The 244797-nt window shown below is 41.2% G+C and overlaps 1 protein-coding gene across 2 annotated transcripts; it reads right to left on the bottom strand.

The window, feature by feature from the left end:
• Positions 1-26759: 26759 nt before the first annotated feature.
• On the bottom strand, positions 26760-244526 carry MBOAT2 (membrane bound glycerophospholipid O-acyltransferase 2). Of its 2 annotated transcripts, none has more exons than XM_048845456.2 (13): positions 244292-244526; positions 214013-214158; positions 205829-205906; positions 113092-113187; positions 107075-107130; positions 79501-79555; positions 70286-70469; positions 54959-55151; positions 47752-47855; positions 47278-47342; positions 44980-45112; positions 31246-31397; positions 26760-29355 (listed from the first exon to the last, which is right to left on the bottom strand). In XM_048845456.2, exons 1-13 carry the CDS (start codon positions 244361-244363, stop codon positions 29130-29132), a joined length of 1560 nt encoding a protein of 519 aa, XP_048701413.1. In that variant the 5' UTR covers positions 244364-244526; the 3' UTR covers positions 26760-29129. The 2 variants fall into 2 exon arrangements, with proteins under 2 accessions (XP_048701413.1, XP_074982526.1); XM_075126425.1 differs by lacking the exon at positions 244292-244526 and adding an exon at positions 126056-126117 and having other exon boundaries at positions 214013-214059.
• Positions 244527-244797: the final 271 nt, after the last annotated feature.

Here is a 244797-nt window from a genome sequence, read left to right as displayed (position 1 = left end):
CTGCAACTGCAATCTTGTCTCAAGCCCAGCTGATGCTACAAGACTGAATATAGCCAGTCAACTTGTGCACCCTCCACGATAGGGATTCTGATCATGTATAAATACAGACCTGATTACTTTTGTTTTGAAATCGCCAGAAAAGAAAGCTGCAGTCGTTGTGCTCAGCTCAGTAATCTAAATTCACAAGGGAGATGCGCCTCATTGTGAATTCATTTAAATGAGCTTGAACTCAAACATTTTAAGAGCAAAAGCAATTGTTATTTCTGAGCGTTCAGCTAGCAGTGGTCATCTGAGAAGTGAGGTGCACCTAAGGGTTTACAAACAAAGGCAAGATAACCAGCTCCCTGTGCTGAAGAGCGTCAGTGCCAGGTCATGATTCTTGAAACACCCACAAGATTTTATCCAATAAGTAGTTCCATTAGTGTACCCTCTCTCTTGTGTAAACCTCCTGAGCTTTATGGAGTTTCAAACATTTCCCAGACATAATTAGCTCTTTTCACAATTCAAAGTGTTCCATTGTTTGTCCGAATCTAAGTAGCTGGAGGACTTGGTGATGCTATGCAGAAAGTTATTGATTTTAGCCTTCTGCACATATTACTTCTGTAGTTTATCAAAAATGTTGCTTCTAAAATCATCTCCAACTTCACTACCGCCACCCCCATTTTTAAGTCCCTTCACAAGGTTCCCATCTTTTTCCAATTTGTCCTCATCCTCTAGGTTCTTCACAACTTTGTCCTACCTATATATATTTTCTGATCTCTTTTGCTCTCAATACTCCTCCAGCCCTGCCTCACTTTTATGCTATCACCTACTCGTGGAACAGCTGTCCCTTGCCTCACACAGAGGCACTATTGAAGTCAATGCCAGACTTCCACTGAATTCCAGTGGGGCCAGAATTTCAACCCTAAGCATCATCCTTCTCCTCCTTCAAATCCAATTTTTTTGTAAAACCTTAAACATTAATCTCAACAGACGTCCCAACATCATCTTGAATTTGTTATGTCATCCAGTGTACATTTGTCTGAGCTAGATTGCTAGCTGCTCAGGCTAGGGATGTTTTCAGAGTTTGTAAAGTGCCATTTACCATACCCTTATGGTGTTTATAAATATAGTATGATAAATATTAATGCTTGTAAACTAGTGCAGTGGGGGATATGGTCCACAAAAACCCAAAAAATTCTTTCACCCAGCACATTTACCTCCTCTTCCCCCCCCCCTCAAGGATTTATATTTGAAGTTTATGTTGCATATGTTAAAATTAAGTTTGGGGGCAGGGGTTGAACACAAACAGAAAAACTGGGAAAGGATCCAACTCAGTCTACACCGTGATTCAAGCAATGTGATATGGAACTCCACCTCTTCAGAGGTTCTACCATCTGACTACAAGCAAGTTGCTTTGATAGTTTGTGTGTGCACACATATGCATGTGTGGGAGAGAGGAAGGGAATGAAGGACTGAGTCTCAAATCCAGGACCTTGTGAAAGATGTATAGCTCACTTGCAATAACAAGGAGACAAGGAAGGGCTTTACTTGGTAATTCCATCCTGTGGGGTACCCTCAAGTCCTTTCACCCCCTCTCCGGGGAAGAGCTGAGAGAGAGAAAAAAAGAAGGAATTTTTGCTAGATTTAAAAAAAAAAACAATTACAAGGATTAAACATCAATAATAGCTCTCTTGAGGACCAGCTTAGATGTGACAAGCAAAACAAAAGCACCTGGGGTTAGCACAGAGGAATCCACAAGCCATAAAGAAATAAAAGGAATAAACCTAATCGTGTCTTTCTAGACATTTCCTGATCTACTTACATATCTGAGGTTTTAGATGAGTAGTTTCTAGGTATGATACTGATGATTTTTCATACCTGGCTGAGCTTCTCAGCATAACTGCTCCCTGTCTGCCTCTCCTCAAGAACAACAACAGACAGACAAAAGGGGATTCTTGTTTCAATTTTAAAAAGTTCTAGCCTTCCCATTGGCTCTTTTGGCCAGGTGCCCACTCACTTCCTTTTACCTATGCATAGCAGTGAGACTTTTTAACCGTTTGCAGTAGAGCAATTAGAGAACAGCTACTAAGAGGGATTTTATAGCTACTGGCTTGGTGTCCATAAAAGGGAGCTTCGCACCCCCCCCCCCATTTACCACACACACCAACTCACCAACCTAGTGAGGAGGGCTTTAAACTAGGTTCAGAGCAGGCAGGTGTCAAAAGCCCACAGGTACTTATAAAAAGGTAACCTTAACAGAGGGTTAAATTCAGTGCCTGGTGTACGCTTCTCAAAACAATTGTTGTATGTCCAACTCACCAAAGGGAGGAAGGAAATGGGGAGGCCAAAAGAAAGACTTTAAAGACACCCTCAAGAAAAAAACCCAAGAGATTTGGCTTCAAAACCACACCCTGGGAGACAGTAGCCCAATATAGGGATAACTGGTGAAGACGTCAGAGAAGGAACGCCCACCTTTGAGGAAAATCACCTTGTCCTGGTCGCAGAAAAATGCTTGGAAAAAAAAAAGGGGGGGACAGAAGACTGTCACAGCAATCGTGGCCCAACCCTGACTTCCAACATCACCTGCAATGTCTGCCAATGAGCCTGCGGCTCAAGGATCGGACTCCTCAGTCAGCAAAGGATCCATAAAAAATAAAATCTGTGAAAGAGATCATCCTCAACCTCAACGATGGCAGGGACTGCAAAGTACTCCACTTAGGAAGGAACAATCAATTGCACACATACAAAATAAGAAATGATTGCCTAGGAAGGAGTACTGCAGAAAGGGATCTGGGCGTCATAGCGGATCACAAGCTATATATGAGTCAACAGTTTAACATTGTTGCAAAAAAAACCAGCATTCTAGGATGTATTAACAGGAGTGTTGTAAGCAAGACACAAGAAGTAATTCTTCCACTGTACTGCGTGCTGATTAGGTCTCAGCTGGAGTATTGTGTTCAGTTCTGCTGCCACATTTCAGGAAAGATGTGAACAAATAGGAGAAAGTCCAGAGAAGAGCAACAAAAATTATCAAAGGTCTAGAAAACATAACCTATGAGGGGAGATTGAAAAAACTGGATTTGTTTAGTCTGAAGTAGAGAAGACTTAAAGGGAACATAACAGTTTTCAAGTACATAAAAGATTGTTATAAGGAGAAGGGAGAAAAATTGTTTTCCTTAACCATTAAGGATAGGACAAGAAGCAATGGGCTTAAATTACAGCAAAGGAGGTTTAGGTTGGGCATTAGGAAAACCTTCCTAACTGTCAGGGTGATTAAGCACTGGAATTAATTGCCTAGAGAGGCTCTGGTGTTACCCCAAAATTTGAATTTAAGGCATCCCAACACTGGACTGCCTATAAGGAGCTAAATCTACCATTACTTTCTTTGAGGAGTAAATGGGGTCTATTATCAATTGTTTCTTGATATCTTCCTTTACTACATATGGACCAACATCAATTGATTCAGGTTTAGATATCCAAAGAACAGAAAAAATATAATTAATTTGAAGGCCCATAATTCTCTGTGTTCCACTTCACACCTTTTTGTTATGTTCATATTACCTTCACACCATAGTGAATTAAAAGTTGGCCTCTACTTTCTTCCGTATACTTACTGGTTTTTATTATAAGCATATACCAAGATACCTGAAACTTTATTTGCTTCCGAAATGTAACTTCGGTTTGTAATTTACATTGAATATCTATTTTACTAATTCCTTCTCATGGATCAATGATCTGAAATTTAGTATCCGTTTTATTAATAAGATTATACCATTGTATGATTGATATCATTAATAAGATTATGATACCATTGTATATTATGATATCACTGTTTTTTTACTTTTTGCAATCGGTGTAGGTACATACCATGCTATAATAGCACATGAAGAATTCTGGTCTGGAGGTATTATAAGATTATATGAGCATGCGATTTTTACAGATCCACCTATCACTGCACTTTGCCATTGCCCAGTTTTCCCCATATTTTACCTACATTATCAGTAGCGTCTCAATTGCATCTTGAGGATTTTGATGGCAAAGTATGGTAAACCGAGTGGGTCATTAAATGTCCTTGTCCTTGAAAGGCATAGGTAATAGAAGATTTATGAGCATCATAATACATAATACGTGTTTTACCTTTCTGATTCTGTGCACCATATAATCCCCATGGTCCCCATTATAATCGTACAGATACAGACAGACATCATCTTCCTTTCCAAATGCAAACAGATGGATGTCATACCAAAAGGACTAAAGGTAAAAAATCCATTACAATCTACATATCACATAGACTATGCTGAGAGATTGTGCCACACACTCTCAAAGAAACTGTGAAACCACCTGATCAACATCCTATACAGCAAACAGAAAAAGATTAAGAATGAGCTCTCAAAACTGGATACCCTCATAAAAAAACAACCTTCCACACAAACTTCCTCATGGATAGATTTTATACAAACTAGACAAGCCATTTACAACACAAACTTTGCTTCTCTACAAAGAAAAAAGGACACTAAACTATCTAAACTGTTACAAGCCACAAGAAGCCACAAGAGTAGTTCCCTTAACCCAACCAACAATATTGTTAATCTTTCCAGCTAATATTGTTAGTCTTAGCCCGGCAGAAGAGACTGTCCTATCTTGGGGCCTCTCCTTTTGTCCCTCCAGGGCCACAAACATGATACAGTTCTGTGGTGACCTAGAATCCTACTTTCGACGTCTCCGACTCAAAGAATATTTCCAACTGAACAAACTAACCCACAGAATCCTCTGAACAAACTAACCCTCAGAATCCTTCCTACCAACTCTACAAAAAGAAGGATTCGGATTCCTCCTGAAGGTCGAAACAACAGACTGGACTTGTACATAGAGTGCTTCTGTCGACGTGCATGGGCTGAAATTGTGGAAAAGCAGCATCACTTGCCCCATAACCTCAGCCGTGCTAAACACAACGCCATCAACAGCCTCAGGAACAACTCTGACATGATAATCAAAAAGGCTGACAAAGGAGGTGCTGTTGTCATCATGAATAAGTTGGAATATGAACAAGAGGCTGCTAGGCAGCTCTACACATTCTACAGGCCATTATCCTCTGAACCCACTAAGGATTACCAAAAGAAACTACACCATCTGCTCAAGAAACTTCCTGAAAAAGCACGGGAACAGATCTGTGCTGACACATGCCTAGAACCCCGACCAGGGGTATTCTGTTTGCTACCCAAGATCCATAAACCTGGAAATTCTGGACACCCCATCATCTCAGGCATTGGCACCATAACAGCAGGATTGTCTGGCTATGTGGACTCTCTCCTCAGGCCCTACGCTCCCAGCGCTCCCAGCTATCTTCGGGACACCACTGACTTCCTGAGGAAACTACAATCCATCGGTGATCTTCCGGAAAACACCATCCTGGCCACTTCGGATGTAGAAGCCCTCTACACCAACATTCCACACAAAGATGGACTACAAGCTATCAGGAACAGTATCCCCGATAATGTCACGGCAAAGCTGGTGGCTGAACTTTGTGACTTTGTCCTCACCCACAACTATTTCACTTTTGGGGACAATATATACCTTCAAGTCAGCGGCACTGCTATGGGTACCCACATGGCCCCACATTATGCCAACATTTTTATGGCTGACTTAGAACAACGCTTCCTCAGCTCTCGTCCCCTAATGCCCCTACTCTACTTGAGCTACATTGATGACATCTTCATCATTTGGAGCCATGGAAAAGAAGCCCTTGAGGAATTCCACCATGATTTCAACAATTTCCATCCCACCATCAACCTCAGCCTGGTCCAGTCCACACAAGAGATCCACTTCTTGGACACTACAGTGCTAATAAGCAATGGTCACATAAACACCACCCTATACCGGAAACCTACTGACTGCTATACTTACCTACATGCCTCCAGCTTCCATCCAGGACACACCACACGATCCATCGTCTACAGCCAAGCTCTAAGATACAACCGCATTTGCTCCAATCCCTCAGACAGAGACAAACACCTACAAGATCTCTATCAAGCATTCTTAAAACTACAATACCCACCTGCTGAAGTGAAAAAACAGATTGACCGAGCCAGAAGAGTACCCAGAAGTCACCTACTACAGGACAGGTCCAACAAAGAAAATAACAGAATGCCACTAGCTGTCACCTTTAACCCCCAACTAAAACCTCTCCAGCGCATCATCAAAGATTTACAACCTATCCTAAAAAATGATCCCTCACTCTCACAGATCTTGAGAGACAGATCAATCCTCGCTTACAGACAGCCCCCCAACCTGAAGCAAATACTCACCAGCAACCACACACCACACAACAAAAACACTAACCCAGGAACCTATCCTTGCAACAAAACCTGATGCCATATCTGACCACATATTTATTCAAGTGACACCATCATAGGACCTAATCACATTAGCCACGTCATCAGGGGCTCATTCACCTGCACATCTACCAATGTGATATATGCCATCAAGTGCCAGCAATGCTCCTCTGCCATGTACATTGGCCAAACCAGACAGTCTCTACGCAAAAGAATAAATGGACACAAATCTGACATCAGGAATCATAACATTCAAAAACTAGTAGGAGAACACTTCAACCTCTGTGGCCACTCAGTAAAAGATTTAAGGTGGCAATTTTGCAACAGAAAAGCTTCAAAAACAGACTCCAATGAGAAACGGCTGAGCTTGAATTAATATGCACACTAGATACCATTAACTTGGGTTTGAATAGAGACTGGGAGTGGCTGGGTCATTACACATATTGAATCTATTTCCCTATGTTAAGTATCCTCACATCTTCTTGTCAACTGTCTAAATGGGCCATCTTGATTATCACTCCGAAAGTTTTTTTCTCCTACTGATAATAGCTCATCTTAATTAATTAGCCTCTTACAGTTTGTATGGCAACTTCCACCTTCTCTGTATGTGTGTGTATATATATATATATATATATATTCTTACTATATGTTCCATTCTATGCATCCGATGAAGTGGGCTGTAGCCCATAAAAGCTTATGCTCTAATAAATTTGTTTGTCTCTAAGGTGCCACAAGTACTCCTGTTCTTATTATAATCATTATTACTCTGAGCTTATTTTTTTGAATTGTAAAAGCACACTCTTGAATACTATTGACATTAGCCATTTTATTGGATTTGATCCAACGTATAGTTTTCGTATCTGAATCTACTGTTCTTTTTTGAACCTATCAAGAGATTTGGTGAGCTTGCAATCATTTTTAATCCTTCTATTAGTGCACACTCCCACAGTCCAACTCTTAATGCTCTACCGTGTATTGTACCTATCCCTTCCTGAGATTTCTATGTACATTCTGAGGGTTGTGGTAAATTTTTGCCACATCTTTGGGCCATTACATTTCCTTTGCCTTTAGCATCAAATAAAATATTGTACTTATGGGCATCATCAGTAATAAGCGTTCTATCAATATGATTTTGTGCAATGAATTCTATAATTTGGACAGGTCCCATTACCACTTTTATCACCCTTGGCTTATTTTCTATTCTTGGAACTGTAAAAACACATTCCTCAGTATTATTGCAACAGATTCATTATTGAGATGGGACTTGGCCCACTCTTGTAATAACAAACTTTTCAAAAATAACTTTTAATAACAATCGCTTTTCTTAAAATCTATTATTTACATTATACTTATCCTACCTATATCTATTTTAATCCAATTATTAATTATGTTATTCTAATTCTAATATGTATTAAAGCACATCTTATCTAACCACATTATACTATCTTAATACACATTACTGACTAATACAGACAATATACATATTATAACATACAACTTTGTAATTTAAAAAAACAAAAGCAAAAACAGCTGTATTCCACAGTGCCCTGTGTCCCACATCAATACAACAATTTAACATCCTTATCACATCTATTCCTATGATCCCATAGGACGCCACTCCATGGTCCATCAGACTGAGGTGGCCATGCTCCTATGGTGATCGATATGGGCTGGGTCAAAATCATGGGGACTTGTTCTCTTATTGTCCCCAGGATCATGTATATATCCTGAGATGCATAGTGCCTTAAATCAAAGTTTATTGTGGTGTTCAATATAGAAATGCTTGACCCTGTGTCCAGGTAACATAACATTCCGACACCTATCTCTGCTGCATTGAAAACAATTGAACTAAGGGTCTTCCAGATGGGTTAAGATACAGTCGAGAAATCAACGCCTGGCCTAGATTCTCTTCCTCTCCCTTGTCTGTATCTATCCCACTATCCTCGCTGTTTTCCCTTCTTCTTCCATTAAATCTAATAATTCTTCTTTTTCCATTTCAAGTAAGTCCAATATTTCCTCTTCATTTGCCTCTGGGAGATTCTGGAACCAATTGCCCGCCATTTTCTCCTGTCTTTCTCACTTTTTTTCTTTCTTTCTTTCTTTTCTACCTCTCTCTCTTTTTTAGTTGTTACTTTCCTTTTTCCCTATTTATTTGAAACAAAAAGTATTCTTATTATTTTTAATTTATGTAATTATACTATTACTTGTTATAATTTTTTCCATTACTATCACTTGTTGTATTGTCTACATAATCTTTTTCTATTCTTACTGCTATCATTAAACTTATTCCATCTTTATAGTTACTATTATTATTGCAAAACTTAATACTTACAAACTTTATCTACTACATCAGCTGTTCTCAAGGTTTAACAACCCAAGGACTCCCATTTTTATTTTAAAATTTTGGGGACCCACAATCCTCCCCCCACCCAGTCCTTGCTCTGCCCCTTCTCTGAGGCCCCACCTGTGATCACTCTATCCCCCCTCCTATGTGGCTCGCTGTCCCCCACCCTCACTCACTTTCACAGGCTGGGGCAGGGGGTTGGGGTGCAGGAGGTGGGTGCAGGGTGCGGGCTCTGGGACAGAATTTGGGTGCAGGAGTGGATTTGGGGTGCGGGCTCTGGGAGTTTGGGGTGCAGAGTCTGGGCTGAGGCAGGGGGGGTTGGTTGGGGTGCAGGAGGGAGTGAGGGGGGTGGGCTCCCACCGGGTGGCACTAACCTCTGGCAGCTCCCGAAAGCGACTGGCACATCCCTCTGGCTGCGTCTCCTAGGCAGAGGTCTAGGGGGTGTCCGTGCGCTTCCCCTGCACACAAGAACTGCCCTCACATCTCCCATTGGCCAGGAACTGTGGCCAATGGGATCTGTGGAGTCGGCACTAGTTGCAGGGGCAGCATGCAGAGACCTCCTGCCACCCCCCCCCAAGGCTGCAGGGATGTGCCAGCCACTTCCTGGAGTGGCATGGAGCCAGGGCAGGTAGGAAGCCTGCCTTAGCTCCATTGCGCCGCTGGACTTTTAGCGTGCAGGAGTTGAGGGAGGGAGGGGAGGAGTTGATCAGCAGGGCCCCTGGGGAATCCTCGGGGACCCCCAGGCGTCCATGGATGCAAATTTGAGAAACAGTGTACTACATGCTTATTTATTCATTTCTCTTAAAAGTATTGGTCTACTCACCTGCATTCCACAGTACTTTTACATTTATATCAATCATACAATTCAATTTTTTTATTATATCTATTCCCACAAGCCTTCTATTGCTGACTCCCATGTTTGCCAAATCTTACATTCTCTTTCCATCTAATACCTAGGTTGATAGATAGAAGAATACTTAAAGGAATGGCTATCTGTTCTCCCAATAGTCCTGTAAGCATATACATGTCTCCTGACATATATCGTGTAATATCTATATCTATCACTGTATTAATGAAATTAATGACCTAATATCCATATAACAAAGTGTTTTAATTTCTGCTTCAATTACTTGAATGGGGTCAAATGGTCCAGATATATCACAGATACAATTAATGGAGAGATTCCTTCCTCTCTGGGCTTATAGATGCCACTTTCTTCATCATCTGTTGCATCTGCCTATGCTAGTTTTATAAATTCGTCTACTGGCATATCTAGATCTCTTCGTAATCCATCAGATTTCCCATTTCCTCTTCATTCATATCTGGCACTTCCCCAAACCATGCTGCCATTTTATTTATCTGTTCTATTCTTCCCTTTTCTTTCTCTATCAAGTAATAAAAATTAAAAAAATACTATGTACATATATACCTATACATTTTTATTTTACCTATTTTTATATTACTGCCCATAAAATATTTCTTTCTAAGTCTATTGAGCATTGTAGTGCTGTAAGAATAACTATTCCCATTATTCCAAGTCCGTTCTCTCCTAGATTTTTGACTCCAGAACATATACCATATACTGTCACATTTCCCACCTTAACTATTAATGGTGTTACCCCAAAATCTCTGTTATAGAATAATAAGGAGGTGACATATAAATAACAGGTTTGACTGCTACCAGCATCTATCAACTGGGAGAGTTAGAAATCTGTGTGCCTCCCACCCGTGCTGCATTGAAATAAATGATAGAGAGAATATAACCTTAAACAGAAAGAAGATTTATTAAGGGGTAGTTACAACTGGGGAGGAAGAACCACTAAGGGGATTATTACAAATATCCAAGAACAGATTCCAGCAAGAGCATAAAGCCCAGACCCTTAAACCATCCCTTGGTTAAACTATTAAGTGCCCAAAAAACAATTACTGTCTGTCTTTCACTGCAGATGGAGATCACCAGCAACTGATGGACCCTCTCAGAATCTCACGAACATCAGAGGATTTGGCTGTCTACTACCGAAGCAGGAGATAAACAGATCTGGGCTGATGGCAAAGTCTTCACTGGATCCTTTGATGGAATACAGGAATCAGTTATCAGGTAAGTATCAAAGTCCTTGGCAGGTGTTAGTAGCTGAAGTCTTGATCTGATGCCCATGCAAAGAAACTGGACTTGGCTGTCTAGATGGTGGACAACCCCTGTGTCATCACTGACAGTTCCTTATATGATCTCTGTCGTGTGAATTCCTGAGGCACATTCTGTCTCAAGTTATGGCGAGAAACAGAGTTTTGGAGGGAAAATGCCATGAAGATAGGATACCAAGATGGAGTTCAAACCTTTCTTGCCACATGCACCATCTTGAATTCTTAGACTCCATTTTGAATTGCAACAACATTTATTATAGTACATGACAAAAGTATAACCATACACCAATAACACCTTACATATCCCCTCCTTGACAGATGTGACCACCTTTAATAAGCATCTGACATTATTGTTACATCAATACCATTGAACATCCCCCCCATAATGTGGTTATGCAGGTTGACATATTACAAAAGGCATTACTGTAGAATCTTTAGATTTCTTTTTACACACATACACAGATATAATTACTAGGTATACAATTGTAACCAGCTGCATGAGTAATATTATTACAATTGGATGGAACATGATTTCCCAAGCCTTTTTATATTCACCCAATCTAGTTGTAAAAAGATCTTCCCACCAATAGAACGATTTGGCTTTATCACCAGTTCTTTTTAACACCTTTGTGATTTGACCCACAGAATGACGTACAGTGAGTAAGGCGTGAACTCCTTGAGCCTGAAGCTGCTTTAGGTGATAAACCATATCCTTATGGTGCATTAAATGTTGTAATGCTTGGAAGTTTGCTCATATATGAATAGGTGGAAGATGGTCATAGATCGAGTAAGATGCCATTGTGTTCTGCACTTCCACTTCTGACAAGGTAATATTTATATCACAGCCCATCACAGAAAAGACTGCACATAAACATATATTATCTCCTGCATCGTGTTCTATGTGATAAAAACCATTAATTAACACATTTTTACATAAAATTCTTACACACAGACGGTGACAATTAACAACCATTCTAGCGGAATTTTGAAAATACATAGGATGGTGGAGCTGGTAATTACATTTTCCTTCATGGGGATCTAAACATATACGAGTTTCCTTCCATACTCCAGTGGTACAGGTAAAACCCAATTTGTCTTGCTCCACACAAGCTTGTAAATTTAAAGAATAATATTGCTCTCCTCTTCCATGTACCCATTTGGTATTTTCCATAGGCATCATTAGGGAATTGATCACAAACATTTGCAAAGGAATCAGGGAGTGAATCCTTTCCTCCTTGGAATTCTTTAAATTAAGTATGTATGCCACAATAGTCTCATTAGCATGGTCATAGGTGAAATTCACCATTTTCCACCATTGCTGCTTTTCTTTTTCAAATTTGGTGGCATTAGACCAGATAATGTATTTAATTTCCTGTGGCACTTTAGCATTATAACCTTTCTTGAGTATAGCCTTTGCAATATCGAGAAGCAACTGCTGTACTTGCATAGTGCCTCTCTTAGATTAGACTGCAGTTTGTCCAGTGCTCCTATAATCTCAAGGTGGTCCATTTCTTGCACTTCTAACCATGTCGGTAATGTATTAGCAATATTAAATTCTAACTCACCCAAGTCATGTGTTTTAGTAGCTAATGCCAATCTTGTTTCATGCTGCCAAATTTTCCATCCCTGGTGTTTTCCTTTCTACACCAATTTTTTTTATCTCTGGATCTTTTTTTTGTAATGCTACTAAATTGATCTGTTCTATTTTCTTTTCTTCTATTTTAGCTATTGGGACCAATTGGAATTTTGGCTGCCATGCTATCCCCTCCTTGGCTCTTTCTTTAGCCTGTTCATCTGCCTTCTCATTCCATTGAGCTCCTTCAACATTCTTCCAGTGGGCTTTTACCTTGCCCATTAATACAGGCTGTGTTCTTTGTGCTAAATCCCAAAAATAAGCTAACTTTTCAGCACGAGTGATGGGTTTACAATCTCCTGATTTCATGCCCCTCTGGCCACTGAGGCATCCAGCTCTCAATACCCATTCAGAATCTGTAAAAATAGCCACAGTTTTATCCATTGATGTATTTTCCAATGCCACTGCTACAATTTCAGTAGCTTGTGCCGAATGAGGTGAGCATTGTCCCTGAAAAAATTTTAATCGGATATTCTTACATTGCATATCCAGTATATGGTTTACCATTCTTGTAAAAGCTAGAACCATCCACAAACCAAATTACATCTACTGTATCTATGACTTTGTTTAAGATTGCTCCACCTTGGAACAATATAGGTCCTTTGGGAGGAATTTCTGGTAAGGGACACTCATGTTCTTCCCCTTCAGTTATAAGACCATAAGGAACTGGTGATAAACTTGGGACCTTCAATAAAGCTAACTTCCATTTTGCTAATCTAAGGCTAGAAACATGTCCATCATGAATCTTTCCTGTTAATACATATCTCACAGGAGAATGGGATGTTTTAAGAAGCACTAGGGATAGTCCTACTAAATATTCCCAAAGTTGTAAAGCCCAAACTAAGGCTAATACCTCTTTTTCACAAGGAGTGAATCCTTGCTCTACTCCATTCAGGATCTTAGAGGCATATGCTACTGGTCGAAGACCTGTACCATGATCTTGGCTTAATACAGCACTCATTCCAGTGCTAATGGTAGCGAATTGGAGCACAAAAAGTTGTCCTACCTTTGCATATGCTAAAGCTGGGGCTTGTACTAATCCTTTTTTAAGATGAGTAAAGCTTTCTGCTGTTCTAATCCCCATTCCCAATTTTTACCTTTCTTTAATAACTTATACAATGGACTGGCTTTTTCTGCATAATTGTCTATAAAATCTCTTGAGAAATTTGCCATCCCTAAAAATGACCTTAAGGTAGATATATCTGTCTGGGCTGGTAACTTCTGCAATAATTCCACCCTTTGCTTATCTGGTGATCGTCCTTCTTGTCCCAACATTATTCCTAAATGATGTACTTGCTGCTGGCATATTTGAACCTTCTCCGGACTAACCTTAAACCCTGTTTCCTTTATCTTTTGTAAAATCTGATCTAATATTTCTAAGTTGTCTTCCCTAGTTTTTGTACAATAAGGATATCATTTATGTACGATATGATGCTATCCTTATTAGGCATTTTATCCCACATCTTATTTACATGTATATGACAAATAGCTGGTGAATTTTGAAAACTCTGTGGAGTCCGAGTGAAACAAACAGTCATCCTTGGAATGTAAAAGCAAATTTATACAAGCTGCATGGTTTCTTTCTTTCTTTTCACCTGCATCTGAGAGTATTACTCTCATTGCAGCTTGCCTATCCATTGCTTTATGCTTCCATTCCTCAACTTCTTTCATTGACTTTTCCTGTTCTTTTATTTTATTTAGCTCATTTTGGGACTCCACAATTTGTACTGTTTGAGTCAACATTGAGAGCAACTATGTATCAGTTTCTGTTCTTAAATTAACTAACTCTTCATCCTTAAGTTTTTTTTTCTTTTTTAATTCTTGTATTTCTTTTAATAACGTATCCATTTCTGCATCTAGAGTTCCAGCTATAAGCTGGAGCTCTTGCAAGGCAGCTTGTTTTTTCTCCTTCTTACTTGGTTCTCCTGAGAAAAAGCCTTTTTTCTTAGGCTGAACCCATTGGTCCCATAGCCTGCAGAGTTCCTAATAAGCACCAGGCCCAATGAACACATTTTCCTTCCAAGGACCACATCCTACCTTTCTAGCAAAATCTTCCAAATTGCTTCCTAACATTATTTCTAAAATGCTATGGTGCCTCAGTTTCCCTTTTGCTGTCATTTTTGAGGTTACTTGCTTGGCCAGGTAGTGGTCTCCGGGTATGATTACAACCCCAGCCACACCTGAGTTGGTAATTTTCCTCAAAACCTACAAACTGCTGCTAGCCCTTCAAAATCTCACTTCTATATGATCACCCTATCCCCCTTTTTTTTATTTAAAAACTTTACTATTAATCCTTAATCTCTAATACTCTACTCATTTCACTTTTTCAACTCTTGGAATAAAGCCTGCCTCTCTCAAGCCTTCTGCTGTAGGTGCTTCACCCTGTTCTCTGAGTTTGCAGGATAAAGTCTGCCTCCCTAGCCTCTGTTTGCCAGAAGCTGGGAATGGGAGACAGGGAATGCATCACCTGATGATTACCTGTTCTGTTCATTCCCTCTGGGCCACCTGGCATTGGCCACTGTTGGAAGACAGGATACTGAGCTAGATTGACCTTTGGTCTGACCCAAAATGGCCGTTCTTATGTTCTTCCAAGGCCTTCCTATCCTTGGTGTCTGACCCCAGAATCTGCCTTCCTTAGGCCTTATGTGCCCGATTCTGTTTCCTGTGGGTCTGACTGCCCTTCTTCCGGCCTGAAAACATTTACCTAGGCTTTTTCACTTTGACTCAAATGACTTACAAGGTGAAAATTTGAGTTGTGATCCTTGCTTTGTACCTACAATTGTATCTTCTAAATCTAACCTACAACACTATACCTGCTGTGATCTTGACAGCAGCTGTTTACTGAGTTATGACAACCCCTGCGTTCTGAGTTTGATGGCTCAAACTAATAAACAGCTCAGCCTTAGCCACTCACCGGGGCATGATGACCCCTGTGCTAAGGTATGACAGCCTGAATTAATGAGTGGCCCGACCTTAGCTATTCACCGGCACATAACGACCCCTACACTTGGGTATGACGGCCTGAACTAATGAATAGCCTGATCACAACTATACTGACCCTTCCACCAGTCCCTAAACATTTACCTGGGCTTCCTAATTCTACTAGGATTATGGCTCCAGCAGCAGTATAAACAACAATTCCTAGCCAGGTACCTTTTAGATCTAAACTTTCACTTACCTTTAGTTACTTACCCTTAGCATGCTTCATGAAAAACTGGTTTTTAAGATAAACAGCAGAAAAAGGTAAAAAGAATGAGAAAGAAGGGAGAAAAGAAAATGTACTGCTTGGTGTCACTCATCCTTCTATCCAGTAGGAGGCATTTTTATCTTAAACTAACGCCTCAAGCCCACCCTGGGAAGCCAATTTGCTACCCCAAAATTTAAACTTAAGGCATCCCAACACTGGACTGCCTATAACCATAAATTGATTGTCAACTTATTCTGCCCAGAGGGGTAATAAGAAAGTGAACTGCCTTAGAGGAAATGCCAGGGTATTACCAGGGGGTATGTCTCTGACCTGCAGAGGACTCCCCAGAGTACACTAGTTCTGCTGACCCTTGGGAGGACACGGATATAGCCTTCCGCTCAAAGGATTGACATACAGGCAGCAATTCTCTGAAAAGTCTTATTTATTAAGAGACAATTAGGCAATTACAGTATATTCAATAAGCAAGAAAGCAAGCATTACAGGATATAATAGGTAGTAAGACAATTACATTCCACTTAAAGATCATATATTCAAATGGCACAGAAGACTACACCAACTGTATGACAAATACAATGTTGCATTATTGGTACATACTGACCCTTTCAGACATATGCATAAGGCCTTTAATACAATAACATTAGACTCATTACAATGTAGCTTACAAATACCCTATGCACATGTATAAAATAACATTACAATATAACATTAAAGAAACACTGAGTAGTTAAGATTACCATTCTGTGAACGGTGATCAAACGGATCACACTCAGAAACAGGCATTCAGCTTTATTTTCAGGCATACCCAGTCTTTCCTTAAGAATCATCATAAAAATCAGACTTACACGTCTTCTATAATCCTGCTGTATCGTTTCAGTGCTTCTGTTCTGTCTATTGCTACTGCTGCCTGCGATCTTCTCCCTCTGCTGCTGCTTTTCTCTACTCTCTGTTCTCCTTTTGCTGTCTTCTTCTTCTGCTACTTCTTCTTCTTCTTCTCAGATACACCAACCTGTCAGCTGTCCTTATATTCAGTTTCTGGCCTTCTCTGATTGGTTGGTAATTAGTATGGATCCTCCCCTTGATCCTCCCTGTGTGGGTGGCAACTGTTCAACCAATCAACTCTGCCTGTCACTCTAGCTACTCCTGCTCTTAACCTCTCCCTTCAGGTATTTTGGAGTGAGTTGGGTCATCTCTGTTTGAACTTTATTTTAACCTTCTTTCTGATCTGCTATTGGTCAATTTAGTCTGTGTCCTCCATTTTTGATGTTTTCTAATATAAAATCAGTGTGGCCTCCGTTTTGGATTTTTAGTAAAACTAACATTAATTATAACTGATCTAAAGCCTCAAATCTAAAACTAACTACTGTTCTCTGCAAACTAAAGCATTATGATGCTGTCACTGCCTTTGTTATGCTAATTGGGAGAGATGAATTGTTCAGGATGTCTCTCACCCCCACCTCTGACTGTCAGTATCTTTATGCCTTTCCCTATCCCGGGTGCTGCAATCTTCTTTCAGGATCAAAGCAGGTAAAAATCTCTTGTAACAGTGGAATCTCCACCACTGGAAATTTTTAAGAGTAGGTTAGAGACAAACACCTGCCAAGGATGGTCTAGATAATACTTAGTCCTGCCATGAGTACAGGGGCCTGGACTAGAAAACTCCTTGATGTCCGTTCCAATCCTACAATTCTATAAATGCTGGGGATGGAGAGGGAGTGGAAAATTACAATAGAATCGTAGGTTTCAGAGTAACAGCCGTGTTAGTCTGTATTCGCAAAAAGAAAAGGAGTACTTGTGGCACCTTAGAAACTAACCAATTTATTTGAGCATGAGCTTTCATGAGCTACAGCTCACTTCATCGGATGCATACCGTGGAAACTGCAGAAGACATTATATACACAGAGACCATGAAATAATACCTCCTCCCGCCCCACTGTCCTGCTGGTAATAGCTTATCTAAAGTGATCATCAAGTTGGGCCATTTCCAGCACAAATTTTGCTGGATTTGTGCTGGAAATGGCCCAACTTGATGATCACTTTAGATAAGCTATTACCAACAGGACAGTGGGGCGGGAGGAGGTATTGTTTCATGGTCTCTGTGTGTGTATATAATGTCTTCTGCAGTTTCCATGGTATGCATCCGATGAAGTGAGCTGTAGCTCACGAAAGCTCATGCTCAAATAAATTGGTTAGTCTCTAAGGTGCCACAAGTACTCCTTTTCTTTTTAATAGAATCATAGGAGCAACGATGGGGATAACAGTGGAGATCTGCTCAACATCTTAAATATCTGTACATAAATGCAAGGCATATGGGGACTAAACAGAAACAACTGGAAGTATTAGTCTATAAGCTAAATTATTACTTAATTGGCATCAGAGATGCCATACTTGGTGGGATAAATCTCATGACTGGAGTATTGGTATAGAGGGATATAGCTTATTCCTAAAGGACATGGAGGGGGGAAGGAAGGGAGGTGTTCCATTTTACATGAAAAATGTACACAATTGTTCTGAGGGCCGGAAAAAGATGAAACAAACCAGTTGAAAGTCTCCAGGTGAAGACAAAAGGGGGAAAAATAAACATGATGTCATGGTAAGGATCTAGCACAGATCACCAAATCAGGGAGAGGTGGATGAGGCATTTCCAGAACAAATAAAAGCTACAGCTCAGATTTTTTGTAACTTTTTTATAATTTTTGTTGTTCTCTTCTGGACTCTCCAATTTTGGTCCACAGTTCTGCACCTCAGGCCTTATCAGTGTCAAGTAGTGTGGAACAATAACCTCCCATGTGTGTGACACTCCTGTTAATACATTGCAGAATGATATTAGCCTTTTTTGCAACTGCATCACATTGTTGGCTCATTTTCAATTTATGATCCATTATAACCTCAGATCCTGTTTAGCAGTACTACTGCCTAGCCAGTTATTCCCCATTTTGTAGTTGTGCATTTGATTTTTCCTTCCTAATGAAATATACTTTGCACTTGTCTTTACTGAATTTCATCTGGTCAATTTCATATAAATTCTCCAATTTGTAAAGGTCACTTCAAATTCTATTCCCATCCTCCAAAGTGCTTGCAACCCCTTCAAGCTTGGTGTCATGTGCAAATACTCTCCACTCCATTACCAAGTCATTAATGAAAATACTGAATAGTACTGGACCCAGGACTGGAAGACCTGACATGTGCCCCCAGTTTGACAGCAAATGATTGATAACTACTCTTCTAAGTAGTCTTTTGACCAGTTTTGCACATACCTTATAATAATTTCATTTAGACCATACTTCCCAAGTTTGTTTACAAGAATGTTATGCGACTGTGTCAAAACCCTACTAAAAAATCAAGATACTTCTTCATGTCTACTGTTTCCCTCCTATCCACTAGTCCAGGAACCCCTGTGAAGGAAGGACATTAGATTGGTTTAGCATGACTGGTTTTTGACAAATCCATGCTGGCTATTCCTTATAATCCTATTACCCTCTAGGTGTTTACAAATTAAACAAATAGGTCTGCCAACAAATATATAAGCTAAGTCCTGTGTTCCTATGCCTGTAGTTGGACTTCATTATGTCTAAGTTGGAAACAGTATGCCTTTGGGGAGTATCAATGGTTCTGCTCATTTTGTACAACAATATATATTGGCAAAGACCAACATTTGTCCAAATCTGCTTTAAATATTATTGTTAGCCAACAAGGACAAGGTAAGTCCTAATACCAGAGCAAAAACTGCTGAAGCTCTGATGCATTTGAGATGCATTTTAACAATCCTATTTCTTTGGGGTGGGTGAACCAAATATATAGTTTGTTAAACAATATGAATGTTGAGCCATTTGAGTGAGGCTATTTCAAAATATCAAGCTGAAGATATTTGGGTTGTTGCATATTCAGGAATGTATCCACCTAGGTGGGTTGAGAGGGAGATTTCAAAGTTTTGTGAGAGTGTCATCCAACCAGTCACTGGCTGGATTTGGAGCAGCCTTACAAAATTCTGCTCACCCACTCATTGTTTGGGGTAATTACTATACACACACACAAATATATTTACATGTCTGTAAAATTATTTTTTAGAGCAGAGGTGGGTGAACTACGGCCTGTGGGCCACATCTGGCCTGTTGGACCATCCTGCCTGGCCCTTGAGCACCCGGCTGCGGAGGCTAGCCCCTGGCCCCTCCCCTGCTGTCCTCCCTCCCCCGCAGCCTCAGCTCATCATGCTGCCAACGCTCTGGGTGGCAGGGCTGCGAGCTCCTACCACGCAGTGCGCCGGTGTAGCTGCTCCGGCCAGGCAGCGCAGCTGCCAGTCCTGCTGCTCTGAGTGGCATGGTAAGGGGGCAGGGAGCCAGGGGGTTGGATAAGGGGCAGGAGGTTCTGGGGGACATTCAGAGAACAGGGGGCAGTTGGATGGGGTGGAGGTTGGGGGGCGGTCAGGGAACAGGGGGATTGGATAGGTGTGGGAATCCAGGGGGTCGGGCAGGGGTGTGGATAGGGGTCAGGGCAGTCAGGGGACAGGGAGGGTTGGATAGGTGGTGGGGTCTGGGAGGGGCGGTCAGGGGACAAGGAGCTGGGGGGTGGATGGGTCTAGGGTTCTGAGGGGGGCAGTCAGGTGGTGGGAAGTGGGAGGGGGCAGATAGGGGGCGGGGCCAGTCTGTTTGGGGAGGGACAGACTTCTCTACGCAGCCCTCCATACAGTTTCGGAACCCCAATGTGGCCCTCAGGCCAAAAAGTTTGCCCACCCCTGGTTTAGAGAGAGAAGGTGGGTGAGGTAATATCTTTTATTGGACCAACTTCTGCTGGTGAGAGACAAGCTTTCAAGCTTACACAGAGCTCTTCCTCACGTCTGGGAAACTTACTTGGTGTCACAGCTAACTTACGGAACAAGTTATTTAGCACAAGTAGTTAACACACATTGTAAGATGCAGTGTTATAGCTGTGTTGATCCCAGGATATTAAATGACAAAGTGGGTGAAGTAATATCTTTTATTGGACTAATTTCTGTTCATGAGAAAGAGAAGCTTTTTTTCAAGTTTACACAGAGCTCTTCTTCAGGTAAGTTTCCCACATCTGAAGAATAGTTCTGTGTAAGCTCGAAAACTTCTCTCTCCCTACAGAAGTTGGTTCAATAAAATATATTACCTCACCCACCTTGTCTCTCACATACTGTAAGAGACCATTCTAGGTGAAGTGACCAGTTAACACCTCTGCAGTCACAGGGGAGGAGGCTAGTGTGTTACAGATTGTTGTAATGAGCCATAAATCCAGTGAGTTAATTCAAGAGCACAGTGATTGTCTTATTTCACCCACATGTGAAGGATATTTCACTTTACTATGGGTCCAACATATCTACAATACAATTTTTTGTGGGGTCATTTTCACTAATCCCCACACAGCAAATGACTGGTCAGTTGATTTTGTGCCTAGTAAATTTTCATAACAGCTTTGCAAAGTCGATTTAGGCTCAGTCATGTAGCTCAAGTATTTAGAAGTCATCCCTAACTCATTTGGGGTATTTCACTATTGTGAAATTTCCACAGACACCATAAAAACAAAATTTTTATATATAAATATTATATATACACACACAGCGTTCCTTTCTTCTCTGCCTGTTACTGTGATCCTGCTTTAGGCTCAGTCATGTAGCTCAAGTATTTAGAAGTCATCCCTAACTCATTTGGGGTATTTCACTATTGTGAAATTTCCACAGACACCATAAAAACAAAATTTTTATATATAAATATTATATATACACACACAGCGTTCCTTTCTTCTCTGCCTGTTACTGTGATCCTGCTACCAGGATCTAGTCATGTACCATGTCCAGTCAGTGCTGCCTGAATCACTTTGCCATTACCTCCTATTGAAGAATACACAGACACTCGGTGAAAAAACTCAGTTCTTTCTCACTATTACTGTGAGGCTGGTGTTGATGCCATCCTGACTACACTGGCCATCATAGCTCACATTTTACCCCCTCTTAGTTCCATTATAGTTTTTTTCCTTATCCCATATTCCTAAAATCGATAACCCTTAATATTCAGTTTGAATTAAATTATTTGGAGGCTCTTCATCCATCCCTACTATACCTTAATTATTGTTTTTAACACTGTTAGATAGTCTAACTGTAGTGTTGAATAGTTCAGGTATCAGAGGTCTGATCCTCTGGTGAAGAAAACATTTCTTTTTTAGCAAAGGGTCTACTTAGCTTGTTAGATCTCATGGTTTGCTGCAATGCACTGAATAATTTTACTACTTAGCAGTTATTTAAGACACCAATGGAATTAGCAGAACAAATTCAAGGTTTCTTTAAACTACTGTTTAATCAGATTTTAAAGACACAAATTAGAAAACATTTATATGCAAGTTAAAAACATCTTTAAAACATAACAGCTTGCTACCTGTGCAGCAATGCTGAGACAAATTAGAAATGAGTAATTATTAAAATATCACATCACAGTGTAACTAACACAGTGGTATTTTAATTTACCATACACCAAGATCTAGGTTTATGGATCTGTTGAAAAATAACCATTTTTAAAAAATATATATTTTGGAATAATAAAAATGAAATTCACGGACAATGCATTATATTCTGAACCAGAAAAGGCAAGTTGAGGAATACTCGTAACTATCCACTTTTAGGCCTATTTTCTCAACTCTATGTTTAGGTATTTGGGTGCATAACTACGTCTGCACTGAGGTAAATAATATACCTTTGAATGTGTAACCAAGACAGGAGAGAACTAAATTTCATATTTTAGATTCTTAAATTGAATAATTTATTACAACATCTTATATTGTTTGAATAATGCTATGTTCACCCATCTTGACTTAAACTAGTTTCCATTCAATACATTTGGAATTTTCTTTTCTAACTGATCTAGAATACTCTTGAGGTCTGGAATTTAAAAATAACTACCTAGTCACTACTAAATCATATTACACCATTTGTCACTCTAAGACATGTCAGAAGACTCTTCATAGAAATAGTCAATATCACTGGACAAGAAAATGTGTATGAAATGAGAAACTTGTTAATTAAAAAAAGTTAAGAGAACTGAAACACATAAAAAGGCAAAAAAGAAACATGTAGGCAAATATCCTTTTCTTTAACCCATTGTGACAAAATGTTGCTGCACCATTGATATGCAATACCATACTGTTTAGAGATTTCCAGTACTGGGCACTCTGTTTCATTAAGCTGTGATTGTAATTAGTTGGACATACAAACCCTTTTCAGGGTTTGGAGGAAAGAATTAAAATCATAACCCTGGATGAACCAACAGTGTCTGCTCACACTGTAAATTTTGGTAAGAACTCTACCCTGAATCCAAGTTGGGTGATTCTTCCTGACTCAGTCTAGTTCCCATGCCAGGTCAATATCTCAGTGAATGAAACCTCTTTCTCCAAAATCTCCTTTCCTTATTCACTTCCCTTCTCTGATGGAGCAATTGGAAAAGGTCCATCTGAAAGCAGCCCTACGTTGTTTTCCATTCAAATAATTTGGCAATGGGAAGTCAAATTTTGTGTTCAAAGACTGGCTGCAGGCAATCTTTTAAGTGGAGATTGTTTTGAAACTTCATCTGAGACCTTTACTTTGCATTTGGATTCTGGCTTAACAGTTATATTTTCACTTTAGGATACTGGTCAGGAGATCATTTTTGCCACAGCCCAGTCGAGTCCTTTCATACATTTTATTCAGACCTTAATGTGACTGACATTCTGAGGTTTAATTTATCTTTTCTTTGAAGTAACAGCATAAAAACAGAACTTAATTCAGTGGTGTATGATATATGATCCGAGGGGACAAACTAGTTTTGTGTAAATAGTTATACAGACACTTACATATGGTTATGCACACCACAGACCATAACAGTTTCTCGGTCCAGAGTGTTGCATTTTCACAATTTTATAAGGATATACATAATAAATTATGAAAACATGTCATTTTTTAATTTTTAAAATACTAAACCAGGCCTAATCCATTGAAGACTAATAGCCTGGAGAAAGATACAAGAGGATGAACTGGCCAACTTACTGGTACATTTATTTGCTTACTTTTGCACACTTCTGTAACCAAAATGCTTCCAAAAGAATTTTTAAAATATTGTTAAAGGGAATACAAATAGGCTTGAAATGCAGGTTTTGGTAACCAAAGAAATACAAAAATCTAATCTGAAATCTATGAAATTAAAGTATTAAAAAGTAATTTTAGTTTACTTTATTAATCATCCCCTTCAGTTTCTCTGTTTGAAACACCACATCATTGGGGAAGGCCCCAGTTTAGCCGTGTACTTAAGTGCCTACTTAAGTTCATCCTTATTCAGCACAGAACTTATGCACATTCTTCATCTCAAACAAACAGTTATTAAGTCCCATTGACTTCAGTTGGATTTAAGCACATACCTACGTGCTGTGCTGAATAAGGATGGGGTTAAGGACATATCTGAGGCTAAACATGTACTTAAATGCTGTATTCAACTGGAATATTAATGCATGAGAACTATGGATGTAAAATATTTTCCATTAAATCTGAAAACTTCACATTTCATTGTGATTTTGTAAAATTGGTTAATTTTCAATAAAAAAGGCAACATTGCAATTTTTCATTTGAAAACACATCTATTTTTAGGAAAAACTTTGAAGTTTTCAAAGCTGATTTCACATAACCCCAATGAGAATCAGAAACATTAAACAGACCAGGGTAGTTACAAAGCAAAGTTTAACGAACATTGTAATTGTTGATGAGGAAATTACATTATACTTTTAAACTTCTTTATGTTTTAATCTAAGGCCAGGTTTTTAAAGTTAGATGTAGGCCCATATTCAGATACTTGCATGCACACATGGAGAAGAGGTAGCCATATGTGTGTGCTGATATACATTTTGCACACATGGGGTAAAATTTTGGTCCCAATAAAGTCAATGGGAGTTTTGCCATTGACTTCAAAGAGGCCAGGATTTCACCCATGATATCTTAGTACCTAGGTTTGTCTTTACTTAACAGTTGTACCACTATAACTATATCAGTATTATTAATATGGTATAATTCTCTCCCCAGTGTGGATGCACTTCAATTGATATAAAGGATTTTATACTGGTATGGCTTATTCGCCTAAGGGCAGAGGAATAAACTACTGTGTTATAAGCACTTTTATATAAACTAGCAGTATAATGGAGTCCACACTAGGTGTTACCATATATGTATTTTGGTAAAATAGCCACACTTTTAACCAAAATGCTTATACAAAATCTGTGTGTACACCAGGGCACATACAGTTATTTATATGCACCTCTCTTTGAACATCTTCTCTCTTAAGATGCTATTTGAAACAGACAAGACTATTTTTTAAAGAAAATATCTTTTCACATGTCCCTTTAAAAAAACTTTACCTCTGCAGAAATCTCGTATGATAAGTGTCCGTTGAAGGAATGTCTATGGCTGAATAAAACAGGATTTATATACATTTTTAAAACTAACAGATCTTTCACTCTAGTGACAGTAGTAGGCACCACTCAAAGTATTCTTCTTTATATTTCTTTTCTTCAATGAATGCATAAGTGTAAAATATTAAAAATAATTAGTGAACAGTTACTATGAGGGATACTACATTTAAAAATGAGCATTAGCTCTTCATTAAGTGCCCAGAAGAACTGTCCTCAATATGCAACTGTCTACAAAGCACCATAACATTACAAACAAGGATGAGTTATATTTAGCCCTCATAAAAATGTTTAATTGGAATCCAATATAATCCTTCATCTAATGTGTATATGAGGTGGTAAATAAAATGAGACTGAATATTTAAAAGCAGGTGACTTTTGTATCTGATAAACTTCAAATTTCTTCTTAAATTAAAATATCACTAAAATAGTCATCTAAAATGATTACATAAGCCTTTAAAGTGAAATACTGTACTTAAATATTTCTTATCTGAATAATCTTTAAATAATTAAATTTACTGAAGGCTGCTCTTTAACTTAATTCACAAACAGAATTTGGTGCAGTATTTTTAATTTGTTACAGCAAAGTAAATAAGAAAAAGCAGAGAAAGCAACAGTATAAAGCATGAAGGCTGAAGGCTGCCCTGAGATAAATATACTCAACTCCCATTGCAATCAAGAGGAGGTATTCTCATCTAAGAGCAGAATTTGGCCCTATGTATTTTCATGTTCACAAATGAGCATATTACAAAGAGATAAAATTCTAAGGGTACTAATTCTACCCAAGACTAATGAGATTCATTATCTTTTGTTTCTTATGCAGCAGTGGTAACATTTGTGGAATTTCAAAATTCCAAATTGGAATCAAGAGTGATAAATATGACATTAAATGCAGAAGCAGACAGCTATATCCAATTCAAAGCTAGGAATCTTGTAGATAGTGCTCAACTGGTGCATGTACATAGTTGCTTAACTATCTATACTCCCTCATATCCAAGTATGAAATGATACTGTATCTACGCCAATTCCCCAGGAAGGTAAGGGCCAGCACAAATTGTATTTGCATCAGAAGCCTGCTTAATTCTGTGAGTGCTTTCTTCTACAGGGTATTCACTCTTGTTACTGCAAATGCACAACTAATGGCAAATGTATTTTTAAATGTGACGATGTCTACTGGCGTGCATACCAAAAGAAAATACCAGATTACTAAGGGAGAAGGAGACATTTTGGTTTGAGGCTACCAAATAAAGACTGTATTGCACTGGCATCCTGGCAAATCTGTTTGCATATGTAGTGCTTATACATGTAGATATGTATATGAAGTGCCAGATTAGACTCTATGCCATTTGGGAGAGGGCCCAGGTTCTGAAGGAGAGGACCCAGCTCAATAACAACAGAAAGGGACAAACCAAAAGAAGCTGAGAAATGTGTACAATGTTGACTAGTCTCCTGTTTAGTTTGATATCCTTTCAGAAAGAAAAAATGCAAGCGATGTTACAGATTTATGGGTAAGATCCATTTTGTGTGGAATAAGATAGATCAACCTGCCCTTAGCCATATACAATGTGAAAAGATAGATGTGTTTGGGAAAAACAAGGTATGATAACCATAGCCCAGTGGATGGAGTGGTCTGTTTGCATAACTATGGCAGGAGTTTACAAATCTGTTCATTTTCTTTTAAGGGTGATCATTTTCAATTACACGGACTGCCAGTATCCAAGCCATTTTTGAAGTGCAGAGTTAACTGCTCTCTCAGGGTATGTCTATACTGCAATACGACCCCTGGGTTAGCTCTGGCTGGCTCAGATCAGCTCGCTCGGGCTTGCAGGTCTCAGGCTGCAGGACTATAAAATTGCAGTGCACATGTTCAGGCTTTGGCATCCTCACCCGTGAAGGGGTCTCAGAGCCCAGACTCCAGCCTGACTCCGAATGTCTACACTGCAATTTTATAGCCCACAGCCTGAGCCCCCTGAGTTGGAGTCACCTGACCCATGCCAGCCACGGGTCTTATATTGCAGTGTTGATATACCCTGAGACGCTGCAAGGGGGGAGGGTCTCAGAGCCTGCACTCCAGTCCAAACTCGAACACCCACACTGCTATTTTTAGCCCTGTAGCCTGAGCCCCAGGAGTCTGAGTCAGCTGATCTGGGCTCAGACTCGGTGCCATGGGGTTTTTAACGTAGTGTAGACATATCCAGGGTATACTCAGTTCTGCCTAGCTGTGTGGATTGATAGATTTGTGCTAATATCCACATATAAGAGAAGCTTGTTTTCATCTTCCTTGGCATTTTGGGAAGAGTGCCAAAACCCAGATGCTGAACTTTCCAAAGAAGAAAAACATAATTCTGACCCAGCTCAAGAGTAGGTTCTGTGGAAACTGAGCTGAAGAAGCCTTCTGACATTTAGATGACGAGAAGACTATATTTTTTCTTGTTAGTGTCCCTAAAAGCTGAAAACTGCCTTTTTTGTACTCATTCACAATATTCAGTCAACTAATGTTGGAAGATGCACAACCAAGAAGTTTTTAGGATCCAAAATATAAATCAAGAAATTTATTACTCACCTCATTTGCCTGTTGTTTGATAATAAGTTTCATTACTGTTGCTCTGGCATTTTTTGTACAAGTTTCAAAGTTAAAACAACATGTGGATAAACAGAGTTTGCATTTACTAAAAATCATATGAAAATAATACAGAATATAAGCAAATAAAAACATAGCCCTTTAAACACATTTTTTCTCTAGCAGAGGCCATTACCACAATAAATGGTCTGTTGCAGATATTATCACATTACTTCCTTGATATAATTTCAAAATGAAATATCAGTCTCACATTCCCAAACATTGCTTTCTCCCATAATCTTACCTAAAAGTGTAGTGTGAATTCTGCATCTGAAATCTTAATTAAAAAAAAAAAAAAAAAAGCTTTTCTTAAAGCCCACAGGCATTTTGGGGTGAAGGGCCATGGATTATCAAGATAAAGCATACAGTGCCTGGCTGACATATGATTTCATCTTTTGTTTTCTATTAACTTGAGTTACAACCTCAAGGTAATCTTGTTATATTTATTTGATATGGTAAGCACCTTCAACTAACCGTTTTATGTCTGAGAAACTTCAGAAGGGCTTCTTAAAGATTAAAAAGTCACTATTTGTAAAATGTTTAAGTGCTAGAATAAGGAACTCCGGTAGCTGAGGGTAAGAAGCACTTTCACTGAAAGCCTGGTTGCTTGCACAGTGTCTTCATCTGTATTCTACTATGGCTGCCATTTTGTCTCTAGCTTCGAAGTCCACTTAGTGTTTTTAAAAACAACAAAATAAAATAAACCTAGAACAGAGCTATTAGCCCTGGCAAAAAAGGTGAATCTTTAGTTTTAAAAAAATCCTTTCAGAAGGGCTCTTTGTAATTAGACTCTCTTTATCAAACTAAGCTATAATTTGGCATTGGTAACGTTTACAGTTCTGCAACATACTGTAATAGTTTGAGATCTAAGAAAACCCTCCAAATACTGAGATGTTTATTGCAATACCTTTTAAAAGATTCACAACCTTTCAACAGTTTCCCATTTCATAGTCCTGTCTTTTTTTAAAACAGCACCCAACATTATACAGTTTCCACATAATATTAAACATGAAATTACCACTTAGAAACAATATTTCAGTAGATAGAGGGTTTAAGGCAAGTCATTCATTTGGAAAAATTAATTTCCATGTGTTAATTTAGACTGACACAGCTGTTTTCCACCCCATCAGTGCCTTGGGATACACAACGTACATTCAGCAAAGGGGCACACATCTGACCCTATGGACATACGTTGTAAGTCCTGAGTGCCCATTGAAATAATGGTAATATTTTCATATAAGGCATGACCCACAGGGACATGGCATAGGAGGGGTTAATTTGCTTTGTTTCCAGTCTTACTATTGTATATGATATTCCCTAGGCAACAGCATTCTTTTCTTACTAAACACCTTTGCAAACAAATACAAACCCCTTTAAAAGGTGCTAAAAATGGGTTTTGAAAACATACAAAATATATTCATCATAGTATTTCCCAATCATTGCTTTAGTGCTGGATATCTGCAGGTTATTTCTCGTTTCTGATCGAAACTATTATTTGTTGTGGAATAACTGTTCTGTCCCAAAACATTTTCTTCTTCTTCTAGTTTTTTGGGCCATGAGGACTTGATGCTTTCCTGTTCTATACTTCCTTTTTGAGTTCTTTTCAATGGCAATATCAACAATACTAAGATGCAGGCAATGTGAAGACAGAAATACCAGGAGCTAAACAAAGAAGAAGAAGAAAAAAAATCATTAATCAGAACTTTGGCCACTATTATAGCTACTTTAAATACCTGACTGCCCTTACATAGGCAGTTTGCCGTATATATGATCTTTAGCAGCAAGGCATCAACATTTCCACTAGCATTCTTTCAAATATCTTTTATTGTACTGGAGAGTAGAGTGGGAATCAACAAGACGTGAACTCTCTCCCAGTATATTTACTGCTAGAATGTAAAATAGATAATTCTGGACTATAAACAGCTCCAAGGTAAAATGCTACATTTACCATAGCAAAATTTAATTTTTTGGTGACCCCCCACTCTGCTATAAGCTGTAATGGACATAACCCAGCTTTGTAGTCACACATGCCATTGGGTATTTTGGAAGTATGATGTATTTTGATGTATTCCATACTCTGGCCTGTCTCCCAAGATCTGTGAGAGTAACAACAAAGAAAGTAACAGAATGTCACTAGCCATCACCTTCAGCCCCCAACTAAAACCTCTGCAGCGCATCATCATCAAGGATCTACAACCTATCCTGAAGGACGATCCCTCACTCTCGCAGATCTTGGGAGACAGGCTAGTCCTCGCTTACAGACAGCCCCCCAACCTGAAGCAAATACTTACCAGCAACCACACACCACACAACAAAAACACTAACCCAGGAACCTATCCTTGCAACAAAGCCCGATGCCAGCTCTGTCCACATATCTACTCAAGGGACACCATCATAAGACCTAATCACATCAGCCACATCATCAGGGGCTTGTTCACTTGCACATCTACCAATGTGATATATGCCATCATGTGCCAGCAATGCCCCTCTGCCATGTACATTGGCCAGACCAGACTCTACGCAAAAGAATAAATGGACACAAATCAGACGTCAAGAATTATAACATTCAAAAACCAGTCGGAGAATACTTCAACCTCCCTGGACATTCGATTACAGACCTAACAGTCACAATCCTTCAACAAAAAAACAGCAAAAACAGACTCCAACGAGAAACTGCAGAACTGGAATTAATTTGCAAACTGGACACCATTAAATTAGGCTTGAATAAAGACTGGGAGTGGATGAGTCATTACACAAACTAAAAACTATTTCCTCATGCTAATTTTTCCCCTACTGTTACTCACACCTTCTTGTCAACTGTTTGAAATGGGCCATCCTGATTATCACTACGAAAGTTTTTTTTCTCCTGCTGATAATAGCCCATCTTAATTGATGAGTCTCGTTAGGGTTGGTATGGCAACACCCATTTTTTCATATTCTCTGTATATGTATATCTTCCTACTGTATTTTCCACTGCATGCATATGATGAAGTGGGTTTTAGCCCATGAAAGCTTATGCTCAAATAAATTTGTTAGTCTCGAAGGTGCCACAAGTACTCCTCGTTCTTTTCACACACTGTATAGCATGTTAAACATCTGTGTCACTTTAAAACTGCAAACAAATAATGCAAAGAAAAAGAATGGTTTTCCTGCTACATTTAAGAGCCTTCTGTGAAGCACTTTCTCTCTTTTGAGAAATATATGCCTATTTACCCTTTTATTGCTGGTTATTCATGAAAGTTACTTTAGGCAGTGGTCACTTATTGCTGTTGCTCTGTGCCCCTTGACCCATTTTCTAATCTCAGATGTGTGCTCTGAATGGCTCCTATTCCAGGAAATTCAATACTGCACTTGTGCTCTGTGTGCTTAAGAAACTAGGAAAATTGTTACTTATTTTGTTTGTCCAAACTGGATGACAACTCACTTAGCTGGCAAGGTAGTGATCCAAATACTAAATTTTTATCACCACTCAAAGGAGATCTCCTGCCAAAAGAATAATTTAACTTGCCTCTGAGTTCAGTGATTTTTAAAAAACCCATGAAGTGTACTTACCTGTAAAACATGAAAGAGGGTTTTACAGAGAGCAGCACAAATGGCACAACTGTGTAACTTATTGCTACTTGAGTTGCTATCCATGTGATGACATCGTAACATAATTTAACAGGAGGAGATTCAACAAAGTAGTGTCTAATGTTGTTTCTCATCTAAAAAAAACAGATAACAGTAAACAGTATTAGTAACTAAAACATTGTTATTGAGAGCTAGTTTTATTGTATTTTATTTGTTCCATTGCCATGAAAGCCCTCAGGCACTAAAGACTTGATCTTATCTCCAGTCTCTTTCCTCTTCTCACTTTGTCCTCAAGTACACCTGATGGGGAAAAGGTTTCACATACTTTATGCTGAGACAAGGAACCTGTTGGAAAGAAGATTCCAATGCCACTCTATATGTAAGTCAAACGATTCATCCAAGAACACTGCAGCTGGTACATGTGCATCCAAACCATACCCAGCATCCACTGGCCTAGGGTACAGATAGCTTGCACACCCTGGCCTTCAGTTTACCATGCATTATCTGGCCTAAGAATTTAGTATTAGAATTTAGTATTTTCCAATATATACAATCTAAATTGAGACTTCTTGTCTGATTGAAACAGCCTTGTTTTACAGTAAGTGACATCTAATTTTCTGTAAATATACATTTGTGAATAATATGAAAATAGAATACCTCAACAAAAGTCTCCTTACGGTAAGCCATTCCCATACCCTCATTGACAGGATTACAGTCCAAAGCATTAAAAAGCATCCTGTTTGATCTAAATGTAAGAAATTTTAATTGTGTGTTTCAGAAGTCTCAATAATGTAGTAGTTAATATAACAAAATGTGTACATAACACATTCACACACAGCTCCTGTATGTTTCTTTGAGAACCTTGTGTAACCCAGGGATCTCTTGGTGCTAGGGTTGCCACTTTCTATTTGCCTTCTCCGAGGCCCCGCACCCTGCTTACTCCATTTACCACCCCCCCACCATTGCTCACTCTCCCCACCCTAACTCACTCGCTCATTTTCACTGGGCTGGGGCAGGGGGTTGAGATGTGGGAGTAGGTGAGGGCTCTGGCTAGGGGTGTGGGCTCCAGGGTGGGGCCAGAAATGAGGAGTCCATGGTGTGAGAGGGTGCTCTGGATTAGAGCCGAGGGGTTCAGAGTATGGGAGGGGCTCTGGGCTGGGGGTGCGGGTTCCAGGGTGGGGCCAGAAATGAGGGGTTCAGGGTGCGGGAGGGGGCTCTTGGCTGGGTCAGGAGGTTGGGGTGCGGGGTGGGGGGTGAGGGTTCTGGCTGGGTATGCAGGCTCCTGTGTGGGGCCAGGGATGAAGAATTTGAGGTGCAGGAGGGGGTTCCGGGCTGGGGCAGGGGTACAGGGGTGTGTGAGGGCTCCAACTTGGGGTGCAGGCTCTGGGGTGGGGCTGGGCATGAGGGCTTTGGGGTGTAGGAGTGTGCTCTGGGCTGGGACCGAGGGGTTCAGAGGGCGGGAGGGGGATCAGGGCTGGGGAACGGAAGGGGGTAATGGGTGCAGGCTCTCGCTGGCGCTTACCTCAGGCAGCTCCCGGAAGCAGTGGCATGCCCCCCCTCCGACTTCTACGTGATGGTGCAGCCACGCAGCTCTGCATGCTGCCCCATCCACAGGTGTCACCCCCACAGCTCCCACTGGCCGTAGTTCCTGGCCAATGGGAGTTGCAGAGCTGGAGCTCGTGCCCCCTGGCTGTCCCTATAAGTAGGAGTCAGAAGGGGGACATGCCATTGCTTCCAAGAGCCATGCAGAGCCATGGCGGGCAGGGAGCCTGCCTTAGCCCCACTGCTCTGTCGACTGGACTTGTAACAACCCAGTCAGTGGTGCTGACCAGAGCAGCCAGGGTCCCTTTTCGACCAGGCGTTCCGGTGGAAAACCAGATACCTGGCAACCGTATTTGGTGCCAACTGAAAGAGTTCACAGGGGTGCATAAGGGTTACGGGGTTTTGCGAGCAAAGGTATATTTAGGCTTGAGAGAAACCTGCTGTGAATTTTAAGTGTCTGTTCTGATCACGTTTAACAGCATAAGTGTAAGCAGAACTGTGCATGTGTAAAATTATAGAATAATTATGTGTTTAGTGTTGTGCATGTACAACAAATTTCAGAGAAATCATATTTGTGAGTGTGGCAGGGTGGACTAGGTCTGGAGGTGCCCTGTTGGAGACCTCGTGGCCCTGTATCACCCTGTCCCAGAACAAAGCAGCGAGAAGTCCTCCAAGCAGTCTAGAGTGGCTGCAGAGGAGAGGCCAATCAGAGGGGCTGCTGGAGCAACCAATAAGGGGCCAGAAAGGTCAGATAAAAGGCAAACAGCAGAGCAGAGCCTTCAGTGACTGTGTGGAGCTTGACAAGGGAGGAATGAGAGCCTGGCTGATTACACAAACAGTAGGACTATAGCTAGCTCAACAGACAGAACTGAGTGCAGCAAAGGCTGCCAAAGACCAGGTGTCTGGCTGGCTGGCTGGATAGAATAGCAGCAAAGCCGTCAAAAGGTCAGTGTGGGCAGGCTGAGCCTGGGGGACCGAGCATAAAACCTAGCCAGACAAGGGTTGGGCACTGCTGGTCTGGTAGCAGACTGAGCCCAGGGAGGGCTGCTGAAAAGGACACCAGTTGAGATGTGACCCGGTGTGCCTAGGGCAGCCCTCACTGGAAATGCCAAGGTCAGGGCAGGCTGCAAAAGGGAGAGCAGATACTCCCAAGACTGGTGGGTAACACTGAATTTAAAGTCACAAACTGTGCTTCTGATTTTCCCACACTGGTTATCAAGAAGCAAAAAAAGAAATCACACAGCGCCCTTATTGCATTCCAGTTCTCTGGCTCCCAATCAGCACCTAGGTGCAGTACAGTGAGAAGTTATTTAAAAAACTCTGCTCACATATACAAAATGTTCTTCTGACCCCAAAGGGTCGGCCACTTTGCCAGGTCAGCATAGGTTTGGATCTTACCCAAAATACCATGCTGCCAGCCAATCCTTTAGTGTCTAAAACTAAAGGTTTGTTGTTTTAAAAAAAAAAGAGAGATGTTAAATGGTAAAGCAGTCACAAACATACAAAGACTTCAAAGTCCATATTTCAGGTTCCTAGCAGTATTGGTGAGTTTGCTGGCTTGAAAGTCCCTCTGGAACACATCCACAGCTTGGATGGGTCATTCAGTCACTGTCAACCAGTCTTGACTTCTTGAAATTTTGTCCTCCATTGACTTTCATAGCTCTCACTCTAATAATTCTTCCACCTCTCCAATCAGTCCTTCAGGGTCCTGTTGGGTTCTCTTCCTTCTCCCCTCTCCTATTCTGAGGAGGCATCCCACAACTCTATCATTAATCCACAAGTCTGGCTCTATCAGTTTTATGCTACTAACTCACAAATCTACCTTTCTACAGATGAGCTGTCCTCCTCCTCCTAAGACAGCATATCGGTCTGCCTTTCTAATATTTCTCTATGGACGTCCAATTGTCATCTTAATTTGAACGTGGCCCAAACTGAGCTTTGCTCTTTCCTCTCAAGCCTTCCCCTTCTCCATCATTTTTCGCATCACCCACCTCCCAGTCACACGGGCTCTTAAACTTCTCTCTACACCATCCATTCAAACTCTGTGTAAACATTGCAGATTTTTCTACAGAATATCTAAGATCCAACCTTTCTTCTTTCCACACACCTTAACTCTCACCCAGGCTCTCATCCCTCACCTTGACTACGGGAACCTCCTCCCTAAGAGCACCCCAGTGCTCGGGAGGCAAGAGGCTCACTGGTATCAGCCAGTGAGTTTCAGCTGGCCTGACCAGGTTAGTGTATCCAAGTTCACTTATGTCATAATCTGTATCTAATAGGTGTTGTGTAAGGTGTAACTGGAAAACCAATAAATTAATGATCATTACTATTGCATTGTGTGTATACAGTAAATCCCCAAAGGACTGTACAAATGTGAAGGAAATATGGTACTAAATGTGTCTTAACCAGATAAGTCTGGGGAGTGGGTAAATAAGTTTTTCCAGACAAAGAAAAGACCAATGCCTCCATCCAGGTGCAATCACAGACAATTGGCAATCAGAGTCATTCACTGGTACATCAGAGGCTGCAAGGACAAGTCAATTTGCATTGTAGAAAGCACTAGCAGTGAAAAAGAAACATGGAAACTTCTCCATCATATTCCCTGGCACCTTTCCCTACAGCAGGGGCACTTGAACTTTGAGAAGGATACATTTTAAAAATTCACTGGACTATAAAAGAGAGGGGCAAAGAACTCCTAGTGACTGTTCACCTCAGAAGACAAAGGAACTGAGCACTTAGGACTTTGTGGAACATCCTGAGTAAGGGGGTGGTCAGCCATCTTGCTGGAAGGAAGTGTGGTAAGAATCTTAACAAAACTATGGTCTTGGTTCAAGGTAAGTCTTAGTCATTGGAACGTGTTTTTCACTTTTATTTGTTGGTAGCTATTTCTGACCTTAACCATCATAATTTCTCTTTACAGGAGCAATGTACCTTATTACTCCTCTGAGTGTTCCAGGTGAGGGCTGGACATTTCAGGGCAGATAATTTTGTGGAAATTCAGGACTGGGTGTGTGCTGGACTAGTAATAACCAAGGGTACTGGAGACCAGAGTGTGGCTGTAGTGTAACAAACAGTCTTCTGGAGTCAGAGTTGCTGAACAGGGCTGCTCAACACACACACAATTAGAGCGCATGCTTTTATGCTGACTGGGAGCATGTAGACAGGGAGCTACAGCAGCAGAGCATTTTAAGGCACTGAGGGTTACAAGACAAGCCATGACACAACCTCTCACTGGTCTGGGTTGAACCTCAAATCGTGGCATTCCCCCCCCCTTACTCTGACAAATGCCATCTTGCCCTTCTCAAGCCCATTCAAAACTCTGCTGCCAAGATCACATTCCTGGATTCTTGTTGTGACTAAGCCATCCTGGCTTACTTTCACTGTCTTCCTGTTCTCCACAGCAAACACACACCAACTACTCAAAAAAACCCACAACAAACTTTAAAGTCCTTCATTGTTTAACTCTGCAATTCTAATAAAGAATGGAGCCACTTATTTACATCTCAGCTGTGCCAACGATCCCAGCCCCCATCACTTAGTCCAGTTTCCTCTCAAGAACTTTTGTGTTTCTTCCAATGTGGCTCCTTCAGCATGACAGGAGGAGCTCCTTTTAAAATACCATAAGGTAACTATGCTGTCATCCTTCACATCCTTCCTCAAGACTCATCACCTCAGACATGATGTCAATTAAACACTTGACAACTACAGTTGGTGTCCTGAAACTACTACTTACTATACCAAACAATGTCACTGTTGCTTTGTCCTCCCCATGCTCTCTGTTGTTCTTTGTTTCTCTGTTGTATGCACTTGCTGTGTTTTGATATTGCTTAGATTGTAAACTCTCTGCAGCAAGAATGTGTTTTTTTTTCCTTTTCCCTCTTTCATTATGGATGGATAGTGAGTGCCTAGCTAGCACACAGTGGAGGCTTGATCTCTGGGGCCCCTATGGATCACTAGAAAACAAATGAGTACTGTGGATGATATTTAAAACAGTCTGGAAAAAAGTATGCGATTTTTAGTAAAACAAAATTCTAGTACCATAAGTCAGATATAAAGTACCCATTAGATCACATAGTCCAGAACCTGCCCAAGCACAATTGTCCTGTACATACATCTTGTGCTTTGAACAGCATAGTTTTACATTTTTCTACGGATTAGGCTTCCACCACTTCCTTTGGAAGATAATTATTCCAGTTTCTCCTTCCCAACATTTGTAGGTGATTACTTCCTCCTTTAGCAGTTTAGCCAAATTAAAGAAATTTAGTTCTTTCAATCTTTCCTCATGAATTAATCCTGCCAGCCTGGTACAGTTTATATAAATCACTCACTGCTTCCAGTGGAAGCATATGAATAATTATAAACATACCAATAAGCTACTGCAATCTTTTACGTGTGTATGCAAGTATTTTGGACAATTTTTTGTGGATGCTATTTGTTGATTACCTACTTAAGTACTCTGCAAACGAATGTATAACATACTAGATTTATTGCCTGACCCTTTTTGAGGTTATTGATGTTTGGATTGATGGCCAATTGATCTATGACAAAGTTCTTACCCAAGAATCAGGCTACAGAGAAGTAACACTACAGAGTTCAATATCTTGTGGAGAGTCTCGAGGTGGATGACAAGGACACCCACACTGAGGGCAAAGTAAAACCTTAGATATCTTTATTGAAATAATGAACAAAGACAGAAAGGACCCAAGTCTCATAAAAAGGTAGAAATAATACAATATTGGGGTTATCTGTGGTAGCATTCTTTGCATAAGCTCTTTAGAATTGCATACTCAAACCCTTCCTTGAGGACTTGGTGGTAAGAGACAAAGGGATCAGCCCTGACTCTGGTATGCCATAGTGTCTGATGGTCCAAGTTCCTCAATGAATTGAAGGATCAAATAATGGAAAGTAGACAGGGATGGAAGAAGCTAGAAAAGAACAAGCTCCAGACCACACGGTTGCTGCCCTGTTATAAGGCTTGAACATCATCTGCTCACGCTCAGTCTTCCATACCTAAATTTAGCCTTTTCACCCACATAATATTGAGGTGTACTTACTCTGTAGGTTAACATATTGATATGTAAAAAGAAAAGGAGTACTTGTGGCACCTTAGAGACTAACCAATTTATTTGAGCATGAGCTTTCGTGAGCTACAGCTCACTTCATCGGATGCATGAAGTGAGCTGTAGCTCACGAAAGCTCATGCTCAAATAAATTGGTTAGTCTCTAAGGTGCCACAAGTACTCCTTTTCTTTTTGCGAATACAGACTAACACGGCTGTTACTCTGAAACCTGTCATATTGATATGTGTAACTGCTATCTTAGCTCATTATCATACACATCATCCCTTGCTTAAGCAGATTTGTGGTTATTACTTCCATGTTCTTTATGGTAGCATCTACTGGTACATTGTAACTCCTACCATTGAGCAAGCTCTCCTAACTTCCCAAAAGGTAAAGGTAACCTGTGATGGGGCGTCTGCCCCACACTGGTGGAGAAAGGGTCAAAAGCAGCCCTGAGGAGGCTGTGCAGCAGACAGCCAATCAGAGAGGGGCTGCAATGAGCAGCCAATTAGGGCAGAGCAGGCCCATATATAAAGAGAGCTGTAGGGCAGAGGGGGCAGTTCCCTCTTGGAAGCCCAGGGAGAAAGGACTGGGTCCCTGAAGGGCTAAGGGAACCACCAGCACCCTGGACAGAGCAATGTTGGGGTAGGTCAGGGGAGCAAGAGGGAGCTCCAGCCTGACTGGCTGAAAGACTAAAGCCCAGATAGGGCTATGGGGAAGTGGCTTCTTGCATTACAACTGAATATAATGAAAGCAGCTAAATATAATAAAGGCAAGTCAGGGAATAATAGGCAAGCTTGCCCTACAGGCTACAGATTGTAATAGCCACTGTTAAATACTTAAACACTGTATTAATTCATAGTATAAATTTATCACATTTAAAGAAATATGCAATAAGTACTATGAAAAAAATTAGTCATATTAAAAACTTCGTGATTCCAAGACCTTGTCAGCACTGGATGACTCTCATAAGTTTACTCAGGGCCACAAGGTTAAGCTGACAGCAATGGGGACTGATTCAGGAGGTTTCTAGTTCAACACATAGGTGGAAGGATATATTTGGGTTCTCATTTTTTGGGCTAAAAGTAGAAGTTTGTAGGGCCAGAAATTGCACAGCATGTTGAGAGAGTGGAAGATGGAGCATTTTTGAAGTCTTGAGCCATAGCTATGGGAAAGGGCAGAAAAATTATTTCTTCCTGTAATGTCCACAAAGTCACAGTTAACAAAACTAATCAGGCTGCTCACCACTTAGAACAATCTGGCTGCCTCATATTAGCCCAGACCTGTAGAAGAGCTCTGTGTAAACTGGAAAGCTGAAGCTGGTCCAATAAAAGATATTACCTCACCCACCTTATCTCTCTAATTGGGAAAGACTTTTACGTATTTTAGGAGATTTTTCTACCTATTTGGGGATAAATTCTATCAGTATTTGGACAGTATTGTCCGGAAAATGGTTGACTTGTGGCTGGATGAAACAATCACTGGATGACCCATCACTCTCACAGATCTTGGGAGACAGGCCAGTCCTTGCTTACAGACAGCCCCCAAACCTGAAGCAAATGCTCACCAACCACCACACAACAGAACCACTAACCCAGGAACCTATCCTTGCAACAAAGCCCATTGCCAACTGTGTCCACATATCTATTCAGGGGACACCATCATAGGGCCTAATCACATCAGCCACACTATCAGAGGCTCGTTCACCTGCACATCTACCAATGTGATATATGCCATCATGTGCCAGCAATGTCCCTCTGCCATGTACATTGGTCAAACTGGACAGTCTCTACGTAAAAGAATAAATGGACACAAATCAGACGTCAAGAATTATAACATTCAAAAACCAGTCGGAGAACACTTCAATCTCTTTGGTCACTCGATTACAGACCTAAAAGTGGCAAATACTTCAACAAAGAGACTTCAAAAACAGACTCCAACGAGAGACTGCTGAATTGGAATTAATTTGCAAACTGCATACAATTAACTTAGGCTTGAATAAAGACTGGGAGTGGATGTGTCATTATACAAAGTAAAACTATTTCCCCTGGTACTGTTCTTGTAAAGTGCTGGAAATGGCCCACCTTGGTTATCATTACAAACGGTCCATCCCCCCCCCCCCTCCTGCTGGTAATAGCTCACCTTTCTTGATCCCTCTTGTTACATTCTGTATGGTAACACCCATTGTTTCATGTTCTCTGTGTATGTAAAATCTCCCCACTATATTTTCCACTGTATGCATTCAATGAAGTGAGCTGTAGCTCACGAAAGCTTATGATCTAATAAATTTGTTAGTCTCTAAGGTGCCACAAGTACTCCTTTTCTCCATATGGTTGAGTATTGACTGTTTTTACCTACTGAGGATCAGTGACCTACAATAACCAATATGCAGTCATGCCCCTCATGGTTATTAAACACAAGCAGAGTGGAAGGGTTAGGATTATTATTGACAAATACTGTTAACACTTTCTTATGGAAGGGCAAAAGGCCCGCTTCCCTCTAATGAATAGTTGTTTGTCCTTTGTCTTCACTTAGATCATTTTGCCAGTTACCGACCTGTACCGTCAGATTTTGTATGTTTGTGTTTTTTTGGAGGGGTGGTGGTGATAAAGCAGTTCTTCTATCATCCGCAGTCTTCTTACAGACCCCTTTCAAACAGGCTTTGAATCTAGGTACAGTCAGTTTTTGTGCTGATTTCTTAAGAGACTGTCTGCCCTGTGAAGGACAAGATCAAGTGTCCATGCAGATTCTGGTATTGTTATGAAAGGCTGCTGATGGAGGAGCATAATTATGCGTTCCTGACTCAGTGAATCTTGGAAGTAACTGACAGAGTCATGCTTGAGAAGCTCTGCGATCCAGGTACCGTTGGTGGAATGAAGGTGGGATTGAAAACAGAATGTCATATCTGATTTTTTATTAAGGCATGGCTAGATGGTGGAGTGTCTTAAAGAAGAAGATAAGTTTGTGCTTTGTACAAGGGTTACAATCTAGAAGACTCCTTTTGGACTTCTGACTAATCTTGAATTCTCAGACAGCAGCAGTTGTCAAGAGTTCTTTCAATTCCAGTTGAGTCTGTCTAGGAGGTCGTGGTCTTTGCTTACTGGTGTCCATGCCAGAATTATCTATGCCTTTGTGATTTTTTTTGTATTCAACTTGGGAGCTAACCTTAAAAACTACTCAGAAATTTTTGCTAGAGCTGGCTTGCTTAGTGGTGTTTCTTGAGTACAACAAATTACACCTACACTAGCTACCAACTTGTTTCTGGCTGAGACTCAAGGCATTATCTATAAATTCCTACACTGCTTAGTGACCTGGTTTTCCCTAGGATCACCTCTGTCTTTATGCTCCATCTAAAGAGCTGAGATCAATGAGGATCCTTCTGTTATACATACTAGATTTGACCTCTTAGGCTAAGCTCTCTCACTGGAGTATCCTCCACGGAAAGCCATATCCTCCACTGGTCCAATATAGCCTGTTTATTTTGTACTTTCAAGGTATGAGACAAGGACTATCTACTTACTCAGGCTTTTGCTTGAGGAATGACCTGATTAAGTGGAGTTTTCTGTGGTTAGGGACAAGTTCTTTTGGGGTCAAAATTATTTGTGTGTGTGTGTGGTTTTTTCGTTTTGTTTTTTGTTTTTTATTTTATTGTTCAATGTGGGCCTGATAGAACAGCCATAAAAATAAATGGAGCAGAGTTTTACAAATCAAAAATTTGATTCAATTGTCAAATGTTAATCACTCTGCCATTTTACAGTGTTTTTAAAAAAATAATTTTGAAAGTGCTAGGCAGAAGCAAAAATTTAACTTTTTAGAAAGGTAGCCTTATGCAGGTATGAAGTGGCCTTATTTGCTTCCCTGTCATATCTCAAAAAACAGCTGCAACAAAACATGCTCTTGTGAATTTGTAAATTACTTTACAGCCTGAGATCTTGAGTGTCATTTTAAGGTAAGGTTAAATATTCATATTTCAGTTACAATTCCCATAAAAAAGTGTGTGGTTATAAATTGTACCTGCAGCATACTATTATGGAAATTGTAACACATACTAAGATCTAAATGCACAAACAGAGAGAAAAAGCACACAAAGTATATTTTAAATGATCATTCTTTCATTGGCCAAAGAGCTGCTTCTTAATGACAGAGACATCCCTTGAGGGAGGGACGGAGGGAGGGGTGCATGGCACAGGCGCCGGCTTTTTCCTTTGCCCGGGGGTGGTCATCTCCTGCTCAGCCCCAGGCCTCACACCCACTCCACTCCTTCCCCCAAGCCCCCACCTCCGCCCTGCCTCTTCCCACCTAGTTCTGCCCCCTCCCCCAAGGCCCCACCCCACCCTGCCTCTTTCCATCCTGCCTTTTCCCACCCAGTTCCGCCCCCTCCCCCGAACGCACCCCATCCCCTCTCTTCCCCTTCCCGCTCAGTGCCTCTTGCATGCCTTGAAACAGCTGATCACGGCTGCTGGGAGGGAGGGGGAGGAGTTGATCAGTGGGGCCGCCGGCAGGTGGGAGGTGCTGGGGGGGGGAGGAGGAGGGAAGCTAGCTGCCATTAGATGCTAAGCACCTGCTAATTTTTTCCTGTGTTTGCTCCAGCCCTGGAGCACCCATGGAGTTGGCGCCAGTGGCAGAGAGCATGAGAGAGCTCATTACAGCTGAGTTGGCCCAGCTGCAGGGTCAGTTACAGTCCCTTAAGGACCTCACAAGAGTGGAAGATCAGTGTACTTTCATTCCATCCTACCCCACTCCCCTATCACACCTCTTACCCTTGGTTGGAGGCTGCCTCCAAGTGAGTTTCCACCAAAAGAGTTTCCCTTCACAAGGGGTATTACTTATCACCAGAATCCTGCCCCTTTGTGCCACTGAGTACTGCAACAGTGTCACATCATAGTGGATAATCTTGCCGTAGGCATAATGCCCTGTGCACATAACTCAAAAGAACTCCTAAACCCAAATCTTGGGATTATATACACTTCTTCCATGATCTTCGAAAAGTCATGCCACTCTGTTTCAGTCAATACTGAAATGAGATTAAGGCTTTCCTATCTCACAGGATTATGAAGATGAAAAAGTGCTATACAGTTAGTACATATGATTATCATGACTGTCATATCCTGTTCAATGAAATGCCTCAGCATGTTTCCTCCCAACATCACACCCATCACATAATTGTCCTGGAGTGTGGAGCCTGTGTAGAACAGGAAGATATGGTCCACTTCCTCTCCCACTCTCCAAAGATGCCATGTTTTAATGATGCAATAAAAAATAAGGGCTTTTTTTTTAAAAAAAGTATATATTATACATAAACAATTGTACCTTTAATTTGTATGCACAACTACAACCGCATGTGAAAAATTCAAGTAACCAAGTTACTTATATGGCTCCCATCAACATAATACCTGAGTGCCTCACAATCTTAAGTTTTTATCCTCACAACCCTACTGTGAGGCAGGAAGTGCTATTATTCCATTTTACAGAAGGGAATGGAGGCACACAGAGGCTAAGTGACTTGACCAAGGTCACACAGGAAGTTTGTGGTAGAGCAGGGAATTAAACCCAAGTCTCCCCAAATCCTATATTAGCATCCTATCCACTGGGCCATCCTTCTGCTTTAGTTGTTCAAGGAAATGGTCAGTTATGCATCTACATGGCCATTTGTGCCAATCTGTAGTAAACTGAAGTAAATTAGTACAATTGTACATGCAGTTTAAAAAAATCAGCCCAGTTAAGATTTATCATCCAAATTCTACAGAATTAGCTGAATAGAAATCTAGGTTATTTACACTTGAAAGGATTAGATTTTAATCAGTAAATGTCATTAATAAGGAATTGAGAGGAAGGTGGTCACACAGAATCTGATATTTACTGTCCCTTGTTAAGTCTGTGAAGAACTGATAAAACACCTCAACCTGTTTTGGATAGTCAATCAGTACTACTAAAATACTTGCACACAAACCCAAGTTCTGAAAACTAGAGAGCTAAACATACCCGTGAGAGAGATGAAATATGACAGTGAGGGGTGCTCCACCGGAGAGTGGAGTGTTGCAATTTGTGCCAGGGAACTGTTCATGGGCCTTGCCTGGGGCTCTAATTTTTGTATCAGCCTGGCTGAAAAGTGCGAAGATCCACCCCTCTAGTGGCAGGAAAGGGGAAGGGAATTTATGTCTATATACTGCGGCTCCAGAGGCTGTTGTTAGGAAAGGGGTCACAGCTGTAAAATGGGACAATAATGCTAACCCATGTTTGTAAAATGCTTTGAGATATATGGAGGAAAGTATTACATGTTTTATTAGTAGGAGGAGTCTGATCAACTGAAGTTCCAGCTCCCACTAGCAGTTGGAAGGTGCAAAGAGTCTTCTGTTCCATCTCTCTCTCTCCCCTTCACAGTCTCCCGCCTGCTCTGATGGCAAAGAGGTCTCTGTTACTGTATCCCTCCCTGCTCAGCCTCCATTTTTGGGGTCCTCTTCCTCCTTGATTAACTCTAATACCTACTTTCCCAAGCAGCACTGTGATACTGACCAATTTCTTGACAGGTTTACTCTTTAGTTTTTGGGGTTATTTTTCTGGATCCACAGGGTTCTGAATAGCAGCAGTAAAACTGACCAAAATCTTATTAATGTCACTCTGCTGTTGCTTGGCAGAACTCTCAGCAGCAAATGTACTAGAGATGTTTGTCTGCTGGCTGAGGAGAACACTGCTTTACTTTAATAGCTTTACAAAAGTACCAAACACAAGTTTATTTTAAAATTATTATTAAATTCTACAGAAATTGTTAGCTTAGGCCTCCAAACCCTAAGGAAAGATTCCTCCTCCTCACTGGCAAGACTTTTTACTATCACTTTAACGATCTCTGTTCATATCACAGTAATATTGTACGGGATAGTCAGTGCAGCTTGAGAACTTCACATGAAAGATGTGCTACAAAAGCACTAACAGCAATGTAGTCCTTCCTCTCTTGTCTTTCCTCCCACTGCTGTTACATCTAAAATATAGATTATACTTTTTGGGCCCAGATTGTGTCTGAGTTTCCCTTGTGATGCACACACCTGTGAGCACTGTAGCATAGTCACTTTGCTTTTACAAAACTAATTACTCATTAAAATACATGGTTGGTACTTACGGCTCGTGCTGCTAATGTCATTAGTACTCCTGTTAAAAATGTTAAATAATATCCTGGATACACACCATGCCAAATGGCTGAAAGGATGAAGGTCTGGATCGTAGGACTGAAGGAAGCTCGCTCATAGCATACTCTAAGAAGTAAAGTAAACGTATTAAAGGCAAAGGGCATAAGGGAGGGAAGATGATCAACAATAGTGCCAATAACCATTTTAAAACCTAGCAAGCCATAGATTAAATAGCAGCTGCTATTTGGTTACATGGTTCTATTGAATCTTGGACTTAACCATTAACATATTATGATTTACAGAAAATGCTGAAACTTTACTCTCAGCTTTGATACCAGATCTCCGTGCTGCCATGTATGCTCCTTCACAATGGCACGACACCACTCCTCAAAGGCAGAACTCTACTGGCTAGCTACTATAGCTGGATGGGAAATGCATTACCTGTCTGATGAGAATTTTTGAGATTTCAAAAAAAAAAAAAAAAAAAAAAGTTCCCATCCCAAACTGGGATGAAAATGTTCATGTACCAAAAATCTGAACAAATTCTGATTGCATCAATTGAAATGTTTCATTGCAATAATTTCAAAACATTTAGTTTCAATACTGACCTTTTATTTCTTTAAGCCTTTTTTCTTCACTATAAATTAACTTAATTTTGAAATGAAGTCATTATGACCCCAAAACTGGAGCTTTTCCAGAAATAGGAAAACACAGAAATGGGACATCTCAACAATTTCAATCTTTTTTTCAAAATGGGAAACTTATTAAAACCAACCCTTTGCAGAAAACAGTTTTGGTTTGACAAATTGGCATTTTCTGGTTAAAAAAGGTTTTGTTGAAGAATTCCCAACCAGCCCTAGGAGGGAGTACGTCTCTAGACCCTGAGCTACGTGTGTAACTGCACCTTCATGCTGACTTCTCTGACAATAAATTCTCTGACGACATGAGTTTTGGCTTGCAAACAGGTGTTTACATTAGCAGACATAATTTGATCTTCCCTGCAATAAAATTTAAATTATTAAAACCATTTCTGCTTTTCAAGGATAGAACAAATGTTTGGGGAGGAAGGTGTACACCCCTACACACCCCCCTCTTGTAAGGAGAGAAAATTTGAGGGATACACCTTACTCTCTGGAGGAGGCAGTTGAGGCTGTGTTCCACTATGTGAAGAGCAGGTTTACATTTGCTGGGAGCCCTTTCCCTGTTATGAGCAGTGTTGGACTTGGAGGGAGGAGTCTGATTAGACAGAGCAACTACAAAGCCAAAGAGCTCCTAGTAGCATGTATGCCTTCCCTAATCACTGCACTAGATCTGGTATCACAGCAAGATTGTAATACTTGCATTGAGAATGAGTATCAATCTACTCTACAGGCTTTATTCCATATTTCCACCATACCATTGGAAAGGCACTGCTAATTCAAGAGGCCAATCCAGCAGAATACATATGAATCAACCACAGGTTGCAGAAGACTGTAGTTACTGTCTTTACACAGGTTGTCTATTCAAAGATGCTACTCATCTTTTGAATAGTGCCAAAACTTAGGAAAGACCTCTTCACAACTAGAAGTTACTTCACAGAACAGGAATCTTATATAAATTAGCTTCTCCTGATTACCAACATCCTATTTCCTAGACCTGTGGCTATTAAGCTTCTGCAGTCCGAAGTGTTTAGTAAAGGCATATGTAAGGCTCCAAGATGGGGTCTACCCAGACTGCCAGCTATTAATAAAGTTTTTCTGCTGAGGGGAAAATGGACCTGCCTCAATATAATTGCCAAGAAGGATGGCCGTTTTCTGCCTTCTATTCACCTAGCTGAAATGGGATGTTTCATTTGGCTCTATATTCATTCACCCTCACAACCATTTCAAGGGGAAACAGCGGGGAAGCATTAGCCCATTGGAAACCATCTCTTATTTCTGGCCAAGCCAGGGAACAACGAATCTGCCATTTACATGAGGGAATTGAAGAAAACAATGTGCACACAACACACTCTCCCAACAGCATTCCCATGTGGTTTAGAGCTTGCAGTGTAGTTTCTAGGAAGGGAGAGGGTATAGACAGTTCCCATTCATAATACAGGGAAGATTCTGTGACTGGGTAGTTAAAGAAGCTCATAGGTTCCTCCACAGGCCAGCAGCCAGAGGCAGATAACGCTATAATTAAAGCGTATAATCGATTATGCAGCTGCATTGGTTTAGGATTTCTAATAACAAGTATTCATAGATTATTTTTAAAGATAAGTAATAAAGAAACTTCAAAGCAGAAAAGCTTTCTTTTAAGAAATACAGTACCTTTTAAGCCAAAGAGCTGTTTGAATATTCCAGTTATCAAGAAACATCTTGAAACTTGTTGAAAACTGTAAAACCAAAACATTAATTATTTCTGCAAAACGTAAAGACACTATATTAAAGAGTCATGATGTATTTCAGAATAGTGTGAAACACAAACCAAGTATTCTTTGGGGATGAGCTAAATAAGGACAGCAGGAATTTACTTAACCGCTCTATTATAAGCCTGCTTTTATTCCTTCATTTGTAACTCTACATTTAGAGTACTCATAATTACAAAAAAATTCCACAAGCTAGTTGGCTTGCAGAAGATATCCAAAATGTATGTGATTTGTCACTCCTTCCCCTAGACACTGATTGTCACCTCTGATTTGTGACACCTTTGCAATCCTGAGAATAGAAAAAGTGTAAGACAATTTAATGCCTTTAAAATTTTCTACATGAGGACAATTTTATTTGAAAAAGCCATGAACAAACCTCTATATGCTGGATTCTCAGATTTGATATTAAATCCCAGCGTGATGCTCCATTTTTGTCATATCCTCTAAAACCAAACCCTGCTGCATTATTAATTGCATCTGCTGCAATGAAACAAGAGAAAACAATTGACGTAAGTAATTATAAATTGCCTACATTATAAATATTGTGCATCCTATGACAAGTACTCTGTACACCTGATCTGTTGTATTAATGTACTTTTTGACTGTATTTTTAAATGTTTAGAAGCACCTAGAGTCACTGGATTAGGCCCTTAACTATCAAGAGAAAAGAATAAGACAAATAAGGATATATGTTTGCAAACCAAGTTATTTTCAATCTTAAAATAATTTTTTATAAAAAAAGAAAAGCAAACAAGAATATAATATACCATCAGTTTCACAATGTAGGCATCTTCTCCTATCAGTCCATTTATTTCTATTTGGTCCTTTCTTTCTACTTGGGAGAGGGTATCTTTGCCTTCCAATATGCCTGTTTGATCAAACTGACAGAGGAACCCATTCAAGCTCACTGTGATGCATGGTATTAACTACCACCCAAAGAGAAGAGAAAAATTGGAATTCGATCAGTTCTATTTTGAATATAAACTGAACTCAATTTAAGATTAGAAAGCACGGGCATATCCACTGGTTGCAGTGGTTTGAGAAAGTGTCTCAGTATTCAGATGCCTTCCTTCACTTTGTGAGGGATACACAAGCTGAATGTGTAAACATAAAAATAAAAATGTCTCACTCCATGATGTTTCAGATAGCATAGCATACCAAAGTCTGATGCTCTAAATATGTGCCTGTTAAAAATCAATGGGGAAAAATGAACTATTGAGAAAGACATGATTTCTAATGTGTACTCAAAATTTCTTCTAATAGTACAAGTCCTGATACCAGAACAGCCCACAGTTCCTTTCTGGTGATTCAGGGGCCCCTGAAGAAAAAGTAGGGGAAGCAAAGGTGGCTCTAAAGAGGCAATATAATCCAAGTACTCTAATAGAACTGGCGTGGCTGCGGTGGATTTGAGGATGAGCTCTCGCTGCCTAGAAAATGCTTCATGCAGCAAATGTAATATATAGCCTCTGACAGCTAAATTCTTACCATTTGCCTTGTCATGGTGCAGGTGTTTTTCACTGAAAGTGGGGGCATGAAAGGCAGACATCTGTTGCCTTATAACAAAATTGCTCCAGGCAGATGGGACTCATTTGCTGTGATATGCAGTCCACCTCCAAGAAGGGATGCTGATTTCAAACCAAAAATGTCAGTCCTGAAAGCCAGTTTGTAAACGTTGTGCCTATCACACATGCTCTATGGGCCTTGGTCTTCAGGGAGTATACCAGTATCATGCTAGCACAACACTTACACCCCTGTAAGTGACTCACAACCGCTTTGCCTGATGCCTGTGGAAAATGGGGAAAGGCTACCACATTCTGGGCACATGTGGCTAAAGAAGTGAGACTATAGTGAGACTATGTTTGGCTTCCCTGAATACGGGAACAGTGCCTGGGAAATCAAGAGAAATAACTGAGATGTTGAAAAGAAGGAGAGTGCATATTGCCTGTATACAAGAGAAAAAATGAAAGGGATTAATATCCATGACCATCAGGGGAGGGCTACAAGATAATGTATCACTGTTCAGCAGCAAGGAGAAATGGAGTAGTAATAATCGCAGCAGAAATATTACAGGATAAGGTATGGACATCCAAAGGAAGAGTGACCAGCTGATGGAATTTAGAATAGCACTGAGTAGAGAATATTTAATGTTGTATGTGAATATATGTGCAGGTTGGTTGTATGATTGAGGAGAAGGAGGAATTCCACATAGTGCTGGACCAAGTGATAGGTGAAATACCACAAGCTGAGTGCTTGATCATGGGAGCAGATCACAACAGACGTGTGGGAGAACACAGGGATAGGTACAATAATTGTCACGGTTTGTAACCAGAAATGAAACTGGTGAGGGTAACTTAGAGTTAACCAGAGCCCATGGCCTGATTGATGCCAATATATACTTTGTAAAAAGGAGAAGCACTTAATTATGTACAAGAGTGGTGCCACCAGCCCCAGATTGATTGCTTCCTGACAAGAGGAAGTGACAGAAAAACATGAGACTGTAAAGTGATCCTGGGAGAACAGATTGAGGGCAACATAGATTGCTTGTCATGAACTTCTGATTGAAAAGGCCAGTGGGGGACAAAAGACAAGTTGTGAAACAAAGGATAAAGCAGTGGAGGCTCACAGATAGGGAAGTTTTAGTCTGAGATTAAGGATGAGATCCTTGGAGGTTGGACAATGACCAAATCGACCACACTGATACCAGTGAAGTTTGGGAGAAAATATCAAAACATATTATAGAAAATGTGCAAATGTGTGGCCAAATGAAAAGAGGGAAATGTCATGGCAATGAGACATGGTGATGATCCAACAATGTGCCAAAGGCAGTGAGAAAGAAAGGTTTAAGCAACGGCAGAAAGTAAAAGTGGTAGAAAGTTATAAGGAATGCAAGCTTGTAAAGATAACAACTCAAAGAGCAGTTGCAGAAACTAAGGGTCGGATATTTAAAGACTTGTAAGCAGTACTACTGATGAAGGAAGGGGGAAAAGGAATGTATAAATTAGCCAAGAATAGGCATAGAAGCACAGAACTTGGGAACTGTAAAGTGTATCAAAGATGAAAATGGAAGAGTACTGGTGGAAGACGGTGATATCACTAGGAGGTGGCAGCTGTTTTATGAGAAGCTGCTCAGTGAAGACAATGTGAAGAAACCACCGAAGGAAGTATGTGCAAGAAACAACCTCACAAGACCTTTCGTCATGGTGGAGGCTCAGATAGGGTTCAAGGTTACAAAACCAGTAAGGCAGTGGGATCGGCCAACATACCAATTGAGGGAATGGTGACAGTGATGAACTTTTTCAACTTATTTTTCTGCACTGGAAAAAGGCCAATATTGTTTCCTATCTTTAAGTGTAAAGGAGATATGCAAGAAAGTAGCACTTAGCAACCCATCAAATTAATGAGTCACACTTTGAAATGGCTGGTAAGAATTATCGAGAAAAGACTTCGGGAGGAGCTGGAACATCAAATAAGCAACAACCAATTCAGTTTTATGCAAGGAAGGTCAACACAGGACACAGTGTTTTCAGCCCAAATATTACAGAAGTACAGAGAGAAATGCAAGGGATTGCACTTAGTGTTTGTGGATTCAGAAAAGGCTTATGACAGAGTTCCTAGAGAACTGTTATGGTGATGCCTGTGGTCATGCAATCTGCAAGAAACATATGTTAAAACTATCATGGATATGTATAAGAGTAGCACAACCGTAGTGAGTAGCAGCAGTGGCTACAGTGAATCATTCACTGTGGGGATATGTCTACATCAAGGATCAGCCGTAAGCCCATTCCTAGTTCCGATTATAATAGACTAGGAGAGAGGCTCCATGGAGCATGGTTTTTGCTGACATGTTGTGCGATGAAGATTAATACAAACTGGAAAGGGACCTAGAACAATGGAGGGCTACAATAGAAGAAAATGGCTTACAAAAGACAGACTACATATAAAGTTTAATTGAGAGGAACAATGAGAAATCAATAAAGTTAGATGGTATAAAGTTAAACTCTGAACCTCAGTTCAGTGTTGAGCCATGATGAGAATGTGGATGCAGATGTTAGAAGCTGCATGCAGAGTGGGTGGTGTAAATGTAGGGAGTTGATGGGGATTATATGTGCCAAGTACACTAAAGAGCAAAGTGTAGAAGATCATGATTAGGCCAGCCATGATACATAGGTTGGAACACTGGTCAATGAGGAAGAGAGAAGAACACTACTTCATACTGCCAAAACAAGAATGCTCAGTTGGACACTGAGTAAGACAACAGCTGCTAAGCTATGCAATTAAATGGTATGAGCTATGATACAGGCAGCCTCCATTATGGAAAAGCTGAGGGAGTACAGGCTGAGATGGCCGGGTCACATGACCTGGCAAGATGTGAGATATATTGGCCAGAGAGTACAAGAACTAGCAATCACGAGCCGAAGACCTAAATGCTGAAAGAAGACACGAAGGAGGTTGGCGTCATCTTGGATGGCACATTTGACAAGAATGCTTAGAGATGAAGAACAAGAACCGCCGACCCGATTGACAGGACAAGGTAAAGGAAAAGAAGATTAGTTACAGCGGAATACCCTTCCTTTCTTCTTTGAAAAATTGCCTTTAACTTGTGTTAGTTCAGTAGGAGTCTAGAATAAAACAAATATTATACAAATAAAAACAATATATTTAAGTTGCAATAGGAAATACAAATGTAGAAGACAGAACACTGGATGTATACTGCTGGGCTAAAGTAAGTGTACTTTACATGATAGTGGAATATGCCTGAAATCCTTAACCTTTTTATTCCCCTTTTCCTAACAGCTGCTCTAAGGCAACTTAACTTCCTTTGCTCACTAATCCATACCCATGGTGTCAGGAAAGTCCATGGGATAAATTTTTTTCCTTTTTTCTCAGAGGCCACATATTAAAAGTTTCCCTTTTTATATCTATTGCCATCATTTGCACAACACATTTCCTCCACCAGGGAGAGGCTAATTTTCCTCCCTTGGTATCCTACTATTAATTGAATCGTTAGACTGACCTCACACTTGGTAAGGCAACTTCCATCTTTTCATGTATTTATACCTGCTCCTATATTTTCCACTTCATGCATCTGATGAAGTGGGTTCTAGCGCATGAAAGCTTATGCCCAAATAAATTTGTTAGTCTCTAAGGTGCCACAAGGAATCCTCATTGTTTTTACATTTCACTCAGTTATTCAGCTGTCAAGGAAGTCTGACCCCGCTTATCTAAAAGATTTTTCTGACCTCTACTGGCCCACAAGACAAAATTTATGATATTTTAAAAATAACCTAATTTCTCATTCTGTTGCACCACCAATGAACATTTATTAAATTTTTTTTGTAAATAAGGAGAACACCTGCTACTCTATTTGAGGCCATGCATAAGAAATATAAGCTTGCCACACTTTTTTAGGGTCAAGTTAGAAATACCAGAAAGTAACACCAATTCCATAACAACTTCCTAACTAAAGGAGGAAACAGTGCTGATAGCATATACATCAGTATTCATTTTAACATATTTGTAAAAGAGCTTTAGCATTTGGAAGGAATAAAAATAGATTAAAAACCCCAAAGCATTGCATTCAGCAAAACACCCGTGTCATCATGCATTCTGCTCAGGCCCTTAGAGCAGTTACAATAAAGCAGCAGCAAAAGAGGGCAAGAACTAAACGAAGCACTGATCCAATAAAGTTTATGGCCTTCCATATTTTATCAAAGCCATGCTGGTTCAACTCTGCTAGCAAAAGTAGTACAGACAGAACCCTCTCTGAGGAGATACTCCAACAGTGCGAGTTTAGGCACTTTTCAGCTGGCTTCCATCCTTGACAGATGATAATACTGGTGTTTTTAGGCACAATATTCCGAAGTATGTCATTCTTCAACAAAACCTAGAATTATTCTGTACCCAGACAGGCTGAAAATACTTCATTCACTGAACAGGAATTAAACTAGCAGCTGAAAGTGAGTCATGCTATTCTACAAAACTCTTTACTGCATTGGTTTCCCCTCAGTTTTCATGCAGAGTTATGCAACAAATATATAACAAACAAAATATATAATATATAATCAAAAATATAATAAACATTTCCATGGCACAAACTTCTGGAAGTTGAATATTTTTTCCCTATATGACTTGGAAAGGAAAAATATTGTTTAAAATACAACATCCATTTAATGCCTCAAACAAGGGCAATATATATGTATTCTGCTTTTAGCAGGTCATTAAAGTTTTTACTAAAAAACAAGGTGAAACGTTTACCATCAATATAGGAAACAACTGCTGTCAAGGTTCCTTCCCCACTCTGAACTCTAGGGTACAGATGTGGGGACCTGCATGAAAGACCCCCTCAGCTTATTCCTACCAGCTTAGGTTAAAAACTTCCCCAAGGTACAAACTTTGCCTTATCCTTGAACCGTATGCTGCCACCACCAAGTGTGTTAAAGAACAGGGAAAGAGACCATTTGGAGATGTCTTTGCCCCCAAGCTCTACACCCCCTTTCCAGGGGAAGGCTTGATAAAAATCCTCACCAATTTGCATAGGTGAACACAGACCCAAACCCTTGGATCTTAAGAACAATGAAAAATCAATCAGGTTCTTAAAAGAAGAATTTTAATTAAAGAAAAGGTAAAAGAATCACCTCTGTAAAATCAGAATGGTAAATACCTTACAGGATAATCAGATTCAAAACATAGAGAATCCCTCTTGGCAAAACCTTAAGTTACAAAAAGACACAAAAACAGGCATATACATTCCATCCCGCACAGCTATTTTACCAGCCATTAAACAAAAGGAAATCTAACGCATTCCTAGCTAGATTACTTACTAACAAGTTCTGAGACTGCCTTCCTGATCTGTTCCCGGCAAAAGCATCACACTGACAGACAAACCCTTTGTTTTCCCCCCTCCAGCTTTGAAAGTATCTTGTCTCCTCATTGGTCATTTTGGTCAGGTGCCAGCGAGGTTATCTTAGCTTCTTAACCCTTTGCAGGTGAAAGGGTTTTGCTCTGGCCAGGAGGGATTTTATAGCACTGTATACAGAAAGGAGGTTACCCTTCCCTTTATATTTATGACAACTGCACTTTATGTTGCAGTTATTGCTGATCATATTCCTATACACTACAATATATCCATGTTGAGTTATGCAGCTTGTTCTTGCAGCTGGGCTATTCTAAATAGAATTTTTTTTAACTGACTGCAAGGAAGAGGTTTATAAATGGATATAAATGGGTGTGAAAAGTAAAGTATAGAAGTCTTAAATTAAAATGCACTATGTAATTAAACTAGTTTTAAGGCAATTTTAAAGGGATAAAAATACCATTTCTCTTTAAAAGATATCAAATACATGTTTTATTGAGGTATCTATTCATCAGGCCCTGGAATCTAGTTTGCAAAATACACTTCTATCCTTAAGTTTATGTTAATGGGCAACTATAAAATAAACCCATTCATTCATTGTCCCTTGCCTAAAGTCTCAGTTCTAAAATTACTTATAAGACCCCAAGAGGGCACTCTCTCTTTTAAATTCATATCCAACATACAGTACTTTTAACTGTAAAGAAAAGTACACACATTTTTAGTTGCTTACCTAAAGTCCATGCAAAATAGTATTTGGGTCTGGCAGCCATTAGAGACACATACAGGTAGATAATCCTCATAGGCAAAGATACTGTAGCTCTGAAGTTATCATCAATGTTGTATTCCACAGGTAAAGTTTTTGTGACAGTCATATGAAATAATAAGGAGAGCCCACAGATTAAAAGTTTCTGTGTCACAGCTATCTGAAAAGTGCAATGGAGGAGGGTTTGTGAGTTTCATCTTTTTTTATTAAGCTTCCTGAAACAAAATTCATGATCTTCCCTAAATAGGTGTACAAATGTATGTCACTTCCCAATAAACACATGCTATGACATTTAAATTTTTAAAGACTTTTACAAGCTAAAAGGATAAGAGGAAAAGGAAATATTCCTGCCTGGATTATGCTATGACCATGCCATCTTAAAGTAAGAATTGTTAAATCAAAGTCTGACAGCAATTAAGAACCTTGAAAAATCCCTTGAATAAATGGAAACACTGTTCATACTGCTTTTCATAATGGTATCAAGAATTATCTAAACAGATAAAAAATTAAGATGTCGTCATCAAGATAATCAATATACTATAGGTCATTTGAGGTTAGTGCATCTTCTTCACAGAACCCACAGACAGACAAGGGCAAAGAGTCCCCTTCTCCACTTTTAATGACATACCACTCAAACATCAGTTGGAGTTTATTCAAACCTATAAGTACTAGTATCTCCTTGTTTTCAGTTCCTTTTCAGTAATTCTTAGAAAGAAGATGTAAAATGTTGTCTAAGTCAATATATTAAGTACCTCTGCTGAGGATGTTTCATAGTATTATATACAAGATTTGAAATGTTGAAATTATAACAATTTCTAAATGTATATAACTGGGATTTACAATGGAATCCTTCCCTCCGGTTTTATGAGGCCTTGTTTTCCAGCTAGAATGACCAAGGCAGAAGGTGGTCAAGTAACTCACCCAAGGACATACAGATTCTGACCCAGTATCCCTCGAAGCCCAGTCCTTTTGCTCTTGCTATTTTTTTAAAAAGTAGATCGGGTTCCATTATAAAATGCACATAAGTATAGGTGCTGAAACTAGGGCTGCTGGGGGTGCAGCAGCACCCCCTGACTTAAAGTGATCTCTATCATATACAGGGTTTACAGTTGGGTTCAGTGACTTTCAGCACCCGTGTACATAATGAGTAACATACAACATTTGCTGTTTTAAATACATAGTCTGCTCTATTTTCCAAGGACAAAAGGTCCCATATGATGTGTAAGTTGCTGAAGTATCTTTCATATACTAAAGAAGCACCTGAAGTGTCCATGCACAAGTTAATCATTGATAGAGCTGCAGTCATTTAGGCTCTACTTGTATTCAAAATTCTCTGTTTCTCTCAATAGTTTAATTGAGACTAAAATACAGATATATTTACCATTATAATTCTATTAATATTAAACTTGCCAGGAAAATAATTCAATGTGGCCTGATTTGGGCAAAAAAAGTGTTAGAACAGGTAAGAGGTAGCTAGTTCCTTGTTCTCTCCACCATACTTCCAATATTTTCCAGTACTTTCAGAGACAATGTCCTGTTTCAAATATTGTGTAATTATACATATAAAGATCTAAGATAACAAGGTAACTTCACCACCACCATGAATGAAAATACTTCAGAAAATACTGTAATGAAATGATTAATATTGTTTTCCCAACTTAGATAATACTGTCTCTCCTTCTTCCCATTCAACCACGCTGTTCTCTCCTGTGCCCTCTGTTCAAGTTGTTGTGTACCTTCTTGTGTGATGTGCAGAGTGAAAGATCGCTATAATCCTGATATTTCACACGTCAACAGGCAGCACTTCAGAGATCAAGATTTTAGCAAGCTTTATTTCGCTGGCCTAATTAAAGTGTATTAAGAGGCCTGATGAAGAATTCATCACATCCAATAATCCACAAGTAATGCTGCTTCCAGGAGATGGAAAGAACTAGTGCAATGGAGAATATAATGGAAACTATTGATAACACCCAACAATGTTCGAAAGACAAAAAAATCTTATTTGATACAATTTGTAGACCTTTACCTTTACAAGAAATTAATCTCACTGTTAAAAATCTATGCCTTATTTCCAAACTTAATTAATCTCACTGTTAAAAATCTATGTCTTATTTACAAACTGAATTTAGTTAGCTTCTACTTCCAGCCATTGGATCGTAATTAACCACTGGAACAACTGATTACGGGTCCTGGTGGATTCATCATCACCACTGGCAATTTTTAAAATCAAGAGTGGATTTTTTTCTTTTTTAAAGATATGCTCTAGGAATTATTCTGGGGAAGTTCTATGGCCTGTGTTATAAAGGAGGTCATATTAAATGATCACAATTATCCCTTCTGGCCGTAAAATCTATGAATTTATGAAAAACAATGTTTTCTGTGTCAGGAATAACATGGAGTTTCCCTTGTTCAGTATGAGTCCCAGACGACTGAAGAGACAAACTATAAACTGGACGTGTCAGAGAACCCGATGCTCAGATCTGCCTCCCACTAACCAATCATCTACGGAAGGGAAGATGTGAATCCTTCACATCCTCAGGTAGGCCACCATTATTGCTGCCATGCACTTGGTGAATACTCATGGGGATGACAACAGGTACAAGGAAGCACTGTATATTGATAATGTTGGGCTGCCGCTATGAATCTCAGAAACTTCTTGTGACTTGGCAATACTGCCATATGGAAGTAGCTGTCCTAGAGATCAAGGGCAGCACAACAATTGTAATCTAGCGAGGGAAGGATGGATGCTAGGAAAAGTATATGAAATCTTATATATTTGAGATACTTGTAGAGATTTTGAAGATGGAATATGGGTCTCAGACCCGCCTTGGACCTGGTGATCAAAGTACTGTGAATAAAACCCCTTTCCTGATGTGGAAGGGGGACTTCTTCTATGTTCCCTTGTGGGAACAGAGTCTGAATGTCTTGAAGGAGCATTGCCTTGTAAGATGGATCCCTGAAAAGGAATGGGGTAGGTGGTGAAGAAGAAGAAGTGGATGGAGAGGAATTGGATAGAATATCCCATTCTCACAGTGCTCAGGACCCATTTGGCCATCATTATGGCTTCCTAAGCACTCAGGAAGTGGGACAATCTCTGCCAAAATGGGGAAGAAATAGCAGAATGATCACCGGTGACTGTATCACTGTCCTCGAGGGGGAAGCCAAATGTGCTGCTTCTGCACCGCTGAGTGAAGACAGGCTGGCTGATTTTAGTTGGAGTTGGAGGAATCCTTCTCTGTGATTTCTGCTTCCTCCTCAAAGTCTTGTTGCCTTTGTGGATATCCAGGTTGTCTACAATATTGCTGGGAGCACTGTTGCAGTGCCCTATACTGACACCTTTGGGGGTTGAAAAATATGCCCCCAACAAATGGAGCCTTTAAATGAATGCAAAGTCTCATCAGTTTTGTACGAAAACAAAAACTGTCCATCAAAAGGGAGATCATCTAAGACTTGCTGGCTGTCAAAGGTTATACCAGAGTTCTGTAACCAGGAAGCACTCCTCATTGTTATTGCAGAGGCTATCACCCAAGAAGTATCTGCCACTTCAAGCGCACACTGGAGTGGCCACCAAGTGGTCGTCTACCAGGAAGAAGTCCTAAATTCTTCCCAAGCATCTTCCAGCAGCTTGTCAGTAAATTCAGATATACAAAATCATATTTAGTTAACAGCGCCTGTTGGTAAGCTATGCACCAGGAGAAAGGGAGAAAAATATGTTCCACTTCCTAACAAATCAAGTCTCTTGGACTCTTTTTCTTTGGGAGATGATTTGAATCTCCCCTCCCCAAATTATTAACTAATCAGTTTGTAAGCAACTAGAGGATAATAGGGTCATAAGGAATAGCCAAAGGATTTATCAAAAACAAATCATGCCAAACCAACCTAATTTCCTTTTTTGACAGGGTTACTAATGGACAGGAGGTAGCAGCAGACATGATATATCTTGATTTTTAGTAAGGTTTTTGATACAATCCTACATGACATTCTCATAAGAAAAATAGGGAAATATGGTCTAAATGAAATTACTATAAGGTGGATGTACAACTGGTTGAAAGACTGTACTAAAAGAGTAGTTATTAATGGTTCACTATCAAAATGGGAGCGTGCATTTAGTGGGATTCCTCCGGGGGTCAGTCATGGATCCACTACAAGTCAATATTTTCATTAATGACTTGGATAATGGAGCAGTGTGTTTTTATAAAATTTGCAGAAGACACCAAGCTGGAGGTTGGAGGCAGGATTAGAATTTAAAATGACCTTGACAAATTGGAGAAATTGCTATGAAATCAACAAGATGAAAAATAAAGATAAGTGTAAAGTACTTAGGAAGGAAAAATCAAATGCTCATCTACAAAATGGGGACTAACTGGGCTGGTGGTAGAAATGCTGAAAAAGATCTGGGGGTTATAGTGGATCACAAATTGAATATGAGTTAACAATGTGATGCAGTTGCAAAAAAAACTAATATCATTCTGGAGCGTATTAACAGGAGTATCATATGTAAGACAAGGGAGGTAACTGTCCCACTCTACTTGGCACTATGAGAACTCAGCTGTACAGCTGTGTCCAGTTCTAGGCTCCAAACTTTAGGAAAAAAGTGGACAAACTGGAGAGAGTCCAGAGGAGGGCAACAAAAATTATAAAACGTTTAGAAAACCAGACCTATGAGGGAAGGTTAAAACCATGTTTAGTCTTGAGAAAGGAAGACTAAAGGAGGACCTGATGACAATCTTCAAGTACTTTAAGGTCTGCTATAAAGAGGACATGGATCAATTGTTCTCCATGTCCACTGAAAGTAGGACAAACTGCAGCAAGGGACATTAAGATTAGATATTAGGGAAGCTTTTTAACTATAAGGGTAATTAAGCCCTGGATCAGGCTTCCAAGGGAGGTTGTGGAATCCCCATAATTGGAGGTTTCTATGAAAGGCTTGAACAAAACACCTGGAAGGGATGGTCTAGGTTTACTTGGTCCTGCCTCAGCACAGAGGGCTGCACTTGATAACCTCTCAAAGTCCCTTCTGGCACTACATGTCTATGATTCTATCATGTGACCTCTCATTGGCAGCAGGGACCACATCGGAATTTGGGGCAGTATGGGAATAAAAACACTTGAAGCCTTGCACTGGGACATGGTATCATTTGTCTATGCACTTAGCTGCAAGAGCTAAGGAGGCTGGTGTGTGACATAAGGTCTTTGCAGGTTCTAAAAGAGCCTCATTAATAGGACGGGCTACCCGTCCAGGGGCCACCGCCTGGAGAATGTCCAAAACCTTGTGAGTATTCTCTTGCACAAGCTCAACCTGCATACCCAAAGCCGCAGCCATTCTCCTCAGCAGATCCAATAAGATTTAAAATCCTCCAGAACTGGAGAGGAGTCATCCGGGGTCACTGAGTCAGGAGGCAAGGAAGATGACAGATCACTTGTGGCAGAACCAGCTCCTCTGATTCATCCTGAATCAGTTCTGGCTTTGGAAGGTGCATAGCAAATAGTCCCTTTTGAGTGGACCAGTGATCAAGACATTGGGGACCAGCATATGAATGGTCCTGTTCCCTGTACCAATGCTCTCCTTCTGGGAGTGGTGTAGAAGACTTGCTAGACCAACCGTGCCTCGGTAGGGATGTCAATGGTGGATACTCTGAACCCAACTATGAGGAGCCACCTGAATAATGATCAATAGGCATCAAGTATGTCAATCCTGATGAGGCCTTAGGTGATCTGATTTATCTGTAGTCCATTGTGAAGAGGTCAGTATCAGAACCAATGCTGGCATGGTAGTCGTACCACAAATGTGCTCCAAGATGTGGAGGATATTGCATTGAGACTTGATACCAGGAAATATTTTTGTAGTCAGTGACAAAGGGTAAGCTATGGTCAGTGGCCATTCTGACTACCATCTCAGTATCATGGTACTGAGGCCACAGGTGCAGAGGCAGAAGATCATACCAGTTCCAACTGGTGTGCATAGGTGCCAGGATCAAGACTTTATTGTATTGCTTAGCAGGTACTGACTCTGGTACAACTCTCAGTCTCTGTATCTGAGCCAAAGATTGGGACAGGACGGGAAGAGCAGGAGGCGCTACCAATGCAATGGCCTTTGCAGCCTCATAAGCTTGTGAGGTCATCAGTACTCATAATGCTGGTGCTGAAACAGTGTCTGTTGGTACTGGACTCAATAGCTGTCTCACAGATGGTACCGGAGTCAACAGCATGGTACCAGTATCTTCCCTCTGTAGTACTGGGAGACACAGGTCAATGGCCCACCTCTACCATGAGTACGTAAGGAGTGCTGGTGAGGTTCTGAGTCCTTTGAAAAAAAAAGAATGCTTCTTTGGTCTGTTTAATGGGTCCTCCTTTGAGGAAGCCCTGCCGAGGAAGCCCAACCCCTTTTTTCTCTGAGAAGAGTGTGAAACCAGGGGTCTGGCATGACACCACTGCAGTCCCTCTGGCCTAGTGTTTGCAGAAGGCAAAGCATTCAGTCAAATGCCCTGGAGCTGAGGTGGGTCTCATAGTCTGTTCCAGAAGGTATTGCTTGAGGTGCAGATCCCTGGAAATCTGCATTCTTTTCTTGAAAGAATGGCAGATACTTCACCTCTCTTTTTAATGTGTCCCTTGTCGAGTCACAAAAGGCGGCATGTGAGTGGGTGGGTGTTACTACTGGAATAAACACTTCATATGATGGGTAGTACTTAAAGCCCAGTGACCGCTGCATGCCAACAGTGCCTCGCACCAAAAACTAATTATTAACTAACTAAAAAAATATTAAAACAATAAAAGAAGCCTAACTACTGGGTACTAACTGCTAACTAGTTATTCACAGGAAAAGAGGAGAGCTGAACATGCTGATTGCACATTTAAAAAAAAGACTAAGGTAAACTACCGGGGAGCTCTGATTCAGGCCATGGGTGGTGAGAGAAGAAACTGAAGGGGAACAAGGTGGCAGTGCCTTTATATAACTTTCAGGAGGGGCCACAAGGAGGTGCAGGGGATGTGCGCTGCCCCAAAATGTGCAGCTTCAGAAAACTCTCTGGCTCTGGCACCCTGGGCATAGACATCTCTGAATGGAATACATGTGTGCAGCCACTTAAAGACGAATAGGTGCTCCACCCTCTTCCTCCTCAAGTTGTCGTCTGTCTTTGACACAGTTGACCAGGCTCTTCATGAAATGTTGTCTTCCCGGATCCTGTCCTTTTCTGCTCATCCTCCTACTCTCTCCTCTAATCTCTCCTTTCACTAGAAGGATCCTTTTCATCCACCCTCCAACTTTCTAGGAGGTTCCATATTTCTCCATTCTTGCCCCCCTCTTCTTGTCCATCTGCACTTCATCTCTAGGCAGTCTCATCTGCAAACATTTCAACTATCAACTCTATGCTTATATCTCTCTCAGATCTCTCTCTCTCTACTCTGGACCTATCTCCTTCTGCCCAGACTAAGGCTGTGTCTACACTGTCACTTTCAGTGCTAAAACTTCTGTCATTCACGGGTGTGAAAAAAACACACCCCTGAGCAACAAAAGTTTTAGCGCTGAAAAGCACCAGTGCAGACAGTGCTTAATTGCCAGGAGCTGCACTCCCGCTGATGAACCTACCACCGCTCATTCAGGGTGGGGTTTTTTATGTGGGGGAGATTCTCCCCCACATGATGAAGCGTATCTAAACTGTCAATGCTGTTGCAGCAGTGCTGTGACGCGGCCACAGCCGCGCTGTAACATGGGCAGGGTGGACATACACAAGGAAATCTCAGAAAGAGAGATTTTAGGGTATGTCATTGTTACGTTCAACATGAGCAGAACAGAGCTCTTAATCTTTCCTCCCACTCCAAAACAGTCACCACTCCCTCCCTCTCAGACCCCATGGATATCACCCCAACCCTGCCTGTCACTCAGGCATGTAATCTGGGCATTCTATTCATTTTGGTCTCTTCTAGAGCCTCATATCCAGGTCATGTATGAATTCTGTATTTCTTAACTAATATCTCTAAGATCTAGCCTTTCCTTTCTGACCACATAGCTAGATCTCTTCTCCCAAGCACTCATCTCAACTACTGCATCCTACTCTCTGGCTTTGACACATCCCATTTTGTCCCATACATATCCATTCAAAATGCTGCTGCAAGTATTTTCCTGGCTTGTTGTTTTTACCACATCACCCTCTCTGTGTTCTCCACCCTTTAGCACAGGGGTGAGCAAACATTTTGTCCTGAGGGCCACATCAGGGTTACGAAACTGTGTATGCAGGGCCCGGTAGGGAAGGCTGTGCCTCCCCAAACAGCCTGGCCCCTGCCCCCTGACTGCCTACCTCAGAACCCCCGACCCATCCAACCCCCCTTGCTCCTTGTCCCCTGACCGCCCCCCCCCCCCGGGACCCTACCCCCATCCAACCCCCCCAGCTCCGTGTCCCCTGACTGCTCTGACCCCTATCTACACCCCCGCTGCCGGACAGGCCCCTGGGGACTCCCATGCCTATTCAACAACCCCCCCCCCCCGTTCCCATCCCCTGACCACCCCCCCAGAAACGCCACCCCATCCAACCGCCCCCTGCTCCCTGACTGCCCCCTGGGACCCCTGCCCCTTATCCAACCCCCCGCTCCACGCCCCCTTACCATGTCACTCAGAGTGACAGGACTAGCAGCTGCACCACTGTGCCGCCCGGCAGGAGCCAGACATGCCGCCCAGAGTGCTGATGGCATGGCAACCTGAGGCTGCGAGGGAGGGGCCGAGGACTAGCCTCCCCGGCCAGGAGCTCAAGGGCCAGGCAGGATGGTCCCATGGGCTGGATGTGGCCCGCGGGCTGTAGTTTGCCCACCTCTTCTTTAGCATATTAAATACACTACTAATCTTTGCTTTTAAGGTCCTTCATGGCCTAGCCCTACCTATTCATATCTTATACACTACTGAGATGCTGACTGCTGCTCCTGTTCTTGCCAGCTGGCCTTCACGCATTTACTACGTTTTCAAATAAGTACTTTCATGCTCCTTCCTATGCTGCTCCTAATACATGGGATGAGCTCCCTGTAAACATCTGCAAACCTCTGCAAAACCCTCCTTAAAGTCTCCTCTGCCATGAGGTCAGTGCATCATTCAGAGAAGGAATCTTCTCTTCCTCTTTCAAACAAGCAGAAACCTGACCAACACTGAAGAAACCCATCATGGATACTTCAGTCCTACCCAATTCCCAACCAGTGTCAAACTTCTGATTCCTTACAAGCTCATAGCTAGCAAAAGTCTAACTACAAGCAGATATAACTGAAGCTAACATTCTAGACATGATGCATTCTGGATTCAGGCCAGGACATGAAAATGAAATTGCTTTAGTGGCACTGATGGATATCTCCTCCTGTCAACAGACGGAAGCAGTGCTTCATATTTTTGACCATGAGATATGGCTGTATCATCTGACAGGTGGCAGGGATCCAAGGTGATGCACTAAAATTATTTGGGTTCTTCCTACAGGCATATCCAACAAGTAGTGACAGGAAACTGCACCTCCATTACTAGACCCCCTCATCTGTAGAGTTCTACAAGGATCAATTCTCTCTCTGGTCCTTTCCAAGATCTATATGCAACCACTAGCTGAACTGGTCAGACAACATGGACTCCAGTGTCACCAATATGCAGATGACACACCACTCTACCTTCCCTTAACCACATGTGATTGCACCACTACAACCAAGATGGCCGTGCTTGAATGAGACCAGCTCATGAATGAAGAACAGTTGGCCAAAGGAAAGCTGAGGTGATGGTGGGCAGAAAGGAAAGTATTTTGAAGAATTTTCAGCCATGATGCTGTGTCCTTTGGCAGAATGTTCACATCCACCATTGGTCAATTCAGTCTGTAGTCTAGGAGTACGCTTGGACTCCTCACTGACTCTAAGCACTGGTTGGCTAGGAGTCTCCTTCCCATCCTGGTGAACAAAGACTGAGCCTCAGTTATTGATGCCTTCTTCACTTTTTGGCTGGCCTACAGCAGTGCTACATACTAGGGCCTGAAACCGCCAGCACTCAGAAAACTCCAACAACTACAAAATGTTGCAGTGCAAAACAGGCTACTCAAATATTTGTGAACAAATCATATCTGTCCTCCATTCTCTACACTGGCTTCCCACTGAATTTAGAATCAATTTCAAGGTCTTGGTCCTTATCTTCAAAACGCTCCATGGCTTGGGTCCAGGATACCTAAAAGGCCACATAACCACCAGGTCAAAGACCATGAATGACAACTTTGCTCCTGTGGAGCGATGGAACTCTCAACAATAAAAGTAAAGCTTGTCTATGTGGGAGACAAAACCTTCTCCAGGACTGTCCAAGACTGTGTTATGAACTCCCCCAGGAATTAAGGAACTTCACAAACCTCACTACCTTTCACTCCAACTACAAGCCACCTTGTTTTCTTTAACAAAAACACATAGCAACAGGTATGTTTATATAATTATAATAATAATAATAATAATAATAATAAAAAACCCTACCAAAACAATACATTCCACTGCACGCATACACCTCCTTCTGGGGAGAGGATGAAAGAACAAATGTGTCAGAAATTAGTTATGTTGCTTAATGTGCTACTGGAAGGTAAGCTCAGATACCATGGTGATGAAGGTAGTATAAAAACCTATGTAGAACAGTGGCCAAGAATACCGGTTAAATACTTCAGACTTTCAATATTTCAAATTTATAATCCTTAAAAAAATGTTAAGTACCCAAACCTGCAAAACTGCCATGTGACCCCTTTCCTCTAAGTGACTCTTACATCCTTCATGTTGTCAAAGATTTAAGATTAGATTACTGAAGATATTGGCATATCTGCATAAACATTAAGTGTTTCACATGAGCTCTTGCGCTTTCTGGTGGTGAGGGAGATGGTAAGCAGAGGGAGCACTGAGGGGGTGTGGTTAGTGACTTTTACATATCACAGAACTGTGTGAGAGAATTGTCTCAAAAGAGGTTTTAAAGCAAGATAATGAAATGATTCAACAGAATTAAATAAACTGCTTGGATAATTCAGCAGAAAAGCAGTTGGAGTCAGCAAGGTTTCTTCCTCAAGGGTTGGTGTTTATCACGAAAGTAAAATAATTATCAGAAAGTAAGCAGGAAAAAAACCTTTTTAATGTTCAACTCCATCCTGAGACTTCTCGGTGAGGAGCCTTAATTTCCCAAAAGTATTCTTCCCATTGTCTCCCATTCAGCCACTCTTCTAGTCCTTCCCCTGAGTTCCTGTTCAAGGGAAGGGAAAAGCTGAACAGCATTAATCCCTTGTTCTCTGGGGATGTAAACAAAGGGCTGAATTTCCACAAGTTACTCACAAATGTTGGTACATGTGTAATTTACATAAACAAATACCTAATCTCTACACACAAACCATTTATTTGCATGTGCACACAGTTAGTGCAAATACATGGGCACAAATCCAAGGCATTTGTACTCACACAAATTTATGGACAGTTGTGATCACTTAACTTTGAAAATCCAATCTATAATTGAAAAACGGGCATTCACTCTTTACTGTAAGAGACAGTAGCTATAATTTATGAATTGGTAACAATATTAATCCTTTACATTTGTATAGTGTTTTTCATTCAAGATCTCAAAGTGCTCTCACAACATTAATTAAGCTTCAACATCCTTCTGAGCTAAGTAATCTTACTTCTCAAATCAAATGAATATTTTTCTCTCTTATAGGCTGGACTCTATCTTTCTTACTCTAAGCAATACTTGGTTTCTCTATGGAGAATTTTAACTTTTTTTCTTCTGGATGAGTGGGGAATCCTTGTCATAGAAGAAGTATAGTGACTCCTTCAAGGAAAACAAAAGTTCCTATTTTAAGATGTGACTGCTATGTAGTAGATGCTGTCTAATGTGAAATGTAGATAACATTGGGAGTTTTGCTGGAACTAAGTTCACTTCTTAAAATCCAAACCAAAAACTAGGAAGCTGGTGATTTTGGTCTACAACTGTGAGAAAATAATGTGTCCAAAAATTATTCTGTTTAAATATTTTATTACACTGTATATTTATGTAAATATTTATTTACACTGTACGTTTTAGGATAAATGTCTCAGTAAGAAGACAACTTGTCATAATTTTATTATGTTTTTGCTTATTATGTTGATTTTTATGTTAATAATACTGTTTCATTATTGTTCTTATGTATTATTTGTATGACAGTAAACCCCAGAGATCCCCAGTCAGGTTCAGTGACCCATTATTCTAGCACTTTACAAACACAGGAGCAGACAGTCCCTGCCTCTAACAGAATCTGAGGTTAACTCATAGCATATAGATTTTGAATTAGTTTGTGTGAGAAGAATATTGACCCTCACCCAAGATCACAAAAGCTGCAACTCAATTTCCTATATAAGTGTGCTTTTGAAAAATGTGACTTCACTTAAGAGTATCAGAATAACCAGTTCATGTTATCCAGGTAGCCTGTCAAAGCATATAACAAGTAAAGTCCTTTCTAAAACTTATAATTCTGATTTAGAGGAGGGCTGATGAGATGTTGCTATTAGCTTCTGCCATTTACAAATGTTTGTCAAACCTTCCACTTTAAAAAGTCTCTATATAACAGGAAAGCTGCTTTTTTTCAGCATAAACCAGAAATACCCTTATCTAAAAACATTTATCTGATCTATTCGTTACCCAAATACAAAGCAGTTTAAGAGACCGTATTTGCTGGTCAGACACTGCCATAGCTTCATGGTGACACAACATTACATAAGTATCAATATCATACTTGAAAGATGTTCAGTCATTCAAGTCAATTTTGTAGTCCTTGGCCCTGATCTCCACAAAGTTTCAGTTTGCTATGGTCTTTACGGCTCCAGTACCCGACTGATAACTGTCATATTAAGTAACAAGACCAACCAAGCGGGATCTCACAATTCTATTTCATTATGAATTTGGAAAAATGAGATCACCAAGCCTGACAAAAAAATTCTGTTGGGCAATCTTGTTATCCTTTCAGCACCTAGGGCTTGATCCAAAGCCCACTGATGTCTATAGGAAGAATCTTGCTGACTTCACTGAGTTTTGGATCAGGCCTTAAGCAATTAAAACTTCCAGGCAAACTTTTAGACTTCTATTGGAATGGATTCGGGTTTAAATCTTCTTGAGTGATACACAAACAAAAATTCATTCAGTAAACTAATGAACTATAACAAAGCTTACTACATGTGAGATTACTAAACAATCAGTTAGTTAAAAACTACAGGCAATTAGCAAGAGCTTCAACATCTAAAAATAGTCAGTCTAAGAAAAAGCCAAAGCAGGGGGACTTTTTTCCACAGGAATCCTGTATTTTAAGGATAACTAATAGCTATAATAAAAGTAAACTTACGAAGATAGATATTAATTTCTGACTGTTGACACCACTTTGAGCACCAACAAATGATAGCTTGTAAAAAGGCATAACAGGAGGGAGATATGAAATAAATCATTTAAAAATGTTGACTAGATTCAGTTAACATGCAATTAACACAGTAAAATACTAGACTAGATTCATGTCATGCACTTAACACAAGTGTACAGGAGGAGATTGGCATGAATATTTGATGTTATAGAAATAAAATTTGACATGAAAAGAAGCTTATAGTAAATTTAGCTGAAAGATTCTTTCATCTAAGATATTAACATTTGCTGATCCTCATTAAGTTTCTTATTTTGATGAGTTACCTAATTTGTTTTTCTTTAAAAAATAAAATTAATATGAGAATCTAAGAAAATATCTTTAGCTAAGTGTTTTAGTAATATAACAGGATTGGAACATGAGTCATAACAAAACAATCAAGGTTGTAATTGATACAGCAAATGCAGTAAACAAATATATAATCCACATTTTTTTCAAAAGCACGCAATACTCACTGGTGTTATAAAATGCAGCCAAATTTGTCTAACACCAGTTGGGACATGAAGTATCAGGAGCACAGACAGTTTATCTTAATCTTAATGTCAAAAAGCTAATGCAGCATAAATTACAAAAAAGTAAAAATAAATAAAAAAATCAAGCACTGTATGAGCAACACAATTTAAGGGAAATTGCTTACCTGCAGCTAGAGTATTTTGAGGGTAGACTTCTTTATAGATTCACACATATATTGGCCTTGTGACCTTCAGATGCTTGAGAGCGTACTAGCAAGTTTATGTGGTAAAGTTTAGTATCACTTTGAGGCATATGCACAAGCATATCTACATCAGGCAAGCACACAGGCCTCACCCTCACTTCCCAACTACCTGCTCAGAAATAAGATTCAAAGTTAAGCAGGGAAAAGGTAAGTTGGAGGTGGATTTGGGGAGGCAATATATTTGGAGATCTCCAGTTCTTTCACAATAACTTAAGTCTGTTATCTGTTTGAGGTGATAACTGTATCTTGGACTAAAATTCAAATGTGTACATATATATAGTCAGACCAATTCATGTGTAGGAGGATGGAAAAATATGTTTAGCATCCTTAATGTGAAACGGATCAGTTTTTAAAAAGGGTAATGTACAAAATGTCAGTAGTCATTGGTTTTAATTCAAATCATATGTGCATCTTTTGCAACAGACGATCAACAGGCGTTTCATTCATATGTGTCTGGACCTCCACTCTGATAAGGGAGCAAATAAAATTAGCATACCCTAATGTGCATGGATTCTGGGTGCAGTGTGGTATGATAATGATTACAAGTATGTCACTGGTATTGCGTCTGTACAACAAACAATCTGTTTACTTGTCCTTCATTTGAATAAAGAAATGAAAAAAAATTAAGACTGGAAAAAGTTCCTATAAACATGTTAAAGCTCTCTCTCCCCTAAGAAAGACCTGATCAGAGAGGCTTGTTACATGTAAATGTGCAGTTTTAGCCTGAAATACAGAAAGAAGCTAACAAAAAAAATTAAGAGACTTTGAAGTAGATTATAAAATATTCCATTCAATTTCCATGGACAAAATGCGCGCAGTTTTTCCCATTATTTCCAGCTCATTTTCAGAAGCATTTCATACAGACTAATATGCTTGTAAGGAAGTGCACATGAACTGCTTCATCTGAAGGTGGTATTTTACCATATAAGCTTATTAGACAGCTCCAAGATTATTTTCTTTTGTTCAGAAGACCCAACAGTGGGAATCTATGCAGAACACCTACCTTTCAGGAAAAAAGACTTTTTTTTTTTTTTTTTTTTAAAGAGAGAACTGTTCCATTGAATAAACTCCAGATATATCTGAGAAGTTATGCCTGTAAATGAATAATGCAAACCAAGCTTTTCATGCAATGACTATATATATATATATAGCAGCACTGCAAAAAATCATAATTCTTACATTTGGTGAGGGATCTGTTTGTTCATATTTTACATCTTCTTTCCCATTTGCATCAGATTGTGTCAGTTGGTATGATCTGCCTTCAATGAAAGTAATATAGTCTTTATAAGAGCATAATGGGCCTGCCAGGATACCCATGAAATTACAGTTGTAACTTAAATACTCCAGTAGACTTGGCATGCGTCTGTAATTCAAAGACAAGCAACTTGTGAGAGGTACTCTATGCTTTTAAAACAGTCCACTGTAGGAATAATCATTTATTTTATTACTTATTCTAATTCCAATAAAAACACATACAGTGAAGCAGTCTAGTTACATTTTATAACTACAATTTAAAATATAAATGAACGTTTCTTCATCAGTCTATACTGAGCGTTTCCAGACTGATTTGCCTACCCACAGGGACTTTCTCAAAGCCCAAAATCATACCATCAGTTTTTAAGTAGATCTCCCCACTGTGATCAATGAGAAACTTTGCTTAAAAATCAGTGATATAATATATCTGTGCAATTAGATAAAGGGCTCTTGTCAGTCTAAATTCAGTTTGTCTCTAGGGTACTATCAACTGAAGTTCACTGGAGTGAGAGACTGAAGGATCTTTCATGGTAGCACAGGTTTTTTATATATATACATATAGTATATACGTATGTATATGTACAGGCACACATACACCCTTCCGCACCACCCTAAGTACAATAATACAGACAAAAAAGCATACTTAAAAAAATAGAACAGCTTTGGTCCTCTGTCAAAATTGTGGTAAAAATTTCTGAAATTGACAAAGAATTCCAAATGGTTTATCTTATGGAAGTGACATGAAGAATAGAAAAATATTGAATAAAGGAGTACATTTTCTACCTGCATGTCCTAATAGATGGTGCAAAAATGATATTTAAATAAATAAGAACTGCCTGTAAAACCCCCACTTGGGATTTCTTTTCGAAAGGACATAGTTACAAGCATAAATGTCAACACCTCACATAAATTATAGGTCCTCCCATTCTGTAAGTTGATATTTATTTCTCCCCTGATTTTTTTTTTTAAAAGAGAAGGGAGGCACTCAATTCTTCAGTAGTAGTCACTGAACCATTATTTCAGTGATAATAAAATGAGTATCAAAAAGAATTGTGATGTTCCCTTATTCAGTTTTTGAAAATCACACTATATACCAACTACTTTCCCTAAGAACTGCTAACGTAATCTTTCAGTAACTTAAAAAGTGCTGAGAATGATTTCTACTCCACACTCAAGTCATTCTGAAGATTTCAGTTCAATCAGGATTCAAATTTATGATAACAGGAAGCCTAAAATCAATGCATTCAAATGAATGTACTACATCACACTTTCCCTATATACTTCATCAGTATGATTTTTCCAGTGTAGTAAACACCAGGATATGTTGACTTCTTGGTCTACTAGAGTTTAGGTGGCAGAACATCTTGCATTTAGACTAAAATTCAATTCCCAACTTAATTAACTTCATGCACACACACAATCTACATATTTTTAAATTATTCTTACAGCAATCATGGTATAGCTATCACCAACGAAGGTAAGATAGGAACACTAAAACCTTATCCAAAAGGAGACGCACTGTCACCTGCAGTTCAGTTCTCACTGGAATCCGTGACCAAATTTCCCAAAGACAGTTTTCCACCTGCTACTATTTCATTTATGCCACAGAAAAGTAATCTCTATATTTTTAACTAGTTCAAATTCCCTTAGTGCATAACTCAAGAGTTGGAGTAGTCAGCTGATCAAAACAGAGAATTCTGAAGAGTTTAAACATAATACAGCATACTCTTCTTTTACAGAAGATGCAGCTGAGGATCTTCCCCTGGCCTCAATCTCAGAACAGGTACCAGAAAGAGTTAAAAAAAAAGCTACTAATCTTTTCGTTACTGTTTTTCGAGATGTACTGCACACGTCCACTCCACCGTAGGTGTGTGTGTGCCCCAAGCACAGTCAATGGAAATTTTTCCCTCGATGCTACCCATCAGGGCAGCTTGGGCGCCCTCTGGTGCTTATGCTCATAGTGCCAGGATAAAGGGCCCAGTGACCCTGCACCACCAGTTTCTTCTTTCCGGGCAACTCTGACATAGAGGGGGGTGGGTCATGGAATGGACATGTGCAACACACTTCAAAGAACAACAGGAAGGAAGGTTAGTAACCGTTTTTTCTTCTTCGAGTGCTTGTACACGCCCATTCCACTGTAGGTGACTCCCAAGCAGTTGCACAGAATGTGGGATTGGAGCTCACGGACACGCTGACTGCAGAACAGCTCAAACGAATCTGGCATCATCCCTAGACTGTTGGCGTACTAAAAAGAGAACATATGCACTGATGACCAAGTCGCTGCTCTGCGAATGTCCTGCGCAGGGATGTGAGCAAAGAGTGCAGCTGATGATGCTTGTGCTCTCGTGGAGTGGGCAGTCAGGATAGCTGGCGGTGGAACACCATCTGCTCATAACACGTGCAAATGCACAATGTAATCCAAGACTAAATTTTCTGACCAGAGATGAGAAGACCTCATCCTGTCAGCTATCGCGATGAACAATTGGGTGGATTTATGGAATGGTTTGGTACTTTCTATGTAGAATGCTAGGGCATGTCTAACATCCAATGAGTGAAGCTGCTGTAATTCTCTATTTGCATGTGGTCTCAGACAGAAAACGGGTAGGAAGGTTGTCTGATTGCTATGAAACTGGGAAACCACCTTTGGGAGGAAACTAGGGTGAGGTGTAGCTGCACCTTGTCCTTAAAGAAAACTGTGTACGGAGGTTCTGATGCGTGGGTGCAGATCTCTGAGACCATTCTAGCAGAAGCAATGGCCACTAAGAAAGCCACCTTCCATGAAAGGTATAACAAGGGTCACATTGCCAAAGGTTCAAATCAGGGACTCATACGTTGATAAGATCGGGTTTAGGTCCCATGGAGGGACAGGTTCTTGCACTTGGGGATACAGTCTTTCTAGGCCCTTGAGAAAACAGATATTACTGCAAGGTGAACCTTGATTGAGGCGATCGCTAAACCTTCCTGTTTCAGGTGTAACAAGAACTCGAGAATGTCCTGAAGTGATGACTGCATGGGCGAGACTCTGTGTTGGGAAGCCCAGATGGAGAACTGCTTCCACTTTGAAAGTTAAGTAGCCCTGGTGGATGGCTTCCTGCTACCTACTAGTGTACAGGGAGATTTTAGCAGACCAGCAAAATGCCTGGACCACTATCAATAACTGGAATATTGATTGTCACGCTTATTGCCAAAAGCAGCTAAATCAGCAGGTCTTAGCAGGCTTTACCATATCTAGCAAGAAGCCAGGACGGGAGAGGGCCCTGTGTCCTTTCTGATAAGATCTCTGTTGAAATTGCTGAGGTATGTGTTTTAGAAAAACAGGAAACTTATCTATATCTGCCCTTTGGGATGCATTTGTCAGGGTCCTCAAGACATATGGATTCTGCAAATACACATCTGTCTAATTAATGGTTTGAGGAAACCTCTTGCTTAAACTTTGAAATTGTTTGCTTAAGATTTTTTTTATTGACATGTTATTGTTACACTAACCCAAATAAATAATGAGTGAAAATATGGGGGAGATGAACTCTTCAGAGACACTTCATGGACACAGCTTAGGGTCCCCAACAGCAGCTGAAAAACTGGCCAATTGGACAGCTGTCATTGTACCACTCAACGAGCCCTCCAGACTTCAGTAATTATTGATTTTGGGGGTGTCTTACTAACCTGTTGCGAATGTGTGTAAGTGCTTGAGACTAAAATAAAGCACAGCTTTAAGTGAAAGAACTCTTGTATTATACTGTTTGTGCCAGCCACCTATCGGTCAGATGGCTGTTGTCTTCAGTGATTTATTTCCTGCCACTACCTCATCAAGAGTAATAGTTACCAAGAGCTTTTGGTTTTTAGAATCACAGTAACAATAGGACCTAACAAACCTGCTCCGAGCAAGCCAGCTCTCTGGGATTTAGCCATGGCATTTATTCCAGGCTGTCGCGTGGAGCAGATGACCATGATGCTGAGAGATCAGGTCCAGATGTAGAGAAAACAGGATCATAGTCACCATGGAGAATCCTAGCAGTGTGGCTAACCAATGCTGATGTGGCCAAGCTGGAGATATTAGAATGACCCATGCCCAGTCCCAGCTGATCTTGAGCAGAAACTTGTGCATGAGTGGGATAGGAGGGAAAGCGTAATATAGGTGACCTGTCCACAGGAGTAGGAAGACATCCGTGAGCAATCCCAGGCTGAGACCTCGTAGGGAGCAGAACTGGTGACACTTCCTGCTGTACCTGGTTGCAAACAGACCTACCCAGGGAGTCCCCGACTGCTGGAAAAAGTCTCTTGCAACGTCCAGGTGAAGGGACCACTTGTATGACTGGAGAAAGACCTGCTTCAGTGATTTGCCCACTTGTTCTGCATTCCTGAAAGGTGAGAAGCCTCGAGGTGGATTGAGTGAGCCATGCAGCATTCACATAGCTGAACTGCTTCTCGACATGGGGGGGGGGGGGGGGCAGAGCAAGCTCCTCCCTGCCTGTTGAGATAGAACATGGCTGCAGTGTTGTCTGTAAGAACCAACAAGCTCTTCCCCATAATGTGAGGCAGGAATGTCTGATAGGCCAGGTGAACTGCCCTAAGCTCTCTGACTTTTTAGTGAGAGCTCTTCCAGAGACCAAAGGCCTTCAGTCCTGAGGGGAGCCAGGTGAGCTCCCCAGCCTAGCACTGATGCGTCTGAGATCAGGGATATCAATGGTTGGGGCCCTGAAAGGGGAATGCCCACACAAACCACCAGCGGGTCCAGCCACTAGTTGAGGGAGGTGAGAACCGGGGAAGGTATTGTGAGATCAGAGTCCAGATGGTGGCAGTTTGGTGAGTACACCAAGGCCAGTCATGTCTGAAAGAATCAGTGGTGTAGTCTTGCATGCTGCACTACATACGTACATAAAGCCATGTGGCCCAAAAGCATCAGATAGTCCAGGGCTGTTGTAATTGGGTGGCCCTTGAGGTGTACTATCAGGAATGTGATTGTCTGAAACTGACTATCTGGGAGGAAAGGTCTGGCCTGGGTAGAATCAAGCACCACCACAATAAACTCTATCCTCTGTAGTGGAGTGAGGGTAGACTTCTGTACAATTATTAGCAAGCCCAGGGCCTGGAATGTCGACTGGATGAGGAGGATGCTGGACTTTACCTGATCCCTAGACCGGCCTCTGACTAGCCAGTCATCCAGGTACGGGTAAACTTGCACCCCTCACCTCCTCAGGAAGGGCGCCATTACACCCATACATTTTGTAAAAACCTGTGGAGCTGCTGACAGGCCGAATGGGAGTATCATGAATTGGTAGTGCGTGTGGTTCATGACGAATGTAAAGAACCTTCTGTGGCCTTGGAAGATCGATATATGGAAGTGAGCGTCTCTTAAATCGAGGGCAGCATACCAATCCCCGGGATCCAGGGAGGGAATAATAGAAGCCAGGGAGACTATGAGGAGCTTTAATTTCTTGAGATACCTGTTAAACTGGCACAGGTCTAGAATAGGTCTGAGACCGCCCTTGGCTTTTGGGATTAAGAAATAATGGGAGTAGAACCTCTTCTCCATTAGATTTTGTGGACCCTCTTTCACCACTCCCACCTGAAGAAGACATTGAACTTTCTCAGCCAGAAGTTGCTCTTGAGAGGGGTCCCTGAAGAGGGACAGGGAGGGAGGGTGTGAAGGAGGGGTAGAAATGAATTGGAGAATATATCCCACTTCCACCATGTTCAGCACCCAATGGTCTGTAGTGATACAAGAGACTATGCACAGATGAAGTGGGATAGGCAGTCTGCAAATAAAGGGAAAACAGAATCCAGAAGCATGGAACCTGGTACAGCATCCTCGAGCATCCCATCAAAAGGCCTTTTTGGAGCCTCCTGGGTGTCTGGATGGGACAGACATTGACTCTGAGGTAGAAGGGGGTGGTGATCTATTCCTAAAGCCCCTGCTCCTTTTCCTCTGTGGGTCTTGATGGGGCCATGGGGTGGAAGACTGGGAGGACTGCTGAGGTCTGTAGTGCTTCCTAGAAGTTGCTAGGGTATACAATCCCAGGGACATAAGGGTCACTCTGGAGTCCATCAGTCCATGAAGTTTCACGTCGGTCTGCTCCGAAAAGAGCTAAGCTCCCTAGAAGGAAAGGTCTTGGAGGGTTTCCTGGAAACTCCTGCAGGAGGCTGGAGGACAGTAGCCATAAACTCCTATGCTTGGCTACTGTGGAAGCCTGGACCTGACCGCCAAATCTGCTACATCTAAGGCAGCTTGCGGGGAAGCCCTCGTTATGCATTTCCCCATATCTACCAGCAAGAAGTACTCCAGCCTGGCCTCTTGCAGCAGCAAATCTCTGAACATCAACATGGAGTCACACATGTTTAAGTCACATCTGCACAGAAGCACCTGCTGGTTAGCAGTCCTGAGCTGCAGACCCCCAGTAGCGTAGACTTTTCTACTGAATAAGTCCAACTTTTTGGAGTCCTTTGCTTTAGGTGTTTCACCATGCAGACACTGCCTTTCCCTTTCATTGGCAGCAGATTCCAACAGAGATCCTGGGGGCTGGATGGGAAAGAGTGTACAGGAACTCATAACCCTGGGAAAGAACAAAGTATTTCCTCTTGGCTCTCTTTGACGTAGGGGGAAGAGATATGGGGGTTTGCAAAGAGGCTTTCACAGAGAGACAGGGCTACTTTTGACGGACCTGCCATGGTCAGAATGTCAACCTGACTATGGGAGGACTCCTTTACTACCTCCACCTGTAAGCACAAATTTAAGGCCACCCTCATCAGTAAATTCTGGTGTGCCTTATAATCATAGTGGTAAGGCGACACGCCCTCCCCAACATAGCCTTGTCTGGAGAGGAGGCCAGCACTGGCTGAGGGCACTCCTCTTCTCCCTCTGTGCTGACAGGATCCCCCAAAGCTGGTTCCTGAAAGTTGGCACTGGGTTTGGTACTGGAATCCTGGTCAGATGCTGCCCAATGAGATGGAGGTGCCCTTTTCTTGGAGGCCACCGAATAAGAGTGTCTCGAATAGGGTCCACTGGTTCCAAAAGGGTCATGGCCCATTAGGCCAAGCACTCAATGGCATTACTGTGCCCAGGTCCATGGCAGGATAGGTATGACTGAAAGAATAGCGGGGGTGGCTCCTCGGACGAGAGGAGTGTTGACTCAACCTCTGATTCCAGCAACAATGAGCCTCCCTCCAGTGACCAGGGAAGTGCAGTTCCCACCAGTGCTGGAGACGAGTGCCAAGGTGGGAAAGCCTGCATTTGGGCCAGCGTGGTCAGTTTCCCATTAGCTGGTACAGTGGGCCCTGGAACCAAACCGTAATTAGGGGCCATGTGCTCCCTCCTGCCTTCCAGCACCAATACAACCGACTCCTGTACTGCCGGTGATGCCAGTACCGACAGCAATAGCTGGTCTCTGGCTGCAGCAAATGCCTCCGGCGTGGATGGCACTGCAATAGCGCGCGTATCACACTGTCCCTCAGGTGCTAATGGTTCATCCGGTACTAGACTCTATGGTGCTGACTGCTGTGATGCTGAGGCAGAGGAGTGGCCTGACTCAGGTCGAACTCTGCTCTGCTCCCTGTGCCTGGCCTTTGGCATCAGGGAACATCCCCTCAGTTTCTCATGCCTCTTCCTCAGCACTGGGGATGGTGAACGGTGCTAGAAATCTTGCCTGGTGAAAGGAGTGCTCCTCACCGACACCAAGGTGCTTGGTGCCAAGTCCGACTGGCTCGGAGGAAGGTCTCAGCACCACCTCTATCAGCAGGAACTTCAACCTGGCCTCCCTTCTTCATATGAGGTTTAAAGTCCCTGCAAATCTGACGATGATCCCCGACGTGAGTCTCACCCAAGCACTTTAGGCAACTAGAAAGCTGGTCGCTCAGGGGCATAGCCTTGTTACAGGAGGCACAAGGCTGGAAGTCTGATGACCAAGGCATGACTTAGCACCGAGTACAGATGAAATTCTGCTAACGAACAGAGAAACACAAACTATACTAACGAAGACTAATTAACTACAGTATTTACAACTACTAACTATAAAAACTATCAGAAAAATGAAGTCCACTCAGAAGGTTTGCTGTAGCAAGAAGCACAGTTTCAGCAACCGTCATGGCTAGTAAGAAGGAACTGAGGGGTCGCGGGGTTGGCTGGTCCCTTTAAACCGGCGCTATGAGTGTGTGGCATCAGAGGGCACCCAAGCCACCCCAACGGGTACCACTGAGAGAAAAATTTCTGGCAACTGGGCTCAGGGCATGAACACACCTACATTGGAATGGACATGTGCTAGCATTTGAAGAAGTTTTATACTCCATTCTAATGACAAATGTGGTCAGCATGAATATGCTGCAATAGAATGCCCTCCTTCCTTTTAGTGTTCCAAGACTCATCTTCCCACAATGCTATAACAATAGGATTTCTCTTGTCTCATTTCATTTTGTGTGAGGGAAATAGTAAGGAATTTGAAATTAATTTTTTTTAAAGTTGCTGGGGGTTTTTTAGTCCAATTATCTTCATGCCATTAAGACTTCTGAAATAACAGGTACTAAAAAGAAAATGATTTCTGAAGAGCAAAAATTCTCCACTTAGCTGATTTGTCCACCACAAAAATGGTCTAGACTTCAGATGTTAGATACTTAAATCCTTCAAAAGCTATAACTACACTGTCAAATAGAGTAATCCAAAGCACTTGTGTACTTCTTTGATTGGACAGACACTGTGGCATAAACTAGGGTACTGACATCTATTAAAAAGTCTTCCAAATAAAGAAAGGAGGGAAAGAATCAAACTAAAAGTCGTAAAAGAGAAATCAGAGAAAAGCATTTTGTTTCTTTGATGGCTGTAACTCACATGTACTATGCAATTACCAATCACTGACAATAGAGTACATGCTTTTATTCTTCATTATCAAGAAAAAAAACTTTAATGAGAAATTGTCTGTTTTAGTAAAAGCCCCGTAAGTAAAATGTAAGGTCTATTTCAGTAGATATCTTCCAAGTGCAAAAAAACCCACATGAAATTAAATTACAAATATACTGTACATGCAATCTAAACCAGAGCCAGCTTTAGATAACTGGACATCTTATGTATCAGCTGCATCAGAGCTACAAAGTCTTCATAATCCATGCAAAGCATCCAAAACAGAAACTAGACTCATAAGCATAAGAAAGCCTACCTTACAGCCAAGCATCTCTGTGATGGGGTCAATTCTTCTTCCTTTCGAAACATTCCTGTAGAAGAGGGAGGAAATAAGCACTAGTTAATCATTTCTTTACCAGAGAGAATGGGGTTAACTTGTGTCACAGTTTAGGGCAACTGTACCTGTATTCCACCCCCCCCCCCCTTTTGTGGTCCCTCGCGGGCACCCACTATATACTCCCGGCTGCCCAGCCATCAGCTCTTTTGTAGTAGAGCTGAAATTAGGGGTGCTGCTTGAAGTAATAATAACAAACGCCACATACATAGTTTCCATCATCAGCACTCCCACTCTTTCATAGATTCATAGAAGGTTAGGATTGGAAGGGACCTCAGGAGGTCATCTAGTCCAACCCCGTGCTTGAAGCAGGACCAATCCCCAATTTTTGCTCCAGATCCCTAAACGGCCCCCTCAAGGATTGAACTCACAACCCTGGGTTTAGCAGGCCAATGCTCAAACCACTGAGCTATCCCTCCCCTCCCCTCTTAAAACTGCTCCAGCACCTCTGCTCTCTTAGGCAGACACCCACGTTCCTCTGCCTCCTGACCGGGAGCTTACCAGGCTGCACCGTTTCCTGCCCACATCATGATATTCCCAGCAAGCCAGACTGCCTAAACAGGCCAGCATCTGCACTTTGCTTTCTCTATAAGGGCCTGCAGTTACAAGTTACCATGCAGCTCTTTTCTAAGCGAGCTTCTTTATTCTTACGGTGAAAACATTACAGAGTAAACATATTAAAAACAATAAAAGAACCTACACTCATGCTATTAAGTTTACCAGAGATCATCCCTCCCACAACTCCAAAAAGGGCTCTGGTATGAGTCAGTCCTTCAACCCTCACACCGGGGTTTTTCTGTGGTTACAAGTTCATAACAGCCTTAGCTCAGAATTAGTCCACCTATGCATAGGCTAGTCTTTCTTTTATTACAGCTTGAGCTTTTGATCTTGAAATGCTGGGAACATGTAATCAGTAGACAATGGTCCCCTTTTCACGGTGTACCTTCAAAAGGTTGGGTTTTACATAACTGGAAATGGGGAATTTGCATTCACCTCCCCTTAGAGATTCCCCAAGCAAACCATTTGCCGCTGTTAGTCCCAAAAGTCCATTCTTGTCTAGCACATTGTTCAATATAGTCCTTTGAATTTCATAACACTTCCCAGGGTTCACAGCCCATCCCTCCCCAAAGAGAAGTTACGCACAATCCTGGCCCACAATCATACATAAACTATTCATTGAATACAGTGGTTTTCAACCTATGGTCTGTGGACCCCAGGGGGGTCAGTGTCTGCAGACTATGTCTAAGGAATCCATGAAAGGGTGTTGTTACCATAGAACAGTGGGTTTTAACCTGTGGTCTATGGATCCCTAGGGGTCCGTAGATGTTGTCTAAGATTTCCAAAGGGGTCTGCACCTCCATGCAAAATTTTTTAGGGGTTGCAAATTAAAAACAGTTGAAAACCACAGATTTAATACAATGGGCCCCATAACACACTTAAACGTAATTCAATAAGGCCTCCCAAAAATACTGCAGGAAACTGCCACATCTGTCACTCCTTGGTGATCCAATGTAGTTTCTCAGGTTTTGGAGTAGCAGCTGTGTTAATCTGTATCCGCAAAAAGAAAAGGAGTACTTGTGGCACCTTACAGACTAACAAATTTATTTGAGCATAAGCTTTCGTGAGCTACAGCTCACTTCATCGGATGCTCACGAAAGCTTATGCTCAAATAAATTTGTTAGTCTCTAAGGTGCCACAAGTACTTCTTTTCTTTTTGCGGATACAGACTAACAAATTTATTTGAGCATAAGCTTTCGTGAGCATCCGATGAAGTGAGCTGTAGCTCACGAAAGCTTATGCTGAAATAAATTTGTTAGTCTGTAAGGTGCCACAAGTACTCCTTTTCTTTTTTATAGTTTCTCAGTTCCTCAAAAATCTTGCTAACCAGAGAGATCAGACCTAAACTTTGATCCACATCCAGAAGTACATTATCATGCTATTACACTGCTCAAGACTGCTATTTATTACACATTTGAAGCACAAAATTGTTACAGTCAGAGACCGATTAAGGCAATCCTGAGCCCTAGATACACCATGACCGGGGCCTAGTGCAGTACCACCCTTGCACTATGGTCTCACTCCAACTTAAAGTGGCAGTGAGACAGGCAGCATCATAGATCCATTTAATCTCTTTTAGGAGCAACAACAGGTGTCCCCAGCCCTTTGAAGAAGCAGAGTCGGCAATTCAGGGACCCTCTAATCCTACCTCAGCAGCCAACGTATATCTGTATGAGTGCTCATACCCTCCTGCCACGCATGGTGCCCTTTACTGGTGATGTTGGCAGGAGGCTCCTTGAGTAATGGATCTTGGCGTTAACATCCCACTAAGAAGCTAGGGCAGTTCACAAATCTCTGGGCTGCGAGCTCAGACTGTCTGCAGACTCAGACAGATATTGTTGCATAACAAACTTAGTTCACATTTTCAAACTCTTCTTTGAAATTATGAGAGCTGGACACTTATTTTTTTAAAATGAAAGATCAAATTCTGTTGTCTCCATGAGACTCTAGGAGCAGGGGTTCTAAGAACAGGTCTGTAGTGACTATGCCTTACTTCGGTTTTATTTAAAGTAGGGTCTTTACAACCACTTATACGCATAGTGAATTCCACCACCAATCTCTGATGAAGCAGAGACCACGACTGGGGCAGCCTCTCACAGCCCCATTTCTTTCTTCTAAGCAGACCTGTGAGAATTGCTTATCTTGGTCCTGACCCTTCACACTGGAATGGGAAGCTGCCAAAGTCACTTCTTCCAACATCCAAATGAAGAGCTGAAAGGAGTAGATGGCATCCCACAGACCTCACATCACCACTAAACAGGGGAACCAGCCAGGTGGCACCACCTCTTTCCCACCATCACAATCTCACCTCACCTCTGTCCCGACACTTCAGCAGAGACACAGGTGCTGTATCACACAGACCCACACTGGAACACAGCCATAGGAGGAGTGAACTTTCAAAAGTGACTCTGAACTTTCAAAAGTGACTTCCAATCCCACACAAGGAACTGAACCTAATTTGAATTCACCACAACCAAACCAAAACAAAAATTTGATGTGGAAAGACTTTTATACTTATAGTACCTATCGTATGTACATAAGAGAGTAGCCTGTACGGTTATAGAATCATAGAACTGGAAGGGACCTCAAGAGGTCATCTAGTCCAGTCCCTGCACTCAAGGCAGGACTAAATATTATCTAGACTATCCTTGACAGGTGTTTTTCCAACCTGTTCTTAAAAATCCCTAATAATGGAGATTCCACAACCTCCCTAGGCAATTTATTCCAGTGCTTAAGAACTCTGACAGTTAGGAAGTTTTTCCTAATGTCCCACCTAAGCCACCCTTGCTGCAATTTAAGCCCATTGCTTCTTGTCCTATCCTCAGAGGTTAAGAAGAACAATTTTTCTCCCTCCTCCTTGTAAAAACCTTTTATGTATTTGAAAACTGTTATCAGGTCCCGTCTCAGTCTTCTCTTCTCCAGACTAAACAAACACATTTTTTTCAATCTTCCCTCATAGGTCATGTTTTCTAGACCTTTAATCATTTTTGTTGTTCTTCTCTGGACTTTCTCTAATTTGTCCACTAATTTCTCTAATTTCCTGAAATGTGGTGCCCAGAACTCGACACATCACTCCAGTCAGGGCCATCCCAACCCATACGCAAAATACGCAGCTGCGTAAGGCACCAGGAAATTCGGGGCACCAAATTTCCTGGTGCCCTATGCAGTTGCATGCTGCTCCAGCCCCTGCTCCACCGCAGTCCTGCCCCCACTCCAGCCAGCCCTTCCCCTGAGTACTGCAGCAGGGGTTGGGCTCCCTGCACTCACTGGTGGCGGTAAGTAGAGCGACCCGGCCCCAGCCTGCTCTGCTCCCCTGGCTCCCAACTGCGCCGGTCCCAGCCAGGTCACTCCACTTCCCGCAGGAAGGAGCCAGTTTCCCCCCGCCGGAGGCCTGGGGCCAGTTCCCCCTTCTCCCCCGAGGAGGCCTGGGGCCCCACACAGTCCCGGCGGGCTGCGTAGGGCATCAAAATGGCTAGGGATGGCCCTGACTCAAGTTGAGGCCTAATCAGCGTGGAATAGAGCTGAAGAATTGCTTCTCGTGTCTTGCTTACAATACTCCTACTAATACATCCCATAATTATGTTTTTTTTGCAACACTGTTACACTGTTGACTAATATTTAGCTTGTGGGCCACCATGACCCCCAGATCCCTTTCCACAGTACTCCTTCCCATTTTGTATGTATGCAACTGACTGAACCCTTAAAATTGAACCCTTAGATCAGAGGTTCTCACACTGTGGTCCGTGAGCTCCATTCAGGTGGTCCATGGATAGTTCCCTCAAAGGTGTACGCCTGGGCGGCCACACACGAGAAAATGAAGAGCCACCCACCTAATTAGTGGAGCCATGCAGGCGTGGCTCCACTAATTAGGTGCCTGGACCTGGAGAAGATGCACAAATAAGATGAGGTGGTGGCCTTGGGGAGAATAGGGGGTACGTGGGAGGGGGCAGTGGGGTGAGAAGAGGGGATGGAGGGAATTTGGGACATGCAGGGCTGCGGCGGCCAGAGAAAGAGGCAACTTTCCCCAACTCCAGGGCTGTGGCTGCTGGGGAGAAATGGCCCTCCTTTCCAGCCTCAGCTCTGTGGCTGCTGTGGCGGGGAAGAGACCCTCCCACACCTTCCCAGCCCCAGCTCGGGGGCTGCCGCAGTGAGGGAGAGAGGGCACATCCATTGCATTAAAAAGGTAAGACTACTGATAGTAAAATGTACATTGCGTGCTTTTATTTGTAGGACAAAATAGTTTATTATTATTTTTTATATAGCGTTTTTATCCAAAGCATTTTACAACAGTTAGCTAATGGTACAAACAATGTTTGGGAAGACTTAAGTGGTCCACCGAGACCCTCAGCAATTGTCAAGTGGTCCGTGAAAAAAAGTTTGAGAACCACTGCCTTAGATTGAACCCTTAAAAACACACACGTCAGACGCTTTTATGAGAATATTGGTCTCTGAAGTATTACATACTGTATTTTTGGTCTGACTCATTTTTCTTCAAGATAGAACAACAGAAAGCAGCAGCAGCAGCTAGGTCTGTCATAATGGGCTAGTACAGCACAGGACTCACTAAGGGGGGAAAAAGGCTACGGCTGGTCAATGAATGAACCTGATTACACAGTGAGCAACAAGTCAACAATCAAAACCAAAATGAGAAGGAAATAAACACACTGCTATAAGGACCTCCTCTTGGGGTAGTCCATGCATGTTAAACAGGGCTTTAACTGTATATTTATTAGCAGTGACTTAATCATAGCCTGGATGACTGATAGGGCAGGATGCCTATTTCCTCAGATATACTACATACAACAGCCCTTCAAGAATTCCCACCTCCATCTTCAAAAAGACATCCCTCCACCCACCCTCTCTCACTGGACTTCCCTGTTATCTTTGGTCTTCAGAAGGGTTACTGAGTTTTCTCTTTTCCCCTAGTCAGGCCTAATGGGGTTTGGCAGCCCCATCCACTACCTTCTTTACATGCTGAGGGAGTGTCAGACGACCTTTCCTCCCCAATCACGTCTTACATGTCACAATCTTTCAGGGAGCCATCGAGTATCTCCTTCAGTCTGAAAAAAGATCTGTGGTGGAGGAAGGGGACAGGAAGTGCCTCCCAGCCAACACACACCACACAGCAGCAGCAGGAGGGAACACATGCTAATAACCATGCTCTCAGATGAATTCCCTGATCTATGCAAACTATTTACACAGCTCTACTTCAGTGGTCTTGAGCTTACCTCCCCTACTCATGCACTCCTGGTCTGTTCTATCCCCACATTTGATCAAGTGACAAAACAAAGGACCTACCACTTACCTCAAATAGTTTCTCTTCCCAGTTAGGCAGTTGCTATGTGGAGGCTGCTGCCTATCTCAATTACCACTACCATCTCATGTTTCTTTGTGCTTCCCTATCTGTTTGTCTGTATCCACCAGTTCTCTCTTGCCTTAGACTGTAAACTCTAAGGCAGTAACACTCGTTTTTCAATCTGCATTTGCACAGCGCTTAGCACAATGGGGTCCTGTTCCATGACTGGGGCTCCTATGCACTATTGCAATATAAATAAATCTAAAATCCATGTCCACACTTCTGTTTCTCTTTAGCTCCTACACATTTCTGATGAGTTTGGGTTTATTGTGCAATTTTGTATGTTATATAGAAATTGCAATATATTTAACAACCACACTTATTTTTGCAGTCAAACACTGCTAATAGGAGTGTGGTGCATATGTCTCACAGAAGTACAAATACTGTCTCACAATGTTATGAATTCCCACACACTGCCTGTTTTGGCCTTTTTCCGTTCGTTGCATGGCTCCTAATATAACATTCATGTTTGTACCATGTGATCTTATTCATTCACAAAAAGAAAAGGAGTACTTGTGGCACCTTAGAGACTAACCAATTTATTTGAGCATAAGCTTTTGTGAGCTACAGCTCACTTCATCGGATGCATACTGTGGAAACTGCAGAAGACATTATATACACAGAGACCATGAAACAATACCTCCTCCCACCCCACTCTCCTGCTGGTAATAGCTTATCTAAAGTGATCACTCTCCTTACAACGTGTATGATAATCAAGTTAGGCCATTTCCAGCACAAATCCAGGTTTTCTCACCCTCCCCCCCCCCCCCCCCCCACACAAACTCACTCTCCTGCTGGTAATAGCCCATCCAAAGTGACCACTCTCTTTACAATGTGTACGATAATCAAGGTGGGCCATTTCCACCTTGATTATCAGGAATTATCATCCTGGTCCCAGAATAGTTCGGATATAAACACAGAGCACTAGTCTGAAAGTCAGGAAAACTGGTTTCTATTCCCATGTCTGGCAGAGACCCGCTATGTGACTTTAGGCAAATCATTTCACTCTTCTGTGCCTGAGTTTTTCCATTAGTAAAGTGAGGATAATACTTACCCTTCTTTGTAAATGGATATTATAACTATTACTAAATTTTAATGTGGTCATTTCATAATGCATATTTGGATTTCGAAAATATTTTGATCCCCTACAGGGGTTCACATCAACATAACAGTGAAGCCATCACTGACAGATCCAATGTGAGCAACCTTGTCCCTCTCCAACGTGCAGCTGTTGCAGCTGATTCACACAAAGCAGCTTCTTCTAAACCCGTGAACAAAGCACAGCAACAGAAGCCACATTAAGCACTCCTATCCTCTATGGAGCAGTCAGCTTCACTTCCATGACACTGCTAGGTTAGGAAACCAAACTTCTAATCAGGATTGTTTTCTGGTCTTTGAGTTCCCCTCACTGCAGCACGAAGAGATACTTACCAGCCTCCCATTTAGCCTGCTTGAAAGTTTTCACCTTTATGTGTTCAAGGAAATCTGGTGATACAGTCATTCAGAATAGTCACATTTCTAAAAAAGAGTTAAGCATGAGGAAGTGTGGGGAGCATATCACAGGCTGAGCTGGACCTAAAAAGGATTTCAGTTTGAGGTGCTCAAATGGGTGTCCAACTAGTCTACTTCTGATTTTCCAAAATCCTATTATCCAAACCTCTGCATTATGTGAATCCTTTCTTTCTCCCCCATGCTTGGATAATGCAGAAGTTCAGATAACAGAGCAGAGATCCCCGGCCATGGGGGAGTCCATCCTGTTGCTAAATGGCTCCTGTGGCAGCCCAGGGAACCCTATGCAGCTCTGATGTCATGGGAGTGAGTGAGAGAGGGCTGTGACAGCAGAGCTACAGAGGACTCCCTGTGCTGCGGGTCCTGCCCTCACAATTATTCGAACTCCCAGTTATCTGAATCAAACCAGGGTCTCCCATGCTCAGTGGTGGATTAGCCACTGGGCCAATGGGGCCTGTGCCCAGAGGGCCCAGTCAACTGGGAGGCCTGGAAAAAATCTGATGCTGGGTGGTGGAAGCTTGAAGCACTGGCTGCTGGGCAGGCAGGCAGGTCAGGGGAAGCCCCTGTGCCCCAACCCTGCTCCCCCGCAGCAGTGCTGGGCGGGCAGGGGAAGCCCCTGGCAGCAGTGCCAGATGGGCCGGATGGAGGGAAGCCCCCACATCCTGGCAGCAGCAGCGGGTGAGGTAGGGGAAGACCTGGCACTCCGACCCTGCTCCCCATCAGCAGCGCTGGGCAGACGGGGTGGGGGAAGCCCCCAGCACTCCCTGACCCAGGCAGAAGCTGCTGGGTGGTGCGGGGAAGCCACCAGCAGCCCCGAACCCTGTCAGAAGCCATGTGGCTCATCTGCAGCAGAAGCCACGGGGTGGTGGGAGAAGTCCCAGCGCCCCAACCATGGTCCCCTGCAGAAGCGTAGAGGATGCCGGGGGGAAGCCCCAACACCCAGACCCCCACTGCGGCCCCGGGACTGGAGGAGCTCTCAGTCCCCGTTGTGACCGAAAGGCCATGGTGAGGGAACAGAGCTTCTCCAGTCTCGGGGGGCCGGGGGAGGGGAGGAGCAGAAAGGAGCAAACAAGTTGCAGGGGCTGCAGTGAGGGCAGAATGGGGGGACCCTGGTTGGAACAGGGGCGGGCCCCAGGGAAGGGACAAAAAGGGGTGGGGCCGCAGGCAAAAGGGGCAGAATGAGGGGTGGGATCGCAGGCGGAAGGGGTGAGGAGGGGCCCCCCCACTTGCTCTGGTCCAGGGTCCCAAGAAACCTTAATCCACCTCTGCCCTTGCTATGTAGATAATCAGGAGTTTCCTGTAATCTCAAATCCTTACTGTTTGTAAAATATTATACATTATAGTCCAAAAGAAGAGACAGGAGATAACAGTTTTTGTTGTCAGTCTGGCATTGGCAGCAACAAAAGCAAACAGAACACAGATGTCAGTTGAATAAAATAGCACAGGCATGTATTGTAATCATGAAGTTACTCTTTTGAAAGTGATACTAAGGCATTAACCAAAATGTTGTCATTGATAGAGCAAAAGTTGCATGAGAGTTACAAAATAAGTTATAGATCAAGAAGCACTAAAAGAAAGGAAACAATCCCTAGTTTCCAAGAGGAGGAAGTGTCAAGTTACTAAAAAATAATCTAGGTTCACTGACTTATTTAAAGCCAAACGAAATAGAGCAGGTGCATTTGAGAAACACAGTCATGGGAAAACAGCTGCTACTTTTTGTTGTGAACCTGCTAACATTTATTAAATGGGAACTCATCTTGTCATGATGTTCCATGAACAAAAGAGATGTAATAAGTAGTAGACTTGGAAAACAAAATGTAATTTCTAAAATTTTCATTATGATCTTTAAATTTTTTTTTAGAAAACCTATATTTTAAAAAGCAAGTGAATCGATGGAGGGCTACTTATAGGATTCCTGGGTTTTAAGACATGCTAAACTAGTGATAAAAGTATTTGAAGGTTTTGAATGATGTGCTAGATTTCTTTTACTAAACACAAAGAGTGTTTGCAGTTGGGAAAAGAAGAGGGTGAAGAAAGGCTCAAGATAAAAATAGAGGGAATTATTTATACCAATATGGAAAGAAACATTCGTCAGAACTTAAGTTTATGAGAGTTAATAATGACTGCCAGAACTACTGTTACAAGTACATCTGATATGGTACTATCCACCACAATCTGAGTGGGCTAGTCAAATTTCCAGTTGCTACCAACCAATGTGAACTGTACTATGTTTATGATTTGTTTTTTCCCCTTGAGCTATCTCCATAGTTTTTATTGTGCAACTCATCTTTAGAAGATGCCATTAGACTGTCCAGGATTGATAAATATGGCTGTAACCTATATATATGTTTAATCCATTCTCAAATTTCTGTAAACTCCGTGCCTCAATGATGTCATATAGCAATGAGTTCCACAGTTTAACGGCATTGCATTGTATTGAAAAAATATTTGTCTACCAGCTTTTGAGCCACTGCCTTTCACTTTCATTGCACATTCCTTTGTATGTTGGAGGTTCCTGTATTATGACAGAGGGTAAATAGAAAGGCCTGGTTACCCTATTTACACACCACTGGAGTATCTCTGTACCGGTATTTATCCAACCACAACTCCATAATTATTCTTCCCCATGTGCATTACCTTTTATTTGTCAACAATACATTTCTCTGCCGCTGTGCTCCTGTACACCCAGTTTTGTTAGGCCATGTCTACACTACAGACTTCTGCCAGTTTTGCTATGTCAGTCAGGGCTGTGAAGAGGTGTGATTCTTGACCAACTTAGTCATGTTAGCAAAACCCCCTAGTGGAGATGCAGTTATCCAAGGACAACCACAAGTTTACAAATATATTATTAATTATTTATATTACCATGGCACCTAGAAGCCTTAGTCACAGACCAAGGCCCCAGTCATAGATCAGGACCCCATTGTGCTTGTCATGGACGATTCCTTGCAGCTCGATTGTCTTCCATAAAATGACCACTGGGGGATCCGCAGGTGGCTAATGAGACCTGGGATCCACTGATCTTGTCACAATTGAGGCAGAAATTTCCCAATAGAAAGGGTAGAGCTGGTTTGTTGAGTTGGACTGCAGCGTGTTCTTTCTGCTTTTCCTTGTTCTCCATTTCCTGTTGTCTCTTGAAATACTGGGATCCTTGCCACAAGGTCCTTTTCCATTTTGGTCAGTCAAGGGCTTGGGTTTCCCATGAGTTTATGTCAATATTGCACTTCTTCATGTTGTCTTTGAAGCGCCTTTTTTGCCTGACCTTTGTCTACTGACCATGGCTCAGTTGTGAGAACATGACCTGCTTTGGGAATCGATTTTCTGGCATTCAAAGAACATAACCAGCCCCAACAGAGTTGGTGGTAGATAATCATAGTTTCAATGCTAGAGGTTTAGGCTTGGAAAAGAACACTGATGTTGGTGTGTCAGTCATCCCACTTGATTTGGAAGATCCTGCAGAGGTAGTGTTAATTCTATTGTTCAAGAATCTTGAGGCATCTACCGTACATGACACAGGTTTCGGCACTGTACAACAGAGCAGGGATAACAACAGCTTGGTACACAGGAAGCTTGGTTTGATTCTTGATGCCGTGATCTTCGAAGACCTGTTTTCTTAAGCATCCGAAAGCTGCACTGGCACACTGAAGGCAGTGTTGAATTTCCTTGTCAATGTCAGCTTTCTGTGACAGAGAGCTGCTGAGGTAAAGGAAGTGCTCAACATTCTCCAGGGTCTTTTTATTGATCTGAATTACAGGAGCAGGATCGTGGTGATCTGGAACCTGTTGGTGGAGTACTTTAGTTTTCTTGTTGTTGAGTCTGAGGCCGAGTTGGTTGTAGGCCCCAGAGAAAATGTCGACTATTTTTTGAAGATCTTCTTCTGAGTGGGCACACAAAACACAGTCATCCACATGTTGGAGTTAAATGACTGATTTGGTGATAGTCTTTATCATGGATTGGAGACAAATGAGGTTAAAGAGCTTGCTGTCCATTCTGTATTGAATGTCAAGTCTGGAGGGGAGCTTGTCAGCCATGAGAAGGAGGGTGACAGTAAGGAAGATGGAGAAAAGGGTTGGAGCAATGACACAGCCTTGCTTAACTCCTGTCTGTACTTGGAAGGGCTCCATTTCGGATCCATTGCTGATGACCATCACAGGCATGTTGTCATGGAGGAGTAAGAGGATGGCAACACATTTTGGCAGGAATCCAAATTTAAGAATTCTCCCCAGAGCCTGAAGACCACCACTCCACCACTGATGAAATCGAATGCTTTCATGAGGTCGATGAAGGCCATGTACAGAGGTGGATGTTGCTTGCAGCACTTTTCCTGAACTTGGCCGGCACTGAAGTCATAGACCATGACCCCATTGTGCTAGATACTGTGCAAACAGTTTATTTCACTTGTGGGGGTGATTTTATTACATTGGTACAAAGCACAGCTTCACCAGTACGGCTGCATCCACACTAAGGAGTGCTTTGCAAATATCCAGGGTTCCCAACTTGTAAAAACCTTAATGTCAATGGTATTATGTTTGTTTGTCAATGATAGATGTTTGTTTTCATTTTAGGAGCAGAGAGAGAGAGAGAACCATTTTTTTTTTACATATATTTGATGTATCGTATAAAATTACACAGCAAAATGAGAAACGTTTTGGCATAAAGAAGAATCAACTTTAACCCATGCTAACATTCATCCATCTATGCAGCTAGCCACCCACATATCCACTCATAGTGTCTCACTCAGCCCAGTCTGTTACTTATTCATTTCTAGATTGTGTTACCAATTATTCTCTTAGAACTTACATTCACCCCTAAAGAATTTTAATCCTCCATTCTACCATTTACTTTATATAGGAGATGCTTTTTAAAAAATTAAATCTCTGCCATTTTTTGTAGCCACCTTATGAAAATGAAAACATTCTTTTATCTCCCTCATAACGGGCCTTGTGGTACAAAAAAGCAATTGTAATTCATTTTGTTGGGGACACTGGGGCATGGCCACTAAGTAACTCAAGGGGATGGAAGACCACGAGTGTCGATGAAGCCCCCTCGCACTAGGCCCAAGTGTCCTTGGCCCCCCCCCCCACCTGGAGGCACTCGCAGCAGTTATGCTGAGGATCTGCAACAATATGTCGCAGAGTCAGACTGCCTGAAACTAAGCAAGGCCGAACAGGGCAGATATGGAAGAACAATGCTGAATAAAGCAGCTTTATGTATGGTTTAACAAATGATACAGAGAACAAGGGAACTAGCTGGGAACTGGATTGCCTGGCTACATGGATACTTAGGGCAGCTTGCTATTGGATAAGTATGCTGGGAAAAAGGATGTATAAAAGCCCGTGTAACTTCCTGCTCTGTGTACAGGATTTGAGATTCTATTCTCCCTGTACCTTTTTGCAGCTGCAAATAAACTTTTCTGCTTCTCCACCCCGTTGTGATTATTGGGTGTAGCACACCAGGTAGCGAACCAACCTCAGCTGTTGTTTAGCCTCTCAGCACTGGGTGCCGGCAACAGCTTTTGGCGTCCCTGGGTGGGCGACAAGGCTGCAATTTAGCCTTGCCCGGACCCATCCTGGAGGTCGAGGATTGCAGCGAGAACCGACACCCAGCGCGCACCGGTGAGTTCATCGGGGGCCTCGGAGGAGATGCGATTTGATCGACCCAGGAGGGCACAACGGTGCAACGCACTTATATAGTGGAGAAGCAGTTGTGGACGATGGTGAGGAACAGGTCTCTTAGACACGGGGGAGGAGCAGCTGCAGGCGACGGTGAGGAACCAGTCCCTTGGATAAGGTAGGAACCTTTTGAAATCCGGATTGTATGCTCTGTTGGAACCTGGGGACGCCCAGAGTTACCCTGTAGGTATGGGACAGGGACAGAGCTCGGGGGTTAGGGCATGGTGTACGCCCCTAGAATGCATTCTAGCAAACTGGAAGGTATTTGGTGCGGATCCGATGACTAAGAGCCAATTAAAACAATTCTGTACAGTTGACTGGCCTCAATATCAACTAGAGGACCAGGAGTGGTGGCCACCAGGAGGGTCAATTAATTACAACACGATCCTCCAATTAGTTTTGTTTTGTCATGAATGGGTAAATGGAATGAATATTTGTATGCACAAGCGTTTATGGCTTTAAGAAATAGAATAGAGCTGTAATTCTGCAGAGTTGTAATTTGACTCCGACTGGTTCGGTAGTAGCTAATGTTAGTCCCCAGACCCCTACCCCCACTGTAATGGCAGAGCCGGTGTCCCCTTCGGCCCCCACACCTCCACCTTATAGGGGTAGGATGCCTCAGGTTACAGAGATTGCCCCCTCGGTGGGACTCTATCTTTTGCTTACCGAGACTGTTGTGGCTTGCCCAGGGGCAGAGGGACGTCAGGCTACCACTATGCAAGTTTACACCCATGTGCCATTCAATCCAATAGACTTAGCAGCTTTTAAAACACAGGCTGGGGAATTCTCCATGAACCCAAGCCGGTTTCTTTCAGTCTTTGAGGGGTGCCTCAGTAGTCACAAGCCGGACTGAGATGACTGTAATATCCTCCTGAGAACCCTGCTGTCTGAGGTGGAGAGGGATCAGGTTACAGCTAAGGCAAGGGGAGCGTCAGCTTTCAAGCGAAAGAAAGGAAGCTATCTGTCAAGTTCCTACCCCAAACACTCGTAAGCAGCTCAGGGCATTTCTGGGTATGGCAGGCTTTTGCAGGATATGGATCCCAGAGTTTGGACTGTGGGCTAAACCCCTGTACGACCTTGTAAAAGGAGCAGATCATGACCCCTTCTATTGGACCCCAGAGGCTGACAGGGCATTTAAAATCCTGAAAAGAAAGTTGATGGACGCCCCGGCTCTGGGCCTGCCAGATCTCTCTAAGCCATTTCAGTTGTATGTACATGAACGAAAGGGGGTGGCCCTAGGAGTGCTCACATAGCTGTTAGGAGCATGGAGACGTCCCGTGGCTTATTTTTCTAAGCAACTGGATCAGGTTGCAAAGGGTTGGCTGGCATGTTTAAGGGCGGTTGCAGCTACTGCCCTAGTGCTTGAGGAAGCCGAGAAGCTAACATTGGGAGGGGTTATGAAAATCTATATTCCCCATATGGTCTGAGCCTTATTGGATGCAAAGGGAGGGCTTTGGCTCACCCAGGCTCAGATTGCTCAGTACCAGGCTAAGCTGTTAGAGAACTCTGAAGTCACCTTACAGCCTTGCCCCTCCCTTAGCCCAGCCACCCTCTTGCCAGAAACAGAGGAACAAAAACATGACTGTTTAGAGATCATAAATGTCCAGTACTCCAGCCGTCGGATTTAAAGGATGTACCCCTCCCAAATGCAGATTATGAGTGGTACACTGATACAGCAGTACTGTAATAGATGGGCAAAGGAGGGCGGGTTATGCTGTTGTGACCCTCCATGACACTGTGGAAGCTGAAGGTTTGCCTGCTGGGACCTCTGCCCAGCTTGCCGAACTAATAGCCCTGACCCGTGCACTTGAACTGTCAAAAGGAAAGCGGGTCAACATTTTTACTGATTCAAAGTATGCTTTTGGTGTGCTACATGCTCATGCTGGCCTATGGAAGCAAAGGGGAATGCTGACAGCCCAAGGCTCCCCAGTCAAGTACGGGCCCCAAATCCTCCGGCTCCTAGAAGCTGTACAACTTCCCTTGGAAGTGGCAGTGGTACACTGTAAAGCCCATCAAAGGGGAGATCAAGATGTGGCCAGGGGTAACGCCCGGGCAGATAGAGAGGCTAAGCACGCTGTCACCCTGCCATCCCCTCAGACTGAGAACACCCATATGCATGCCCTTATCCCATCAGTAGGGGAGCTTCCAACCCCTCAGTACTCTGGGGAGGAGAGACAGCTAACTGACAAACTCGGTCTCTGAGAGAAGGAGGGATGGCTCCATTCCTCAGAAGGGAAGGTCCTCTTACCAAAGGGCCTGATCCGGCCAGTGCTGCAGAAACTACATCAAACCACTCATGCTGGCAGGGAAGCACTTATTCAGCTAATGGAAAAATACTTTATCACTTCCGGACTCCGACCCCTGGCTGCCCAGGTACAAGTGGACTGCTTAGTCTGCCAAAAGAATAACCCCCGACCGGGACATCCTGTGCCACCAGCTGCCCTAGAACCCACTCCGGGCCCCGGACAAGTGTGGCAAATAGACTTTACTGAGTTTCCCCGGACTCAAGGGTTCAAATATCTCCTTGTCATAGTGGATCAGTTCAGCGGATGGCCAGAAGCTTTCCCATGCTGTAACTGCACTGCCAGAACAGTGGCCCTCAAGTTTGTTAAGGAGATCATTCCTCGCTTTGGACTCCCCCTGTGGATGGAATCTGACAACGGGACACATTTCACGTCAAAAATCATTCAAAGCATCTCACATGCCTTACAGATCCCCTGGAAACTCCATACGCCCTGGAGACTGCAAGCCAGTGGTGTAGTGGACCCTTAAATGGCATCTCTCAAAAGTGTGCCAAGAAGCCTCACTGCGATGGCCTGATGCTTTGCCCCTCGTCCTACTTCGAATCCGCGTTCTCCCTAAGGGTAGATTAGGGCTTAGTCCCTTTGAAATTATGTTTGGAAGGGCATGGCCTATGAATGGCACCCCGGTTCTGTCAGGGGAATGGGAGCTGGGTAATGTTTTTTTGTTACAGTATGTGTTCCCTGTCTGCTGTTCTCTTGTCTCTTCATAGGTATACCAAGGATTCCCAGCCTCTCTCCTTGGACTCTCCCGTCCACTCCCTACAGCCAGGTGACTCTGTGCTTGTTCGTACCTGGAAAGACGAGCCTCTCCAGGAAAAGCGGAAAGGACCCTATACCGTCCTGCTGATCTCCCATACAGCGGCAAAGATCGAGGGACACAAGAACTGGATCCATCACTCTCGTCTGAAGGCAGTACCTGCCCCCTCGTCAGCAGAACAGTGGACTGTCCAACCTGCTGACTCCTCATCTAGTGACGATCTCGGGCTAAAGCTACTGTTTAAAAGACACAAATAGTGGGCACCTTAACTCTTAAAAAGGGGCCCACCCAGGTACTGGAGACCCTGGGTTAAAAAGACTCTGGTGATAATTAATTGGGTAACATTGTATTTCCAAACTGTGCATATCGGGAGCATAACTCCTTTGTTTCGCTTGCGCACCATGTTGCTACTTTAACAAACCAGACTGATTGCTAGGTATGTGCTCCAACTCCACTGTCCCCCCAAAATGGGAATGCCCCTTGACATGCTGCCCTTGACCCTAGCAGAATTAGCCGCCACCAAAGAGCAGGAAAGAACGGACTTGCCGTTCTGGAATAAGACCTCTTTACAGCAAGCCACCTATCAGGACCAGGAGTATTCAGTTGCAGTACTCACTGAGGGAGTATTATGTTTTACCCGAAACCAATCTAATTACTATGGGCGTCCTGTGGGAAAAAGCTCCTGTGTTATTACACAGTGGGCTAATGGGTATTAAATAAAAACCAAAAGGGGAGGCCAACAGTGTGGGTGTAATGGTTCCTCCCCTTTTAGGGAAACTCTTACAAATAATCTTACCACCAAAAAAAAAAAAAAAAAAAAAGGGTTTAGAAATGTAACTTGCCGTCCAGTTAATGTCTTCAACGTAGCAAGCCAATGGTGGGTTTGTAGTGGTCCCTATGGCGAATGTAATTTAAACGGCACAATTAAAAATGCCCCCGCTTGTACCCAATCAGAAGAATAAGATGCCCCCTTAGGGGCATATGAATTGTTTAAAAAAGCAGCCAAAGCAGCCTTAAAAATCCCAGGAACCCCCTTAAAAAACAGTCTTTACTGGGCCCTACAGGGTCACTATTTTGTATGTGGCCGAAAAGCTTACAAGGTGCTGCCAGCCAACTGGACAGGTAGCTGCTTTATAGCTCATGGAGTTCCTCATCTTTCCATAACTGCCACACTGCCCCCCCAAAAAAATTAAAAGTGCCCGAGACACCTCTATTGAGTCACAAAAAAAGACCCTGCGGCAACTGACTACGGCATTGGAGGGCAATATAAAGAATTCCCTCACAACCAAGAAGCTTGTAGGGTGCTCTGTACTGGGAATAGCGCCACTGTTTACCGGGCCAGCCATGGCATGCATAGGCTGCTATACTGTAAGGCTGCAAATGGTACTTAAAAAAGTGGCCTTAAAATTAAAGGACTCGGTTAGTAATTTAAAGTCAGCAATAAAAACATTAGATAAAAAGGTACAGCAGCTCAGGACGTTTTCCCTCCAAAACAGGCTGGCTTTAAACTATCTCTTGGCATCCCAAGGAGGGGTTTGTGCCCTCGTCGGGCCCCGATGTTATATATATGTAAATAATAGCAGTTATAAAATCTATAAAAAGGTGGTATAGGCTGAGGCCCATGCCCGAGCTGGAGCACAGGTTGCCTATACTGCCCCAGAGAGCAATTGGTTGCAAACCTTGTTTTCAGGCTGGGGTTTGTCGTTTTGGCTTGGTGGTTTATTTAGCTTGTTATTGAAACTTCTCTTTCCTGTATTGCTTTTATGAATGGTATTATGCTGTGCAGTATCATGTGTTAGGGCCCTTTTGCAAAAGTTAGTAAGTCATTCTCTTCAGGGCTATCACAAAGTGCTTATGCAAAGTCCTATTGTAAAAAAATAAGTAGCCCAAGTGAGAAAACTCAGAGCCAAGGTTGTTGAGTGTTCTCAAAGGAGGGAGTTGTTGGGGACACTGGGGCATGGCTACTAGGTAACTTGAGGGGATGGAAGACCACGAGTGTCGATGAAGCCCCCTCGCACTAGGCCCAAGTGTCCTTGCCCCCCTCCCCCGCCTGGAGGCACTCGCAGCAGTTATGCTGAGGATCTGCAACAATATGTTGCAGAGTCAGACTGCCTGAAACTAAGCAAGGCCGAACAGGGCAGATATGGAAGAACAATGCTGAATAAAGCAGCTTTATGTATGGTTTAACAAATGATACAGAGAACAAGGGAACTAGCTGGGAACTGGATTGTCTGGCTATATGGATACTTAGGGCAGCTTGCTATTGGATAAGTATGCTGGGAAAAAGGATGTATAAAAGCCTGTGTAACTGCCTGCTCTGTGTACAGGATTTGAGATTCTATTCTCCCTGTACCTTTTTGCAGCTGCAAATAAACTTTTCTGCTTCTCCACCCCGTTGTGATTATTGGGTATAGCACACCAGGTAGTGAACCAACCTCAGCTGTTGTTTAGCCTCTCGGCACTGGGTGCCGGCAACAATTTATTCAATGTATTGATTGTTTTGCATATTACCAAAATAAATCATTTGATATAACTCAGGTCTGTGACACTGTACAAGCCAGATTTCCTATTTTTGTGTTTGTGATGTCAGTCCATTTATACAGTCACCTGTTCCCACACACAAACTCTGCCCTTAAGGCTGCGCTGCCCTTTTCTTCCCAAGCACACAAAAACCCACCACACGGTTCATCTAAGTCTTCCTCAAGCAACAAAGAATAAGGATGAATGGGAACAGTTTCCCAAGGTACTCAAACTTTTAAATAGGGAAGTGCGTCATACCCAAGGTGCAACAGAATGAAGTTTAAGACTTAATCATAATGTGCAAAGTTCTATGCTAATTTACAATATATGTGTGATGGTGCCCCCCATAAAGCTTTATGGAAATATGCTTATGAATGTATATATGAAATAGCTGGAATATGTTTTATGCTACATATGCCATGTAATATATCTCTGTAAAGGTTATGATCTACTGAATATATTCATCCTACTTGTATGCATGTGTCATTGTTGTATTCGGAGTTATGAATATTGGCTGTATACTTGTCTGATCTTAAATAACCTCAGTAAGGCATTTGGTCAGCTTCTTTAGAAAGGAATTTGCAAAGTTAAGTGCCCAATCAAGAAGCATTTAACAAGCAATGGATGTTGGAAGGCTCCAATCCACATAAGAAGTCTTCCTGGAGACATTCACAATACCATGTGGGCAATGGCTGCTGCCTGTAAAAAACTGAGTCATGCCTGAACGTGTGACCTGCCCAGATGACTCCAAAACTCCACCTTGGAGCTGGACTTTGCATAGGAGAGAGGAGGGGGTCTCCACCCACAAAAGAAAGTCTATTTAAGCCCATGGGAGACCCCTCCATTTTGTCTTCAGCTGGCTAGAGAGCCTCTCCACCTCCAAGAAAGAAACTGGAACAAAGGGCAATAACTAAAGGGAGTGTGAGTGATTGCTGGACCTGGACTAGAAGGAGATCAGTCTGTAAAAGGAAGCTTACTTGAATTCCTCCAAGGGTGAGGTTTTTATCTGTATTCAGAGTTCTTACTGTATTAGACATAGACTTGCATGTTCTATTTTATTTTGCTTGGTAATTCACTTTGTCTGCTATTACTTGGAACCACTTAAATCCTACTTTCCTTATTTAATAAAATCACTTTTTACTTATTAATTAACCCAGAGTATGTAGTAATACCTGGGGGGGGGGGGAGGGGAGAAACAGCTGTGCATCTCTCTCTATCAGTGTTATAGAGGGCGAACAATTTATGAGTTTACCCTGCATAAGCTGAATACAGGGTAAAGCGGATTTATTTGGGTTTGGACCCCACTGGGAGTTGGGCATCTGAGTGTCAAAGACAGGAACATTTCTTAAGCTGCTTTCAGTTAAGTCTGTAGCTTTGGGGCACGTGGTTCAGACCCTGGGTCTGTGCTGGAGAAGACTGGCGTGTCTGGCTCAGCAAGACAGGGTGCTGGAGTCCCAAGCTGGCAGGGAATGCAGGGGCAGAAGTAGTCTTGGCACATCAGTTGGCAGCCCCAAGGGGGTTTCTGTGATCCAACCCGTCACAACATGCAATATTACTGAAGTCAGAGAAGCATAGAATGGGAGCCAGGTTAGAATTTGCCCCTACAAAATTAGCACACAGAGTCTTCATTTTAAAAGACTGCACACTAGGCCCACAGAAAGCAAATACAGATTGTAACAAATGTAGCAATGTTCTTTAATAATCATTAATATGGTATCTGTCTCTGTCACTGGTGTGATGTTTCTGTACTGTATATGGGAATGGATATTTCACCCTCAGGGTATGACAGGATAGCAAAGCCTAACTATCTAGGGGAAAAGGCCCTTTCTAATAATCATATAACTTACACTGAAGGATTGTTCAGAGATAATGCTAGAATGAGTAGCCTGAGTGATTCTAACTTGCTGTCCCTGGTGGTGGTGGTGGGGAACAATGAAAGCAGTTTGAACAAGATTGGCAGACTGACAGATCCCGACTGAGAATCCCCAAAAGCTTGTCTTCACTGCAAAGGTAACTTGAGTTATAACTCAAGTCCTGTCAACACACAGAAACCCTTCAACTCCAGTTCAGTGGTGGTGGTGCTTTTAACTCAAGTTGGCTGCCCTGAGAGGTGGCATAAGCTAAAGCTTGAGCTAACACAATTAGTCATCTCTAATATGGCATTCTAAGGGGGAGTGGCTAGTGCCACTCAAATATTACCAATTCTCCAATGTCTTCGCACAATTCCCTAGGACCATATTCTCTTGCCATCTACCTATTCTTTACTTCCGATCTGGAAGTCACCTACCAATTCATATAGGTCAATTTAGTGTTTTGGAACTCACATTAACACAGTGCTTCCAGCAGCTGAACTTGTACTGCTCTAGTACAGAACTCTGCTTGATTGGAATGTGGCCAGGAAGACATATCCCTAGGATACTACCAGATGGCCAGGACCTGACACCTTGGTTCCGGGTGGAAAGGAACAGGATTTCAAGACAAAAACCCAGAATTCAAAGTTCTATCTTGATGACTTCTCCAAGAAGCTGGGACATAAATAGGAGGATCTGGATTCATTAGGAGAAGCTGGTTCTGTTCTGTTCTGATGACTTAAAAGAAAAGCCTATCTAACTCATATTGTAGTGAAGCATCAGATCAGATGAGAGTTAACGTTACTTGTTTTAAATACCTTTTCTCTCTAGTGCTTTGTTCCAACTACTACATAAAAATACTTTGTTTGAAGAAAGTTATTGGCCAATATCACTGGTCACAGGTCCCTAAAGGGAGGAAGTGCAGGCGCCCAAAACCCAGTTGCACCTGCATGGTGATAAGTGTGACTGCCAGGTGCAATCCAAAGTAATGAGTAGCTGTGTCACCCCTGCCCTGTAACCTTCCTGCTGTAGCCATGAGCCTGGAATGCTCACAAACAGCCTCCAGCATGTAAGTCACTCCCAACGTTGTCCGTGTGTGCTGCAGCTTACCAGCTTTAAAGACTACCTCAGAATCACCCCAACACACTCCCTGTCCCAGATTTTGCCTCAGAATCTTGGACAGCATAAATATACTGAGTCTGTTATTCCTTTAAGGGAATAATATGCATACAACTTGCTACTCCAAATGGAGTTACGCAGTCACTTCATCTTGAACACACTGGATTCGATAAAACCATAAAACAAGTTTATTAACTACAAAGGGAGAGATTTTAAGTGAGCACAAGTAACAAAGCATAAAAGTCAGAAATGGTTACCAGGAAAGTAAAGATAAAACAAACACTTACTAATGCTTAACTGAAACTACATTAGATTCATAGCAAAGTTTTCTCACCACATGCTTTCAGCAGTTTTAATGACCAAACCCTTTAGGTCAGGAGGATTTATCCCACGAGTCCAAAGGCTGTTTCCTTAGTCTCTTCAGCTATAATGAATGTGATGGATGAGGGTGGGGCAGGTACCTGGGGTGTTTGTCCCTCCTTTTTATGGTTCCAGTCCCACTCTTGAAAAACATTTCCAGCTGAGACCCAGGAGACAGAAAGTCTATGTGAAAGGATATTCCCTGCTTTTTTTTCACCTGTTTGCATTTCCTTTGCCCTCCCGCCCCAGCCCCACTTCTTTATGACTCCATTTACTTCTTAAATGCAAATAAGGCAAGCACACATTCCTTCCTCTGTTTAGGACAGACCTGACTTCTGCCTGGGCAGGGCTGTTGCTTTGGAACTTGCATTAACATCATCATACAGGGGAATCTCCACATACTGCGTTGCCACACATATTTAATCAGGATAATACGGGCTAGCAAAGTATGCGTTTTCAAATTATACCTTACAAGGCATACCTTATACGTACATTATTACAAAAGTGTGTAGGGTGTGAACATGGGTATATTCTGCCACAATAAGCAGTTGATAAATCATAGAATAACAGAGTTGGAAGGGACCTCTGGAGGCCATGTAGTCCAACCCCCTGCCCAGAGCAGGACCAATCCCAACTAAATCATCCCAGCCAGGGCTTTGTCAAGCCTGACCTTAAAAACTTCTAAGGAAGGGGATTCCACCACCTCCCTAGGTAACGCATTCCAGTGTTTCACCACCCTCCTCGTGAAAAAGTTTTTCCTAATATCCAACCTAAACCTCCCCCACTGCAACTTGAGACCATTACTCCTCGTTCTGTCATCTGCTACCACTGAGAATAGTCTAGATCCATCCTCTTTGGATCCCCCTTTCAGGTAGTTAAAAGCAGCTATCAAATCCCCCCTCACTCTTCTCTTCTGTAGACTAAACAATCCCAGTTCCCTCAGCCTCTCCTCATAAGTCATGTGTTCCAGTCCCCATATCATTTTTGTTGCCCTAGTAGTACTCAGTAGTGTACTCAGGTCCCAATACAAGAGCAGAAGGATCACAACATTCCACCTGAGACCAGATAGGGGACAAAGGTGCAGCTAACCCCATAATTGTGACACATGTTCACCAGATATTTTTACATTACTTATTTAACTGCAAAGAACTGTACACCTTAATGAACACTCAGTGAGAAATTTTCATGCTTGCCATCACACTTAATCAGCACTCCCATGTTTATTGCATAATGTACCCCACCATTTGTGCATTATGCAAATGAATTCAAAACACCTCATTTCTTTAGCAAGATAAAGTTAGTAAATAAGACTTTCACTTGCTGCTAACCTTGATACTAAACTGATGAGCGTGAGGCTTCCCAGGGTACCCAGGGTGGTGAGGCACCTCGCTACCACCTGCCCTTAGCATGAGGAAGCCTTGTCTGTATCTGCCGGGGGTCAGCTCCCCAACTCCACCAGCTATAGCAACACATGCACTTCCCTCTAGGCCTTGCAGGACCCCCTGTCATTCTACAGATTAACGAGTGGCACATTCCAAACCTCAAGCCCTCTGAGCATCTCCCTGGAGCATCCAGACCCTGCTCCATGAGATACTCGCAGTATTCACAGATTTGCTGCTTCCAAAGAAATAGCACATTCCAGTTTACCAGTTCCACCTCAGATCACAGCTCCACTTAACACACGACACTTAGATATGTTTATAGTGAAATCATGTATCCTTTTTTTTTTTGCAAAGCATACAGATTCAAGTGAACATATTGGAAACAAATGGTTACATATAAAATAAAATCATAACGGGAATTCTAGAGCCTAGACTTAATTAACAAGACTCTCTCATCTCTAACCCTCACCCAAAATCCTTGCAATGCTTTGCAGCTTGGCTGGCTATGGCTCTCCTTTTCTGAGACAAGCACAATGTTAGCTTGCATCCTAGGTGAAGGATTCCATGTGTTCCTCTGCATGCCAAGATATACTGGAACAATCCCTTGTCTTTATTCATAAACAGAACACCCTCCTGCTGTTTATTTATTCCGATAGATTTCCTCTCTTGTATATTTTGCGATCTCTTATTTAGCCCCTGGCTAAGTACACAAATAAGCATGCACTGTCAGGCATATAATGCCTGTTACCTCCTGCCTGGAAGGAACATTTCCAAGGTATGTCACCTCCGGTGGCCTGCCTTAATTCCAAAACATTAAGAACATAATTTTCAGTATTGATACATAACTTTTTAAATATTATCCATACATACATTTTGCAATGGTTACAATAACCAGTGGAATACTGGCTCTCAGTAGAGACTTCACATGCCACCGTTCAGTCAACTATTGTGCAAATATCCAATCCAAAAGATCCCTGTAAAACCCTATGCACCCACTGTGCCCTCAGCCAGCTGGCAACAAAGGGTCCCTGGATCACAACAAGTTCTTTAGAGTAATAAGTGACTCCAAAACCCTGGGTATTTATTAATCATTATTATAGTCTGTGAAATCTATACTTTTGAATGTATTTTCCTCTGAAAGAGTTCAACTAACCACCACCCTCTCTGATCTATTGTATACTTTGCATTCTTTCCCCTTGACTGAATAGAGCTCAACTTCTCTTTTCCCCTATAAAAACATGGTATTGAAAGAAGTGTAGTGAGTTGAGATATTCTGTGTCATATCTCAGCCTGGAGCAAATGTTTGACTATTTTATAAATTTTAAAATTTAGAGGCAAGGAGAAGAGGAAAGTGTGACAAGCTAATCTTGACACACCAGTGCAAACCCGATACTGCTACAGGGGGGACCGTTTAAAAAATTAACCTTTGCGCAAAGAGAGGCCAAAGACAGAGTGAGAGAAAGTCACTGACAGAGTGACACAGCACGGTTTAAGATGCAGGGGAATTCAGTGAATATCTTAACTTGAATCTTCTAAAACAAATCTGTGGAACTTTGGAATTTCAAACTGTAATCTTTAAAATAGATATTTTAAAAGGTACTGACTTGTTGTAAGGGCTGTAATAGATGTAAGAATAGTTTACACGATCATCTCTTTGAATTAGTCTCTTTGAAATCTGAGAGACTCTGAAGTGAAACAGTAATAGGTGTGACACCAGTTACGACTGAGTGAATGGGAGGGGCAAAGTCCTTGTGCTTTGCACTGATAAGGTATAAATGCAGAACTAACAGAAGAGAGGCCCAGTTAGTCACTGTCATTCTTTCCTCTTCCTCCTACATTGTCAACATTAGCTGTGTTCAATATAGATTGCCAGATACTTAGGGTATGTCTACATTTACCATTTAAAGTGCAAAAAGTCCCTTTTTTTGCGCTAAAACTGTGGGAGCATCTACACTTGTTAATGACTTTTTGCAGTAAAACTCAGAAGTTTCACTGCAGAAAGAAAACCACCTTCACAAGAGGCATACAGCTCTTACCACTGTTCTTTTTGCGCTGCTGTGAAAGTGAAGACACGTTCTAGCAGTGTAAACACCCTTTGGCCTCCAGAGGATATCCCACAGTTCCAAAAGCGACCACTTTGGCCAGCATCTCTGATGCTTTGATGCCCACCCCTCCCTCTGTAAGCCCCGGGAAGTTTGAAGCTCCCTTTCCCTTTGTTTGTAGATGTGGTGGGGAAAGCAGCCAGAGAGCAGGAGGTTTTAAAAAAAAATGCCACAGAAAAAACCAGGAAGTAATGGGGCTCCTGAGACATGAAGCAGGGCAGCACAGGGCACTGAGCAGGGACCCAGAATGCCTCCCACTCAGCCCGCCTTCCCACAAGACCTATCCAGAGAGCTGCACTGTGGGATAGCTGCCCTACAGCGCTGCTCTCATCAGGCGATGGAAGTGCTGGTAGTGTAAACACTCTCTGATGCCTGAGGAATTGAGTGAGTACACAAACCAGCGTTTTACTTTCACCGGTTCCCTATTACCGGTGAACCTTACAGTGCAAAAACTCTGTAAGTGTAGACATACCCTTAGAGTAGAGGCCCAACCTTATGCATGTAAAGAGACATGCAAATCTAGGGGATTGAAGCAATAACATTTAATTCCTGTAGCCTGATATTCTTCAATTCAATAAATAAAATGGATCCAGACAACAGAGACTGGAGGACACCATTATAGACAGTTGGAAAATTTGACTTATATATTTGTAAAACAAACCCCAATTATTTTACAACAAATGCATTTATTTAAAAATTTTCTCACTGGACTAGTCTCATGAGATATACATCACATTTTCATGAATTTTCGAAGGGGAAACAATCACAGAGCTTATTCAAGCATACTTCAGTGCGACACAAATAATATAATGCACAACAGTTGAAATAACAGAGGATTGTCTAGCCACCATTTCAGTTCATTTTATACAAACAAGGCTTTTAAAAACAGTGGATCAGAAGTTTCTTAAACCTGTTTCAATTTAACAGGTAAATTTACCCCAGCTGCTTGTGGCTATAATCCCAGAAGTCATCCTTTCATTATTTAATCTGGTCTCTAAGCACTTTAAAATTGATTAAAATAGTTTGAGTGGAAGGTACATTGTCAGTCTTTTTCATGGTCCACACTATCATTCTTACTTCTCAAAGGTACCAAGAAATCAAAAAGAAAAAGAAGATTTGTGGCACCTTAGAGACTAACAAATTTAGTCTCTAAGGTGCCACAAGTCCTCCTTTTCTTTTTGCAGTACACTAACACGGCTGCTACTCTGAAACAAGAAATCAAACTAGCTCATAAAATAACCTGATACCAATAGCTTCTTTCAGTCCCACCCTTAAGACTCACTTATATATATTGTCACACACTGGGACAATTCACCTCCTGTCAACTTTTCTCTAACCTTTTGAGATATATATATAACTATGCAGCCTCTTTGTTCATGCCTAAACATGTTAGTAATATACAATTGACATATTATAGTTCTGTTCATATTATATCCACTAAAAAATTAAAATTCACAGAGTCTTATACAAAAGAATTAAACATAGCATAGAACAAGATTAGGAAAAGGAGAAAAAAGTATAAAGTCTTTCTTCTCTACTTACTCCCTTTTTAGTAAAAGTGGTATTTATGTCATGTAAAGTCACAGCAACTAGTGCCTGTTCTACAAATTTGTGAATCCAACACTGATCTCTGAATTTGGAGATTCTGTTTTGCTAACTCATTAGGGATCCATGACCCAGCCCAAAAGGGGCCGAGAATATGGCAGGCCAATCTTTTGGTGACATGTGGTATCTTCTGAACAATGAGACTTGTTTTCAGAGCTTGCATTCTGTGCAGGCTACCATGATTTTTGCTGAATTGGTCCCTTAGCAAATATTTAAAGAACCAACAATTGAGTTACCAAAACAAATCTCTCCCACCAGCCCCCCACCAAAATGTGTAGTGGGATAATAAAATTCACAGCACAAACTCATGGTTTAATTTTCTGAAAAAATAAACTGAAGGGAAATTATAAAAAATATACTTGTGAAGAATTAAAGTCAAAGAATGCAGTGCAAAAAGTCTTACCATCATGAATCTCATAAGCCAGACTAGTGATCTTCTGTGTAATTATCATCATTGGGCTGTTACAAGGGAAAAAATAAAGACATTTTAAATAAGAATATCCATGTTTTAATTTCACATTTAAAATTGGGAATAGGTTAAACTAGCAATCCCCACTGGAAGAGGACAAAATGTCTAACCACTGGAGCTTAGAGCTGTAAAAGTTTCTTGGTCTTACGTTTACACAGTGAGGAGAAAATATTCCTTACATACAGCAGGTCAGTCCATCGAAGAGTCAAGATCTATAACTATCCAGGATTTAAACAGTTTGGTAAAGCAATGCATATATTTTTCTGAATTGGGTCCTAAATGTTTAAATAAATAAGAGAAAATTTCCAGAAATTTAACTGAAGAAAATATAAATTCACTGGGGGAAGAATGGGGGGGTGTTATTTATATATTTTAAGAGGGAGAAGTAAGGGGCGAAAAGCACAGAAGACTATTTCGTTGTTATAAATTAGCAACAGCAGCAGTATGCATAGGACAATAGCAATCCCTGAAGTGAATAGATGGCTATAATTCACTTAAGAAGCTCAGCTGAAATCAAAATCCAGGACAGCAGATCTCAAGAATTAATCTGGCCACATATTCACAACAAAAACATCTTTTTTAATAATATATAACTAACTTTGAAAAATTGAAGTAATTTATTTGGATGTAATAAAGAAGTAACAAGATATGAAACAGAGAACTATGTATTTTGGCTATGTAAGGATATCTTGGTACATCTAATTTTTCTATATAAAGATTTTACTGTAAATATATTCTATTGACTAGCTGTAAACCTTTTCTTCCCATATTCAAAAGAAAATACAACAAGCTGGAACTTTAACTTAATAAACCACCTTTCATTTTCACGGGTGTCTAATGTTTAGAAACCAAAAATCAGAAGTATGTATTAATATACATATTTTCCTAAGTTTACAACAGCTAGTTCTATACTTTCAAAGATGGTTTCAGAGGAACAGCCGTGTTAGTCTGTATTCGCAAAAAGAAAAGGAGTACTTGTGGCACCTTAGAGACTAACCAATTTATTTGAGCATGAGCTTAAATTGGTTAGTCTCTAAGGTGCCACAAGTACTCCTTTTCTACTTTCAAAGATGATCACATTACTTAAGAAGTTTGCAATAGTTCATGCTGATATGATTTCTGAAGTCATATTGCAGGCATGTTACATAAACTATGCTGTTCTTGACCTTATCCTTACTATTTTTGTTTTGTTTTTACTTTGGTTATTTATTCTTTTATTAATATAGAGTGAAGGTTGAAAGTACATATTGATAATTTAGGGTATGTCCACACTGCAGTTCAAGGTGTAACGGCAGCATTAGTACACATGCCTGCACTAGCTTTACTCACGTTAGCACAGCCAAAAATAGTGGTGTAGTAGCACAGGCTTCCACAAACACACTTCAGACTGCAGTGTAGACATACCGTTACAGGTTTAGAAAAGCAAGTTACAGAGATGTTGCAGCTGCCCAAAACCAAACGTTACAAACCCAGGAAATTCAGAGTTCATAGAATCATAGAATATCAGGGTTGGAAGGGACCTCAGGAGGTCATCTAGTCCAACCCCCTGCTCAAAGCAGGACCAATCACCAATTAAATCATCCCAGCCGGGGCTTTGTCAAGCCTGACCTTAAAAACTTCTAAGGAAGGAGATTCCACCACCTCCCTAGGTAACACATTCCAGTGTTTCACCACCCTCCTAGTGTAAAAGTTTTTCCTAATATCCAACCTAAACCTCCCCCACTGCAACTTGAGACCATTACTTCTTGTTCCGTCATCCGCTACCACTGAGAACAGTCTAGAGCCATCCTCTTTGGAACCCCCTTTCAGGTAGTTGAAAGCAGCTATCAAATTCCCCCTCAGTCTTCTCTTCCGCAGATTAAACAATCCCAGTTCCCTCAGCCTCTCCTCATAAGTCATGTGTTCCAGTCCCCTAATCATTTTTGTTGCCCTCCGCTGGACTCTTTCCAATTTTTCCACATCCTTCTTGTAGTGTGGGGCCCAAAAGTGGACACAGTACTCCAGATGAGGCCTCACCAATGTCTAATAGAGGGGAACGATCACGTCCCTTGATCTGCTGGCAATGCCCCTACTTATACAGCCCAAAATGCCATTGGCCTTCTTGGCAACAACGGCACACTGTTGACTCACATCCAGCTTCTCGTCCACTGTAACCCCTAGGTCCTTTTCTGCAGAACTGCTGCCGAGCCATTCGGTCCCTAGTCTGTAGCGGTGCATGGGATTCTTCTGTCCTAAGTGCAGGACTCTGCACTTGTCCTTGTTGAACCTCATCAGATTTCTTTTGGCCCAATCCTCTAATTTGCCTAGGGCCCTCTGTATCCTATCCCTACCCTCCAGTATATCTACCTCTCCTCCCAGTTTAGTGTCATCTGCAAACTTGCTGAGGCTGCAATCCACACCATCCTCCAGATCATTAATGAAGATATTTAACAAAACCGGCCCCCGGACCGACCCTTGTGGCACTCCGCTTGATACCAGCTGCCAACTAGACATGGAGCCATTGATCACTACCCGTTGAGCCTGACAATCTAGCCAACTTTCTATCCACCTTATAGTCCATTCATCCAGCACATACTTCTTTATTATGCTGGCAAGAATACTGTGGGAGACCATGTCAAAAGCTTTGCTAAAGTCAAGGAACAACACGTCCACTGCTTTCCCCTCATCCACAGAGCCAGTTATCTCATCATAGAAGGCAATTAGATTAGTCAGGCATGACTTGCCCTTGGTGAATCCATGCTGACTGTTCCTGATCACCTTCATCTTCTCTAAGTGCTTCAGAATTGATTCCTTGAGGACCTGCTCCATGAGTTAAAGCACTACTGGTGATTATTCCTCCTCTGTTTGTATACTTGAATCATTTGACTTTTAGCTGTTATATGCCCAGGAATGCCCTTTCAAAGAGCAGTAGGAATGTGAAGTTAGCTGCTGCTTAGGTCATGGTGACTTAAGATTTAGTATACAGTCACAATCTTAGTAATAGTAACTTGTAACCTACTCATCTTCTACATTATGCCCAGTCTGTAATATTTATAATCTGTGTTGTGTGTTCTGAACTGTAGTATTTTTCTTATACTGTATTCTGTTGCTACTGAATATCTACTGAGCATTTCTAGTATGCCCATCACATCGTAGCTAGATGCCTACATGATTATGCCACCAATCCCCAAACAACTAAGAGTCTGGAAGGTAAACCACATGTCAAATTAATGTTGCAATATATATGGGTATTTTCCTGCAACTGCCTGTTCCACTTTTTACAGAGTTGTGCCCCTGTTCGAGGTTGCTTAGTCGGCAGTTCATTGGCCCTATCCATCACTGTGTAGCCCTGCCAGTAATTCTTATGTTTTAGTAGGTCGAAGTGTTTACTGTGTGAATTTTTTTATTACTTTTTTTTTTAAAAGTCTGTGCAGCTAGAACAGGGTTGAAAATTCACACACACACAAAAGGTAACAGTTTACAGAACAGGAATATGAGCAATTGGTTAAAGTCCCTGGCCTTCAAGTGACAAAATACAATAATTGCATAGGAACAGAAAAGCACCACCTGAGTTAAGAAAGAGTTGGAAAAAATAATTGGACTGGGCAATTCCCTTCTATTAAGTATGTATTTTTAAAAGACACAAACTACAATACCTCTGGGCCTATGTCTAACTATAAGTGGAATTTCTACTTGTTTCAACCAAATATACTGCACCTAAATTAATTTCCGATATAAATTCACCGATTTCAGTGGAGTTCAATCTGAAATAAATTTGGCCTATTCTGTTCTATCATACTTCAAACTCTATTTGAAACTCTTATTCGTTGTACCAAGTAACATCAACATCTGCTTTGGAGACTAAATAATTGATGACAAAAAAAAATATTATGGGACTGCAACTAACCAATGGCTTAGTATGTTTTTTGTCTGTACATGAATCTCAGTATTGCCAACCCGAGCATTCATAAAACAAGTCAGATCCCCCGAAGTTATAAGCCTGGCTTTAAAATAATAAGATCTGAAATATAATAAATTTTATATTTGCCTTCAAGTTTGTGAGCCTTTAGAATTCACATTTTTAAGCTTTTCTCCATAGTCATGAGAGCCAGAATCTTTCAGTCTTAAAAAAAGTAAACTAAGATGATCATGTAATCACCTCTCAGCAGGAGCTGAGACTTTAAGGGGAAAAAACACCTATTATTGCGAGACTGCTTCTTTGGAAACTAACTCTACAGTTCCTATATGATATACTGGTCCCATCTCTACCTTAAATTGGATGACTCTAGCAGCAGCCCCCTGCAAGAGCTCCATAGTTATATCACTAGATCCCATTCTTCATCGTCTTTCTACTTCTACCTCCCCTCATAACAATTAATGTTTAAATCAGTCTTCTACTAAGAATTTTTTCAGCTGTGTCTTGCAAAATACAAGTCCCTCTCATTCTCATCTTCTGTTATACCCACAACCATTGATCTGGCAGAAGATTCTATGCAAAGCAGACACCAACAGGATATCACAGATCTGATAAGGAGGAAGAACACTGTAACAACCTCAACCTTTCCTCCCAAGAAAGTCTTTGTCTTTGCCACTCTCAACGCTGAGATAGATCCTTTGCTTTAGCACCCCAAAATCTTATTTCTTAGTCTATAAAATTCACATGACAGAGCACTGAGGCACTTGCTGGTGAACAAGGGGTCTCAATTCAGCTTCCACAGATGCTCATGGACGTTCTATAAATTGGTTGCTGAAGAAGAGGAGGATGCCTTTGGGAAGGTCACGCTCTACATCCGGAATCATTGGACTAGGGTGGACCCCAAGTTGCAAAGTTTTGTTTCCTGTCCTGCTTATGATAACCTTTTTTCATTTTTTGTTTTAGTGCTATTTCTTGAAATAAAAGACGTGCTATCTACTGCTATGTTTTTCTGATGGAACATTCCACCAACTTACCAGTTCCCAGAAAACGTATGTTGAACTATATAAGTTTGTGAATCTGGTAAAACTCAGTAAATCTTGAGTTTGAAATCAATGTGCTTCAAATTCCAACAGTTATCACAGTAGAATACAGGATACAACAGTAGTCTCCAGCACTTCAGATATTACTGAAGCTCTTGATAAGTTTTCACATTTTAATCAGAAGCTACTGTAAATAATTCAAATTATGCCAAAAAATGCTTGTCACTTTTCAGATTCCACTAGTATTCCCAAACCATTACTGTATGGATTTGATCCAAAACTCATTCACTTCCATGGGAGGCTTTCATTGAGTTCAGTGAGCTTTGGATGAGCATTTATATACCTGAAGGAAGTTAGTTAGTTATTCATGGTGGGCAAATGGCACTATTTGAACTATTTAGTACAAATTCTATATTTCCTGACAGAATTTTTTAATATTAATACACTGTGTGCTCCCTTTTGCTTTCTGACTTCAAGTCCAGAAGTCTTGTATGAAAAATAGCATAATAAATAATATCAGCTAGCTCTTATATAGTGCTTTTCAGCAGTAGATCTCAAAGCAATTAAAGGAGGCCAGTGTCATAATTCCAATTCTCAGATGGGGAAACTGAGGCACACAGCGGGAAAGTGGCTTGCTCAAGGTCACCCAAGAGGCCACCAACAGAACCAGGAACAGAACCCACATCTCCTGAGTCCCAATCCAGGGCTCCACTAGGGAATATGGCCTTCGACTTTTAAACTTTCACTTTTAAATCAAATTAGTATGTAAATACCATTGAATTAGTGCTTTTTAAAGCTGTGCCTTTCAAAAATAGATTTGCTGTAAAACCACTTATTGGGTTTTTTTGTTGCCCAAACATTGCAGGTAGTGACAGAAACTTAGTAATTGAAATTCGAGTTATTCTATCATCCAACAATTTACTGTAAGAGTAAACACAGTTTCACATCAGACAGACAAGCTCTACTATATGTTGTTGTTGGGGTGGGGGGAAATGGAGTATATAATTTTTTCTTACCCAGAAAAATCAGCAGAATATTGTCCATAATCAAAGATATAGACTCTAGTAATTTGGCACATAGTGAGGTATCCCAAAGCAAAAACAAAGCAATATCTGAAAAGGAAAAACAATTATATTTTATTTAGTTACTCCAAAAAGGCTATCAATCAATGAAAACATATTGCTCCAATGTTCCAAGTCACTTGCAGTTTGTGTTTGGACTAAAAACATTCACATTTTATCTATTATGGCAGAGCAGTTAGTTAAATAGATTCATTTTTTCATACATTTTTGGCAAGTATTACACAATTTCAAATTTTAATGCACCCAAATTCTATATATAGTACCATAATACCATTAAAAATTTGCTATCCTATGACAAACATTGGTTCATTTTCCATAGGTGTGCAAAACATATCACAGAAAGCATCTATTGTGGCAATTTATAGAGAGTGTATGTACCTTCATATACATACATGCAACCGTAATTCAAACTGCTGTTATAAAATCTGCAAGTGCTATAACAATGGAAAGAATCCAGTCAACAACATTTACCCTTTTCATCTCCCTGAAAGTTTAACAAAAAAAAATTGATACACAAACATTCTGTTAATTCATATATTAAACTCCTTCTCAGTGAGATTCCTTGATTCTACTACACGCAAAACCTGAGCACTGTACATCCACTGCAGCTGTTCTGGCAGGGATTAGAACAGGTAATTAACTTCTGTTTCAAACAAGCATATTAGTGCATTTATTGAAAAACAGTGCATTTATGTCTCAAGTTAGAATTGAGATATAAGAAACCACAGATGTATAACAAACACATTTTACATAAATGTTGACACATTGCATGTGGCGGCATTAGAACCTCTTTTATAATAGGGTTGGGGGGTGAGCTGCACGGTGATCTCCCACCTCTGTGCAGCATGCCCTGTGCTCCCCAATGCCATGCTGGAGTCTCCACATTTATTTGACAAATAAAATTTGCAGAATTTTTCAGAATTTTAAAATATTGTGCTCAGAATTTTTATGTTATTGGTGCAGAATTTTAATTTTTTTGGTGCAGAATGCCCTCAGGAGGACCACCAACAGCTTACAGTCTTAAGCCTTGATCCTTCAAACACTTAAGCATATATTTCACTGCCATGAGTAGTCCCATTGTTACAGTCACAGGAGTAAAGTTAAGCATGCACATAAACGTTTGCAAGATCAGGGCTGTAGGTCGTGACACAGGTTCTTGATAGACATAGGGGTCTAACTGAAATCAAAATCATACACAGCATAACCAGGAAATTCAAAACAGAAGGGAGAGAATACAAGAAATAGGGTAGCGATTAGATATTAGAGTAATGGACATTATAGTAAATCCTTAGATAGAATGTACACAGATTACACATAATAGGTAACAAGGAAAAAATGGGTTAAAAAAATTACATAATGCACTCTGTAAACTTAAAGTTCACACTCTTGTCTGAAAATATTATCCACTATTGTTACAACACCTAAGGTTACAACCTACAAGAAAAGACAAAAATATTGTGCTGCAAGACTGAGGGGTGGGGGTGGGGATTAAAGAGAAAACACAATTTTTTTTTTAAAGAGGCAATAAAAATCAGGGGAACACATAGTACTTGAAACGCTTAACCAATATTTTAAAGTGACAAGATTTCAAGTTAATAGATTAGATTAACTAAAGGGACTCTATCATTTTAGGTACCCTAACACCTTACAATTCAACGAAAAATGTTGAATTATTTGTATATATAGTTAAATTATGTTATGATCACAAACAGGATAAATTAAATAATTCAGCATTTTTTCTTTGAATTGTAAACTGTTACATACCTAAGCTGATATAGAAATTGTGTATTTTATGGGTTGTTTCTATTAGTAAAGTTGGAGACAACATGACATAGAGCAACTAAGATGGAGTGGGCAAACTTTTTAGCCTGAGGGCCACATCTGGGTATGGAAATTGTATGGCAGGCCATGAATGCACACAAAATTGCAGGTTAGGGTACAGGAGGGGGTGAGGGCTCCGTCTGGGGGTGCGGGCTCTGGGGTGAGGCCAGAAATGAGGAGTTCAGGGTGCAGGGAGGGCTCTGGGCTGGGGCATGGGTGTGGGGGGTTGGAGGGGTGAGGGCTCTGGCTGGGAGTGCGGGGTCTGGGGATGAGGGGTTTGGTGTGCAGGAGGATGCTCCAGGCTGAGACGGAGGGTTTCAGAGGGCAGGAGGGGGATCAGGGCTGGGGAAGGGGGTTGGGGCATGGGAGGAGGTCAGGGGTGCAGGCTCTGGGCAGTGCTTACCTGAAGCAGCTCCCGGAAGCAATGGCATGTCCCTCCTCCAACTCCTATGCGGAGGCACGGCCAGGTGGCTCTGTGCACTGCCCTGTCCCCACAGCTCCCAGAAGCAGTGGCATGTCCCCTCTCCAGCTCCTCCACAGAGGCGCGGCGCTGGCCAGGTGGCTCTGCACACTGCCCCATCCACAGGGGCTGCCCCTGCAGCTCCCACTGGCCACGGTTCCCAGCCAATGGGAGCTGTGGGGGCAGCGTTTGGGGCAGGGGCAGCATGCAAAGCCCCCTGGCTGCCCCTAAGTGTAGGAGCTGGAGGGGGGACATGTCGCTGCTTCCGGGAGCCGCATGGAGCCACAGCATGCACGGAGCGGGGCAAGCCCCCCGACCCTGCTCCCTGGCTGGAGCACCGGAGCATGGCAAACCCCAGACCCCACTCCCCAGCGGGAGCTCAAGGGCCAGATTAAAAGGTCTGATGGGCTGGATCCACGGGCCACAGGGCCACAGTTTGCCCACCCCTGAACTAAGATAATAAATGGTATGAAGAGACCAATTAATTGACTTAAAACAAATAGGTAGCAACATGACAGAAGTATTTAAACCATATAGAGATTTTTATAAAATTAAGCACTATCTAGTATTTAAGGTTGGCTGCATGTACCAAAATTTAAACATATGTCAAGTAGTTAGAGGAATTACATTGTAGCCAATGATTTTAGTTTATCCATTTATTGTGTGATATTATGATTAATCAATATGTTATGCCATATATATTCATTATATGTTAATTAGAGTTGATTTATAGGATTACAAAAGAATAAGACTGATCGGTATTTAGAGGAATTATGTAGTAGACATGAGTAAGAGAAGCTGAAATACAAGAAACCATGGGCTGAGGTCTGTAAGACTTTGGCTTAGCTATTTTAGACCTTGGAGACATGAAATGTTGGCATAAATTAATGACCGAGAAATAACCCGAAAAATTATGGGAAAAGAAGTACCAACTGGTAATATCGTGAAAGTGTAGCTAGGAAAGTTAAATTATAAAATGCTGCAACAACAAATATTGTCTCTAACATGTGCCTTAACAGTAAGATAAAGGTGGTCCGTCAACGAGAACCTACACAGCCTATAGAATTCGGTGTCACTTGTGTTTCTAAGGGACACAGACCAATACGAAAGAGTGGCTTGACACTTCCATGTATATGTGCAGAATGTAGGTATAGACAGACTCACAGTATAAAAAAGGTGCCCAGAGCAGGAAAATTGAGCTTCCTATGGGAAACTCCAGTAGGAACCACTCCCATATTGATGATCAATCCATGAGAGGGCCAACAGACTCTAACACCATCTAGGAGGATGTGAATATGTCTGTAGGTATAACTGGTACATTGTACTTATCTTTAGGAAATGTATATGCTGTGACATTTACAACTTTGTTGGTAACTTTAATAAAACTACTAAAGATAAATGCTCTTGTAATCGTATGTTATTTGCCTATGGTTTCATGTGTTCCTATGGGCTCTAGATCTAGAACAGAGATAACTTTGTTGAACTTGAGACTGTAGCTGCCAGAGCAGAATCCACTGGAGTATAATTAACATTAAATAGAATAAAAGGTTACAATATGTAAAAATAAAATTATTTGGCAGAGAGTAACACTTAATAGCATCAATAAGGGAAGACTTTTGCCTATACTCTTTCCTGGATGCTTTAACAGAAATCACCAAAAAAACTGAGAGTTCTTATGTAGTTCATTATCACCTGTCCCTTCATTTCTCTCTCTTTAAGGTCATTCCTCAAAACATAATTAATGAAGAAAAATTGTTAATTTCAAAGAGCTAAAAGTTACTAACTTTATCTCCCACTTTCTAATCAGCAATAGAACATCTTAGTTACTGTACAACTCTTAAATATGTAAAGGTTTGGAAATTCTTAATTTAAGTTTGTCAGGAAATATTATGATCTTATGGTTAGTTTGTAAGTTTTGTAGTAAGCCAATTGTTATAAGTGGAAAAGAATAGAGTAACATTTCCCCCCAGCAAAGAGGTCATCACATGCTCCCCTGCAGAATGTGCATGAAGACAAGCTTGCAAGTGTTCTTCAAATGAAGGCTTGTCTGTATGCAACGAAGTCACCAAAACCATCCAAGATTATTCAACCTCCTGGTCAAAGACAGATGGAAATAAGAACTGCCGGTCATCACATTACCTGAGCATTCATGAGTGGTCATGAATCTCACTAACAAAGCTTGGTGTAACCCCTCCTTCAGTGATCGATATAATCACAATATTACACACTCTAGATGCAACCCACCCGAAAGCAGTCACTCAAGTCTCAACGTGCCAACCAAACCCTGGTAAGGCAAATAAACGACACCATCCAGATACAAGGAAACAAAAGAAATGGAATTTTAAATACTGATGTCACTTCAGCCCTGAGAGCATGTAAGCAACTGTCCAACACCACATTTTCAGATCCCACAGAAAGGAAAAATCTGAGAAACTGTTGTGAAATGCCTTTGCAGCCTGTCAGGGTCCACAAGCAGCTCAACAAAACCTCACAGTCAATGGTACAGAAGTCATCTCAGAGATTTGGGGAGGATGAGCATACACACTTGATCTCTTGGCAACACCAAGTCACTGATCAACTACCAGTGAAATTATTGCAATCTCCATGTCTAGAACAGGTGCCTGATTAAAAGGGTCAAGTAAATTACAAGACACCAGATGGCACTGCTTTGCCACAACTTAGCTCAATCATCTTCTTCTAAAAAGCAGGTTAGAATGTTCATTGCCTAGGCTGTCAATGTCTAGAAATAGATTCTAAAACAGATGCCTTCCTGGCTCAATGACCTCAAGGAAGATACTAATCTCTATCAAAGCTGGTCTCAACATTCCTTGCTCCCATCCCTCTTGATTTCACCAGCCACAAGGGGCAGAGTTTCATCTCACAGCTTTGTTGTATTAGAGACAAGATGGATGAGATAATATCTTTTATTGGACCAACTTTAGTTGGTGAGAGAGACAAGCGACCACTCTATATCTGAATCATAGAATATTAGGGTTGGAAGAGTACTTATGCTAAACAATCTGTTCCACCTTGGAGTTGGCTGTGATGCTCAGAATACCTTTCCCAGACCTGAAGCAGAGCTGTGTGTAAGTGCAAAAGCTTGTCTCTCTCACCAACAGAAGTTGGTCCAATAAAAAATATTACCTCACCTCACCCACCTTGTTGCACCAATATCCTGAGGCTGACACGGCTACAACTACACTGCATACAACTCTCTTGTATGAAACTCCTATATTAAAACAGATAACTACACGTTCCACCATTTCCCAGCTTCATGCTAACAGAGCACAGTATTCTTAGTTTTGATGTACCAGAACAATCTGCTCAGGCAAGAAAAGTATTTTTGGCTAACCAACTGGACACATGCTAACCACCATAACCTGTGTGATAACATTTCTTGTGCAAATATCTGTATGCATTTTAAAATCTTAAATGACACTTATTGGTAATTAGACTGTAGGAGTATAGCAAAATAATGTCTAAATTTTGTAAACAATGGTCTAAAACAAAACTTATCTTCATACATATAGTACTGATCTTGCCTCAATATTGTTTATGTTACCTGAAAACTCAGTACAGTAACTCCTCACTTAACATTGTAGTTATGTTCCTGAAAAATGCAACTTTAAGTGAAACGATGTTAAGCAAATCCAATTTCCCCATAAGAATTAATGTAAATGGGGAGTTATGTTCCAAGGAAATTGTGTATATATATATATATATATATATATATACACACACACACAGTATAAATTTTAAACAAACAATTTAATACTGTACACAGCAATGAGGATTGTGAAGCTTGGTTCAGATAGTGGAGTCAGAGGGTGGGATATTTCCCAGGGAATGCCTTGCTGCTAAATGATGAAAAAGCATTCGGCTGAGCCCTCAATTAAAATTGTTGTTATTGCATGTTATCGCAATTAACATTGTTGTTAATGTACCCTCACACTCTACAAGGCAGAACAAATGGAGGGAGGAGACAATAAATGCATGGCAGTGGCTGCAAACATTCCCTGCGGACACTGAAAGTGATGATGAACCCATGCTATCCCAGTGGAACGCACTACTCCCTCCGCTTTCCAAAGTGCCGGGGAGGTGCATGTGTGTGTGTGTGTGAGACACACAGTGTGTATGTGTGTGTGTCTGAGAGAGAGAGAGGGGCACATTGCCCCTTTACATATGCTGATCCCACTCTAAGTACACAGCCTTTTTAACAAAAAGAAAAGGAGTACTTGTGGCACCTTAGAGACTAACCAATTTATTTGAGCATGAGCTTTCGTGAGCTACAGCTCACTTTTTAAGTAGATCAGAAAGTTGAGACAGCAGCTGCTGCCAGCAAGCTCCCTCCATCCTGAGTCCTGTCGTGTGTTCCCCCCGCCCCCTGCTCTGTGGAGATGGGGTACAGAAGTGGGGGGGCAGGAACGGGGGGAAAGGGGGAAAGACCTTGGTATCAGCACTCCCCTCTCCCCCACCCCCTGCACGGCAATTCCTGGGAGCAGCTCCAAGGCAAAGGGCGAGAGCAGCACAAGGCTGTGGGGGAGGGACACCTGAACTGCCCGGCAATTGATAGCCAGCTGGGCGGCTACCGCACAGGGAACTTAGGGGAGCAGATGGGGGGCTGCCGGCCTACCCTGGTTCCAAGCCCCCACCAGCTAGCTCCAACGGTCTGCTCTTCCTGCAAGCAGTGGACAAAGCAGGCGGCTACCAAACAATGCTATAAGGGAGCATTGCTCAACTTTAAACAAGCATGTTCCCCAATAGATCAGCGACGTAACAACAAAACAATGTTAACCAGCAGGACGTTAAGTGAGGAGTTACTGTACGTACCTATTTTCCCCACTAAATTACTGAGTAATTCTAAACTGTACATTAATCGGAAAATAGTTCAAAACACAGGCGCAAGCTTCTAATTTTCCCTGGGGGTGCTCAACCCCTGCTCCACCCCAGGCCCCGCCCCCTTCCCCCAAGCCTCCACCCTGCCCACCTCTTCCTGCCCCACCCCTCCCTTCCTGCAAGGCCGCACCCACTCCGCCTCCTCTCGCCCCTGCTCCGCCCCACCTCTTCCCTGCCTCTTTCCTCCCCTTACTCCAAGCATGCCCCATCCCTGCTCCTCCCCCTCCCTTGCAACACCTCCTGCACACTGCTCCTCCCCCACCCTCCCAACCCTCCTGAATGCTGCTGTTTTTAGACCCTGCTTTCAAATTCACTTGGCTGGAGGGAAAATGTCATTTGGCTCACATTTTTTCTCTGCAGTTCATAGTTGAATTTTGTCATAGTTTAATTAAACTTCATGTAGTTCAGCTCTAAAAAATTCTACTCTCCTAATGCAAGGAGTAATTTTGATAGGTGACAAAAATATTTTAATCAGTTATGACAAAGGGTGGATAAGGGGACTTTGTGCTGAAGATGGTAAATTTCTGGATATATCTAAAGAGTTAATTTAGTTGTTGGAGTGTGTGAAAAACATTTCTGATACTGGCTTTTAACTTGTTAAAATAAAGCTGCTCTAAAATGGTCTTGCATAAGAATTCAAACAAACCATCAGAAAGTTGCATCAAAGTATCTGATCACTGTACATGAGGAAGTGGGCCAAACTCTAGTGAGCTCGTTAAAACTGCACTGAGAGAAACATGGTGATAGTCTTGAACTTTCTGGTTAAATGAAAATTGGCTCATTTATGAAGGACGTGATGTCACTTAGTTGAGGCCGAACAGATCACTCTGAAGATGAAAAGTGCTGTATAAGTACCTAGCAGCATTATCTTTCTTAGTAGTTAACATCTTTTTTTTTTAAACCATAGGCACTGACTCCATGGGTGCTCTAGGGCTGGAGCACCCATGGAAAAAAATTAGCTGGTGCTCAGCACCCACCGACAGCCAAGCTCCCTTCCCTCCCCCCATTCCCATGCACCTACAGCCCCTGCCGATCAACTCCTTCCGCTCCCTCACAGCACCGGAACACCTGGTTGAAAAGGGACCCTCCCCAGCCTGGTGAAAATGAGCAAGTGAATGAGGGTGGGGGACAGCGAGTGACGGAGGGAGGGAGGATGGAGTGAGTGGGGCGGAGCGTCAAAGAAGTGGCAGGGCAACGGTGTTCGGTTTTGTGCGATTAGAAAGTTGGCAACCCTACTCAGAACTGAAATTACCTTCTCATCTATAACTGCTAAATGTGGGCTACCAGAAGGTAAAGTCAATATTTATTTTACAGATAAATTTCAAGAAAAAACTGGCATGTGACTACTTATTCAACAATTCTACAAATTAAATCTTTTATAACAAACAGTTAAGAGGCATATTAATTTGGAATATATCTGGGCAAACACATCTAGGATTATTTCACAAAACTTTTTTGTCAAGATAACCTGGTTTTATCTGTCAACTGAGTGCATCTACATATATTAGTCAATCTAGTCCGGGTGAAGTTCCAAACATACAGCACAGTAAAGCAAAGATAGGATTGACATGTGCAACAGTATATTTAAATAGACGGTACTGTATATCAGCAGGGACATTAATAATTTAAGAAGCTGTGATATATATTTTATTAATTCTCCTATAAATTTGCTGTTATTTTTGTACTAGTCTCTCATATTAGGTTTTAGTGCCTTCTAAAGTTTGTATTTCCCAAAGCCAGGTTATCAAGTCAATACACCATCCAAAGTTTTTAAATTGCATTATTACAAGTTTTTTAAAAGCATAAACTTTGGACAATCTGTAACCCTCAGCAATATTCCACTACACATTAGTTGATGATCAAGGCAACTAATTTTACAGGGACTAGAAAAGAAACTAAGACTTCTTTTCTCACTGCTACACATACGTATTGCACTATGATATCATTGCTGGTTAATAATTCATTTGCCAAGTTACATTGGTTGAAAAAATATCTGAGTTTTTGATCTACAGACTTTTCCACAAAAAAGCTCCAATCCTTTCAAATGACATGATTTTTTCTTTTTTTCTTTCTGGCCACTTGAACAGAAATCTATGCATATTTTTCCATTCAACTTTTCCTTTCTATTGGTAAAAAGGCATATGTCACACCTCATCAGACAGAACTACATTAACACTGGTAACTCTTGTGCACCCTGGAGAATGCACGTGCATCAATGCAATGAAGAGCATATGTTAGGGTTAAAGGAGAAGTGGAAAATCCTTTAGCAAACAGAAAGGAATGAAGAACTGATATTTTTAACAACAAATATTTTCAGTGAAATCCTAGCCCAACTGAAGTAAATAGTTTTGCCATGGACTTTAACGGGACCAGATTTTCACTCACCCTTTGTTATTTGTAATTTTTCTTTCATGGATCAGACAGTTTTGAAATTAATTTTATAATATATGTTATATAAAATAAAGTCAAAATCAGAAAATGTTTTGATACTAACACAATATAATGTTTCAAACCCCAATATAATGTTTTGACCCCAAATGAAGGTTTTTCAAAAATTTCATTTTGCAGAAAGTTTCAATTTTTTTCCTTTTGTTTTTATTTGGAATAAAAAATTTCAAAATCACAGAATTCCCAGTAAAACGAAAAGTCCAGTTCCCACACAGTTCTAGATATATTACCTTTTTTTGAGTAGCTCTGTTTTATTAATTTTCCCTGTTCATATACCAGGCAGTGAAAAATCAATCTGTTTTAACATGGATGAAACACTGAGCCCCTGAGACAAAATATCCTGTCTGTTCAGAAGAAGGGTAAGGGGAGGTGCTGCAATATTCTGAGACTTGGGTTTCTTGGCCAATGTGGTGCTATAGAGCGTAAGCGTCTTTCTTCTTTCCTCACCATCTGAACAGCACCTGACAAGGTGAAACTGAGGGTGGAGGCAAGAGGAACAATATATAAGCACAATCCTCAACCATGGTTGGGACAGGAGAAGCACCCCTGGATGCATCTTTATATTCTCCCCCCGAGCCATGTGAAAAACACACAAATCTCGTTGCTAAGTTTTGATGCGAACAGATCTATCACCAGTTTATCCTCTCTCTCATAATGAAGAATATTCACCTATACAGATTTTACTTTGACTGTTTTATGGCCTGTTAAGGGCTGCTCTACACAGTGTGGAAATGTGCGCAATAGGGTGTGATTTCTAAATCAGACTGAAGTGTTGTGCATTAATTAGTCCATGTAGACCCTGCTGGTAGTGCTGTTTGAAACAGTACTAAGTTAAAACAATGAGGAGTCATTGTGGCTCCTTAGAGACTAACAAATTTATTTGGGCATAAACTTTCGTGGGCTATAACCCACTTCATCACATGCATGGAATGAAAAATACAGTAAGCAGGTATAAATATACAGCACATGAAAAGATACGAGTTGCCTTACCAAGTGTGGGGGTCAGTGCTAACAAGGCCAATTCAATTAGGGTGGATGTAGCCTATTCCCAACAGTTGACAAGAATGGGTGAGTATCAACAGAGGGAAAATTATTTTTTGTAGTGATCCAGCCACTCCCAGTCTTTATTCAGGCCTAATTTGATGGTGTCAAGTTTGCAAATTAATTCCAGTTCTGCAGTGTTTCATTGAAGTCTGTTTTTAAAGGTTTTTTTGTTGAAGAATGGACACTTTTAAAGTCTGTTACCGAGTGATCAGGGAGATTGAAGTGTTCTCCTACTATTTTACAAATCTTGATGTCTGATTTGTGTCCATTCATTCTTTTGCATAGAGACTGTCCGGTTTGGCCAATGTACATGGCAGAGGGGCATTGCTGGTGTAGTAAGATGAGGCCCTGAAACATAAACCCTCGGTATCAGAGGCCCGGTATGAGGCCTGAACTAAAGTAAGGCTCAAGACTTTGCTAACATAAAGCAAAGTTAAACTGTGAACCAGAGGCAAGCCCTGCTCACAGAAGCTGGCAAAGAATGGGCTGGTGTTGCAAAAATACATGTACCTAAAAGGAACTGGACACTAGAGATATAAACATATGCCAGGATGATACCAGAACACTCCAATACTTGCACATTACACACAGATAACAAAGAACAGGCGGATCCATCCTAAAGACAGGGGCAAAAAGGTAATATGATGAATAGAGTTGTTTTGTTCGAACCAACATGTGCAAGGTGAGAGGCGGCACCTTACTACGTCAGGAGTGATGTGTAACTTGTCTGTACTTGTGTATAAGAATGCATCCCTGAGTGGATATCTTTGTCTGGCCTAGGGGGCAGTGGAGAATCCCACCACTGACTGAGCTGGTCCATTGTCAGGGAGCATATATGTACTAGCAGAACTGTAGACATCTGATCCGGGGAGTTAGAGACTGTGTTTTGTTTGGCAATAAGCCTGGCGGGGTGCCTTCGTACCTTAATGGAATCTGTGGTCATTGGGCGGTTTGCTCGAGATCTGCTGTGCCAGCTATCTGTGAAGAGCAGGGACAGCACACGGGGAGAACACACATGCACACAGATGACTGTTATCAACATTGAACAGAGCAAAGCACCACACTGATGACGCCTGAAAACAGCTGGCACGTGATGGTATATATCACATTGGTAGATGGGCAGGTGAACGAGCCCCTGATGGTGTAAGTTAAAACGCACTAAGGAGACTTTAATGCGCAACAGAAGTGCCTACACAGACCAATTAATGTGTAACACGTTAGTGCGCTTTACCCCACCATGTAGACAAGCTCCCAAGTCTGTAAGCTATTAATCTTGCCCTGATGGATAAAAGATGCATCTACACTCATGAAAACAGAAGACTGGCTTCTTTTTTCATTGCGGCAGATTTCAACCCAAATTTTTGTTAAAGTATGCCACAGTAGAGGTGTTGCCAGGCATAATAGAATATGCTTTGTTCTGACCAGGAAAAGGTTTTCCCTTCAAACATAACATACTGCTGCACATTTGGGAAATGGATGCGTTTTTTCCTGGATCACTTTGGGGTTCAAATGGGTACACGATCCTTCCAGGCTAGCACCAAAAAGTCAAGACCATTTACTTAATTGTACTATAGTATTGTATTGTCTTTGGAAAATGTGTGTTTGAGTAACCATCATTGGAGGACTCCAATGATTGATTCGGGGACCCAAACATTTAAAGGGGAGGGGCAAGAGCAGATTTGGTGGAAGGGACAATAAATCTCTTTAGTCCGCCCTCATAATGGGGAGAAAAATAAACACAAACCACATCCTCCTTAGTAGAGGCAACCTGGCCTTTTGCTCCCTCATCCCAGGAGAGATGCTGCAATGCACTTCCATACCATAAAAGCCTCTCCATAAAGCCATTTGAATATACTTCCTTCTTACTGACAAATTAGTGGGTTGTGCCTAGGAATCCCCTCCACCTATGAGGCCATGTCTACACTACAAACGTATGTCAACTCAAGTTACATTGGCATACAGCTGCCGCAGTTAGTACATCACTTGTGTGCATGTATACTTTGCTCCTGGTGTTGGCAGTGCATGTACTCACCAGGAGTGCTTGTATCAATGCAGAGTGCACTGCACCATGGGTAGGTATCCTACTGTGCAACTTGCCACCATCCAGTGCAGCATCTTTTGCGAAGTTTTTGCATGCTTGGTGGAGTTGTGCAGAGGTGACCGAGAGCATGGGGTCAATTTCCCATAATGCATTGTTCTCCATCCCATAATTCCATCTGCATCGCATACCTTTTGTGCCTTCTTTTCAAAATCCCACAAACGCGCATGTCCCTCCTCGGTGTCTGCCATCTCTGAAAGAAGAATGGAGCCTGCTCAGTTCTGCACTATTGTCATGAGCATAGTTGCAAGCACAGGGCGCATGATCCTGCAGTATTTTCAGAGCTGTAAGAGCAGCCATGGGGAACATGATGATTCCTTGGAGGCCAGATTGCTGTGGGACATAGAAAGTAGTAATTCAAGGTTTTTGGTGGTGTTCACAAAGCAGCTGGAGATGGTGGAGTGTCGGTTCTGGGCCCAAGAAACAAGCACTGACTGGTGGGATTCCACTGTAATGAAGGGATGACAAACAGTGGCTGCAGAATTTTTGGATGTGCAAAGCTACATTCTTGGATCTGCATGCCAAACTCACCCCAGCCTTCCAACGCAGGGACACTAACACGAGAGCTACACTGACCGTGGAGAAGTGAGTGGCATTTGCATTGTGGAAACTTGCAACGCCAGATAGGAATGAAAACCTCTCTTGGTTGCGCCACTACTTCTTTTAGCACAAGTATAAAAGAGTAATCAAAATATGTGTCCTGCTAACTGGGGGTTCCATCCCTATAATTTCAAAGCAAACCACATACTTAGACAAGATTCCTTCCCCTGCACACGTGCTCAACGAGTAGGAATGGCAGGACTGCGGTGAAGTCGAAAACAGGTCTTGGCTCACTGTGCAGCTGGATCTCCCAGTCGTCTGTTCCCCTACTCCTACTCCTCTTCCTCATCCACCTCCTCATCCTCACTGTTCACAGCAGGGTCCTGTGACTCAGACTCCTTGGAAGAATCCACGGTGCTCTTGCGGGGGTTGGGGGGGTCTCTGCCAAGGATGGCATGCAGCTCTTTGTAAAAGCGACAGGCATGCAGCTTGGCACCAGATTGATTGTTGGCCCCTCTGGCCTTCCGGTATGCCTGCCGCAGATCCTTTGCTTTGACACAGCACTGCTGCTGGTCCCCATCATAGCTCTTCTCCTGCATCCCATGAGCAATCTGCACATAGCTGTCAATGTTTCTATACCTGGTTCAAAGTGGTGTCTGCACAGTCTCTTCTCCCCACAGGCCCAGGAGATCCAATATCTCCCATCTAGTCCAGGCAGGAGCACGTCTGGAACATGTAGCTGGCATGGTCACCTGGGCAGTTGCACTCAACCACAGAGAGCTGCTAAGTCTGCTTGCCAACCTGGGCAATCAGGAAAGGGAATTTCAAAAATACAAGGGGCTTCTAAGGGGGAGTGGGAGGGCTTTCAGTCTATGTAGCCCTTGGGCAGCAGAGTTCACAATGGTGACCAAAGCGGTCAGCATGGGCCATTGTGTGACAGTTACCAGAGGCCAGTAATGGTTGACATAAGTAAGGCAGTGTCTACCTAACTACGTCGACCATGACTCTACACTGCTTGGGGAGTGGGGAGTGTTATTTGCTTTATAAAAATATATATGTAAATTATGAACAACTTGAGGGATTCCTGCTCTTCCACCACTCTTCATGTATTGCTCACCTTCTTTGATTGTGCATTCTTCAGGGCAAGGACCACATCTATGTCTATGGACAGCACCTAGCAAAATGGGGCTCCAAACCCAATCAGGGCACCTGAGCTCTACCAAAGTATAAACATTGCAACTAAGTAACTTACTTTTCTTGTAGGGGGTAGGAGTGGCTACATATTTTGTGTAATGGCAGGACAACTCTACAATATTCTGCCTGAAGAATGGTGGGCATAGTTCTACAGTACTTGTATTTGAAAGTGGATTTCACATCTATGTATTAAGAGCCCCTTCTTCTGTTATATAAAGGCAACAGCATGAATCTTAATGTCTATGTATATTAAGTTATTTTACTTAAAAAGGCAGCCTCTACCACAGTGTAAGATGAAATTGCTTTGATTTTTTTAGAAAATGAGGCTGAATGGCCTCAGCATAATTTGCTCATGCCAGCACCCCGATGCTCCACTTCAGTGCCCAAAATGCTGCTGCTTCTTCTATTGCGTGTGCCAATGCACATTTATTAGAAAACAAATTCTTGTCTCCTAGGGCAGAACTGAATATGTAGTAATATGCATACACATGAACTGTGTTAATTCTAATTATCATAACTAAATTTCATGGTTCAGATTATTAATAAAAGATATTTGAAAAATGTTTTGAGTACTTTATTTGTCACATATTTGTCTTCATCCTAACTAAAGGAGAAAACACCCTATGTGCTCAAGACAATCAGTGAGGCTAATTTGTCATTACTCACCCTAAACTGTAATGACAGTCTTCAAGCATAAATCAATACATATTCCAATAAATATTTATAATTTTGACTAACATTTTGTTTTCATGCCAGAGTCAACTAGCACCAACCAATGCTGGCTACACTTCTGGGAGACATCTTTTAAAATGCCATAAATTCTACCATGGATACAATATTGAGATGCAGCAACTGTAGCCACTGAAGCAGGAAACAAGAATTCTGGAGAGCAAAGTGAATCAGCAGCAGAGTCAAGAAAAGAACTTGTGATCTCGGGCAAATCACAAGCCTCTTTGTGTTTCAATTAATCAGTCTGTGAATTGAAACACAAATATTCATCTTCATAGGCAGTGGGTGAAGTTTCCCCTTGGGGAGGCTAACCCTCCCCCCCACTTCCACCTGAGGCCCTGCCTCTTCTGGTCAAGGCCCCACCCCAGCCCTCTGCTCTCAGCCCCATATTGCGGCCCCAGCCAGGGTGGAGGAGGGCGGCTGAGAGCAGCCTCGGCCAGGATAAGGCTTTTTCCAAGGTTCAGAACAGCAACAGAAAGAGCTTATTAATTAAAACATTACTATGTGTAAATATAACCATTATCTCTCAGATCACTTGAAACAGCATAAACAGCCATGCCTATATTAGCATGAAATTTGATCTTAGAATTTTTAAAAAATAATAATTGCAGTATTTTAGTACTTCAGCAGTACTTAAATCACCCTACACACACACACACACACACACAAATCTCCTATTCATTTTACAGTGTGTAGCATTTCTGAGGCATTATTCTCTATTGACTTCAGAGATTGCTTTTGAATGTCAGATGTTTTCAACTGTTCCAATGGAGGTGAAGTATCATAACGGAGAATCGGAATCTGCCATTTTGTAATTCACAAAAATCTGCTCCTAGACTGGTGTGTGAAATAATCCTAGAATTTCGAAGCATTTTGCTCACACCATATTTCTACCTACGGTATCTGCCTACCTACTTATGCAGCACCGCCAGCACCATAACAGCCAAGTGCTTTATTCTCCTTTTTCTTTAGTCACATGACATTTGAGTGGCACAAACAGAAAAATGTAGTAGTCAAACAGTTACGCAGGAACATTCTCCATTGCAAACTAGCAGAGGGTTGAGGAACACTGCACAGCTGGAGAGCAAGTCAGATACATTAGCCCTCTCCTTTTGGGACCTCAGTATATTGGTCAATGAAAAACAAAACAGAAAACACGTATTCTGCAGGAATTTAAAAACTTAACACAAAATTCATTATGTACATGCTACCTTACCTACAAAGACGACACCATGCTTGCATAAAGAAAGCATTTTAAAAAAATGTATCAAAGCTCTATCACCCCTACTGACTTGGCAAATCTGATCTGAAACTGGTATGGGGCACAATATCAAAAATGTGTATGAGTGAAGAGTAACAAAGTTAATTTTTAAACATAATTTTGGCCCAACATGCCGTAAGATCTTATATAAATACAGTGGAATAAATTCTCTGATAGCAAAACTCCACCAAAATCAAGCATTCACATTAAAAAGCCAAAATCTTTTTAACAAGTACCAGCCTGTAGGACTAAAGTCAAAGCGAGCTGATACTTTTCCTTCACCTGCTCCTCACTGTGCTCTGGCCACACACCCACGTTCACACCCAGACACATTCCACTTATCACAGCTGTTGCCTTTTTCTGACTCAGGCTGGGATTCTCTCTCCTGCTGCTTGAATAGGAATCCCAGCTGACTCCACTCCTGAATTCTAGTACTACCCACACTCTTCCCTCTACACAGATACACAGCAGCCCTTTTGGGACAGAGGGAGACTGCTGCTGTAATGTTAGGAGTGAGGGGGAAGATTTACCAAAAGCCAGGGATGAAGTCAGCTGGAATTCAACTTCAGGCAACAGGAGAGACATTTTTTGCATGTGTGGAGGAGGGCAGCAGCTGTGAAATGTATGGAATTTGACCTGCTGAGGTTGAGTGGGTTTGTGGTCAGAAAAGTGCTTTGAGGGAAGTGAAAAGATTAAAAGACATCCTACATACTGCAAAATGGATGTTACAAGATGGAAGATCAGAGCTACTTACAGTAACAAAGTCTGAAACATCCACATGCACCACTTAGCTCCTCTGTTATTTATGAATGTTAAATGATGTATTCTTTTAATACATACCTATCTGTACCATTTGTGTTAACACAGTTGCATTTTCCTTTAAACTGAGTATTTGCAGAGACAAAATATTCTCTATTCAAGGGAGATGTCTGTGACATAGGAATATCAATCTATGCTGGGCAAGTATGGAGTCACACTTAGTCGTAGGAAGTGAGCGGTCTCAGCTTCTTAGCCAGGGATTCCAATGAGAGGGAAGAAAACCGTCAGTGACTCCATCCTGCAAGCTGGTCTTAAACGACACTACCAGTCCCTGACAGAACAAGTCTCATTTTGAGGATCCCCCTTCCTATATCATAACATTTTTTTTTCTGAGACAGAAGAAAAAGCATCATTTGGCTAAGTGCCCAGGTTTGAAAGATTCCATACAGGGACTGGTGAGGATCAGAGAGGAATAACTCTATGGTGAGCCTCTGACAACATTGGTCAAACTGGACAGTCTCTACAAAAAAGAATAAATGGACACAAATCAGATGTCAAGAATTATAACATTCATAAACCAGTCGGAGAACACTTCGATCTCTCTGGTCACGCAATTACAGACATGAAGGTCGCTATCTTACAACAAAAAAACTTCAAATCCAGACTCCAGCGAGAAACTGCTGAATTGGAATTCATTTGCAAATTGGATACTATTAACTCAGGCTTAAATAGAGACTGGGAGTGGCTAAGTCATTATGCAAGGTAGCCTATTTCCCCTTGTTTTTTCCTCCCTCTTCCCCCCCCCCCCCCCAGACGTTCTGGTTAAACTTGGATTTATGCTGGAAATGGCCCACCTTGATAATCATACACATTGTAAGGAGAGTGGTCAGTTTGGATGAGCTATTACCAGCAGGAGAGTGAGTTTGTGTGTGTATGGGGGTGGGGGGGGTGAAAAAACCTGGATTTGTGCTGGAAATGGCCCACCTTGATTTTCATACACATTGTAAGGAGAGTGGTCACTTTGGATAAGCTATTACCAGCAAGAGAGTGAGTTTGTGTGTGTAGTTTTTGAAAAAAGGGGGGGGGGGGTGAGAAAACCTGGATTTGTGCTGGAAATGGCCCACCTTGATTATCATACACATTGTAAAGAGAGTGGTCACTTTGGATGGGTTATTACCAGCACGAGAGAGTGAGTTTGTGTGTGGGCGGGCGGAGGGTGAGAAAACCTGGATTTGTGCTGGAAATGGCCCAACTTGATTATCATACACATTATAAGGAGAGTGATCACTTTAGATAAGCTATTACCAGCAGGAGAGTGGGGTGGGAGGAGGTATTGTTTCATGGTCTCTGTGTATATGTCTTCTGCAGTTTCCACAGTATGCATCCGATGAAGTGAGCTGTAGCTCACGAAAGCTTATGCTCAAATAAATTGGTTAGTCTCTAAGGTGCCACAAGTACTCCTTTTCTTTTTGCGAATACAGACTAACATGGCTGTTTCTCTGAAATCTGACAAAACAGTCGTTTGTGGTCAGTCTTACTAATTTTCAGAGGAAGAATAAGAAGAATAAGAAAAGTCTGTGGAGGCACAAGTAGGCAGGACAACCGTTCCCCCTCCCCGGTATATAGATGAGAAACAAAATAAAGAAAGAACACAAACATTTTTCATTCCTATAGTTAATGTAACAAGCCCTTATCAATTTGCCCATCAAGACTAATATGACAATCAAAAATCATGTGGCTTACAGGGTTAGTTTATACTGCAAAAAACCTACCACCACCACCGCAGGTCTATAACCTCAGATTCATGCTACGGCACTAAAAACAGCCATGTAGACATAGCTGCTTAGTCAAGAGCATAGGCTTTGTAATACCCCTTCCCCACCCCAGGCTTCGAAGACCAAGCTCCAGCCTGAGCGGGAACATCTGCATGGCTATTTTTAGTCTTGTACTGCAAGCCCTGTGAGTCTGAGTCTGTATACGTGAGCTCTGCAGGTTGTTTTGTGGGGTGGGGTGGTTTGCAGTGTAGACACACCCACAGTCACACAAGCATCACACATTAAACACAAGTACGCACGTAATGATTCAAAGCAACATTTAACTTCCCTAGAAATTCATCAGCAAGCATATATATTCGCTGCAGAGTTAACTCAGATTTTTATTCAGGTGTTGCCCCAATCCCTCTCCCCTTAACTAGCTGGCTCATCTGGGGCTGTAGGGTAAAACCCAGTGCTTCTTTCACATAGGCTGGTAAACAGCCCACTTTGCAGTGAGAATGTAGACTAAATCACTGAGTGCTGATGGTCCTCCAATACTTTTCCCATAGTTTCCCTGTGTACCCACAAGGACATACAAGTTCTTCCACATTTCACTGGGAAAGAACTGCAGGACAAACAACAATGGGAGATGCCCCCATGAGTCATAACAACAAACGTGGGTGTGTGCAGCACCAGTGAGGTGCATTTAAAGTGTCTGTATGAGGGGCAGGGAGCAACAGGGATGAGGTAGGGTGGAAAGAGAAGCAGCACCACAGTGATGGGCCCCAGGAACTCACTGCACCACCAGAGAGACTTTCCCATCCTCACTGACTGTCACTTCATTCCCCAATTCCCAAGAGTCTCCCAACCCTACTATCACTTCACCCTGGCTCCAGAGGAACCCCAACACCACTGTCACTTCTTCTCCAGCCTGAGGGACCCCCAGTCCCACTGAATATCACCATCCTCTTGATCCCATATCCTCAGAGAGACAACCCTAATCCCAGAAATCCTGAATGCCAGAGACACTCCCACTCAACCCCACTGAATCTCAGTACACCTCAGCCCCCTGTTCCTAGAGAAACTCCAACCATACTGAACTTCACTTAACCCCCAAACACTCCCATCCCCCAAACTCACAGGATGTATTTTCTTTTAATAATGTGAATAAGGCCTGTTGCTTCATTTAAAAACAATAATAAATAAGTATAAATAGCTTAATGAGATAAAATTTAATGTGATTATGTAATATGTGTATAAAGCATTATGAATTATCTATATTAAGTGCAAAAAGTTTTACTTTGTCTGGGGATATAATCCCCCTCACTGCTTTTTTTTCCCCCCAGACCACTAAGCACTGCCAGTGAGGTCACAGGAACTTGGGTAAGGCTTTGTAGTGTGGCTTCCCACAACCACATGCCAATCACCCAAGTCAACTCTGTAGAGAAGCCACACCCCATAACCACAACACTGTCCCTTTACACTGAAGCAGCAATTGAAACAATTTTTAAAACAATTCACCAAACATAATGCCTACTATCAGAAAATCTTAAGTAGATGTTGTGACGGGTTGTCCCCCCGCCCCCCACAGGGTGCCACCTGATAATATACTGGGGTACCACTGAACCCACCTATGCCACCAGTCTGGGTTCCCTTACACTTTCCTGCTGAGCCAGGCCCTCATGGAAGAGGCTGCCATTCCATATATGAAGAAAATAAGTTTCAATTCTACACACTGAAGCTTCTCTCTCACTCCCTCTCTCCCCCTCCACACTTTTACTTTTCCCTCTCTCCTGCTATCATTCACTCCTGTTATCCACTTTCATTATTGTCCCACAGGGATTCTCTTTTCACACCTCATCCTGTCAATATGCATACACCAACCCCACCAACCCCAGTCACTGAATTTCAAACTTGCTTATGACTCTCCAAGTCTCTTCTTTCTTCTCCCTCACCCATTTCCTATAACTGCCTATCACAAACTCCTCCTCCCACCTCCATTTCATTCTCCCCTAAATCAAATCAATTAAATTCTTCCACATCAAGAAACTGAGTTGATTCCCATCCCATCAAGTTCCCATTCCCATTCATTAAATTAATTCATATATTTACTTGATGTGTGGAATACTCTCTTCGCAGCCATAATTATTTTAAAATTAATGTTTAGATTCTGCTTATTATCCTCATTAATCACATGACCAACCTTGTCTGTAATGTAATGTTTTAGGACTAGCTATGCTACTAATTGTAGATGCCTGGTGTCAAGGGGAAATTTATCTTTACTCCTGTGATCAAATCAACCCTTAAGCTTCTCTGTTAAACAGATTTGAGCTCCTGAGTCTTTCTATAAGGCATGTTTTCCAATCCCTTCAAATCAATTATATATTTCAGACATGAGAGAGAAATATTTAGCGTATGGAATCAAGGACGTATTCACTACCTCAAGGCTATGCACAACTTCCTTTATGACTTAACACAACTATATTGTTCTTTGCTTCTGAAGACAAAGATACAACAAATAGGGTAAAAAGAGTGGTGAGTGGAGGGAGAAGAGAAAGTGAATAAGATCCATCTTGGGGAAGACAAGCAGGAGAGAAGAGAACAAGTTCAATGCCCAAGATACCACTTTCAAGGTTACAAGAGGCAGTTTAGAAGACAGCACCACCTAAAGCTAATACTAAAGATAAAAAGAAAAGGAGTACTTGTGGCACCTTAGAGACTAACCAATTTATTTGAGCATAAGCTTTCGTGAGCTACTCCTTTTCTTTTTGCGAATACAGACTAACATGGCTGTTACTCTGAAACTAAAGATAACAGGGCACTACCTTTGCCAATCTCCGTGACAGGAATTTAGCTGTAACAATCCTAAATTTTTCAACTGTGTTTACTGTAGTATTTGTAGAAGTACTGCACACAACCTACAAGGAAGCCATGCTATATTAGTCATATCATCAGAATCGGTATTATAATAATAGAAGCAGCAGCTATGCCAGCTTTAGCCACTAATAAATTAAAAACTGTGCCACTGCCAAAAAATAGCAGCATTCTCTTCACTTATTTTTACTTATGCCAAAAGAGCAAGAGACACCATTAGGGAATTATGACATGTTACAGTATGTCGTTGGGACAAAGTTCACTGTTGAGACTAGATATGGATGAGCTCCACCTCTACCACTAACTTCCCTTTCTGGAATGACTTCAACAATGAGGCAATAAAACCTTTGAAAGCAAAAAATCTCCATTGACATAAGCAAAATAAGCAGGAATAAGCTGTTGGCGCTTCTGCTGAAAGCAATGATTGCAAGGTAGAGGACAGAGTGCAGATTATATCTATAAAAAACAATTACTCATCACTGTCCAGATCATCATGAAACTACTGCAAAAAGCACTGGTAAGCTAGAGCTATGGCTGGGGAAGGGATTTCGACTATCAGAATTACCACAGCAAAACCCATTGCTTTGTGGTTTCTTTTGCTGACCTGCTGAACTAAAAATTGTATAAAATAAATAATTTAAATAAATGTTTTTTGAATACTGACAAACTAAAGGGTTGTTTGTGTTTTCTTTTTCAAGGCACAAAGCCACATATAATCGAATAGAAAGGGCCAAGATTTTCCTCTCTGCCAGCTCTCTCAGTGGGTTACTTGTAGACTATTGCACATTGGTGGACATCCATTTAATAGTGTTAGGGCAAATGTAGCAAGAAAAGCTAATTATTGAAAACAGTATCTGACTGACATGTAAGGCAGCTACTTCCAGCACAAAAGCATTAAGAGATACTTGGGTGACGTTCTTATATATTCATAGGCAAACCTAGAGTCTTAAAGCCAGTGCTCCTTTTCATATATGGTAAGAGGGTGTGTTCCCTTCTCTGGAAGAACCAAACTAAAAGACTCCAACTGAAGATTGCTCCCAAATGGACATGAGACTGTCTGGCTGAGGAGAAAGCAAGTCTTACATTTGGAACAGGGTTCATGCAAAGAGAAAGCAATAAGGAACAGCATTAGAAGCATGACATGAAAAATTTTTAAAATAAATTTAATTAAAACATACTAAGGGTCATGATGGCGTCTCCATCGCTAACAAGTTTTAAATCAAGATTGGATGTTTTTCTAGAAGATGTGCTCTAGGAATTATTTTTGGGAAGTTCTATGGCCTGTGTTACACAGAAGGTCAGACTAGATGATGAAAATGGTCCCTTCTGGCCTGGGAATCTATGAACTGAGAGTTGTGTTTTGCTGGAGGTATGAAGTTCGAGAAACTACAGAATAAGCTTTGGGTTGCATCTGTCAAAGTGAACAAAAACTGAGATTATATATTTAAAAAAAGACAGACAAAATGTCTTGAGTCTATTCTACACATTTCTTTTAAAAAAGGAATTAACCCTTGTCAGGGTTCCCTCCCCACTCTGAACTCTGGGGTACAGATGTGGGGACCCGCATGAAAGACCCCCTAAGCTTATTTCTACCAGCTTAGGTTAAAAACTTCCCCAAGGCACAAATACTTTCCTTGTCCTTGGATGGTATTGCTGCCACCACCAAGTGATTTAGACAAAAATTCAGGAAAAGGGCCACTTGGCGTCCCCATTTCCCCCAAATATTCCCCCAAGCCCCTTCACCCCCTTTCCTGGGGAGGCTTGAGAACAATATCCTAACCAATTGCAAGCACAGAACAAACCCCTTGGTTTTTAGGACACTGAAAATCAATCAGGTTCTTAAAAGAAGAATTTTATGTAAAAAAAAAAATAAAATAATCACACCTGCAAAAATCAGGAAGGAAAGTACTTTTTACAGAGTAATAAAAAGATTTAAAACAGAGGATTCCCCTCTAGCTCAGCTTCAAAGTTACAAAAAAAAACAAACAAACAGGAATAAAACTCACTCTTAGCATAGGGAAAATTCAAAAGCTAAAACAAAAAATAATCTAATGCATTTCCTTGCCATTACTAATAATTTTTGTAATCTTAGGTGCTCATTTCAGGCATGTTTTCAGGAGATGTTTTTCCAGCCTGGTCTCCTTCTCCATCCAGAGAGGGGACAAACAAACCCGCCCCTTCTCTTCCCCCTCTTCCTTCCCCCCCCAGATTTGAAAGTATCTTCTTTTCTCATTGGCCCTTTTGGTTGGGTGCCAACTAGGTTATTTGAGTTTCTTGTCCCTTACAGGTAAAGATTCAGTACAGCTACCCAGGAGGGATTTTATGCTACCCTTAGCTGTATCTTTATGACAACCCTCCTCAGGAGCCTCATCTTTCTGTCCTAGATTCCAAACGGCAAAGAGTTCAATAAGAATAGAATCATAGAATCATAGAATCATAGAATATAAGGGTTGGAAGGGACCCCAGAAGGTCATCTAGTCCAACCCCCTGCTCAAAGCAGGACCAATTCCCAGTTAAATCATCCCAGCCAGGGCTTTGTCAAGCCTGACCTTAAAAACCTCTAAGGAAGGAGATTCTACCACCTCCCTAGGTAACGCATTCCAGTGTTTCACCACCCTCATAGTGAAAAAGTTTTTCCTAATATCCAATCTAAACCTCCCCCACTGCAGCTTGAGACCATTACTCCTCGTTCTGTCATCTGATACCATTGAGAACAGTCTAGAGCCATCCTCTTTGGAACCCCCTTTCAGGTAGTTGAAAACAGCTATCAAATCCCCCCTCATTCTTCTCTTCTGCAGGCTAAACAATCCCAGCTCCCTCAGCCTCTCCTCATAACTCATGTGTTCCAGACCCCTAATCATTTTTGTTGCCCTTCGCTGGACTCTCTCCAATTTATCCACATCCTTCTTGAAGTGTGGGGCCCAAAACTGGACACAGTACTCCAGATGAGGCCTCACCAATGTTGAATAGAGGGGAACGATCACGTCCCTCGATCTGCTCGCTATGCCCCTACTTATACATCCCAAAATGCCATTGGCCTTCTTGGCAACAAGGGCACACTGCTGACTCATATCCAGCTTCTCGTCCACTGTCACCCCTAGGTCCTTTTCTGCAGAACTGCTGCCTAGCCATTCGGTCCCTAGTCTGTAGCTGTGCATTGGGTTCTTCCGTCCTAAGTGCAGGACCCTGCACTTATCCTTATTGAACCTCATCAGATTTCTTTTGGCCCAATCCTCCAATTTGTCTAGGTCCTTCTGTATCCTATCCCTCCCCTCCAGCGTATCTACCACTCCTCCCAGTTTAGTATCATCCGCAAATTTGCTGAGAGTGCAATCCACACCATCCTCCAGATCATTTATGAAGATATTGAACAATAAACTGAAAGCTCTCTCTGTCTGGAGGAAAATAGGTTCCAAGGTGAACAGAGTTATATTGGGTTTTAGCCCACGAAAGCTTATGTCCAAATACATTTGTTAGTCTCTAAGGTGCCACAAGGACTCCTCGTTGTTTTTTGCTGATACAGACTAACATGTCTACCACTCTGAAACCTGGGTTATATTGGTAGGAGTTATGGTGTAGTATCAGGAGGGGTGTAGTTTTATATATAAATAAGAACAGTGAAGCCTGAACAGGTAATTTTATCCAACAGTAGACATTTTCCCCAGATAATTTTGTGTAAATGTGATAAAGCACACCATGTTTATAGAACAGTACATACGTACCTATTGTGAACTTTTAAATCCAAACCAATTTTAACTACAAACGTAAATCGTCAAGAAAGACTGAATGGATTATTTATAATTTCTCAAGCAAATTTGCTTCTGGAAAGGATAGACAATGCAAAAGAGATTGTGAGACATACTCTGCAACAGTGGTCACCAACAGTGGTCACCATAGATCACGATCAACTGATTCATCCTGGAGCCTCTGCCAGTCGATCACATATCTCCAGATGCTAAAAGTCCGGTGGTACAGCAGGGCTAAGGCAAGCTCCCTGCCTGCCCCAGCCCCATGCTGCTCCAGGAAGCAGCCAACACACCCCTGCAGCCCCTGGAGGTGAGTAGGGGTCTCCACATGATGCTCCTGCCTGCAAGCGCTGCCCCCACAGATCCCATTGGCCAGGAACAGGAAACTGCAGCCTGCCTTAGTCCCACTGTGCTGCCGCCCGGGAGTTACCCGAGGTAAGTGCCACCTGGCGGGAGCCCACACCCCAACCCCCAGCCCTGAGCCTCCTCCCGGAGCCAGCACCCTCTACCTCCCTGCTACACCCCAACACTCTGCCCCAGCCTGGAGCCCCCTCCTTCACCCAAACTCCCTCCCAGAGCTTGCATCCCTCACCCTCTCCTGCACCCCAACACTCTGCCCCAGCCCAGAGCCCCCTCCTTCAACCAAACTCCCTCCCAGAGCTTGCACCCCTCACCCTCTCCTGCACCCCAACCCCCTGCCCCAGACTCAGCCCGGAGCCCCCTCCCACACTCCAAAACCCTTGGCCCCACCCCAGAGCCCACACCCCCTCCTGAACCCCAACCCTCTGCTGCAGCCCGGTGAAAGTCAGTGAGAGTAGGGGAGAGCAAGCAGTGGAGGGAGAGAGGGATGGAGGGAGCAGGAAGCAGGGCTTTGGGGTAGGGGCAGGGCCTTGGGGAAGGGGCAGGATAAATTCTGGGTTGCACTTAAATTCAAAAAGTGTTCTTGTGCATAAAAAGGTTGGAGACCACTGCTCTACAAGCACAGTTCTAAGTCTTAGGCTTGTTTTCTTGCTCCCCAGAATACAGTCTTGAGATATTTCAGCCCTAAAGGAACATTTGAAAAATAGAGGTGAAAATGAGGGTGTCATCTCATCCTTAACTATAGCATTGCAGTGAAGACAGATTAGAGAAAGTGCAAAAATACTTACATAAAATGTGATTAAAGATGTCACAGATTCATAAAAAGATGATACTGAAAATTCTAATTAGAGATGTGACAGAGGAGCTCTTGAGAGAAATGAATACAGATAAAAGATGGTTTGCGCTGGTTCTCAGAAAGACAAATTATGCTCGAAATATTCACTAAGATTCTGTTGCGGAAAACATAAAAAAAAAAAGTAGACACCGAATCAAGGTAAATTTATGTCTAAAATCTTAAAATCCCAAAAGATATTCTGGAACTATTTAACCAATTCCTATTTTCCATACTGGATGAGACCCGTTGTTCATGTGGTCTTGTCTGTTGTCTGACAACTGCCAGCATGGAATGACACAGAGGTAAGTGAAAGAACCCCACAGGTAGGTAGATCTGGGATAATCAAGATCAAAAGGTGACTTGATCACAGTGTATAAATAATTTATGGGGAGAAAATACCAGGTACCAAAGGGCTATTTAATCTATCAGGAAAAGGTGTAAGAAGAAACAATGGCTAGAATTTAAAATGAGACAAATTTCAGTTGGAAGTAAGGCACATTTTTGAGGGTAATGAGGGTAATTAACGACTGGAACAAAGTAACTAATCCACCACTTCTCTTGGTATGTCTTAATGTTTTCAAATCAAGACTGAATGCTTTTCTGGAGGATATGATTTAGCCAGACATAAGTTACAGGGCTCAATATGAGAGGTATTTGGGTGAAGCTCTATGGTCTGTGTTATACAGAAGTCAGACTAGATGATCTAATGGTCCCTCTTGTGTTAAAATCCATTAATCCAACCTGCCTCCATGAAGGTTTCATCCTAATCCTGAATAGTTAGAGAGGGGTTTAAAGCATCAAACATGATGTTTATGTAACTTCTAAAACTCTTTGTTTGTATTTCCTGTTGTAACAGTACGTGGATATCAAGAAAATCCAAATATAAATTCCTTCTTTGAATTCAAATTCTTGGACTCAATGTGGCAATGATTTTGTGACCCAAATGCACGAGTTAAGAAGTATTTCCTTTTATCAGTTTTGGATTTACTAGCTTTCAATTTAATTTAATGTCCCCTTGTTCTTTTGTTGTGTCAAAGGGAGAATAAAAGAGCTCAAACTACCTTCTCTATACCATTCATTCATTATATATATTTTAAAAGTCTTAAAAGTCTCTTTTTCTCTTTAACCCTCTTAATAGTCTCCTTTTCAACATAAAGATTCCAAATCTTTTCAAATTCTCTTCACATGAAAGTTTTTCCTTGCCTAATCATTCTTTCTCAGTGGCTTTTTCTAAATCCCCTTTCATTCTACAATATCCTTTCTGAGCTGGGATGACCAGTACTGCACACAGTATTCTAGAAGAGGCCACACCATCCATTTGTGTAACTGCATTGTAGTATTTTCCATCTTATTCTCCAATCCATACTTATGCATCCTAGCATCCTGTTTGTTTTTACAAGTCTTCCCTGCGCTGTCCACAGTGATGCTCAGAGCATCCTTTCCTCAGTTAATCCAGTTAATTTAGAAGCCTGTAGGTTATAAGAGTAGTTCAAATTTTCTTTCCCATGCACATTCCTTAGCATTTATCAAAGCTGAACTTCATCGGCTATCATGTTGCTCATTTACCGAGCTTGATTAAGTCCTTCTGAAGTTCTTCACAGGCTTCCCTAGTCTTGACTAACCCAACAACTTCATTGCATCTACAGTTTTTGTTGCCTGGCCACTAAGCCCCTTTTCTAGATCATGAATATATTTAATAACACTGGACTTAGTATGAATCATGAAGGCACCCCACTACTAATATTTTGCCATGAAGAAAATTAGGTTCTCTCAATTTGTTTCCCATCTCTCATATGCTTTTGAGTCCATGACAACACTTTGCCTCACTCCATGACTGCTGATATTTTGGGGTAGCCATTTGTGAGGGACTCTGTCAAAGGCCTTTCAAAAGTCTATATAAATTATGATTCACCATTTCACCTTTCATTAAATTACTATAATGACATATTAAAAGAATTCTAGTACATTAGTGAGACCATTTCTCTTTGCAGACACCATTCTAGTTAGGGTAAGAACCAAAATAGTATCTGTAAAGTCAATACACACAGCAAAGAGGTATGAAGAACTACCCAATCACCGAAGAACAGTATAATAAGTTGTAGCCATCCAGAGGTATCAAGTGGAGTACAACTAGTATTAGTGTTAGTTCTAATTTTGTTTGCTGCATACACTAACCAACCAGAAGGATCCATGCAGTAAGAAGTTAACTCTGAACAGCAAAAAAAAACCACCAGAAAGAAGGTTAGTTAATATTAAAGAGAGCAACTAAATGCAGAATGATATGGAGAAGTTAGAACAACAAATGTGCAGGTAATTGGGGACACCTCTTCCCAAAAAAACCCCATGACCAAGAAGTCGTCATTCTAAAAGTCATTCTACCAATGCCAAAAGACCGGATAACTGTTCTAGTTCATTGCAGAGAATCCTAACAAAAAGTTTAACACAATTCTTAGAACGAGTAAACAAAGCACAGAAAAGAAAAATATTTTAGATAGCAACAGTTCTATCATAAGGCCATCTGGGGCAGTTCCCCGTGAGAAAAAGTGAGAAAATTAAACTGAAATGTAATAAATTTATCTTCATTACAGTTGTGCACATATTCAAAACTGTTTACTATTTCAACTTCTCAGATGAATGATACTTATGGGGGCATCTTCTCCGGTGACTCAGATTATATGCTAATGTTTCAGTTGAAGAGTCCAAAGCAGTAACAGAACCACCTCGATTTTATACCACATCCATCAGAGTCGTAACTGAGCACTTCTTAAAGGCGACACTGTAACTTGGAGCAAATGGCCACAGCAGAAAATGAGAGCAATGTTTAAGTGTCCTTAGTCAACCAGTACACATTCGGCTAAGTATGGCCCAACTTGAAATTGAGTCAGCAATGATATTTCAATACAGTATGTAGGTGAGGTAACATCTGGAATATTTTTTTTTAATTTAGCTTATTATATATTATATAAGATGGAGAAGCTACAGTGAAGGGCAATTAAGATGACCAAACTGTGGAAACTGGCAGAACAACGCTGAAGAAAATTGATGGGAATAAAAAACACAGGCCATGCAATAAAGAACAGTCGGATCTTACACCGCAGAGAAAGAACCAGATCTTCAGACAACTCAGATTTGTTTTTAATCATCATTTCAATCTGAGGGCCTAATATCATGCAAAGTTTTTGCATATTGCACTAAGTAGTCATTTATATTTAACCAACTATTTTATGTACTAACAGTAGAAGTTATTAGTGTTTGCTATAGATAAGAGTAGCAAGGGTCAGTTACATTGTGAAGGCAGGTAATCAGTGGCTGAATTTTCTATTTTAAAGATTACTTCATTTTAGAACGCAAGTGAGAATGAGACTGTGGCACTAGTGATATGCAAAAATGCTAGTACGAAGAAGGAAGATTACCCATGATCCCTTTAGTTCACAGATTAATATAGAAACCAGTATTGGACAAGATCCTTTGCAATAAAACCCAGAAACCAGAGACAATAAAAGGAATACAGAATGTAAAGGAACAAACGGGAACTATTTTCATGTATATTAATGTGCATTTTAATTAATGTTATGTAATTTGAAAAAAGGACATAGCAGTCATCAATATTCTGTTATTACTAGACAATCTGTCTAATGCTGAGTCTGAATGTGTGTTTGTGTATAAAAATGTATGATCTTAGCACTGACATCTGCTTGGCAGTAACAGTTATTAATAAGTGGTATTAATTAAAATTCTTGTTTACAGGAAATTATTTCAGCAATAAAAAACAAAATGTGTATGATTCTTCGGAAGTAACCATACAACCTAAAGCCCCTCATGAGGCCCAATGCTCAGCTAAACATTAAACAGCAATATGGTAGACTGGGGAACATCACACCGGATAAAATCCCAACTTTAACTGTATCCATATGTATATTTCCCTAATCTTACTTCCCAAATCGTACCAGAAAGCATAGAAGTTATCTTCTTCCCTCCTGATCTTTCTTTTAATGCAGATAGTTTGTTCTCTATTTCAAAGTCACTGTTTAAATATTCTATTTTTTCCTGTGCTGTGACAACCTATTGAATCTGTCTATGCACAGCTTACAAATTTCAGGTTTCAAAGTAACAGCCGTGTTAGTCTGTATTCGCAAAAAGAAAAGGAGTACTTGTGGCACCTTAGAGACTAACCAATTTATTTGAGCATAAGCTTTTATGAGCTACAGCTCACTTCATCGGATGCATACTGTGGAAACTGCAGAAGACATTATATACACAGAGACCATGAAACAATACCTCCTCCCACCCCACTCTTCTACTGGTAATAGCTTATCTAAAGTGATCACTCTCCTTACAATGTGTATGATAATCAAGTTGGGCCATTTCCAGCACAAATCCAGGTTTTCTCCCCCTCCCCACCCCCATACACACACAAACTCACTCTCCTGCTGGTAATAGCTTATCCAAAGTGACCACTCTCCCTACAATGTGTATGATAATCAAGGTGGGCCATTTCCAGCATAAATCCAAGTTTAACCAGAATGTCTGGGGGGGTGGGGAAGAAAAAACAAGGGGAAATAGGCTACCTTGCACAATGACTTAGCCACTCCCAGTCTCTATTTAAGCCTAAATTAATAGTATCCAATTTGCAAATGAATTCCAATTCAACAGTTTCTCGCTGGAGTCTGGATTTGAAGATTTTTTGTTTTAAGATAGCGACCTTCATGTCTGTAATTGCGTGACCAGAGAGATTGAAGTGTTCTCCGACTGGTTTATGAATGTTATAATTCTTGACATCTGATTTGTGTCCATTTATTCTTTTACGTAGAGACTGTCCAGTTTGACCAATGTACATTGCAGAGGGGCTTTGCTGGCACATGATGGCATATATCACATTGGTGGATGTGCAGGTGAACGAGCCTCTGATAGTGTGGCTGATGTTATTAGGCCCTGTGATGGTGTCCCCTGAATAGATATGTGGGCACAGTTGGCAACGGGCTTTGTTGCAAGGATAGGTTCCTGGGTTAGTGGTTCTGTTGTGTGGTATGTGGTTGTTGGTGAGTATTTGCTTCAGGTTGGGGGGCTGTCTGTAGGCAAGGACTGGCCTGTCTCCCAAGATTTGTGAGACTGTTGGGTCATCCTTCAGGATAGGTTGTAGATCCTTAATAATGCATTGGAGGGGTTTTAGTTGGGGGCTGAAGGTGACAGCTAGTGGCGTTCTGTTATTTTCTTTGTTAGGCCTGTCCTGTAGTAGGTGACTTCTGGGAACTCTTCTGGCTCTATCAATCTGTTTCTTCACTTCCGCAGGTGGGTATTGTAGTTGTAAGAATGCTTGACAGAGATCTTGTAGGTGTTTGTCTCTGTCTGAGGGGTTGGAGCAAATGCGGTTGTATCGCAGAGCTTGGCTGTAGACGATGGATCGTGTGGTGTGGTCAGGGTGAAAGCTGGAGGCATGTAGGTAGGAATAGCGGTCAGTAGGTTTCCGGTATAGGGTGGTGTTTATGTGACCATTGTTTATTAGCACTATAGTGTCCAGGAAGTGGATCTCTTGTGTGGACTGGACCAGGCTGAGGTTGATGGTGGGATGGAAATTGTTGAAATCATGGTGGAATTCCTCAAGGGCTTCTTTTCCATGGGTCGAGATGATGAAGATGTCATCAATATAGTGCAAGTAGAGTAGGGGCATTAGGGGACGAGAGCTGAGGAAGCGTTGTTCTAAATCAGCCATAAAAATGTTGGCATACTGTGGGGCCATGCGGGTACCCTTAGCAGTGCCGCTGATCTGAAGGTATACATTGTCCCCAAATGTAAAATAGTTATGGGGTTATGAAATTCTTGTATCATGGAATGTGTCAATGTGCATATGGAGTTATGCTGTAATAGCTCTAGCAAACCCCTCCCAGACCAGGTACAACAATGGGTAGTTAGACCTTTATTGGTCACCTATTAAGATGGAAGAACCTTTGGGTAATGGGTTGGCTGAAGCCTAGGGAAACCAGTTCATCCCCTGCAGGAGGCTCGTGAAGTGGAAAGTGGAAAATTCTTAGCAGCTGATCAAAGAAATCTATGTGTTGATGCCAGCGTTTAAAAACTACAGCGGCTGTGTGAGTCAGTGAATACTCAAGGAAACAAGGATAAAGCTTGGGCAGGAGAGAGGGGCAAGCTTTCATAGCAGGGGTGTTCTGTTAACTGAAGGACCAGCCAAGGTAGAAAGTAAGGAAACTGACCTGAATGTGAGAAAGAGGGAGAGAGCCACCATAATTTAGAAGAGAAGCCATGTGCAGAAGAGGAAATCTGGACTCCCCAGAGGCTCTGTCCAAAGAACTCTCCAGAGTGGTGTGGAAACTGAGGCAGGGAAATGTATACAGGTGTGTGATTACTTTGTCTAAAACTGTGCATTTCTGATGATAACTAAAGAGTAACTATGTTTGGAATCCTGTCTCTGTGTCTATTTCCTTCCCTATCACATATCCTGAAGTGGTAAATTATAAACCCAGTTAACCCACATGGCTGGAGCCATGGGAAATTCGGAGGGGTCAGCACTAGTCCTAATAGCTAGGCAGCAAGAACACAGGGTCTGAACTTTCAGAAGGGGATAATTAGGACAGTCAATCTGCACCCCGAGAGTATGCCTAGAGACACCAATCAGCAGCAGCACTTGTACAGATCAGACTCAGGAGGTTTAAAGCACAGGGGAACCATTGAGGTGGGGCCTATAAACAACACCTTGGTGAGTGTCAAACAAGACAGAGATCTACCAAGTGTACAGTAGTTTTAAAATACTAAGTGCCATATTATAACACATCAATGGTCCATTTAGCCAAGTATACAGGGTGTAGCAAAGCATATGCTATGACACTCACATTTCATCCAGTTAGCGAGAGCACTTCCCTTCTAACTGACAACAGGACAGGGCCTAGAGAAGGAGCTCTTGAGGGAAGGAAGAAATATCATGGCACTGAAGAAAAGCTGGATGGCAACATAAAATAGGTCTGACCCTCATTTCAAAAGCTAGCTACATCCTTGTCAGCATCTTCATATCTATCTACAGCATACCTACAGTGGATTACGATGGCTTCTTCTCCTAAAAGGGTTTTTATCTTATGTTCCTATAACAGTAGAATGTTTCATATTATGGGACCACAGTAATGGTCCCCAGCATAAGTGTTTGTCTGTACAAATACTTTGGAGCAAGCTGGGGAGGAAATCTATCTGACACTAGCCTGCCACGCATTAACTGTCTGTGTGGACCCTAGTACTGTGTGTTAAAATGTCCCTAATATGCTTTAATCTTCTCCATTTCAAAGCAGGGTAGATCAAAGTGTACTAGGGAAATTTTAGGCATGGCACCAAGTTCAACATGGATAGTGAGTGGGTGGCATGCTAATGAGAGGTAGATTTACATCCCAGCTCACCACAAACTAAGCATTCATATAGACAAGCCACAAGAGTACAAGCTGGCTTCCCTTATGTGGGCATATATTTAAATAGCAATACCACCACCTGATCTTCATAAAAAAATTCCTTTAGTCTTCAATTTCATTATTAACCTCAGGATAAAAACACAATTTCTGTGAGAAGTCTGAAGTAAAAAAAAAAAATAAACTTTTTTTGATAAGGCAATTAAAATAAAAGTTCTGAATCATTTTAAAGCCCAAAACAGAAAAGTTTAGTTTCCAGAGTTCAAACTTCCCATGCTCTAAATCAGTCCTTCAAAGTGAAAATAGCTTTGGTTTCATAACGTTCTGTGAGTCTATTACACTGAAGGACACAAGTTGTTTATCTTGAAGCTACTTTCCAAAGGACTATTTTGCTAATTTAGAAAGTCAGGTCAGATCAACTGAAGTGATCTGACAATCACTGTCCAGATAGATACTGGTGTGTATTATAACTTCTGATTTTGAAAAAAATCAAGGAAGGAGAGATTTGGTGCACAGGTAAGAAAGGTCTAATCCAATACCCACTGCCACAGAGCCCTTAACGTAGAAACAGCAGCCATTCACTTGGAGAAAAAAAAAAGTACTTCAGGTGCTTTTCTCCTTTCTGTGGTAACTATTATTTGTCTCTTCTATATCTGTGGCCATCACAAAGTTAAAGTCTGTGACAAGAAAAAGCCAGTTTCTTGCCTGTGAAATGTATTTCTCCAACAAACATGGTCATTCTGTAACTTAATGGGTTTTTCTACAAGTGAAATTTAGGCAGGTGTGATTCAAAAAGAGTTATTCATCTTCTCATAACTATGGTTCTTCGAGATGTGCTGCATATTCCCATTATACCCATGTCCTATGCACTGGTGCCAGAGAGTTTTCCCTCACAGTAGCTGTCAGGGAAGCCCCACTCACACCCTGGCTCCTCATGCTCCGAACAGAGGGTATCATGGGCAGAGCCACCCTCTCCCCCCTCGCAACACACACACTTCAGTTCCTTCACACCAAAAGCTGATGGTACATCAGGGAAGAAGGGTGGGTCATGTATGGACATAGGCAATACATCTTGAAGAACACCACTTACAAGAAGGTGAGTAAATGTATTTTCTTCATTGAGTGCTTTGTCTTCGGGGGTAGCCTTAGTCCGACCCTTAGGGCTTCTCTCATTCACCACCGCCACAACTAATAAGCTAAACATGGGGAACAAATAAAATTGCTCAAACACCTGGAACAGAATTAGATATTTACATTCTGTTCGTTTTGCCACAAGTGGAACATAGGAAGGGCTTTGCCAGAGTGTTTTGGCCAGCTGCATAAAAGTCTCATTTATAGGCAACACTACCTTTTCTGTCACAGTAGAATGGAGAACGTCAATGAGCTTGAGGATATTCTCTTCCACTAGTTCCATTTGAATGTTCCAAGAAGGTGCCATTCTCCTGAGAAGTTCTTGATATGCCTTAAAGTCATCTGGTACCGGGGATGATGCCTCCAGTATCACAGCCTCATCAGGAAATGAGGGGGAAGCATGAAGCAGAAGCAAAGGAGACAGCTCCCAAGGCTGTTCTTGCAATACCAGGACCAGCTCCAGCTCCAGAGCAGGTTAAGGTGAGCCCAGTACCAACTGTCACATGTTTCTCAGTACTGGCAAGAGAAAGCTCCGTCAGAGGGGATCTACCTATACAACATGTCAGCGAGAAGATCTGACTGATGGGGGCATCCCCCAGTGCATCAAATAGAGCCACAGAAGTGGCTGGTATGGTACCAGGCCCTAGGCATGTCTGGCCAAAGCACCCCCATCCTCTATACAGTGTAGTAAAGTAAACAAAAAACAAAAAAAAACCCACACCCCAATCTTTTGGTTTCCACCGCAGCCTTTGGGACCTTTAAAACTGTCAAATATGAAATTATGCAAAATAGTTGTGTTTTATTGTTTTTGTACTTATCTACAACATTTTTACTGGACATCTCGACGCCGATATAACATGATCTGATATAACATGAATTCGGATATAACGCAGTAAAGCAAAAATGGTTTTCTGTCTCTTCTACAACACACAGTACTTCTATTCTGTTTAACCCCAGTTTATACATTTAATGACTACCGCATACATATTCAGTATGTATGTTTTTACAAGCCTGCCTTGGATCGAAAGTTGAAACACAAAGCCGAGCGCATTTACAGCATTTTTAAACTTTCACTCTGATCTTCACTGCATAAAAAACAGTCCTGTCTGCAAGTCTTAATTAAATTTATAACATTGACAGTTTAAATCTGTTGATAGTTTAAAACCATTGAAAGTTTAAATTTGTTCTGCGGAAAACAAAACCATGTGCGAGGTGGTAGCTAATTTTCAATGGCCGTTATAACAAAAACGGCCTTTGTATTTCTAACTATGACTAATTTATCCAAAAGGAGAGTTCAGTCTAACTTCGATGTTGACTAACCTGCTGCCGCCTTGCCAGTTTAAAGTTGTTATGAAACCATCCATGGTCGGCGCTTCGGCTCTTAAAATGTGGCTTGTATCAAATTACATACATACAGTACATTGTCTGTACAAATGTGCATGTATCAAAGTGGTGAGATGAATGTGCAACAATGAGAAGACAGGGGTAAACGCATGTTACCTGCCCATGGCCCCATTAGGCATTCTCATCTCTCCTGATTATTTTAATCTCATTTCTAAATTGTGTGCAGTATAGACTAAGCTTAAGTTGTCTCACTAGTTGTATTTTGGAAACATTGTAACTCTGCGCTCACATTTGCTGAACAATTAAAAAAAATTGTTAGCATTAATATTAAAATACCATTGACGTGATGGCAAGTAGTTCACAGCCATGGAAATGAAAGGCATGGACAGTCAAAGAAAAATGGGAAGCTTTGGACAGATTGAAATCAGAAATGAGCCAAGCGAAGGTATCAAAAGAACTAGGAGTGGGGGAATCAACATTAAGAGGGTGGATCTAAGATGAGGAAAAATTATGATCAATGCTAGCTGAACTGGATGAAAGTGAAAGCCTGGAAAGAAAGCGCCTAAAAACTGCCCAGGATAACCAACTAGATAGAGCAGTATTTACGTGGTTTACCCAAGAACGCTCTGACGGCACGCCAATTTCCAGTGACATTATAAGGAAACAAGCGGAGAAATAGAAGAAGGATCTCGATTTTAGACACTCGAGCAAGGACGCTTCTGGACATCAAGGTAACAAATTTAAAGCTAGCAGTGGATGGCTTAATAGTTTTTTAAAACATCATGGCATTCGGCAAGTGACAATTTCAGGAGAGACGCACTCCACAGATATAAAAGCTCGCAACGAATACCCGTTAAAGTTACAAGAGATCATCATCGAGGGTGGCTATGCTCCAGAGCAAATCTAGAACACTGATGAAACCGGCTTATGTTACCATATGCTGCCGGATAGAACACTTGCTTCTAGGACCAAAGAACAAAAGGCCAAAGGTTTTAAGGTGATAAAAGAGAGAGTGACAATACTTTTCTGTGTGAATAAAACCGGTTCACATAAACTTAAAACTCTGTGCATAGGCAAATCCAGGTCACCTAGGGCTTTCCACCATAAGAACATGGATTTGCTTTCATTAATTGATCGCCATTCAGAAAATGCTTGGATGACATCGGATATTTTCAAGGAATGGTTTAATAAATATTTTGTACCAGCTGTCTGGAGCCACCTACGTAGACAAAACCTGGAGCCAAAGGCATTACTCCTACTTGACAACTGTCCCGCCCACCCCCGAGTTGAGACCTTAACCAGCAAAGACAGGAAGATAAAGGTGAGCTACCTTCCTAAGAACATGACGTTCAAAATACAGCCCCTCGATCAAGGCATTATAGACACATTTAAAATGAACTATCGTAAAGCCTTAGTAAAGAAAATTGTTGAGGACAACAGTAGCATAACGGATGTAATCAACAAATTGAATTTGCTGGATGTATTTAACTTAGGCGAGTGAGCCTGGCTAGGAATCACTCAGTCAATGATAGCAAAATGTTGGCATCATGGTCTCAAAAGTGCTTTTGTCACTGAAAGTGACGACAACCAAGATGAGGAAGAAGACGAAGATGAAAACAACTTTGAAGGTTTTACAGAAGAAGAGGCCATGGAGGCAGAACGAGTCTACAGGGAACTTATGGCTCAAAGTGGGATAGCTGATGTTCAAGAGTGGATGGAGGTGGATGCTATGTGTCCAACCTATGAATGACTTACAGATGTAGATATAATTCATAATGTTGCCCCTCAACCACCTGGTGCCTCAGAAAATGTGTCTAACCCTGATGAAGAACCCTTGGAACCTCCCCCCAAAGCTGCTGATGCAGTTGTAGGGTTAGAGATTGGTCATAAGTGGCTAGAAAGCCAGGATGTGGATAGACTGCAAATACTGCAGTTAAAATCCATAATTGACCTGGTGAAGAAGGCGGCTTGCATTAGCATGAAGCAACAAAGTATAACAAGTTTTTTTTTAAATTAAAAAAAAATTAAGGGATGCATCTTAAATAAGAAAACATCTTGTACACCAAAAAAAGGTATTTACCATTTTATCAAGGTCTCTAAAACTTGATTACTTTACCTTTTTTAGCTTCATTTTAACCTTTTCTATAAGTAAAAACTCCCATCTCCAAAATGTTTTCAAACTATTTAATAGTTAACAGTTCATATTACTTAACAATCTACGTATAACATAGTTGGCTAAGTGACAAAGTGGCCCATGCTCCTATTTGCTAAAATACCAAAATCCTTTTTTACAACAATTTGTAAGGATGTGTAATTAAAAGCATTTTCTGATATTTTATGTGAATTTTGCATTTTCCTAAGCATTACACGCAGACCAAACGATTGATGTATGATGAAACCTAGCTCACATGGTTGCATTTAGCAGTGTTTAGTACCTGTATTGTTAATACACTGTATCTTCTAAGTTAGCTTATAAAATAATTGCTGTAATTAAAGAAAGGAGATACAATTTAACCATTGTAGAACAGATTTATTTACTGCATACACTGTTAGTTCTAACAAAAATGATTTGCTGACTATTAATAACGGAAATGTTCGAGGCCAAAACAAGTTCGATATAACGCGGTTTCACCTATAACGTGGTAAGATTTATTGGTTTCCGAGGACTGCGTTATATTGGGGTTGAGGTGTACTACGTGAAGAAAGTCAATATTCTCAAGAGAAAAAGCCTTGTCCTATAATGGATACTGTAAGATAGACTCCTCCTCCTGATAACAGTCAGTTCTGTGTTTTTGGGAAACCAGGGTGCAGTATCCAGCCTGTCTAACTCATGAAGGACACCCCAGCCTCTGCTTGAACCAAAATCGATCAGAGAAAAGCCTTGCAGAGAGCAGTGAAAGGCGGTGGGAGACACACCTAGACCCCTCCTGACAAGGGTGATAGGATTAAGGCAACTCCCCTAGCCTCGTCTGCATCAAAGATGGGACAGGGAGGCATCTCCATTAGCATACAGAATGGAGAACGGAGATTCCAAGGCAAGAATCGCACTGAACTCTGGGACCAGAAAAGCAGGGAAGCACTGCATTCTCGGGGATCTCTGCTCCAGATGTTAATGAACCTACGCCTGCACACACCCAGCTCAGCAGTTATCAGACCAATTCTATTCCAAAATACTGAAGCTGCCTAACTGCATTGTGAGTTCCCTGGAAGGAACACCACCCATAGCCAAGAGCGATCAGCTCCTATTATCTAGCCTAAAGAAAACCCTAGAGTCATCAGTTTACCCATAAACAAATCTCGTGTTTTCCCTTGAACCATTGTTGTTTCCCTACAAAAAAAAGACCCAACCCACACTCCAGTAAGTGTTCTGATGCATGGATCCAAACTCTGTATCAGTTCCATTGGGATTTCATCTTCTCCTGACTGATCGTGCTGGGGGCTCTGCTTGTCTCCAGCACTCAGGACCCTGAGCTACCACCATCACCTGGGAACCCTGACCAGTGCAACTTCATGGAAGTGGTGAGATCTCTCTCTCTGTTTTCTTTTCTACCTCAGGTATAACTTTCTAACCCTGACTTGTTTGATCAGGTATAGTTTTCTATACATGACTTTTGTAACCTTTAATAATGTAACTGTTATGTTGGTTTAGGCTCTCCTTGTGTAGTTATCACTATTATTCAATAAGTAACTTTTATGGTGAAGCTGGTGTCTTCCCTCTCTCTCTCTTTCTCTCCAAACTTTACTCTTTCATGTTTTTAGCTTCCCCATTCACTCTGCAGCAATGCTTCTCTTACCTAAGCTGAAGATCCCTGCAGCGCCCCAAAATACTGCAGGGTTTGCTCATCAAGTGGGTTACTACCAGTACAATTGTAACGTGAAAGTGGGGATAGGGATGTGCTGAACCTGTGACATATGAGGGTGACAGCGTGGAAGTGCTGCTCAACCCAGACTACTAAATCCAGGGGCACATAAGGGTGGCAGCCTGAAAATGCTCAGGCTTACTCTATTCCGGTGTGGTACCTGTGGCCCATAAGGGTGGCAGGTTAAAAGTGCTGCTTGACCCAGCCCACTGAGTCCAGGGACATAAAAGGGGTCAGCTCGAAAGTGCTGATTGACCCAGTCCATTCAGACTTCCTCTGTTTGTGTGTGTGTGTGTGTGTGTGTTCATTCATCCGGTTTTGGGGCTGGAGGAACCCAGCCCTAGGGAATTTATGTCCTGCAGGATAGCTCCATTGGGAGGGGACTTGCAGAAGGGAGAAATAGAGCTCCACAAGAAAACACAAGTGACACAATCAGTACATTGATAGAATTACAGACCCCCCTCCACCCCAGAAAAGTAACCCTAATAAATAAGCATACCCCAAAGTAACGGGCACATCTGGTAACACTCCCTTCTATCAACAACTAATTTGAGGAGAGAAAAGAATTCCGTATAATAAAGCGGTGTTTGACTAATTCTTTAGACATAAAAGGATTTTGAGAGTTTCCCCCATTCAGACAATTTGAAGAAGAGAGGGACAACAATCCTACATATATTCCCATCCGGAAGGGTGAGAGTCGTTATGTTGAGTCTCCAATGAAAAAAATATTTTAATAATGCTGGGGTTAAGCTTAGGCTGCATTCTCGTGATGCCTGCTGGAGGAGGGGTTTCGGATGAAACCATCTTCAACCCACCAGCTGCCATGCCATTCTCTTAGATTCTGCAACGATACTGTCCTGTTTGGAGAGGTGAAAACTCTAGTGGGAAGCTGGTAGCTGAACTTTTCTTTGTGGGAGGTAAGCTCTTGCAACAAGCAGGTAGAACCCCGCTACATTGGAAATCTCTCTGTCTGTCAGTGTCATGGCACTCTCAAAAGATATTTTATCCGCCAAAAGCCTACTCTGAACTACTGCAGTCAAAACAGAAAACAGGAAGTGAGAACAAGGGAAGTTCCAGATGGTACAAAGGCAACACAATGGGTGAGATTTTCACCCTGACACAGGTCCCTTTATGCTGCATAAGAGCAGCACATAAAGAAGCTCTAAAAACCCCACTTTCTAGCTGGAGCAGGATTCCCCAGTGCAGCTGCTGAAGAAGACAAACTTAAGGCTGCCTTCTGAGAACTCCATCAAGTCCTGGCAAAGGTAGCATGCTAAGGGTGGGAGAAATGTGCCACAGGCAGGGCCATAGCACGTGGAGATTCAGATAGCATGCCTGATACAGACAACAGTATGGACATTCCAAGCAGCGCTGTGGTCCATTGGGCAACCCAGGGAGGCAGCTGAAACTTAGAGGGACAATGTCAGTAACTAGGGGCCTGTCTAACAAAAACCTTTCAATGTATACGTTTTACAAAATATTGCTACATGCTGAGCAGATTTTCTACTGTCAGTCTCTTAGCTGCAAATTTCAGAGCAGGAACATATTATGATTAATTTGCTTTAAATATTCCGAATACGTCTCCCTTTCTGAAATCGTAGATGTTTTTTAAAAAAGAAAATGAATTAAGACAAGATGATCTCATTCCAAGTGGACCGCTGTGCAGAGCCTCACTGAAGTCAATGGAGGTCTGCCCATGGGACTTAAATTTGCTCTTTCAGTTTTCTCCCTATGACATGGCATGAAGTGTAATTTAATCTGAGCCACTTGTATAAGACTGCTTTCTTTACTAAAAAGACAAATCACTACAACGTTTATAGGGACAAAGTTGCTGGTTTACAATGCTGAACAGAATCCATAAATGACTATGTTAAAGGTGTTGTTGTCTTTAAATTGGAAAACTTTAAAAAAAAAAAAAAAGTATGAATTGTTCCAGAGGTATTCATGAAAGCTGTGACAAGACCAGCATTGACAAAGGGCTCACAGGAGAATAAACAGAATCCATGTAACTATAGACACAGCCAGAAGCTTTGGCTAACTCTTTATTTTAAAGGCTAATATTTAAAGATATTAGGGGAAGTTAGCTCAATAAAAACAGTGGGAGAAAGTTAGTGGTTACTGTCCATAGTGTCTTTTATGTATTTATTTTGGAAAGGCACCCTTCAGATTACAGCTTCTTACTATAGTTACTTCATTCAATTAAATGTTATTAGAAAGCTTGTTATGTAATTGTTAAAGAGCCCTTTCAAAATGTATTTTTAAAAATCATTTTGTCATAAAGTGGCATTCTAATGTAGGCATTATGGAGGGAGATTAGCATCTCTTAGGGCATTGAAGGCACTAAGCTTCAGTTGCTTGTAAATCAAAATAATGGACAGATGCACATAAATCTCAGTGTTAATGAGAATTATATATTTATGTGGTTGGAAACATTCAGATCTCTAGCAGAAGAGAGACCCCATGTCAAAAATAAGACTAGAGCTTGATTTTATTTATCCATAAAATTGGACTAAATCTCCTTGATTTCACTGAGGAAGGATGGTAGGTAAGATTAGATGCGGAGATTCAATTTTTTTCAAAAAAGTATAAACTTCCCACTATTGCTTTCTCAGAATCCTTATTCATGTCTGAATAGAGATTAGCCTTTAGAGGAAACAGTCTGATCTAATCACTTATTTGTTTTTAAGAGAAGCACACAACAGTTCATGTATATATTTGAACTCTTCCTGTCCTTTTCTTTCCCTAAGGCATATCACAAAGAAGGAAGTCCATTAATTATACCAACATTCTAGGTCAGGATTACCAGCAGCAAGCTAGTTTCACAAGGGGAGATACTCATTTATCATAACATAGAGGGTGCACAATATGCAAAAAAAATATTTTAAAGTGTCTGTGGTTATAGAAAGGGTTTATTTTGAAATGTGGGTCAAATACAGTAGAATTTCTCTAATCTGTATTTTGCTTATCTGTACAATTTATAATCTTCACAAAAATGAGGCACTGTCCCCATTTTGCTGCAAACGTTTAAGAGGAGTCCCAATTTAGTGGTGTCTCTAAGACTAATTTTATAATTCATATTAAATATTTATTAGCACATTATGAAATATCAAATTAAGATTAAAAGGTATAATTACAACAGTAAGTGAACAAAACACTTTGTTAATCCTTGGTTTGATTTTGCAAGATGTACAACACTGAACTCCAGTTGATGTCAGAATTTGCGGGACACTTAGTACTTTGCACAACTGGAGTCTACATTAATTGGCAAAATTTAGTCACTCACATTCATAATGCGTCTCTCAGTCACCAGCGATATTCTAGCATATGTTAATTTTTAAAGTGTATATATTACTTTTCTCCTCATTGTGAAGATAATCCTAGAAAATTTTATTCCTGTATCCTTTAAAATGTAAGAAATTCAAGTACAGGTAGCTAAATGGAAAGCAATTTTAAAAAAATGCAAAAGATTATTTGAATCCAGTCTTCAGAGAAAATCATTCCTTATATTTCTTAAATTATATTTTCTCTTTGAGAGAAGTGTTAACAAAAAGTAGTACGATTAGAAATGAACACTCTTCCGGCCACAAAGTGATGCTATGGTCCATCAACAAGATTTAGCCAATAATTTCTTGCCAGACATATATTGGAACCCTGCAACTACACTCCTAAAGTGGTTAATTGCTTCAAACGCTGAAAGTAAAGCTGTTTAATGCAATGTATTTTTGATCCTCACTCTGAAGAAGGGAACATCAGAATGAATGTTCACATGATCGTGGTTTATTTACATCAGATATTTTAATGGCATTCTTAGTACCACTCCGACTATCCACTGTCCCCTGTTGAGACCATAAGAAGTAATCTCAACAGGGAAAAAGCAGAACTTGTTGCTGAACAAACAGCAACTAGCTGAGAAATTTCAGAATTATGAATTCTTCCAGAACATTATCTTTGATTGCATCATGAAATGAAGTTTTTCTGGTATAACTGCTAGCATTGGTTGCATATGAAGAATAACTTTGTTCCACCTCACTGTACTCTAGACTTAGAACTGCAGGAATCTATTTAAAATAAAGTCTTTTATCTGAAGCAATCTCCATGTACATCTGACACATCTTCCCACTAAGAAATATTGTCCTAAAGAAGGTAATGGATTATCTCTCATTGCAGTTCATTTTATTCTTCTAGGAACTCAAATCTAATATTTATCAAAAAGAAACTTTTACTAAATTAGTTAAAATTTAGGGAGAATCCAAAATATTTATTTTTTAAAGTTCATGAAAATACGAGATTTTAAGGAAATAAAGTCCTCCCAAGTTAAATCTTAATTGTGAAAAAACTAAGGTTTTGTATCTATTCACTGTAATCAGTTATTTACAACATGACCTACTCTACTGAACACAGATGAAGAAGTGAGAAGTTCAGTAGCAAGGTTAACACCAAGATTAAGGTGCAGATGTGCTTCTCCTTACTCATTCAGAATACGCAGAAGTAAAGGGAAATCATGCCTCACCAATCTAGTCGCATTCTTTGAGGGGGTCAACAAACCTGGACAAGGGTGATCCAGTGAGTACAGTGTATTTGGACTTTCAGAAAGCCTTTGACAAGGTCCTTCACCAAAGGATCTTAAGCAAAGTAAGCAGTCATGGGATAAGAGGGACTCTCATGGATTAGTAACTGATTAAAAGATAGGAAACAAAGAGTAGGAATACATGGTCAGTTTTTCAGAATGGAGAGAGACAAAAAGTGGTGTTCCCCATTGATCCATACTGAGACCAGTACTGTTCAACATATTAATAAATGATCTGGAAAAAGGGGTAAACAGTGAGATGGTAAAATTTGCAGATGATACAAAATTACTCAAGATAGTTAAGTCCAAAGCAGACTGCGAAGAGCTACAAAGGGATCGTACAAAATTGAGTGACTAGGCAACAAAATGGCAGATGAAATTCAGTGTTGGTAAATGCAAAGTAATGCACATCAGAAAACATAATGCCAACTACACATAAAAAATGATGGGATGAGTTGTTACCACTCAAGAAAGATCTTGACGTCACTGTGAATAGTTCTCTGAACACATCTGCTCAATGTGCAGCAGCAGTCAAAAAGGCTAACAGAATATTAGGAATCATTAGGAAAGGGATAGACAGTAAGACAGAAACTATCATAAGGCCACTATATAAAACCATGGTACTCCCACACCTTGAATGTTGTGTGCAGTTCTGGTTGCCCCATCTCAAAAAAGACACATTAGAATTGGAAAAGGTACAGAGAAAGGCAACAAAAACGGTTAAGGGTATGGAACAGCTTCCATATAAGGAGAGATTAAAAAGAGTAGGACTTTTCAAGTTTGGAAAAGAGGTGACAAGGGGGCATGCGATAGATGTCTATAAAATCATAAATGGTGTGGAGAAAGTGAATAAGGAAGCGTTATTTACTCCAATTCATAACACAAGAACCAGGGATCACCCAATTAAATTAACAGGCAGTAGGTTTAAAACAAACATAAGAACACACAATGCACAGTTAACCTGTGGAACTCATTGCCAGGGGATGTTGTGAAGGCCAAAACTATAAACATGGTTCAAAAAAGAAATCAGTTAAGTTTGTGGGAGATAGACCCATCAATGACTATTAGCCAAGATGGTCAGAGATGCAATCCCATGTTCTGGGTGTCCCTAGCCTCTGACTGCCAGACGCTGGGACTGTACAACAGCAGATGGACCACTTAACAACTGCATGTTCTGTTCATTCCCTCTGAAGCACCTGGCACTGGCCACTGTTGGAAGACAGGATACTGGGCTAGATGGACCACTGGTCTGACCCAGTATGGCTGTTCTTATGAAGTAACAACTTTGCTACAAAATCTGTATAAAGTTACCAGGTAAGTGGCTGTTCTCAATAAATATCTTTTTTATAGCACTACTCTAATTGTGGTTAAAGGGGCGTTTCTATTTCAGCATTGTTTTTCAGGCAGTTTTAACTTTCAGAAAACTTTTCCTTTAGAATGATGTTCTCCATAACTGTTCTCTGCACAGATAATAAGTTTCAGTAAATACTTTTCACAGCTTCTGCAGGAAGCAAAGCTCTTTCCATGTGGCCTCTTCTGACTGTGACCACAGAGCATCAAAAGCTCATGGAAGCCTTGTCCTTGTCTGGTTATGCTGGAGCTGACTCTCTTCCTTCTTTTAATGCAGTCATATCATTTGTTTTATTTTCATTGGTCTTATCCTGTGAGAATCTGGAAAAGATTTCAAGAAAGTGGAAAGGGGGGCAAAACTTTGGTACACTGTTGCTGCACCAGTTTTCTCTGATTGTAAGTCACTAGTCGTGTATTCATAAAATTCCCTCTTTCCTTGTTTATGTTTGACGGCCAATTTTCCAGTGGATCCCACCATAAGATTTTCCTAGTGTCTATGGGGAATTTTTCTCCTTTACTATGCATTTTTGTGCACCAGAAGACTTTGTTCTCTCACCCCACTAGGTTTCTTTCAAGAAATCAGAGAGTCAAGGAGAGAGGAGCAATAGAAAAATTCATGTTAGCTGACTTAATCACAACACCAAAAGGAACTAATGATGGAAGACATTTTTTGTACTTTCCCATTTCTCTCCATGGCCTGTGCTAGGCATTACTGCTTTTCAGAGACCTACACCCTAAAACTGAAAGAACTGTTGCCTTCACTAGAAACAATTTGGCAGCTATTCCAACCACACATTCTATAGCTGATTTGATTAAAATGGATCTAATTTTGATCAAATAAAAAAGTGTACGTCCACACTGTAGCTGTTAGACACCATAGCTTGCCCATGCCAGCTGACTCAGGCTTGCTGGGCTCAGGCTAAGGGACTGCTTAATTGTTGTGTAGACGTTTGGGCTCAGGTTGCAGCCTGAGCTTTGGGACCCTCCCACCTCACAGGTTCCTAGACCCCAGACCAAGCCCAAACGTCTACACCGCAATTAAGCAGCCCCTTAGCCTGAACCCCACAGCCAGCACAGGCCAACTGCAGGTTTTTAACTGCAATGTAGACATACCTTAAGAAAACATTAATGATGTACAGGAGCAAAATGGGAGTACTAAATCTCTAGCAGAAGTTTTATTTAAAGACAATGCTTTTGTACATTGGAAAATTAAGTTTATGAAAAGCTTTATCTACAATTCTTATTAGTAGATTCTATCATCTGATAACTCTGGAAGGGGAAAAAATATTAATGTAAGTTACCTGTTTATTGTATTCTCTTACAAAACGTGACCTATACTACATATCCTAAATATGTAGTGTTGGTCCCAGGACATTAGGGAGACAAGGTGGGTGAGGAAATATCTTTTATTGGACCAACTTCTGTTGGTGAGAGACAAGGTTTTCAAGTTTACACAGCGCTCTTCTTCACATCACGTATTATAGTCATGTTTTTTATCACAGAGACGCACAAGTCATTGTAAACTACTGCAGTTGAGATAGATGAGGCAAACAATTATTTAACTGGGCTACAATTCCAAGGTACACAGAATACCTTTAGATCAGGGATCTCAAACTCAATTTACCTTAGGGCCAGGACCAGTCCTCAAATCCTCCATGTCACTGAAGATGGCGTTCAGAAAAGAAAATGTTTATATTGTATTTTTTAGTTTGAATATCTTAGAAATAATAAAACTGTCATACAACTTTATACAATTCTTCATCTGCCAGAGAGTTTTTAGTGTTTGCCAGACACCTGGCAACGTTTCAGTTCTGTCTGTTTGTTGATGTTTGGCCTCAGAGACTGAGCAGTTGAAACCTTCAGGATTGCAGCAAGGTGTGCATCAGATAGTTGTGTTTGGTATTTTGACTTGTTTATATTCATTGTGGAAAAAAGTAACACTGCCTCCATGGCAACTAATGATGCTGCCTCCATGCCTGACTCTGCCCCGCAACTAGTGATGGTATTGCTAGCCCTCAAACAAATTTGAGGGTTGCAAAACAGATCCACTCTTAGTGTATGTCTACACTGTAAATACTACAACGGCACAGCTGCAGTGCTGCAGCTATGCCGCTGTAGCACAGACGCTAACAACTGGGACAGTAGGGGGTTTTCTGTCACTGTAGTAAATCCCCCTCTCCGAGAGGTGGTAAGTAGGACAACAGAAGAACTCTTTTGCTGACCTATGCATGTCTACAGTGGGGGTACGGTCGACCAATCTATGTTGTGAAATTTTTCACATCCCTGAGCGATGTAGCTAGGTTGACCTAAGTTTTAGGTCTAGACAAGGCCTTAGGATCCTTTTCCCTTACTGTTGTTTTAGGAGGTCCTTGGTTCTTGGCTCTTTCCTGAACAGCTGCTACAACAAGTGACCCTACAAATAACTACCAAGGTGCTGGGCATCCTAGGTACTGAGTACTGAAAGAGTCTGTACTTGAGAATCAGTGCCAGAGGAAAAGGTAGTCAGCAGATTTAGCTGGCACCACAGGAATTCTCATCATAGCCAGTATCAAGGCACCAGAGGAACCCATCTAAGACCAACAGCTGCCCTTCTGCGGTGGAGCTTGAGAAGTGTGTAACACATGGCAACTCTTGCGTCAAAGTTTCTGAGCGTCCCAGAGGAGGGAGATCTATGTCTCATCTCTGGTGCAATGGTTTCTACTCTTTTTTGAAGGATCAGCACATGTTTTGATATTGACAAGTGGAGTCTTTTACACATCTCAGCTCTGGACCTCATGATGGACTCATGGCAACTAACTGAGAGGGACTGGAGGAAGGACTGAGTCTGAGCTACTTCCCTTGTTCTCTGTGTCCAAGGAGGCTTTCATGTAGCATTCCAGAAGAATTAATTTTAAGTAGGCGTCATTATTCTTCTGAGTCCACTTGGAAAAAGAGTGGCAGACAGAGCCATGGTCAGGGATATGCCCTTCATCTGAACTACAAGGCACTCAGAATGCCCATCGTCGAGTGGCAAAGTATGAAAACTTGAAGATTTAGCTTCCACCATCAAGACTTGAGTTCTGTACCTGGAAGTCCAAGCTTATAAGAATAAAAACTAGGGCTGTCAAGTGATTAAAAAAATGAAATGCGATTAATCGCACTGTTAATAATAAAATACCATTTATTTACATATTTTGGATGTTTTCCACATTTTCAAATATATTGATTTCAATTATAACACAGAATACAAAGGTTTCAGAGTAGCAGCCGTGTTAGTCTGTATTCGCAAAAAGAAAAGGAGTACTTGTGGCACCTTAGAGACTAACAAATTTATTTGAGCATAAGCTTTCGTGAGCTACAGCTCACTTCGTCAGACGCATTCAGTGGAAAATACAGTGGGGAGATTTATATACATAGAGAACATGAAACAATGGGTGTTACCATACACACTGTAACAAGAGTGATCACTTAAGGTGAGCTATTACCAGCAGGAGAGCAGGGGGAAAAAACCTTTTGTAGTGATAATCAAGGTAGGCCATTTCCAGCAGTTGACAAGAACGTCTGAGGAACAGTGGGGGAGGGAGGGAATGAGGGGAATAAACATGGGGAAATAGTTTTACTTTGTATAATGACCCATCCACTCCCAGTCTCTATTCAAGCCTCAGTTAATTGTATCCAGTTTGCAAATTAATTCCAATTGAGCAGTCTCTCGTGGGAGTCTGTTTTTGAAGTTTTTTTGTTGAAGAATTGCCACTTTTAGGTCTGTAATCGAGTGACCAAAGAGACTGAAGTGTTCTCCAACTGGTTTTTGAATGTTATAATTCTTGACGTCTGATTTGTGTCCATTTATTCTTTTACGTAGAGACTGTCCAGTTTGACCAATGTACATGACAGAGGGGCATTGCTGGCACATGGTGGCATATATCACATTGGTAGATGTGCAGGTGAACGAGCCTCTGATAGTGTGGCTGATGTGATTAGGCCCTATGATGGTGTCCCCTGAATAGATATGTGGACACAGTTGGCAATGGGTTTTGTTTCAAGGATAGGTTCCTGGGTTAGTGGTTCTGTTGTGTGGTGTGTTGTGGTTGCTGGTGAGTATTTGTTTCAGGTTGGGGGGCTGTCTGTAAGCAAGGACTGGCCTGTCTCTCAAGATCTGTGAGCGTGATGGGTCGTCCTTCAGGATAGGTTGTAGATCCTTGATGATGCGTTGGAGAGGTTTTAGTTGGGGGCTGAAGATGATGGCTAGTGGCATTCTGTTATTTTCTTTGTTGGGCCTGTCCTATAGTAGCTGACTTCTGGGTACTCTTCTGGCTCTGTCAACCTGAAGCAAATACTCACCAGCAACCACACACCAGAACCACTAACCTAGGAACCTATCTTTGCAACAAAGCCCGTTGCCAACTGTATAACACCCATTGTTTCATGTTCTCTGTGTATATAAATCTCCCCACTGTATTTTCCACTGAATGCATCCGATGAAGTGAGCTGTAGCTCACGAAAGCTCATGCTCAAATAAATTGGTTAGTCTCTAAGGTGCCACAAGTACTCCTTTTCTTTTTACAGAATACAAAGTGTACACTGCTCACTTTATATTTATTTTTGATTACAAGTATTTGCACTGTAAAAACAAAATAGTATTTTTCAATTCATCTAATACAAGTACTATAGTGCAATCTCTTTATCATGAAAGTTGAACTTACAGATGTAGATTATGTAGAAAAAAATAACCATTCAAAAATAAAACAATGTAAAACTTTAGAGCCTACAAGTCCAGTCAGCCCTATTTCTTGTTCAACCAATCACTCAGACAAAAACAAATTTGTTCACATTTGCAGGAGATAATGCTGCACGCTTCTTGTTCACAATGTCATCTGAAAACGAGAACAGGTGTTTGCATGGCACTGGAGTAGCTGGTGTTGCAAGATATTTACGTGCCAGATGTGCTAAAGATTCATATGTCCCTTCATGCTTCAACCACCATTCCAGAGGATATGCGTCCTTGCTAATGACAAGTTCTGCTCGATAACAATCCAAAGCAGTGCAGACAAACTCATGTTCCTTTTCATCATCATGAGTCAAATGCCACCAGCAGAAGAAAAGGATTACTTGTGGCACCTTAGAGACTAACCAATTTATTAGTCTCTAAGGTGCCACAAGTACTCCTTTTCTTTTTGCGAATACAGACTAACACAGCTGCTACTCTGAAACCAGCAGAAGGTTGATTTTCTTTTTTGGTGGTTCAGGTTCTGTAGTATCCATATCAGAGTGTTGCTCTTTTAAGACTTCTGAAAGCATACTCCACATCTCATCCCTCTCAGATTTTGGAAGGCACTTCAGATTCTTAAACCTTGGGTCAAGTGCTGTAGCTATCTTTAGAAATCTCACTGTGACGTTGCACTCTAAATGATTTTATAAAAATATGCTAATGAGTATGAATATAATGTAACTGGAATATACTTCATGTAAAAGGTCTCTTGTAAGGTATTACAAAGCTTATAATCTACTGAGCGTAGTCATCCTATTTGTATAAATATCACTCTTGTATCTGAAACTAGAAATATGAAATATAACTCTGAGGTCCTATTGTAGTTATGCGAAGTGTGGGCCATTAATGGTGGTTTGGAATCTTAATGGCTCCCATTAACCAGGACAACTGATTGTAAATGGCTCCGTTTTACTTGTAAGTCTTCCTGTATACATGTGTGCTGGCAAGTGGGTAATGAAGTCTTATAGTGACTTCATGTCACCTGAACTGGAACCCAGCTTTAACCTGGTGCTTTTCCATTGAGAAAGAGGGGTGGGAACCCAGAGGGACAAAGGATTCCCGCCTTATGCAAAAGATATATAAGTGGTTGGAACAGAACAAAGGGGGGCAGCCACCATGAGAAATCCCCTAGCTACCACCTGAGCTGGAACAAGGGCTGTAACAGGATTGTGCCCAGATTAGGAAGGCGTCCAGTTTATGAAAGAAATGTATTGACACATCTCTGAGGGTGAGAGTTTATCTGTATTCAGTTTCTTACTGTAGTAGACACAGACTTGCATGTTCTATTTTATTTTACTTGGTAATTCACTTTGCTCTGTCTGTTACTACTTGGAACCACTTAAATCCTACTTTCCGTATTTAATACAATCACTTTTTACTTATTAATTAACACAGAGTATGTATAAATATCGGGGGGGGGGCAAACAGCTGTGCATATCTCTCTATCAGTGTTATAGAGGGTGAACAATTTATGAGTTTACCCTGCATAAGCTTTATACAGGGTAAAACTGATTTATTTGGGGTTTGGACTGTACTGGGAGTTGGGCATCTGAGCGTTAAAGACAGGAACACTTCTTAAGTAGCTTTTAGTTAAGTCTGCCGCTGTGGGGCACATGGTTCAGACCTTGGGTCTGTGTTGGAGCAGACTGGCTCAGCAAGACAGGATGCTGGAGTCCCAAACTGGCAGGGAAAGCAGGGGCAGAAATAGTCTTGGAACATCAAGGGGGTTTCTGTGAGCCAATCCGAAACCTTGGGTCAAGTGTTGTAGCTATCTTGAGAAATCTCACATTGGTACCTTTTTTGCTTTTTGCCAAATCTGCAGTGAAAATGTTTTTAAAATGAACAACATGTACTGAGTCATCATTTGAGACTACTATAACATGAAATATATGGCAGAATACAGGTAAAATAGAGCCTGAGACATACAGTTCTCCCCCTAGGAGTTCAGTAACAATGCATTAATTAATGCATTACTTTTTTAACGAGTGTCATCAGCATGGAAGCATGTCATTTGGAATGGTGGCCGAAGCATGAATGGGGCATATGAATGTTTAACATATCTGACATGTAGAAATCTTGCAATGCCAGCTACAAAAGTCACATGCAAATATCTGTTCTCACTTCTGACGACATTGTAAATAAGAATTGGGCAGCATTATCTCCTGTAAATGTAAACAAACTTGTTTGTCTTAACGATTGGCTGAACGAGAAGTAAAACTGGGTGAACTTGTAGGCTCTAAAGTTTTACTTTTGGGGGGGAGTGCAGTTATGTAACAAAAAAAAAAATCTGTATTTGTAAGTTGCACTTTCATGATGAAGAGATTGCTCCACAGAACTTGTATGAGGTGAATTGAAAAATACTGTTTCTTTTGTTTATTTTTTTATGGTGTAAATATTTTTAACCAAAAATAAAAATATAAAATCAACAGAGTAAACTTTGTATTCTGTGTTGTACTTGAAATCAATATATTTGAAAATGTAGAAAAACATCCAAAAATATTTAATAAATTTCAATTGGTATTCTATTGTTTAACAGTGCAATTAATCGTGATTCATTTTTTTAATTGCAATTAAATTTTTTTAGTTAATTGTGTGAGTTAACTGTGATTAACAGACAGCCCTAGTAAAAGCAAATTAAAAAAATATTGTAAGCCAACAGGCAAACTAAAAGTTAACTACCTAATCACTAATGCTAATCACAACAGAGTCACAGAGAAGCAGGCAGACACTGTAAGACTTCTGTCTCGCTGTCACTGGTGACAAAAGGGAACTGAGGGACATTTGGGCCCACTCTGCCCTTTATGCCCTCAAGTGTGGAGTCATGAAGACATCTAGGTACAACCTCAGTGGATACTTATGGCCAAAAGAATCTGATCTTGTGACCATAGCGCGAATGTTCACCAAGAGTGGAATCCATGAGGAAAATCTCTTGAAGAGCCACCAAGGGATTCCAGGGGCCAACCCTATATTCATAGAATAGAATTATGAATAACCATTGATCTTTATGAAAATATCAATGGCAGACTTCTTACACTGCTAGACACAGCCTGCTGGAGGTGACTTCTTGGTTAGACAAAGATGTTAATTTTAAGCCACATGGGTCAGGCAGGTATCTGCCTGGGTGTCCTGATGAAACTCAATTATAGACAAAAAGAACAGGGAGTACTTGTGGCACCTTAGAGACTAACAAATTAATTTGATCATAAGCTTTCATGGCCTAAAACCCACTTCATCGGATGTATAGACAATTACATGCTACCTCCTTGAATTCCCATGCTGTTTGATAAATCCTGTGAAACAATACCAATATTTATGCAGTCATTCACCTCACTTTTCTCTATTATGTATGTTTATAGAAATGTCTGTTCAATGGCTGTGATGGAGGAAGTACAACTGTTAACAGATATGAAATGGTTTGCTGATTGTTCATATGTCTTCACTTCACCATTGGCAGTAGGAGAATCTGTCACCTGAAGAAATAGAATCAAGTATTTGATTAGGATGTTCGTGAAGAGGTATCATTATAGCTAACCAGATAACTATTTCCTTCCTTGTCTTCCTATATGTTTGCATTTTATAACAAACTTCATGACACAGCATTACTGCTCTGATAAGCTATTCCAAACAATGGATGCTGAGTGCATAGTTCAGGAACAACTTTCTGGGAAACACTCCAAGGACACATAAGATGCTCTTGTTCCTGTGGAGATGAACTGAACTAAAAGGAGGAACGGGAATGAACAGAACAAGCAGAAGAGTTCTATTTAAAGTAGAGTCCATGTGGGTTTTTTGTTTTGTTTCTTTAAAAAAAAAAACACTAGTTTGTGGTGCTCGTCTTCCCTTTGAAACAGGGATGAAATTAACATCCTAACACCTACAATTACTTCTACAACTGCCCATTCTGTGTACCTTTTGAGGAAGAAGTTAATATTCATAAAAAGACATCTGCTTCATGATACAGAACATCAATATTTATTACTTTCATAGGATTTTGGAGATTGATTGTTCCCTGTTAAACACACTACACTCGGATTGAAAGTCCTGTGTCCAGCTTCCTGTGAGTTTTTGGGCAAGTCTGTTACACACTGTATCTCAGCTTCCATTTTACAGGATGGGGATGCTGAGAGTATAAATACCTAGAACAGACCCTGTCAGGATCTATAAAAGTATGCACTGAGTAATAACACTTGGTGCCAATTACTGATTTAAAATTGTATTTTATTTCATTTTTTTGGTGATCAATTTGTTCCTAGTGGTAGTTTAACTACAGGGTGCCTTAGCATCTTTTTTGCTTAGATAATGTTTTTATTAATTAATTAGCACATATACAGTGCTTTACATCATAAGAGTACTGTACAAACAGTAACTAATCTTTTTAACTGCACAGATGGAGAAAAGTGCCAGAAAAGTTAAATGAGTTGCCCAAGCCCATGGAGTCAATGCAAAGCCAGAATCAGAGCTCAAGTTTCATTCAAAGTGTTTGTTCCAACTTGCTTATCAGAAGGTAGTTGTGATTTAAGCCTGCAGGGTAAGGCGGGATTGCCCCTCTGAACAAGAGGTAATACCATCTCACATACTTAAGTTAGGAGGCATCATACTTGGAGGATATGACATGATGTGGGTGTTGTTGAGTCAGATAATGGTTTTGCTATATTATCTACAAAATGTGTGCTAATGTCACCCTTACTTCCCAGCAGCTAGTGGTAATGAGGGTGCGGGGGCTGGACTTCTCACTAAAACTTTGTCCCTGGACCTTTCCGGTGAGGGCCGTCTTGTAAATTCTTTAGACCCTAACAACAGGGGATTGCCTCCATCACTTCAGCTTTGCATTGACCAAAATAATTTTGCCACTGTGTGGACAGTAAAATTCTTAGCTGCTTGTTTCTGGGGCAACTGAATCTACATTAGTCAGGTGAGCATCTCCCATGGTTGTCCTTGGATAGCTCCTTTATATTCAAGCACTACATGAGATTTCTCCAATAAAGTTGCAGAAGTCACTGCAACAATATAGAACATTTTTAATCAGACTTGTAAAGCTGAAACTTTACATGAATAGCCCATTTCAAAATACAGGAATGAGCTCAGGATAATTCTTCCTCAAGTCTCCAGAAAAGATCTTTTGAAAGCCAGAACTGTTGGGGCTCTGTCTCCAACTGAACAAAAAAATTGATTAATATCACTAAACAATACAAAATAAAAAAGGGTGCAACTGGTCACAACATGCACAAGTGGAATGTGCCTTTGCCTGATTTTGTCAGATAGTCTTATTCAGACTACTGAGCATTACCAAAAATCCCAATTCCCATTAAAATGGCAGTTCTTAGATGGGCAAGGTTTTAGGCCAGTTCTCATTTTATCAAACTATTCATCCCTATCTTACAAGAGGCATTTAAAAGGTTCAGTAAATTATAAAGAACTTTGAAATGAAAACACGAAAGTAACATTGATATTAATCATGAAAATCCTGACAACTGACATAAAAATGACTTTAATAAAATAGCAGCAGACAGTGAATTTTTGCACATGTTATGGTGCTACAGCAATGGCATCTATAACATCACAAAACAAGCTAGCCACAGTAACAACATAACAAGCTTTCAAACATTTGTTAATTTTGTAGTTCTAGATTTTATTAAGGTGAGAAAAAACTAACATTGGCAACAGTCAAGCAAAGAATTAAGATACAGAGGAAATTCTACAATACGCTACATTCTGAAATTCAACAGACCAATATTTCTATAACAAACCTAACCTACACAGAGACTGACCAACTATCCAGAGAGACAAGGTGGGTGAGGCAATATTTTTTATTGGACCAACTTCTGTTGGTCAGAGAGACAAGCTTTCGAGTTGTACAGAGCTCTTCTTCAGTCTGGGAAAGGTACTCAGTGTCACAGCTAACTCCAATGTGGAACAGATTGTTTAGTGTAAGTAGCTAGCATATATACTAAGGGACCACTGAAGATACAGTAGAGTGGCCTGTTACCACTTATTTTTGTCCTCTGACTGCAGAGGTGTTTAGTGGATTGCAGATTGTTGTAGTAAATCATAAAACTAGGGTGTCTGATCAGATACTTGTCTCAAATATTTACAAGACGATGAACAGATATCTAGCCCCAACACATTGCCAAACTCAACCGTTTCTTCCTCACCTATAACAATTTTACATTCAACAAACACTTTGCCCAAACCATGGGTATAGCCCCCAAATATAACAGCCTCTTCATGGGCCACCTAAAAGAGGAATTTCTGAACAAATGGACCATGAAACCAATGATATACTTGAGATACACTGATGATATTTTCATCCTCTGGACAGACAACTTAAACATCCTCATAGATTTCCACCACAACTGTAGTAGTAGGATTTTGTGTGTGTGTTTTGTATAATTTAAAAGGAAGAATAAATAATAATAATGTAACATGTATTAAATGTATTAGTGTATGATTTGAACATATTTTGCCAGCTACCCTTTCTGAATGCAGAAAGGAATGGCCTAAGGGGCCACTGGTAAAGATGCATTAGCCAGAATTTGTGTCTGGAGCTGATTTTAAGGCAGTGACAGACCTTTAGGGTCACCACTTTTAAAGTGCTAAACCTACAACAAATAAGTAAAAGAATGCTATGATTGTTTTCACCTGCATTGTAATTTAATGTTTCTGTTCAAATGCTCTGTGTAAATCAATCCTGTTTTGTGTGTGAATGAGGAATGAGGAATGTGTGTGTTAGAAGTTAAGTGTGAAGGCCATCACCGGACCAGACGTTCTAGGGAGGAACCGAGGACAGATGTAAGGGAGCCAGGAGATTGCAATCATTCTGCATCTGACTTTTCATTCCTCATTCTCAAAGGAAATCTGTACAACACTTTGAAAAGATATGAGCCTGTGAGCTTACATTCATAACTTTATTGGACACTAAAAATCATGGTCTTAATAAAAGACAATGGATTTATGTTATTACAACAATCTGGAACTCACTAAACCCCTCTTTTTGTCTTATGACTGCAGAGCTGTTAACTGCCCACTTCACCTTGAACGGTCCCTTAGAACATGCACTAACAACTTATGCTAAACAATTTGTCCCACCTTGCATTTAGCTAGGACTCTCAGAATACCTTTTCCAAACCCGAAGAATAGTTCTGCATGGCTCAAAAGCTTGTCACTCTCACAAACAGAAGTTGGTCCAATAAAAGATATTACTTCACTCACCTTGTCTCTAATGTCCTGGAACCAACATGGCTATAACGATGCTACATACAATTACCCAAAAGCATTCAAGCTCAGCAATTATGTGGGAAAGTTACCACAGTGAATGGATCATCATCTCACCTAGCAACTATGATGTAGAACAAGTTGTCTTTCCCCATTTAGCACTAAGGACTAGTCTACGTTAGAAGTGCTCTATCAGCACAGCTGCACCAATGCAGCTGTAGCACATGTGGTGAAGATGATCTTAGCTGACGGGAGAGAGCTCTCCCATTGACATAATAAATCCACCTCCGCGAGAGGCGGTAGCTTGTCGGTGGGAGAAGCTCTCCCGCTGACATAGCGCTGTCCAGATTGGCACTGAGGTCAGTGTAACTTACATCGCTCACACCCCTGAGCGACGGTAAGTTATACCGAAGTAAATGGTAGTGTAGACCAGTGTTCCCTCTAATTTTTCCCACCCATGTGCGGAATGAATTTTGTTATGTGCACCAATATGGAGGTGATGTGTGACACATCAGCTTCATATTGGTGCACATAAAATTGATGTGGTGGGGTGGGGCCGAGCGGTTTGGAATGTGGGCGGGGGCTCAGGGCTGGGCCAGAGGGTTGAGTGCAGGGCATGAGGGTTCCAGCTAGGGGGGTGGGCTCTGGGGTGGGGCCCAGGATGAGGGGTTTGGGGTATGGGAGGGTGCTCCAGGGCTATGGCGAGGAGAGGGGACTCCCAGTAGCTCTCTCTCCCCGCAGCAGCACTTGGGCTGGAGGGGGAGGGAAGGGGTGGCGCCTCTCCCCGCCATGGCAGATCCAGGGCTGGGGCCACAGGATAGGCACCCCTCCCCTGGCAGGTCTGGGCCGGAGCTGGGTTCATGCCAGGGGAGGGGCACCACAGCAGATCTAGGCTGGGGCTCGGTTCGGGTCACCCCAGCTGCGGCTGGGTCCAGGCCTAGCCGGGCCACCCCGGCTGGGTTCAGGTCGAGGTAAGGGTGTCCCAGCTGCAGCTGGGTTCAGACTGGGGTAGGTGCACCCCGGCCAGTCCGGGCGCCTCAGCCGTGACAGAGTCATGGCTGGGGGAGGGGCGCCCCAGCCCCGGCAGGTCCAGGCCATATGGCCGCTAGGTTGGGGGCCAGGCTAGGTTGGGGCCAGAGGAGATGTGCCCTTCCCCTGGCCACAGCAGGTCCCCAGGCGGGTTCCCCGAGCGCCTGTGCGGCGCAAAGAAGGCTGCTGCGCAGCTTACAGGGAACATAGGTGTAAACCTGGCCTAACACAATAGGAGGCATTTACAAGCTTCCTAAAATACTTATCCTTGTTCTATTTAAAGTTGACACGTTTCACTTACGTTGGACTGAAGCACTACAAGTGTGGTAGGTACAGCTATTTTATCAAGTTTGTATTATGATAATGTTATTCATAAAAAAATGCCCCCAAAATTAAAATCCTTGTACATTCTTATATGGCAGAATGTCCTGAAGTAACCCCTGTGGCTCACTATTCTGTCCAGCATAGGACTCAGGCTATTAAATATCATTCTACAAAATAATTCATTGCATTAGCTATATTTTCAGAGTTTGGCAGTCTTGTTTCCTTTCCTTAATGCACACTGATACCAGCAATCAAGTGACACGAGGAAAAATAAACTGATCCAAGAGAAACAAACTTGATCAGACATTAAGCCTGAAGACTCCCTGAGGAAGTAGACTGTGCCAGACGTAGCTCAAAGAAAACAACCCAGCCAATCCCAAAATGGGCAACACAACAGGGAGGGAGAGTGATTCATGAGCTTGTTGTTCAAATTATATTTGATATATTTACATAGTGTATTTGCATGTGTGTCAAAAATATAAAGGGAAGGGTAAACACCTTTAAAATCCCTCCTGGCCAGAGGAAAAGCCCTTTCACCTGTAAAGGGTTAAGAAGCTAGGATAACCTCGCTGGCACCTGACCAAAATGACCAATGAGGAGACAAGATACTTTCAAAGCTAGAGGGAGGGAGAATCAAAGGGTTTGGGTCTGTCTGTGTGATGCTTTTGCCAGGGACAGAACAGGAATGGAGTCTTAGAACTTAGTAAGTAATCTAGCTAGATATGCATTAGATTATGATTTCTTTAAATGGCTGAGAAAATAAGCTGTGCTGAATGGTATGGATATTCCTGTCTTTTTGTAACTTAAGGTTTTGCCTAGAGGGACTCTCTATGTTTTGAATCTAATTACCCTATAAGGTATTTACCATCCTGATTTTACAGAGGTGATTCTTTTTACTTTTTCTTCTATTAAAATTCTTCTTGTAAGAAACTGAATGTTTCTTTTATTGTTCTTAAGGGTTTGGGTCTTTTATTGTTCTTAAGGGTTTGGGTCTGTGGTCACGTATGCAAACTGGTAAGGATTTGGGTCACGTATGTGGTCACGTATGCAAACTGGTAAGGATTTGGGTCAGGGATTTTACAGAGGTGATTCTTTTTACTTTTTCTTCTATTAAAATTCTTCTTGTAAGAAACTGAATGTTTCTTTTATTGTTCTTAAGGGTTTGGGTCTTTTATTGTTCTTAAGGGTTTGGGTCTGTGGTCACGTATGCAAACTGGTAAGGATTTGGGTCAGGGATTTTACAGAGGTGATTCTTTTTACTTTTTCTTCTATTAAAATTCTTCTTGTAAGAAACTGAATGTTTCTTTTATTGTTCTTAAGGGTTTGGGTCTTTTATTGTTCTTAAGGGTTTGGGTCTGTGGTCACGTATGCAAACTGGTAAGGATTTTTATCAAACCTTCCCAGAAAGGGGGTTGCAAGGTTTTGGTGAGGATTTCGGGGGGAAAGACATTTCCAAACGACTCTTTCCCAATAAAAAACCCGGTTAGACGTTTGGTGGTGGTAGCGAAAGTCCAAGGGGAAAAGGTAAAATAGTTTGTACCTTGGGGAAGTTTTAACCTAAGCTGGTAAAAGTAAGCTTAGGAGGTTTTCATGCAGGTCCCCACATCTGTACCCTACAGTTCAGAGTGGGGAAGGAACCTTGACAATGTGATACACAACTAAAGAATAGAATTACTAAGGAAGCTGTGGGTATTCTAATGTGTGATAACTAAATGGGTAAATATCATAATGCTTTATTAATAGGTGTATCTGATTAGCACTTACTATGCAAACAATGTTATAACTATTTATTGACTCATTTATTGATTTCAACCCATTTCTGCAATTCAAGATCACAGTATATTTTAAACCTATCCTCAAAGGTATTTGTATATATGAGGAGGCTGAAGGGAAAAGCTCAGACTTGCAGATGAAAGCAGGACTGAAGAACTCTGAGGGAATGCTGCTGTGTGAGGAAAGTGGACAGTGGAAGCATGTGACTAAACAGAACCAGGCAGGGGAAAAGACAGGCTAGTGAAGGAGAAACAGAGCTCAGGAACAGGTTATGCGGAGTTGGAAAATGAAGAAGGGGCACAGCAGGTGGTCACTGAAGGTGAGAGGGCAAGGAAGAAGAGAAGAGCAGCTAGTCCAATAGGAAGAGGGCAAGAGTCAATGGTGGTAACACCACCAAATATGAGCCCCAGGAGGATATGGGATAGGTTGCAGAGGATTGCAAGGGACAATAGGAATCAAGAGGACTTGCAGCCAGAGGGAACAGGGCATAGACTGGAGAAATTGCACCATCGCCAGGAAAAGGCAGGTCTATGTGACTGGGGACTCCTTACTGAGAAGGACAGACAGGCCTGTAACAAGAACTAATCCAGAGAACAGAAGGGTGTGCTGTCTGCCAGGTGCTAAGATAGGGGATGTGGACCTGAGGCTGAAGAGTATCCTAAGGGGAGCGGGAAAGACCTGCTCCTGAACCATACTTTTTTTCCGATTACTACTTAAAAATAGTTTTCAGTGGTTCTAATATTTCCGTTTGTTCCTTCAGTACTGAGTCCTGCCGTGAGTGCATGGGACTGGACTAGATGATCTCTCAAGGTCCCTTCCAATGCTATGATTCCCAATTCAGGAAAGCATCTCTATTCAGGACAGTACTTAAGCACAAGTATGTGCTTAGTTTACATTGTAAGTGCTTTTCTGAATTGACACCATAGCGTTCTAATCATTTTCAAAAACACTTGCCCATCACTACCCCATATAACATCCACCCACCAACGTGGGTGGCAGCATTCCAAGCCATTAGACACTTCCTCTGTTATCCACTGTCTATTGTGCAGTAACTGTACTGCACTTGAATTATGTTTTCAAGATAGCAACAGTAAGGAGGTCTAAGTTTCAGCTTTGCTCCTCCACAAAGCTATTTTATCCGCAAAATATTTCAACTGACCATCCGTAAGGGTTTGTTGTCATTTTCAATAAAAACACTATTTGAGGCTTTTATTACTACTCCATTTTAGTGTGTGCTTAACTGTGACTTGATACATGTTCTTAGTCCAAGGGAACATAAATAACATTTTGAAAAGAAAAGTATCAAGCTTTTTATTTCTTTTAAAAACACTTTTAAGAGCATCAAAGCATGGTTTTTGTTTGCTCCCACTTAAATTGCATTTTAAAAACCCAAGCTTTCCCAGCACCTTATTTATTTTGTTCCTTTTCTTAATGAGAGACTTGCCACAACTGCAGTCAGTGGAAGTGTTCAAACTGAATCGATTTTAGTATAAAAGAAAGGAATCTACCAATATGGCCCTTGCATTTTCTGGAACTTGCTCCCTCCCACTTAGTCACTAAATCCAAGCCTATTGAATCTGGCCTTCTCGGCATAATGCAAAAGCCATTTGTTTGACGGGGTTTTGAGGGTAGGATAAGGGGACATTCCTAGGTGTCATTTGAGTGAAAAAAGGCTTTTCTGGAGTTTTCATTTTTACCATCTGCTGGCTAAAGCAAATCACCATCTTAATTTAAATACCCAAGGCTTATGGAGTTAATTTATTTGTATGTATGCTGGTAGGTGGTTACTGTAAGTTTAATTGTAAGGCTTGCAGAACTTTGTTTTTCTTGATTTGATATGGAAAAAAGGTCATGTAAAGGGATCCTTTGATATTTTCTAGGTTTTATAAAATGACAAAAATTTGTTCAGTACTCTAAGGATTGTGTGCTGAACCCAAAGCTTTTATATCAAAGGTAAAATGCTGGGCCTATTGAAGCCAAAGGCAAAACTCTTACTGACTTCAATGGAGTCAGGATTTCACCCAAGATTTTTTAGGGGTAAATTTTTGTTTATTATTATATCAGGGGAAAAAATGGGATATTGTAACAATATTCCCAAAAACAAAACCTGTTGATAAAAGTGTTTTAGTATTCAGTACCCAATCTATGTCACACTAAAAAGGTTCAGTTAACGTAGAGAGACGTTAAATATAAATATTTCAATATTTTGTCCTTTGCAAATTTTCTGTGCAGAGTGCTTTATTATAATATATGATTTATATAAATTTATAAATATATAATTTATTATTAGTGTCTAGATTTTATTGTCTGTGGGGCTGGTGATACAACTGTAATAACGGTTCAAAGAGATTTACGAAGTCATCCAATTTTCTTCTTGGAGGAATAAAGTACCTCCTCCTAGAACAGGAGCTCTCGTACTCATAGGTGCTGGAACTAGGAGTGCTGGTGGTGCTGCCACAGCCCCTAGCTTGAAGTAGTAACAACCACCAAAATACATGGATCCGGCCTTCAGCACCCCTGCTATAAAAATTGTTCAGCACCACTGCTCATACTTATTGTAATGTAGATCCCATCTTAACAGAATGAATGGCTCATGAACAACCTCGGCTTCAATCCATGATTGTGAATGGGAACAGCAATAGTCTGCACAATCATAACATCCATCTGGTAACCACAACAATATCAGGAAGATATTCTACACATATTTAGCTGACTTTTAATTAGTTGAGATTCTGGGAAAGTACAAATTAATTTTCCACGCAACTGAAGAACATTGCTCTTGAGAGAAAATCTGGAGTCTGCAGAATTAGTGGTGCACTAGGGTTTGATTTGTACACATATGTGTGTGTGGTTCAACTTAGAACTAGAATTTTGAAAGTTTAACCTTAAAATAATTATTAAATACTGTTTTCAAAACACAGCTTGATTAATTTAAAGTCACAGGAAATTCTAAATGAAGGGTACGCCACCACCCTTAGTATAGAATATCAAGGCAAGGTACTTGCCACACACAATATAAAGCAACATATACATCTGAGAATCCTGCCATTCCTAAGGACAACACATAGAAGATAAAGATAGACAGCAACAGGATGAGTTGATTTTTTTTGTTTTAGTAGTTTAATGTCAGACAATTAATACACATTTAAAATTAAATATATTCTACATCTAAATATACTATTGTCTGCAAACCAGCAGCTTAGACACAAAATGAGATTTACGCACATAGAGTCCCCTACTCTCCAGCCAGATATTTTGTGTGCAACACACACAACACTGTCGCAGAAAGTGGTTATAGTTCCCATTCAGCCGCTTTACTACAGAAACTGAAATGATGCCTCCTTATGACCAACTCAGTAAGTCAAACGAAGCTTGTCTCAACTAAAAGTTACTCTACAAAAGAATATAAAAAGTGTTTAACACCCACTTAGCAAATATTAGCTGACACGGTCAAACTCAAACAAAGTTAAATCTTTTAATCAAAACACTAAGTGTATTACCCCCACCATTCCTAACAGTAGCACTGATTTAGTTCATTCACAATGGTGTACGACCAGAATTTTTAATCAAATCTTATTAGCAGTACTACTATGCCATAAGGATGCTGAAGAGAAATAAAAGTTTTATTGAATTCTCCTAGGTGCAACTTATGCTGCCACTTCGTTTTGTAGGGGGTCTGATTTATTTGACATCAATAGTTTGTTGAAGTAATAAAGCATGCAGTGATATCATGACTCAGAGCTCATTTGCTTGCAGTCAAGTTGTTTGGCAACATGACAGGAGAAGTAATGTGCCTTGCAGAAGTATCAGTGGATGTTCTGGCTTTCAAGGATTACTGAATAAACATGACTTTTCTCTTCTAAAGTTGCTTGCAGTTTTCTCTTGCTTGATTGAAAGCACAGCTTTATTGATCAGACACAGAAGCAAAATGAGGACAGACACATGGATGGATTTTAAGCAGCAGGCTGCAATTTTTATTAAATTGGGGGTTACAAGGCATCTTCTACCATATAACCCGTGATTCAGAGTAGGTTCTCCTCAGCCTGCTCCCCAACCCAAGGACTCAATGAGTCCTACCACCATCACTACCCTATGAAGGGGACAGACGGTGCAGAAAGGTGGTAACCTCACCATCTCTTACCCTACCCCACAAGCCCAAGACCCATCACCAAAATCCCAGATCTTCTGCTCTGTTGGAATGGAACCAAAAGAGGCTCCATACCACCCCAACTCCAGGCTAAATTCTTTGAGCTAGGTAATGCTGGCCAATCAGCACCCCTCACCCTATCTGGCCAATGGATGCCGGATACTCCAATACTATGGGGGTGAGGAGTGGGGAGGGGAGAGGAGAGGAGCTATCTGGTGTCCCTCAGAGAGGATCTCCCTCCCTCCTGCTAGGGCTGTCCCCTTTCAGCACCAGGCCCTGTTGAGGCGGGTTGGTCGCATTTCTGGGTACTGTGCCAAAAGAAGTACTGTGAAGATGATGCACCAAAGACTAAAGAGTAATATGCACTCAGTACAGTAGATCAGATGGATTTCAGTATAGCCACTTTTCATTGCCCTTGACACTTACCTTTCCAAAAAGTGTTTCTGTTCATGGAGGAACACAGTCTAGATACACATACAAGTTGAGCACTATTTAAAATTTCTGAAAAGGTAGGAAGAAAACTACCTGCTTAGAGTTTAGAGAACTAGGAAAACCCATTTTAAGTTAACATTTTAAATACCTTTAATTTACACCCACATCATAAAAAGAAATCTAGTAACTATCACTTGCATTCTCTCAAGGATGCCTATAGGATATTATACTGTATTTCTGGATATTTGCCTGCAATGTTATGAAGATGAGTATCCTTCTGGGGATTACTTGGCTTGAATGGTATCAATTTAAGGTTAAGAAAGAGAGGAAACACCTAACAAATTTAGAGTATTTTAGAAGATACAACAACCAAAATTCATTCCAGCCACATGAAAATGACTAGAAAAGGAAATATAAATATAAAACCAAATATAAATAGTGATATAGGACACTTAAAATATAAGAGCTGGGAACAAAAAGGCCAATTTTACAAGAATGCGTAGAAAAACAGATGAAATGATTGTGAAATAGAAGAAAGTTTCAACCAATAAGGATTTTTTTCCATATATTTTTGAACACATGAAAGAAAATATCTATTTAAACCACTGAAAATTGAGAGCAGAGTGATTTTATACCAGTGGATAAGGAAATCAAGTTGTTCCACTACTTTACTCCTGTCATTATGGAGAAATGGGGCAGATATCCAAGTCAGTTCAATTTCACAAGAATGATAACTAAGTGCCACAGATAACAAATGGCTACATGCATTTAATTTAAACAGTGTGATCCTGTGGTCAAAAGAGCTAATGTGATCCTGGGATGCATAAACACAGGAATCTCGAGAGGTTATTTCATTTCTATTTGACAGTGGTGCGACTATTCCGGAATACTGTGTCCACTTTTGGAGTCCACAGTTCAAGGAGAATGCTGATAAACTGGGGACGGTTCAGAGAAGAGCCATGAGAATGATTAAATGATTAGAAAACATGCCTTACAGCAATGGACTCAAAGAACTCCATCTATTTAGCTTAACAAAAAGAAGAATAAGGGGGGTTCTGGTCACAGTCTGCAAGCACCTACATGTGGAATAAATTTTTAATAATGGGCTCTTGCAACTAGCAGAGAAAAATATAACATGATCCAATGGCTGGAAATTGAAGCAAGACAAATTCAGACTGAAAAGAGGGCATAAATTTAACAGTGAGAGTAATTAACCATTGGCACAATTTACCAAGGGTCATAGTGTACTCTCCATCACTGACAATGTTTACTTCAAGACAGGATATTCTTCTGAAAGATCGGCTCCAGCAATTATTTTGGGGAAGTTCTATGGGCTGTGTTATACAGGAGGTCAGACTAGACGATCACTTCTGGCCTTGGAATCTGTGAATCTATACAAAGCACCAAGTCCAATCACCAGAATACATTCAGAAGAGTTAAAGGAAGTGAACAAAGTGGCTGAAACCTAACAGATATTTCTGATACCTCACTTGTTTCAAGAGAAATTACTGAAGATTATCAGGAAACTACTGCACAGCTATTTACTGGATCATGTGCTTTATTTCATATCAAGACCACCTGTGTATTCACATGATTATTCACGTGCAGGGTACAGGGGAGCTCTGCCTGTTGCTAGGGAGCACTTCCATTCACAACAGTAGGAGTAAACAGGGGAGTCTGGTAGAATTATATGATGCAAAAGATAATAAAGATATAGAAAAAATTATGAGAGAAGTCAAACAGTAGGGTATATAAATAAACCCCAGAGACAGATTTATTTCTAGAGACTAGGAGATTGAAAACAATGAACAACTAGCAACTGGACCAAAATGAATTTTAGAGGTAGGCCTTTGGAACAGAAAGGTCCTAAAATGTCTTATGCCTTTGAAAGGGAGATGTACTTTATATTACATAGGAATATGCAGGAAGCTAACATTTCTACAAGGATTGTATTTACACGGCACCATAGATATGCATGACACTTTGCAATAGAACATGAAATGTCCCTACCCTGTTCATCATACAGATCAAGATAGAAATGGCTTAGACAGAGAACAGTCACAGGGGAGAACAAAGATGGATGAAGGTCACAAAATACTTAGCTGTATGCATAATATATGAAACATGCTACCTGTTTTAAAATTCGTGCAGGAGTGGGGGGGTCAGTGTTGAAAGTTAAATTGTAAGTCCGTTTTAAGGAGTGATTTGACTGAAACAAGGTGCAAAGGTTTAAAAGAGTAGACATACTCATTTCTCCTATCTTGTAACAAGTCACAACCAAATATCCTGAGAGAACCTGCTTCAATATAGAAATAAAACCCCCTCTGACCACACACCTCTATTGTCACTTCCCACTGGAATCCATACCAGGTATCATCAAACAACTACAACCATACCTGATTGGGACCTCATCCTGAAATAAGTCTTTCCCGAACACCCTTTTCTGGCCTTCAAACAACCCCCAAACTCACCAAGCTCAGCTAGAAAGGGTTAAAAATCCTGCAAAATAAATATCCCTCAAAAGACATGTGAGGAGATGATGTTTGTGTTCTTGTGTATTTACGTATGTATGAGTAGGGTCGACAATGTAATCAACAGTCCCTGTCTATGCTGTATTCTGATAATTCAGAGGTCAAAAGAAGATCCTTGTATTTAAATGAATTGTAAACATGGGATGTCTCGGTATTCATCTCTCTCTGAAATGTACTGTGAATGGTGGAGGAAAAAGCAAATGACCTACTGTTAATTTGTATAGTTAAGTACCAGTGATGGACCTCCTTCAAAGTCATCCTAATTACATTTTGTTCCTCGAGAAAATCCCAACTTGTCAAAAGACATGAAACTGTATAAAAGATCCTTGGGTCCTGATTCCGTCACCTCAGATCTGCTCAGACTTTATCGGGGGAAGTTTGAGTCACAAGTATGAGGTCCCAGTTACGCTGCTACACCCTGAATATGAGATTTGGACATTGGACTATGATCTATGAACTGAATGCTAAAGGAACTCTTTGCAACTACAAAGCTCACCATCTCTGCTGTGAATCTGAACCTCAGTGAACTGAACTCATGTCTGTATGTATATTGATCTTTTAAACCACTCTCTCTCTCTCTCTCTCTTGTTTTTTAATAAATTTTAGTTTAGTTAATAAGAATGGGCTGTCGCGTGTATTTGGTTAAGATCTGAAACCTTTGTTTCCGATCCTTTGGGACTGGTAGAACCTTTTCTTTTATATGATGAAATAAGATTTACAAAAATTTTCATCATATTTGACATGGGTACCTGGATGGAGGTCTGAGGCTGGATCACTTTAAGGGAACTGTGTTGTTTGGACTTCTGAGTAACCAGTAAGGTATTAAAGAAGCTGTTTTATGCTGGTTTGGTGAATCTAAGTATTGGAATATCCACCAGGTTTTGGGGGGTTTGGCTGCCCCATTCTTCGCAGTTCACCCTGAGTGACCACAGCTGGCCCCAACTAGGACCCCGGTCACAGTGGTGTAGTCATGCTTGGATACACATTACCACAAGTTAACTGGGTTTTTGGATCAGAACCACGTGTTTGTCAAAATTTAATTTTGATATTGGAGAGTTTAAGGGTTAAAAATCAGTTACAGTGAGTGATTTATGATCAAGATCCCGACAGAAAAAGCCTGGAAGAATTGTGCTTACAGAGGTGGTTGTATTTTAAGCAAAAGGCCCCAGAGCAGGAACTGAAAAATCTGTTAATTGCCAGTGATAAGGAAGCAGACCCAGTGAAAATGCTTGCAGTGAGAAACCAGCAGCTAGAATTTGAACAAAAGCAAAAAATTGCTGATATGGAAGGAGAAGCGGCTGACAGAGAACGCCTGTGTTTTGAACAAGAACAAAAAATGGCATATATTCGATTGCAGGAACTAGAAACTAAGGCAAAACTGGACAGACTTAACCTCCAACTCAGAAGAATAAAGGAACAACAGGAACTATATCATTCTGAAAAACCAGTTCCTCACAACAGCAAAGATGGGGATAGAATCTATCCAGTTTGTAACAATGTTAGTATGTTGTTTGACTTTAAGCAGTTGCCTGTGTGTAACCAAATTTACCCCAACACTGCCACCTTTTAAGCAAATACTTTTACTGTGAGCTCAAGTGAAGGTAACCCCATAACTTGTGCAGAGAATGTAAAAGTCAATGGTAAAAGCTGTTTAGGGCAACTTACAGCTTCTAACATCAGTCTTGTTAAAACAGATTTTGTCAAAGAGGAAGATTATTTACCAAATCAGAGTGTGAATATTGTAATCCTTTGAGTTTACTGTAAGTGTGCATTTAGCCAGAATCCCTTTTGAATGGAATGGTGTTTAACATGAAGTTATAGCTGGTACAAGGAAGTTATTGCCTAAGGATCTTTTGATTGGGGATGATATTAAAATTTTGTTCAGTCAAGTTGATGACATAAACCAGTCACAGGAAAGAAATAATCCTGAACCTGTGTCTACTAGGAACAAAGATTTGCCTGTGGAGGGTTTCTCCAAATGTTTGTATGAGGAAGATAGCTCTTTATCTGTGCAAAGAAGCAATGCATATGTGGAAAAAATTCCTACTTGTCTGTCTGGTATCTCAGAAGTGAATCTGGCAATAGATAAGGCTCAGAAAGATGTTTCTCTACAGCAAATTAAAATTGGTGATCAGGTTAAAGCCCTAATTGACGAAGAAAAGGGTAAATTTTTTACGGGTGATGGAATGTTGATTAGTAAACCTTGGGAAAGTAAGCCTGACCTAGGTAAAAGTGATGTGCTTAAAGTAGCTCATTGTAATAAGACAGCAGCTTATCTGTTAAGGGAGGGGAAGGCAAGGAAAGTTTAGATGAGCATAGGCAGCCTTCTGAGCTGATGGCTTTGTCTAATCAGAAGTTTGGGAAGGCAAGGTTAATGGAACATGAGTATCCCTACACCTTACCTGTTACCAGTGTGGAGAACTGGGTCAGTGAAGGATACGTTCCTGTGTCTGTTAGGGATAATGACTAGCCTGTGAAGGGAGGTATCCCAATCTTCAAGCAATTGTCCATGAACAGCCATGTGTGCAGGGACAAAGGAAGGATATCACAAGTTTCAGAGGAACAGCCGTGTTAGTCTGTATTCGCAAAAAGAAAAGGAGTACTTGTGGCACCTTAGAGACTAACCAATTTATTTGAGCATGAGCTTTCGTGAGCTACAGCTCACTTCATCAGATGCATACCGTGGAAACTGCAGCAGACTTTATATATACACAGAGAATATGAAACAATACCTCCTCCCACCCCACTGTCCTGCTGGTAATAAAAATAAAAATCCTGGTAATAGTACCAGCAGGACAGTGGGGTGGGAGGAGGTATTGTTTCATATTCTCTGTGTATATATAAAGTCTGCTGCAGTTTCCACGGTATGCATCTGATGAAGTGAGCTGTAGCTCACGAAAGCTCATGCTCAAATAAATTGGTTAGTCTCTAAGGTGCCACAAGTACTCCTTTTCTTTTTGGATATCACAAGCTGTTTCTCTGTTAAAGGGGAATGTTTCTCCAGCTCTTTTCTGTCTGTAAAGCAGACAGAAAAAGCCTGTCAGCCTATGAAGGTTTAAAAATTTTTGATTGATCCAGAGTTGATTCTGGATACAACTAAAGCCCAGGAAGGAAGTGGTCCTGAATGTGCGTCTCCTAGGGATGATGACATTGTAACTAGGTTATATCCAGTTAATGTCATAAATAGCTCCCAGAGACCAAGCAATTCTGGTGCTTCTATTTGGCCTGTTTCTAGTATGTTGCTGGGTAAAGATATGACAACCTTGTCTGATCGTAGCCAGGGCACAAGGAAAGCATGAAGGTGATTTGACTGTTACCCACTGACAGTATGGAAACTTGTAACAAGGAAGAGAATGCTTCTAATTTTGTGACTATGAAGTCTAGCAGTTTACCTGAATGGGGGTTTTGTGAAAATCCTCCTGATGGGAAAGAGGTGATTCTGGATTTAAACCCAGAAAGAGTCTGTTGTTGCTCAGGAAAACGTTCCTTTAAAGCAAGCCCTAGGTGAAAAGGGTAAGGGCAGAATTTCTGTGAAAAATGGGTTGTTGCTTAGAAAGATTCCTGAAGAGAAAAATCTTCAGGGTAATTTTTGCAAACAGTTTGCTGCAACTGATGTGTGTGGAACTGATTTGATTAAGTTAACTCAGGGTGAATCACTGTATAGAGAAAAAAGGAGTACTTGTGGCACCTTAGAGACTAACCAATTTATTTGAGCATAAGCTTTCGTGAGCTACAGCTCACTTCATCGGATGCATACTGTGGAAAGTGTAGAAGATCTTTTTATACACACAAAGCATGAAAGCTGACAGCTTGTGCCACACGCTCTCAAAGAAACTGCGGAATCACCTGATCAACATCCTCTACAGCAAACAGGGAAAGATTAAGAATGAGCTCTCAAAAATGGATACTCTCATAAAAAAACAACCTTCCACACAAACTTCCTCGTGGCTGGACTTTACTAAAACCAGACAAGCCATTTACAACACACACTTTGCTTCTCTACAAAAGAAAAAGGACACTAAACTATCTAAAATACTACATGGCACAAGGGGCCACAGCAATGGTTCCCTCAACACACCCAGCAATATTGTTAACCTACCCAACTATACTCTCAGCCCAGCAGAAGCAGCTGTCCTATCTCGGGGGCCTCTCCTCCTGCCCCTCCACCCCCACGAACATGATACAGTTCTGTGGTGACCTAGAATCTTATTTTCGACGTCTCCGACTCAAGGAATATTTCCAACATACCTCTGAACAACATACTAATCCACAGAGACCTCCCTACCAACACTACAAAAAGAAGGATTCTAGGTGGACTCCTCCTGAAGGTCGAAACAGCAGACTGGACTTCTACACAGAGTGCTTCCGCCGACGTGCACGGGCTGAAATTGTGGAAAAGCAGCATCACTTGCCCCATAACCTCAGCCGTGCGGAACACAATGCCATCCACAGCCTCAGAAACAACTCTGACATCATAATCAAAAAGGCTGACAAAGGAGGTGCTGTTGTCATCATGAATGGGTCGGAATATGAACAAGAGGCTGCTCGGCAGCTCTCCAACACCACTTTCTACAAGCCATTACCCTATGATCCCACTGAGAGTTACCAAAAGAAACTACAGCATTTGCTCAAGAAATTCCCTGAAAAAGCACAAGATCAAATCCGCACAGACACACCCCTGGAACCCTGACCTGGCATATTCTATCTACTACCCAAGATCCATAAACCTGGAAATCCTGGGCGCCCCATCATCTCAGGCATTGGCACCCTGACAGCAGGATTGTCGGGCTATGTAGACTCCCTCCTCAGGCCCTACGCTACCAGCACTCCCAGCTATCTTCGAGACACCATTGACTTCCTGAGGAAACTACAATCCATCGGTGATCTTCTTGAAAACAGCATCCTGGCCACTATGGATGTAGAAGCCCTCTACACCAACATTCCACACAAAGATGGACTACAAGCCATCAGGAACACTATCCCCGATAATATCGCAGCAAACCTGGTGGCTGAACTTTGTGACTCTGTCCTCACCCATAACTATTTCACATTTGGAGACAACGTATACCTTCAAATCAGTGGCACTGCTATGGGTGCCCGCATGGCCCCACAGTATGCCAACATTTTTATGGCTGACTTAGAACAATGCTTCCTCAGCTCTCGTCCCCTAACGCCCCTACTCTACTTGCGCTATATTGATGACATCTTCATCATCTGGACCCATGGAAAAGAAGCCCTTGAGGAATTCCACCATGATTTCAACAATTTCCATCCCACCATCAAACTCAGCCTGGTCCAGTCCACACAAGAGATCCACTTCCTGGACACTACAGTGCTAATAAACAATGGTCACATAACCACCACCCTATACCGGAAACCTACTGACTGCTATTCCTACCTACATGCCTCCAGCTTTCACCCTGACCACACCACACGATCCATCGTCTACAGCCAAGCTCTGCGATACAACCGCATTTGCTCCAACCCCTCAGACAGAGACAAACACCTACAAGATCTCTATCAAGCATTCTTACAACTACAATACCCACCTGCGGAAGTGAAGAAACAGATTGATAGAGCCAGAAGAGTTCCAAGAAGTCACCTACTAAAGGACAGGCCTAACAAAGAAAATAACAGAATGCCACTAGCCGTCACCTTCAGCCCCCAACTAAAACCCCTCCAACACATTATTAAGGATCTACAACCTATCCTGAAAGATGACCCAACAGTCTCACAAATCTTGGGAGACAGGCCAGTCCTTGCCTACAGACAGCCCCCCAACCTGAAGCGAATACTCACCAGCAGCCACATACCACACAACAGAACCACTAACCCAGGAACCTATCCTTGCAACAAAGCCCGTTGCCAACTGTGCCCACAGATCTATTCAGGGGACACCATCACAGGGCCTAATAACATCAGCCACACTATCACTCGTTCACCTGCACATCCACCAATGTGATATATGCCATCATGTGCCAGCAATGCTCCTCTGCCATGTACATTGGTCAAACTGGACAGTCTCTATGTAAAAGAATAAATTGACACAAATCAGATGTCAAGAATTATAACATTCATAAACCAGTCGGAGAACACTTCAATCTCTCTGGTCACGCGATTACAGACATGAAAGTTGCGATATAACAACAAAAAATCTTCAAATCCAGACTCCAGCGAGAAACTGTTGAATTGGAATTCATTTGCAAATTGGATACAATTAACTTAGGCTTGAATAGAGACTGGGAGTGGCTAAGTCATTATGCAAGGTAACCTATTTCCCCTTGTTTTTTCCTACTCCCCCCCTCCCCCCAGACGTTCTTGTTAAACCCTGGATTTGTGCTGGAAATGGCTCACCTTGATTATCATACACATTGTAAGGAGAGTGATCACTTTAGATAACCTATTACCAGCAGGAGAGTGGGGTGGAGGGAGGTATTTTTTCACGCTTTGTGTGTATAGAAAGATCTTCTACACTTTCCACAGTATGCATCCAATGAAGTGAGCTGTAGCTCACGAAAGCTTATGCTCAAATAAATTGGTTAGTCTCTAAGGTGCCACAAGTACTCCTTTTCTTTTTGCGAATACAGACTAACACGGCTGTTACTCTGAAACCTGTATAGAGAAAGCAACTGTTTGTTTGGGAGACTTGTTCCGGTTCCTAATTGCCAGTCTTTCTGAGGTGTATCGATCCACTGACTTTGCTTTAGAAAGACTCAGTGTGGATAACTTTGAAAGGGTTTCAAATTAAATAAAAATTGTTATGGAATTTAAACAGCCCTACAAGTTTAACCAGCTTGTTGGGGAGACAGTGTTGTTGGAACATGAATGTTTTCATGCTGATTCTTTAAGTAAGCAGTCTGTGACTCAGATACTGAGGAAAGATCGGGTTACTGGGTTACAAGGATGCAGGGGAGAGCAGACAAACTCATCTCTAGATATTTTGGATAGGTCTTGTAGTCTCTCAGGGCTTGTCCACACTGGCATTTTACAGCACTGCAACTTTCTTGCTCAGGGGTGTGAAAAAGCACTCCCCTGACCGCAGCAAGTTTCAGCGCTCTAACATGCCAGTGTAGACAGTGCACCAGCGCTGGAAGCCGCACTCCCAGCACTCGTAGCTACGCCCCTTGTGGAGGTGGTTTTTTTAGAGCGCTGGGAGAGCTCTCTCCCAGCACTCTGCTGCAACTACACAAGCCATGTTAAAGCGCTTTAAGATTGCCAGTGTAGACGATCCCTTAGTGGTACTTGACATCTGATTCCATGTGGAAACAGAGGTTGGTAAGGGAAGCACAAAATAACCTTGAGTTGAACATGCTAGTGAAAATGGATGGAATCTCTGTAAGACAGAGTCCAGCCTTGGAATTGGTAAAGGTTGAGGATTTGAAAACTAGTAAACAAGCTAGTGTCTGTGTTGATGCAAATTACCTGACAGAATGGGGGGAGAAAGACTTAACTATAGCAAAGAGGACTGCACTCAACCAGCCAATGGATTCTGTTACACAAAAGAGTTCATATTTTGACCCTACTGGACAGGGACGAAGGGAAGGATTAAACCTTGCAGACAAAAGCCATAGGTTAACCCTAAAACCCCAAGGAAGTGGTTAAACTGAAAGCCTATGTTAAGGAAGACCCTCAGGTCAAGAAAAGGGATATTGAACCTAAGGAACGATTTGTCTAAACCAAAGGCTTGGCATGACAAAAATAACTGTAAATGTACACTTGTGATAAAACTGATGTTATTGCTAATGACTGTAACTAACTTGTTACTGATATTAAGAACTGTAAAAATGTACAATATGCATGGTCTTTTGGAAAAGCCCTTGAACATGTTAAGAGTGGTACATAACAGAAACCCTTAGGATTATGTTGTTGGGTTCAACAAGAACACACTTTGTGTTAAAAAGCCTAATAATGTTGAGGCTTCACAGCTAATGCATAAACTTTCTAAAACTTTCCACAGCAGAAAAATCACTACAACCTTGAACTGCTGTGCACAAAGGGAAACCTCACAGCCTTCATGTCTGAATACCAGAGTAAGTGCTCTCTGAAGAACATTAATGGCTATGTTAAGTTAACACATAGACTAAACCCTGGAATCACTAAAATGTTTCACAAAGTATGGACGAAGTTTTTGGCTAGGGCTAAAGCATGCATCAATAATTTGGCCTTACAAAGAATTCAATATAAATACAGCTCATATCAATGTTGGAAGGTCCTTAAGGTGTATGCAGGAGCTCAAATTTTGCCCTTCCACACTAGTCTCGCCCTGGGGGTGTAACACATGGCTAGAAAGTGTTAAAAATCCTGCAAAATAAATATCCCTCAAAAGACATGTGGGGAGACAATGTTTGTGTTTTTGTGTATTTACATATGTATGAGTAGGGTCGACAATGTAATCAACAGTCCCTGTCTATGCTGTATTCTGATAATTCAGAGGTCAAAAGAAGATCCTTGTATTTAAATGAATTGTAAACATGGGATGTCTCGGTATTCATCTCTCTCTGAAATGTACTGTGAATGGTGGAAGAAAAAGCAAATGGCCTATTGTTAATTTGTATAGCTAAGTACCAGTGATGGACCTCCTTCAAAGTCATCCTAATTACCTTTTGTTCCCCGAGAAAATCCCAACTTGTCAAAAGACATGAAATTGTATAAAAGATCCTTGGGTCCCGATTCTGTCATCTCAGATCTGCTTAGACTTTATCGGGGGAAGTTTGAGTCAAGTATGAGGTCCCAGTTACGCTGTTATACCCTGAATATGAGATTTGGACATTGGACTGTGACCTATAAACTGAGTGCTAAAGGAACTCTTTGCAACTACAAAGCTCACCATCTCTGTTGTCAATCTGAAACTCAATGAAATGAACTCATGTCCGTATGTATATTGATCTTTTAACCATACTCTCTCTCCCTCTTGTTTTTTAATAAATTTCAGTTTAGTTAATAAGAATGGGCTGTCGCGTGTATTTGGGTAAGATCTGAAACCTTTGTTTCCGATCCTTTGGGACTGGTAGAACCTTTTCTTTTATATGATGAAATAAGATTTACAAAAATTTTCATCATATCTGACGTGAGTACCTGGATGGAAGCCTGACGCTGGATCATGTTAAGGGAACTGTGTTGTTTGGCCTTCTGAGTAACCAGTAAGGTATTAAAGAAGCTGTTTTATGCTGGCTTGGTGCATCTAAGTATTGGAATATCCACCAGCTTTGGGGGGTTTGGCTGCTCCATTCTTTGAAGTTTACCCAAATTGAGTGACCAGAGCTGGCCCCCACTAGGACCCTGGTCACATCAGCATCAGAAGCAAGCTCCTTGCAGACCAGGACACACCAACTCAAAGTGGCTCTAATCTTGCTAGAACAACAGATGAAAAACCTGCAGCTATATCTCCATTGCTACAATGACCCCCACCCCACCCCACCCCCACACCATACTTTTCAAGATCCCTCATCCTACACATCCCTATCACAACATGGGGTGTACCTCATCCAGTGCACTATATGCCCCAGTAGCAACTATTTGGGTGAAACCAGTCAATCACTATGCTCTTGAATGAACTCCCACAAGAAAATGATAAACAAAAACACCACATCATCTGTGGTTGAACACTTCATAAAGCAATCACTCTATATGTGACCTATATAGTCCTCATCCTCAAAGGAAACCTGTACAACACTTTCAAAACACACCTGGGAGCTTAAATTCATAACTTTGCTAGACACTAAAATCATGGACTGAATAGACACTTATGGTTTAATACAACAACCCCAAGACATGCTTCCACCCCCTCCCTTCCTTCCTTTCCTCCCTATGACTAGAGCCACTTCATCTTGAATGGTCCTCTGAAATGTGTTAACTACTTATGCAAAACAATCTGTTCCCCCTTGTATTTAGCTGTGATACTTTAAGACATTGCCTACACTACAGCTTATTTCAGTTTAACTTACATTGCTCAGGGGTGTAAATAATTCACACCCTGAGCGACTTAAGTTATACCGACCTACGCGCCAGTGTCAAAAGCGCTATGTCGGCAGGAGAGCTTCTCCTGCCAACACAGATAATGCCTCTCATGGGAGGTGGAGTAATTACACCAAAGTAGATAACCAACTCTCCCGTCGCCTTAGGGCGTCTGCACCACAAGTGCTACACTGGGGCAGCTGCACCACTCTAAGTAGTGTAGTGTGGACGCAGCCTAAGTTTTCCAGACCTGAAGAAGAGCTCTGTGTAATCTCAAAAGCTTGCCTCTCACCAACAGAAGTTGGTCCAATAAAAGATATTACTTCACCCATCTTGTCTCTCTTGTAACAAGGCAGTAAGGAAAGCAATATTATTTTCAAGAGAAGTTTCAAGCCAGCAAATGGTCTGGTGACAACTGGAGAGATTTTAGGTGTACTTGCATCAATCTGCGTTGATTTCTTTCTGACTTTTCCAGGTATCTTGTAAGAAAATAGCCTAAAAACACCAAACTACCAAAATAATTGTCCATTTGTTGGGATCCTCTGAGTCCCATCCTCCCTCATTATTATGTGACCTATCCCTAGCAAAATTTTTCACAGGCTGCCAACTAACCATTCGTAGACTAGGGGGAAAAAAACAAACAAAAACAAAGAAACAAAACCAGAGGAATAAGCTGGTGGAGAAAAAGCCAGGGGGAAGAGAGAAAGGATCCGCAAAAAGGAGAAGGCAAGAGGCTGAGGAACTGACAAGAGGGGAAAATGGATAGATAGAACAGAGAGATAAAGGAGAGATAACTGAGTGCAGAGAAAGTAGGATAGAATTGGGGAGGAAGGTAACAGTAAGGGAAAACATTTAAAATGGAAATACAAATCCATAACAGTTGAATTATGACTTGTTAGGGTTAAGAAGTTTAAAAATTTAGGTTTCAGAGTAGCAGCCGTGTCAGTCTGTAGCCGCAAAAAGAAAAGGAGTACTCTTGGCACCTTAGAGACTAACAAATTTATTTGAGCATAAGCTTTCGTGAGCTACAGCTCACTTCATCGGATGCATGCAGTGGAAAATACAGTAGGGAGATTTTATATACACAGAAAACATGAAACAATGGATGTTACCATACACATTATAACGAGAGTGATGGAGTAAGGTGACCTATTACCAGCAGGAGAGAGAAAAAAACCTTTTGTAGTGATAATCAAGGTGGGCCATTTCCAGCAGTTGACAAGAACGTGGACAAAAGGTTTTTTTTTTTTTTTTTTCTCTCCTGCTGGTAATAGCTCACCTTACCCCATCACTCTCATTACAATGTGTATGGTAACACAATTGTTTCATGTTTTCTGTGTATATAAAATCTCCTTACTGTATTTCCACTGTATGCATCTGATGAAGTGAGCTGTAGCTCACGAAAGCTTATGCTCAAATAAATTTGTTAGTCTCTAAGGTGCCAAGAGTACTCCTTTTCTTTTAAAAAATTTAGCTGGACTGAATCTGCAGCTCATCAGAATATTTCCTATAGTTGAGTCAATCAATAAGCATTTCACTTTTGCCACACACCCACACTATACTTACAACTACTGACTTATCACAAATACAAAGAACAGAGTTGCAACCCTTATTTACTCAAGAACATTTACATGTATGACTAGTGTATTTATTTAGCCAACCATGTGGGGACTGAAAGTTTAATACCTCTACTCACACACCTAACTCTTCTTTTCAAAATGTATGCAACTCAAAAGCTGAGGCTGATACTTGTCCTTAACTCATGCCATTGGGCAGGTATATGAGACAGCACAATATTTAAAGATAAAGATGGAGAGTCAGCCTTAGCTTTGAGAAATATTTTGAAAACTGACAGACAGGTCTGCTGAAATGATGACAGCGAGATAAAAGAATCTACTTAACTAGGGCAGTGCAGTTTAATAAGGGAATGCTTTCAACATTATAACAAACATCACTTATGTATAAAACAAGTAACATCCAAGATTACTTTAATTGAAAGATCAAAGAAGGTATATTTTCCATATTTCTAGTATGTGTAGTTGACAACAGTTGTGTGCAATCAGTTTCTTCTCTTTGTGCAGGTAGTTTACCTAGCAACACAGAGAAATATCAATTCAAAATAAGAAACTATGGAAGATACACAAAAACTAGCCAGGGGACTCAGGAGTAGGTGTAGCAGCTGAAACTACTACTTCCTCCTTTTTAAAAATTGATTCAGCTTCTAAATTGATTGTGTCATTTTAATATACCACATACGTATAACTGGGAGGGAGGGGGACATTAAAGAGACATCTTCGGACATCCCACTAGAGCATCCCACTCTTTCTTCAGCCAGGGTGTGTTGAGAGAGCAAAAGGATTACCTGTTTGTTCTTCAAGATTTCTTTATCTAAAACACCTCAAAGCTGTTAGCTAAAAGCCTTCCCGGGGAGAATAGGATTGTTGTCATTAGCCTTCCCCCACAGGAACTCTTGCTGAGCCACTAACTCTTGATAATTAACTGCATGCAGACAGATTAAATGGCTCCATTCTGCTGCAATCCTGACAATTTTTTGGCAGAGGCAGAAAACCTCTCACAGACATTCTATTTTGAGCTTTTCTTCTGAAACTCATTAGTTGATGTCTCAGGTCCTTGGAAGCATGATTCCCCACCATTGCACCTTCTTAGATAGCAGAAAGTCCCTGGAATGTAACACTTTCCCTCCTTCCACAGGCCACAAGCCCAAAGGCATTTCCATAGCTAGTTCCAGCTGAACGTCAGAGCCTTTCTAATCAGTAATACATAAGAACAAAGTTTCTGTTTGTTGGAGGAGTAGAGATGGGAAAAGTGAGTACAGCTACTCATTCCTATGAAAACTCTCCTCCACTCTTCTTCCCTTTGTCCTTCTCTTGCCCCGCTTTCCCATCACAAGATCTGTCTTGCCAAACCCCAGCCCTGGTTCACTGCTAGCATTAGCTTCCTCTCATACTGCCGAGCTTCTTTGGCAGATATCCCATGACTAGACTGACTTCCTCCACTACAAATTTGTTATCTTCCTAGCTAACAACTCCATTTCTCTAAATTAGTTGAATCTCACACCCACCTTTGACTCACTCCTTAAACCCTCTTCTACCTTCTGACTCCACTTTTCTCCCCACGCAGGATCACTCCAAGTTCTTCCAAGAGAAGATTGACAAAATATGGTGCGACCTTCCCCCTCCCCTCAGTGTCCCTTCCCTTCCGACAACTCTCTAGGTCTCCTTCTCCCTTGTCACAGACACAAAGTTTCTCATCTTCTTTCCACCTGTAACCCCCCACTTGCCCCAGTGACCCCATCTCATCTCCTGATGTCTCTTGTGTCCACTCCCATTCCCTACCTTCTCCTTAACCTCTCTTCCTTCACAAGTATGCTCTAGTCCAGTGGTTCTCAAACTAGGGCCACTGCTTGTTCAGGGAAAGCCCCTGGCGAGCCGGGCCGGTTTGTGTATCTGCCGTGTCCACGGGTTCGGCCGATCATGGCTCCCACTGGCCACGGTTTGCCGCTCCCGGCCAACAGGGGCTGCGGGAAGGGCGGCCAGCACATTCCTCGGCCCGCGCCGCTTCCCGCAGCCCCTGTTGGCCTGGAGCGCCGAACCGCAGCCAGTGGGAGCTGCGATCGGCTGAACCCGTGGACGTGGCAGGTACACAAACCAGCCCGGCCTGCTAGGCACTTTCCCTGAACAAGCAGCAGACCTAGTTTGAGAACCACTGCTCTAGTCTCTCTCATCTTAAAAAACACCTATACTTGACCCCACTTGCCTTTCAGCTACCACCTCATCTTCCTTTCATCTCTACACTCCTTGAACATGCTGTTTACAATCCCTGTGCAGAGTTCTTCTCCTCCAGTTCTATTCCAGACCCCCTCCAATCTGGCTTTTCCCTGCTTGCACCCCACTGAAGCCCCTCTCACCAAGGTCTCTAATGACCTCTATGACACTGCACCCCATATTCTTCACAGTGATATTATTAGGATTATGACATAATTATGACATATTTAAAAAAATAAGTCAATTGAGATGTCATTGGAAAAGTTATGATTTGCTGAAGAAGATTATCCTATTTGTATGCATGTATCATTTTTGTACAGAAAGTTATTAATATTGACTATGTATCTGTATTTCAAATACAGTTACACCCATAGACGCCCATTAGACAAGATGCTTTTTATGTAGATAGTGGGTGGGGAAGGGCCTGTTCGGAGCAATGGGCCATTAGGTAAAAACAACAGACCTTAGGAAAAGCTTATCTCCCAGCTGGTGTGCCTTCCTGAGAACACTCCAAACAGTCTCTGAGTAATAGCTGCTATAACTCTACAAGGACATGTGATCAGACCACATGATGCTGGACTCCATCTTGGGATGTCAGTATTTTTCCACCGACTAATCTGGAATCCGAGCTTTGAAACAAACGGTTCCCGCCATATGCAAAAGTTATATAAGGCAGGGAGTGACATAATCTGGTGTTCTTCATTCCCCACACAAGCGGACTCCTGGAAACACCTGAGGAACAAAGACTGAATGGGGGGAAGTGCTAAAGGAATTTCTAGCCTGTGAATGAAACACATAGGAATTCCAAGCAGTAAAGCAAGTGCAGCTTGCCCCTTAAGAATCTGCAGCCTGCTTATATCATCTCTTAGGGTGAGAATCTGTTAATCATATCCAATCTATTTAGTATATTAATACTTAGTTTGCGGTTTTTGTTTATTTGCTAGTTAATCTGCTATCTGTTTGCTATCACTTAGAATCACTTACAATCTATCTTTTGTAGTTAATAAACTTGTTTTTGCTTTATTTAAGCAGTGAATTGGAGCGAAGTGTGTGGGAATCATAACTCAGGGGTAAAGACTGTTGCATTTTCCTCTCCACATTGAGGGAGGGGGCAAATTTTATGAGCTTATGCTGTACAGTTCCCTGTGCAGTGGAAGACGATATAATTTTCGGTTTATACTCCAGAAGGGATGTGTACCTGGGGAGCTGAGAGTAGCCTTAGCTTAGATGCAAGGGCTGGTCAGAAAGTCTCCATGTAACTGAAGCTGGGAGTGTCTTTACCTGCATATATGCTGGTAAAAGTGAAAGCTAGAGGACTTTGCAGCTTGTCTCAACAGCACAGTTTGAGAGGGAGCCCAGCGTGGTAGGTCAGGGGCTCAGTGGTGCCCCAGTTCCAGGTGGTTCCCCGGGAGGGGAACCCATCATAACCTCTTTCTAACCAAAGCTCAGAACCAGTACTCCATCCTCATCCTCTGTGACCTATCAGCTGCTCTTCTTGAAATCTTGTCCTCCCTTGGCTTCAATGACTGTCCTCTGGTTTTCCTCCCATCTCTCTAATTGCTACTTCAGCACATCTTTTGGAAGATCTTCCTCCCCCCCTCAACTTTTTGGGAGAAGGGATTTCTCAGAGCTATCCTGGATCCACTTTTCTTCTCCCTTTATATCTTATCTGTGGGGAACCTCATGCACAAGCACAAATTCAACTACCATCTCTATGCTGACAATTTAGAGATTTACTTCCTTACTTCTCTGAAATAAAATATAAGCCTGACTCTCAGACGCCTCCTCATGAATGTCTGTTCATCAGCTCAAGCTCAACGTGGCTAAAAACAGACTGTCTCATGTTCCTCTCTGCTCCCACTACCTCCTTTCTCTGCCACCATCAACAAAACTGCACCATCCTTCTCATCACTCAGACATGTAACCTGGATGTGATCTTCAATTCAGACCTCTCTTTCTGCCCTCATATCCAGGCTATGTTTAAATCTTACTGATTCTTTCTGTGTAACATCTCTAAGAGATGTCTTTCTTATTCACCCACACAACTGAAAATCTTCTCCAGACTCTTATCTCAAATATTGCAACCTTCTTCTTTCCGGCCTTGACAAATGCTATCTTGCCCCACTCATGTGCATTCAGCATGCTGCTGCAAAGATCATTTTCCTAGGCCATCACTTTGACCATGTCACCTGTTTCTTCACATCTCTCCACCGGTTCCCCCTTCACTATCACATCTAATAAATAACTTGTCTTCACTTTCTACGCCCTTCACAGTCTCTCAAATCACTTTTGAGATGTTGACTCCTGTCGCCAAACAACCAAGGATACCAGCCTCCATCATCCACATGTTAAATTTTCAAAAAAGTACCCTTGTGCTTTCTCCTGTGCTCCCGTCACACTTGGGAGGAGTGCCTAGTAAACATCTGCAAAGCTACCTCATTATCCTCCTTCTAAACCCTTCTTAACTCTCTCCTTTCCCATGAAAGCTGGACAGCAGCTAGACTGCTGGTATGCTGAGACCACTTCTGATCAAGTTGACCAGCATTGTGTTATTGTTTCCCTGTCCTACTCCATCTGTCTGTATCCATCAGCACTTGCCTCTAGTATTATACTAAGTTCTTTGGGGCAGGGACAAATCTTTTTTGTTCTTCATTTGTAGAGTGATTAGCACAATGGTCCTGGTACACGACTAGGACTTCTAGGTGGTACAACAACAATACACATAAGTCCTTTTCTTAACAGAAAAATATATTTTTCATACTTTACAATCCTAAAGACTGAACTCTATATAATAGAGTCAAGTTAAAAAAACAAAAAAATTATTCAGCAATAAATACAAACATTCCCAACTGCTATACTTGCTTAGTACACTACACCTTAGTACACTACCTCTACACCAACATTCCACACAAAGATGGACTACAAGCCGTCAAGAACACTATCCCCGATAATGTCACGGCTAACCTGGTGGCTGAACTTTGTGACTTTGTCCTTACCCATAACTATTTCACATTTGGGGACAATGTATACCTTCAGATCAGCGGCACTGCTATGGGTACCCGCATGGCCCCACAGTATGCCAACATTTTTATGGCTGATTTAGAACGCTTCCTCAGCTCTCGTCCCCTAAAGCCCCTACTCTACTTGCGCTATATTGATGACATCTTCATCATCTGGACCCATGGAAAAGAAGCCCTTGAGGAATTCCACCATGATTTCAACAATTTCCATCCCACCACCAACCTCAGCCTGGTCCAGTCCACACAAGAGATCCACTTCCTGGACACTACAGTGCTAATAAACAATGGCCACATAAACACCACCCTATACCGGAAACCTACTGACCGCTATTCCTACCTGCATGCCTCCAGCTTTCACCCTGACCACACCACACGATCCATCGTCTACAGCCAAGCTCTGCGATACAACCGCATTTGCTCCAACCCCTCAGACAGAGACAAACACCTACAAGATCTCTGTCAAGCTTTCTTACAACTACAATACCCACCTGCAGAAGTAAAGAAACAGATTGATAGAGCCAGAAGAGTTCCCAGAAGTTACCTACTACAGGACAGGCCTAACAAAGAAAATAACAGAACGCCACTAGCCGTCACCTTCAGCCCCCAACTAAAACCCCTCCAACGCATTATTAAGGATCTACAACCCATCCTAAAGGATGACCCAACACTCTCACAAGTCTTGGGAGACAGGCCAGTCCTTGCCTACAGACAGCCCCGCAACCTGAAGCAAATACTCACCAACAACCACATACCACACAACAGAACCACTAACCCAGGAACTTATCCTTGCAACAAAGCCCGTTGCCAATTGTGCCCACATATCTATTCAGGGGACACCATCACAGGGCCTAATAACATCAGCCACACTATCAGAGGCTCGTTCACCTGCACATCCACCAATGTGATATATGCCATCATGTGCCAGCAATGCCCCTCTGCCATGTACATTGGTCAAACTGGACAGTCTCTACGTAAAAGAATAAATGGACACAAATCAGATGTCAAGAATTATAACATTCATAAACCAGTCGGAGAACACTTCAATCTCTCTGGTCACGCAATCAATGACATGAAGGTCGCTATCTTAAAACAAAAAAACTTCAAATCCAGACTCCAGCGAGAAACTGCTGAATTGGAATTCATTTGCAAATTGGATACTATTAATTTAGGCTTAAATAGAGACTGGGAGTGGCTAAGTCATTATGCAAGGTAGCCTGTTTCCTCTTGTTTTTTCCTACCCCCCCCCCCCCGATGTTCTGGTTTAACTTGGATTTAAACCTGGAGAATGGTCAGTTTAGATGAGCTATTACCAGCAGAAGAGTGAGTTTGTGTGTGTATGGGGGTGGGGGGGATGTGAGAAAACCTTGATCTATGCAGGAAATAGCCCGACTTGATTATGTAAAGAGTTGTCACTTTGGATGGGCTAGCACCAGCAGGAGAGTGAATTTGTGTGGGGGGGGTGGAGGGTGAGAAAACCTGGATTTGTGCTGGAAATGGCCCACCTGTTGATCACTTTAGATAAGCTATTACCAGCAGGACAGTGGGGTGGGAGGAGGTATTGTTTCATGATTTCTGTGTGTATATAAAGTCTGCTGCAGTTTCCACGGTAAACATCTGATGAAGTGAGCTGTAGCTCACGAAAGCTCATGCTCAAATAAATTGGTTAGTCTCTAAGGTGCCACAAGTACTCCTTTTCTTTTTACACTAACATAGTATTACTTTGTAGTGTATGTAATGCCACAGTAATCAGGTACTTATACTAAATTAAAAACATCAACTAGATAGAACTAACCCATGTGGAGCCTCATTTAAGAGCCCCAATTGCTAACTTCTACTGCCAGCTCTTCAAGTAGAAGCAATTATGTTGTCAGGAATAAGGGATAAAGAACTAACTGACAATCAATTAGTATGTTAATAAAGAGCTTTGAAGATGAAAACATTAAGTATTAATAAACATGCACACCCACAATACAATGATAATGCCTTGCATCATGCCCTGAAGGAACCACATATAAGATTTGGCCAGCTACAAGGGAAGTAAATTCTAAAGGCAAGAGATAGTCGTTGAGATAGTCTTGCTGTTGATCTGTTAAAGGTACACCAAGAGCGTTTATACCTTTTTAGGGGAAAGTGAGATTGGCATCTGGTCAACGGTATCAAAGACTGCTGACAGATGTCAGAGGGTCATAATGACAAAAGAAAAACTGCTAAGCAGAGACCCAATTCAGTGTCAATACTTTAAAAAAAAAAAAATAAGCAGCCATAATGTTGAAAGAGTCCAGGTGACAGAGAAATCTGAATCTTAAAAGAGGAAGAACAGAAGGAACCTGTTCCTGTGCCAGTATGTTGCTCCAGGGAGCACCAAAATCTTGACTTGCAAATTGATCCAAATACCTGAGGGTCATAGGAGGAGGAAAATAACTGCAACTTGGGGGGGGGGGGGGAGGGGGGGGCACAGCAAGGCTATTTCAGATCTTTTTTCCAGTAAAGTACAGTTAACTGGTAAAAGCTCCTCCACATTTAACACAGATCAAATTCTTGATGTTCATGGGAAAAATAATCTTGTTTTTTTAGAAAGTATCTCCATCTTCTTCCTGGCAGCCAGAGATTTATAGCCCGTGTCATCTTAGTCACGTTCCTCAGTTATCTTTGTGAGATTCCTTAGGAGCTTGATAAGGCAGTGAATTTTTCCCACCTATATATGATCACGATTTGACCCTAACTGCACAGTATCTGCTTTACACAAAAAGGTTTTGTTCTGTTTAACATGCTCTAAGAGGCCAAGATTTCTAATGCTTTTCTCCTCCTGCAGCTGTTGGGATTTTTTTTTTTTTGGGCATTTTATCACTTCCTTAATCAAAGCTGGGAATGTTTGCTTGGCCCATTCTATATTTCACTCCAAGTATGACTTAGGAAAAAAGAAATTTCACTCCCATCTTAGCTTTCACAGCAATTCAAATTATATTCTATCCTACAGTTAAACTTGTCTGTCATTGAGCCCATGACATTTAGTGAAATCTGTCAGTCAAATGTTCAATAAACACCTCATTTAGCTTACTAAGCGAGCTCGTTCAAATTGAGGAACAAGGCTTTTGCTTATTTCAGCTTAACCTGACTTTAGGCATTAAACAATTATTTTTTTCTGTGTACTCCAAGACTTTTAAAAATCTTTCACTGACTGTAATTTTGCTCTTTGAGCTGGGTAATATAATATTCTAATGCCAAATTTAAAAAAAAAAGATTACAAGAAACAAACCTAGGAAAAATATTTTTATTCTGACCTACCTACAGAAGTGTGTCCATCTAGACCACTATCTCCACCCTCCTTCTCCTTGTCTTGTTGGATCATATTAAAGAAGTTCTGTATTAAAATCACAAATGAGTTTGATTCCCCATAGTTTAAATTCCAGAGTATTACTAATTAAGAGGTCTCTTGGTTTTTGGTACTGTTTCTCTCCCTCTATGTGTGAAACTTGCAAGCTGCTAACTGTGTTAGTACATTCTAAGACAGAGTCTGTTCTCAAAGCAATTCACAGAGAGAGAGACTCAAAGCAATACTCTAACGACAGAAACAGCACCCAGAGACTCCCTGCCCTTTTGTTGTATTAACAATTGTAATTAAAATAGAGATAGAGGATGTATGTGGATGGATGCTTGGTGTGGATAATAACTGAATGATCAGGGAGGTGCCAGCCTAAGAATCCAGTGTCCATCGGCTGAAGAAGGCGTCAAGTGGAAATAACCAGAGGACCCCCGGAGGGCAGACTGGAATCCACCCAACAGCCTCCAGAATGGGAGAACCAAAGAACAAGATAACATCTAGCAGCACGGAGCCGTCAGGAATGTGCTATCTGCTGATTGATTCAGCAACAGCATGATGAAGCAATTCCCATAGACTGGCATAGGAAGAAATTCCTATAAAAATAGACTCTAAAAAGTGAGAGCTCTGGGGTCTGATTCTGCAAACCAACTTCCAGGAGCATCAGATGAGCATCTGACAAGGCCCTGCTCCCTCCTCATGTCCAGGCCACCTGGCCAGTGGCTTGGCATGAGCAACTCTAAGGCTGGTAACTATGATAACAACCTTGCAGAACCTGTGTGTGTGTGTGTTTGTATGAATGAATGTGTGAATAAATAGAAATATGAGATTGAATGGAATGTTATAGCTATAACTAACTGCTTACTATGATTCTTTCTGCATTCACAATAAATGTGGTATTTTGCCTTTTTCCCTTTAATAAGATCCTGCTGGTTTTTATTTTACTGGTATAACAGTCTTTCTGTGCCTTTATCCACTTAAAAAATTTAACAGCCCACATGTTTCACCCCACCCCACCCACACAATATCCACAATAAGAAATTGATATTGCAGGACTCCGATTTCATTCAATACCAAGCCTATTTGTACAGATTTCTCAGGTGCTGATTGTAGCTGTACTTCTACCAGAAAAGGTGAAAAATAGGGATTTGCCAGAGGCTTCATTAGTAATCTATTTATGTAATATGATACCTCTTGCAGATGCTGCTCCAGTTCACTAACAGAATGAACATTAAAGTGAAGCATGGGAAGCAGCATTGTTGGACTGCACTGGGGAGGACCACAAGGTGTAGCTTCAATACCTGTGTTTCGCCATCCATACTGGTGTTACACTAGCATAGACAACCACCAGCAGGCAGAGGAAGCAGGCTTACCCTGAGAAGATAAACTTGGGCCAGTATTGAAAACAGTTGTACAACACCCAGGAGCATTTTTTTAAATACAAGGGCATCTTATGTGCATTAAAGGCTGAAAGCATTGGTGACAGAAGCAACTCCTTTTCTCCCCTATCGAGCATTACAAAATAAAACACAACTTCCTCTTGCAGGAAACCCCGTAACTGAAGTTCCACACTCCTGAGTGTTTAAAATCTCAATCATGGTGTTTCATTAACAGTCTTTTACTTTTAGCAGAAGCATAACCATTTCAATAATTCTAGACACTAAACAAGATGTGCAAGTATGTTTCAGGTTTTAGCTTTAAATCTGTTGTAGTACAGCTGTTTTAGTACACTTAAAGGCTACCTACTCTAAGGTCCAAATACTGATTTCCACATGCAGACTGATGTAGTTTATGGCCCTAACACAGTGAAGATATTCCATTGCACTGGGTCAAATTTATCCCGGTTTTAATTTACCACAACTCTGCTGATTTCAAGGGAGTTGTGCCTCCTTATGCTAGCGATGAACTTGATTCACTAGGGTGCATACAATTAAATTAAACATGGTAATTAAAATAAGAGGGTGCTGAAACAAAAATACTGATTGAATATTTTCCTTTAATCCTTCAGCATTTGTGCTAACTAAAAGGAAGCTATGTTTCAATACTAAAATAATTTATGTTTCCATTTATTTATTTCAAATGTATTCTCTTTGGGATTTATTGCAATTGACAGAGCTTTTTATGAACAAAAAATATTACGATGAAACATTAACTGCATATTTCTTTTGTCCTTTGGCATCAGCTTTGAAAAAAAAAGAGGATTTCATATGCAGAAATTAATATTTTTAATAAAAAGATAAAAGCTGCCTGGTGTTATCTAAATTGTAATCTAGTAAACACCTGCACCTGTCATGCAGGAGATCAAGACCGCTAAATCAAATATGGGTTTCTCCCTCCCACTACGGCAGTGGCAGTAAATGGTACAGGGTACACGTATGCAGCCCACAGTGGAAGGGAGATTCTTGTGCTGCATGACATGGCAACTGTTTTGGACACGTTATTAATTGGCTCTCCAGGGATCTCCATTCCATCCTTTTGACAATGAGTTGGGGCAAGAAACCAGAGAGCTGAACTTTGAGGAACCTTGGAGCTCTGACAGAGGAACCCCCTTCCTGAGTGGGGGTCAGGAATAAGAAGGTGTAATAGGTTAATAGGATGCCAAATTCTAAAATCTTGCAGAGAGTTTTTGCTGCTAAATCAAACTAGGTGGATTCCATTGACTCCAACACAGGAATATAATGTGCACATGCAGGTGTGCGTCTGTGTGTGAGAGAGAGAGAGAGAGAGAGAGACACACACACACACACACACACACACCTCCCTCTCTCCCTAGGGAATTGAACACTTAGACTCTCCCGCTCCCTCAAAGATAATCTGGGGCAACTGAGACACATCAGCAGTACAAAACCAAAATTACATCTCCTTTCTGTTTCCCCTCCCTTGCTTTGCTTGTGTTGTTTTTTTTAAGTAACCTCTTCAGGGAATTAAGTCTCTTGCTATTCATTTGTATGGGCCTAGTACAATGGGGCCCTAAACTCAGTTGGGGCCTTTATCTAATGTATACATATAATTCATTTTTAAAATATCCTTTTTTGTTTCCTTTAAAGGAAAAAAAAACAAAAAAAACCACGTAAATGCTATTACATAGTTAAGTCTCTATTTTAGCTTTAAATTGCAGCAAAGGAGATTCAGGTTAGACACTGGCAAAACTTCTTAACTGTAAGAGTAGCTAAGCACTGAAATAAATCACTTAAGGAGGTTGTGGAATCTCTGTCACTGGAGCATGTTAAGAACAGCGTAGACAAATATCGGTCAGATGACCTAGATAATATTTAGTACTGCCTCAGTGCAAGGGATTGGACTACATGACCTTTCAAGGTCCCTTCCAGTCCTACATTTTTATGATTCTATTATCAGACTAAAATTGTGTCCTAATGTGAATACCTTTTCATGTTTCTTTTCCTTTTTTAAAACAGAGCAAACAAAAAATGATGGCATTTTAAATGAATTAATATTCACTGTCATCACACAAACCCTCTTCTCATCCCAGGATCTTTTCCTTCCATTAGTATTGAGAGCTACAAAATTGTATTAATATGGATTAATCATGTATTTGCAACCTAAGACAATTTATGATTAAGCAATGAGAAAAGTATTAACAGCTATACATTGAGAATTACAATGCTGCCTTAGCATTTCTTTCTGCAGACAGTGAGATAAGTGCTTGGCATTTCAAACAGACAAAACAGACAAAAAAGGTGGTGTTTTTCCATATAAACAAGCCATCTTTAGCGTAATTCAAATACTGAAATGTTTTGATATTCTAATGCCAATAGCAACATGACATACTAGGCACAGTTAAAGAATAAAGCGTGTCAGTAAGAGAAATGTACACAGATATAAACCTTATTTGTTCTTATAAACAGCTATACATCAACTTTCTAAATAACTGTTTAAATTTAAATAAAGAAACCTAATACTTACTTGTGCATATTTTCCACTCCTATTATGATCATGATATAGTAGGAAATTCCACTTTGTACAACAAAATGTAAGGCATACCTAGAAAAAATTATAATAGTCACTCCAGGCAATCATTTTCCATTACCAACAGTCTAGCACATACATATGTTTTCCTTACTTGAAATGAAAAGAGAGTTAGATTTTTTAATCCATCAGTTGTTGTTACATGCTTAACAAGATCACCTTTAAATTTACTTTAAGGTAGGTAACTGAAAAGCAAAAAACCCACCAACTTTTGCCCTTTAGTATTTTCTTATAAAAGTATCTGTTTGAGTGTTTTTTGCATTCAAAATATCAGGTCCCTTATCCACTCTCTTTTACAGAGGCCCTTGACATCTTTAAATTATCTGAGCAGTTGTCTCACACAAGCCTATAACCTGAGTGGAGCTCTCCCTTATCTGAGAAAGAAGAGCATGCTGGCAGCTTGAGTTGTGAGAATTAGTCTTCGCACATCATACACAAACAGTAGAGGATGAAAGTAAAGTTCACATTTTGCAGTTCACTTGTCACATAAAGGGCAAATATGACAACTGAAGTGCCACACCAACAGCCATGGAGACGAATGTTCTACTTATCCAAAGAACAGGTACAGCATAGCAAGAACAATGTTGTTTTCCTAGACTAGGGGTCAGCAACCTTCGGCACGCAGCCCATCAAGACAGGGGTTCACGGCTTGTTCAGGGTAAGCCCCTGGTGGGACACAAGATGCTTTGTTTACCTGAGTGTCCGCAGGTATGGCCGCTCGCAGCTCCCAGTGGCCGCGGTTTGCCATTCCTGGCCAATGGGAGCTGCGGGAAGTGGTGAGGGCCGGGCCACTCCCATCAAATTATTTCATACTGGCAACCAAATCACCACCAGTTGGTGAAGATTCAGTGATTAAAGCAGTTTTGACGATCTGTACATTTTCTTCATTGTTTTTACATAACAATGTTTTTACATGGTGGTAGAAAGTCATTTTTCAACAGGAAAGTAGGATACTGGTAACAAATTTCCCTCTTAAGTTTATTTTCTTAATAGTATTTGTGACACTACGCCCCATATTCTTCAAAGAAATATGTTTATGATATGAATATGGCATAACTAAGATGTAGTTTATGCAAGATGGGTCATGTGAGATATTGGAAATGTTATGATTTACTGAATGTGATTATCTTATTTGTATGCATGTATCATTTCTGTATCTGAAGTTAGGAATATTAACTATGTATCAATTATAAAAGTGTTCTGGGGAACACCCACCAGACAGAAAGCAATCAGTCTGGATGGGCTATTAGGGAGAACAATAGGACTTTAGACATGCTAATCCCTCACCTTCCTGAGAAGTTTCCTGGGATGTTGCTGTGACACTGCAGAGTCATGTGATCATGTCACCTGGTACTGGATTCCATCTTGGACTACTAGTATTTTTTCACTGGGGGAGGGGAGGGAGAATGACCCAGAGACAAAAGGATTCCCACCATATATAAATCCTTTTTAAGGCAGTGAAGTGAGGTAACCAGGGTGGGTTCTTTACTGAATCTCCACCCAAGATGACTGCTGGAAACACCTAAGACTGATCTCAGGAAGAGAAGAACTGGACCAAGGCTATAAAGGTATCTGGCCCATGAAAGGAATATGTGGAATTCTAAGCTGCAAGCAAGAAAAGTTTGTCTTCAAGAATCTCTGCAACCTGCTTAAAATGACATTTAGGGTGAGAAATTACTACTTGTAGCCAGTAGTACATTAAGTTTAGTTTACGTGTTTGCTTTATTTGCTCAGTAATCTACTTTGATCTGTTTGCTATCCCTTATAATCACTTAAAATCTGTTCTTTGTAGTTAATAAACTTGTTTTTGTTTTTTATAAACCAGTTTGTGCAATTCATAACGGGGGGAGGGCAAAAAGCTGTGCATATCTTCCTCCACATTGAGGGAGGGGGTGATTTTCATGTGCTTTACACTGTACAGATTTCTGTGCAGCACAAGATGACACAATTTGGGGCTTACACTCCAAACACGGTGTGCACCTGGGTGCTGGGCAACTCTATAGCCAAAGTTTTCCCATGTGGTGCGGATTTCAGTGTCTGTGTCCTTTTGCAGCTGGGTGTGGTCCTATCTCTGTGTGTGTATTAGGAGGCGGCTTGAGGGTCTGGAACAGTAAGGCAGGGTGAGGGAACCCAGGCTGGTGGAATGGGTGGGCTCAGTGGGACCCCAGTACATCAGGTGGCTCCCTGAAGTGGGGGCAACAGGTTATCTATGAGGAAAATGTGTTTGATCTTCACTAGGCAAACTCTCTCTCATTTTGGGACCGTCTTAATCAAAAAGAGATCAAATGGTTAAAATACCACTAATTTATTTGGAAATTTTCTTTCCCATACAAATACAGCCTAAAAATCAGCTGCTGTTGCTAGTCACCTTCAGCTCAGTTATCAGAGACATTTATAAGGCAGGTTTTCCTATAAATCTTGGTCATTCATTTCTTTCAAAAACGGCCTGGTCTTTTTGATATAAAAGCAGGTCCAATTCACATGGATCTTCATGATTACAAAAAGATCCTTGCATCAGCAGGAGCTAGCCTATTAAAGATATAAGAAGGCTAATATTCATATTGGCTTTGATATAACACTGTTTCAACTTTTTTTAAAGAAATAAATGCTACACTGCATATTTTAAGAGTATTGTAAAGATGTTTTATCCACTTATCCATCTCATTTTATGGCGATTAATACTAAGAAGGAAAAGCATTTATTTTTAAAAAAGCTAAAATTGTCAATACTATTTTCTATTTCAAGTCCTTATTAGTTACAATGAATTCCGTAACTATATTTTCTTTTTTAATTCAAAAGCTAAAGATCAGGAACAAGATTATGCATCTTCAAGAAACCCCACAAATACTTTACCATAAAAAACATGCCTTGTGGTAGAATTGCAATCCATATTAGCAAGTTAACACTCAGTCTCTAAAAGTATTAATTCTTTTATACAAGAACAGAAAGGTAATACTAGCAACGTGATTGATCTTTGAGTCATATGCAATTCAATTACAAGAGCATTCAAATGAATAGAAAACAATAAACCTAAATATTTTAAATTAACCTATTTAGCTATGTGCTAGGTACATTCTAAGGGTGCTTCAATATTTACTTTCAAAGAGGACACTATGACCTTTCTTTGTGCCCCAAATCACCATGCCAGTGTGATAAAGGTGATTTAATATTCTGTGGAGTTCACTTGAGGCAAGCAGGTTATATTATTAGTTAAGTACATTCGTGGAGGATGGTAGATTCCAAACTATTCCCTGCATTTGGAGTCTCTGAGAGTGAAATTGGGGATTCAGGACAGAAAAAAGAAGAGTTACTCCCTCTGGAGCTGGATTTACTACACACACTGCCATCTAATCAGACAACTGAGTAGCTGGAGAGGAGGTTGGTAGATTTTATTAAAGTGAAATTTGAGTGTATTGGAATTGTATTCATTTTAAAATGTAATTTGTTTTTTTGAGAGAGTCTTTGAATTTTACTGTAAAAACACTGTAGAAGATAATATGCAAGGTTCTCTCTAATCTGTATATAGGTGATGACATAAGCAAAGAGATTTTCTGTACTGTCTCCATTTGCAGGCAGGAATGATACCAAACTATGTGGATTGACAGAAAAGATCAAAGACAGAAGAAAAAGTTGCTTTTTTCTCCTAAACTAAGAGAGGACTAATGTTTTTGACTGAGATGTGAGGCAGCAGAAATTTGTAATGTAATATGCTTACTTATTGCCTTGGAAAAAGATGAAGTTATTTTATTCATATTTAACTACTGGAAACTATCAGGATATGTATAAGACAAACCTCAGATCCAGCATTTCAGATTGCAAATTATTTAAAAATCTCTGAATTACGGAGGAGATATTGTTTTTTTCTATTTTATTAGGCTTTTTTTTTTCTTTTGGCTTCCTTTATAAAACTTTTATTTTCTAAATCAAGAGATAATTACTTAGGACCACATTCAGTAAAGCCAAGTCAAAACCAATGACACCCTAATTCATCAGTCTGGATGAAATTGCCAATGAAGGGTTTCCACAAATCTTCAGTTCTGTACTTATTGTGTAGTTTTCTGTCTAACAGTAAATTTTAGAAATCCAAATTTAGAAGGAACAATACATTTTCATTTATTTTGAAATAATCTTGTTACTTTTCCTTGAAGGAGAGGTGTGAATTATCTTTTTGTTATAAAAAGACCATATCACTGCACTATATGTTTGCCGTATTTGATAAAAGGAGAGTAAGTGAAGGGTTGCCAACTTTGGTTGGACAAATTCCTGGAGATTTCATAACATAATCTTCCTGGAGACTCTGGGACAATCCTGGAGGGTTGGCAACCTTAAGTGTACAGCATATTCCACATTACTGGAGTATTGGTAGAGAAGGGTACAGCTTGCTAAGGAAGTACAGGCAGTGTAAAAAGGGAGACAGTGTTGCCTTATATATTAAAAATGTATACACTTGGACTTTGGTTGAGATTGAAAAAGGAGACAGACTTCTTGAAAGTCTCTGGGTAAGGATAAAAGGGGTATTAAAAAAAAAACAAAACACAAGGGTGATGTCATGTTAGGCGTCTACTACACTCCACCTAATCAGGAAGAAGAGGTGGAGAAGGCTTTTTTTTGAACAACTAACAAAATCTTCCAAAGCACAGGACTTGGTGGAGGACTTCAACTACCCAAACATCTGTTCGGAAAACAACAGAGCAGGACACAGATTATCCAACAAGTTCTTGGACTGTACTGGAGACTTTTTTTTTATTTCAGAAGGTGGAGAAAGCTACTAGAGGAGTGGCTGTTTTAGATTTTATTTTGGCAAATAGGGAGGAACTGGTTGAGAATTTGAAAACGGAAGGCAGCTTAGGTGAAAGTGATCATGAAATGGTAGAGATCACAATTCTAAGGAATGGTAGGAGGGAAAAACAGCCCAATAAAAATAATGGATTTCAAGAAGGCAGATTGGCAGAAGGCAGATAAACTCATGGAATTGTTAGGTAAGCAAGTCTTAGAGGAAAAACAGTTCTCATAAACAATCTAGGGAAATACAACCTAGATGGAGCTACTATAAGGTGGGTGCATACCTGGTTGGAAAACCTTTCCCAGACAGTAGTTATCAGTGGTTCACAGCCAAGCTGGAAGAGTACTCCATTTAGGAAGGAGCAATCAGTTGCACACATACAAAACAGAAAATGACTGCCTTGGAAGGAGTACTGAGGAAAGGGATCTGGGAGACATAGTGGATCAAAAGCTAAATATGAGTCAACATTATAACACTGTTGCAAAAAAAGCAATCATCATTCTGGGATGTATTAGCAGGAGTATTGTAAGCAAGACACAAGAAGTAATTCTTCTGCTCTATTCTTCACTGATTAGGCCTCAACTGGAGAATTATTTTGGGTGCCACATTTCATTTGTGGATAAATTGGAGAAAGTCCAGAGAAGAGCAACAAAAATTATTAATGGTGTAGAAAATATGACCTATGAGGGAAGACTGAAAAAAGTGGGTTTGTTTAGTCTGGAAAAGGGAAGACTGAGAGGGGACATGATAATAATTTTCAAGTACGTAAAAGGTTATTACAAGGAGGAGGGAGAAAAATTGTTTTAGTTAACCTCTGAGCATAGGACAAGAAGCAATGGCCTTCAATTCAGCAAGGACAGTTTAGATTGTACATTAGGAAAGCCCTCCTAACTGTCAGAGTGGTTAAGCACTGGAATAGATTGCATAGGGTATTGCATAGGAGATCTTGGCAGACCGGTAAAGTGCACAGACCACTACTGCTTATTGCCAAAGTTAACCAAGCCAGCAGGCCATAAGTGAGCCTATGCTGCAGCCTTAGCATGACCGAGTCAGGAGGGGAGGGGTTTTGAACTACCACAAAAAGGACAGCGTGACCCAGAGTCCTTCCTGATAACATCTCTGTTGAAACTGCTGAGGTATGCGTTTAAGAAAAAGCAAGAAGCTTATCTATATGTGCCCTCAAGGATGTGTCCGTCAAGCCCTCAAGGCATGCAAACTCTGCAAAAACACATCTGGCTAATTAGTAATCAGAGGGAATTCTCTTGCTTAACCTTTGAAATTGCTTGCTTACCAAGTTTTATTTGAGTGATGTGTTATTGTAATACTAATGAATAAATAAGGGAAGAAAGTTTGGGGTAGCTGGATTCTTCAGGGACTCTTCTTCTGGACACATCTTGAGGGTCTCACCAGCAGACACAAGATTAGCCATTGGAAGGCCGCCGCTGTGCCACTGGAGAGCCACACCCAACTTCAGTAATTGAGGGTTGGGGGAGTTTTACTAACCTGTTGCGGACATGTGTAAGTGCCTGACACTAAGTTAAGTATAGCTTTAAGTGAGAGCACTTTTGTATCGTTCTGTTTGTGCCAGTCATCCATCGGTCAGACAGCCATGTCTCCATTGATTTATTTCCTGACACCACCTGGCACAGAATAAAGCTACCAAGAGCTTTGGGTTGAAAGAACCCTACGAGTAACAAGGGCAGTTGTGGAATCTCCATCACTGGAGATTTTTAAGAACAGGTTAGACAAATGCCTTTCAGCGATGGTCTAGATAATACTTAGCCCTGCTTTAAGTGAAGGGGACTGGACTAGATCACCTCTCAAGGTCCCTTCCAGACTTCCATGATTATGTGCATGTGTATAAATAATAAACTGCAAACTTATACACGTAAAACTGAAAGATAACATTAATTAAGAATACGCCTAACTTTCTGATTTCCTGAATCTATAAGCAATGTCTGCAGCAAGCAGATGTTCGGGTATCTGTGTGACTAAACTGAATAAAGGGGGTCACAATTGTAGTTCAGAATCCAAGAACTATGCAAAGGGAAGGGGGGGTGGCATTAGCTCATCCTATCTTCTTAATGTTTTTAAAGCATTGCCAGAATATTTTAGTCAATTAAGAAAATGCCTTGGCCAATATATACCAGTGCCTCAAGAGAAAGTTGGACTAGCTGTTGTGCCACACACCAATTAAGACAACTCCCTCTTATTTCATCCTGAACTAGCCTGATAAGTACTGAGCCACACTGCACTGAAAAAACTACATTATTCAGTCTGTAGTGTAATTTACCTACATAAAAGTAAATGCATTTCTTGTATTGCCCCTACTGCTGTTCTGGCCAGTTACAGCTTGAGTATATACAATGGTGAAGAGTATATGGCAGAAGATCCTATATAGAATATCATATATTGGGATATTCTAACAGCAGTCACAACTGAATCTTAAAATGACACCTGCCGGAGTCTACCTTCCTTCCAGGCCCTCCTTGGTGCCAGAGCAACAATCAACAATTCTGTTCACCTCCCCTCTCCCTCGTATTCAAATCTGTATTCAGTATTCAACAAAAAAACAATGCAAGCTAATTGAGCAAGCTAATTTGAGATTAAGAAGTGGTATCTAGGCATGTGATTAATTTAGTATTGCCTTATAGCTCGGCTTGGACATACTAGTTTTATTGAGAAGTGTTGGTAAATGTTGATTTCATTGCACACACACACACAAAGTATGTCCATAAATGATAATAAAAATTTATAGACAAGCAAAGAAAGAAAAATACAGCTTGAGAATTTATCAGAGTTTGATTTCAGGATTCTTATTTTGTATACTTTGACCTGTGATATTGACCGTTTGCATTTTAACAGTTATAGAGCTTTAATTTTTTAGTCTCAAAGTCTGTCATTAAATAATTTCCTGCAATTGTGAAAATTTAAATCAATAAAAACAGAAAAAATAGACACAGATATTATCCATTGAAGCTATAAAAATATATATTTTCTGCAACACCTACTCAGAGCAGTAAGTTACACAAATTTGTCACAAGTTGTACAAGTCACAAAATTAGTTTTTATTTTAGCTCTTCCCTTCTCTCCTCCCGAAAACAGCTGCAAGACACAATCCTTTGAAAAGACCTTCAGAGAATTAAATAATGTGGCATTTGGAGTACTTTCCATCTCAGTTACATTGGGTGGAGCATATATTACTTTGTGTACAGCAACCAAAAGAGAACACAGAAAGTAGTAAACTTAACTGTAATAAACTTCAGTAGCACTAAATACCAAAATGTATGTAACAAAACACATGAAACAGTTGAAAAAGAAGATAAAATGTTACTTACCATCCAAAACAAAAAAGTGCAAGATAAAGGCCTAAAAGCGTGGCAACAACATGTCTTATAAATGAGCTAGTTTTGCTTGAGTGAAGGTACGTTCGAAACCAAATAGCCGCAAGCAAGGCAAAGAGTTGGCACACTACAAAGTTGACCTGCAGAGAAAAGACAGCAGTTATCCTACACAATCATCATAACTGAAGCATCTCACAATTTTAAAGAATTAATCTTCACACCACATTCCTAAGGTAGGAAAGTCTATACCCATTTTACAGATGGAAAACTAAAAGGAACAAAGAGGCTGATTCATGAAGATTACAGAGGAAGTCTGTGACAGATCCAGAAACTGAACGAAAATAACATAAGTCCCAGACCAGTGCCTTAACCACAAAGCCATTCTTCCATGTCTGATAACTCAACTTTGTTTTTGAATTGAGATATCATTTTTAGAATGTGGCCTTCTTTAGTCGGAGACTAGAGCTGACTTCTGCTCCCATCAGGGCAGAGAACCTACTTTGATGGTCTGTCCTCAGATCTAAAAGAACCAGTGGAAGTTCTCAGAGTAGCAGTCATGTTAGTCTGTATCCGCAAGCTTTCGTGAACTACAGCTCACTTCATTGGAAGTTTTGGAACTGAACAGAGGCAGACTGTTGTGTAGCCAGATCCTCACATCAAAATCAAGGTGGGATACTATGTTTATCTTATGTTCTTTGACATCCTAAATACCCCTTTCCTTTTACTGTGCTGTCCTCACCAGCATCTTGACTTATAATACAGGTGACCTGCCATTCTGCTGTAGGTGAAATGATTAGGAAGGCGGCTATAGCACTGGAAACAGAAGTTACATTCTGAGTCAAACTGATTGTGGCAAGAAGAGTTTTCAAAGTCTTATGCCAAGGCTGTGATGAAGTGGTTCTCTTCCTCTAACATAGCAATCACGGAGTCTTGCCAACAGAACTGTCTTGGGCTATGGATAGCCTGATAAACTGAGTTCTCTTTACTCAGAATAGAATGTTTCTGACCGTCACAAAATTTTCCATCTCTTTTGCAGACCAGATTATTCCAAATCTATTTTTATATCAGCTGAACACTTTCAGGCTGGGGAGAACTGTAGTCTCTTCTCTATTTACATTTCCACACAAGTTATTCACTATTTCTGTAAGTGTTTGGGTAGCTTCAATCTGCAACCTGAAATTTGGACACTTGCCCCTCCTCTTCATAAAAATTGTTGAAGTTTACATTAATACACTGCTCTTAATGGTGGAGACTATTGTTCTTTCCTTCAAGAAAACATGGTACCAACATCAGACACATGAGAAATTGTTACGCCATTTCACTTGTTGTTGACATTCTGTAGTCTTCCTTTTTGGGAAAATTATGGAACACGTTACAGCACAACACAGCAACTGTGTACCCAGAGTCCTCAAAACTTCCTTAATACCTTTCAATTTGCTCTGGTCTTGTTGCTAGACAATCTCCTGGTGACATACACAGATCAAATACCCATGCAGACTTTCAGGTCTTCCAGAAACCTGAGACTCAACTGAACATGGAAGTCTTGTCGATATTTCCTGGCAGGAAAAGACAGGGTGGCATTGGATTGACTCATTTCTTCCTCTCTGGGAAGCCGCAGAAGACAGCATTGAGAGTCTGTCCATTTGCCCCAAAGTTTCTCTCAAGAGTGGTACTGAAGGGTTCAGGTGCATCACCCTCCTCTCAACAATCAGCCAACAAAAGAAAGTCTGATCCACATTTATCCATTCTCTTATCTTACTTCAAAATACTTCATCTTAACTTTTCAACAGCTACCCAGCCTCCACTCCAACATCAGTGCCAGCCTCAATCACCAGCTTGTCTATTTCACCCATAAGTGCCTCCATGCATTCTCCCATTAAACAGGGGAAGCCAACCCCACATCCATTTTCAAGTACCCCAGTAAAACTCATTTCAAAAGTGCCATCTGACGACAGCTAGCAAAGCAGTGAGTAGTCATTACTGCTACCAATTTTACACAATTCATGGTCAAAGCTAGTTTTTGCTAAAACATCCTATTATTTTTGTACCCTATTCTCTCTGTCCACCCCCTTCCTCATCACCATGTCTTTGTTTCCTCCACCTGCACTGTTTTTAGACTCTAAGCTCTTTGGGGAAGGGACTGTCATGTACTATATGTTTGTACAGTACATAGCATAATGGGCCACTAACCTGGTTGAAGCCACTTGGCACCATGATAATATACATGTCAAATATTATTAATACATAAGAGTGAGTGGGTTGCAAAACCATCTGTATTTTTGATGACACTTTGCTCTACATCTCTGTTTCTCCAGACCTAGACAGAGAGTTGCTCAGTTTTTTCAGTCTGGCACAGAAAGATACTTGAATTAAATCTAGTTGACTCAAGATCAATCCAGATAAAACAGATTAAAAATGTTTCATAAAAACAGGCCTAACATGGACGCCTGGAATACCACACTAAACACCTCTGACAACAAAATACAAAGTTTGTAAGGACCCTGTACTTATGGCCATTCAGCCAGTTTTCAAATTAATTTGGATTAGTTTTTCAAGTAGAAATTGAATACCACCAGCTTCCTCTGTAACCCTCATTTAATCTGTATCACAGATTCTCCATTTTTACAAATGTCAGTGCCCACCTTTGTAAGACATGCTGAGACCTTATGTAAGTGCAAAGTTTATTATCGCTAAGATGTTATAAAATTTGAATTTACATCTATTGCTTTCCTTCAATTAATTTTTAACTGAACAAAGTCACACAAAACTTGACTGCCATAATATGTTCTTTATAAAACCATTTAACATTATCCTGCAGATATTGTGTTCCCCTGCCATTTTCTATTTTATTATGTTAGCAGAGAAAGTAGTTAGGAGTTATGGGATTGTAAATTGCCAGGATCAGTCTTTTTAAATTAAGTCCTCATATAAAGCTGTGCAACCCCCACTGCCCTAGATTATGTTATCAGCAACACCAGCACAACCCTAAATGAAGACAATGATGTTGCACAGGGTGCCAATTAAGTTCCAAGCGCAGAGTTGTAGGCCTGTTACCCATGTTACATTGTTCAACTTATTCCTTAAAAACTACCCAAAATTAGTCAAATTCACAGTAAGCATATTTAGCTGTATATGTCCTAAAGTTCACAAACATTCACATACATGCACCCAAAAATGGAATCAAGATGTGTACACAACCTTGTGTTTCCTTTCAACTGTTCATTACACATACCTCACTGCATCTTATCTGACACTTAGATTACAGGTTTCAGAGTGGTAGCCGTCTTAGTCTGTATCAGTAGAAACAACAAGGAGTCCTTGTGGCACCTTAGAGACCAACAAATTTATTTGGGCATAAGCTTTTGTGAGCTAATACGCACTTCATCACATGCATGGAGCGGAAAATTCAGTACGCAGGTATAAAAGAAAAGATGGGAGTTGCCTTAGCAAGTGGGGGTCAGTGCTAACGAGCCAATTCAATTAAGGTGGAAGTGGCCTATTCTCAACAGTTGAGGGAGGGGAAATCACTTTTGTAATGCTAATGAGGTCAATGCAATCAAGGTGGACCATTTCAAACAGTTGACAAGAAGGCGTCAGTATCAGCAGAGGGAAATTTGTTTTTGTGGTGACCCATCCACTCCCAGTCTTTATTCAGGCCTAATTTGATGGTGTCAAGGTTGCCGATTAATTCCAGTTCTGCAGTTTCTCGCTGGAGTCTGTTTTTGAAGTTTTTTTGTTGAAGAATTGCCACTTTTAAGTCTGTTATTGAGTGTCCAGGGAGACTGAAGTGTTCTCTGACTGGTTTTTGAATGCTATAATTCTAGATGTCTGATTTGTGTCCATTTATTCTTTTGCATAGAGAATGTCCTGTTTGGCCAATGTACATGGCAGAGGGGCATTGCTGGCACAGGATGGCATGTATCACATTGGTAGATGTGCAGGTGAACGAACCCCTGCTGGTGTGGCTGATGTGGTTAGGTCCTATGATGATGTCCCCTGAATAGATATGCGGACAGTGTTGGTGACCACGTTTGTTGCAGGGATTGGTTAGATTACAAGCTCTCCTGGGCTGAGACCGTGTTTTTAAGGTACTTGTAGTTAATTATAGCATGTCTATGTTAAAAAGAACCTTAAGTTTTCAAAATGCAGCACTCAAAAGATAGGAAATGCCAGAATTAAGGTTGCCTGTGCAACCTTAATTCACCCTTCTTGGGCATACACATTATGATATTGTCTTTAACTACACAACCAAATACTTCCCCCCTCCCCAAACTGTGCCTCATTCAGTGAAAAATTAGTTGATTTACTGTTTCTTCCTTCTCTTTCTGTGTATCCTCAGGCCTTATTTAAACACACATCACTCAACCCTCATTTCCATGGAGCTCTCACCAGACTGAGTGCTGCACAAACAATGAATTCACCTTCATAGCACCACTGTAAAATTAGGTGCTACTATCCCAATTTTACAGATTGGTCTTAATCACTCTGTACTTGAGATGCCCAAGTGTCTACTAATTTTGGGTGCCCAACTTGAGACACCTAGGGCCTGATTTTTTCAGAGTACTTAGCATTTTTATTAACACATTATATGTCAAAGCACAATTCCAATTGCTCTGCAGGAATGACCCATGTGCAGCCCATTTGGTATATATGAACTGTGTGGGAAGGCAGTATGCTCAGTAAAGACTTTCTTTGGAGGATTTATCTGCCAAACTAATAAGGCTCAATGAGAATGTGAGCACAGAAATTTTTAATGGATGCCAGTAACTTGGCCAAATTTGGGTGGATGATTTTTTTTTTTAAAATCGGCACCATGGAGACCTCCTGCTCTTACTCCACCCCCAACGGCCCAGGAAGTTTTGAGTCCCCACTTCAAAGCATGCACCAACTCTACTGTCTCAATGAAACAGTTGCAGATTCACACGCATACGCACACAAGCTATTTTAGCTGAAACATTCTGGAAATAAAAAAATCTGCCTGAGGCTCACATCCAGCATGGTTAAAGTTTGATTAAACTGATTAAAGTTTGGCAAGGTTATAAGCAACTAAAACAGGGTTTTATACTGGGAAGCAACAAGCAACCCTAACTATAGGCAGCACGAACATCTCCCTCTATAATTACAGTAGCATTTAGAGGTCCCAACAGATATTAAGGTTCTGTTGTGCAAGTCAGTGTACATACTAGGGCTGTGGATTAATCACAGTTAACTCACACGATTAACTCAAATAAATTAATCATGATAAAAAAATTAATCACCATTAATCGCAGTTTTAATTGTACTGTTAAACAATAGAATACCAATTGAAATTTATTAAATATTTTGGATGTTTTTCTACATTTTCATATATATTGTATTCTGCATTGTAATTGAAATCAAAGTGTATATTATTTTTATTACAAATATTAGCACTGTAAAAATTTATAAAATAGTATTTTTCAATTCACCGAATACAAGTACCGTAGTACAATCTCTTTGTCGTGAAAGTGCAATTTACAAATGTAGATTTTTTTTTTGTTACATAACTCTACTCAAAACCAAAACACTGTAAAACTTCAGAGCCTACAAGTCCACTCAGTCCTATTTCTTGTTCAGCCAATCGTTAAGACAAACAAGTTTGTTTACAGGAGATAAAGCTGCCCTCGTTATTTACAATGTCAAGAGAAAGTGAGAACAGGCATTTGCATGGCACTTTTGTAGCCGGCATTACAAGGTATTTATGTGCCAGATATGCTAAACATCGTATGACCCTTCATGCTTCAGCCACCATTCCAGAGGACATGCTTCCATTCTGATGACGCTTATTAAAAAAATTACTGTGTTAATTACATTTGCACTGAACTCCTTGGGGGAGAAGTGTATGTCCCCTGCTCTGTTTTACCCGCATTCTGCCTTATATTTCATGTTATAGCAGTCTCAGATGATGACCCAGCACATGTTCGTTTTAAGAACATTTTCACTGGATATTTCACAAAATGCAAAGAAGGTACAAATGTGAGATTTCTAACGAAATCTACAGCACTCAACCCAAGATGTAAGAATCTGAAGTGCCTTCCAAAATCTGAGTGGGACGACGTGTGGAGCATGCTTTCAGAAGTCTTACAAGAGCAACACTCCGATGCTGAAACTACACAACCCAAACCACCAAAAAAGAAAATCAACCATCTGCTGGTGGGATCTGACTCAGATGATGAAAATGAACATGCGCCGGTCTGCTCTGGATTGTTATCGAGCAGAACCCGTCATCAGCATGGATGCATGTCCTCTGGAATGGTGGTTGAAGCATGAAGGGACATATGAATCTTTACAGCATCCAGCACATAAATATCTTGTGACACCGGCTACAACAATGCCATGCGAACACCTGTTCTCATTCTCAGGTGACACTGTGAACAGGAAGCGGACAGCATTATCTCCTGCCAATGTAAACAAACTTGTTTGTCTTAGCAATTGGCTGAATAAGAAGTAGGACTGAGTGGACTTGCAGGCTCTAAAATTTTACATTGTTTTACTTTTGAATGCAGGTTTGTTTTTTTTTACCTAATTCTACATTTGTAAGTTCAACTTTCATGATAAAGAGAGATTGCACTACAGTACTCGTATTTGGTGAACTGAAAAATACTATTTCTTTTTTTTTTTTTTACAGTGCAAATACTTGTCATCAAAAATAAGTATAAAGTGAGCAACGGTACACTTTTTATTCTGTGTTGTAATTGAAATCAATATATTTGAAAATGTAGAAAACATCCAAAAATATGTAAATAATAATATTCTATTATTGTTTAATTGTGCAATTAATAGCGCGATTAATTTTTTTAATTGCTTGGTAGCCCTAGTACATACACATAGTAAAAGACAGTCACTCCACTAAAAATCTTACAATCACAAAGCTAAATGTTTAGTACATGTATGGTTACTGAATGGGAGTGCACACTAAGAGGTACTTTAACTATATTAGATATACTTACACATACATACATACATGCAAATATATACGCAACACCACATATACTGTATGTAGATAATTTGTTAGCTTAGAATTATTTCTGTATAGGGTAATTTCAGCCCATGTTTAAAGTGATGGTATAGCATAAGGATACCTGAACCATGATTTACTCATTTGTCAAAAAAAAAAAAAAAAAAAAAAAAAATTGCCTGTGTGTGTGTGTGTCTCTCTCTCTCACTCACACACACACACACACACACACACACACTTACGTTTCGGTGCAGAGTTGGAAGCATCCCAATTTAATTTAGAAACAGATTTTTGTGGTAAATGGAACCCTAAAGAGTGAAATGCTGATTTACAGTTTAATGTTAGCTCTACAAATGCTTCTATGCCAGCAAACTTGTCTTGCTATAGAATACACTGCGGTTATATAAAAATCAATGTGCCATGTGCACAAATTGTAGGAGGTTTAGTATAAAAGTCTAATAGACCATTTAGTTTTCTTTGTGTCACATCTAATTTTTTTTATTCTTAATGAAAAATATGAAGATTCTTATCAACTAAATATTACGATCCTTGAGGAAGCATTCACTTTTAACATTTTGCTGTCTAAATCCTCGGAGAACAAGAAAAAAAGGCACCTTTTGCTTTGCAGATTCTCTCACCACCTGGAAAGAATTTCTGGAAGAAATCTGAGTTCAGCTAAAAGTCTCCACATATCCTCCAACAAACTAGATCCTTATCAGTCCAAGAAGGAAAAACTAAATGTTCCATGTGTTAAAAGACCAATAAGGAGGAAAGCCTTATAATTATTAAAAACAAAGATGTAGGAGAATTAAGTACTTTATATTTAATTTTTTCATTTAACTAAGGCCTCGTCTACACTACAAAATTAAGTTGACCTAAGTTAAGTCGACGTACAGCCACTGCAGTAATTACTGCGGTGGTTCACATCCACACTACGGCACCTCAGTTGGTGGTTTGTCCCCCTACCAGGAGCACTTCCTCCAACTTAAGTGTGGGGTACTGACAACTGGACCCCCTCCGCTTCCTGCCCCGGGGCTGACAGCATGAGCAGGGTGGCCAGACTCCAGACAGGCAAAGTAAGTAACACAGTGTCTACACAGACACCACATCACCCTAATTACATCAACCTAAGCACTACACCTCTTGCAGAAGTGAAGTTATTAGATTGGTATAGCGGGCAACTTATATCAGTGGGAGCAACACTGCAGTGTAGACACTGATGGAGCTAGGTTGACGTAAGTTGCCTTACGTCGACCTAACTCTGTCGTGTAGACCAAGCCTAAGAGTTTAGACTCATTATCCTCTCAACAGTAGCTACCCAGTGTGTCTGTAGCCAGGAGATACTGGAAACCCATCCAATCTCCCATACTACTTCATAATGGAGGAATCACCATAGGGGCATCTGCCCGATTGAGAAAAATAAAATAAAGTAAATTTACTGGTACACATGGTTGTTAATTGGATGGTACAGATTAAGTGTCCCAGACTGTAGAGGTTACATTTTTCATGGGACCTGCAATATCACAGCAGCAAAACTGTAGTTAACAGCTTGGCAGTAACAGCAGAAAAAAAGGTTACTAACCTTTCCTAACTGTTGTTCGAGAGGTGTTGCTCATGTCCATTCCACACTAGGTGTGTGCATGTCACATGCACCGTTGCTGGAGATTTCTCCCTCAGTGGTATCCGTTGGGCCAGCTCTAGTGCCCTCTGGTGCTGGGCATTTATGCGGGGTGCCGCTGGCCAGGCACACACCCTTGATTTCTCTTTTGTGGATCCCCTGCTTGCAGCCTGCCTTTCCTCTCGGTAAACTTCATCAAAACATGCCTCAGAATACTTATCAGCTGCCTTGATATCAAAACAACTTTTCTGAAGCAGCTGGTGAAGAATTATGTGGCATGCACATGGCCACTAAAAGGAAGGAGACACTAAGCCATTTGTAGAGCAAGCAGTCTTTCTTAAGAAAGCCACTGAATTCTTCAAACAAAAACTTCCAATGATGTAAACCCATGAAACCATTTCACTAATGGCATCATATTTAGTGACACTGTAAATAACAAAAACTGCCAAGCCACATTATAATTCAGGAAACATTGACTCTTCTCTCAAATATCAGTGTTAGATTGGGATCGCTTGCTGTCATTTAAGTCAATGCAATTTTCCTCTCCAATCAAGTAGTCAGTTGATGAATTCATTACATGGCTGCAGATATTTGTGAACAGATGTTTAAAAATCAGGAGAACCACTAGTTTTCCACAGAATAGGATAAAACCACAAGTGTGTCTTATTCCACTCAACGTTTTACATTTGTCCAGCATGAGCTGGAAGGAGCCATACATGAGGTCTGATTGATAGAACATGCTATAGGAAAAAAAGATATTTGAAGCTTTACAACAACTGGCTCTTGAAGAAAGGTGTCTGCAATCACTGTATTGGTATTTACACTCGCTGTGTAATTCATTGGATTTAAATAGGCGAATTTTAAAGTCATGTGATCAAGCTCAGAGATGAAGCAAGGATTTTCCTTACTGTACATGTCTCTGTCCTTGCAGAACACTTCACTGATCATCACTGGCTTGCTCTGAAAACTTCTCCCCAAGGATGAAATATATGGTGTAGGTTCTCAATCTGGAGGGTCACAAACAGATGCCAGTGGGTTGCAAATACCCTGCCTTTCCTAGATTGTGGGGGTCCAGATGTGGAAGAGATTGAACCAATTATTTAGACTAAATTTTTTGCAGATAAAGACCATCTTGCCAGGTATCTGTGCAGCGCCCAGCATGATGGGAAACCACCCTCGATTTCAGTTTGGGTTTGGAGCCCTACTTTAATCATAAAATAAAAATAAATAAATAAAAATAATAGCTTTTTAAAGATCTGCAGTCACCATTAGTCTTGCTCAACTTTACCAAGACTGGCAGCAGCTTCTTTTGTCCAACTAATAATAAACCCCATCATTTTAAAATAAATGTGTTGACAGTCATCAGAACCACTAGCCATTCTCATTCACATTCTGAATGCTTCTTTTCCAGTATTTGCTGATTTTAGTCCAAAACAGTATACAGCAAAAACAGACAATTTGTTAACTATATATTTCTAGTTAACTTTTTCAATTTTTGGCAAATAATTATTTAATTATGCTGGGAACAAGTAATGAAGAATATGATCTAGGCGCTAATAATCTGGTTGGTGCAATAAATGAGCATCAAATCCAATGAGCCTTTTAAATAAGGCTTCCTAAGTCTTTATTCAAAATCACTGCAAGGAAAGAAAAAATGTATAACTAAGAATTTAAAATGATGTGTCATTCTGAAAATCTTTAAACCTACTTTTACTCAAAGTGAGAACAAGCCAATATTCAGACTCACTGGGGGAGATGAGATTCAAGCAGAAGGTAATAACTCTGATCAGTAAGCCAATTTCTCAGTGACTCAGCATCATTGGTTCTCAGCAATCATTTGTGGCTCCATGCAGCTACCTATGCACAGGAACAGCCAAACCCTAGGAAATCGATTTGGTTTAAAAGTGGAATTGGAATAAGAACGCTGATGCTTTTTTAAAAACAATAATGAGACAGAAGAAAAACATGACCTATGGTAGCACTTTTTCTGAAAGGAAACTGGTTTGGCCAGTTAAGGGCTCAGTAACTCAAATTGCAAATGAAAAACATTTACAACTTCAATACACAAACGAGTCTGGGTTTAAACGGTCAAGATGCATTTCCAAGCAAAACGTAATTTAACCACTAAATTCACAGACGGAAATGTGTTCCGTCACCTACATAAACAAGTTATGGAATTTCACTGAGAAACAATATACTGAAAATTGTTATTTACATTTTGATCAGAATAGTCAAATGGCCAGGGAAACAATTATGTATTTAACAACTCACTCACTATTAGGCCTTATAGATATTAACTTATAGTAACTGAAAGACACTTTTTTTAGGATTCCTTAATACTGTGATACAAATGAACTTTCTAGTACAGAAGCCTAACCCAAACTCATTTTGATAGTCAAGAGTATGATACAAAGAAACAAAGAAAGACTTCGAGGGTATGTCTGCAAAGTAAGTGAGACCATGCTTTCCAGCATAGGATAGACAGATTACTCCTGGGGGAATTCTACACTATTGCGCAAGTGCAGAATTCATGTGCTGAGCAGATTTCCACACTCCCCTCCCCCAGAAAATAACTTCCGCTGGAAAGTTGCTGCAGTTATGTCTTTTGCCCACTAGGGGCCACGGTGGGACTAGAACAGAGCAGACATTCCCGAGCCAGCCCCAGCTGCCGATAGGAAAAAGAAGGCAACACCCTGCCTGTGGGGCCAGGTCAGGAAGCTGGGGGTATGGGGGATAGACAGTGTGGGGCGCACGGGGCTGCTGCAGGGGGGGGATCACAGACTGGGGTTCAAAAGGGCTATTGGGGAAGGACAGACAGCGGCAGGGGCTGAATGGGAGTGGAGGTGCAGGGCCACATGGGGATGGAGGAGGGGTGCAGGGCCAAATGGAGACAGGGGATGGGCAGGGGAGGGGGTTGACTGAATGGGGGTGCAGAGCCACATGGGGTGCAGGGAGTGGCTGAGTAGGTGCATAGGGACACATGGGATGTCTGAGTGAGGATGCAGGGACACATTGGGATGAGGGGAGGAGGGATGGCTGAGGGGGCAGATGAGCCTGACTGAATAGGAGAGGCTAGGAGTCAGACAGGATCTGCATGGGAGAGGCTCCCTAACAATCCCTCCCCACTCCCCAAAAAAACCTGTTCCATACTTCTCCCACCCACACCCAACAACCCTCAAGTTCACACCCTGGCTCCTTCCCAGCAATTACATCCCTCTCCCTCAGCTCCTTCATTACCCCCGACTCCCCCAAGCCTTTACACTGTTTCTGAGTGATGCGGAAAATACGGTTCTGTATTGTACTTTAAATGAATTATTACTCAGAATTCTGTATTAATATGCCTAGTAAGGAATCTATTTGTCAAAAACCATTTCCTGAATCTTTTTCATTGTCCATATTGTCACGGACAAACTCGTTGACAGGTATTTTGAAATAAATTACCAAAATAATTGAAACTGATGTGATTATATGGTGTTATTTTGACAAAATACGCAGAATTTTAGAACACTGTGCGCAGAATTTTTTATTTTTTGGCACAGTAATAGATGCACACTAAAAATAGCAATGTCTGTGGCCACAGTGGCTCAGGTTAGACACCCAAGTACGTGTACCCAGGAGGTCAGGCAAGTTTGTACTTGGGTGGCTAGCTTAAGCCATTGGCAATGCCACCACAGCCACACTGCTATTTTTAGTGTGCTAGCTCAAGTACGGCTAGCACATCTGTCTACTGGCTCTGGAAAGCAGCTTCCTAGCTGCAATGCAGACATGCTGTACTTAGTAATTTTTAATTAACATTCACGGCTTTTTTTTCCATTTTATCCTTGCTTAGTAGCCTATATATTAGGATTCTTTAAGCAACTGATTAATATCACTTAAACCCTTCGCCAAAACACTTTTCTACCTGTTGTGGGGGTTTTTTTTGTTTGTTTGTTTTTTTGAGGGGGAGGGATTTTGGGCAGGCAATGAGGAGGGAGGTAAACCAATGATAATAAGTAGTAATAATTGCTAAGTCAGCACCCAAATACCCCAAAAGAACATGAGATATACAGAAATAAAACCCCTTCCGACAGCACACCCCTAGTTGTCACCTACTACCCCACACTGGAACCCATACAGGGTATCAAACAACTACAACCTATATTCGATGGGGACCCTATCTTGAAAGAAATCTTTCCTGAACCCCCATTTCTGGCCTTCAAAACAACCCTACAACCTCATCATCAGAAGCAAGCTCTCCACAGACCAGGACACACCAACTCAAAGCAGCACCAGACCCTGCCAGAACAACAGATGCAAAACCTGCAGACATATCTCCACTACTACAATGATCAATATCCCACATGGCATACTTTTCAAGATCCCTGTGTCCTACATGTCTCTCACAGCATGTAGCGCACCTCATCTAGTGCATTAAATGCCCCAACAACTTTGTGGGTGAAACCTAACAATCACTATGCTCTCGAATGAACTCACACAAGAAAAGATTAAAAACACTGCATCACCTGTGGGTGAACACTTTTTACAAAGTGATCACTCTATAGTTGACCTATTAATCCTCATCCTCAAAGAAAACCTGCACAGCACTTTCAAAAGACGAGCCTGGGAGCTTAAATTCACAATTCTGCTAGACACTAAAAATCATGAGTCTTAATAAAGAATCTGGATTTACGGCTTATTACAACAATCTGTAACCCACTAACCCTGTTTTTTGTCCTATGACTACAGGGGTATTAAGGGGCCACATCATCTCAAATGATCCCCTATAATATGTGCTAACTACTTATGCTAAACTATCTGTTCGTCACAGCTAAATGCAAGATCATTCTGAGTACATTTCCCAGACCTGAAAAAGAGCTCTGTGTAGCTCAAAAGTTTGTTTCTCTCACCAACAGAAATTAGTCCCAGTATATTAGATAGACAAAGTAGGACCATCTAATATAACATGGCATAAATCAGCTCCCAGCCATTTTAGGCTTGGAAGGATTAGTAAGTAAAATGTCAGTAAACGTCTAATATCACTGCACACACACAAACCAACAAAAAAAATATTTCCCTCTATAGTAACAGAAGTTTACAGATAGGAAAAGTGAGGAAAACACTGCTTGAGAACTTTTATTAGAATTTGATTTAAGGATATTTACTTTGTATATTTTGACATAATGGCCATGTGTGTTTTAATACTTATAAAGGTTTTTTGAATCTCAATGGCTACTGTCATTAAATAATTGTCCGATTCCCCCTTTCACCCATAATTTCCTGCAACTTTGAAAATGTAAATAAAAAAAATAAAAATGCTTAAACACTGATATTCATAAAAATTAAATTCTGCCAAGCCTAACTATACCATAACTTTAAAAAGATTTAGGCATGAAATACAGACTCACTGAATACATATTAACCTGTTTTTTTGTTTTTTTTTTACAAGGGTGACTTGAGGGGGGGGGGGAGATGAACTTGTGACTTTTTTGCCATTTTATACATAAAGGTTCATTAAAACAAAATTAACATTAGAAATTTAAATCTTCACTAGTTCTCAAAATAGAACTATAGTCTTCCAAAATAGAGATGTTGGGGTAAATACACGAGACGTAAAGGGGAGAAACTGAGATGGGAAGTGATTTAAAAAAAAAATAAAAACACATCAACATGCACTTTATTTCTATGCTTGATGAACATTTGGAAGGAAATGTTTGTTAGAATTTCTATCATTACTTGAATGGAGAGGCAGATAGAGAGTTGATAAAATATATTCCTGGCCCCCTGCAAAAAGGAGATTTGAGCCAGGAATAAAAAAAATGCTCTTCTTGGATTAAGTTTAAAAAGGACAGTTTTACTGACGACAAATCATGGGTGTAGAAAATAAAAGGATAGAAAGACATTTGATTTTACTGTCTTGGGGAGTATGAAGGAAGCCCTGCACAACACCAAAAGATATCAGCTCTTCTGCCTCTGAAATTCACTGCTTGATATGCCCGTGCTAATCCACCAATGGAGTCCACTAGAAATTTTCTCCACAAAGGCAAGGAGAAAATACACAGTACATTAGGCCAGATGGCCCCATCCTGCATAGGACACGACAGGACAACTTAGTAAGAAGCATCTCCTAGAAGTCTCTGCAAATTATCCCTCTGAGGAGAAGGGATAGCAGCCTTGGGAGGGGGCACAGGGGAAATTAAGCTCTGACCAGCATTCAGCCCCAATTTGATTTGAACACAGAAATCCAGTGAGATTGCAGGTAGCAGTGCCACAAAACATGACTGTTTCTCTGCTCTAAACCCTCCAAGGGCCTCAGCAAACAGACTTCTGCAATGAAGAATAAATGGGTGGGTGAGGTTCTGTGGCCTGCAATGTGCAGGAGATCAGACTAGATGATCATGGTGGTCCCTTCTGACCTTAAAGTCGATGATTGACCGTGCCATGAAGGTTGCACTCCCTCCCTCTCTATACCAGCAGGGGGAGATCCATGAACAAAGTAGCCCACCACACACAAATCCCAAAGTGAACAATCCTGTTGTTGCCAGATCCTGAAAGCACATTAACAAAAAGCATCTGTCATGGATGGGAAACTTCCAAAAGATGCCTTCCACAGATCCTATCTTAAAAACTGATTGCAGCAATTATTTCCCTCTCTGACAGAACACTTCCCTGCAGCTCCGGCTACATTATTGCCTCATCTCTATTGTTCATATTGGGAGGTTTAGCATAGAGACACAGGCAATTTGTTAGAGGGGGAGGGAGGAGGATGTTGGGCAGTTGTTACTTTTATTTAAACCCAAGGAAATTCCCTGTGAAAACCTTATTAACACAGTATTAAGATAACTAAACTTACCAACTTAGTATAAAGAAAGTTAAGAACTTGTTTAAACTCTTACACTTATGCATCAAGCATAACCCCTTCTTTCCTTATCAGGCTTTGGTTTAGTTAATCAGAGTTACCGGAGGGAGTTAGGAGAAAAGAAAGGAGCAGTGGGCACGGCAGAAGTGTAAGGCAGAGAAGAGCAATGGGGAGACCCAAAAGAGTTGCTGGCCAACATGTGGTCGGCACATACAGTACACTAACCAGCCTAAGAAGGGAATGGGAGCTGCATATAGATGTCACGCATCATGTAGATGTCGTGTACTACTTTTGGGAGGGGGGTGTCAAGGTTCCTTCCCTACTCTGAACTCTAGGGTACAGATGTGGGGACCTGCATGAAAACCTCCTAAGCTTACTTTTACCAGCTTAGGTTAAAACTTCCCCAAGGTACAAACTATCTGATCTTTTGCCCTTGGACTTTATCTCTGCCACCACCAGAAGTCTAACAGGTATATAATTGGGAAAGAGACCGTTTGGAAGCATTTTTCCCCCCAAAATCCTCCCAAACCTTACACCCCCTTTCCTGGGGAAGGTTTGATAAAAATCCTCACCAATTTGCATAGGTGAACACACACCCAAACCGTTGGATCTTAAGAACAATAAAAGAAACATTCAGTTTCTTACAAGAAGAATTTTAATAGAAGTAAAAAGAATCACCTCTGTAAAATCAGGATGGTAAATACCTTACAGGGTAATCAGATTCAAAACATGGAGAATCCTTCTAGGCAAAACCTTAAGTTACAAAAAGACAGGAATCTACATCCCATTCAGCACAGCTTATTTTTTCAGCCATTTAAAGAAATCAGAATCTGACGCATATCTAGCTAGATTACTTACTAAGTTCTAAGACTCCATTCCTGTTCTGTCCCTGGCAAAAGCATCACACAGACAAAGAGAGAGGCTTTGTTTCTTCCTCCCCCCAGCTTTTGAAAGTATCTTGTCTCCTCATTGGTCATTTTGGTCAGGTGCCAGCGAGGTTATCCTAGCTTCTTAACCCTTTACAGGTGAAAGGGTTTTTCCTCTGGCCAGAAGGGATTTTAAAGGCGTTTACCCTTCCCTTTATATTTATGACAGGGGGAGTAAAGGCAAGAGTTACAAAGGAAAGAAGCAACCTCCACTTCCTGTCAAGACAGCTCCTCTTTAGGTATATCCTTTGAGAGACCCATTTGAATATACAGAGTCTGAAAAGCTCCAAATGACATGCAATCCACGGTTTCAGGGGAGGCAAGAAGAGAATGGCACAACAGCCAAAAATGTATCTTTTCTGGGATTATCCAAGCCCCATGTACCTTATAAAATCACTGCCAGACAGGGCCAAGAGCATTCTAATTTCAAAATGTAGCACGCCCAACCCTACCACATGCGACAGAAGTGCGTCAAAACTTTCCACAGACTCCGGCTGCTGAGAGTGGGGATGGATTGGGGGGGGGGGGGGGGGGAGAGGAAGGGAGAGACGACTTTTTTGTTTGTTTGTTTTGCTTCCAATAAAAAAAAAAAACTGTCCCTTTTTTAAAACTTAGTCCAAGAAAACTATGTTTTTATTCCTGGCTCAAGTCTCCTACTAACTGCTACTGTTCATAACCTTGAGTACAATTGTCCCATCTTTCCCAAGCCTTATTTGCAATGGACAACTGAAGGCCCCGATCCATAGTAGCCGACTGTTTTTTCTTCCTGCTAAAGTTTAGGCAAACTGATGAGGCAGCATAGGGAACCTTGCTGTCCAAAAGAGGCCTTTCCACCAAGAAGATACTTGTACACAGCAGGATGACAGACCTGCTTTACTCACTTACAAATATTATTAATACAGTATCAAGTGGGGAAGGGGAAGCTCATACCAGTTGTGCTCATCTGAGTGTGTGATCTCATCAAAAAAGAAAAGAAAAGAAAATTAAACTTTGAATCTTCTGAGGGCCCATCAACACATTGATTGCATCATCACACAACAGTTGGCGTGTGACATAGTATTTGATAAAATACTACAATATTATATACAAAGGAACGGCACCATTTTCTATAACTTTAAATGCACATGCAGCATTTGGAAGGCTATTTGCATTAACCACAAGAAAGATTGTAAAGTCTAATAGGGTACAGATATTAACAAGTGCAGGCTTCCCAAAGTGATTTAAAGTTTCAATCTGTCAAGAACCAAAACAAGTATCAGCAGTTTATACTGGACTACTGTTCAGCCAGGTAACATCTTAATTCTTGCATACAACTGAGCCACCTACCAACTCTGTTCTTCCTATGTGATACTTAGCTTAGCCAAATAAGGGCTCAGGCCTGAGAATAGGTCGACATGATTCAATGACCAATGAAAAACCTTGTACCATAAAATATGCTGTTGCAGTAAATAGATGTGTTGAGTGCTGATGTTTAGGAAAAATGTACTGCAATGTACCAGTCCAAATCATAATAAAGCCAGCTGTATCATTTGGGGGATTTTTGTAAAAATAGGGTGTTAGCAATATGCTAACCGCAAGTTGCTATGGTGATTAATTGATGTAAACGTTAACGAACATAAAGGAATTGATGACTTAGCCTATGTAAAAACAGGGCATCCGTGAATTAATGGGTACACTAAACTAGAAGTACAAACAAGGAAAAGAGGTGGAAATCTTTATGCAGAGGTATGACCCTCAGTGTGTATTAGTATAACTCATAAAAGGTGTCCCTCGGCCTGTGCGCAGGGAGGGAAGACACATAAGGAGATGCTCAACTGACCATCACCTGATGATCACCCAGGCTCTGGGGTTCCCAAAATGGAATGTGTAATGCAAGTATTAATGCTGGACGTTCGTTATTATCTCACTTTCTTCTGTTAGGATTTGCTGACTGTCACATTCATTATCTGCTTAATAAAATTATTACTAAATGGATGTGTCTTTCCTGAGGTGTTTCTAGAGTCTCTCAAACTATGCCTACAATAGCACTTTTGTCGGTAATACTTTTGTTGGTCAGGAGTTGTGTGGACAGCGCCACGTCAGGTGGGAGATGCTCTCCCACCGACAAAACTACTGCTGCTCATTGCGGGAGTGGGAGGGGTTAATTATGCCAGCAGGAGAATGTTCTCATTGGCATAGAGCAGCTACAAGAGAGACCTTACAGTGGTGCAGCTGCAGCAGTACCACTGTAAGGTCTGTAATGTAGACATAGCCTCACTCTAATGATAGTCCTGTGGGTGATTCTGACCTTATGGCTCTTCATACTGTAGCCAATTGAGAGCACAAACCTGCATCAACCACTACTGCAGTGGAAAGCGTAAACCATGATTTGACTAAACCCCATCAATTAGATTATAAAAAGCTACATCAGCTTACATTAAGGGCAAAATGTTCAACAAGCCTCTAAGTCAGGCAAATCTATTTCCACATGCAAAACCTACAACTACCAGTGTAAATCAAACAGTGACATTTGTGGACAGTTATTGACTAGTGGGCAGAAACATATACAGGTAGAAGTTAATTACTGAAAGCTAGAGAAATAAAGTTATATTTTCAATACTCCTCAACATAATTGACTGTATATGTCCAGAGTATGAAATGGCACATAGCCAGTTGACAGTTACATTTCTTATTCCCTGTAGTTCATAGATTACTTCTTATTCTATTTCCTCAGCCCACAATTTCATCAGTGACTACATTAAACACTAAGTATGAAACAGAGATAAAATGTATCATGAAAAAATATCAATGATGTTTATTTCATAGTCTCTTTTCCTTCTTAGACTAGGCCTTGATGTATCAGTTTGTCCAGATACTTTGTACTATACATGAACTCCACAAATATAGATTTACGCTACCTGGTTAACATTGCATTTTTAAAAAAAAATGCTTAGTTATGTGTTTACATTGGGCCATATCCTACAAGTGAACTTTTCAAGCAAGCTGCCCCAACAGCTTCTATGGGACAATCTACATGAACAAGTCTAGCAGACCTGAATAAGTCTACCAAAGTAGTACCTACTTGGACCCAGATCCTGCAAACACTTCAACATAGGAATGCCACTGATGTGAAAAGTCACTCAAGTATCCATTTTCAGGATCAGAACCTATTATTTTAAAGTGCACAAAATTCTAACAAATCCAAAAAAGGAAGAAATTTAGAATTAAAGAAAACTGTCAGATCAAATTTGGCCTAAAATTTAGGTTTTGTAAAATAAGTTTATACAAAATTTAGTATTTACAGAAACATTCTCTTTTTTCCTTTTTAAATCCTATAAGAAAGTAACATTCCTCCTTCACTGTTTGCAATGTGAATATTGCCACACACTACTAATGCATGAGAACCTGAAAGTCAAACTCATACAAGATACGTGTAGCAGCAAAAAGGTGTTCGACACAATCCTGATCCTAAAATGCAGAACCTGACTTCTCCTTTTCCCTACTCCATTATAGAGAGGCATTTTAATTATTCCCTTCCCTTGACTGACTACTGCTCTTCCCCATTGCTGCCATCCCCTCATCTCTCGTCACCTCCTATTTTTCCCAGTCCATCCACTTTCCATCTCCCTCAGTTGTCTCCTACTTTCTTTTGGACTCTTTGCTAGCTCTGGACATCCAGGAAGTAACAGTGGCAAGAAATGCCTTCTTCCACCTTCAAATTATGTATAAGCCTCCAACAAATTATGAGATTCAGTGTGAAAGCTACATTAATAATGTTACGTTTGAATAGTTAAGAGGCAAGACCGAAGAGGCAAGCAATGTCAACAGTGAAGCTCTACATGTAAATTAACTGCACAAAAGGGAAAGTTATTGTTCTATATGCAACCCTAACTTTGCAATTTCCTGACTTTCGGATACTTAACCATTCTGCATCTACATTCTCTTAATATACTTATTTGTACTTATATTAAATGCTTTGTTACATGTTTATACTTTGTTTACCTGTAATTATACATTTACTGCAGGTGCAGCCAAGGAGCCCTTCCAATAATTAATTTAACACCTGGCAAGTTTTATAGATGGCACCACTTACTGAGTTATGTAGTGATATAGTTCTTATTTTATATTGGAAAAAAAAAAAAGAACAAAAATCCAGTTCTGTGAGAGCTGTAATTATATGAAGATTTTCCTATAAAGCTTTTATCCTTTCCATACCAAGTCATTTATATATTTTTTTAATTATTCATTTTGTCCTTGTAATTCTCAACAGGTTTGTTGTCTCAAGAAAAAATAGGGAAGCTCTCTAACAGCTAAATTAAAAGGACATGATGTTACGTGGTCTAGGCAAAAGAAAAGAAAAGAAATTAAGTGGTTTTACAAAAAATCAAATGGAAATGGGTTTTTACACTTTCAGTGAAAAAGAGCATTTGTTGTTTTTATCATTTCAACATTCCATATAAGTGTTTGCAATCCAAGTACTGAACAACTGTGCTAATGCTAAGAAGCCATCGAATGAAGTGTGCTAAATAGACTAGCTTCAGAAATTCACTTAAGACTATGCCTGACATGCCCACACTCAGATAGTTTACTCAGGCTTGTCCATAAGAGCCTGCTCCATTGCTCTGCCCCCAACACAGACCCCATCTATTCTATTGTAAAATAGCATCCTTCTATTTATCCTTTTAAAATGATCTTGCTGAAGTATTTGTTCCCTGGGGATGAGATCTGTTTGTTAATCAGTCACACACAGTAGTCCTGCAATAAATAGTTTATTTCCACCATCCTAGTGAAATGAAAAAAATAAATCAAACCACAGAAGCAATAGAAAATTATTTAGGGTTGTTTCTCCCTGCACAACTTTCACACAAAATGAATTCAATTTTCATGATCTAAGGTTTTAGTAACAGTATTTTTGAATATGATTCTTAATCTATGTCCATACCTTTAAAGACACATACTTGTCCCTGTAGTTTAAGGCTAGACCCTTTATACAACTTGATGCCACAACTGGCAAGGGGCCATACACATCACCTTTCCTGCACATTACCATAGATTCTGGCAAACCTACAAGTTGTACTCAGATCTTCAGCCCCCCTTTTACAGGTGCCACTCTTAATCCTTACTGCTTCTTTTAACATAGAGAGACAGGAAGCCTTAAGATCAAGACTCAGCAAACAGGTGGGTCAGAGAGACCAGAGACATGTCTATACAGGGAAATTTACCGGCATCTTATCACTAGGAGTATTCTGCTATTGCTCCCTGTGTGGACACACTTCTTCCAGAATAAGAGTGCCTTTTTCTGGTTTAGTTTATGTTGCCTATACAAAACCAGAAAAAAAGCACTTGAAGGACTTGTCTACTTGGGAAAACCTACTGGCAGAACTATAGCTGTATAATTACACTGGTATAGCCGTAGCATTGTAACTCAGTATTGTCAACCTTAAGTTTCAAAAAGCTCAAGTCAGACCTCCAAAAATCATGAGATTAAAAAAAAACATGATTTTTGGGCCAAATAAAAATTATATCCTGTTTTTGGTTTTCTTGATTGTTGTACCCCTCGCCTCCCTCCAATGCATATGAAAGTGACAATTTGTGTTGCTAACGCTTGCAAGTTTATTAAGGTGACTTTGGTTCCTGCCGCAAACCTCTCGCCCCTACATCAGTCCTTCCTCCTACCCAGCAATTAATTCTGCCCCTAACTCTCCATCAATTCTACCCTCATCAGTTCTGCTCCCCACCACCTCACTTCCACTCCTTCTGGAGCTCTTCACTCCTCTTTATTAGTCATGGTGTTGCAAGGAGGGAGAGAGGAGCGGAAGAGAAGCCATCCCTTTGGTCACAGGCATCGTGAAGGGATTAATTCTTGATCCCACACTATTTAACATTTTTGTTGGGAACCTGGAAGAAAATATAAAATCATCACTGATAAAGTTTTCAGAGGACACAAAGATTGAAGGAGTAGTAAATAATGAAGCCAGGTCACAGATACAGAGCGATCTGGATGACTTGGTAAGCTGGACTCAAGCAAACAATATACATTTTAATATGGCCAAATATATATATAAGAATAAAGAACACAGGCCATATTTACAGGATGGGGGACTCTATCCTGGGAAGTAGTGACTCAACCAGATTTGGAGGTTGTGGTGCATCATCAGCTGCACATGAACTCCGAGACTTCCCCTCCCAATGCTAGAGCCAAGAGGTCTAATGTAATCCTTGGACGCATACATAGTGGAATCTCAAATAGGAGCGGAGAGATTATATTGCCTCTGTATTTGGCACTGATGTAGCCAATGCTGGGATACTGTGTCCAGCTCTGGTGTTCACAATTTAAGAGGGATACTGATAAATTGGAGAGGGTTCAGAGAAGAGCCACAAGAATGATTAAAGAACAAGCATTATAGTAAAAGACACAAGGAGCTCAATCTATTCAGCTTATCAAAGAATAGGTTTAAGGTTATTTGATCAATTGATAAGTACCTGCTTGGGGAACCAATATTTGATAATGGGATCTTCAGTTTAAGCAGACAAAAGGAGTAACCAGATCCAGTGGCTCGAAGTTGAAGCTAGACAAATTCAGACTGGAAACAAGATAATTAGCCACTGAAACAATTTACCAAAGGCTATGGTGGATTCTGCATTCCTGGAAATTTTAAAATCAAGATTGGATGTCTTTCTAAAAGATTTGTTCTAGTTCACACAAGAATTAATTCAGGGAAATCCTCTGCCCTGTGTTATACAGGAGGTCAGACTGGATGATCATAGTGGCCCCTTCTGGCCTTAGAATCTACAAATTTTTGAATAAGAAGGGGAGGACAGAGCAGAGCTGCTGGGCTCTCTCTCTTCTCCCTCCCTCCCTCCCCACCTTTCCTATTAGGATAGTCTGGGCTCCCGAGAGGAGGAAGTTCTTCAGGCTTTCTGCAGCAGTACTGATCAGCTGCTTTTCCCCAGGAGGCAGGGCTGCGAGGGAGGCAGCCAATCAGAAGAGCTCTCCTCTCCTTGAGAGAGCTGAAATTCATAAGAGGTCATAAGACCCACATACCCAGTTCAATAGATAAGTGAAGGCATAGTTAGCTCCAAAATATCCCTCCAAGAAAGGCTGTGGAATTCCCACCATTGGAGGTTTTTACAAACAGGCTGGACAAACACTTGTCAGGGATAGTTCAGGTTTATCCTGCTTCAGTACAGAGAGCTAGATTTGAGGCCCTTTTGAGGTCCCTTCAAGCCCTACATTACTCCGTTTCCATGATCCTCAGAGGAACTTTTGTCCATTCATACCCAGTTTGTGCTGGACTCACGAGTCCTTCTGGGTAGCTAAATCCATGTGAGGCCCAGTGGCTTCTCCTTCGGCCTCCACTGCCCCATTGACCTTCCCAATTACCACATAGCTCATCTCCATATTTCCTGCCATCGCCTCTGCCACTGCTGCCTGTTTCTATGGCAACAAAGGCAAAAATGCCACAAGTCATCTTCATCTGCCACTGGGGGAGGCAGAGGGAGCAGACACTGTGGCTTGAATCGACAAAGCGTCATCCTACAGAGACCTAGAGTCAATACAGGACTCCTTCCATGAGCAAAGACAAGGGGCAAGGGTGTGGACGGCACAGTGGAAGCAAGGCCAACAAAAAAGGGAACACAGACTTGTAGGAGAAAGAAGGTAAATACAGTAACTCCACGCTTAACATTGCAGTTATGTTCTTGAAAATGCGACTTTAAGCGAAATGATGTTAAGCGAATCCAAGTTCCCCGTAAGAATTAATGTAAATGGGGGGGGGGTTAGGTTCCAGGGAAATTATTTTCGCCAGACAAAAGACATTACATACATATACAGAATAAGTTTTACACAATTTTAAACAAACAATGTAATACTGTACTCAGCAATGATGATTGTGAAGCTTGGTTGAGGTGGTGGAGTCAGAGGGTGAAAGAGGGTAGATCATCCAGCTGTTCCTCTTGCTGTTCTTTTCCAAGTGCCGGGGTGTGCTCAACCCCTGGCTCTGCCCCAGGCCCTCCCCCACTCCACCCCTTCCCCCAAGGCCCCACCCCACCTCTTCCCACCACCGCTCCACCCCCTTCCCCCAGCCTCCTGAATGCTGTGAAACAGCTGACTGCTGCGGGCGGGGGGTGCAGAAAGGGAGGCTGTGCACCTCCCACCCACAGCAATCAGCTGTTTCTCGGCATTCAGAAGGCTCTTGGGGGGGGAAGAGGGAGGATGCGAACTGCGTCCTTGCTCCTCCCCAGAACTTCCTGAAGGCCACAAAACAGCTGATAGCTGCTGGAGGGAGGCGTGGGGAGGGAGGAGGAAGTTGCTGATCCGCAGGGCTGCCAGCGGGCGGGACGCGCGGGGGGTGTAGAGGGGAGTCCGATAGGGGGGCTGCTGGCCCACCCTGGTTCCAAGCCCCTACGGCCAAATGTTATAAGCAAACATTACGCAACTTTAAATGAGTATGTTCTCCAATAGATCAGAGACGTAACAAAGAAACAACGTTAACCAGAATGATGTTAAGTGAGGAGTTACTGTACTGAAAGTTGGATCCCCTCAAATACTAATTCTCTCCCAGATTTTCTTTTTTAATTCTCACCCTTCCCACACCTATCTGCAGGTCTATCAGAGATGGCTGCAAAAACCCTCTGAACAAAAGTTAAAATAAAGCCCTATATATCCTTATGTATTCAAATTAATTCTGTAAATTTTCAAGACTTGAAAGTTCACTCAACAGTGGCCAATGAGAAGCTCTCCCAGACGAGTATGGGAACTTCCACTATCAATTTCTGCAGAATTTAAGTTTTTATTTTTAATAGTTACATTTCTAGTCCCTAGATTGCAATTATAACTTTCCACATGCAGATCCTTATGCCTTATTTCATATATGAAATATGTCCAATTGTCTTCCCAAATCTGTAGAGAGAAAGCTCTGTTGATTTTCCCACTGCTCAGAACTTTGCCAAGCACCACCAGAGTGAAATTAGAAAAAAAACTCTGCTCAGGTTCTCTTCTGATACCCAAAACCCTTTGTGGAGCTGTGCAACTATCAAGAAACACATTAGCATTCTGAAGTAGCAACTTCAGTAAATCAGAGCAGCAGGACTTAAAAACAGAGCCTTAGGGAGAGACAGCGCAGTAGAAATCCCCCCTCCTTGATATCAGGGGGCTATGTATGGGATTGGGGGGAAAAGAAACAGAAAGCTCCTGACCCTTCCAACAACCAGAGAAGTTGGAACTTCAAATTTATAAAAAATTTATAGAAATCCCAGCTGTCACAGTTCAGGGGTAATGCATCTGTATTTCACCCACATGGTCCAACAAGGGCACCCAGTCTAGGCTCCCAGCCCCTCAATCATCCATTTTGGGAGGAGACCCGCGTCTCTCTCCCTCTTGATCAGGGTTTTTTCAGAGTGCACAATTCTCTGCCTACACTGCGAGTTCCCCAGAAAGCCAGAATGCCTTAATAGGTCAGAGGCTGCTCTTTACTTTCTCTCCGAAGACTATGAACAACTGTAACTGCCAACAGTCACAAACTTTACCACTCAGCTCTTTATAAGCAAGTACATTTATTCATAAGGTGAAAGTACCACAGAGAAAAAAATATTAAAGACAACAGAAGAACCTACACGCACGTTAAAAAGCTTACTAGAGACCCCAACTCCAACCTCGGGTTCTGGTAGGTGTCAGTTCTTCCAAAGCCACAATAGGGTTTTCATCATGGTTACAAGTTTGTAACTGTCTCAGATTCAGAACCTGAACACCCATGAATAATTCAGGCTTTCCTTTATACGGCTTGGGTCTTTGATGTTGGCCTCAAGTAAGAGGATCAGCAAACAACAGACCACTCCATAGGGCATAACTTCATAAGGCTGTATTTTTGCATAACCAGTGGTGGGGAATTTGCAATCACCTCCCACTAGATATTCCCCAGGAAAAAAACACTTTTTGTTCCACAAGTCCATTCTTGTCTGGCACATTGTTCAATGTAGTTTTTTGAAACACCAGGCCTGACAGTTGTCACATCTCCCACTCTTGAGCAGGTCCATACAATCCTGGCCCACAGCAATACATAAATAGGGCCCTACCAAATTCATGGTCCATTTTGGTCAATTTCATGGTCATAGGATTTTAAAAATCATAAATTTCATGACTTCAGAAATTTAAATTTGAAATTTCACAGTGTTGTAATTGTAGGGGTCCTGACCCAAAAAGAAGTTGCAGGTAGGGTTGCAAGGTTATTGTAGGGGGGGCTGCAGTACTGCTACCCTTTTTTCTGCGTTCCTGCTGGCGGTGGCGCTGCCTTCATAGCTGGATGGCTGAAGAGCGGCAGCTGCTGGCTGGGAGTCCAGTTCTGAAGGCAATACCGCCACCAGCAGCAGCGCAGAAGTAAGGATGGCATGGTATGGTCTTGCCACCCTTACTTCTGTGCTACTGCTGGCAGGGCACTGCCTTCAGAGCTGGGCACCTGGCCAGCAGCAGATGCTCCTTGGCCACCCAGCTTTGAAGGCAGTGCAGAAATAAGGGTGGAAATACTACAACCCCTGCTAAAATAACCTTGCAAACAACCCCCCACAACCTTCTTTTGGGTCAGGACCTCCAGTTTGAGAAATGTTGGTCTCCCCCCATGAAATCTGTAACGTATAGGGTAAAAGCACACAAAAGACCCAATTTCACCGAGGAGGGCAGAAGGGGACACACCAGATTTCATGGTCCGTGACACGTTTCTCATGGCCCTGAATTTGGTAGGGCCATATACGTAAACCATTAATTTAATAAAATGGACCCCAAATAAAATTCATTCAATAAAGTCTCCCAAGGATTTTGCAGGAAATTGCCATATCTGTCACAACAGCTTTCCCCCCTTTCACCACAGCTGAGGAAAATAGGGGGACTAGTCCTCTCATTAAGTGGTTGATTTTGAAACTCTCAGGTGGATCCATCCTTTCCTGCCTTGCAAATATAACTCTGGCTAGTAGGTACTTGGTTAATTTTTCAAGCCTTGGCTGTACTGAGTGTTTTTCTAAGTAGTATTTCTAAAACCATTTTAAAGCCTGGTCTACATGCATATTTTCATATAATTATTTCTGTAAAAAATCATACCCTTAATCAAAGTTTTAGGCTGTCTTCACAGACAAAAAATATTTTTATTTACATTTATTTTAAACAGCAACAGGTGTTAGCCATACTTCTGTAAAATTCCAGTGGAAACAAGACACAAGAGGTTTTTACTAAAGTATAGTTAGACGAAGTCAACATTATATCCCGCATCTGAGTTTAATCTCACCTAGCTACATCACTGTAAAAACTACAGAGCCTTGTCTCCACTATGATTTTTACAGCAAACACACATTACCTATCTCACTGTAAAAACCCACCTTTCTTGGCAGCGAAGACACAGCCAAACTGGTACAAATCCCACAAAAGGGATTTGTGTAGCTTTAACTGTAACAGTATAGTTACTCCTTTTGTACTTCCTTGTTCAGCCAGATCTGCTTTTTATAATCCCTAGTGTTTGTACAATATTATTGAAAGGCATACATAACCTTTGCACATACACCAATTTATCCGAACACTTTGTTTCCTTTTAGTCTTTTCCCTCCACTGCTTCATCCCATTTGATTACATCCAACATCCATGTTCTCTCCCTAATTAAACATTTCTTTATGCATCTGTCTTGTGATGAGACTTGTTTAAAAAAAATCTTTAAAGCTGAGATTTTTGTATAAGTACTCCAATAAATACAACTTCTTACAGAGTTGTATAATTTCACAAAGCCTTGAATACATACCCTAATCAACATTACTATTGCTTAAATCATGGCTAATGAAAATACACAGCAATTTTCCTTTGTACACATCTACGTATCAACATTAATAGTCCATAGGGCAGGGCAATATAAAAATAAGCGGAGGGGGAAGTATTTTAATGTTCTTGTTACAGACCTTCTAAACTACACACACAGTTTTCATCAAAATTGCCCTGGAAGCTTCCATGTAGCTTGCTAGATAAGGGCAAGGTATTTTTCATAAAGCACCTATCTTACAGAAGCATCTGTTGCAGAACACTAGAACAATACAGGTTATAATCCGTATATTGATTAAGATTCTAGATGGAGGCCTTCCAGTCTCTTGGATAAATCATTTTAAATGATGTGTCAGCAATATTTATAAAAACGAGTTTGAACAAGTGACCATATGCCACAAAGTGATGAAAGTTATAATAAATGCCAACATCCTGGAATCATGCCATAAATGAGGAGTTATCTATTATTTGTTTTACAACATCCAAGTGAGTTCTAGGTGCTTTACAGAAATAGAGAAAGCGTGGTTCCTGCTTTAAGAGTTTAAAATCTAGAAATAAGAGAGTTCAGATACTAGGCCACATACTTCCTTTGCTACCAGTATGAGATGCATACTGAATCAACTCAAGTTCTACATAGTATCTAGCTCCTGGTGTCAGAATTCACTAGAATTGCCTGCTTTTGGGAGCTTCTATAACAGCCACATATGATTAGAAGCCACAGAATTAGGATATTTTTAGGCTCTTGTATTAGTGAAGTAGAAAATTTTAAACTAAAAAACTCTTTTTTCTAGAGAGTTTCCTTTCCTCAATATTTAGTCCCCACTGATTTTTACTTGTGAAGTTTGGTTTAGTTACGCCCCTTAAATGCAAAACTCCCTCTATGTACACATAATAGGAGTTCTTCTATTTTCTTTACCTTGCTTCCTTTATTTGCATACTATCACCTTAGAAACTTAGACGCTCTGCCCCAAATCAGCCTTTACACATTTACACATGGTTTTTCTTGTTATTCTTCCTTCTAAAATTGTCTCTCTGCCCATACATCACAGTATCATTACATTTTTTATGAACATTACATATATATTTGTAAAAAGTGTTTATCCTTGGAGTTAGAAGATCCAAGTTTTATTTCCATTTCTTTCACAAACATACTATATGACCTTGGGTAAGTCACTCAACCTGTACATCGCAGTTTCCCCATCTGTAAGCTAGGGATAACACTTTCTACTTTACATGTAGTGAGAGACATAAGGCATCAGGTATTTACACATCCTGAGATAAAAGGCACTAGGGAAGTGCAGTGCCCACAGGTATATATTAATTATTAAACATTTTGTTTATATAAACAAATACATATATGCACAAAACAAATAATACATAAATGCAGAGTAAGTGTGTTCCATGAATTGCAGAAATTAACTACACTCATGACACCCCTGGGAGGTCAGGTCAATATTATCCCCCCTTTCCAGCTGAGAAAAAAAAAAAAAAAAAAAGAGATTAAATGTCTTCCCCGAGGCCATACAGAGGTAATTACAAAGCCAGGAAAAGAACGTATGGCTTCTACCAGTCCCCTGGTATAACGACTGACCCACACGCTCAGGGGTCAACCACCACCATAACTATTTGTAAATACACATATAACTATATTATGTACACAATTTCATTACAGTTCTGTAATACAGTTTAGAACAAGCGTTGCAATTAAAAATACCATCTGATGTATGCTTTTGCATTTATCAAAACACTGAGGTACACCATGTGCACCTGCACAAATAGCATTGTTGTCGCCTATTCTCATACCAGATGCATACTCATGTTCATCACATCTTGCACACACACTAGTGTCAGAGATGGGTGGATGCAGGCACAAGCGTTCCTACACACACAAAGGGTTGGATTATGCACACACGCACCCCGCTGCCTGGGCACGCATGGGGGAAGGTGCTGGGGGCTGTCCCCAGACACACACAGAGACGTGCCATGGGCTGCGGGGGGGGGGGGGGGAGGGGTGCATGCAGGGAGAGGTGCCACGGCTGGGATGAGGAGGGAAGGAGTGGGGGATGGGATGGCGTGGAGGGGACTAAACCCAGCCAGCCCCCTCTCCCCACAGGAAGCCGAGCAGGGTGGGCGCCTCCCCATCCTCACCTGGTCTATGGGCAGCCGCACGGCGTTGCTGAGGGGCTGCAGCAGCGTGCAGCCTGTGGTGCTGGTGGCCATGGCGAGGGCGCCGCCCCCAGCCCGGGAGAACGGGGACTGGTCGGGGGGAGGAGGAGGAGGAGAAGCCGCTTTTCCCTCCCGTCTCCCCACACCAGCGGCAGCAGCGCGAACAGCACGAACGACGTCGTGACAACAAGAGGCCGGAGGAGGTGGCGGGAGCGGCCCAGCCGCGGAGTGACAGTCCCGCTGCCCACTCCACACGCGGCCAAGCGGTTGAGTGACAGGCGGCGGCTCCCAATCCCCGCCCAGCAGGAGGGCGGGACAAAGCCGCCAGTCGTCACCTCCCCTTCGGCGCTGATGAGGGCCGCAGGACCGGGTCAGGGGCGGTTGGGCTGGGTTAGGGACTGTCGCTATGGTAACCCCCCTTCACCTGCTGTTGGGGAGTGGCTGCGGGACCCCCAATGGAGAAGGGTCAACAGAACAGGGGGCCACGG

Source organism: Caretta caretta, chromosome 3 (genome assembly GCF_965140235.1).
Source record: "Caretta caretta isolate rCarCar2 chromosome 3, rCarCar1.hap1, whole genome shotgun sequence".
Lineage (NCBI taxonomy): Eukaryota > Metazoa > Chordata > Testudines > Cheloniidae > Caretta > Caretta caretta.
The sequence above is the reverse complement of the archived record's forward strand: the minus strand, read 5'-3'. Positions and strand labels throughout refer to the sequence as shown.

Bases quoted from the DNA above. Each gene is read 5' to 3' on its own strand.
- MBOAT2 (XM_048845456.2), bottom strand. From the start codon at position 244,363: ATGGCCACCAGCACCACAGGCTGCACGCTGCTGCAGCCCCTCAGCAAC. The intron at 55,152-70,285 runs GTAAGAATTATG...TGCACTTTTCAG, and splicing joins AAACAGATCCCTCACCAAAT to ATAGCTGTGACACAGAAACT. The intron at 29,356-31,245 runs GTAAGTACACTT...TTCTTTGTTTAG, and splicing joins CCCTCTTTCATGTTTTACAG to CTCCTGGTATTTCTGTCTTC.